The sequence below is a fragment of the Choloepus didactylus genome, chromosome X (genome assembly GCF_015220235.1).
Source record: "Choloepus didactylus isolate mChoDid1 chromosome X, mChoDid1.pri, whole genome shotgun sequence".
Taxonomy (NCBI): Eukaryota; Metazoa; Chordata; class Mammalia; order Pilosa; family Megalonychidae; genus Choloepus; species Choloepus didactylus.
In genome coordinates this window covers 16,661,824-16,950,181 of record NC_051334.1, presented here as the reverse complement: position 1 = coordinate 16,950,181, position 288,358 = coordinate 16,661,824, and the positions used below count along the sequence as shown (strand labels likewise).

Below are 288,358 nucleotides of genomic sequence, written 5' to 3'. Positions count from 1 at the left end.
GAAAAACCCTGGATGAAGAGATGCACTGAGTCGCATGTGTTGGAGACACTGAGTGAAGAGGGCTGGCTTGGGAGTGCCGGGCTTCAGACAGAGAGGGGTGGAGGGCGTGAGGGCAGGAGCCCCGGTGGTCTCCAGGCAGAGTGTGGCGGGGAGGCTGGGAGAGGTGGAGGAGGAGGCAGGGGTGGGGCTCTTGCTGGAGGGGTGCAGAGCTTTGGGGGCCACTCTTCACTCCCACCTTGGAGGCTTTGGAGGCCCAGGGAGCAGCATCCTTGCCTTTAGCTTACCAATATCTGGTCACCATTTTAGCCCTGAGCTGTTCTGTTGTAGTTATTGTTGTTCTAAGTTGGTAGGGGCATGAGTCTGTTCCTTGGCTGGAGTAAGTTGCTGGTGAGAGTTTTTAAAAATTGCTTTCCTCAATCAGCTAACCAAGCTGTAGCAAATGAGACAGATTGCAGAGGGGAAGTGAAGGGAAGCAAAATTTCAGGGAGGGGAAATGGTGGCATAAAACTGGAGTTGCTGATTAGGGTGCCTAAAATCCATCAGCTGTTATATACTCAATAAGTTCCTATGGTATACAGTAAGTCTCCTGTTTAGGCAGAGAGGAGGAAGTGGATACAGTTAAAAGCATAATCACAACATTAGTTGAAAGAAAAAAATACATGCAACATTTCAACTCTGCAAAATGTAATACATGAGTGCTAGTGAATCCCAGGCTAAAGAAAGAATGGGTGTGTAAAGCAGGTTGCAAGTGAATTACCACTATCTTAGTGAAAAGAGAAGTTGGTTAGATTCAAATAGTAAGCACTGAATTTAAAATATGAATGTGTATGCTTGCTTATATTAATATCTAATAAAAATCCCGGTGATCACATTTGATTTATTGATCAACATTTGCTTCAAGGTTCATTTATCATAAATGAGAACTGGACGTTCATTTCCAATTGGACAAGGAAGCTGTGTAGTCTCAATGTGCTATTTTTGAGAGCACTTGAAGAACAGAACAGCATTTTCTTTGCTAACATTAACTTGCCACATCATATAAAATTGTTCCCCTTGGACCACCTGTATCAGGACAGTATCGTTTCAGTTTTCCAGATACGGAACAGCTAGGTTCTCTCTCTGAAGTTGCATAAAAGCACCAGTGGCCTGAGCTAATGCTAAATTAAGAAATCGACTGGTTCTCATCCAATGCAACTAAACCAGATGGGCTGCTTCAGCAATGTCCAGACCAATTCTCTCTATTTTTCAACCCAATTTAATGGAATTGTGCATTGCTTGCCTCTTTCATTTGTTAACCTCATGAGGGAGAAAAGGAACACATTTTTAATAGTCATTTTTTTCTGTAAGTATAAAAATAATACCTTCCTGTTCATGGAAAATAAGAAGTTTTTTAAAAAAAGAAATGTAGGACATCCATAACCCCACAATGCACTTTAAGGTTTTAACACACATCCTTCCAGTATTTTTGAAGTATTTTTTCATAAGGGAGATCATGCTCTCTATATAACTTTTTATCCTGCATTACTTGCTTAACCCAATGGTATTCCACCCACTTAAAACTTTTCCCAAGCCTTCTTTTTCATGGCTACTCAATATTTCCTTGTGTACATTCAGTGGAAGTCAGGAGATGGCAGCCCAGGGTGGCACCCAAGCTGAGAGGGTAGTCCCAAAAGAAGCCAAGGACAGACCAGTAAGATGTCAAAGGGCTAAGGTGGTCCTCAGAAGAGCAGACCAAGAGAAGGTTCAAGGCAAGTGGTTGATGGGCTGTGGAGTAGAATGTTGGGGAGGGGAGAGTTGATTCTGATAGAGTAAAGATACCAGCAAGAAATGGGCATCCATGTGCCATAAAATATGAACCCTGAATCCCAGACCTCATGATCCGTGGGCACTGAGAAACCACTTTAATATGAATCCCTGCATCATAAGCGCTAAGCTCCACTCACTCACGCAACAAGTCCAGTCCCTTGTGACGTCTCTCTTGAGTGTCAGAGAGAAAGCAAGGGGCGCTTTAGAGGAACACAACAGTCAGTCTGGGCCACTGCTCTCTGTTAGCTTCTGCCTCTCTGGGTTCTGTTATAGCCTTTTGTGCCCTATTTGGAAAAGATCTCTCCTTCACCCAGCTCCTACCCCATAAAGGGACAGATTCCCAGAGATTCAGTCTGGCCGCTCATGATCCCAGCCCTCATATCCTTCAATTACCCAGCAGCCTCTTCGTGTGTGATCCATTCTGTGTTGGGCTCCCTTCTGCATCATATTCCTTTGAGGAGGGCATCTCACAGCAAAGTTGCTTGGGCCCTGAAGTGTGGAGAAATTAGCGAGGCAACTCTCTGAGCTCACGCATGCAGCCCTCCCACCACTAATTCCCTGGCAGTGTGCAACACACCGAACCAGCTGCTCCTCTCAGATTCTCCAGCTGGGTTGCTGAGTCTACCTTCTCATACCAAATCCCTTTTTATTCTGGAATTACTTCTTCTTCAAGGGCCCTGTGAACCCTCCCTGCAAGACGGCTGCCCTTGGCATCCTCTTCCTCCCTACCAAGCCCACTTGACGTGTCTGTACATATCTAAACTCCAACTGGGGGCTGGATTCAGTATTTTTTTTTTCTGTGCCCACGTAGATTAGTTAATTCAAATCTGTACCACAAGGGTGGGGACACTCAGCATATTTGAGTCTCTGTTCTGGCCTAATGGAGACCTCTGCTCCAGTTAGCCAGCCATTCTCCGAGTGAGGAGGTTTCAGAGCAGGCCACTATTGTAAATACTATCATAAGCATCTTTTTGCATAAATCTCTGGTCATCAGTCACATCTCTGGTAATTTCTCTCAGAGAGATTCTTAAAAGTGTAATCATACAGTCAAAAGGTAGAAACAATTTAAAAGGGTCTTTATACAAAATGCAAATTGCCTTTCACCAAGTTGGTTTTAATTTTCGCTCCCACCCACCATGTAGGACAGTAGAAAAGGTACATTCTAAAATAAATACCTTTGGTTCTAAGAGTCTGACTGGGCGGTGGCTGCACTGGGCACTGGAGTTTTGCCAGAAAGCCTTGGTTTAAACCCTGACTTGCCAACTTAAATTTCTAAGACTTGGTGTCTTCACATGCATAATGGGACTGATGACACTTTCCCAAAAGAGCTGTTGGGAGGAATACATGAGAAATAGCATGTATAAGGCCAAATTCCCAGCTCCTTTCAGCTCTGCCCAGAGACTAGTTAAGCTGGGAACCTAACAAAAGTTCACATTTTAGCAACCAACAATGTCTAACAGACAAGCCTTCCCAGCAACCTTCACCAGTGCCAGGCAAGTGGGAATGGGGCTTCTTTTCTTTACTTTGTAACTGGCTGACCATGGAGGCTGGAGGCGGGGGCTTCCCCAGAACCCCCAGACTACGCCACGCCAGTACTGCCGGCTCCGCCTCCCAGATGTGCAGGGCCCTGCACTTGGGTCGGATAATAAGCCACATGGCAAATGCAAAACTTTGGACTAACATTTCTGTTTTATGAACGGTTCCACAGTGTTGAATTCAGCTGAACACCGCACTTGCCAACAATAGCAAAGTAAGAATATAATTCAGCACCTCATTAATCCCAACATTATTGCATGTGTGGTTTTCGTTTCACATTTAATATTTATTTTTCTCAAGAGGAAGCCAGGACCAAGTTAAGCATGTTATAGTCATCCAATCTGGAGGTCAGAAAGGTACTGGCAGAAGGGGGAGGCAGGGGTTTCTGGGGGAAGCAGAGACTGTAGCTGACTTTAGTTATGATGTCCTGATGGGTAACACCCATTGACCATTTTTATGGACTTGAATAATTAGGTGGATTTTTGGACTGACTAGACTAAAACCATGAGATGCGTGAACAAATTTGGATTTGTCTCTGAACCTTTGAATCTACCTACCTATTCATTCCCTGCAACCACAACTTCACATCATAGCATCTCACATGGACCTTAGTGAGCAACCTCCTTGTTTCACAGGTGAGGAAACTGAGGTTCAGAGAAGTCACATGACTTGTTCAAGGTCACCCAGCCTATTTTGAGCAGGGCCAGAATAGAGCTGAGGCCTCTTATTGCTCAGCTCAACATAGCACACTGGCTTCCCCTGCATGTGTGAAATGTTTATCATTACTGTAGCTATTGGCTGGGCTTAAAAAAAATAGAAAAGCAGTTGAAAAATTGGAGAGTTAATTTTTCCCTAGAATTAAGTCCAGCATAAGAAACCTACAGGAGGACATTCATAAGTGGAATTTTGTTCTATTTGGCCCGAAAAGAGCCCGCTCCCTGGAATGAAAGAGCTGGGGAAGAAAAAGCTGTTTCTCATCTATTGACAGTATATTTGGAAGTGCGAGGAAGCACTCAGAACTTCTCTTAAGTAGAATAAAGGTAGGATATAATGCTCAGATGGCTTTTCTCAACTTCCTTTGAGCTTTTTCATTCTACAAATGTTTAGCAACCGCTTCCACGAGTGAGGCCACTGTGAGCTGGGTCTGTAGGCAGGAGCTCTGGACACTGCAAGGGTGTTTGGGTCAAAGGCTAGGGAGGCGGATGGTCTAGATTAGGAGAGGGGTTTGGACTTTTGTTCCCATTTAGAAAGTGGAGCAATGGTAAAGGATTTTGAGCAGGGGAAATGACACAATTGAGCAGGATTTAGAGATCTGGGAGCAATGTATGTTAAGAAAGCTAAACAGAGGAGATGGCAGGCTGAGAGGCTGGTTGGAAAACATACAAAACCATCAAGGAGAGAGGTGGCAAAGACCTGAATGAGGGCTTCAGAACTAGGAATTACCTTAGTTTGGGTGCCTCCTGGACTAGACCCCGAGAAAGGATTCAAGGGCAAGTAGAGGTGATCCCAAGAAAACAGTAGCTGGGGAGAGAGGAAGTGAGATGGAGAAAGAAAGGAAGCCAATAAGAGGTGTGGAATCAAGGCAGTTACAGATGTGGGCAACTGGAGCTCAATCCTGCTGGGGAGCTGTGGGAGACTGTGTAGAACATGCAGAGTTCTCCTCCCAGGGGACAAGGAAGGTGTTGAATTTACTCACCAGATTTCCAGCCATCATTGGTTGAGAACTGCTTCCAAAAGCCCTAACTCTCTGGCACTTTTGGCTTGCCCTGCATGTGGGGCGAATGTGCTCCAACAAAAATGCCTTTAGGAAGGGAGCTGCAGGTGTCCACAATAAGCAGCCTTTGGGGTGGAGAGGTGAATGCCGAAGGAATACGTGGGGGGTCCCAACAGGGCCTGATATAGACCCCTAATTCTCCCTGGAGTTACTCAAGAAGTCCTGGATATTGTAGATGGGACTTAGCATTCTGTAAGTCTGTAAGATGGGAAGACTTCTGATTTGACTTTCCACTCTAAATTCTGTGATTCCTTCATCTTCAAAAATAGATCACGCTACCTACGAGCACACATTGCATTCTCGCCAGAATGGAATTCCACTTTTTGATCCATGTCCCTTTTTCAGTTCTACTCCATGGTACCAATTTACTTGTGGAACCTGCGATTGGTGTTCTGCCTATCTTTTATGGAAGCAAATTTTTAAAACACTTCTGCAATGAGATTACAGATGACTGGAAATTATAGTAATGAAGATATTAGCCAGGCATGTGATACCCAAGGTAAGGAAGAAAAACATTGACTCAGCTTGCCATAACTTATTTTAGGGAGGTTGGCAAAAGGCAAGCCATCCGTCCCCATCATTTACTAGAATTAATTCAGAGTCCGTCTAGGGTTCAACTGAGATGAGAAACTTGCCAGGATTTCAAATTGGAAACCATTCAGCATTAAAACCAGCATGACATATTTTCTTTTCAGAACCACCACACTCGAAATTTAAGAAATCTGAGGAATTTCTGAAAAATTCCATAATAGGTCAATGATGATTTACTCAAAGAAGAGAGAAATTACTTCTTTTAGGGAAACAACTGTGGACCTTAAAACTAACACACACAGACACAGACACACACACCCGCACACACACAACACACACACACTTTCAGTGAGTTTTTTAAGGGGGTAAGGAATGGGAAAGCACTAACAGCTCCCAGGATAGATTTTTGAGTGCTGAGGTCCACCCAGTGAACTCCAGAGCCAAGTGCCCAACCCCTGAAAATACGTTTACATCATGGAAATAGAAGCGCCAAGCCCCAGATGGCCTTCACGAGCAGGGAGGAATGTAAAGCCCAGAATGAAAACATGGCACTTCCGGGTGAGGCAGCTTTTTCTTCACTTCCACTTGCCCCTCTCATTTGATCACAGACCCATGCGGCCTCCCAGGATTTGGTCTGGGAGGCAGGGGGAAGCTCCTGTGACTTTAGGTTGGAGCTGCCTGGGGCTGACTCAAATCTAGGAGAATCCATTTTCATTAAACCAGTAGATAGTTATTGAGCACCTGCTAAGTGCAAGGAACAGAGTGGAACATTAGACAGTTTGTAAGGATGCCTGCCCTGGAGGGCCTTAGAATTCAGTAGGGAAGATAAGACTGATGCATAAAGAACTCTGATATAAAGTCAAAAGGATCAAATGCTCCTCCCATGCTCCCACTTCCTTTGTACTCATAACCATGAAAACAGTCATAACAATAACAATAATAGGGACCCACTTATATAGTGCTTTCAGTGGCCTAGGTTTTATGAAATAAATATCATTACCATCTTATTTTCCTTATGTGGAAACCAAGGCACCGAGAGGTTAAGGTACATGCCCAAGGTCACATAGCTGGGTAGTACTAGAGCTGGGATTCAAACTCAAGCACTTCAGCGCCCACACTCCTAAGAACTATACTACCTACCACACAATGATTTTTTTAATGTTAAATTGGCTCTTGTACACAGTTGTCTCCCATTTACTCTGGTAATTCTGTTAGGAAGGGGCCTTGTATTTTCATTCTTATATCCTAGCACTTGGCACAGAGCCTGGTCCCAGAAGAATCTCAATAAATAAACTTGATGTACAGGTGAGACTGTGGCTGTTTAGAGGAGGAAGAAATGACATTTATTCGCAGGGATGATGGAAGGCTACATGGAGGAATTGGCATTTGGCTGCTGCCTTGACTGATGGACAGGACCCGATGGAGGTGGAGGGACATTTTTCCATTCTATGCTGCAAATGCAGATCTTCGACCACTTAGGAGATAGCTGGCCAGCTGGAGGACCTACAGCCTGTTACTTGGCAGCTTGCTCACCGGAAGGAACGGGCAGTGGGAGGTTACTGTTAAAAAGAGGCCACTGTTAAGTGCCTAGAGTAGTGGATGCATCTGCTTCCAGAGGCTGGGAGAGTGCCGGAGACAGAGTGAGGGCCCCTGGGAACCCAGACGCCTCACAACTGGAAGCCAGGGAGCATGAGGCTGCAGTCCCCTGAGTGTGCTGGGCTGAGCCCCACACTGGGGCCTCAGGACTCTGGGGAAGCTGGGAAGGGGCATGCTTGTCTGTGGAATTTCAGACTCTACAGAGGACTTTTGGCACTGCCCAGATTTGAGTGGCTGCTGCTGTTGGGAAGCACCTGTCAGAGTGAATCCCTGGGTGGAATGGCCAGGTGGAGCCCAGTGGAGCCCCCTACATGGTGGCTGGAAGCAGTTAGCAGCAAAGAAAAGTGTTGGCCAATTGAGACAGTACCCCCCATGCTCTGAGAGACATCGTGCCTGTTGGGACTGGGTGGGCACTGGAGGGGCCTTACTTGGATTGGCCCCAGGGCAATTAATATCTTTGTAAGAAAGGGAACCACTCACAGTCATGGTCCAAGGCCAACTTGCAAGGACTCTGGGGGCTGATAACTGGATTGTGTAAACTCCGTTAGGGCCTCATGATGCTGTAAGGATGATGGAGGGAATATTGGGGCTCCGCTCGGCTGCTTACCCTTCCTACCCCCAATCTGAATTGTGTGAACTACTGTGGTGAGATGAACCACAACGTGAAATGGCCGTCCATGTGTAAGAAGCAGCGAGGAATGGAACTGGAAAATCCCAGGCACAAAATATAGGCTACAAAGTTCATTTCCTATTTGAGGACAATAGCAGCTTGGCAATATCAGTTAAGCCAGGGCAGGAGAATTGGAGAGAACTAGTTAGAGGCCCAGAATCTTAAACTCTTCAAGTCCACAATCCCACCCTCTCTCCCACCATCCACATCAACCATCTCAAATTTTCACAACACAGCTTAAGTCCTCTGCTTTCAGCATGTGGCCTCTTAAGCTAACACAGAGAATATGGAAGCCAAATAGAGGGTCCTCTCTTTCATGTCACTCCCTTGAGTCAAATGGATTCTTTCCCTCTCCTATTCTCACAGTCTTCCCTCCATTTTCTGTCAGTGTCCACCTTATACCTGACCTGGGCATTGGGGCCCCTCCCTTCCCAGTTCTTCAGTTACCCTGTGTACTGGGTTGAATAGGGTCCCCCAACATTCATGTCCATCTAGAAACTGTGAATGTGAACTTATTTGGAAATAGGGTCTTTGCAGTAGTAGTTAGTTAAGGATCTCAAGATGAAATCAACCTGGTGTCCTTATAAGAAGAGGAGCCAACACAGAGAGGCGCACAGAGGAGAATGCCTTGTGACGATGGAAGCAGGGATGGCAGTGATGCTGCCACAAGGCAAGGAATGCCTGCGGCCACCACAAGCTAAAAAGTGGCAAGGAAGGATTCTCCCCTGGAGCCTGCAGAGGGATCGTGGCCTTGCTGACCCTTTGATTTCAGACTTCTGGCCTCCAGAACTATGAGAGAAGTTATTTCTGTTGTTTTAAGTCATCCAGTTTGTGATAATTTGCTTTGGAAGCCCTAGGAAACTTTGCACCTACCCTTTTACCTCCTCATGCATTTCCTCTTTTCTCCTTTTCCTTCTCTCCTTATCCAATCCTTTCTCCATTGATGAATTCATTCATTTCCAAGATTTCAACTACCACCCCTATTTTGATGACACACACACACACACATGCACACACACACAATCTATTATCTCTTGCCCAAACACTCTCCTGAATTCTAGACCCAAGGAGTCAACCCATCTGGGCAGTTCCACTTGTATGTACCCACACTCAGCATGTCTGAAACAGAACTCATCTTCCACAAAAATCTGTCTCTCCCCCTTAATCTTCCTTCTTGGTGAATAGTTCTAGTGCCCAGCCAGTTACCCAAACCAGAAAACCCAGAAAACTGGGAGCTTTTCCTGATAACTTCCTCTCCTTTCCCCCTACATCCAATGAGCCACCAATGTCCAAAGGCTCTATCATCCCCTCAAATCTCTGTCATTTCCACCTCCCACTTTCCTTACTCACCTCTACAGCTTTTTTTCTGGTCTGGATCCCAGCACTGGTCCAATCTATCCTCTAGCCTACTATCAAGTGCTCCTTTGGAAAAGAACATCTGGTCCTATCATTTCCCTGTTTTATATCCTTCAGTGGCTCCAACTGGCCTTCAAGATTAAATCCAAACCTCTCACTCTGATCTATGAGGCCTGTACATTTGGATCCTGCCCATCCCCAACACACCATGCTTTCCAGCTTCCCTCATCAATCCCCTACTGTGTTTCTACCTGGAATGCTCATGCTCTCTTTCTTCCTCTTCTCCCCCTCCTTTGAATTTGATCTCTTCTGGAAAGCCTCCTCCAGCCTTTCTCTGCCTCTTCTCCCCCAGGCTGAACTAGGTCCCAACCTCCCACCCCAACCATCAGTTGATGTATAACTTGACTTTTTTTTTAACCTGTGTATTCTAGCATCGAGTACTGTACTTGACACATACTCAGTAATGCTGTTCAACCCATGCAAGAAAAATCACATTCTGGACCCGCACTTTAGGGGGTCACAGATATCACAAACAAACATGAATATAAATATATTGGATATCTGGGCACCTCTGTCACATGTGCACCAATGCTAAGCTTGGAACAGCATGATCTGTCTTCTTAAACATTTACTCTCATGACTAACACTGTTCAGGCCCCAGAGAAATGCTTCTGCACATCTCTCACCCTGTGTCCTGAAAACAAAAGGTAGCTGTGTCCAACTGCTGTGAAAGTTCGTGGTTGCACACCAGTTGATATAATAAACAGCTCTAGCTTGGAGTGTGCGGAAGATTCGAGTTGTGGAAGTGCTTAGATAAGAGAAAAACAAATTATTAACTTGTCCTGCTAAATGTAATGAATGTAATAGATTCTTGTATAATGAAGTGTTGTTTCCAATAGTGCTGAGCACCCACATTTTTCCTTTCCTTCTTGTTTCAAGTTGGAGTTCAAAGATATCATGAATTAGCATGATATTTACAGTGGTTTCACATGGTGGCTGGGAAACATTTTGCAATATTTAAACAATTCATCAGTTTGTGTGTGTGTGTGTGTAGAAAAATGGGTACAAAATGTGTAAAGCATGAAACTGATTCTTTATATTGGCAATTAGATGGATCTTGAATGCTAGAGTTGCAAATAGTTTAATTTTATAAAACCAATAAGATTCAACTAAATTTTCAAAAGAATTAAATTTAAAATTTAAACTTTATTTAAACAATTTGGATTTATAATTATAATTATAATTTTTATTTTTAACTTTAAAATATATTTTTGAGTATTTAGAGGAAAACATGTAAAAAACAAATGTTATTTGGTTTGCTATATCTATAATTTTACATTTTTGATGAAAATATATTCAAATTTTGTAGACTTCAAATGCACATTCTATTTTAATCCTTTAAATCATTCTTTTCAAGGAACACAGATTATGTGAAAATCTTGACTCCAACAACATAATTAGTAATATTGTTGAAATGAAGTAAATGAAATATATTTTAAGAATAAATATATGATAATTTATAAATTATGCACGTCTTTATTTTCTTACTCATCTAACCATCATCAGCACATCAAAAAAACATATATTCAATACAAATTAAACACAGTCCTTTTTGATATTTTGCTGACTTTGGGTCATATAGAAACAATTATTCTATTTTATTTTATAAAGGTATATTTTTCAAGGGAGGAAAATAAAATATATTTTATTTAACATTTTGTTAGCTTGATTTACAACTTCAAAATATTTAGACAAAGATGGCTAAAAAAAAATACTTAGACAAATGGTTTGTGGGCTACCATTTATACTCTTCCCAAGACTTCACAGATGTTAGGGGCAGGCCTGTATCTACTGGTTGCTCAATAAATGTTTGCTGAATGGATGGATGGATGGATGAATCTGCTTTTTTAGGAAGCCTCACAGTTTCAAAAGTATTAACCTGCGGCAGATAGAGGCTGCTGTGGCAGCCATTGAAAAAGGGGCTGAATTGAGTTGAATAGTGTCCCACCCCCGAATTCATGTCCACTGGGTACCTGTGAATGTGATCTTATTTGGAAATAGGCTCTTTGCAGATGCAATCCAGTGAAGATGAGGTCCTACTGGATTAGAGTGAGTCCAAATCCAGTGACCACTGTCCTTATAAGGAGAAGGATATTTGGAAACACACAGACACACACAGAGGGAAAACAGCCATGTGAAGACAGAAGCAGAAATTGGAGTGATGCAGCTACAAGCCAAGGAATGCCAAGGATTGCTGACAACCACCAGAAGAGGCAAGGAAGGATTCTTCCCCAGAGCTTCGGAGGGAGCATGGCCCTGCCGACACCATGAGTTCAGACTTTTGGCCTTCATAACTGTGAGAGAATAAATTTCTGTTGTTTTATGTCACCCAGATTGTGGTAATTTATTACAGCAGCTGTAAGAAATTAATACAAAGTCTTTCTTTCTTAGTGACATCTGAGAAACAGACACAGCAATAGCTGCCATTTCCAGCATGTCCCAGTAGGCAGCAAGGCTGCATTGCACTTTCTTTATGAAGCATTTTGTGCTTTAGGAAAAGCATCATTTTCTTGTTATCTTCACTTATTGCTACAACTTCTAAATAATTCCATTTATGCATTGGTTTGTTATTAGTGAATGGTAGTGTGCAAATGGCAAGTGTGCAGTATGTTGATGTTTATAAATTCATGAGTTTTTAGAGAACGGAGAGAAAATAAAATTTGCATAAGCTTCTTAAAGTTCCTTTTAAATATCTTCCACATGACTCTTCTGAATCTGCAAGGAAACGACGAAGAAATGATTTCAATAATGAAATACAGCCTGTAACATCTTCTGATAAAGGCAAAAATCAGAACAGCCTGAAATGTCTTTTGATACCATGCAAGAATCAGTTCAAAATAAAATCGTTTATAATTCTGCAATGAAAAACCAACTTGATTATTTCAGCAAAATTTAAGGGTAGTTTATTATTCCTACTTATGTAAATGTTTGGCACAAATGTACTCAAAAGTTGTATCACTAAAAGTTGAAAGTGCCAAATGTAGCTTTTTTTCAAAATGGTACTCAGGTTCTGTTGAAGCTCATGGTTTAAAAAAATCACAACCATCAACGAGGAAAAATTAAAATAACATCAAGAATCAATTCCATACAATAAAGTTTTTGAAATAGTAAAAGTGCTCCAAAAATATTATATCAAAATGTCAAAAAAAGAGATTGAAGAACATTTAGAAAACATAATCAGAATTTTTAACATTGTCTATTGTAAAGCTAAAATTGATCAAGCTTTTTTGGAAAAGAAATTTTTATGAGCACTTCAAAGGAAGAATAGTATCAAGACGAGTTTATCAATGCAATCTAGAGTTAAGGTCCTCTTTATTGCAAAACCTGTCTAGTGAAATGAGAACACAATTTTCAGGAATATATATGAAACAAGGAGATAAAGCTTTCAGTAATCAAATGTACCCCAACTGTTTCACTTAAAATTATTGTAATAACTTACTTAAAATACGAAATTCATGACTCTGAAATAGTTTAATAAATTTTGTTGATATTGTAGAACCAAAAGAAGTAATATATTAAACTCTATTACTGGTGCTTGAGAAAACTGATTTAAATGACAATTACTGGAAACCTTATTGCTTGATTAAAAGAATAGAGCTTCAGCCAAAATTTTAGGAAACTTTCTGAATATTTTAATTTGGAAATAAGCTACCGTATTCAGTTATCTTTGGATGACGCAAAAAAAAAAAAAAAAAGTAAATCAAGGAAAACAGAGGCCATTTCCTAAGCCCATGGGCCAAAGCTGGTCTGATGTCTGATTTTGTAAAGCCTGTGAACTAAGAATGTTTTTTATATTTTCAAATGGTGGAAAAATTGTAAAAAAAAAAAAAAAAAAAAATAGAATAATACTTTGTGACACACGAAAATTACATAAAATTCAAATTTCAGTGTCCATAAATAGTTTTATTGGAACACAGTCACACCTGCTCATTTACATATTGCCTATGACAGCAGACTTGTGTAGTAGCTATAGAGACTATATGTCCTGTGAAGCCTGAAGTATTCACCATTTGGGCTTTTACAGAAGAAGTGTGCCAACCCCCTAAGTAAAACATTTAAAATCCTTTCTTGGTAAATTTTATAATATACTGCCATACAAAAATAATGATTAGAAAGAATTAAATAAAACATCTGAAAATCTGAAAATCAAACTAATGTAAGGGGGAAAAATTATTGGGAGCTTATCAGCCACCCTGTAAGGGTGGAGCTCCAAAAGCAGTTTGGAGAAGATATCAAGCCTTGTAGAGCCACTTTAATATAAATGATGAAAATAAATTAATTAAACATTGGGAACATGAAATATTTCTAAGACACGTGGCTTAAATCAATGGCATTCTAACCTAGGCATCAATAACTTTCTTCAGCTCTACAAGAAAGGAATGTTTTACTATTAAAGCTGGCAGAGTAATTAGACAAAGAGGGAAAGTTATTAAATTTATGAAACAAAATCAACGTGTGAAGGAGGTGGAAGATATTATAGAAATAACAAATTATGAAGCACCCTTTGAAACTAAACAAATATCAATTCCAAGAAGAAATACTATTCATTTGCCTAAAAAATTATTTTAAAGTGGATTCATTGTTTAATGACAAATAGGAAGAAAAAACACGTAATATTGAAACCTGAAATTTGACCAAATGATGTTACTGAGTCTCTTTGGATTTTAGGACAGCAAACATTTTAAAAATTAAGGCAACTAATTTTATATAAAATTCCAATAAATGATTTTAATGAGTCATGAAATGTCATGAAAATAAAAGAAATGTTGAATATACAAGAATCTTAGAATTATGAGGCAAAAAGTTTTCAAATGTTAGTGCCATAAGTTCAGCAGAAGCTCAAAGAGATTTCAGCACCATGAACAATATGATATTAAGATGAATTATCTCCAAACTGAGACTACAAGTCACATATTGTATATCAATTTAATGGTGAAGTTGTTGGAAGAATGCAATGTTGCTCTCTGCATCAAATCATTGATCGCCCGGGGGCATTATTTGGTAGTAATACCCATGTCCAAACCAAAGACTGCCCCAAGATTTTCTAAAAATCAACAAATAATTCAGAAATTATTAGAACTATTTAATAAGCAGTTTTATAATAAATAAACATGGAGTTTAGCTAGAAAATGAAAGGAATTATTTGCATTTGCATTTTTGATTAATATATAATATGTATCAATTTTTCTCAATCTCTATCTCCATGCATATATATCATGTTTCTATATTTCTATATCCACATCTCTATATTACTATAACTGTTGTCAAATATTTTGACCATCACCCTTAGGCACACTCTAACTTTCTGTCCTGGCCTCACCTTTTGGATGGCACACATGAAATTGACTTCCCAGCTCCGAGCTTGGCTCCACTCAAGAACTATTCTGGTTCTCGCCTGCAGCTGGCTGCACCGCCTCAGCCGGTCCTCAGTCCCACCCCTTTAATTCCGCCCAGGCCTCTGGGCCTTCCTTCCCTGGCATAGCCGGTGGGGAAGACTCCCACTTATCTCGCTCCTGTCAGTCTCAGTAAGGCCTGGGTAGTTAAAAGAAGCCTGCTCTCTTCCTCTCTGCCTCTATCAAAATTTGCTGCCTGGGAAGTAAGCATCTGAATTCTCGGCCAGTAGGCTCTTTTCCCAGGGGCCATTTTTATTTCATGTCTCAACTTTAGTTGCAGAAGGAAAAGCTTTATTCTTTTATAGAAGAATTTCAGGCATCAAAGGCTGGTGGGGAAGAATTTTGGGAACTGAAGAATCTAGAATGCTAATGTTTTATGAGTCCACCTGCAAATCAAAAGAGGAAAAAAAAAAATAACTTGGACTTTTAGCATATTATTTTTCCAGAGGGGAAAGGAGAAGTTCTTCCACATTTTTGGGTTTGTGCTTTATTATTCAAACGGATTGTGTGAGTGTACAGGCTTAAATAAGATGAAGTTGCTGTCTGATAACATCACTTCTATGTCCTGAAGTGTCAAGTCATGCAGTTTAGTGGAAAAGGCAGCTTGAAAAGTCACCATATAAGCCGGCTTTAAGAATCGTGTTCAAGAGGTCAGAAAACGTAACACTGGTTAATAGACTGGTCGTAACTTGAAACAAATAAATATGTCTGTATCTTCAATAGCCCATACAATAAAAATAATAGCTAACATTTATTGGATGCTTTTTCTATGCCAGGCACTGTGCTAAGTATTACACCTGCTCTGGCTCATTTAATCCTCACAGTAGACTTAGAAGACAGGTACTGTTTTTATCCCTGTTTACACATTTTTTGGTGTGCTGGGCATTCTCTATTTGAATCCCCCTTCCTGATTCACTCCGAGCCCACCTGGGTCCTGCTCTGTGCCCAGATTCCCTTCCCCTCTGGATTCTGTTTGGGTCCAGCCCATGGGAGCCCCACAGGAGACTGGTGGGTGGGAGGAAAGAGAGAGGTTGGGGTGTTTTCTTTGCAGCCCCCTCTTTTCTCCGATGCTACAGTTGTTCGAGCAGCTGCATCCCCTTTACAACAACACCTCCTGTCCCTCGTCTCCTACCATTGCCCCAGTGCTTCCTGGGAGCTGGTAACATCATTACATCCCCTTATTCTTTCCCACCCGGGGTTAGTAAGGGTTTTCTACTGCTGCTAGTCTCAGATTGCCCTGACATATCTTGTTGGTTCCCTTAACCCTGCCCACACCTCTGTAAATAGTCTTTTCATTAAACTGTCTTCACAGATCCCAGCTGAACGTGCCTTCTGTTTACTGCCGGAACCCTGACTAAATTAGTGTTTGATCTCAGAGCTAGCTGTTTCAGATCCTTTCCACTTAACTTCCATACCTACTGCCTTCTTTTAAAAGCTGTATTTTGGTTCATTTGTTTTGAAATGTCTTAGGCTTTATTTCAAGGGATCTTGATTTTATACACAAAGTTACCTGTTTTCAGGTGGGTGCTGATTTTTTTGACCCTTGGGCCCAGGAACCATCTTCTGTAGCTATATGTATGTATTCATAGATGTTGATCCTCTCCAAGGGGTTACTACTTATTATTTATGAATGTGTAATTAGAAAGTCTCAAGGACTGGTATTCAGTTTGATACAAGCACACATTATAGTAACCAGTGAGCAAGTTTTATCCCTTTAAACCAAAATAAACATTTGGGGGCATTTCTGGAAAATGTTAGGGAAATTTCAGCAAGATGCCGTTCATAGTTTTAGCAAGCTCTGTGTGGAGAAGGACTCTCTTTATTGGTAGCTAAAGAGGCTCAGCAGCTCAATTGTGCTCCTTGGAAAACTTGAATATTTACCATGTGATTTAGTAGATCCTTATGTTTGGGTGACTTAGTATGCTTTTGAAATCAGGGCAGAGAAGGGAAATAGAGGTTTGAATTGCATCTTTACACAGGCTCCCAATTGCTTAAAGGTTAAGTAAGAAAATATACTTAAATATTTGTCCTGGGATCTATATGCCTAGATGTAACTCAGTGTCAAATAATATGTAAGACAACCACAAACATAACAGATTCTTAATATCACATAATGTAATCCAATTTTCCTCTTCCCAACCCTCATGATTCATATTTTCTTAGCCACTGGAATTCTTACATATAGTTTCCAAGTTGATAGGGTTGACATTTTTTAGTGTTGGTGTGACTAAGCAGAGATAGCTTCTTGTTAGCGCTACATTGCTCCAGGCACCGACTCACCACTTGGATTATGTTCTACCATGGGCTTGCATAAGTTAAGATAATTGTGGTTTATCAAAGTTCTTACTCTGGATTTTTATTGCCCCAGCACAAGCCCAGGAAATGAAAAACACAGGTTATAAGAATGCCCAAACCCAAGTGTGAATGGCACTTTTAGAGAGGTCCTGGATTTTTATCAACTTGATAATGAAACATTTATTTATACGCACACACACTTTTTTTTTTTTTTGGCTTAATCATTTAAATGAATGATTTCAAAAGATGTGAAAGTGGCATTTTCAATGTTATTTTATAGATTGAATAACATTGCTGAGTTGCCAAGGGAGAGAAGTATTATAACACACAACCCCTAATTTTTATGGATATTTAGGCTGCATTCCAAAAATGGTATCAAAATCCCACAGAAGATCAAAGACCTTAAAATCCTACCTACAGGTTTTTGCCTAACACTTTGGGATAGAGTTTCATTCTTCTAGGTTAAGCTTTTAATTTCTGTTGACTTGCAAATGTCAACCCTGGAAGATATCTGATAGGATTAGACTTGGCTGTGTGTAACAGAAAACCCAAATAGCAGTGGCTTAAACACATAAGGGATATTTTCACTCATCTATAATAAATCCAGAAATAGGCAGTCTGATGTTGGGAGGGAAAGCCCATGATCAGTTGGAACCCAGGCCTCTTTAATCTTTTTGCTTTATCATCCTAAACATGCACATTCCGTCTTCAAGTTCCCCTCAGAATCCAAGGACGCCGTGGAGCTCAAGCCGTCATATATGTATTCTAGCCAGCTGGAAGGAAGAAAGAAGGTAAGGCAAAAGGGACACACCAGCTTCTGTTCCCTTTCCTGAACATCCCTTCAAAAAACGTCTCTTTACATCACATTGTCCAACCCTAGCTGCAAGGCAGGCTGGGTAGTGTAGTCTTGTCACTGGTCCCATTGTGATCTAGAATAAAATTAGGATTCTGTAATTAGGGAAGGAAGGCAACAAGTGGTCTCAACCACAGAAGGATAACATTTTCAATCTTTCATCAGTCACTTAAGCATTTGTGGGTATAAGGGACCTGAATAAATTATTTTAGGAGACAGCAGAAAAGCAGTGGGATCTGAAAAGGGTATAAGGAAGGGAACAAAACTGTAAAGGTTAGGAAAAGATTCAGAGCTTGGCACCTACTAGTCACACAAGAAGAATTTGTGGAAAGAAGGAGGAAGGAAGAAATGGAAAAAGGAAGGAATGAAGGGAGGGAGGGAAGGAAGGAGGAAGGAAGGAAGGAAGGAAGGAAGGATGGATTTCTCTTTTGTAAATGGCTTGAAGATAGAGACCTTGTTTTATTGTCCTTGTTTTATTGTCCTATCCTTAAAAGTCCCCAGCACAGGCTCCTGACATTTAAGTAGTTTTGAATGTAACGTCTCTTCTTTCTAGGAGCTCTGATACATTTTGCTCTACCTTGATGTCACATCACCTTGTCGTTATTCCTTGTTTGCATCACTCTCTCCCACTAAACCATGCATTCTTAATGGGAGTAAAATGGCCCTTAAGGGGAGAGAAATTGGTTCCTGGGGTGGGGGGAGGGGCAAAATAATCTTGGATATTATAATGGTTTGTGGGCCTGCAAAGGGCCCCAGTACTGAAACAGATATACATTGGGGGTGGGGGGGGGGTGGGGGGTGTCAATTGGGAGAAAAAGTATCTAAAAATGTTCCTTACAGGGTGATAATGAAAAAAAGGTTGAGAAACCCCTCATTAAACTATGAGTTCCTAGAGATCTGGAAAGAAGTCTCACTCATCTTTGTGTTCCCAGAACCAGAACCTCGTACACGGTAAGTAAATGAATGTTTGTTGAATCAATAAATAAAAATCGATAGAGAAGTGTCCAAAGAGTCAAAGAAATATCATATTAACATCACAGTTTGGGGCCAGCCCTAACCACTGCCCTCATTTCAACTTTACCAGATAGCAAATGAACGCCATCTGCCCCTCATCCCCCGCCTCCCCTGGAATGTATTCGTCTCAGTGCAAAAGCTCATGCAAGATAATTGATGGAAGAAAGAGAGGACAAAGGTGATGACAGAATTTATGCAGGAGAAAAGGAGTAAAAAAGGAATATTTTTAAAAAGCACCAGAAGAGTGGAAAAGAAAAGGCCAAAGTGAAGAATGTGGAAAATTTCTGTGCCTGTATATCTCCTTATTTGTCTTCCTCTTTGCTGTCCTAGTTTAATATTTTCTTCCTTTATTCTCCTTTTATTTAAGTTCTTAGTTCTAAGTAAACATGCAGGAAGACCTTGAAATGTCGAAAATAATTTGTCATTTGGAACACTGAGGGAAAATTTTAAAGGTCCTTCTCACAATGAATACAGTATCATTTGAAGAAGTGACTCCCATGTTTTTTTGGAGTTTTGTTATGTGGTTGCTTGAACGTATGGACAAAATGCAGATTGTATATAAATACACACAAACATGCACACACAACTGACAAATGTTCTACTGTCCTGTAGAAAAAGCCTAAAAGGAAATACCTTGGGTGGGGCCTTACAATTTTGATCACCCTGGAGATCCCTGATGTTAATCAGTTAAACAGTTCAAGATCATTCCAGCTGCTAAAGACTTAGCCAATGCCTTCTTTAATTGTTTTTTAAAATAACGGCTTTTTTGAGATATAATTCACATAACATACAATCCACCTATTTGTAGTGTAGAAGTCAGTGATTTCAATATATTCACAGTTGTGCAACCATCACCACCATCAGGTTTAGAACATTTCATGACCCCCAAAAGAAACCACATACTCATTAGCAATCAGTTCTCATTTCCCCCCAACAACCACCTCCCTCAGCCCTAGCCAACCACTCATCTACTTTTTATCTTTATAGATTTGCCTATTCTGGACATTTTATATAAATGGAATTATACAATATGTGGTCTTCTGTAACTGGCTTCTTTCACTTAACCTAATGTAGTCAAGGTTTGTCCATGTTGGAGCATGTATCCATAGTTTATTCCTTTTCATGGCTGAATAAAATTTTATTGTATGGTATACCACGTTTTGTTTATCCAATCATCAGTTGATGGGCATTTGAGTTGCTTCTACTTCCTGGCTATTATGAATAACACTATTATGAAGATTAGTATACAAGTATTTGTTGTGGGCATGTTTTCATTACTATTGGGTATATACTGAAGAGCACAATTGCTGGGTCATATAGTAGCTCCATTTGTAACTTTTTGAGAAATTGCCAGACTGTTTTCCAAAACAGCTGCACCACTTTATATTCCTGTCAGCAGTATATAAGGGTTCCAATTTCTCCACATCTTTACAAACACTTATCTGTCTTTTTAATTCTAGTCATCCTAGAAGGTGTGAAGAGGCATCTCATTGCAGTTTTGATTTACATTTCTTTGATGGCTAATGATATTGTGCCTCTTTTCATGTGCTTATTGGTCATTTGTATATCTTCTTTGGAGAAATGTCTATTCAGATCCTTTCCCTATTTAAAAAAGATTGGGCTGTTTGTTTATTATTGAGTTGTAATAGTTCTTTATATATTCTGGGTATAAGTCCCTTATCAGATATATGTTTTGCAAATATTTTCTCCTGTTCTGTCTATTGTCTTTTTCATTTTCTTGATGGTGTCCTTTGGAACACAATAGTTTTTAATTTTGATCACATCCAACTTATCTGATTTTTCTTTGATCCATGTTGAGTTAATTTTTGTATATGGTGTAAGGCAGAGGTTCAACAACTTCATTCTTTTGCATGTGGTTATTTAGTTGTCCTAGCACCATTTGTTGAAAAGACTTTTCTTTCCCCCATTTAATTGTCTTGGCACCCATGTTGAAATCAATTGGCCGTGAATGTGAGGGTTTATTTCAGGACTCTCAATTCTATTCCGTTGATCTGTATGTTGATCCTTATACCAGTACCATATGTATCTTCATTAATGTAGCTTTGTAGTAAGTTTTAAAATCAGGAAGTTTGAATCCAACTTTGTTCTTCTTTGTCAAGATCATTCTGGCTATTCTGAGACCCTTGTATTTCCATGTAAATTTTAGCATCAGCTTGTCAATTTCTGTCAAAAAAAAAAAAAAAAAGAAAGGCATTTTTACAGTATTTTATCTTCCTATCCATCAACATGGATGTCTTTCCATTTGTTTAGATTTTCTTAAATTTGTTTCAACAATGTTTTGTAGTTTTCAGAGTATAAGTATTACATTACTTTTGTTAATTTTATCCCTAAATATTTTATTTTTTTGAGCTATTTTTATAGAATTGCTTTCTTAATTGCATTTTGTGATTGTTTATTGCAAGTGTATAGAAATACAATTTATTTTTGTGTGGTGATCTTGTATCTGGCAACCTTGCTCACCTTGTTTATTAGTTCTAATAATTTTATGGTGGATTCCTTAGGATTTTCTACATACAAGATCATGTTATCTGTGAACATAGTTTTATTTCTTCCTTTCTAATCTGGCTGTCTTTTATTTCTTTTTCTTGCCTAATTGCCCTGGCTAGAACCTCCTGTACAATGTTGGATTGAAGTAGCAAGATTAGACATCCTTGTCTTGCTGCTGATCTTAAGAACAGTATTCAGTTGTTCACCATTAAGTATGATGTTAGCTGTGGGTTTTTCATAGATGGCTTTTATCAAATTGAGGATGTAATCTTCTATTCCCAGTTTGTTGAGTATTTTTATCATCAAGGGGTGTTGAATTTTCTTCAAATGCTTTTTCTGCATTTGAATATGATCACGTGTTTTTGATCCTTTGTTCTATCAACAGTGTATTACATTAATTTATTTTTGCATGTTAAACCAACCTTGCATTCCTGGAATATATCTCACTTGGTCATTGTGTATAATCTATTTTGTATGTTACTGGATGTGATTTGCTAGCATTTTGTTCAGGTTATTTTGTGTCTATGTTCATAAGAGATATTGGTCTGTAGGTTTCTTTCCTTGTGATGTCTTTGTCTGGGTTTGTTATTAGAGAAAAACTGGTCTCAGAATGGGTTGAGAAGTGTATCCTCTTTTAGTTTTTGAAAGAGTTTGTGAAGAATTGGTATTCATTCTTTAAATGTTTTGTCAAATTCACTAGTGAGCCATTTGGGCCCGGGCTTTTCTTTGTTGGGAGGTTTTTGAGTACTTATTCAATCTCTTTACATGGTACAGGTCTATTCAGATTTTCTATTTCTTCTTTAGTCAGTTTTGGTGATTTGCGTCTTTCTAGGAATTTTCCCATTTCAACTAAGTTCTCGAGTTTACTGGCATGCAGGTGTTCATTGTATTTCTTTATAATCCTTTTTATTTCTTTAAGATGGATAGTAATGTCCTCTCTTTCATTCCTGATTTAAGTAATTTGAGTCTTCTCTCTTTTTCTCTTGGTCAGTCTAGTTAAATGAATGTCCTCTGACTTTTTGCTACTTCCAGTATTGTCCTGGGACCAACATCATCACTATCACCTGGGAGCTTGTTGGAAATACAGAATCATAGACCCCTTCTCAGACCTACTGCGTCAGAATCCATATTTAAATAAGATCCCCAAGTGATTTGTATACACTTTAAAATTAAATAAGCACTTTTCTAGATACATCTTTCTATTCTATATATTTTAAAAAAAAATTGATTTAAAAGAGTATTGACACCTTATCCTGAATATTTAATGTTTTTCCCCACAAACAAACTAAACACCAGAAAGTTTGTCTTCCAGTTATCCTCTTTTATTAAGGGGAATACTTTTCCCCACATTTTCCCCCTTGATTTTCTCATTTTTAGTCATACATTTTAGTCATCATTCCAGAAAGTGATTCTGTGAAATAAGAGGACATAAGACTGTTCCTCAGAACCCCCAGGGACTATGTGTAAAACCGTCAGCAACGCCCCTTATGAGGAAATTAACTTCTCATTGTCAATGTGAAATTTGCTGTGTCCCCCAAGCATGGCTTTCACATGCAGAAAATATTTTTTAGAGACTAATTTGGGTCTTGGAGTTAATATTCATTCAAGTAGAAATAAAAATTTAAAAACCGAGTTCTTTCTTAATCTTTTAATTTCAATTTGAAAATCTCATTATTTTCCTTATAAATATAATTGCATTTTATTAATACTCTTTCTGGAACTTTTACAATTTAATTAATTTAATTATTTTAAGTAATCAAAGACTAATTTATCCATTTAATATATTTTATTTTCTATTTAAGTCCATCAAATGTTTTCTAACAACTTCCTCAAGAATGTCACTGATACTTACAAATTTACTAATTAAACTTCTAAATAAGTTCTTTTGAATGTTCTAATGCAGTTTACAAATTTGGCAAACTTGTCATCACAAGCCTAAATTGATTATGCACACACAGATTTTAAATTAGAAACATTAGGCTAATCTATTACATAATCAAATAATCAAAATTAGCTTAAACATTCCAAGCAAATATACACAGAGAATTCCTACACATAACCCCCAAATATTAATACTGTGGGTTTCATTGATTGATGAATTTATCTGTATACTTAATTGTAAATCTTCTTAGGGTTAAGCAGTGGTTCTCAAAAAGGGACAATTTCTCCCCACCCCCTGCCCAGCATAAATTTGGCAACATCTGGAGACAGCTTGGGTTGTCACACATGGGAGGGGAGGGTGTGTGAGCTACTGGCATCAAGTGGGTAGAGGCCAAGGATGCTGTTAAACACCCTACAATGCATGGGACATCCCCCCACAACAAAGTGTTGTCTGGTACAAAATGTCTTGTCTCCATTTTACAGATAGGGAAACTGAGTCTTAGAGAGATTAAGAAATTTGCCCAAGAACTGGGGCTGGCATTCTGACTCTAAGGTCTACATTTTTTCAATTAGAATTATCTAGCCCGTGGTTCTCAACTCTGGCTGCACATTAGACCCACCGAGGGAACTTTAAAAAATACTGATGCCCCCACCATTTAAATCAGATTTTCTCAGATGTGACCTAGGCCTAGACAATCATAATAATCCATCTCCCTCATACTTTGGTTGGTCCAAGCCAGGCGAATCAGAGTCTGTTCATGGGATTAATATACATTGAACTGGGGAGAAAGTTCTCTTTCATTTCTGGGACCGTTATCTGGGCTAATACAAGCTGGAGGTGTATGCTGCCGTGCCCCAAGCTGCTTAGCTTGTAAGAAGTCCTTGTGTAGAAGGAGATTGGGAGCAACTACAGAAAGAAGGCATGGCTAAGAGGGGAGGTGGGAGAGAGAATGAGAAAGAAATCTGATGATGTAATTTGAATTCCTGTGTCCAGAATCCAGGCCACTTCTGTCCTTCCCAGATATATGAGCTGATAAATTCCCTTCCTTAGTTAGATAGAAGGAAGCTTCTGTCACTTGCAACCAAAAGAGCTCTGACTCAGACTTATCATATACTCATTGAATAAACAAGTCCCATGACCCTCTGAGTTCATCTAGTACAGTGGCTCTCAAAGTGTGGTCTCTGGACCAGCACCATCAGCATCATCTGGGAACTTGTTAGAGAGGCAAATCCATACCTAATGAATCCAAAACTCTGGGGGTGGGACACATCCATATGTTTTAACAAGCCCTGAAGATGATTTTGAGTCATGCCAAAGTCTGAGAAACTACTTGAATACATCCTTTCCATGAGATGTGAAACCAGCAGCCCAGAAAAAGGAGGTAACTTGTTGAAGTTCACAAAACTAGTTAATGGTGACCCCAGACCCTGTTAGTAATCCAAGGGCTGTGGGGTTTGGGAAAGGAAGGCCACTTGGAGTTTTGAGGGAAGTAACACATGGATTGGCAAATAGGAAGGGGAAAATATTTTGGGTCAAATACTACAGTACGGTTGGAAACACTTGCTGTGTGTTTCCACAGGAGCTTAGAGAATATTTTACTCATCTTGGCTCCCCAACTCAGCCAACAACAATGTGTTAAAGCTCCATGGCCAATGGCAGGAATCCAGGAGAGTCTTTTTCATGTGCCAGCAAAGAGGAATTTCTTAGAAAAGCTACAGAAATTATGCTGCTATCACATTTCACTTTGTGGAGTGAAGGAATAAAGGGGGTGAAACAAAAAGCAGAGGACCAAAGTTATTCCTAAGAGTCCCACCTCTCCAGTTGCGAGAAAGAGATTTTATGATTGTTCCTGCCAGGGCAGCAGTTCCCAGGAGGGAAACTGGGCACCTAACCTGGTGACTTGGAGAATAACTTGCATTTTTTGTGCTTTTTTTTTTTTTCAGGTTGAGGGAGAGAGTAACAGTGTTCCAGAATGTCCCTGGAAACTCTATTTAGTAGCCTGCTTTCCGACAATCTACCCTGTGTGCCCTGGGGACGTGGTCCATCAGGGGAAAATCTAAGAGAAGAAAGGACCTGGCACCAATATCTCTAAGACCTTCACTCAGTGTTTCCTTCTCCTGTGCTTGAGTGTACAGGTGGGCATAGCAAGGAGCAGGGCAAAAGGCCAAGGGCAGTTGCTAGCACAACTGATTTTAGAGAGCACAAGCTTTTAATAGTCAATATACATTTTTCTTTTGATACATTCACTCACGTAAGGCCAATGCCATCCAGCAAGACACCTGGTAAAAACCAAGTCAAAAAAGCAAAAAACACATGAAAACAAAACAAAACAAAAAAACCCAAAGTATTACCATCTCTCATCTAAATCCATGGCTCACACATTCATTTGTTCATTATTTATTGACTATCAAGTATATGCCAGGCACAGGTCTAGGCATGGGTGATTTAGCAGCAAGGAAAATAGGTCACATTTACAAAGACCTTATTTCCAAATAACATCACATTCACAGGTACTGGGTTTAGAACATCAACATATTTTTGCAGGGAACACAATTCAACCTACTATGGTCATCAACCCGCAAGAAAGATCTATTGAAGCTGGAAAAGATCCTGTGAAAAAGACTCAATACTATCGGCCAAGAATTAACTACTGATAACTACTGTGGTACAGACATCAAGTACTCATCAAATATTTCATTTCCCATTTCTCAGCCTTCCTTGCAGTTAAGTTGGAGCCATCAGACTAGCTCTGACCAATCGATTGTGAGTAAAAGTGACATGTGTCGCTTCTGGGCTGAGAATTTAAAACTCCAGTTGCTGCCTCTCCCCTTCTCAACAATCTTGGAGGCACATGTTCCTGACGGCTTACCTTTAAGATGAAGGAGAGTATCCTGTCCTGCCTCAGACTTCATGTGAGTGCGAAATATGCCTCTGTGGATTTAAGCCACTGGATTTTAGAGTTGTCCCTGCAGCATAGCCTAACTTTATTTAACAACTACATCTACTATATCCAGATACAGAGGTAAACAGTGTAGAGAAAAAGGAAGCAGCAGGGCTTGCCCTCAGGAAACATTCAAATTCTAGTGTGGGCATTCAAAGTCTAGTTGAAGACTAAAACTGAGACTTAAACTCAACATTCAAGACCATGAATCTTCAATGCTTAATGAATGGTACAAGCAATGGGGGATTCACGAATTCATGGGGAGGGAAGGACATCTGAAGTTGCCCAGCATCCAGGCCTTGGCAAATAATTGTGGAATAAATAAAGGAGAGGGCAGAAGAGGCTTTGAAGAAGTAGAGTTTGAGCTTGCCCTTGAGAGAAGTGTAGTACTCAAAGAGACAAAGATGATGGGGGAAGGACATTTTAGGTCAGGAGTGGCGCAAATGTGAAGTCAAAGCTACGAGAATGGGCAAGGCTCATTCTAGGCTGAGTGTGCTGGGTTCATAAAGGGAACTAGGTTGAGGAAATATCGTGAAGGACTTTGAGTGCCAAGCCAAGGAATCTGGGCTTGATTCTGCAGTTGATGGGGGTTGCTGTGGACAGATCTAGGCCAGTTGGACCATTCACAATTGAGATATGGGGAAATTTTTTAGGAAGTTACTGCAGCATGTAGCTATGGGGTAGTGAAGGCCTGAACCAGGGAAAGGGGGATGTAGTGCCACCCCCTTTGGAGTGGGGTCCACGGACCAGCAGCTTCAGTACTGTTTGGTAGAAATGCAGAATCTCAGGCCTACCCCAGACCTATGGAAGCAGAATCTGCACTTTAATAAGATCCCTAGGTGATTCATATACACATTAAAGTTTGAAGAGCCCTGATGCAGTAGAACCATCTGATGGTATATCCTGAACCCACTCCTCTCTTCCTGTACTTTTTTTCAGGTATTCACCCTTCCCCCCTGCAGCCCATGTGACCCAGGACACTGACCCCTTCTGCAGCTGCTGAGTTGGGTCCCATGGGTTCACTCATCGCAGAGATCCTCTCAGTGTGGTCCCCAGGTTAACAATATCAGCATCACTTGGGAACTTGTTAGAAATGTAAAACCAGAAATGTAAATTCTCCACCTGCCCAGACTACTGAAGCAGACACTCTGGGATGGGACCAGCAATCTGTATTTAAAATTTGTTTTTTTTATTAGAGACGTTGTACGTTTACAGAAAAACCATGCATAAAATACAGAATTCTCATATACCACCCTATTATTAAAACCTTGAATTATTGTCGTAACTTTGTTACAAATCACGAAAGAACGTTTTTATAATTGTACTATTAACTATAGTCCATAGTTTATAATAGTCCTCAGGGTGATTCCAATGTAGGCTTAGCTTTGAGAACCACTTGTCCTCACCAATCATGGTCATCACACTACCCTTAACAGTGATTGGTTCTTTTTTTTTTAACTAAATTCAGTTTTATTGAGATGTATTCACATACCATACAATCATCCACGGTGTACAATCAACTGTTCATCATATAGTTATGCACTCATCACCCCAATCTATTTTTGAACATTTTCCTTACACCGGAAAGAATAAGAATAAGAATAAGAATAAAAAAAAGTAAAAAAAAAAAAACAAAACCTAAATCATCGCCCCCATCCCACCCTATTTTTCATTTAGTTTTTGTCCCCATTTTTTTACTCATCTGTCCATACGCTGGATAAAGGGAGTGCGATCCACAAGGTCTTCACAATCACACTGTCACCCCTTGTAATCTACATTATTATATAATTGTCTTCAGGAGTCCAGACTGCTGGGTTGGAGTTTGGTAGTTTCAGGTATTTACTTCTAGCTATTCCAATACATTAAAGCCTAAGAGGTGTTATCTATATAGTGCATAAGAATGCCCACCAGAGTGACCTCTCGACTCCATTTGGAATCTCTCAGCCACTGAAACTTTATTTTGTTTCATTTCGCTTCCCCCCTTTTGGTCAAGAAGATGTTCTCCATCCCCCGATGCTGGGTCCAGATTCCTCCCCCGGAGTCATGTCCCACGTTGCCAGGGGTATTTCCATCCCTGGGTGTCAGATCCCACGTAGGGGGAAGGGCAGTGAGTTCACCTGCCAAGTTGGCTTAGCTAGGGAGAGAGAGGGCCGACAGTGCTTGGTTCTTGAACCAGCTTTAAGCCCATCAGCGTGTGGCATTCTCCTGGCAGCTTTAATTGGTCCAGAGGTGGTCATGTGACCTAAGTTGGCCCAATCAGACTGAAGGGAAGGCTATTTACTCCATAGTCAGAGGTGTGGGTTATTTTTCTCCTTCCCCTTCCAGTACTCAGCCTCTTTTACCCATCTTGATGGTCCCAAAGGAGGAAGCCCATGGCCAGTGTATGACGGAGAGGGAAGCCAGGCTGAGGGCAGAGCTGAAAGGCTCACAGCAAATAGGAATCAGAATCCTTGCACTGTGCCTCTGGTCTTCCTGTTCCCTGACAGACTGCATTTCCTCATGATTTAAGCCAGCTGGAGTTGTGGTTTCTATGCTTATAGCCAAAAATGTCATAACTACAAGTGAGACCAAGGAAGTAGGGGGCTGATGGGCATACCAAAAATATTATTCTAGGTTGATGAAGGATGTATTTAGGTTAACACTAGAACCAGGTAGAAGAAGTGTTACAACTTGAGAAAAGCAATTTTGGACAGATAAAATGGAGCATTATTTCATGCAGTGTATCCTCCAATTGTTGAATTGGCTAAAAATACACAAATAGTTAAAAAAAAGGGGGGAGGGGAGGGGAGTGTGTGTGATTAAGGCCTATTCTTAGGTGAAATGAAAAAATGGAGTAACATACAAAATGAACCAGGAGCATTTTGTTGTGCCCGAAAGTATGGAAGTGCTAAAAAAAAAAAAAAAAAAAAAAAAGATTAGGGCCTGGGGAAAGGGCCTAGGAGCCACCCTGAAAGAGCTCCCAATGGCGGAGGCTGGAACAATTTGAACAATAAAATAAATAATGATAATATTGGATTATAACTACACTGATACAAAGAAATAGTTGAATAAGTGAAGAGCTGGGAGAGAGAAGGTACAGCTCTTCCCTGTAGAAGAATTCCAATGAATGAATGTAGAAGGAATGAAGGAAATAGACAATCACTGTTGGAACACCACAGTAATACTTGGTGCAGGCATGATCCACTGATGAGTGCTAAAATTAATGGGAGTAGGTTTTAGGAGAAACAGGGTATTTGCATAGTCTCAAAGTATCTTCCCCAAGGGCGAAATGGATACAGAAGGCAAAGTAGGGTGCTCTGAGTGTGTGTCTGCCCAGAATTCCCACCTGACCTGTGCCCTGTGGTTTGAGTCAAGTAAACCAAGAAATCTGGTTTCAAATTGCATGGTCTGGACTTCATGGGTTCCTGGGAGAGACCAAAAGGGCCGTTGCTGTTCAGAGAGCTTCAATTAGGACTGCGCTAGATGTCGCCTGGCCCACAGAGTTGTCCCCTGTCTCATTACCGAAGAACCCAATGGGCTCATCTTTCTCCCCCCAACTCCCCATCCTGACCCCAAACCCCGGAGATGGCTCACTGCCAGGCAGGTTGGTGGTGAGTTTCACAAGCTAATCCAGTGTGCAGATAGACTGGGCTGCCTTTAGTTTCCACTGGATTTTCGGGTTATTTGTCTTGGCACGGGGCCACACTCAGCTCTTCCCAAGTTGGAACACATTCTCAGAAAGGGCTGGTCCCACCATCCTCATTTCAGTTGAGGCCAAAGTCTGGTTTCATTTTTCATTAAACTGCCATTTGTAACTTTCATCGAACAGAATGACAACATGTCCGACTGTCTCCGTTCAGTAGTTTCATAAGAGAGCGCCTTTTGGTCTCCCACGAGAGCGTGTGATTTATCTCCTCCATTGTGCAATATGTTCGACACCACTGCAACTATCACAATGTTCTGGAGAAAAATTTGCTGTATCACATGGTGACTTCACTCACATTAGCATGATTTGTTTCTCACCTAGATCCACCAAAGCCTACATTGCAGTGAAATAAAATGCTCCCCTGAGACATCTATGGTCTGGTTGTGAGTGCCTTGAGGGCTGGGATGGTGTCTTGTCCATCTGTCTGGCTCATAGTAGGTGTGGTAGCCATCAGTGCTACTCACCAAATATTTCCCCTTGTAGGGCTGCACTTCCTGGCCCACTCTGCCTGGGTGCGACTGTGTAAACAGTTCTGGCTGATGAGTTGGGAGCAGAGGCATTGCGCATCGCTTCTGGCCTAGAACATTTAAATGCTTGTGGTCCAGAGATCTCTTTTTCACAACCGGCAATATTTGAGAAGGTGGCTAGTCAGTCAGCTTGGGTCCTTGAGTGGTTGCAACCCTAGAGCCCCCCTTCTAATCTGTAATGAACATGTAATGTGAGTAAGAAATAAACCTCTATTGCGTTAACCACTGAGATTTGGGGGGTGGTTTGTTACTGTGGCATAACCTGGACTATCCTTATTGATACGGTAGAGATAAAATAAATGTTTGTTGGCTGAATGAATGACATAAGCCAGAAGGGACTTCTGAGCAGTGGTAGCTCTAGAATTTTGATAAAGGAGAGGCTTAGGGATAGTAATCTGATTACAGGTGTGTGGGAAGTGGGCGCATGTTGGCTACGGGACTGTTTCTGTTTGCTAAAGCTGTTGGAATGCAATATACCAGAAATGGGTTGGCTTTTAACAATGGGGATTTATTGAGTTACAAGTTACAATTCTAAGACTATTAAAATGTCCAAATTAAGGCATCATTGTCTTGATGTGCTCTCAAGTCCCATGTTCTCTTGGGGCTCGATTTCCATTGGGAAATAATGAGTCCATTTTAAGCCATCATGCAGTAATTTTTTGGCTCTTTGGCCCCAGGTGAAGTGGTACTTAAAGTTCTAAGGAGAGAGCCAGGCTTTCCTCCTCCGCCACCTCCCTTTGCTGGGGGCCCACGCCAAGGAGGCCACAGTGCAAGGGAGCCAAGGAGACGGGACTTCAGCCCTCCCTACTCAGCCTGCCATGCCGACCAAGGTCTAGTGATCAAACTCTGTCACCGGCTCAAAGACCCTGTGGGCTAAGAGCCTAAGTCACCCACTCTCCAGCTGCGGGGACATCATCAGCCTGCAGGCTTTGGAGATATATTTAACCACAAGCCCTGAGCACCCACAGCCTTCCTTCATGCTACCAGGCAGTGGCCTGTGTAGGAGGTGTGTGACCACAGTGTAGACGTGTACACACACTTTATGAATTCCGCAGGGCTGCCTCTTGGGGTCCTGTAGTCCCAGCCTTTTCCCTCTCCTGTTGGTCCTGATGTCATTGATCTGAGAGTGTATGGAGGGGAATGAAAGCTTGGCTAGAGTGCATCAAAATATGAATTTTTAATTTTAGGATATTGACTGTCTCATTTTTGGTATTTTAAAAATGTATTTCCTTAAAATGACTTTTTAAAAAAAAACACAATTGTTTCCAGGAAAAGCTTGTCCATTCTGGTCTCGATCTTGAGAAATTGAAGCAACTTTTAATGAGATATACACTTTTAACTTTTTATTGAAGTAAAAACATACATACAGAAATGTGCACCTATCATAAGTGAACAGCTTGATTAATTTTCACAAACTTAAAAAATCCGTGTAACCAACACCCAAATCAAGCATTACCTGCACCCCATATAGCCCACTTACCCACTTTAAGCCTTTGGGGTAACATTGAGTCTGTTTACTAGAATACACTGCCTTCCCCTCATCTTTATTCTGCCTCTAGCTTTTTATAAAACCTGGATGAGCTTCCTGACCTCCACTCCCCCTTAATTCAACCAGTCAAAAGACGCTCTGAAAACACTTTCCATTCACGTAACCAGCCAGAATGTTGTGAGTGCTAATAAGTTGGTGTTTGCAACACAAATTCAACCCCTCCTGCAAAGCGGCGTATACATGGCACAGTGGAGTGTCTAATACGGCAGACGGGTGTGCTCTGCAGCTCTGCAGCTCCGCACTTTGTAAACATTGTCTCCAGACCTGGGGATGCAATTCACATCCCCGAGGCATATCTTTTGGGTTTTGTTGTAAAGAAAAATGAACACCTCCTACAGGTTTAAATGACAAAGGTGCTTTTAAAGCCGTAAAGCATTTTGCAAATGTAGGGATCATTTGCCTATGACCGGAGGGCTGAAGAGGGTAGTGGGGGGAGGGGTAGGAAAAGGCGCCAGAGAGGGAATTCAGAGCGCCTATTTTTCCCCTGGTCTCTACAACTAACTCCTGTTGTAGAACGGAGCGAGCCCCTTCTAGGCCTCAGTTTTCCTAACGGTAAAATGGGATACTTCAACAAGCCGGCTAGGTGATCTGTAAGTCCTTTCCCGATCTAGTTTTTATTCTATCAAGTGTAGAGGGAGGAAATACTGAGCAGTGAAAAGGTAGAGGGGACCAGGGACACTGCCCCCCTCCAGCAGGCAGCGCCCTGGGGACCCCAGGTTCTAGGTACCGTGTGTATCATGTCCTTCACCAGGAAACCACGGAGCTGAATCCTTTCCCAAGACATTCTCTCTCCCTTTCCCCGGTCTTTATTACCCCCTCTCACGGCTCTGACAGCTGATCTCGGCATTCAGAAATACTCTGGCAGCAGGGCGACCTCGGGGTTCCTACTCATCACACGGCACGGCACAGAAAGTGGTGAGACAGGCATTGGGTACCAGGGCGACCCCTAAAGGTAAGCAGCTGGGTCTGGAGGTTGGGGGTCATCGAGGAGGCGCGTGCCTGGCTGGACACTGGGCATCCGAGGGCCTCGCGGCCGAGGGAGGCCAAAGTGCCGCGGAGGCTCCAGCCAGGGTGGGGTGGGCCGTCCGGCCCGCTGCCCCGACTTCCCTGCCCCACCCCCCCCATCCCAGAGCTCCCGCCGGGCCTTGGCCGGCCGCGCCGCTCGCTCACTCCCTCCTCCCTCTGCGCCCCGCCCGCTCCCCACCTCCGCGCCCAGCCTCCGCGCCCAGCCTCGCCGTCGCTGAGCTCCGGACGCGCCACACCGCTGGGCAGCTGCAGCGCCGGCGGGCGGGCGCGCGGTCCGGGAGCGGCGGGGGCGGCGCCGAGCCCGCGAGGCGGGAGGAGGAGGGACACGGCCTGAGGAAAAGGGGAAAAGGAGGCGAGCCGGCGGGCGCCAGCAGCCATCCGTCGGCGTGGACCGGCAGGTAAGCGCGCGGCGCCAGAATGGGTCTGTCCCCGTGGGGTCCTGAGACTGAGCCCGGGGAGTTGGCGACGGGCGCGGGAGGCGCAGGCGCGGCGCCAGGACCTGGAGGGCGACGGGACGGCAGGGCAAACGTTCCCCTCATTCGGCTGCGGCTCGGAGCCGGGGTCCGGGGCCGCCCTGAAAGTGCCGAGTTTCGGGTGCCGGCACTCCGACAGCGGGAGACTGCACGCCGTGGGAAAGGGGGCTCAGGCCACGCGTTCTCCGGGCGGGGACGCGTATGTCCCAAACCTTTAAAACTCAAACTCTCCCTACTCCTCGGGGAAACGGAGCCACGAACCTTGCTCGCGCTGGCGGGCTGCGAGACGCGACTCCCAGGGGATTCAGTTTACCGCGCCGGGCAGTGGGTGCGGCGGTGCCCGTGGAGCGCGAGCGCGTCCGGGACCCTGGACGGCCTGGCGCAGCACTCACTGGCGGGACCCAGAACAGGTGGCCTAGGGCGCGGCGGGATGGAGCAGCAGTCCGGAGCCAGGGGTGAGGATGGGGGGAAGGAGGAGGCTGGAGTTCTGGGATAAGCACATTTCGACAGGGACTTGCAGGTCACCCGAGACCCAGATGAAGCAGGCGGCGGAGGTTTTCTGTGGCTGCCGCTACAGTGACACTTCTTAGTATGTACTGTGCACGCGAATCCCCTGGGGATCTGGTTAAAATGCAGATTCCGATTCAGCAGCTCTGGGATGGGGCCGAGGGCGTCTGCAGGTCTTGGTACCAAGCCCCCAGATGACACTGATGCTGCTGGTCCATGGACCACACTTTGTATGGTAGGGCCCTGCAGAAATACTCTTTATCCAACAGGCTGAAAACCTGGGAAAAGTAGGAGATTGGGAGGCGAGGTCCTAAGACTTTAGAACCTCACCTCCACCCAAAACACGCACATTAAAACGATCGATATTCATTTAGTAGCGAAATGCCTTACGAGGTTGCTAGTCAAATACGTTATCTAATAACAGAGCTGGCTTCATGGGCTTGCGACCTGCACTTGGTTTAATACTCTGCTGTCCCTGTCTTGAAATTCTTTTCAACTAAGCCCTGCATTTTCATTTTACACTGGGTCCCACAAATTGTGTAGCTGGTCCTGTCTTATAGGCAGCATAGGTGGAAAAAGGACCCACTTTGATCAGGGTTCTGGTGAGTGGGTGATAGAGAGTGAAGGTTTATTAACTGCAGACTAGCCTGGCATCACAGTTCTCCCAGTCTTTCCCAACTTAAGCTATTGCATGAGGTTAGCCTAGGAGTATAACCCGTTATACATCTTATGACAATATTTATTGCTTTTATTAGTACCACTTATTAATGATTTAATTGCTTAATTATTAATGAGCAATACAATTAAGTTTGGTGTCGCCATAATCGGTAAATTACATGACAACGTATGTGTCATTTCCAAAGGATTTGGGGAGTCTTTATTTAGTATCTCATAAAATTTTGCTTAAAGAGCTAAAATGAGCTGAACATTGCTTGATTTTGATTGCTTTTACAGCTCAAATGCAAAGCTGGAAAGCAAAAAGTGGCCAAAGTTTGTAGCTCTTCAGAGGTATTGTCTTACCAGCCCCAGCGTGCTGCCAGCCCTGATTGGATTCCCTCTGCTTTTATCATTCCCATATCCCTGCAAGGTGACTCTCATTAAAAAGGGCACAGAACAGATTTATCTATTGAAAAACACTGAAAAAAAGCTGGGCCAGCATCGGTGTTTTGTCTGTGAATAATTCTTGCCAAGAAAACACAGCTTCCAGGTGTGTGTGTTTTTCTAAAAAAAAAAAAAAAAATAAAATTGTTGGAAGCATAGAAAAGAAAAAATATTGAGCTTTAATTATAGATATGATTTTGTTCAGCAGGGGGAGAGAAAGTCTGAGAAATGGAATTTCATTGGCGGGTTTGGCAGGGAAAGGAGAGCCGCTATGTTTTTGGTACCCTGAACAGCCTTCCAGAAATGGCAACGTGGGTTTGCTCAGGTGTTAGGAAGACCCAGTGAAGAAGTTGCTGTTCCATGGCCCCTGAGATCTTTCTGGGGGTCTGGCGTGGCTGTCAGCTGGGACACAGAGTTGGGGGTGGAGGGGCGTCGCTACTTATGCACCTGCTGTTTTCACTGTTTAGATGAAACTGACAAACATTTTTCCAGTTTGTTGCCTGCAAATGCCAAGTAACATTCAAATACATGGTAGAAACTGGGAGGAGCACCATTAAATTTAAGGAAGGCTGGGAGGGGGGAGGGGGGAATGTAGTTTCTGTGATGTTTATGGTTCAGAAGATAGAAAGAAGAGTTCCTACTTTCAGCAAAAACCTGGGAGCTGGTTTTTATGGCTTCCTGAGAAAGGACGGTCTGCCTTACCTCAAGATAGAAAAAAATTATTTTCTTCTAAAATGTTTATATAAACACACAGGTCTTTAATCCACCTAGACCGCATTTTCGGTGCATGGTGTGGGGTAGGTGGTATTGGAACTTTGGGGGGAAATTATCATAAAGTAAATTCCCTCGTTCAAATAAGAGTCTTGTGAGCACTGTGTTCCATTTTATAAATCCATTTCATTAATTCTTGACCCTATTCCATGTTTTTTAAATTGAGGTGTAATTTATACACAGTAAAATTCACTCTTTTTAGTGTACAGTTCTGTAAGTTTTGACAAATGCGTATAGTAATATAACCACCACCATATAGAAATACTCCATCACGCCCCCGAATGCCCTGTTGACCCTTTATAGTCAACCTCTCCCACCACTTCTGGCTCCTGGCTACCACTGATCAGTTTTCTGTCCCTAGGGTTTTGTCTTTTCCAGAATGTCATGTAAATGAACCCATGCACTGTGCAGACTTCTGAGTCTGGCTTCTTTCACTTAGCATAATGCATCTGAGATTCATCCATGTTGTTGAGTAGGCCAGTAATTTTTTTTTTTTTTTTTATTGTTAAGTGATACTCCATTGTGGATATACCACAGCCTATCTATCCAGTCACCAACTTTGGGTGATTACGAATAAAGCCAATATAAACATCCACATATAGCTTTTTGTGTGACCATAAATTTTCATTTCACTCGGGGAAGTACCTAGGAGTGGGATAGTTGTGTTGTATGTTTAAGTTTATAAGAAACTGCCAAACAATTCCAGAGTGGCTATACCATTTTGCATTCCCACCAGCAATAAAATGAGAGGTCCAGCTGCTCGGCATTGGTATTATCAGTTTGTTTTGTTGTAGCCACTCCAGGGGGCGTGTGGTAGTGTCTCTTTGTACTTTTAGTTTGCCCTTCTCTGATGACTAATGATGCTGAGCATCTTTTCACGTGCTTTTCGACCATTCATATTTCTTTTGTGAAGTGTCTTTTTTATTGGGTTGTTCATTTTATTATTGAATTGTAAGAGTCCTTCTAAATCTGGATATGAGTTTGTATGGCAAATATTTTCTTTCGGTCTGTGACTTTTTTGAAGAGCAGAAGCTTTTAATTTTGATAAAGCCTAATTTATCAAATTAAAAATTTTTTAATTTTAAATTTAAAAAGTTTCCGTTTTTTCTTTTATGGATAGCACGTTTAGTAACCTGTCTAATAAATCTTTGTCTACCCCAAGGTCACCAAGATTTTCTCCTATGCTTTCTTGCAGACACTTTATAGTATTATCACTTACGTGTAGGTCTATGGCTTCATTTCAAGTTAATTTTTTGTATGAAATAAGGATCGAAGGTCACATTTTTTCATATAGATCTTCAGTTGTTCCAACACCATTTGTTGAAAAGACTGTACTTTTCCCCCATTGAATCCTTCCAGCCCCTTTGTCAAAAATTGACTGCATATGTGCGGGTATATTTTTGGATTCTCTGTTCTGTTCCACTGATCTATATGTCCATCCTTAATGCCAGTACCACACTGTAGGTCTTTCGCAGTCTTGTAAGGTGAGTTTCTAGATCATTTTAAGTGTGCAATTTTTGTTTCTTTAAAAAATTGTATCCTTTCTTCCTTTTCATTTTCTAATTACTATTGTTGGATATAGGAAGGCTATTTAATTTTTTGTAGGTCTATCTTATATGAAGCCATCTTACTGAATTGTGTTAGTTCTCGTAGTTTTTCAGTTGATTTTCTTGGATTTTCAAGGTAGTCCATCAAATTAGCTGCAAATGGTAATAACATAGGGTGCCCCAGCCCCCCACCCCCCAATATTTTTACCTCATCTTATTTTCTTGCCTTTGTGTCTGTGCTTACCTCCAAAATAATGTTAAGTAGTAGTTTCTGATTTTGGTGGGACTACTTCTAATATTTTACCATTACGTATTATGTTTGCTGTAGGGTTCTGGTAGCTATCCTTATTAGCTTCAGAAGGTTCCATTCCATTTTTAGCTTATTAAAAGTTAAAATTTGATTTAAAAATGTCTTGTTCTGCTTGTTTTTTTTTTTGGCTGGAGGTGGGGAGTGCAATGAGGAAGTGAGAGAGTGGCTGGAGGGGGAGGCGGGCAGTTTATAACCTACTTAGGTTTGTTGAACTTTTTTGCCCACCGTTCACAATGAGAATTTTATTTTCTGTCTCAACCACATACAAACATACCTATGTATAACTGAAACAAAATCTTACCAAGTAGTGTGTGTTTTTCCTATGTGCAGTGTATTCTGATATTTCCAGTTCTCTTCCGTCTGTTCTATTTCATTGTTAAATGTTGATCATGCCCTTCTAAATTGACTTTACCACCCTTTCATTTGATTTCATGACCCACAGTTTGAAAAACACAGGGTTATAACTGTTCATTTTGTTTTTAAGCCACCGAACTGTTGAATTGAGTCCAGGGCAGATTCATTTTGTATAAAATGGTTCTAGGATGCAAAGTGAGTTCATTTATAAGACCCTGGGATAATTTTAGCCCCCCTCATCTCTCTCCTCCTGCTAAAACTGCACTCCCCAGCTACTACTGTCAAGGTCCATCCCCTTATCCCACTTTTGTTTTCTTTGTGCCACTGTTACCTGCAATTATATTATTTAATTATTTGTTTGTTTATTCTCAGAACCTAGAACAGTGCTTGGGACACAGTAGGCGCTCATTAGACATTTCAAATGACTGAGTAAGTGCGCTTAGAATCTAGAAGAAATGAGACACTAATCCTAGAAGAGATTCAATGTGTTGGGCCTTTCTGTTCAATTTTGGTGTGGAAATTTCTTTAGGTTAAGAGTGGTGTACATTTTAATGTAAGCAGTTCACTACACAATCACAGACACTCACCTGGTCTCCACTACATTTCTGACTGTCATAATAATAATAGCTAATATTTATTGAGCAGGCACTGCTCTAAATGCTTTACATATATTAACTCATTTAATCCTGCCAACCTCTTGAGGCAGGTACTGTGATCATTATTTTACAGACGAGGAAACTGGGGCACAGAGAGTTTAACTACCTTGTCCAAAGTCATACAAAAAGGTAAGTAGTGGATCCAGGATTTGAATGCAGACCATCTGATTTCAGAACCTGTGTCCTTAACCACAATGCTCTTAATGAGGATAGCAAGGGTTATACACAATTCCTGACTTTTAGAAACATGTAATGCTTATGGCTTTTGTTCCCTTTGCACAGTGGTTCTCAACTGGGTGTGATTTTGCCCCCCCCCCCCCCGGGAACATTTGGCAATGTCTGGAGACATTTTTGGTTGCCCCAAATGGAGGAGGGGAAAGGGTGGGATGTTACTGGTATCTGGTAGGTAAGAGACTATGCTGCTAAACATCCTACAATATACAGGACAGCCCCCCACAACAAAGAATGCTCTGGCATACATTGCCAGTAGAGCTGAGACTGGGAAACCTTGGCTTAGCACAGTGGTACTGAAAGCTGGCTACCCAACAGAATCACCTGGAAAGTTTTTTGTTTTTTTTTAAACAACAGTGTCTAGGTCTAACTCTTGACCTTAGTAAACCTGAAGTGAACCTTCAACATTGTCCAGCAATTCTATCAAGCTTGTCTAGTAGATTTGCTTTTCTCCTCTTCAAAAACAGGTGTTTCACACCTTTTTTTCTTTTCTCTGCCCCATCCCACTGCAGCTGCCAACTCTGGCTCATATGCCATTGAAAACCAGCATTGAATAGACAGGAACCTCCTCGTATTCCTACCACTCAAACTCCCAAGGTGCCCACATGGGTACAAATCCTCACTGCATTCCCCTCTGGTACTGGGAAATTGTGAATGAAATGTCCCTAGTGTGGTAAATACTGGCTTCTTTTCTGGGCTCTGGATCCTCATGTTCTTTGCCTTCTCAAGGACATAATTTTTTCTTTCTTTCTTTTTTAACTTTTTATTTGGAAACAATTTCATACTTTACCACTAAGCTGCAAAAAATAAAAATATTATAAAGAATACTCACATATCCTTTATCCAGACTGATCTGTTATTAACCTTTTACCCCATTTGCTTTATCATTTGCCCTCTCGCTCTTAACACACCTAATTTTTTTTTCCGGAACCATTTGAAGATAAGTTCCATTTATCATGGCTTGTTACTCCCAAATACTTTAGTTTGAATTTTCTAAGAATAAGAATATTCTCTTACATAACCATAGTGCTCTTATCAACTTCAGTAAAGTTATCATTGATATATTAGTGTTATCTAATCTACTGTTCCTATTCCAGTTTTGACAATATATCTGATAATGCCCTTTTCAGCATTTTCCTTTTAGGATTCAGTCTAGAGTTAGGTATTGCATTTGATGTTCATGTCTCGTAGGATCTTTTAATCTGGAACATTTCCACAGCCTTTCTTTGTCTTTTATGACATTGATGTTTGGGATGAAAACAGGACTTCCCCTCTGTTTTTTTTTTTTGTTTTTTTTTTAAATAGAACATTCATCATTGGGGTTTGATGTTTCCTTGTGATAACATTAAGGTTATGCACACATCTTGACCAGAATATTACATAGGTGAGGTGAGGTTGTGTCCTTCTCAGGGTGTCACATCTGGAGGCCCATTTTGTCCCTCTGTCCTTCATTGGTGATGTTATATTGATCACCTGATCACCTGATAATGGTGTTTTCTGATTTCTCCACTGTGTAGTTACTGGTTTATCCCTTCCTAATTAGCAATCTTGTGGGGAGACACAAACATCCGTATTTCCATCTAAATTTAGCCTCCAGTGGTGATTTTTGCCTGACCCAATCTTTAATATGATGTTTGAAAAAAAAAATGATTTTCCAACTCTAGCATTCCCTCCACATTTGCCAGTGGCCCTCAGTGAGCGCGCTTCCTTCTCCCCCATTTATTTATTTATTCATCTATTTATTATTGGTATAGACTCATGAATTCCCATTTTTTCAATGATTTATAATTCATTCCTGAAGTTAATTATTTTGGTGTTCAAATTGTGAAGGACTTAATTCTTAATTGTGTCCTCCTCTTTTTCCTGCTTTCTCTATTTTCTGGATCATTCCCAGCAGCTTACTGTCATGCCCTAATATCTCCTGTCTTTCAGAAAGCCTCCTTTGACTCCACATTGCCTTCCAGTTGCCCCCCACATTTCTGGTCTCCCCTTCTCAGAGGAACCTCTTAAGGGCTGCTCATACTATTGCCCCACATTCTTTCCTGAGCATTCCCCTGAGGCTCTTCTGGTCAGTCCTCAATTAACTCCATGTTGCCATATATGCTGGTCGCTTCTCTGACTTACTGTGCTTGACTTTGCAGCAGCATCTGACACAACTACTCATTACCTCCTTCTTTGAACACTTTCTTCTTCTGGCTTCCATTATCCTCCACTCTCTTGGTTTTGCTACCCTTACTGGTAACTCTTTCTCCATCTTCATTTCTGGCTCCTCCTCTTCTTCTCAATCTGCACAATTTGACATCCTTCCTTCTAGATGCCATGCCTTCAGCCATGACCTCTCCCACTACTCAAGACTTATTAATTGACATGGATATCTAATAGACATCTTAAACTCAATATTTCCAAAGCAAAATCTTGTTTTGCTGCCACCCCACCCTAAACCTGATCCTCTCCCAGTGTGACCCATCTTGGTATATGGCACCGTCATCCACCCCATTGCTCAAGCCCCAAACCTACAAGGCTCACTGCCCACATCCAGTCCATCAACAAATCTTGTCAGTTTGGCCCACCTCTCTACCTCCACTCCTTCTCCATCTCTTTCTTGGATGATTATACTGGTCTTGTGTTATCCAGTTCCCACATGACAGCTAGAGCATCATTTTGGAAGCATTAATTGGATCGTATCACTCCCTGCTTAAAATCCTCCAGTGCTTTTATTTTAGTAAACCCAAACTGCTTGCCCTGGATTACCACATTCTGCCATGTCCTAGCTCCTGCATGCTCCTCGTTTTTATTCTTCCAGCGCATGAAGTTCCTTTCGGTCCTTTGTACTGACTGTTCATTCTTCCTGGAATGTTCTCTCCCCCACTCCCCCATCTTTCTAAAGCTGGTTCCTTATTATTTGGATCTCAGTTTAATTTTGATTGTCTGATTAAAATAGCCAGGTCACCCTTTATATCATTCTCAACCTGCTTTAATTCTCAACACTGGACTTACAATTGTTTATTTTTTCCCCCTGTTTATTTATTTGTGTATTCAGCACATGGTAGGCAATCAATGAATGCTCTCTTCTCCCCTGAGTACACTCATATTTCTGGGGCTAGCTGCTGGTGAGGACAGTGATCAGATTCATGTGTTAGGATCCTAATCATTAGAGTTTCCAGACAAATGAGAAATATTTTTACCAAGAGAAAAAAAAAAAACAACAAAAAACAACAGTGATTGAATTTCAGCATCATCAGTGTCATATTTTTGAGTAGGGGCTTTCCTGACCCTCTTATCTATAAGACTGGTTCTCAAATTTCAAAAAATTGATGTTTACCTTGGAATTCAGGCATGTAAATTCCCACAGCCTTTCATTTTGGACAATTGCATACAGATATTCAGGTGGGAAGATTTTTAGGCAGAATAGAAAAGGAAGTGACAGTCTTCTCTGCCTTGGATTATAGTACAATTTATGGTGCCCATTTCAGAATTAGCGCTGGTGTAACAGAAGTGATAATCTGTGTGAATTGTTGAAATCTGGGAAAAGGACACATATACAAATGTACTTGTACTTAATCTGGTCTGAAAATCCCGAACTGAATATATGGGGGGAGGGGGATTGGGTGGATGTATATTGAAGTGGTGTTGGCAACTGAATCATGTCCCCCACAACATTTGTGCTCAAACCGAATGGGGGGGAGGCTTAATCTGATATGGTTGAAGTCATTATAAGCAAAGGAAATTGGACACAAGAAGGAGAATCCATAGGACTAGCCAGAAGCTGGAAGTCAATGGAACCCAGAAGAGAAAGGAGAAAACGCCACCATGTGGACTGCCATGTGATGGAGAAACCAAGGAAGCCCAAAAGATACTAACCCAGGGAGGAAGCAAGCCTTTCCTCTGAAAACGTGAGCCAATACTGTTATGCCCACCTATTGTATGGTATTGGTTTTAGCAGCTAGGAAACTAGGACAAGTGGTTTTCCTTTAGGCATGGTTTGAAGATTTTTTGTGGCATTTGAAAAATCTTGTAGTGAATTCTATATGGTACTTAAGCTTTCAAAGAAAAATCAATACAAATCAGCCCAATTCATCATTTTGTCACCTAGATGATTGACTTTTTGACAAAATTTATCTCATTTTGGGATACTTGGAGAAATTGTTACCCTTGGCCCAAGAGGGTTTTTTTTTTTTAATTAAATTGGGCCAAACACTCATTGTATTCAGAGTTCATACATGAGTCAAGAGCTATGCTATGCACCATTGTCACTCTGCTCTTTATCACCTATGCATCATTATTAGTCATTTTCTTTCTAGCAACCATCCTTATGAAAGAAAGCACGTGTATCAAGAAGTGTTTCACGGGTATATTTGGCGTCTCCTCATCTGACTCATTTGTGAAAATGAATTGTATGTATATATATTTATTTAAAAGTGTACTTTGAAGTTCAGCCTACAACAAAAAAGTATACAAATCATGAGCATACAACTCAGTGAACTATTATAAACTGAATCCACCCCTGTCACTGGCACCCAGATTAGGAAACAGAAGCTGAGCGTCTCCCTAGGATCCCCCTTCATATCCATTTCTAATCAATATCCCTCAAGGGTAACTACTATCCTGACTGTAACACCATATGTTCCAACCCAGATTAGCCCCAAGACCAAAGAACACGTCTGGCACAGAGTTACCCATGAGTTTAATTAGGGACTTACAAAACAGGAGACATTCTGACGGTGGTAGATTGGGAGAGTGAAGTCAGTGTTTCGCCATTCCATCGAGAGAGGGAGAGAGGGAGAGAGAAAGAGAGAGAGAGGGACGAGTGCCAAGGGGTGTGTGTTTGTGTGTGTGTGTTTATAAAGGTTTGTGACAACGGAGTTTTGTCACGAGATTTGGTTACACCAGGATCTCCCATGGTGGGAAGGGGTCTGTTGCCGGGTCATAGGCGGCTGTGTGGATCTCGGTAATGGAGGAGGGGGGGTCCCGGGCCCTGGGTTCTCACAATCCACCCCTGCGCAGCAGACTACGTTGACCATAGGACAGACATTGCAGGATAAGAGATATCAACACTAGGGGTCCCCCCCATACAGAAATAACAACCCCACAAAGAGATGCTACTGACAATTGATAAAATCTGTGCTTATTTTCCAATGTGTTGAATTCTGTCAGGCCAGCAGGGTGTTCCACACAGTGGGACAGTACTGTAACCTTTGCAGAGGTTACAGTACAAGAGAGGCCAGTAGCACCTAAAGGTGACAAGTCCATGCAAACCCAACATTGGGTTCAGTTGTGGGCATGAGTTGCTGCTGAGGCCCCTAGGGTGCGATGGGCAAAAAGAAAGATTTGTATGGGGGAAAATAAGGGGTAATTCCTGCTGATATACAAGCTAAGTTTCCGTTAGGGGACAGAAGAGTTCCTGGGGCAGGAGTGCTCTGAGGGGGTTTTCCCCCTGCAATTGCTTGGAGTCTTCTTGAGTTGAATCTACAGTTAACTTAGGCATAAGTGTCCACAAAGTCACACATATAGTACCTTGAGGTATGGGGGGGGCTCCTGAGTTGGTTATATATATATATCTTTTAAATCTTAGGTGATCCCAATACCCCATGGGTTTAGGATTCCCAGCTAGCGTAGCTGCATCGGCCAAGACCATGGCCAATCAACTATTTTCCCCAATTTCTAGGCTTATGGTGCAGGCAAAAGCAAGTTATTTTCATTATCTCCTTGTGGTTGTATCGTTGCCAGTCCTTTTACCTGAATTTGCAGGGCTTGCATGGGTCCCACAGTTACCAACTCAATAGGAGCAGGAGCAGCTGCTCGAGGTCGTGAATTGAGGCTGGTGGGGACTGGATATAACCGACAGGTCCATTGCTGCAGGGATTGTTTGTCATCTTTTAGCTGCTATTTTAAAAGCCCTTTCATTCTTTCAGTTAACCCCGCTGCTGTGGGGTTGTATGGCAAATGAAATGTCCCTAAGACATCATGTTCAGTAGCCCAGGCTTGGGTTAATTGACCAGTAAAGGGGGTTTCTCTATCACTGTACACATGTATGGGGACCCCAAAGGAAACAATTTCTCTAGGCTACGTATTGCAGCCCTCTGGTTGGCTTTTCCTACTGGGAAGGTCAGAAACAGCCCAGTAGCTGTTTCTATGGCTGTAAAGGCATATTTTGCACCTTCAGATAAAGGAAGGGGCCTGTTCTGTTTTGCTAATGCTGCTGTTACGCGAAATACCAGAAATGGATTAGCTTTTATAAAGGGGATTTATTAGGTTACAAATTTACAGTTCTGAGGCCATAAAAGTGTCCAAACTAAAGCATCAATAAGAGGATACCGTCACGGAAGAATGGCCAATGGTGCCTGGAACATCTCTGTCAGCTGGGAAGGCATCTGCTGGTCCTTTGCTCCTGGGTTGTATTCCAAAGTGGCATTCGCCAAAATGTCTCTGGGCTTTCTCTTAGCTTCTTCAGCTCCTGTGCATCTAAGCGTCAGGGGTCCTCTCTTAGCTTCTCTGGAGCAAACTCTGGGCTAGCATCGCCCAAGCATCTCAAAGCATCAGCAAGCTTCTGGGGGTGTTCTCTTAGTTTCTCTTTTAAATACTCCAGTGAACTGATCAAGCCCTAGCTGGGATGGATGGGGCCACACCTCCATGGAAATAACCGAATCAAAGGTGTCACCTACAGTTGGGTGAGTCACATTTCCATGGAAACAACCTAATCCAAATATCCCACAAGATTGGATTAAAACATGGCCTTGTGGGGGACATAATATATCCAAACCAGCACAGGGCCCAATGTAGTCTACTTGCCATCTGGTGACTGGGATCTGCTCACGGCCGATGTGACCGAGTTGGTGAGGAAGCATTCTTGGTCGTCACAGCAAGCAGAAGGGGCACATGTCCACAACATGTTTCAGCTGTTGCCTCTGGTTGGGCAAATGGAATTGCTACAACAGCCTCCACAGAGTCTGGTTTCCTTGGTGTCCTGTTTTCCTATGTAGCCATTCAGCAGCCTCTTGAGATGGCTTCAGGCTACGAACTTTTGCCAAACTATCTGCTTCGATATTGTCAGTTAAAGAGTCAGTACAAATAGGTAGTGCATCTCCTGGTTCGTGAACAATGACCATCCATGCAGCCCTTAATTCAGCCCATTGGCTGCTTTGCATAGTCCCGGTTTCCCATCATATTGTGTCCATCACAGCTATTGCCGTCCACGTGGCGGGCTGCCCATGTGCTGATCCATCAGTATACCAGGCAGACTCCGGTACACTGTCACATCCGTCAATGGTGGGCACAGAAACAGCCACCTCGGGAGTATCAGCAGGGAGGGGCAAGTGTTGTTCTTCCACATGGGAAAGTGGTCCTACAATAATATCACTCATTTCTGCACTTTAAGCACATTTGTTCAAGACACTGTGTTGCAGTAGATAGGCTTTCCATTTTATCAGAGGGCTCAGCTGAGCCCTCCCTGATTGCAGTTTATTTGCTGTGTTTTTTATCCACCCCTGCATGGGGATGGCAGTGTGCAATGACACAGGGCATTTTGGGGTTAGTCCTTCAACTTGCAGCAGGGCATTATAGGCAGCACACAGTTGTTTTTCTAAGGGTCTGTACCATAGTTCAGCTCCTTTCCAGAGCTAAGACCAAAAGCCAAAGGAACTCGCTTTGCCTGCTGCCTTTGCCACAAGCCCCACCAGAGCCATATCGTACTGACCATGTATAATTCGCAAGGCACATCTGGGTCCAACCCCCGTAAAGCCTGAGCCTGTGCAATAGCCCCTTTGGCTTTTTCAGAAGCAGCCCGCTGTGGAACCTCCCATTCCCATGTTTTCCCTTTCCTAACAAGGACATACAAAAGTTTTAGAATCTGCACTAAATGGGGTATAAACAGTCTCCAATAACCCAACAAATGAAGGAAAGCCGTGAGCTGTTTAGGAGTATGTGGAGTGGGGTAAATTTGCACTTTATCAACAACAGCCAAGGGAATAGTCTTAGTGGTGGTTTCCAATTCTGCGAGAGAATAACCTGTCAACATAACATCATCAATATAATGAAAGAGAGTGACCTCTGCTGAAGGTTTCCACATTTTTAAATCTTGAGCTACCAAACCATGGCAAATAGTGGGACCATGAAGATATCCTTGTGGTAGCACGGCAAATGCCCATTGTTGTCTTTCCCACATGAGGGTGAATGCAGGCTGGCTGGAACGGTTTAAGGAGATACTAAAAAAGCATTAGCAAGGTCTTAACACAAAATGAAATTGGCCTAATTGTGCACTTATGTCCTGTAACAAAGTAGTTATGTTTGGTACAGCTGTAAACAAAGGAGGTACTTTGTTAAGCTCTCTATAATCAATAGTCATTCTCCAGGTTCCATCAGTTTTTCTAACTGGCCAGACTGGACTATTAAATGGGCTGAGATCATAATGCCCACTCTCTAATTCCTTGGTGGTAGCAGTAATTTCTTGATGTCCCCCTGGCAACCAATGTTGATGCACTGCTACTGTGCTTCTGGGGGAGGGAACCTTTACTGGTGACCACTTAGCATGTCCTCTTTGGACAGTTTTGACCACCCAGTACTAGAGACGGAATTTACCTACAATAGTTTTCAATGTTATCTTGAAAAATATTAATTCCTAATATATATTCTGGAATAGGAGACATGTACACTGTGTACTTTTGAGGTAGTAGCTGGCCAAACTGCATTAGTAATTGTTGTGTTGCTTTAATACTTTGGCCTCTATACCTGGAGATGGCTAACATAGGCCCTCCAGGCCATGGCTGTTTTCTGTATATTGGGGTGCATTTTGCTCCAGCATGCACTAGTGCTGAAACTTTACATTCATTAGTGGGGGCCAGAAAATCATTAATTCAATATGTGGCCTCTTGATTCCCAGTGTCCCCATATATAGCTTTTATTTGGGAATCTTGACCCGTTCCTTGTGCAAGGGGGAAAGAGGCTTGCCATGCCTCCTTGGCAGGGGGAGTGGGGGGCTCTTTATACTGTAAGGGCTGAGGTTTTTGGCCAGAGATTGTTTCTCCCTCCGGTGATCGGGTTTTAAATTTGGTGTATCTCTGCTCTTTTGGTAACTTACTTCATAACCTTACTAGCACAAGATTCAGCTGTCTATCAATATCTTCTGTTTTAGTACTGGCAGCTATTAGGTCGGCCCACATTTGTCTGCGTGATACATGGTTTGGACCGTCATGTCTTTTTGGGGCATGGCCCATAGCCCTGACCCCAGCTCCTTTTCACCTTAGGGGTTCAGATTCTCCTAGATCTGCTTCTATTTGGGCAGCCCTGGAGATGGGTTGCCCCACCAATGTGCTAAGAATGGGCACCAGGGTCCCGTACCATTGATTCGGGGCACTTTGTAAGATTGTGTTTTTTTAATGCCCCTGGTGAAAGTTTCGTTATCTGGTCCCACAAAGTTAGCAGCATAAACTGCATGTTTCATTTCTAGCCCCCTTAGTATATCTTGTAATTCATCAAGCATGCCCCATTTGGGGAGGGGTGACCTGGGGCATGTCCCCTACGTTGGGCCAAGATTCTTTACATTGAGTCACTAACCGATTTAATAGTGGGCTGGGACTCAGGTTGGGTGGCTAAGGAATATATACACTGGTGGAGGGAGGGGTGAATGGTAATAGAGGCCAATTTGCTGATTTCATGTCCTGAAAGCAGTATTCCTTCTGCACCAGTGTCCCATGGGCACAGCAGCAAATTTGGTAAAATTTCTTTAGGTTTTTGCTGTATTGATTCCCAATTTCCCGTAACTCAGTGGCAGTAAAATCCCACATTGTAACCAGCACCTTTGGATCAGGAGGTGCTGCTAGGGCAGTGCCATCCCCCCATTCCTGGAGATCAGGGTGTTGTATTTGCTCCGTCTTGACCTTTTGTTGGACCAGAGGACGGGCATGCTTACTTTCCTCAATTTCAGGTCCCCAGTCAGATGGCGGCTCATCCTCATCTGAAGAAAAATCAACGGGGTCCCACACTTTGGGATCCCAGTCAGGAGAAGTCACAATACACCTGACTTGCCCTTTGGGCAGCTTGCGCCCTCTCACTCTAGCATTCCAGCATGCTAATGTCTCTCAACCTTTATCTACATGACGCAGTCTCATTTAATGCATCCTTCAAATCTGCTTGGGCTATCTGCATGTTTCTTTCTAACTTAAGTTCTCCTTCTAGGCGGTGAACCTCAGCTTTGACTGCCAGAGCCTCTTCTGCAGCTGAGCGCACAGCTCCTCATAGAGGCCATGCAACAGCCGCGGTGGCCTGATGGCTCTCCCTTTTCTTATGGAATCCTAACTGTGCTGCCTGCTGCAGGAGAACTGGCAATCCATCTGGGGAGTTCTGGGTGCCACCATCCTCCCCTGGCAGCCCCCACTTGTCCAGGTGGGCTGCTACCCTTCCCACATGGGTGTTTCAGGCCATCCCAGACTCCCCTGGTCTCATCATGCCCGTTACAGCCAGCGGTTCCTTGGTCTCCCAGCTGGCAAGCCAGATGTTCCAACCCGGATTAGCCCCAAGACCAAAGAACACACCAGGCCTGGAGTTATTTAATGAGGTTAATTAGGGACTTACAAAACAGCAGACATCCTGATGGCAGCAGGTTGGGGGAGTGAAGTCAGTGTTCTGCCATTCCACAGAGAGAGAGAGATGTGCCGGGTGGGGGGGTGTTTATAAAGGTTTGTGACAACGGAGTTTTCTTGTGAGATTTGGTTACTAACAGTGATTAGGGGAGGGAAGTTTTAATGCTTCCTCCTCTGGGGGGAGGGGCTGTTCTGGTCATAGGCCACTGCGTGGATCTCAGTAATGGAGGAGGAGTGGGGTCTCTGGCCCTGGGCCCTCACACCTTAGATTAGTTTTGCTTGTTCTTGAATTTCAAATATAGAGAACCACATGGGGTATCAGACTTCTTTCACTCAGTATTATTGATGAGATTCATCCATATTGTTGCATGTAGCTGTAGTTTGGCTATATAATACATGTATATATATACTCACTGTTGTATAGTATTCAATTATATGAATGTAACCACAATTTATCCATCCTACTGTTGATGGGTCTTTAGTTTGTTTCCAGTTTTTGGCTTTTATGAATAGTGCCATGATGAGCACGTGTAAGTTTCTGCTGGCTAAATACCTAAAAGAATGCTTTAAATAGATTTTTAATCATTTTCATAGTTATTAGTTATTTTCTCCTGAATGCAGTTAAGATTAGCAGCCACCTTTGGTCATAACTCTCACGTCTGTATCCCTTTACAAAGTTGAGACATTTTTTCCCCATAACTTCAGAATTAATTTTTAACATCAGTCTTTAAAATTTAAATTTAGTTTTTCTAAGAGCCTGTTTCCATGCTAATTTATTCCTTTACCGACTACCTGTATCAAAATGTCACTTTAAAATATCTGAGGAATTTTGGCTTGCCTTTTTTCCCCCTGCCACACAAACACACACACTGGTATTTATTTTGAAATGAAAAGCGCTCCTGGAACAGCCGAATGTGTTTTGCAGATTCGAGGCAAAGATTTATCCACCTGAACAGCCTTGGAATGGTACAGACTTATTAAGCACTGATTTCTAATTTTGCCAAGAGGAAAAAAGGGAAAAAGAAGGGAAGGGAAAGGAAGAGAGAAGTAAATGGAGGAGGTTTTCAAAAAGTAAAGCATGCTTTCATTATTTCTGTGGCAGTCAGATTGACACCGCTATCTCCCAAGTTGCGTTAACTTGCTCCATTCAGCAAACATTAAGTTATTGGACAAACTGGAGAGAGCAAATATGGCCTGAAATGTGAGAAAATACATTCCAATTGTTTTTGGTAGGAGACACACTCCCAGAATGTGCTCTTTATGCAGAGAGAACTATTAGTGAATGATACCATCCATAGCAGTGCTTTTCACATTTTAATGTCAGCACGATCACCTGGGGACCTTGTTAAAATGCAGATTCGGATTCCGTAGCTCTGGGGTGGGGCCCGAGATTTCTGCATTTCAGTTCCTAGGTGCTCCTGCTGGGTGTGTGTGTGTGTGTGGGTGGGGGGACCACACTTTGAGTTGCCAGGCTTTAGAAAACCGCTCCTTCTCCCTTCCTGGAGATTAGGTATTGTCTGTTTAGGAATGATAAACATTCCCTGCCCAAGTCTTCTCTGGGCTTGTCCTTTCAGCCGGTCCTGAAGAACCGGGTCATTCACAATCTGTCCTGTAGCTGCAGACAAAGCCCAGCACTCTGAGCTTTTGTTCTCACCTCAAGTAGCAACTTCTTTTAAACCCCCCTCACTGGTCCCTCCTCCAACATTCCAGGCACCTCAAGAGAAACCACTGAACGCCTCAAACACATGCCAACCCCCAGGTACTGGCTTGAAGAAAGGAGTAGGGTGGAGCAGGCGTGAAACCAGCCTCTTTTCTCTCTTGGCGGCAATAGTTCATACCTCCTCATTCATTCCAGAGAGACTGGGTGTCCATTTCGGGGGTTGCAGGGGACGCCATGGGTGCCTAGCCCACCTCCCTCACCCTGACCACCTGGGTGCACACCCAACCGGCCTTCCAGCTGCTAGCTGCTGCCTTCCTCAGCCTCAGCGCGCTCAGCCCACCCACAGGTGGCAGTCTGAAAGTGCCAGGAGTTAACACTCCCCCACCCTTACCCCGGGAGCACCCCCCCAATCAACAGTTGATGAAAGTTGGTAGGTAAATATCCCAGCCCCCCTTGCCCTTGGGTGGGATAACTCTTGAGACTGGTATTCTGCATTGGCTCCCAGAATTCTCTAGAAGGATGAAGTCCCAGTTGCCCTCAGTGGTAACCGGCCAGATAGCGCACCCTATATTAGGTCCCTTCCTGCCCCCCCCGGACCCCCACTATCCTATCCGTATTTCCTGGGATCACATCCTAAATAAGCGACTTGCTTTTGAATCCTTGCCTCAGTTAGCTTCTGGAGGAACCCAAATTTAGACAGGACTTGTCAAGACCAACAGTCAGGAAGTACATTTTTTTTGCTTTAATAAAACCCCAGTACAAGAAAGCAACATGGGACCCCCCTGGGATTTGTTCTGAGGGGGTTTTACCAGTGTCTAGATGCTTTGTTGGCATGACACCAACCCTCCAGATGGCTGGAAGTAAACCGGATAATGAATGGAGAGAATGCGTTTGTGTTCCTGGGCCATTTTGGGATCACATCAGCAAAACTGATTTTCTGGGCTCCCCAGTGGAGCTGGTTCTAGTCTTTCTGTCCCCTGCCCCCAGGGCAATGTCTCCGAGTTCTTCTTCAGAGCCCTTGACCACATCTATGGCCCCTGCAAACCACATCCTGGCTACCTCCCATTTCCAAGCTCATTTCCATGGGCCTCCCTCACCGGGTTTCTCTGTTGTGGACTCACCGCGTAGCTCCTTGGGACAAGGAATCCTCTCTGGGACCTTCACTTTACTGTGTGGAGGCCCTGGACATAAAGTTCAACTTTGCATCAGTGGTCACTGCTCCTCCTAGCCATATCCCCAGCTGGTCCCCATCCTCCTGCCTTCTCCCCCTGACCGGAGATGGTTCTGAATCTTGGCATAATTTAAGCCTCTTAGTGCACTTTAGGGGATTTTAGGACTGCCTGGGTTCAAATTGGGGTTCTTAGTCCTGCTTTGTGTTCAGAAGTGTGCCATGACCCAGGCTTCTCCCCTCAAGACCCTGTGTCTAGAATTCTGCATTCTGGTTGTTTGCATGTTCAGCACCCACAGTCTTGCTCTACCTCTGCCGGGTTGTCCTGCCTGCTGGGCTACATATTCATTTCTCTGTTTGGGCTTCTTGGGGGTCCTAATTAGAGACCCTTGGTCCTTTGGCTTTGGATTGATAAATAAAGTTGATTCAAGGCCATCTTCTTCTTTCTTTTAAAATTTTTTATTTTTCCAAACACTTCTCCTTCCCCCTTCATGTAGTAACCTCTGATCCACTTTCTGTCTCTGTGAATTTGCTAATTCTAGCCATCTCTCATAAGTGATATCATGCAATATTTGTCCTTATGTGTCTTGTTCATTTCACTGAACATAGTATTTTCAAAGTTCTTCCATGTTGCAGCATGTCTCATAACTTCATTCTTTCTTATGGCCGAGTAATATTCCATTGTGTGATTGTGTGTATGTACCACATTTGTTGATGGACACTTGGGTTGTTTCCCCCTTTTTTTGGCTGTTGTGAATAATGCTGCTGTGAACATTGGTGTACAAGTATCTGTTTCAGACCCTGTTTTCATTTTCTTTGGGTGTATGCCTAGAAGTGGAATTGTCGGGTCATATGGTAATTCTACGTTTAACTTTTGGAGAAACTGCCATATTGTTTTCCACAGCGACTGCACCGTTTTAGCCCCACCAACTGTGCACTAGAGTTCCAATTTCTCATATCCTCTCCGATATTTGTTATTTTTCGTTCTTAAAATAATGGTCATCCTAGTGGATGTGAAATAGTAGCTCATTATTGTTTTAATTTGCATTTCCTTCATGACTAATGATGCTGAGCATCTTTTCATGTGCTTATTGGCCATTTGTATATTCTAAAAGTTTTAAATGTTGGCTTTCAAAATAATTTTAGTCTAATGAGAATGGAGAGAGGAATCTATGTGGATTGTTTTTCCACGTGTATGACCAGTTGCCCTAGGACCATTTATTGATGAGTTGATCCTCGCCCTCCCTAACTGCATCTGCCGTGGCCCTCCTTGGCTATATCAAGTGCCCACGCATGCATGAGTCTGCTTCCAGGCGTACTTGAATTTGGGTTCATGGTCTGTTTGTCTAACCCTGTGAGAATACTACACGGCCTTGAGTGCTATATCTTTCTAAGTCTTAGTGCCTAGTAGGTCAAGTCCTCCTTTCTTATTCTTCTTTGTCAAATTGCCTTGGCCTTTTGATTTTCCATATATACCTCAGAATTACCTTATCAAGTTCTGTAAAGAACCTCATTATGGTCTTGAGTGAAATTGCCTTGAATTTGTAGCATTATACATTTTTTTCAAAACTACTTCCATTTAGATTATCTCATTTGAGTATCTCAACAGCTTGGGAGGTAGGTTAATATTCCCCCCTTTTCTCAGATGAAGAAACATGTTAGGGAAATTAAATGACCTGCCCAGAGCTTACAAAGCTAGTCAATGGCAAAACCAGGTCTTCTTCTTCTTTTCTTTCTCCTCCTCCTCCTCCTCCTCCCCTTCCCTCTCCCCTCCCCCTCCCCTCCTTCTCCTCCTCCTCCTCTTCCTCCTCCTTCTTCTCTTTTCTTTTATTAAAAATTGAGATATAATTCATGTACCATACAATTTTCCCCTTTAAACTGTACAATTCATTGTTTTTTTAGTATATTCACATGGTTGTGTAACCATCACCACTATCAAATTCCAAAACATTTCATCCCCAAAAGAATCCCACACCCCTTAGCTGTCACCCCTAATCCCCTCTCCCCTCTGGCCCCTGGCAACTGCTATTCTATCTAATTTTTGCCTGTATGAATTTGTCTATTCTGGATGTTTCATATAAATTGAATCATCCAATATGTGTCTTTTTGTGTCTGGCTTCTTTCACTTAGCATTGTGTCTTCAAGTTTCTTCCATGTTGTAGCAGGGATCAGAATTTTATTCCTTTTTAAGAGCCAGGTCTTTTTGACTTTAATTCTGTTGCTCTTTTCACAGTTACCATATTAAATCAATCAGTAAGTGGAAATTTATGTCTTCAAGGAGTTCATGTTGACATGAGCCTACCAGTCAAGTTCTTCAGCCTCTTGCCCTGTCAGCATGTGGTAGACATTCAAACATTGAGCTGGGTGTACCTGAATAGAGGATGAGTGTCAGAATTCTTTAGAAGAATCTTGCCAATGTGTTTTCCTCTGTGTTAAGCCAAATTTTTGTTAAGCACTGTGTCTGCTTTTGTAGAACTGAAGTAGTATTTTCTTCCAGAGAACATCAGGTAGTTCAGTTGAGTGTATTATATAGATCTTGTTTGAAAGAATTATGTAAGGCGTCTTAGGTAAAGATTCTCTCTTTGGATGTTTTCCGTTAACTCTAATATAAATGAGTTTGAATTGAACTGTGAAGAAAAAATTAGAATGAACAGCACTACAGTTTGCCAAGCCCTGAACTAAACTAGGTACAAATATATACATTTTCCCTGCAAAGCCTGCCAAATCAATTCCTTATCACTCCCCAAAACCACTCCCAGTGAACAACTAAACCCATATTTTCCAGGGGGGAGGAAATATGCAGAATTTGTTGATCTGGAACAAACCTCAACCTATTCTCTTAACTAAACCCAAATCAAGCCACTGATTATTTAGTTTAAGTCCTTGATATTAACCAGCTATTTTAGAAATTGTTTGATAAGGCTTTAGTTCTTCCAGATGTTCACAACCCACAAAATTGGTTTGGGAAATAATCTTTTTTCCCCTCTTACCTTCAGGGAATCACAAAGTTGAGTTTGAGTTTATTTGTAGTACCTTTTCTTCACTTAGGTCTCCAGATATTATCTTTTTCTTTTCCCTTCTTTATTTGGTGTGGTTTTGCCCTGCTTTCCCAATATTATCTCCGACTCCTTCAACATCTCTCCATTCTTTCATCCGTGCGTTCTTTCAACACACACATATAAAGTGCCTACTATGTGCCCAGCACTGCTCGGAGACCCTGGGGAATCAACAGTGAACCAAAGATGCAAAACCTCTGCCTTCAACGAGGCTTATTTCCTAGTGGGGGAAGCAGACAGTAAGTAAGTAAAATATACAGCATGCTAAATGGTGATTAGGACAATCTGTGGAGGAACATGAATTGGGGAAGAGGCACAGGGAGTGTGGAGGGGTTGCAATTTTAAATAGCATTGCCGTAGGCCAGGGTTGGCAAATTATAGCCTGTGGGCCAAATCCAGCCCACGACCTGTTTTGTTTCTTTTTTTTTTAGTTTTTAAAGTTTTTTTTTAAAATTCAGTTTGTTAGAGATATATTCACATATCATACAATCATCTGTGGTGTATAATCAGCTGTTCACAGTGCCATCATATAGTTGTGCATTCATCACCCTAATCTATTTTTGAACATTTTCCTTATACGAGACAGAATCAGAATAAGAATAAAAAATAAAAATAAAAAAGAACACCCAAATCATCCCCCCATCCCACCCTATTTTTCATTTAGTTTTTGTCCCCATTTTTCTACTCATCCATCCATACACTGGATAAAGGGAGTGCGATCCACAGGGTTTTCACAATCACACTGTCACCCTTTGTAGTCTACACTGCTATGCAATCGTCCTCAAGAGTCAAGGCTACTGGGTTGGAGTTTGGTAGTTTCAGGTATTTACTTCTAGCTATTCCAATACATTAAAACCTAAAAAGTGTTATCTATATAGTGCGCAAGAATGTCCACCAGAGTGACCTCTCGACTCCATTTGAAATCTCTCAGCCACTGAAACTTTATTTTGTTTCATTTTGCATCCCCCTTTTGGTCAAGAAGATATTCTCAATCCCATGATGCCGGGTCCAGATTCATCCCCAGGAGTCATATCCCGCATTGCCAGGGAGATTTACACCCCTGGGAGTCAGGTCCCACGTACCGGGGAGGGCAGTGAGTTCACCTGCCGAGGCAGCTTAGTTAGAGAGGGGGAGAGAGAGGGCCACATCTGAGCAACAAAGAGACACTCAGGGGGAGACTCTTAGGCACAATTATAAGCAGGTTTAGTCTCTCCTTTGCAGTAGTGAGCTCCATAAGGGCAAGTGCCAAGATAGAGGGCTCAGCACATCAAACCACCAGTCCTAATGTTTGTGAGAACATCAGCAACAATGCAGGTGAGGAAGTCCAACACTTCCGCATTTTGCCCTCGCTCCTCAGGGGGGTCCTGCATATATATTTTTATTCTTGCCCAAATTACTTTGGGATGAATGCCACCTGTTTTTATAAATAAAGTTTTATTGGAACAGAGCCACACCCATTCATTTACCGAGTATCTATGACTGCGTTGACTCTACAGTGTTCGAATTCAGTAGTTGTGATGGAAACCATACAGGCTGCAAAGCCTAAAATATTTATTATCTGGCCTTTTACAGAAAATATTTGCTGTCTGGTCCTTTGCATAGAAAATGTAGATTTTTACATATGATAACTAAAAAATTAATATTCATGTTGTGCTTTTTGGTTTCCAAAGCGTTTTCCCGAACACTGTCTCATCTGAGTGTTACAGCAGCTTTGTGAGGCCGGTATTTGTGGCTTTGTTTTTCAGGTGACTGAACTGAAGCTCGGTGAGAGCAGAAGTTAATATGGCTGTCCAGGATTGCTGACCTTGTGAACTGGAGGTGTTCAATTGTTAAAGCTGGTGCTTTTGCCAGCGTAATCTCCTACTCCTCAAAGATAACCATAACCCAGATTTTCATTACCAGTAGTTTCCTAGCACATGAAACACAGAAAGGTAATGCTGTGCATTTATCAGTTATTGAGAGCGTGGTCTCTGGAGCTGGACTTCCCAAGTTCAAATCCTTGCTCTACCACTTACCTCTGTGGCTTTGGGCAAATTATTTAACCTCTCTGTGACTCAGTTTACTTTTCTATAAAGCAGTCATAGTAGCAAGCTGTAAGACTCACTTCCTAATCCCCTTTGACAGGTCTTTGCTCAGACGTTATCTTCACATGATGCCTTTGCAGGCCACCTCCTCAAAAGTGTCACCTCACCCGGAAACTTCCTATCCTCTTCCCTGCTTTATTTTTCTACTTAATACTTACACTATCTAACATACAGATTTTATTGAGTTACTACTAATATTTTTAGTGTAAGTTTTGTTTTGCTGTAACTTGTAAAGGGAACCCCCCCACCCCAATATGCTATGCCTGTAAGAAGAAGATTTATTTTTCTGTTTTTAAAAATGATGTATGTTTATTGTCAAAACTTAAGAAATTACAGAAAAATCCAGTGAGACAGATACAACCCACCCATAGTCCCACCTCCTAGAGTTGTCATTTTGATGCGGATCAGGAAGAAAGCAATTTTACACCAGCTGAAAGGGAATGCATTTCCTATTCTAATCATATACCTTTATCACAAGCAAATGAAGATTTACCATGTTTTTCTCTAGGTATTATGGTTTTAATTCTTTTAGATAAAGTTTTTTCCACCCATATTTTCATCTGAATCTGGTCTAAGAGAGAATATAAAATAACTGGTCCAGCCTAGTCCCATCTCTCGAAGTAAAGAAAAACAAATCCTAGAAGAGCTGCTGGGGGATAAGGAATGTTCCCCCCACTTGGAGTTAAGATTTCCTGGCACATTAGCAAAGCATTAGCTGGAGTTCTGCCAAAAGGAATGTCTTAATAGAAATTATCGTGTAGTGACATACTTTTTATTTGCTGACTTCCTGTATAATTTTGAGCAAGTTGTACATTCTTTCTGTTATCGTCTCCTCTAAGAATCTAATTTTAGATCATAATAGAATGCTGAGGAATCAATAAATATTATTTCTCTCATCTGAAGTATAACAGTCATATAGATTAGTCTCAGGGACAGATGCAAAATTTTACAGTAAAAAAAAAGACAGGGTGAATAGGAAACAATATTTCAGTCTCCCAATTTCTCGTTGGGAAGGGTGGAGTTGAAAGGAAATGGACTGAAAATGGGCTTGAAGTTCCAAGGGTTGAAAAGGAAAGTCAAGTGACAGCCAGTGGGGTTTCTCAGGAAGGAATATCCAATAGCTTCGTAATCCCTTGGAAAGAAAAGTTGCCACACCCCTTCACAAAGCATGATGGCAGAGCATTTAAAGGGGCATACTCTGGAGACAGAGCCCCTGCATTTGAATTCTGGCTCTGCCACTTGCCAGTCCTCAAAACCTTGGGCAGGTAACTCACTCTCTCTCCACACCTCAGTTTCTCTATCTGTAAAATGGAAGTAATATCAATAATATGCATCCCATGGGCTGTTGGGACACATAAATGTGTCAGTCCAGGCAAAACACCTAAAACATCCCAGGAACATAGCAAATGCTCAATAAACAGTAATTGGCAGTATTGAGTTAGGAATACAGATTGAAAAATATCATTTGATTGGAAAATGATTCCACCTGAATAGGGAAGATGTAGCATGCTCATGCAAATAAAAAAGTGTACAATATCTGCTTTTAAACCTCACTTTCCAGAAGTATTATCAGCTGCCTTTTGTTATTCTATAGTAATAATGCCAAATTATTGGCAAAATTGTCAAAGCATTTTCACATATAGGATACTGCCAAAAAAAGGGGAGGTGTAGGGAGGCAGCAGGATATTTTTACCAGGTCATTCCTGAAGATGATAATAATGGCCTATATTTAATTTTAGCTCATCACAAGCTGCAGAATAAAGGGGTCACTGATATTTAATGCCTCTGTACCTCGGATTCCTTAGCCGTAGAATGGGGGCAGTCATCGTATCTGTGTCCTAGCATTCTTGCGAGGAGTAGTGAGTCATTATTGGTGAAACACTTAGCACAGTGCTTGGCTCGTAGTATGAACTGAGCGATATCAGCTGTTAATATTATCACCGTCCTCAGCCGCTTAGGCCTGACAGACCCTCTGCTCGGAGCTTTACGTACATTGACTGTGGGTGAAATTTGATGCGCTTCTCCAGAAGAGACTGTCTGCTGTGGCCTCACTGCCCTTTCTGCACTGTTCCTCCCTGGCCGTCCCGCCTCCCCCAGCCCCACTTATGCTTTCCCCTTGACCTCTTCATTCCCACCCTGTCAAAACTGCCCCCCACAAGTGCAGGTGATAGCAACGCTTGACCCTTTAGTGTGAAGATCCTACCAAGCTCCCTAGCTCAAGAGGCATTTGCACTTAAAACCACCTCAGATGACTGAATTAATGACTCTGTGATTTGTTGAAGGAATTTGGGGGTGGGGTGGGGTGTTGGGGAGGAGTGTGGATGATCATAATGGCCAATATTTAATTTTAGCCCCCAGAGCCAAGGTCACCTTTTAGGGGTTCACTCTCTCCCAGCAAACTCCTCAGACCTTCACAAAAATACACTGGGGAGAGGAGTCTGCCCCTTAGTTTACCTGATAAGTGCAGATATGTCTGGGCCTAGCTTAGGCCCAAGTTGAGAGCGCCTCAACCCTCTTCCCCTGCAGAAGCCCAGACATCTTTTCCCTCATGCAAAGACCTGCTTAGACCAACCCCTCACTCGCCCAGGTCTCTGCTCAGCCCCTCTCTCCATTCTCCACACAGCTCCAAAGGCAGGAGGCCTGCTGGAGAGATGGGCCGGTGTTGGCCATGGAGGCAGGAGGCCTGGCTGGGAGTTTGGTCTTAGCTTTACCATTGGCCAAGATGTGACTGTTCAATTCAACAAGTGTCTATTGAGCATCTACTGTGTGCAAGGGACTCTGGACAGTATTAGAGAAGAAGGGCTCAAAGATGAGCAGGATGCAGTCCTTGCCCTCAGGCATCTTACAATGCAGGAGAAGGGCTAAGATCACCCATTGCCCTCAAGTGCCTATGGCTTGGTGGAAGGGCCAAGATCAGTCCGCCAATATTCACCGTAGCGGTTAGGCAAGTCACTGTTCATCTGGCAGGGTCTCAGTTTCCTCCACTGAAGATGATTTACCCTTTGATCTATGAGATTGTTCTAGTTTGCTAATGCTGCCATTAAGCAAAATACCAGAAATGGATCGGCTTTTATAAAAGGGGGTTTATTTGGTTACACAGTTACAGTCTTAAGGCCAAAAGTGTCCAAGGTAACGCATCAACAATCAGGTACCTTTACTGGAGGATGGCCAATGGTGTCCGGAAAACCTCTGTTAGCTGGGAAGGCATGTGGCTGGCATCTGCTCCAAGTTCTGGTTTCAAAATGGCTTTCTCCCAGGATGTTCCCCTCTAGGCTTAAGCTCCTCAAAAAGTTCACTCTTAGTTGCTCTTGGGGCATTGTCCTTTCTTAGCTTCTCTGGAGCAAAAGTCTGCTTTCAAAGGCCATCTCCAAAATGTCTCTGTAAGCTGAAGCTCCTCTCTCAGTTCCAGTGCATCCTTCAAAGTGTCCCTCTTGGCTGTAGCAAGCGTGCTCCTTCTGTCTGAGCTTATACAGTGCTCCAGTAATTTAATTCAGACCCACCCTGAATGGGCGGGGCAACACCTCCATGGAAATTATCCCATCAAAGGTCTTGTCCACAGTTGATTGAATCACATCTCCATGGAAACACCCAAAGGATTCCAAAATCTAATCAACACTAATATGCCTGCCCACACAAGATTGCATCAAAGATAACGGTGTTTTGGGGGACATAATACATCAAACTGGCACAGAGATGTTACCCCCTACAATGCTGTGCTTGGTCTCCAGGATTCTTGGTTCATTCAGGGACTGAATTCTGAGTCTCCTCAGATAACTGTGGATATTTGGGTCCAAACTGAGGGAAGCTGGGATGGTCCAAAGTAGCCGAAAGCCCCACCCAGGTCCAGAGAAGATAGTTCTGGCTGTCAAGGGTGCCACAGGGAAAGCCCAGGGTCATGTTCTTTCAGATAGAAAGTCAATTTCAGCTCTAGGCAACTCAAATTGAGATGATGCCCTGGAGAACTTGCTAGCTATTTGTTTCTCTGTCAACTCGGGTTTGAAATTCCTTTACCAGGTTTGAAACCTTTTAACCCATAATTAGCCATAAAACTTACTGAAGTAGAACACTTTCTGATTGACGTAGAAAACTTTCGCAGTGACATCCACACAAATAGCTTGGACATCTGTCTTAAAGGTGGTTTTGGGACAGGGCTCTGGGGCTGTAAAGCAGGGGCTCTTATGCTGAAGGTTGAAGCTGGGTGGACATCCCAATTTTGAGAAGGAAAGCCCCTCTGAAGTTCTTTGAGTCTGTTGTAAGTTTCCTTCAGACTGCTTGGGTCCTGGTTACCTTGTCCAGAACTAGACTTGCCTTTGTATTCCACTGGAGTGACCTGGGCGAAGTCCAGGCTGCAAGCCTGAGGGAACTCAGGACCTTCCCCGTGGGTCACTTCTGCCCTGGCCCAGGTGGCTGGACAGCCCCATTGAATGGAGGGTGAGTGTGCTCTGCCGTGGTGAGGTGCCTTCCCATTCAATAAATATTTATTGAGTAAATAGTATGTGCTAGGTACTATGTGAGGCACCAGGAACATGCTGGTGAACAAGACAGATACAACTTTGCCTTTCTGGCCAGTGGGGCACTCAGACAAATAAAAATGTAAATGCACAAATATGTGAAAGAATCACGAGTTTTAAAGAGAGCTGAGAAGCTAACACACAGGGAGCTGATATATGGAGATGGAGGTTGACACAGGACCCACTTCAGGTGGAGTGGACAGGGAGGGCCCTCTGAGGAGGGGCCATTTAGGTCCTAATGGAAGAGAAGAGCCAGCCACGGGAAGGGCCCTGTTTATGCAAAGTCCCCAAGGTGGAAAAGAGCTTAGCATGTTGGTGGAACTGAAAGAAGGTGAGGATGCTGGAACTTAGTGAGCCAGGGAGAAGATGGTGAGTGTTGAGGTTAGATCAGGTTTCTCAACCTTGGCAGTATTGACATTTGGGGTTGGATAACTCTTTGTTATCTGGGGGGCATTGTTGGATGCTTAGCAACATTCCTGGGCTCTACCCACTAGTTGCCAGCATCATCTCTCCTAAGTTGTGACAACCAAAATTGATTCCATACATTGCCAAATGTTCCCTGGGGGCAAATTCACCCCAGGTTGAGAACCACTGGGATAGAGGGAGAGATGAGCACTGGCCATGTTGGGTTGTGTGGGCCATGGTTGAGAGTTAGATCAGATTGAGTTTAGTGGGAAGGCATTGAAGGGTTTTAAAACCAGGGAATGATGTAATCCATTTCATGTATTAAGAAGATGGCTTTTGCCGCTCTGTGGAGAGGGCTAGAGGAGTAGCTGGGAGATCAGGTAAGAGGTGCATGTGGTCTTCTAAGTGACTGGGAGTGGTGGCGGTGAACCATGCGGAGGGAGATTCTGGAAGAATTGTGGAGATGGAATCAACAGGGGTTTCTTATGGCTTGAATGTGGGGAATGAGGAAAAGGGAGGAATCAAGGATGATTCATTCTATTACCTTTCTGTAGTGTCCTTATGAAATGAGTGTTGTCTCCTAAATATGTTGCCTATACTTAGCAGCTGCCTGGGTTTGATCATCTTTGAAAATCAGCCAGTGTTATCATGTGGCTAGTTGACTGTTGGGGAGGGTTGCAAACTGTCCTAAGCCTATTTGGTTATGCACAACTCCCAGGTTCTTTCTGGTAGATGATAGTAACAGGCAAAGACTTTTGAAATGGGTGAGGGTTAAGGACTTCCATACAACTTTGTTAATAGAATTGATGAAAAAAAAATCAGCCTCAGCTCAAGTCCTGCCCTGCCTAAAGGCACACATGAAACAAACAATATTTAGTAAGCAGGCACAAAACAGTTCTTCCAGCTTGTTCTGTAAGCTCAATTAAGTCCTAGCTGTCTGTCCTTTTAGGTCATCAGATTACCCCTTCTATAAAAGGTTTTCTCGAGGCTGACATAGTAACAGTCCAGAGGCAGGATTCCAATATGACAGCCACTAGCCATGTGTGGCAATTATTGAGCCCTTGAAATGTGGTTGGTCCAAGTCGAGATGTGCTGGAAGTGTAAAATGCACACCAGATTTCAAAGACTTAGTATGAAAAAGAGAATGTAAAATATGAATATCTCATTCATAATTTCTCCTGTTGATTACCTATTGAAATAATATTTTGGCTATATTGGGTTAAATAGAATATATTATTAAAATGACTTTTATTGGTTTCTTTTTCCATTTTTTTTTTCAACGTGGCTACCAGAAAATTTCAAATTATCTGTGTGGCTTGCATTATATTTCTGTTGGCGAGTGCTGCTCTAGACCTTTGCTATTGGAGGTGTGGGCCATGGACCAGTAGCATCAGCATCACCAGGAGCATGTTCAAAATGTAGAGTCTCAAGCCCCACTCCAGGTTTACTAAACAATAATCTGCATCTTAAGTCAAGATCCCCTGTTTATTGCATGTGCATTAATGTTTGAAAATCACAAAGATGCTATTTCTAGGAGGTAAAGGGTATAGGACTTCATAGCTTCTTATACTCTATTCAGAAGGTTTAAGGCATGTCTCAAAGCTATTTTAACTAATTCACACATCTTGAAAAAAACCAATGAGATCACTTTTTTTTCCCATGTCCAATGAGATCACTTTTCGAACATTCATCATTCTAATTAATGAGTCACTAGTTTTACCAGTAAAAAAATTTGACATTCCATATGCTGATTATCGAAGTCTGGATTGTAGATCAATGAACGTATGGGTGGCAGAAGGACCCATAGGAGCCGCCTCGGGAGAGTGACCCTTCTGATACAAAGTTTGCTGACTGCCCATAGAGTTCAAGCTTAAACTAACTGGCGCACACATAATATCACACTGCTTGTTCTGCAGTATATTACAGACCTTGTAACCTGCAGGCTCAGTACACCTTAGGGTTCAGGGAGACTTTGGGGTCTGGTGGTAAGTGATTAGCACTGAGAGTAACTCAACTCATGTAGTCTGCTCCCATTTCTTCAAAACATCCCGGGAGTTAATCTCTTACTGCAGGGAAAAAAGAATACTCCCAGACCACTTGGAACACCTCCATTTTGGAAAAGTCATTAAAAAAAAAAAATGCTTTGAAGCCACCCATGCTGCATCAGTGCAGGAAGGTCATTTGGAAAAGGCAGTGTCCAGACACTTGTGGGAGGTAGGGTTTTTGTGGGCTGTTTGTGTGTCCAGTTTTGCAGTCTTTAGAGGACTCCATTCAGGCTGTCAATGAAAACCATCGAACCTGTCAAGTTGTTGTTTGCCAGGCCTCCTGGAAAAACACGCTGAAAACTCTTAGCCGCGGGTGGTTTAAAAAGGATCGTACTAAAAAAAGAAAAAAAAATAGGATGGCCTTGCTCTGGTATGAGGCCAGTGCTTGGGGCTGCAGCCAAGTTTCCTGGTGATAGAGGAGTTTCCACCATCTGAGGCCTGCCCGCCATGGCTTTCCCCACCCTACCTCTTGCCATCCAGACATCAAAAATAGCTCCACTTCCGGTGCAGCCAAGAAGAGTCATTCAAAGGTGATGCAAGTGAAAGGAGCAGCTAGTTTTGATGCTTTAAGAGAGAGCATCCTGATGAGGGAGGACAAAGAAAGAAAACAGGGAGAGGGTCAGCCAGCTGGCACTTGGGAGATTTTCCTGGGTGTAGGAGAGCTGTTTGGAATGGCTGTGACTTCCAGTTACTAAGGACCAGCAGAGCACATCTATAATCTAGGCAAATCCCCTCCTTGGCCATCTCTTCCTCTCCATCCCTCCTCCTTGCTAAACAGCAGGCCTTCCCTTCTCAGTGCTCCTGTTTTGTCCAACACCACTGGGGTCTTCCCAGCTTCTATGCTTGGAGTATCCTTACTCATCATTGAAGTTGACCTGATAAATTAAGTCATGCATCTGTTAATGATGACAGTAATGGAAAAATTTGTTTTTGTTTGTTTGTTTGTTTTTTTAAACTGGTAGCAATGCCTTACCAAAAAACAAGCCTTGCAAGGTGGTCTTTTAGCTATCAGTCAAGAATTAAAGAGCAGGTTTACAGTAGGAGAAGAATCCTACTCTAGAAGCAAGCTTTAACAGGTTTTCTAGGTCATCATCATTTCCAAACCCTCTGATATAGAACCTGTTTTTCTGCCCTCCCTCTCCCCCAACTCACACAAGGGAGAATCAGTCATCCCCATCTTTGTGTCCTCAAAGCAGTTCTTATGACTGTGAGCCCATTACGGCACCATTCATCAGGGCGGAGGAGGTGACCAGAGATGTTTGTGGCTTTCCCGGAACATACCCCTTTATCCTTTCCCTGAGCAAACATAGACTGGCCCCCATTTAGAAAAGAGTCTTAATTAGAATCCACAGCTTCCTGAACCCCGGCTGAGAAGACAAAGTGACTGCTGGGTTTGGCCCTGTGGAAGTCATGGGCAGCCGTGATAAGAGCAGCACAAAAGCCTGATTGAAATCAGCTCAAGGGAGAGATTAGGCAGAGAGGAAATGGAGATACCGAATATGGCCAAGCCCCGGGCAGGTTCAGGGAAAAGCTTTGCGTTCTCTAAGGGTTATGTTTTCTCCTCTTCACCAATAAGATTTCAGAACCGAACATGATTTCCTTTTCTATTTGGGCACCAAGGAGCCATGTTTGTGGTTTGATAATAAAAACATGAAGACTTTCTATGACCTAGTTATCCGTTTTCTAGTTCCCCTCCCTGTTGTTTATCTCTTTCTCTAATTTGTATGTTCCTTGAACCTGTTTTTTTGAGGGGTGGGATGGGGAGTACAAGTTGCCATTTTGTCATGCGTGGTCCTGGGTGTTAATGGCCTCTTAGTCTTCATGGAACAAGAAGGGTCTCTAAATGAAAGTACTACTGAAGATTCTAAGCCTCCCCAGAGACCTCCTGGGCTGGGTCCTGGTTCAAGATGGGTTTGTGTAGCCCCTATGGACAGACTGATGGGCAAAATTTTGAGATGTGGGGGAGGTAAGGGTAAGGTTGGAAGACAAAAGCAGAAAAGAAAGGCCTGTGCATCCTCAAATCACAGCTCCACGACTGGTTTCCTGGGCTTCCCAGATCAGTCTATGTCCCTCCCTGGCGTAGAAAGTGTGTGTCCTCACGCCTGCCTCCTTGGGCTTGCCGTTCCTCCTCCTGCCTTCGACCTTCCTTATCCTCTCTAGACCCCTGACCCAGACTCATCTTTCTAAAGCTGTTCTCAGCAGTTAATTCCAACCCCTCTGATTTCTTCATTCCCTGCCCCTAACAATGAAGTTAGGCATTGGCTGTCTCCTGTGTTATTTTTCACCATCAATACCTTTCTTATTTTCAAGTTGTCTAACATGGAGTGGTGTGAGGAAAAAAGCTGGAAACTGATGTTAACCCTGTAGAAATTGTATGTGACTATGAGGAGAGAAAAGTGTTTTGAGGGAGCATCCCATATACTTCTAACATGGCAACTGTGGAATGCTGGGATGCTGTGGGGGCTGTGATGGGAGCTGCGGATTGGGCTGCCAGGGGGGCAGTGGCTGTGGTGGGAAGTCAGACGTACTGGCTACTTACTAGCTCTGAGCCTCAATTGCCTTAGATGTGCCTGCTACTCTCTGACCCTTAATATCCAGTCCAGGTCCAAGTTCTGTCAATTTTCCCTCCTGAGTAGCTCTCAAAGATGTACACATCTCTTCACCACCACTACCACCCCCAACCAAGCTATCGTTATCTCTCACTTCCAATACTATAATCACCTCCACATTGGTATAGAGCAAAGGTTGGCAAACAACTGCCCACAGGCCAAATCCAGCCCCTGCCTGTTTTTGTAAATAAAGTTTTATTGACATACAGCCATGCCCATTGATTTACATGTTGCCTATGGTGGCTTTTGTGCTACCGCTGCAGAGTTGAGTAGTTACGGCAGAGACTGGACAGCCCACAATGCCAAAACTGTTATCTGACCTTTTACAGAAAAAGTTTGCCAATCCCTGGTGTAAAGGAAAAACTTACTCATATATTCTGACTCTTCCTCCTTTTCTGAACTCTACTTTTCCTTATATTTCAGTAAATTTTCATGCACACGTGTGTGCACATGTGTATCACATAAACACATCGATAGTCTCCATGAATATGCCTCACACTTTGGATTTTTGTTTGATTTAATTGCTCATACCTTCTGAACAGTGTTTGAGAATGGAGAGCAGAAATACCCAACTGGGCCCCCACTTCCACTCTGTCCCTTTCCAATCCATTTTCCAGGCAACACCTGGAGCAATCTTGTCAAACCGTGAATCTGAACACATCACCTTCTCTTTAAAATCCTTCCATGATTTTCCATTGCTCTCAGAACAAAGATACAAATCCTTACCTTGGTTGGCCACCAAGCCTCTGTGTGATCTGGGCCTTGCCTGTACTTCCTGCCCCATCTCTAGTTGTCCTTCGCCACCACCTCAGTGTTCTGCCCACTCTGGCCTTTTGACAGTTCCTTATAAAGGTCTTACTGCCATAGTGGCTTTTTGCAGACTTTGCCCTCAACTTGGTCTGGTCTTTCCCTGCCTCTTTGCTGGGTTATTCCTCCCACACATTCTTCACATTTCCACCTTATTCCCACGGGGAAGCCTTCCCTGACCCCCTAGGCCAAATCCCATTGTCTTCACCCAGAGTTCCACAGGCTTTACTTTGTGGCACTTGCATCACAGTTGCATGTCTGCATTTCTTGATGTCAGTTTTTGTTTCACATCTGTTTTTCCTTATGGGACAATAAGCTCCGTGAAGCTTTTCTGCTCTTCGGGAAGCTTTTTTGCTCTTGGTGAAGTTTTTTGCTTTCCAGTGTGTCCCCAGCACTTAGCACAGGATGAGGAATCTGCCTTGTGGGTACTCTAAACATTTGTGGGTCAAATGGGATAATGTACATAAAAGCTTTTTGTCTACTATAAATCACTATACAAATGGAAGGGGTGATTATTATTAACAGATGAGAAGGAGGAAAAGGATTTCTCTTTCGTGGGAGGTTCTGTTGACAGCGTGGGAAAATAGGTAGGGAGATGTTGGAAGGTGCTTGGGGCAATGCAGTCTTCTGCTCTTCTAGAAGACCGCATTGGGAAATCAAGAAAAATCTTAAAAGTATGTTCCTGAAGGTCTGCTCCTGATTTATACTTGTTGGAAGCCATTCAAATCTCTGTCTGCCTGGCATTTTGGTGGTCAATTTTGAAATGCATTCACACAAGCACCTCAAGAAGAAAACTTCTCTAGGGAATCCTAAGGGAGAAAAGGGTCCCTTTTAAAACATCATCAAAAGAAATGAATATTTATACAATCCTGACATCTAATTTGACCTTTCTAAATATTAATGTCATAACCACAAACAAATGCCAGGTTTCTGAGCATCAGGGAAAAGTAAACTTTTAAAAAGTCCAAGAAAATATCATTCGGGGGAGAAAAATAAGTTGGAGTAGGAATAAAGTAAAGACTATAAATGTGGAAGAGGAAAGAAAAGCATTTTAAGAAATGACCTTCTTCTGCCTTCCGAGTTGTACAGAGTAGTTTGATGTCATTAGCAAGATGACCCTATTGATTTTCTTTTAGTCATGTAGTAAACAAGTGGAAATCTAAGCATTTTACTACTTACAGTGCGTTGTTTCCTGTAGTTATAAATATATTTTCTGATCACTTAGCCTGTGGATCCAAATGAGGGAAGGCTATACCCCTTAACCCTTCCTTGGGTCTCTGACTTGAAGGCCTGTTTTTTTATTACATCATCCCTCTGGTGGCAAGGAGTAATGGGGAAGGTCACGGGCCAGAGCACACCTCATTAGTCCACTCCACAGGTCACAGTAGCAAATGATTTTCCCGGGGAGATTATCACCAGCCAATGCCCAGAGATGGGCTGCAAAACTCTGCCAAGAGTCCACCCTGGGGACTGCTGATCCCCGGAAACATCTTGATTAATCGTTCTATGAAAGATTTGCAGAGTTTACTTACATCGGTTTCAGAGGGAATGGTTTAGAAGAAAACAGGACAGACTTTGAATGAGAAATAGTTCAAGCCAATGTCTTGTATGGTTTAATGGATCCTTGTAGAAGGATAAGAAAAAAGCAAGAAGGGGGGGGATTATGGAAGGAAGACTAGGTAGAGAATAGGAGAAGAAATGAGAGAGGAAGGAAAGGAAGAGAGAAGATATAGAAGTTAGCTTTTGTTATGTAACAAAACACCCCAAAACGTAATGGCTTAAAGCAACAACAATTTAGTTAGTTCACAATTCTGAGGTCAGCAGTCTTGGCTGGGTTAAGCTGGATGGTTCTTCTGTTGGCCTCAGTTGGACTCACTCACTTATCTGCAGCTGGCTGCTAGTCAGCTGGATGACTCTGTTCCTGGGAGTTGGCTGGCTGTTGGCTGGAGCAGTGGGGGTGACTGGGCATGTGTCTTTCATCAACTGGCAAGTTAGCTCAGGCTTGTTGACATGTTTGCATGGTGGTTTGGGTTTCTAAGAGCAGCAAACATCCATGATCAAGCACTTTTCAAGCTTCTGCTCCATCCTGTTTACTAATGTCCCATTGGCCAAAGCAAGTCACAAGGCCAGCCCACATTCACGGGGGTAGAGAAATAACCTCTACCTTTTGATAGGAGGAGCTGCAAGGTCACATTGCAAGTAGGCAGGCATACTGGGATGGGAAGAATTTATGGCCAGTGTTGCAATCGATCAAAGAAGGGAAGGATTAGAAATTTCTTTTGCTGGCAAAGTCAGCAGAGGTGCAGCAATCTGGAGGTTGAGTTTGAGGCCTTCACACTGAGTTAAAAAATGATATTAATAAATTACCAAGTCCCTATCTTCCACAGTTTATTTGTCAAGTAGGGCTCGATGATAATTTAACTTCTTACTCATTTCCAGTGGGAACAATAAAAATGTTATGGGCAAGAGTTTCCTTGTCTTTTACTCCCTGGAATTGAACTAAGGAGCAGTTAAATATTTAGTATATCTCAAGTGGCAAATATATTTGGAAACAGAAGATTTTTAATGTGCTAGTCTTAATTTCTAGCCCAAGGGTCAAATATACTGCAAAGACTTACTAAACAAGGGACAAATTTACATGTGTGGTTTTCTTAGTTACTTGGTGGGACCCATCCTACTTGCAATTGTTTGTGCTTTCCTCATGTATGTCTTTCAGTTATATTTTCTTTCATTATTGACAGTGCAATATCAAAACACAGTTTAAATAGATAGAAATGCCCAACATTGATTGTTACCCAGCGGAGAGAGAAGTTAAGAGTTAATGAGAAAATGTCAGATGTGGCAACTGGGATTGACTTAGGGTTGCGGTAATTATCTAAATTCAATTTTCCTGGTGAAATGTTCTCATATAAATGGAAGAGAAGAAAGTTCACCTCTAACTTGGTATGAATAAAGCTTAATATAGGACTTCATTTAGAAATCAAGTCTATACATGTGCTTTTCATGAAATAGTAAATTTCTGAAATAGTAATTTCTGAGAAAGAATTCATTCCTTTTGTAGGCACTTGCTTGTGAGGTAGGAATTGTTCACACCCTAAGGAAAGTCATGACTGCTTTAAAACACCTTTAGTTCTGCCATGTTAGGTAGAGGGCTTGTGGTTGCGTAACCTGGAGCGTTGGGAGCGGTGGTCAATGAGTCATTGGCAGGTGGGTCTTTGCTGTATGCCCCTTTCTGCTGCCCTGGGCAGAGGCAACTTACAACATTCTCACCCCCAGAATAGACTTGGAAAGCCTCAAGTGAGGGAAGGGAAGGGAAGGAAAAGAGGGCATTTGTAGGATGAAGGGAAGTTGAAGAAGGGAGGAGAGGAAGAGACGACTGGAGAGTGAGGAGGAGAGAAAAGAACGCTTTCAGTGATGTGGAAAAATAGCCTGGCTCCAGCAGTTGCAAGAGGTCCACTGCCCACTTCACCTCATCTCGTGGTCTTGCCCGAGTGGCTAAGAGATCATCTTTTCAGATGTTTCCGAAAGCAATTCCAAAAGCTCTCTTAATTGCTTCTACAATTTGATGATCACCAATACCAGGACATTCTTCTTCCTGTTAGTCCTTTGGGCTATGGTGTGAACCACTTTATTTGTTGTTATTGTTTTCATCTTCTGCCCATGGTTGAGATGGAGTACACCTAGTCACCATTTACTTTCTGCGAGTGTCTGGTACATGAGGTGAATATTATTCCTAATCCATCTAAATCTCCATGTGGACATACAATGTGAGTTTCCCCCAGCCTTTTCACAGATTGTATTTTTAATACCTTCTGTGGGTTTTCTGCTCCATCTCTCCAGGCTCCCCTCTGACCATCCTCTGCTTTGTTCTTTATGCTTAAGCAACATCAAACTGACTGCCCACTCCAAGCCAACCCTTGGCCCACTCCCTGAACCCTTGGTTCAGGCTATTGCCTCTCTTTGGAATGCTCTCTCCCATTTCTTCATGTAAAGGGATTTATACATCCTTCAGGATGCAGCCTGACTGCTCTGTCCTCGAGGAAGCATTCCTGGATCCATTTCCCCACACCAGGTTAGATGCCCTTCCTTGGCACGCCCCGATTTTTTACCTGTGATGGGGCCCCCAGCTGGCTCATATGGCACCTCTGTAAAGCCCCGCATTCTGGAATCAGGCTCCACTGGTCCCCTTTGCCAGGTGCCTTTGTGAGGGGTGTGACCTGCACAGCCATATAGTGGCCCTGTTTGGGGCACCTTGTAGGCATTCAGTAAATTTCATTGAGTTTTCCAGAGTTGTCTCATGATTTAAGTCCTCTTGAATGGTGGCATCCAGAACAGAACAAATCAGCGTACACAGAGAAGGATCCTATTAGGGTCCCATCAGTAATGGAACCACCTTGAGGTTCTTGAACCACCTTTGTTGCTCCTCGGTGAAAATCCCTCATATCCCCAGACCTCCTGTATATACCCACAAGCCTAACCTTAACCCTCGTCTGCATTTGTGCAATTTGTTTTTCCTAGCAGATTGGAGAAACTTCTCTTTGCCTATTTTTGGCCCCATTCCCAATTTATCAAAGCCTCTTTGTCCTCTGGTCCTTTCTTCCATGGTGCTGGTGTCATCTCCAGGAACTGCCAGCCAGTCTCTGCCCCTCAGTCTGGGGCACTAAGTAATGAATCGGTTCTAAATAAAGCATTGAGCTCTCCAGGACATGCATATTACAGGTTCTTTTTTCTATTGATCCTTGGACTGGTGGCACATTCCCTGGAGGACAGGGGGATAGCTGCCTGGGGCTGCTGTTAGCTGTGCACTTCCCCGGTTGGGTTGCTGATTATCCTCAGGATGCCTGGGATGGGTGCCCCCCACCCCTCCACTCCCCCCAGGCCTCTGAGCACAGGAGTTCTGATTCTTAGATGCAGCCTCCCGGAGATCTTCTGCATTGGAGCAGGGCAGGGCTCTAAGTAAGCCCAGAGACAATTTCCTTCCCACCCAAACCACGTGTAAAGTGTGCGTGCTTTTTTTTTTTTTTTTTTTTTTTGTCACACTGGTATTACCCTGGGTTTTAGCCAGCTTGATAAATAGAGGACTAGAGGAAGTTGGATGCATTCCCAGCCTCCCTGATGATGTCATGGTTTGGGGGTAATCTCCATCGGAGGAGATTTCACTTAATCCTAGCAATTGGTGTGTTTGCTCCTCTTCTCTGAGAAGCTTCTGTGTTCGGTGCCATGTCTTACATAAGTCGATATGGTTCCTTTAGTGACTTGTCCTTTCCTTTCCTTTCAATGATGTAAGATCCCAAAACATTGGCAGTCACTATGTTTTGTTACTGAAGGGCTAGTGGCCGATCGGATGTTGATTCCTGCTTCGTTTAGGAGAGAAAGGGTGGTGGGTGTGTGGTGGGGAAAGGGGCAAGGAGGGATCCGTGGGCTGAAGGATGAATTAAGTTTAGGCCTCTGCGTCTATCAGGCATTTGCAGATCTTTGTTTCTGACATTCTTTTCCACAACTTGCTCAAGCAAGTCCCTGTTCCCTGCTGGGAGGCTGGTTTCTTGGCTCTGAGACCAGAAGTCCTGGTGCTCTCAATTGGGCCTTCCTAATTGGGTTAGAGCAGGGCGAGGGTAGATGGCATTCCTTCCCATTTTCCCTCCCCCTGAGCTTTGCTCAATGTTTAGGAACTCCGTTTGGAGCATTTGGGTGGCTTGGCCCACCTTCTGTTTTGATTTTCTTCACTAGAAGAAGTATGTTTAATTGTATAGATGATGCATTAATACATGTTTGTGTTCTACAGAGTAAAAACTTGGCTTTCCCCTTTCCCCCATCATACTCCCATCTGTGACGTGGTGGTTTCCTTCCAGCCTTTTTTGTAGGCATCCACCCTTGTCACTGTAAGAAGAAACATTTGCACGTATAGCTTTGTTTCTTAACATAGTCAAATCTATATATTATTAAGAAACTTGATTTTTTCATTTGACATACATATTGACAATCTCTATATGTCAGTATATATAGATCAACTTCATTGTTTGAAACCATTGCATAATATTCCATAATATGGATGTACCATCATTTACTTAACTATTCTCCTACTGGTGGATACTTAGTCTTTCTTTTTTCCTGCCCCGCACAAAGCTGCAATGACTGTGTGTGTGTATATTTTTGTGTATATGTGTAAATATTTCTGTAGGGACAATTTCTGGAAGTAGAATTTCTGGATCAAAAGGTGTGCACATTTAAAATTTCAAGACGTAGCTAAACCCCTCAAAGTTTATGTTTTCACCGCTGGTGTATGCAAGTGTCCATTTCCCCGTGTGCTTTCCAGCTTTGGATGTTATTAGGCTTTGTAATTTTTTCATCCAGTGGGCAGAGCAGTTTTCATTGTTGCTTGCTCTATTTTTCTACCTGAAAGAGTTCCAAAGGAGTAAGTGGAACCTCCTGTTGCTTATTAATAAACTTTATTACCAGGAACCATGAAGCATGCTTTATTGTGGTCATCAGTAAGGTTTTGGAAGAGGTGGTATGCTTGAGTTGTGAAATTTCATCAAAATATTATGAGAAATCCCCACGTAGAAAATCCTCAATTTCATGAATGCTACATGAAATTGTTTCCATACTCAAGTCACAATCGATTTATTTCTTTGATTATTTTAATGCTTTTCTGTTGTTAATCCTGCATTCATTCCATGTTGAACACGGGCATGTGTTTGTAATTTGTTCATCCTAGGACAGGACTACATGGTTGGCCTTCATTTTTGTCTTTAAACATTATTTGATGAAGTTAAGCTTTGGGCTTTAATTTATTAAGGACATTTATTCAGAGCTATTCCTTATTTTTTTCTTCTGAAAGAACCTATTGTGATCAATAGAAACTCACCATGAGTTTCTAGTCATATTCATATTCTGGATCTCTCCTTGATCTCTTCTGTCTTAATAGTCTGTTGCATGAAGCCAGGGGTAGGTCAGCTGGTTCCAAGATTGCCTTTAGATTGTTTCCTTTTCCACATCTTGATTTGAAAGTCGTTGTGTCTGTAGTTTACATTAGGGGTAGAGGGTGGGATACCATTGTGTGAAGTGACTGTCATTCTCAAGTTAATAGATGTATGAGCGTTTGGGTTTTGAAGTCAAGTGTGATGGAATATTCTGAACTAGACAGGTCAAGGTGGTCAACAATGCTTTTTGCCTTGGGTGGGCACACTTTACTTTCCCAGCATGCATCTGGCCTTCTCCCTCACTCGTGTCACTGCCAATGCCTTTCCAGTCATCTGAAGTTGTCTGCGCCTCTCCCACCCCCACCCCCACCCTTTCACCTCTGGGCCAAATTTAACAATCAACACGTAATCATTTATTCGGCCTCTCTATGGAGAAAGGATTCTGCCTGCGGCTTTGGGGAGCACAGGAAATGTAAACAATTCTTGACATCAAGGAGTTTATATCCTAGAGAAGTTAGGTCACAACAGCATAAAAGGTTACCTTACCAAGTTTGGTCTTTGAAGGGTCCATCCCCACCCCCCACCCCACATCTAGCCCTCTTGCTGCTGTTGACAAAGCCCGAGTCTGAGCAGTAGTAATATACGCTACTGAAGCATTAACAAGATCAGTCCCAAATTGGCTTTGGGCTTCTCATTCCAGTTTATAATAAGTTCCTTAAGAGCAGGGTTTGTATCTCTGTTTCTTTTGTAACTCTACTGCCAAGTTCAAGCCTTGTTGTATAGCAGGGGTCCACTGGCTCTTGGCTGGTGGCCTGACTACAGAACTGAAGCATTATGGTGTCAGAAAGGCCCACTTTGCATTGATTTGATTTTCTTTTGTTTTCATTTTCAGATTTGTGCAGAGTTTCTCCATCTTTTCTTCTGAACTTCCTGTCAGGTGAGTAAGGCTAATTTTATGTGATAATGTTGTGGAAACTATTATGTGTGGTTTATTTTATTTTATTTTTTCAAAATTTTCACCTTTTATCCAAATCCCATTCCCATAACTTTGTTCTTAATTTGTTTATTTTGTTTTTAACCCCTCACTTCCACTTCAAGCCCTATATCTTTTTAGACATTTTCTTTTCCTTGAGTGTTCTTCTGTTGATCCTTTTTTTTTTTTTTTTGGTAACCCAATTGCTTTTGAATAGACTTTCAGTAATAGGTACAGATTTTGAAATTGCATCATGCAGTCGAATCTGGAGAAGGAGAACAATAATTTACAGAGAATTATTTGGGTTTTGAGTCATGATATTCTCCTTTTCTGCTCCCTGGACTTGCTTCCCTGTCCCCAACAGCCCTTCTCACGTTTTGAATTGGATCATTGAAGTGTTCTCTATCTTACCTGCAGTCTGTGCACGGGCAGCTTCCAAAGGCTCCTCCCTACCAGATTTCTGCTCCCATTTCCTTTCTAGATAGAATTCTGGAGCCACTACAGACTTTCACACTTCCTATTTCCTTTGAGACTCATAAATAGTGATTATTTCTGGGATCTCATTGGTATTTATTCATTGAAATCTTGTAAACAATAAAAATAGTTTTCATTGCAATTAATATGTTATAATGATCTTATTATAATTTATGCTGTAAATAACCCATATCTTTATTACAATAAAGAATAATACACTATTATTATAAATTAGGTTAAAACACCCGAGCAGGATCACACAGCTAGTAAATGGCCGAGCTGAGACTTAAAGCAGGAGCTGGCACAGTTTGATGATAAAAGCAAGGATGGAGGCAGGGCCTTGGTGGGGCTTTCGCTTTCCCCAGGACCTCATTTCACATCAAATCTCATCTCCTGATACACTATGGAATGATACAAATCATGGGCTTCTGCCCCACCCTTGCTCCCCGCCCTCCCCCAGGGCAGATCAATACCCTGAGGATGCTTTTAAGGAGAGTCTCCTGTTTCTCTCCTCTGTATATCGATAGCAGTGTTTTGCAGCAACAGATTCTGGACCAAATCAATTAAAAAATCTTTTTCAAGTGCATGTATGCTGCGATTGCGGTTGCATGCTGCAGGGGTGGGGAGGGGAGATCGTGTTTTGGTGCCTTGTTTTTGTTTTTAGGTCAAGTTGAGTCTCATGTTCCATGTCACTTCCCGTGTCTTTTAAGTTTTTAAGAAATCACTATTTATTTGGTCACACCAATGACCAATGAACCTAAGTCATGGCTATAAGCTCTTGACAGCAAGAAAGATACCTGTCTTGAATCCCTAGCATAGTCCCTTGCATGTCATAGGACCTCCATAAATAATTGTAAAATCATTGCAAATTGGATGAATGAATGAATGCATGAAATAATCTCCAAATCTATTCACATTTAGCATTGAAGTGTGCCATAATGTGTCCTCTAATCACGCTGGTAATAATAGCTAACACTTCTTAACTATACCAAGACCTTCATTCTATTACCTCATTTAATACCTAGAGAACCCTCTGAGGTAGATCTTATCATTACCTCCATTTTTCAGATGAAGAAATTAAGGTCCAGAGAGGTTAAGGACCTAGCCCAAGGTTCCACTGTAAGTGGTGGAGCTTGGATTTGAAGGCAGGCAGATGGCTCCACCATGCATGCTCTTGAACTTTGTTATTCAGCCCAATCATGTATGTTGAACATAGTTACTATGAGCATTGGGGGAGGAGCCTACAGAGTGAGGGGAGAGAAAAGAAGTAGGCTTTCTCTTTGCCTTGGATAATTCGCACACGGATAATCAAGAGTATGCAGATTATAGATAGGAGAGTGGAGAACTATGGAAATGAGAGAGGGAGCTAAAACAATGTAACACCTTTCACAAGGTTCTTTTGGGAGTATATGTTTACTTTAAGTGCCTAATTTATTTCTAATATTGCACATCTGATAGTGATTAACTTCTTATTGAATGAAGCTCTTTTGTCTGCATTAGAAGGCACCTAATGCTTATTATGTAAATCATTATGCACTGTAAAGAGGAAACAAATCATTTTTCTTCCCTTTGCTTCTAGAGATGCGAGAGCTTCACATTGCAATCATGGGCGTAGACTCATCATTGACTTTACTTAGTGCTATGACAAATAATACACAAAGCTGTCGTTTTAGAGTTCATGTTCAGCATTTACCAGTTAGTCCAGTTTCTGTCATCTCGAGGACATGTGGTTTTTTTTTCTTTTCTTTTTTTTTTTTTGGCATATGGGAACTGTTTCTCTTAATACAGCAATGCTGGCCTTAGTTCTTGATGACCTTATCCTTAGAAAATTTTGCTGCTGAAGTTTGAAATGGTTTCTTTTATCCTATATTTATTCAGATTTCCTCAATTTACAAGATTTGAAATTGCTGCTAGACATTTTTGCGAATATTCCAAAGAATTCTGTAAATAGGCTCATTTGATTTATGTAATAGGTAAAATGGTGAGGACTTCCCATGCCAGGCTTTGACATCAGGGTTATGCTAGCCTGGTAAAAATGAGTTAGGATGTGATTCCTTTTTTTTCTTTAAATTCTTTTTAGATTGGAATTCTCCTTCCTTGACTATTTGATAGAATTACCAATAAAACCATCTGGGTCTGGAGTTTTATTTGTGGGAAATTTTTTGAGACTTTTAATGGTTATATGTCTAGTTAGGTTTCCTATTTCTTCTTAATAAATTATATTTTTTATTAGAGATTTGTCCATTTCTATCTAAATTTTCAAAATTATTGAATAGAGTTGACTCTAAGATCCTCTTATCTTTTTTAATTTTTTTTAATTAGAGCAGTTGTAGGTTTAAAGAAAAATCATGCACACAGTACAAAGTTTCTACATACTGCCCTATAGTTTTTCCCATTATTAATATTTTGCATTTTGCATTAGTGTACTACCTTTGATATAGTTGATAAAATATTATCATATTTATGCTATTAACTTTAGCCACTATTTACATCAGGTGTTCTAGTTTGCTAATGCTGCCAGAATGCAAAACACCAGAGATGGATTGGCTTTTATAAAAGGGGGTTTATTTGGTTACACAGTGTTCTAGTTTGCCAATGCTGCAGAATGCAAAACACCAGAGATGGATAGGCTTTTATAAAACAGGGGTTTATTTCGCTACACAGTTACAGTCTTAAGGCCACAAAGCGTCCAAGGTAACACCTCAGCAATCGGGTGCCTTCACCGGAGGATGGCCAACGGCGTCCGGAAAACCTCTGTTAGCTAGGAAGGCAGCTGGTGTCTGCTCCAAAGCTCCGGCCTCAAAACGGCTTTCTCCCAGGACGTTCCTCTCTAGCAAGCTTGCTCCTCTTCAAAACATCACTCCCAGCTGCACTCCGTTCCCTCTCTTTGAGTCAGCTCATTTATATAGCTCCACTGATCAAGGCCCACCCTGAATGGGTAGGGCCATGCCTCCATGGGAACATCTCATCAAAATCATCACTCACAGCTGGGTGGGGCACACTCCAAGCAAATCCAACCAACACCAAAACTTCTGCCCCACACAAGACCACAAAGATAATGGCATTTGGGGGACACAATACACTCAAACTGGTACACACAGTTACAGACTTAAGGCCATAAAGTGTCCAAGGTAACACATCAGCAATCAGGTACCTTCACTGGAGGATGGCCAATGGTGTCCGGGAAAACTCTGTTAGCTGGGAAGGCACGTGGCTGGCGTCTGCTCCAAAGTTCTGGTTTCAAAATGGCTTTCTCCCAGGACATTCCTCTCTAGGCTGCAGTTCCTCAAAAGTGTCACTCTTAGTTGCACTTGGGGTATTTGTCCTCTCTTAGCTTCTCCAGAGCGAGTCTGCTTTCAATGGCCGGCTTCATAATGTCCCTCATCTGCAGCTCCTGTGCTTTCTTCAAAGTGTCCCTCTTGGCTGTAGCAGCTTGCTCCTTCTGTCTGATCTTATATAGTGCTCCAGTAATTTAATTCAGACCCACCCTGAATGGGCGGGGCCACACCCCCATGGAAATTATCCAATCAGAGTCATCACCCACAGTTGGGTGGGGCACAAAGAATTACAGTCTAATTAACACTGATAGGTCTGCCCATACAAGATTACATCAAAGATAATGGCATTTGGGGGAACATAATACATTCAAACTGGCACATCAGGGTTCAACTCTTTGTGTCGTACAGTTCTATGGGGTTTTGTGTGTGCGTGTGGTAACTTGTGCAACCTAAAATTTCCCTTTTATCCCTTTTCAAGTATGCAATTCAGTGGAGTGGTGTTAATGACATTCCTAAAGTTGTGCCTCCATCATGATTGTCCATTGCCCAAACTTTTCCATCACCCCACACAGAAACTCTGTACCAATTAAACATTAACTCCCCATTCCCCACCCCTGCCAGGCCCCTGGTAACCTGTGTTCTAGTTTCTCACTCTCTGAATTTGCATTTTCTGCTTATTTCATATAAGTGAGATTATACAGTATTAGTCCTTTTTTTGTCTGCTTTATTTCATGCAACAGGATGTTTTCAAGGTTCATCCGTGTTGTAGCATGCATCAGAACTTCAATCCTTTTTACGGCTGAATAATATTCCATCACATGGATATACCTCATTTTGTTTATCCATTCATCTGTCGATGGACACTTGGTTGCTTCCACCTTTTGGCAATTGTGAATAATGCTGCTATGAACAGTAGTATGCAAATGTTTCTTTTACTCCTTGCTTTCAGTTCTTTTGAGTATATACCTAGAAGTGGGATTGCTGGGTCATATGGTAATTCTATACTTAACTTTCTGAGGAATTGCCAAATTGTTTCTCTTACTACAGCAATGCTTGTTTTAGTTCTTTGATGACCTTACCCTTAGAAAATTTTGCTGCTAAAGTTCGAAATGGTTCCTTTTATCGTGTGTTTTCCACAGTGGTTGCACCAATTTACATTCCCACAACAATACACAAGTGTTTCTATTTCTCCACATCTTCTCCAACACTTGTTATTTTCCGTTTCTTAATAGTAGCCATTCTAGTGTACGTGAGATGCTATCCCACTGTGGTTTAGATTTGCATTTCCCTGATGGCTAATGACCTTGAGCATCTTTTCATGTATTTATTGGCTGTTTGTATATCTTCTTTGGAGAAATGTCTATTCAAGTCTTTTGCCCATTTTAAAATTGGGTTGTCTGTCTTTTTCTTGTTGAGTTGTAGGAGTTCTTTATGTATTCTGGATATTAAACCTTTATTATCCAGTAACCTATAACATCCTTTGAAATTTGCTCTATGGCTCCTCGCTGAATTGTGCTTTGAAAGTCTTCACCTTTCTGTATATACCTTATACTGCATAATGGGGAAAGAACTGAGACTGTGGAACTGTAACCCATAACAATTTTTGAAATTTCCTGTATATCTGCTTGTTGAGCTGTACATCGAAAGTTAACACCTTTTTATATGTATAATATATTTTACAAAAATGGAAATAGCTGAAGTTGTGGAACTGTGTCCCATGGCATTCTTTGAAATTTGCTCTCTAACTACTTGCTGAATTGTCCTTTGAAAGTTATCACTGTTATGAATACATGTTAAAGTTCATAATTACAAACAGTAACGATAAAAAAAAGAAATAATACCCATTCAGTATATGTGGAGGAAGAACCAGTATGACTGCATACTAATAGTAAATTTCATGGTGGTGAACCCTGGTCTTCCAGTTAGAGACCTGAAAATGAGATAAGTTAACAATTCAGCAAAATCTTACATGACTGTAGTTATAGTTTCAGTTAAGCATTGTCCCACTAAAATTTTTGGATAACTTGAATTTAGGAAAGAAGTTAGCCTGAACTTAAACTATAATCTGTGTTCCAATAAAAGGAAATTCGCAAAAAAAAAAAAAAAAAAAAGCGAAAATCAGATATGTGATTTCCAAACCTTTTCCCCTATTCTGTAGGTTGTCTTTTACTTTCTTGATAAAGTCCTTTGATGCACAAAAGTTCTTATCTTTTTTATGTTTGTCACATTTGCAGTTATGTTGCTTTTTTCTTTCACAAGATTTTGGTTATTTGTACTTGTTCTCTCTTTCTCCTTCTCTCTCTTCCATCTTCTCTTTCTCTCTCTCTCTTAATTTTTCCAGAATTGTCTTTTCAACAAACAGCTTTGGCTTTGTTGATAATCCTTATTTTATGAGTTTTTTGTATGTCATTATATGCCTTTATTTTTTTTTCATTATTACATTTCTTCTTTGGGTTTATTTTGCTGTTCTTTTTGGAACTTCTTGAGATGAAACTTAACTCATTAATTTTCAGCCTTTCTCTTTTTCTAATATGTGCATTTAAAATGTAAATTTAAAATACAGATCAAACATATCCCACGTTTTGATCTGTAGCATTTTTATTATTGATCAGGTCAAATATTTTCATATATACATTATGATTTCTTCTTTGACACATAAGTTTTTAATAACTAACAAAACTTAATTGTGTAATGTGTTAATTGTGTTATGGTAAGAGAATGTGTTCCTTTTCTTTTCCCAATTATTTAAAAAGTTTTTGAGACTTCTTTTGTGGCCCAGTTGGTTTTCATAAATATTCAGTGTGCACTAGAAAAGATTAGGTATTCTGCAGTGGTTTGGTGGGGATTTCTATATATGGTCTTTAAATCAGGTTGGTTAAATGTGTCATTCAAATATTCTATATCTTTAATGACTTTCTTATTTGCTTTTTTAAAAATTCAATTTTATTGAGATTGTTCACATACCATACAATTATTCAAAGGGTACAGTCAATTGCCCATGATACCATCATACAGCTGTGCATCCATTATTCTAGAAAAGAAATAAAAACAAAAAAGAAAACTCAAATCCTCCCGTAACCCTAACCCCATCCCCTCCATTATTGACTCATAGCATTGGTATAGTACATTTGTTACTGTTGATGAAAGAATGCTAAAATACTAACTGTAGTTAAATACAGTTAAAAAGCAACAAAAGGAAAGATAAGATTAAACTGAAGTACAATAAAAAGTACAATAAAAGAGTCAGTTTGCAATAGGTATATTTTTTCCCTATATACCCCTCTATTATTAACTTCTAGTTATAGTGTCATACATTTGTTCTAGTTCATGAAAGAGATTTCTAATATTTGTACAGTTAATCATGGACATTGTCCACCACAAGATTCACTGTTTTATACATTCCCATATTTTAACCTCCAACTTTCCTTCTGGTGACATACGTGATTCTAAGCTTCCCCTTTCCACCACATTCACACACCATTCAGCACTGTTAGTTATTCTCACAATAACATGCTACCGTCACCTCTGTCCATTTCCAAACACTTACGTTCAACCTAGTTAAACATTCCGTTCGTAATAAGCAACCGCTCCCCATTCTTTAGCCTCGTTCTATATCCTGGTAACTTATATTTCACGTCTATGAGTTTACATATTATAATTAGTTCATATCAGTGAGACCATACAATATTTGAATTTTTCTGTCAGACTTATTTCACTCAATATAGTGCCCTCAAGGTTTCTTCATCAACCCATTTTTTTTTTTAAGATGGTTTTGTTCACCCACCATACATTCCGTCCTAAGTAAACAATTGATGGTTCCCTGTATAATCATGTATTTATGCCTTCACCACCATCACCACTATCTATATGAGGATATCTCCATTTGTTCCACAAAGAAAGAGGAAGAGTCAAAGAATGTAGAGAGACAAAATAAAAAGAATGGAAAAAAAATGACCGTTAAAAAGCAACAAAAGGAAAGATAAAATTAAACTGAAGTACAATAAAAGAGTCAGACAATATCACCAATGCCAAGAGTCCCATACCCCTCCCTTATATCCCTCTCTTATAGGCATTTAATTTGGTGTATTGCCTTTGTTACATTAAAGGAAGCATAATACAATGTTTCTGTTAACTACAGTCTCTAGTTTGCATTGATTGCATTTTTTCCTTAATATCACCCCTTTTTTAACACCTTTCAAGGTTGACATTTATCTGTTCTCCCTCATGTAAAAACATAGTTGTACATTTTATCACAATTGTTGAGCACTCTAGGTTTCACTGAGTTTTGCAGTCCCAGTCTTTATCTTTCCTCTTTCCTTCTGATGTCCCACATGTTCCTAACTTTCCTCTTTCAACCATAGTCATAGTCATCTTTGTTCAGTGTACTTACATTGTTGTGCTACCATCCCCCAAAATTGTGTTCCAAACCTCTCACTCCTGTCTTTTCCTGTCTGTCTGTAGTGCTCCCTTTTGTATTTCCTGTAGAGCAGGTATCTTGTTCAGAAACTCTGTCATTGTTTGTCAGAGAATATTTTAAACTTCCTCATATTTGAAAGAGAGTTTTGCCATATATAAGATTCTTGGTTGATGGTTTTCCTCTTTCATTATCTTAAATATATCACACCACTTCCTTCTTGCCTCCATGGTTTCTACTGCAAAGTCCACACATAGTCTTATCAAACTTCCCTTGTATGTGATGGATCGCTTTTCTCTTGCTGCTTTCAGGATTCTCTCTTTGTCTTTGACATTTGATAATCTGATTATTAAGTGTCTTGGCTTAGGCCTATTCAGATCTATTCTGTTTGGGATATGCTGTGCTTCTTGGATCTGTAATTTTAGGTCTTTCATAAGAGATGGGAAATTTTCATTGATTATTTCCTCTATTATTGCTTCTGTCCCTTTTCCCTTCTCTTCTCCTTTTGGGACACCCATGACACATACGATTCATGCATTTCATGTTTCATTCAATTCCCTGAGATGTTGCTCGTCTTTTTCCATTCTTTTCCCTATCTGTTCTTTTGTGTGTAGGATTTCAGGTGTCTCGTTCTCCAATTTTTGAGTGTTTTCTTCTGCCTCTTGAGATCTGCTGTTGTATGTCTCCATTGTGTCTTTCATCTCTTGTGTTGTGCCTTTCATTTCCATAGATACTGCCAGTAGTTTTTTCAAACTTTCGATTTCTACCTTATGTTTGCCCAGTGTTTTTTTTATATCCTTCATCTCTTTTGCCATGTCTTCCCTGAACTTGTTGATTTGTTTTTTTACTTGATTTAGCATATTTCTTTGAAAATCTTTAATTGATTGTTTCATTAAAGTGAAACAATATCTCAACTGTATCTTAATTGAGGTGTAAGTTTGTTCCTTTGACTGGGCCATATCTTCGTTTTTCCTAATGTAATTTGTAGTTTTCTGTTGTCTAGGCATCTGGTTTCCTTGGTTACCCCAATCAGGTTTTCCCAGACCAGAGTGGGTTTAAGTCTCAGAGTGGGGTATATTCAGAGTCAAGTTTCCCTGAGGGTGTATCTTAGAAGATTGACAGACTTTCCTATCAGGCTTCTTGTCACTGTGCTTTTCCTAACCTGCCCAGCAGGTGGCGCCTGTCAGCTGTCGCTCCCAACTGATGTAAAGAGGTGTGGCCCCTTTAATTCTTAGCTTAGGTTGTTTCTGTTTTGACTGGTTTCTCCCAGGCCCTTGGATCTGAGTTCTGAGGGGAGGGCAGGCCCGTGAGCTGGGCCCCACCTCCTTCCTCTTAGGGAAGATACACGCAGTAGGGAGTTACGCTTTGCATTTGAAATACTTCTTTGTTTCTCTGACTCTGTTAACTCCACCCCTGTCTTGGTCAGAGCGCTGAAAACTGAAAATGGCTGAGGCTCTCTCCACCGAGCCACTTAGGTTGAGAGAGAGAACAAGGGAAAGAAAGCCCCCTTTCAGAACCAGTCCATGGCTTCCCAGGTTTGCTCATTGTTCAGATAGGGCACCCGGTCTTCTGGGCTCCCTTTCCCGGGTCACAGGTGTTTTCTGGCTCTCTAAGGTCAGTCTCTAAAAGCTTCTGTATTTTTCCTTCTTTTTTTTCTTTTAATTAATTTTTTCCCATCAGCCCCACCTCCTCTCCACTGGGAGCGACATGACCTCAGGGTACTTTGCTGCTTGTTAGGGGTTTTTCTATGTTGGTAGCTTGTATTCAGCAGTCCACATTTGTTAATTGAAACCCCAGTTGGACCTGGGCTGAACTATATTCTCTTGCTCCAAGAGTGCTGCTTTCTCCCACAGCAATGTCCTGCAGCTCAGCCTGCCATTGGGGGAGGGGGCTCCCGGCACGGGTTCACAGTTTTTACTTACAGATTTTATGCTGTGATCTCAGCCATTCCACCCAATCCAGGTTGGTGTATGATGTGTGGACAGTCATGGTTGTCCCCCAGCAGTTGTTCCAGATTATTTACTAGTCGTTCCTGGTTGTTTACTAGTTGCTCCAGGGGACTACTAAATTCCACACCTCTTTATGCTGCCATCTTAGCTCTCACCTCTTTCCTTTTAACAATACTAAATTAGACTGTTTCTTATCCAAATGAGACTGTTTCTTATTAAAATTATATTATCTCCTGGTCTTCCTTTCTTTCAAAATGTATTCTTTGTCTGAAGATGTCTTCTGCCCATTCTGGTCCAACTCAGACCTGCCTCGAGTATTGCAAGACTTCGTTTCTTGGGTCTCCTGTGGTCTTGGTGGCCTGTTTCCACCCAAGTCAGGTTGCAGTTACCAAGATGCTCTGGTTTTTATCCAAATCGCACACCTCTCACCATGACATTCTGTTTCATAACAGCTCACAACAATTCTCTTCTCCAGAGTCTCAACTGGTCCGGAAAATTCAGAATGTGTGACTGGCTGCAGGGCATGGGCTGATGAGGGCCTGGGGACAGGCAGCTGGAGGGGATACTGAGCCAGAAGAAGGAGCATCGTGGGGCCTGGAGCAGGATCTCCAGAGATGCTCCTCTTCGCTGTCCATGCTCTCATCTGCGGCACCAGGTAGCTGCCAGGGATGTGAGAGTGCACATGTATGCCTCCGACCGGCACCCGCTCTTATCTGCTTTTTATCAATTGTTGATAGAGATGTATGACTCTTACCAAGATTGTGAATTTATTCTATTCTCCTTGTATTTTGCTGCTTTGTGTATTTGAGGCTATATAATTAGTTACATTCACATTGAAATTTATTGCCGCCAATTGAATTGAACATTTTATGACTGAACCTTTTTATTTATAGGTAATGCTTTTTGCTTTAAAGTATAATTTGCCTGATATTAGTATCAGCACATTAATTTTCTTTTGATTAGTATTGGCATCTTTTCAAGACTTTTACTTCAAACTTTCTGTATCATTATGTTCCAGATGCATTTTGTATTTTTTTCCACTCTGATAATCTTGGCCATTTAGTTAAATCATTTAGACCATTTATATTTAATGAGTCATTGATTTGTATGTGTTTTTAAATCTATCATCTTATTTCTAGTTTTCCTAACCATTTCTTTGTTTCTTTTTCTCCTCTTTCTTGTTTATTTTGGATTTACTGAATATTTAAAAGATCATTTTCCTTCCTCCACCAGTTAGGAAATTATATGCCTTATTTCTAATCTTTAGTAGATATCCTAGAAATCACAATGTCTACTTAACTTTTCAATGTCTATAGATAATCAGTACCTTTAGTCTTCTCTAGGATAATATAGGACTTTGGAAGACTTTAATTTTTTTAATTTCATATTTATCATTTCCTAATTTATATGTTACAGTTGTCATATATTTTTATTCTGTTGCATTTCACTTATCCCTGCAAGATATTATTATTGTTGGATATTATCAAAACAACCCTTAGGCCTGGGCAACTGGGACCTCTGGCTGTGTCTCATGCTTCAGAGACCAATTTCTGGCCCTTCTCCAGTCTCGCCCCTTTCTAAAGGGTGAGGAGTCTGTGGCAGCAAGAAGACATGTCCACTTGGAGCCTGCTTCCCTCCACCCCCAACTCCTTCTAGATCATGCTCTGGAAACCCAGGACCCTGGAATGCCCTATCCAAACATTCTGTGCCTATTTCAAGGACCTGAGTAGGCTTATTCTCCAAGGCAAGCCATGCTGCAGGTGTACACCTCTAGACCCAAGGGATGACCAAGGAGCAGCTGCTTGCAGTTGAGAGGGGGTTTTGGTTATGTGGGCTGGGGTGTCCACACGCACATGCACAAAGTCTCTTGAAGTTTAGGATGGATCCTTTGTGGGAAGAAGTGGGGCAACCTGGGCCTCCTTTTGTACTCTTGATCTGGAGCTTACAAATATGTTAGGGATAGACCTGACCATGTACTGACCACTTTCTTTGTTCTCCATTCCTCATTGCATCTCAGATTGTACGTCTTCTGTGTGAATACATCCTTTCAGATTTATTTCAGTTGGAATTTGCAGGTGATGAGCAACATCACTGTTTTTGTTTTGTCCAAATATATCTATTTTGCTCTTATTCTTGAAAGATATTTTCACTAGGAGTAGAATTCTAGATTGACAGTTATTTTCTTTCAGCACATTGAAGGTACCATTCCACTGCCTTCTGGCTTCCATTGTTGATTCTGAGAAGATAGCTATCAGTCTAACAACTGCTCCTTTCAAGGTCAACTGTCTTCTTTTTCCTCTGGCTACTTTCAAGATTTTCTCTTTTGTCTTTGTCTTTCCTCACTTTCACTATGTTGTGTCTAGGTGGAGATCTCTTTCTATTTATTGTACTTGAGATTCTTTAGGCTTCTTGAATATGCGTCTTGGTGTTTTTCACCAGTTTTGGGTCATTCAGTCATTATCATTTCAACCATTGCCTCTGCTCCATGCTTTCCTCTTTGAATTTTGTTTAAATGTATGTTAGATGCTGTTTTTCTTTCCTCCATGTCTCTAAACTTTTCTTTCATATTTCGCATCTGAAGCTCAAGTTTGCTTCATTAGGCCCACACCCTCAGGCATAAGTGGCTCCATTGAAATATTATTTCTCTGGGTTCCTGCTTTGGCTTGGACATTGGCCTTTGATACACATAAGAAAATGCTTTTCATATCTATTCATGATTTTCAAATTGTTTTCAGCAGAAGGTTTGGTGTAAATAACCCAACATATTCCCGGAACACTGCTGAACTGATTTTACTTTTTCTGAAATATTTGCTGTATTGGGATCTTTTAGCAGAGTTTAAATAGAAATTTAATCGTGCTTTTACTAACAATTTTCCCTTTTTAAATAATTTGTTATTTTTCTAATTGAAGGGAATATTGAATGGCCATTATTTTGTTAGGCCCAATGTTTTAAACTTTGTTTGAGAGCGTTAGAGATATAATAATAAACAGGGTTTTTTTTTTGTATCTTTTATTTATTTATTTATAGGTGAGAATGAACTACTTAGTTGTCATAATGTCATTATTTAATTATATGAATAATGCTATTTTTCATTATTCAGGAAATGAAGATATTTTTATAAAGCGCTCTGTAAAGTTGCTTTCACGAATAACTGCTCTGAAGATTTTTTTTCGTCATCCTTCATATTTCCTGATTCTTTTTTTCAGTGGTTGAACATACTTAAGAAAGACAACTTTGAGATTCTCTGACTTCTGTGATGGTTGAACAGTCCAAGTCAGTTGCTTTTTCACCTTTTGTTCCTACATTGTCTGTGCTGAGCACCTCTTCAGCACCTCCCTTTCTAATTTCCTCTTGCGCTAGTCTTGTTAGCCAACAGTTGTGACTCAGTGTAAATATCTCAAAGGCATGGAATTTTCCAGAAGACTTAGGGAACAATTATTATACTCCTTATTACTTGGGCTAAAAAGTTGATCATTGCGTACGTCATGGCAGCCGTGGTGTAATCAAACAATGTCAATTGACCAGAAGTAACAGAGAATAACTCTGACCCAGACCTGCCCTCGGTAGGATTAAGCTATTTCCCCCTTTTAAAATCGTTATTCTTTAATTGTTCTTTATCAAGATAAAAGGTGACTAGCTACATTTATCAATTATTGCTATCAGAGTTTGTACTGATGATATATGTTTATATGGCAGTGATACTATTTAATGAAATGGAAGAGATTTGGAACAATTTCTTGGAGTGGTCCAAGTCAGGGCCATGGTATCCAGTCATGTAGCTTGTGCACTGCACAACCCAAGAGGTTGTCATTTACATCACAGTTGACAACCATAAAACAGGACCCTGGAACAAGATGAATTTGGGATAATCTTCAGTGAGCAGCTATATAGTGTTGAGGTCTAGATTTTGCAGTTCAAATGCTAGCAGATAGTTTTTCTGTGTAATTTGAGGCTATCTTGCCAGCCATCCTTAGCACTTTGAAAATTTGCTAAGAACCAGTGACTATTAAAATCATCTTTGTTGAAGATCTAGATAGCTTTGAGCTAACCCACTTTGCACCAGAAAATGAAGACATGTTCCTGTTGAAAAAGATAAAAATGACTTTTATGCTTAATGATTTAGGGTCTCAAAATCCATAGATTTCCCTCTTTATCAATGTCCCTAGACACCTTATGACCAAGCAAGATGTTCCCTAGGTTATGCAGAAGGCAGTGGGAGCTGCATTATTTCACATACTGTAAAATCTCTCCTTCTGTTAGCAAATATATATTCAGCCTTGAGGAAACATAATCCAGGCCTGATAATTGAAAGACTTTTTTCCCCCCCAGTGGCACCCAGTCTCTAATAAGTTCTTCTTGATCTGTATTCTCTTTTCAAGATGATTGCCAGAATTATCCTTCATTCTGGCCTTTCCTGCCCTCATTTGGTAATTGAGTACATGCTCTTTACAGTGAAGAAGGCATGGTTTATTTTGATCAGAGGCCCAAGTGAAGCACATAACAAGCAATTACTGTGTACCATGATTACTTTATGACCATATCTTATACACGACTTAAATCATGCCCTAGGAGTTGGCAGCACTCAAGAATGAGTTTGCAGAAATTTTTTTGATTTTGTCGATTCATTTCATCTGATGGCCTCAAAATAGTTTACCTTCAAGGAGACAAATTCTTGGGAGGCTGGCACTGTGGCCTAGCAGGAAGGGTAGGGGTCTCCTCAAGCAGCTGAATGGCCTTGACCCAGCCCCTGGAGCATGCTGGGCTTCTTTCTTCACCTGTAGAATGAGGGCTGGAGGTGAGGGAAATTCTGAGTTCCTCTCCAGAAATTAACTTCTCTGATACCCTTCCTAGAGCTCAGATTAGATACTTCTTGTGCATTAAATCTTCTAAATCAACAGGAAAAGTACCAACTCCAGGTAGAGTGGAACCTAAGGCATTTGTATGAGAAAGAGCATTCTGTAGAGTTTTAGTTAACTAAAATAATAGCTGTCTTTTTAAAGAGCAGTCCTTTTGTGTGTATGTATGAACTGAATTAACAAACTTAAAAATTATTAATTTTAAAACATTTTATTGAAACTTTCTATGACATGTATGTGGGTGTTCCACTCAATGAATTTCATAAGCTGGACACACCCATGTTACCTGCACACAGGTCAAGAAATATTATCTGCCCTTTAGAAGCTGCTGGGTGCCTTATGACTACCTCTAATTATTACTGTCCCTCCTCCCCTAATGGATAACCTGCTCTCCTGACTTCTCTCTCCATCGATTAGTTTTGCTTGCTTTTGTTCTTCATATGAATAGAATCATATACATCATGCATTCTTTTATATCCGCTTCTTTCACTAAAATTATGTTTCTGAGATTCATCAATATCGTTGCATGTAGCACTTACGTTTTATCTCCAGAGAGACATTTGATACATCTTTGCATACCATCTTAACATTCTCATTTGAATGACTCAGTTGGGAGGATCAATAATATGCCATTAGGAACAGAGAGAAGATAAAAGTGCTGAAGAGGAAGGACAGATCAGAGGCCTTTTAAAATTTATTGACATTATTGTATTATTCATATATAATACAACTTATTAATTTAAAAAATGTAAGTGGTCTTTTGAAGGAGAAGGATTCATCTTCTATCCAAGATGTCATCATGCCATGGCCAAGGAAAGAATCCCTGGCCTGGTATACTGGTAATGGTTATTAAAGTTTTTAAAGCTAAAGTATTAAAAAAATACAAGATTTTTAAAGAGTGCTAACTTTTCCTTGAGGCTGAGAAACCGTGATTAATTTATCCCTTTCTTTCCAGCCCCTCATCCCCTTAATCTCTGCATGATCTCACCCTGATTTACTTACCTTACTACTTTACCTTACTAGGTGCAAAATAGGTATTTATTGAATGAATGAGTGAAGAATACAGCTAACGTTTATATTGTCTTCACAGAGCTGGCCACTGTGCAGAGATTGCTTGTTTATTCACCACAGCAAACCTATCAGGTTGGAGGTGTTAACACAATTTGCTAGAAGGGGAATCCTGGCCATTAGGAAGAACTTGTCCAAAGCCACCCAGACATTATGTGGCAGAGCTGGGACCTTTGAAACCACGCTCTTGAGTCTGCCCAGCTGTGCCCACACACTCTTGCTCGGGTTTGCAGAGAGCCTGGTTTTGTCCTGGCCAGTTCCCCCCAGGCTGTGTAGAGGAGCCTGCTCGGTGGGCTCTCACCAGCCCCCTGCTGTGCCTGAGCCCAAGGGTGGGTTGTGATTTCCTGGTCCCTTCAGCATGCCACGCCAGCCTCCCCTGCTGGTGCTGCCTGCCCATTGTGGGGTTTGGTCCTGGCCAACTCCTCCATCGTGTGAGGGCCAGACGCAGTCTCGGTATTTGCACGTCTTTGTGTGCCACACTCTCCCCAGATCATCTCACCTCCAGCCGTGCAGTTCATCTGGGTAGCTCCTATTCAGCCCTCCAATTTCATCTGCTACATATTTTGGCCCTCAACAGATGTTTGTTCAATGAATAAATGGATGGTAAATGAGGCTTTTCAATTCAGCTCTGATATAAACATTGCTTTTAAAAAAATGTTCACTCGTTGCCCTCCTGACTACCAAAAATCTAATGATAATGAAATAAGATGCAATAAAGAGGAAATACAGTGCACCCATCCTTTTATCATATAAGATATAAATAGGGGTGGATTATTTGTAAGATTTTGTGATTCCTTCTGATTCTGTCTAGTCATTTTTTTTTGTGGTACCATATATAACTCAAAATTTGTCATTTTAACCATTTTTAAGTGTACAGTTCAGTGGCGTCATTACAGTCACAATGTCGTGCTACCATCACCACCATCAGTTACCAAAACTTTTTTATAAGTCCAAACAGAACCTCCGTACCTATTACACAGTAATCCCCTGCTTGCCCTCCCCTTGGCCCCTGGTAACCTCTAATCTACTTTCTGTCACTGTGAATTTGCTTATTCTAGATATTTCATCTAATTGGAGCCATGCACTATTTGTCCTTTTGTATCTGGCTTACGTCACTCAGGATAATGTTTTCAAGTTTCATCCATGTTGTAGCATGTATCACAACTTCATTCCTTTTTACAGCTGAATAATATCCCATTGTGTGTACATAACACATTTTGTTCACCCATTTATCTGTTGATGGACACTTGGGTTGATTCTACGTTTTGGCTATTGTGAATAATTCTGCTGTAAACATTGGTGTACAAATATACATTTGAGTCTCTGCTTTCAATTCTTTTGGCTACATACTTAAAAGTGGATTTGCCGAGTCATATTGTAATTCTATGTTTAACTTTCTGAGGAACCACCAAACAATTTTCCACAGTGGCTGCACCGTTTTACATTCCCACCAGCAATGTGTGGAACGATAGTAATTCAAAGGAAGCAGGATTGCAGGCGGCCTTGGCTGAGGAGCTGGCCTTTTGGGTATTGCTTTGTTTTGATTATGGCAGCTGAGATGGTCTGTTTTCCCCTTCTTTGACTCCAGGATGTTTTTCTCTGGTGGGCACTGCAACCACATTGGCAGACCTGAAGAACTTTTAGTGATGTTGAAGGTATTCCTTGTCATCATTTGTCTTCATGTCGTTCTGGTTACATCCCTGGAAGGTAAGGTGCCCGTTTTTCTTTCTTTCTTTCTTTCTTTATCCATTTGTGTGTTCATTTGCTTTTAACAGTATCTACTTGGAGGCTAACTTTTATATGGAAACTTAAGGGAGCCCAAGAATCATCCAAATGCAGCAGCTTGGTTTTCAGCAAAGGGGATCTTTAGAAGTTTAAGCGACAAGTAGAAAAGGAAGGCAGTAAAAAGGCCAGCAAGTTGGGGGCTGCCAATCTGTGGGTACAGCTGCCTAAATGTGACAGTGCTCCGCAAATGTAATGCATCCTCATGAGGAATGTGACGGGGAAATGGGTGTTATTTAAGGAGACATTATTGAGGACACACAAGGAAATACCTTCCTTATTCAGAAGAGGATGGTAGGAACAAGGAATCTTCATTGGATAAAGTAAAAATCAAGCAGCAGACAACAACAACAAAAACAAACCAAACATACACACATGACACACTCATATGCATACACAAGATAAGCAATAAAGATCCCAACCAGCTAAAACACAAATGGCAATTGTGCAAAAGTAGGCACTGCAGCTTATTGTCAAGAGGCCACCATGCTTTAAACAAAGAAATGGGAAGAGCTATCTATCCCGACTGCTTACAATGTTGTCAGATCCAGAAGTGCTTTACAAATGTCCACGCGTTTCATCTTCTCAACCAAATCTCTCAAGGGGAGGCCCTATTCTTAGCCCCGTTTTCCAGACCAGGAAGCTGCGGCTAAGAGTGATAGAAACTGGCACGAGGTTGTTAGGAAGCGGCAGAGCTGGGATTTGAACCCAGTGGTCTGGCTCTGGATCCTGTGCTTGTAACCACAAAACCAGGGTTCTCAAACTTGCATGTGCGTCAGAATCAAGTGGATGGCTGGTTAAAGCAGATTGTTCGGTGCTTGATTCAGTGGATCTGGGATGGGGCCTGAGAACTGGCATTTCTAATAAGCTCCCAGGTGATGCAGATGTCGCTGTGACTGGTGTAGGGACCACAACTGGCAGGAGACGTAAATAGGAACAGAAAACTCCTCCAGATGTATATCATGGGTGACAAATTCTGTCGCCATGGCTGTGTGATGTTCATATACAATTTGTTCACACACATCATCTCCTTGGGGCATTTAAACATCATTGTGGCATTGGCAGGGCAAACATCAAGCAGCCCCACTTTACTGATGAGTAAATGGCCCCAGGGACATTATTGGTTAGGAAGTGATGTAGCCCAGGTTAGACTAGATCTGCCGTCTCATGTTTCAGTGCTTTTTCCACCACAGGGGTGCATGAGCAGGAAAGTGGATCCCAAGGGGAAAAAAATAATTGAATCGAAAGCTGTTTATTAGAAATAAAATGATCATAAAATAAAATTTCATAAAAATGATGAAAATGGGCAGGTAAGCAGGAAAGTGAGTGGCTCTGAAACAAACCTGAGCAGGGGAAATCCTCAGTGGTCGCTGAAGGCAGCTAAATGTGTTTATTGCTCCGGCTCTTTGATGAATCGATTTCTTAAAGCAGTGGTTCTCAAAGTGTGGCCCCTGGACCAGCAGCATCAGCAGCACCTGGGAACTCTTAGAAGGGCAGATTCTTGGGCCCCAACCCAGACCAACTGAATCAGAAACTCTGGGTGGGGGCTTCAGCGATCTGTGTTTTCATAAGCCCTCTCAGTGATGCTGATGCCTGCACAAATGTGAGAACCACTGTCTTAAAGAATTGGCTGAAATGTTACTGCTGGCAGCATGATAGAGTAGAAAGGTGGTGAGATCTGGGGTTAGAGCCCCCTGATCCCCATGCCAGCCACCTGCTATTTGTATGGTCTTGATTTGCCACTTAACCAATATGTGTCTCTATTTCCTCATCTTCAGAATGGGTGTAATAGTAAACTCCCCCGATGGGTTCGATGTATGTAAAAATAAGCTCCATGAGATGAGCCCGGCCCTGGCATCTTGGGATTGGGAAAGAATTCTTGGACCAAAAGGGGAAGAGAAATGAAACAAAATAAAGTTTCAGTGGTTGAGAGATTTCAAATAGAGTCAGGAGGTCATTTTGGAGGTTATTCTTATGCATCATGTAGATATCCCTTTTTAGTTTTTTAGTGTATTAGAATAGCTAGAAGGAAATAACTGAAACTGTTGAACTGTAATCCAGTGGCCTTGATTCTTGAAGATGATTGTATAACTATATAGCTTGTACAGTGTGACTGTGCAATTGTGAAAACCTTGCAACTGACATTCCCTTTATCCAGTGCGTAAGGGGTATGGGATGTTTTGGGTGTTCTTTTTTAATTTTTATTTTTACTCTTAATTTTTGGGGGTTAATGAAAATGTTCAAAAGTTGATTGTGGTGATGAATGCACAACTGTATTATGATACTGTGAACCACTGCTTGTACACTTTGGATGATTATCTGGTATGTGAATGTATCTCAATAAAATTGCATTGAAAATAGAAAAAAAAAATGAGCTCCATGAAGGCAACAGGTTTTTCTGTTTTACTTCCTGCTATAACCCCACTGCTTGGGATAATAGCTAGCTTGTAGCTGGCCCACAATAAATATTTGTTGAATGAATGAAGTGTTTGGAGATCTGGAAAGGGCTAAATAGGAGTTCATTATTATCCTTCAGAGTTCCCAATAAGAGTGTTTATTCATTTCTATTTAATAATCACTTTGATTGTACTTGTTAATGTGCCAGCTACTGTTTGAAGCCCTTATAAAAAGGCTAATTGATTTAAAACTCACTCAATAACCCTTTGAAATAGGCACTATTTATTAGCTCCATTTTACAGATGAGGAAACTGAGGCACAGAGGAGGTAAGCAACTTGCCCTAGATCAAACAGCTAAGAAGTTGCAGATCTGGGATTCAAACTCAGGGCATCTGGCTCTAAAGTTTGTATGTTTAACTGCTACATTAAATTGCGTTTTGGCATGCTTAACCTCTCCACTCTGATGGGCTCAGTTGCTCGGTGATTGTGCACCTGCAGATTAAAACTGAAGGATAGAATCCATAGCTGTGAGACTCAGTGGATGTTGGACTGGGTCACCCAGGTGGCTCATAGGCATCATCTCCCTGAAGAGCTTTGGACTGGGGCAGGTTCTCTTCTGTTCAGGTTGGCTTCAGTTTGGTCTTTGACGAAGACCAAGGGGACTGACATGCTGTTGCTACATCGAGTAATCAGTTGTGCAGTAATGAGTGCTTGCTGTGTGCCCAGAATAAATAGCTGCTGAGAACATTGTCTCTGACTCCAGGGCATTTGCACTCCAGATGGAGGGCCATGACTATGACACGTGAGGGAATTAGAGAACTATACAACCGTACAATGCAAACTAGAGTTAAGTCCTAACATGTCAGTCAGTGCTTGGGGCTCTAACATATGGCCCTGGGCCAAATCTGTGGATTACGCTGGTTGAGTGCAAAGCCACCTGTAGCAGATGCTTATTGGTGCCCTGCCCATATCCCCTTGGCCCACCCCAGAAGTCACTTGCAGTTCCTGTGCATGCTGATGGCTCCTGTGTCTCTGTGAAAATGATCTGAGGCCATGGGAGTGTGACTGGCCTGTGCATGGGACAAGCCAGAAGTGCCAGGGAGTTGATACCCCTGTCTTAGTTTGCCAGGGCTACTATAATAAACATCACTGATTAGTTGGCTTAAACAACAAGAATTTATCGTGTCATAGTTTGGGAGGCTAGCAGTCCAAAGTCAAGGTGCCTGCAGGATCAGGCTGTCTCCGAGGTCTGTAGCATTCTAAGGGTGGCTTGCTGGCCATCCATAACTCAATCTCTGCCTCCGTAGCACGGCCGTCTCTTTCCCCTTCTGCCTCCTACTCCCTGTGTCCAAATTCCCTCTGCTTACATGGACTCCACTCATACTGGATTAAGGCTTGCCCTGATTCAGTTTGGTCCCATGTTAACTTCAAACATCTTCAAAGATCCTATTTACAAAGGGGTTTACATTCACAGCACCAGGGGTTAGGACTTGAACACATCTTTGTGGGGACATGATTCATGCCATAATAACCCCAAGACAATGAAGGATGGGAGTTGGTGTTTCAGTTCGTCAGCTTCCTCGTTCCTTGGCGGGACAACTCAGAGGCGTGTTCTGCATTGTCTCCTGGAGTTCCCCAGCTGGACTGAGCCCCAGTTGCCCTCAGCAACCTGCTCCTCAATGTACCCATTATTGGCTTTCCTCTGTGCCCTGTCTCACCCCCCCCCCCCCCCCCCCACTGTGCTTCCTGGAGTCATCCCCATTTGGAAACATACTCATCTTCCAAGGTGCAGCCAAATATTATTACCACTATAAAACCTGCCCTGCCCTCTGCAGAGAAATTAACTCTCCCTCTCTCCCCAGTGCTCCCTTTTCTCTTTCTCCATGCCATTTAATGCTTGTCACTTTGTGTCACAGTTTGTTATGTACTTCCTTCGCCTCCTGAGTCCTTTCAGTGCATTGTCAGTGTCACGTGAGAAGGGAGAATGAAGGGTGGGTGGGATGGGTGGGGTGTGAGGAAAACGAGTGATCACTGAGTGTTTGCTCTGGGCCAGGCCCTTCTGGGTGCTTTATGTACATTATCTCATTTAGTCCTCACAAAAACTTCACAGTGGGTATGTTCAGATTCAGTTTGAGGTGAAGAAACTGAATCTTGAAGAGATTAAGTGACTTGCCCAGAGCTAGGAAGGGGTGAGTTAGGATATGAAACCACCCCCTTTGGAATCTGTAGCCCGTATTGTTGACACCACACCAGGGCACCCACGATAAGTGTCTGAGGACTGAATGAATGTGTCACTGAGGCGAGGAAGAAGGTGGAGGGGAGCCTGGGTAAGCTGTCGGAGAGCGGCCGCTCCCACCGGCTCTGGGGGATCTGGGCTGCAAACCCAGTAGCTTCAGCCTGGAAGCCTCAGTGATGACTCAGTAACTCTTGACAGCAGGGAGAGATAGGCCTGGCCTTCTCTTGTTAGGCCACTGGCCAAGAGAAAGAATCCTTAGACCCTAACACTTTCTGTTGGCTAATTTGGTGATGTATGAGGGAGTCATTCTTGGTCTACCAGAAGCCCAAATGGGCTTCAGAAGGTAATCTCTAGCCTCTAGTTCTCCTGGCCTGTGTCAATGCCTCTTTTCCCCCCCTGTCTTTTTAAAGGAGGTCTTCTTTTAGGTACAACTATTCTATTTTCCAGTGGGTGAGATGACATAATATTGGAAGATGATTGTAAATTTATTCTTGCCTAGTTGTCTTCCCCATTTGGAAACAATTACATATTTGGGCCAGTTTGGTGATCTCATGAGCTATAATCCCCAACTTACTCTCTCCCTGGGCCAGGCCTAGATCTTTCTGTGCTGCAGGCATTTCCAACGATAGATCACTCAATAATTCCCCTTCTCCAAGGCCTCTCTGTCTTGTTTTCTCTTACCCTCTCATGCTTTGTCCATCCTAGTCTTTGTTCTTCTTTGTGTAGCAGATATAGGAGCTGCAGGAGGTAGAGCATATGCTACTGAAAGGCAGGGAACCTATTTTGTTTGGCTTTGCCCTCTTGTACCAAACCCAGTGCTGATCTCCTTCTTCCCGCTCAGTCCCCTACCTATAAAAAAAGAGATTATAGATACTTACTATGGCGTTGTTCTGATGTTCAGCTAATCTTACAGTGCCCCCAAATCCTACCCCCCATATATGCATGAGGTCAGATATAAGGGCCCTGACTCCTTCCCTGGGGTTGCAACCTTAGCAGGTGTAGGTGGTGATGAGGCATGATAGAGAATCCAGATAGGTTGGGGGAGAAGTTGATGGCAGCTTCTGGAAATATGTCCCACTTTCCATTTGAGAACCCCTCACAAGGGTCTGTACATCAACAGAGGAATGGTAGAGATGAGAAATGGTGGCTGGTGGCACAGACTGGTTAGGCAGAGAGAAGACCGGAGGTGGTGCCCCATCCAAGACTCTCTCAGCTCCCATGGGGCTGAGCAGGGGTTCTAAATTACCCCCATGTTCCCAGTGGGTAGCTGTTTTGAGAGCGAAGGGCTGGGACAGGGGCTGCCATGGCCAAAGAGGACGTGAGACCTTTGCAGAGACTGTGGCGTGGGCAACCTAGACTGGGGTCAGAGGGAGCAGGTGGCAGCAAGAGGGGAGACCCCTCAGGCCAGGGTGGAATTCTGAGATCATGAGGTTCACTGGGCACAGCCTTCAGCAATGGATGCCAGCCGGACACCCAAGAAGCCCACAGGGTGAGGGAGATCTCGAGGGAAGTTATTGAGAACCCAGGGCTCAGCACTGGGTGGGCTCACAGACTCGGGCCCCTTGTCCCTGCTACCATTTCCCAGCCTGCATGCCATCTTGACTACCAAAAGAGACTTAGTTAACCAGAGACCATTTTAGAACAAAAGAGATGGCGCTACCTTAAATCATCGGGGTTAAGGACTCCTTTCTGGTGCCCTTGAAATGGAGGCTCCAGAACAAAGTGGATCCATCCTGGACATCAAAAGAAGCTCTGGGATTTTTGTTCATTTATTGTTGTTATTGTTTGCAGATCTAAGTTGTATCTATAAATTTTAAACTTGCTCTAAAACTAATACATATTGAACACTTAACGATGTATCAGGACACTCTGCTAGGAACTGTTAAAGGCCGAACTCTTCATCAGATCCTGAATTCTGCCCCTCCTCCTAATTTCCCTGCCTAATTATCTTCTCAACTAAGTATAAATAGCTGGTCAGGTCCTTGAGGGTAGGGGTGACATCTTTTTCCCTCTGTATCCTCCATGGTGTCTAGCACATGGTAAGTACTCAGTAAACCCTGGTGGGTTGACTGTTTGTGATTTGTGACTCAAGTCTGAAGCCTAGAGAAACTCTGAAACTTGGGCCCCTCACCTCCACTTATAAGCACCACCGTATTATCCTCATCTGAACCCAATGAGTTCAATGCAACATGTACTACTCCTCTAAGCCTTTGCACAGGCTTCAGTGAGGTGGCTGTACCGTGACTAGAGCAACCGTCCTCCGTATGATGATCACCTGCTAAGATTCCATCACTCTCTGACATTCTGTGAGTTCAACCACCCAGCAGGTATGGTCTTCAGATTCCAAATTCATTTCCCTGGTATCCCAGGGACCCTTACGTCTGCCTTGGGCACAATGTCATTCTGAAAATCTAGGGCAGGTTCTCAAACTTGGCTGTTTATTGGAGTCCCCTGGGGGAGTATTTACAAATCCCGATGCCTGGAGATTCTGATTTAATGGGGTGCAGCCTAGGCATTGGGGTTCTTCAGACCTCCCCAGGTGATTCTAACGTGCATCCAGGACTGAAAACCACTCATCTCTGCCATCCTATTTTAAGGCTCTTCTCCTATTCAAAGTTCCTAATGTGAAATTGGAAACCATCTAAAAGTCATATTTTTTCAAATCACATTTTTTAAGTGAGAGGATTTCAAAAGCTTTTAAAGTTATAACAAAGCCAATAACTCTCTTGATTTGAAGACTAAGAAAAGCTCCAGAAGTGGTTTTTGTTGACTTGTAAATCCCCAAGTTACCAGTGCTTTCCTTGCCTAGCTCTTCATTGAAAAGTCCCAGTGTCTCTTCGTCAGATCCAGTAGCAGCAGCTCATAGTACTAAATATTAATGGCAGCCGCAGCATAGCTGGACATTTCCGTAGGTTTTCGTGGCTTGCAGAGCACCTTGTCATATATCATCTTGTCATATCCCATTGAAGCAGGCAGAGAAGTTTTTATTATCTCCACTTTGCCGACAAGAGGACTGAAGTTCAAAGCCATGGAGGAACTTTCTAGGTTCCCAGCAAGAATCAGTACTAAGGTCCAGAAAGCAGCTCTCCAGAACTCTCTCCTGTGTATCATCCTGCACGAAGTGCTTACATTTTGCCATATGAGTACATTTTAGCCAAGGTCTTCTATAACACTGGTAACTTTAACCAGGTTAATGTCCTTCTAGACCAGGTGTCAGCAAACTTTTCTCTAAAGGGTCAGATAGTAAATATTTCCAGCTCTGTGGGCCATACAGTCTCTGCAGCTGCTGCTTAACTCTGCTGTTGTAGCTCAAAAGCAGCCGTAGAATAGTGAATTCATAAATGAATGGGTGTGTGTCTGTGTTCCAGTAAAACTTAATTTGCAAAAACAGACGGGACTGGATGTGGCCTGCAGGCTGTAGTTTGCAGACCCGTGATTTAGACAGGAGTGGAAGTGGCGCAGCACATGCTGTTGACTGCTCACCCAAAAAACCGTTCCCCACCTTTTTCTTGCTGGCTAAGCCCTGGCTTTGTAGGGTGCTCACCTCCCCCACACAACGAAGGGGTAAACCCTGATTATTCTGTGACAAATCATGGAAATACTGTTCCTTGCCAGTGATTGATTTAGTGGTGGCGCGTGACCCAGTTTTGACCAATGAGACACACGGGCAAGTCTGTTGGGGGAATTCTAGGGAAAGTTTCTCCACTCTTAAGATGAGACTAAAGAAAAACAGTTCCTCTTCCTCCTTTGGACCTGTGCTGTCCAATACAGAAGCCACTAGCACATGTGGCTATTTTAATTTGAAATTTAATTAATTAAAATTAAGTAAAATAAAAAATCCAGTTCCTCAGCCACATTAGCCACATTTCAAGGCTCAGCAGCCACATGGGGCCTGTGGTTGCCATATTGGACAGCACAGATATGGAACATTTCCATCACTGCAGAGACTCCTGTTGGACAGTGCTTTAGCTGGGCATGGCAGTGTTTGGATGTGATGGCTGAAACAGTGGTTACCGTCTTTGAAACCACTGAGCAGAGCTAGCAAGTGGAAAGGCTGGCAAGTGGAAAAGTGGAGATAACCTGAGTTTTTGATGTTGTTGATCCACTGAGTTACACTATCTTGAGGATGAAAGAGCAGGATGGAAAAAGCCTGGGTCGCCTTTGCTATCCCTGAGTTGCAGAACCAACCTTAGAACTGTCTGCTTTTGGATTTCTTGTTAAGTGGGCCAAGTGAATGCCCTTATCGTTTACGTTACTTTTAATTGGGTGTTCTGTTACTTGCTCCTGAAGGCATTCTGACAGACGGATTAACTTTACAAAGGTGTTTTTACAAACTCATCATGTATTATCTTAGGGAATCCTGACAGTACCCTCATTTAGATGTTTCCCTCATTTTCTAGATGAGGAAACCGAGGCTTGGAAAGGTTGGGTCACTTCCAAGTTCACCCAGCTGGCAACCACCTCCCCAGATTTTAGTCTCTGAGTCAGTTGAGAATGGCTTTTACACCAGACCCTGACCAAAATTTTGCCATGATTCATTCATTCTGAGATGGATTTGTACCCTCCAAAGGACTGGATACAGACTGAGACAGCTGAAGAAGAAAAGCAATGGCTTCACTGATTTACTTTATTAGGAATTAAATTGTTCCAAGAGAACACACTGTGGAAATATACCTTGATAATGGGCACATCCTTATCTGAGGAAATAAGAAGCACATTGACCTTGGGAAGAGGTCTCATGTTCGTAAGGTCCCAGTGCTGTAAGAAAGGATGTTTTTGCAATGATGTTTGGGGCAACTGTGTTAGTCTTTAATGTTGGTGTCCTGTTTGACCTATAACCTTTACTCTGCTTTTCTTTCAGGAATGTACACAGCATAAAGTATAAATCATTATAGTGTTGTGGAATTTTGTTAATTTAAAGACAAGAGAAATGGAAATATAAAATGGACAATAATCTTGCTTTGTTGAATAAATTAGAATTGCTTACAGTGATCTGATTAATTGAATAAACAACGCATAGCTGTTTTTGCCTAGCACCTAATATGAAATATGATTTGTTATGACACCAATTTGGAGTCCCAGTAAAGTGTAACAAATTTTGAGTTTTGCTGTATAGGCAGGAGGGGATGAATTTGAATTAGTGAAGAATTTTCAGTTACAGGATATTTTAGAAATAGAATTTGAAACTGTCAAATGAGTTGCACAATACCACTAGAAGGTAGTCTCTATTTGAGGCCAGGGACTTTGTTTTATTCACTGCCTGGCACAGAATAGGCTTTTTTTTTTTTTTTTTTTTTTTTTTTTTAATCATCATTTTATTGAGATATATTCACATACCACGCAGTCATACAAAACAAATTGTACTTTCGATTGTTTACAGTACCATTACATAGTTGTACATTCATCACCTAAATCAATCCCTGACACCTTCATTAGCACACACACAAAAATAACAAGAATAATAATTAGAGTGAAAAAGAGCAATTGAAGTAAAAAAGAACACTAGGTACCTTTGTCTGTTTGTTTGCTTCCCCTACTTTTCTACACATCGATCCATAAACTAGACAAAGTGGAGTTTGGTCCTTATGGCATTCCCAATCCCACTGTCACCCCTCATAAGCTACATTTTTATACAACTGTCTTCGAGATTCATGGGTTCTGGGTTGTAGTTTATTTTTTTTTTTTTTTTTTTTTATTTTATTTTATTTTATTTTATTTTATTTTTTTTTAATCATCATTTTATTGAGATATATTCACATACCACGCAGTCATACAAAACAAATTGTACTTTCGATTGTTTACAGTACCATTACATAGTTGTACATTCATCACCTAAATCAATCCCTGACACCTTCATTAGCACACACACAAAAATAACAAGAATAATAATTAGAGTGAAAAAGAGCAATTGAAGTAAAAAAGAACACTGGGTACCTTTGTCTGTTTGTTTCCTTCCCCTACTTTTCTACACATCCATCCATAAACTAGACAAAGTGGTGTTTGGTCCTTATGGCTTTCCCAATCCCATTGTCACCCCTCATAAGCTACATTTTTATACAACTGTCTTCGAGATTCATGGGTTCTGGGTTGTAGTTTGATAGTTTCAGGTATCCACCACCAGCTACCCCAATTCTTTAGAACCTAAAAAAGGTTGTCTAAAGTGTGCGTAAGAGTGCCCACCAGAGTGATCTCTCGGCTCGTTTTGGAATCTCTCTGCCACTGAAGCTTATTTCATTTCCTTTCACATCCCCCTTTTGGTCAAGAAGATGTTCTCCATCCCACGATGCCGGGTCTACATTCCTCCCCGGGAGTCATATTCCACGTTGCCAGGGAGATTCACTTCCCTGGGTGTCTGATCCCACGTAGGGGGGAGGGCAGTGATTTCACCTTTCAAGTTGGCTCAGCCAGAGAGAGAGGGCCACATCTGAGCAACAAAGAGGCATTCAGGAGGAGACTCTTAGGCACAAACACAGGGAGGCCTAGCCTCTCCTTTGCAGCAACCGTCTTCCCAAGGGTAAAACTTATGGTAGAGGGCTCAACCCATCAAACCACCAGTCCCCCATGTCTGTGGTCATGTTAGCAACCATGGAGGTGGGGTAGGCGAATACCCCTGCATTCTCCACAGGCTCCTCAAGGGGGCACTACATCTTTTTTTTTTTTTTTTTTCCTTGTTTGTCTTTTATCTTTTTTTTTTTTTTAACTTTCCCTTCTTTTTTGAAATCAACTGTATGAAAAAAAAAGTTAAAAAGAAAACAAACATACAATAAAAGAACATTTCAAAGAGACCATAGCAAGGGAGTAAGAAAAAGACAACTAACCTAAGATAACTGCTTAACTTCCAACATGTTCCTACTTTACCCCAAGAAAGTTACATACTATAGCAACATTTCAGTGAACTTGTTCCTACTACATCCATCAGAAATTAACAGACCATAGTCATTTCTGGGCATCCCCAGAACGTTAAACAGCTTATCTGTTCTTCTTGGATTATTGTTCCCCCTTCCTTAATTGCTCTCTACTGCTAGTTCCCCTACATTCTACATTATAAACCATTTGTTTTACATTTTTCAAAGTTCACATTAGTGGTAGCATATAATATTTCTCTTTTTGTGCCTGGCTTATTTCGCTCAGCATTATGTCTTCAAGGTTCATCCATGTTGTCATATGTTTCACCAGATCGTTCCTTCTTACTGCCGCGTAGTATTCCATCGTGTGTATATACCACATTTTATTTATCCACTCATCTGTTGATGGACATTTGGGTTGTTTCCATCTCTTGGCAATTGTGAATAATGCTGCTATGAACATTGGCGTGCAGATATCTGTTCGTGTCACTGCTTTCCGATCTTCCGGGTATATACCGAGAAGTGCAATCGCTGGATCGAATGGTAGCTCTATCTCTAGTTTTCTAAGGAACTGCCAGACTGACTTCCAGAGTGGCTGAACCATTATACAGTCCCACCAACAATGAATAAGAGTTCCAATTTCTCCACATCCCCTCCAGCATTTGTAGTTTCCTGTTTGTTTAATGGCAGCCATTCTAACCGGTGTTAGATGGTATCTCATTGTGGTCTTAATTTGCATCTCTCTAATAGCTAGTGAAGCTGAACATTTTTTCATGTGTTTCTTGGCCATTTGTATTTCCTCTTCAGAGAACTGTCTTTTCATATCTTTTGCCCATTTTATAATTGGGCTGTCTGTACTATTGTCATTGAGTTGTAGGATTTCTTTGTATATGCAAGATATCAGTCTTTTGTCAGATACATGGTTTCCAAAAATTTTTTCCCATTGAGTTGGCTGCCTCTTTACCTTTTTGAGAAATTCCTTTGAGGTGCAGAAACTTCTAAGCTTGAGGAGTTCCCATTTATCTATTTTCTCTTTTGTTGCTTGTGCTTTGGGTGTAAAGTCTAGGAAGTGGCCTCCTAATACAAGGTCTTGAAGATGTTTTCCTACATTATCTTCTAGGAGTTTAATGGTACTTTCTTTTATATTGAGATCTTTGGTCCATTTTGAGTTAATTTTTGTGTAGGGGGTGAGGTAGGGGTCCTCTTTCATTCTTTTGGATATGGATATCCAACTCTCCCAGCCCCATTTGTTGAAAAGACCATTATGGCTCAGTTCGGTGACTTTGGGGGCCTTATCAAAGATCAGTCGGCCATAGATCTGAGGGTCTATCTCTGAATTCTCAATTCGATTCCATTGATCTATATGTCTATCTTTGTGCCAGTACCATGCTGTTTTGGCAACTGTGGCTTTATAATAAGCTTCAAAGTCAGGGAGTGTAAGTCCTCCCACTTCGTTTTTCTTTTTTAAAGTGTCTTTAGCAATTCGAGGCATCTTCCCTTTCCAAATAAATTTGATAACTAGCTTTTCCAAGTCTGCAAAGTAGGTTGTTGGAATTTTGATTGGGATTGCATTGAATCTGTAGATGAGTTTGGGTAGAATTGACATCTTAATGACATTTAGCCTTCCTATCCATGAACATGGAATATTTTTCCATCTTTTAAGGTCCCCTTCTATTTCTTTTAGTAGAGTTATGTAGTTTTCTTTGTATAGGTCTTTTACATCTTTGGTTAAGTTTATTCCTAGGTACTTGATTTTTTTAGTTGCTATTGAAAATGGTATCTTTTTCTTGAGTGTCTCTTCAGTTTGTTCATTTCTAGCATATAGAAACATTACTGACTTATGTGCATTAATCTTGTATCCCGCTACTTTGCTAAATTTGTTTATTAGCTCTAGTAGGTGTATCGTTGATTTCTCAGGGTTTTCTAGATATAAGATCATATCATCTGCAAACAATGACAGTTTTACTTCTTCTTTTCCAATTTGGATGCCTTTTATTTCTTTGTCTTGCCGGATTGCCCTGGCTAGCACTTCCAGCACAATGTTGAATAACAGTGGTGACAGCGGGCATCCTTGTCTTGTTCCTGATCTTAGAGGGAAGGCTTTCAGTCTCTCACCATTGAGTACTATGCTGGCTGTGGGTTTTTCATATATGCTCTTTATCATGTTGAGGAAGTTTCCTTCAATTCCTACCTTTTGAAGTGTTTTTATCAAAAAGGGATGTTGGATTTTGTCAAATGCTTTTTCAGCATCTATTGAGATGCTCAATTGATTTTTCCCTTTCGAGTTTTTAATGTGTTGTAATACATTGATTGTTTTTCTTATGTTGAACCATCCTTGCATGCCTGGAATGAACCCCACTTGGTCATGGTGTATGATTTTTTTGATGTGTCTTTGGATTCGATTTGCAAGTATTTTGTTGAGGATTTTTGCATCTATATTCATTAGGGAGATTGGCCGGTAGTTTTCCTTTTTTGTGGCATCTTTGCCTGGTTTTGGTATTAGATTGATGTTAGCTTCATAAAATGAGTTAGGTAGTGTTCCATTTTTTTCAATGTTTTGAAAGAGTTTGAGTAAGATTGGTGTCAGTTCTTTCTGGAAAGTTTGGTAGAATTCCCCTGTGAAGCCATCTGGCCCTGGGCATTTATTTGTGGGAAGATTTTTGATGACTGATTGGATCTCTTTGCTTGTGATGGGTTGGTTGAGGTCTTCTATTTCTTCTCTGGTCAGTCTAGGTTGTTCATATGTTTCCAGGAAATTGTCCATTTCTTCTACATTATCCAGTTTGTTGCCATACAGTTGTTCATAATATCCTCTTATAATTTTTTTAATTTCTTCAGGATCTGCAGTTATGTCACCTTTTTCATTCATTATTTTGTTTATATGGGTCTTCTCTCTTTTTGATTTTGTCAGTCTAGCTAGGGGCTTGTCAATCTTGTTGATCTTCTCAAAGAACCAACTTTTGGTGATATTTATCCTTTCTATTGTTTTTTTGTTCTCTATGTCATTTATTTCTGCTTTAATCCTTGTTATTTCTTTTCTTGTACTTGGTTTAGGATTGGTTTGCTGTTCATTTTCTAGCTTCTTCAGTTGATCCATTAGTTCTTTGATTTTGGCTCTTTCTTCCTTTTTAATATATGCGTTTAGTGCTATAAATTTCCCCCTTAGCACTGCTTTTGCTGCATCCCATAGGTTTTGGTATGTTGTGTTCTCATTTTCATTCGTCTCTATATATTTAGCAATTTCTCTTGCTATTTCTTCTTTAACCCACTGATTGTTTAGGAGTGTGTTGTTTAACCTCCAGGTATTTGTGAATTTTCTAAGTCTCTGATGGTTATTGACTTCTAATTGTATTCCATTGTGGTCAGAGAATGTGCTTTGAATAATTTCAATCTTTTTAAATTTATTGAGGCTTGTTTTATGTCCCAGCATATGATCTATTCTGGAGAAAGTTCCGTGAGCACTAGAAAAGTATGTGTATCCTGTTGATTTGGGATGTAATGTCCTGTAGATGTCTGTTAAATCTAATTCATTTATCAGATTGTTTAGGTTTTCAATTTCCTTATTGGTCTTCTGTCTGGTTGATCTATCTATAGGAGAGAGTGATGTGTTGAAGTCTCCCACAATTATTGTGGAAACATCAATTGCTTCCTTTAGTTTTGCCAATGTTTCTCTCATGTATTTTGTGGCACCTTGATTGGGTGCATAGACATTTACGATTGTTATTTCTTCTTGCTGAATTGCCCCTTTTATTAGTATGTAGTGGCCTTCTTTGTCTCTCAAAACATCCCTGCATTTGAAGTCTATTTTATCTGAGATTAATATTGCTACACCTGCTTTCTTTTGGCTGTAGCTTGCATGAAATATTTTTTTCCATCCTTTCACTTTCAGTTTCTTTGTGTCCCTGTGTCTAAGATGAGTCTCTTGTATGCAACATATTGATGGTTCATTTTTTTTGATCCATTCTGCGAATCTATATCTTTTAATTGGGGAGTTTAATCCATTTACATTCAACGTTAAAACCGTGAAGGCATTTCTTGAATCGGCCATCTTATCCTTTGGATTATGTTTGCCATATTTTTCCCTCTCTCTATTAATATCCTTTATTGTACCCATACCGAATCTCTTTAGTACTGAACCTTTCTCCAAGTCTCTCTGTCCTGTCTTTGTTCCTCTGTCTGTAGGGCTCCCTTTAGTATCTCCAGTAGGGCAGGTCTCTTGTTAGCAAATTCTCTCAGCATTTCTTTGTCTGTGAAAAATTTAAGCTCTCCCTCAAATTTGAAGGAGAGCTTTGCTGGATAGAGTATTCTTGGCTGGAAATTCCTCTCACTCAGAATTTTAAATATATCGTGCCACTGCCTTCTCGCCTCCATGGTGGCTGCTGAGTAGTCACTACTTAGTCTTATGCTGTTTCCTTTGTATGTGGTGAATTGCTTTTCTCTTGCTGCTTTCAGAACTTGCTCCTTCTCTTCTATGTTTGACAGTGTGATCAGTATATGTCTCGGAGTGGGTTTTTTTGGATTTATTCTATTTGGAGTTCGCTGAGCATTTATGATTTGTGTATTTATGTTGTTTAGAAGATTTGGGAAGTTTTCCCCAACAATTTCTTTGAATACTCTTCCTAGACCTTTACCCTTTTCTTCCCCTTCTGGGACACCAATGAGTCTTATATTCGGACGTTTCATATTATCTATCATATCCCTGAGGTCCATTTCGAGTTTTTCAATTTTTTTCCCCATTCTTTCTTTTATGTTTTCATTTTCCATTCTGTCATCTTCCAGGTCACTGATTCGTTGTTCAACTTCCTCTAGTCTTGTACTATGAGTGTCCAGAATCGTTTTAATTTGGTCAACAGTTTCTTTAATTTCCATAAGATCATCCATTTTTTTATTTAGTCTTGCAATGTCTTCTTTATGCTCTTCTAGGGTCTTCTTGATTTCCTTCATATCCCGTACTAGGGTCTCATTGTTCATCTTTAGTTCTTTGAGTAGCTGCTCTAGGTGTGTCTCTTCTGGTCTTTTGATTTGGGTGCTTGGGCTTGGGTTATCCATATCGTCTGGTTTTTTCATATGCTTTATAATTTTCTGTTGTTTTTGGCCTCGTGGCATTTGCTAACCTTGATAGGGTTCTTTTAGGGTTTGTAGACCAGTTGAAGTCCTTATCTCTAATTTATCAGATCTACAGCTTCGTGGAGTACACTTTCTCTAACTAACCAGCAGGTGGCGTCCACGAGCCACCTGTTCTCCACAAGCCAGATCTCCCCTGCTTAGCCTTTTTGGTGAGTGGGGGAGTGAGTCTTGTGGGGCCCAATTGGTGTCCCAAGCTTGCGTGTGTAGTTGGTGTTGCCTGCCCTGTATGTGGGGCGTGTTTCTGGGCAGTCGGGGAGGGGGGGTGGCCCTAACAATCAAATCTCCCTGATGATCCTAGAGTTTTAAAGCTACTGCAATAGTCTAATCCTTCAGTTCAGTCCTGCCACAGTTTGTCTCTGCCACTGACCCACAAGTCTTTGGTATTGGCGTATGGCTCCTGAGACTTGCAAGTGGGCCCCTCTTCCAGGCTGTGCACCCCGGGTCCTCTGTTGAGGGATGACTGTGCTATGTCGCAGGTGAGTGCCGTCCCCCCAGTGCAGTTCTGGGCTGCTGGGCTGTGTTGGGAGGCTCCCAGTCTGCTCAAATGATGGCTGAATGGGGCTCTGTTAATTCACACTGCTCCCCCTTCCCAGCTCTGGGACATTCAGCTGAGGTTGCAGGGAAGGCTAATGTCCACGCCCAGTTTTGTGGTGTGTGCCTGTTATTTGAAGCACTTCCGTCACACTGGGTTGTCTGGGACAGCTCTGGGCTATGGGGCTGGCGATGGGCAGGAGTGTTTCCTGTCCACCAGGATGGTGGCTGTGAGCGGACACCCCCCTTTTCTTGGGAAGTTGTGTTGTTTAGTGAATTTTCTCAGCCACTGGATTATTGCCTTTTGTCTCAGAGCTCTCTTAGTTCTGCTCTTGACTTGACGTGCCCAAATTTCAATTCTTTGAAGCTTTCTGTATTGAGCTTCTTAGAGTAATTGTTTTAGAAAAAGCAAAAAGGATTTAAAAAAAAAAAAAAAAAAAAAACGGTCCTCCTCAGAGATTTAATGGGTTATTGAAATGCTAATAGACAAAGCAACCAGGGCCATTAAGGAAAGGTGCCCAGGGCAGAGAGATCAGCCTTGCTTCGGGATTTGCATATGCGCCTCAAGGCCTGATCTCCGCCCTTCCCCTTTCTGTGTTCACCAGAACTCCAAAAATCCTCTGCTTTTATTTTGGAGTTTTTCGTGTTGTTTTTGTTCTATGCCTGTCTCCTCTCTGCTGGGCTGGCTGCTCTCAGAGTCTCTGGTGTCTGGCCTCAGTCTATCTATGGTTGGAGTTTGAATCAGTAGAATGAGTTTCCGGTAAGAGCAGCCACTGCAATTCTCCCTTCTCCTTCCTGGAGCTGACAGCCCCTCCTCCCCCGGGACTGAGCCTGGCAGGGAGGGGCGCGGGTCCCCTGGCCGCAAAAACTTACAGATTTCGCTGATCTCAGCAGTTCCACGTTTTCATGAGTGTTGTATGAAGTATGCCCAAAGACAGATTGCTCTGTGGTGTCCAGTCCACGCAGTTCCTGGCTTTTTTACCTACTTTCCTGGAGGAGTAACTAAAACATACAGCTCACCAGTCTGCCATCTTGCCCCGCCTCCAGAATAGGCTTTTGAAAAATGGAATAAATGAATGAACTTTGGAAAAATCACTTTATGTTTTTGGACTTGGACTAGTTTGCTAGCCAGTTTCTTCCCTACCTTCCTAGGACCTATTTTGTAATTCTTTTCTTCCAGTGAGCTCCAGTTTCTAAAAGGTGCTATCTCTCAAAAAAGGATTTATTTAAGTAAAAATATGTTTTTCCGTTTTTGCATTGAACAAAGTTATCTACAACTGTATTCAGTGTTTGCGATCAGCAGTAGAAAACCGGTATTGACAGAATTCCAAACAAAGCAAAGTTTACACTCTAATTTTCTTGTGCAGTCTAATTTGGGTAAATAAACAATTTTTAAAATAATAAAAATCTAGTCTAAGTGACTACCATGGCAAATTTTCTAGATTTACAATATTGAACTATATCATCTTCAAGTCTTCTGGGATTTCTGTGCAGTAGGAAGATCCATAATTCCATCCTCTCTTAGTGGCTTTTATTGGCACATGATTGTTTAGAAAAATGAGCCTTTGTGACCTCTGAACGTCCTGGAAAAACCATGGTATAGTTATTTGGTGGGAGCAAGGCAGGAGGGTGTGTTACAAAGAAAGGGGGGGGTCCACATTCGGTCTTGAAGTGGCAAGGACTTCTCCTCCCGTTCATATTGATTCCCTGACTTTTGATCTTGTTGGCATCATGAGAAAGAGTGAGAGAGAAAATGGTGACCGCGGAGAGTGAGTCTAGCATTAATTTTGTCCTATCACATGTTTTACGGGAATTAATCCCTCTGGGGCACTCCAGTTCAATTGGATGCAGCAGAGATTGGCTGGCAGATCACCAAACCTTTTTCTTTTTCTTTTTCTTCTTCAGACTACATTTCCCAGCCTCCCTTGCAGTTAGAAGTGGCCACATGACTGAGTTCTGGCCATTGGAGGTGAGCAGAAGTGATGTTTGCCACTTCCAGACCCAGCCATTAAAAATCTTTCCCCTGATTTCCCCATTCTCTCTCTTTCCCTGTCTGCCTGCTGGATGTTGATCTCCAGAGCAAACATGGCCCCTCATGTTGAAGGTGGCAGTGCCTCCATCATCCTGGGGCCCTCTGCCTGCCCTACCCAGCCTCCACTCTAGGCTGCTGATTGGACTTTAATTGTGGAAAATACACATCTTTTGTGTATTTTCCTTGAGATTTGGGGGTTTACCCATTGCAGCAGCTTGTGTTACCTTAACTGGCTATGGCTCTTCTCACCAGTTGTTGGTATATCTCATTCTGCCACTGGAAGCTTGGGGTGGTATGGGTTAGACATCCCCTCTTTCTTGAGATCATGCAAGAGACCAGGTCCATACAATCTAAGAAAACTAGGGGAGTTCTCTGGTTTTCAGTCTATTATAGCCACTACTGAGATGCTCATCTTCTAAATCTGAGGATAAGTTAAGGCTACAGGTGCTGAGCTTCTGGGTTCAAATCTCACCTTTGCCACTAACTATGGCCTTAAGCAAGGCATTCAGTCATTGTGCTTCGAGTTCCTTATCTGTAAAGCAGCAGTACCTAGATTATGAAGGTGAAGGCATATGAAACAGATGCATGTAATGCATCTGACAAATTGCAAGAGCTCAGTAAATACTAGCCATTATCACTGAAGGCCAGCACTGTCTAATAGAATTTTTTAGAAATGTTACATATTTGTGCTGTCTAAGACAGTAGCCACCAGCTACATGTGGCTATAGAGCACTTGAAATGTGACTGAGGAACTGAATTTTAAATTTCATGTAACTCTAATTAGTTTAAATTTCAATAGCCATATGTGGCTACCACATTAGACAGCACAGCTAAAGACCATGTAATCTAATTGCTTTAGAGGTTTTCTACTTTGTATTGTATAAGTCAGGGTTCAATTACAGAAGAACCACTAGGACACACAAGCACGTGCGCACACACACACACACATGGATTAAGGGATTTATTGTAAGGATTTGATCTTATACAACTGTGGGAGCTGGTTAAACTGTCTCTTTAAAGCTGTTGACACTGCGTCTGATGCTGGAGCTTGAAGTCCACAGGGCAGACAGTCAGAAGGGGAAGATGGAGATAAGATGGGGGAGCAAGAATAAACTGGAAGGCAGAAGTGTGAGTTGGAGTCCATAAGGACAGACCGAAACTTGTGTTAGTTCCTGCTGCCTCTGACCTTGCTGCAGAAGCCAAGGCCCTTTGTCCCAGAACTAAACACACACCTGGCCCAGGAATCAGAGAAGCTGAAGGAGGACCCAGGGGGAAGGTGGGCAATTGCACCCTGATGAGGTGAGGCAGCGGATAATTGACAACATTTGTGAGCTACCAAATGGCTGCTGTTCTACTTCTGCCTTCCACATCTCTCACAAGAAACTCTCTTGTGTCCCACACTAACCAGAAACATACAGGAAAGGGAATTCTGGGAATGTAGTTCAGCCTCACCAAGGTGCCACATTGCAGAACCATCACACATACTAGAAAGCTAATGAGCTAAATTTTGTATCTCTTAATACTTCCGAGTAAAACATAATGCCAGTATGTCCCACAGCTCTGTTTAGTTGTTATCGGTTCTACAACTGGCCCAAAGATATTCTGAAGATCTTTACAGCCAGCCAACATTATCTTTGAGTGGTAGGATTTTGAGTAATTTTTAGTTTTTCTTTATACTTTTTTGTGGTTTAGAATGTTTTTCCCACAGTAAACTCATATTACTGGTATTATAAATCAGAGAAAAATTAATGTTATTTTTTAAAAGCAGAGTTTGAGTCCAGGCTTGCCATTTAACTTGCCTATCTGTTAACTAAAGATGACAGTCTTTTATTGTAGAGCTGCTGTGAGGGTTATTCGCAGTTGTGTCTGGACTATACTGGCTATTCGGTGTTCAGTGAAAGGTAAATATTGTGGATTCTCTTTAGCTCAGACTCAGCTCAAGTTTTTTTTTTTTTTTTTTTTTTTTTAATTAGATCTTCATTTTATTGAGATATATTCACATACCACGCAGTCATACAAAACAAATCGTACATTCGATTGTTCACAGTACCATTACATAGTTGTACATTCATCACCTAAATCAATCCCTGACACCTTCATTAGCACACACACAAAAATAACAAGAATAATAATTAAAGTGAAAAAGAGCAATTAAAGTAAAACAGAACAATGGGTACCTTTGTCTGTTTGTTTGTTTCCTTCCCCTATTTTTCTACTCATCCATCCATAAACTAGACAAAGTGGTGTTTGGTCCTTATGGCTTTCCCAATCCCATTGTCACCCCTCATAAGCTACATTTTTATACAACTGTCTTCGAGATTCATGGGTTCTGGGTTGTAGTTTGATAGTTTCAGGTATCCACCACCAGCTACCCCAATTCTTTAGAACCTAAAAAGGGTTGTCTAAAGTGTGCATAAGAGTGCCCACCAGAGTGACCTCTCGGCTCCTTTTGGAATCTCTCTGCCACTGAAGCTTATTTCATTTCCTTTCACATCCCCCTTTTGGTCAAGAAGATGTTCTCCGTCCCACGATGCCAGGTCTACATTCCTCCCTGGGAGTCATATTCCACGTTGCCAGGGAGATTCACTCCCCTGGGTGTCTGATCCCACGTACGGGGGAGGGCAGTGATTTCACCTTTCAAGTTGGCTTAGCTAGAGAGAGAGGGCCACATCTGTCAGCTCAAGTTTTGAAAGTCAGACTGGGGTCATCTTCCAATTATCTATCTCTGTGTCACACACCACCCTTAAAACAACAACAGTCATTTAGTTTGCTTACAGATCTGCAGTTTGGGCAAAGCTCGGCCGAGAAGGCTCGTCTCTGTTCCACATGGCATCAGCTGGGGCTTCTCCACGGAGGGTCGGAGGCACTGCTTCCAACACAGCTCATTCACATGGCTGGCAAATTGGTGCTGGCTTTTTGCCTGGGAGCTTGGTGGAGGCTGAGGGCTGGGACTTCAGTCTCTCCACATGGCATGGTGGCTGGATTCCAAGGATGAAAGCCACAAGAGCCAGAGCCGAGCAGAAGCCATATTGCCTTTTATGACCTAGCCTCCGAAGCCACATGGTGTCACTGCACCATACTCTGTTTATCAAGGCAGTCACAAAGGCTCACCCAGGTTCAAGAGAAGGGACATGGACCTCACTTCTTGATAGTGGAGTGGCGAAGTTCTGGAAGAACCCATAGGGTGGCAAATACTGTTGTGGTCATTTTTGGAAGACCAATCTGCCACAAGTGGTAGCCAACTTCCAGTTAGGCTTTTGACCTGGAACTCGTGGAGAAGTAGCTTCTGAGGTTTAAAGAGTTGTGTGGGCACCATGGGTTACGTGGAACCAGGAGACCAGGCATGTCAGTTTTAATCCTGATTGTGTCACCAGCCAGCCATTTCATCTGACCCAAAGCACTCATCTTAGGGCTTCAGATTTCTCATTTCTAGCATAAGGGGTTGGGTTGGATGACACTCTTTCAGCTTTACTCTTCCTCAAATCTCCGAGACTCTGAGGTCCCAGAACAGTCTGTTCACAAACCCTAAAGTGCAAGCTGTGGCTGAATCAGTGGTTTTCCATCCTCATTTTGCATCAGAATCACCAGGGCAGCTGTCAAAAATTCAAACGCCCAGATCAAACTGGTCAGGGATGGCATCTGGGTATCAGTCATTTTATAAGCTCCTGGGCTGATACTAATGTGCAGCCAGGATTGAGAACCCCTGAGTGAAACCATTCTAAGTGTGTATAGGAGATCAATAAAAGTAACACAAGTGTAGCAGCTACTTTTCGTGCTCTATGTTGCATCTCTTTGACTAATTTCTGAATTCAGCCGCAGCTGTAGGGGACAGTTCTGCACCCACAGAATTCTCCCCCCCGTTGAGGGTGCGGCCCTTCTCTGCCTGGCTGCCTCTGGGCTTTCTCCAAGGCCAGGGAAGCCTGCTCAGCAATCGCAAGAAGAGCCTGGGAGTGGAGTTGATGCTCCTGGAGCAAATGTCAGTCATTGGGGATGGAAGCCTTGGATAAATGCCCTAGGCTCTAGTCCTTCCAATGGACAATTCCAGAAGGCATTCTCTGTGCTCCTCAGAGGTCTTTCAGGACTTATGCTCTCATTGCCCATGACAGAGGCCTCAGTAATAGACTCTTCATTGGCTTTCCTCCTCCCTTGTCTCATTCTCCCTGCTCCCTCACTTCTGCCTCCTGGAATTACCTCCCAAGTAAACTACTACTACCTGAGCCCTCGTCTTAGGCTCTGCACCCCAGAAAACCCAAACGAAGATGCCAAGTGATCACTGGCATCATCACTTTGCCAAAGAGTGGTGTGATTTTGGAAAAATACTCTTCCTACCCTAACCACTAGCCCCTCCAGCCCCCCTTTCCAGGTGCTTCTGCACTTAAAAAATTCTGCCACAGGAGATGCCACTAACCATAAATTGCAGATACTTTGCCATGAGTGAGTGTGTCAGCTGGTGAAAAGCAGGATCGTCCTAGACACCCATGGAGCCGGGCAGGAGAGGGCACCAAAGCAAGTGTTGCTGTCTTTAAACTTATTCACGTGGGGAGGGGGCAGAGATAACCTAGAGCAGGCATTCTCAACAGGGCAAGATTGTCCCCAAAGGGGTGAAAATTGGTTCTTGGAGGCAAACAAACCTTATATATTACACAGAGTGGGTCTAGTACGAGGCCAGTAAGGGGCTGAGGGCACAAAATCAGAGGAGACACCCAATCCCAGGGCTGTGTGTGTGTGTGTGTGTGTGTGTGTGTGTGTGAGTATAAAGACATATATACACACATTCTCATTGAATAGTGATCAGTGCTATGGATAAGGGAAGGGACAGGGTCTGGCAAAGGGGGAAAAGTGCTGCATTTTTAAATTGAGTGGTCAAGGACAGCCTCTCTGAGATGGTGATGTTTGGGCAGAATTTGAAGGCGGTGACAGGGAGGCGGGGCAAGATGGCGGACTGGTGAGCTGTATGTTTTAGTTACTCCTCCAGGAAAGTAGGTAGAAAGCCAGGAACTGCGTGGACTGGACACCACAGAGCAATCTGACTTCGGGCATACTTCATACAACACTCATGAAAACGTGGAACTGCTGAGATCAGCGAAATCTGTAAGTTTTTGTGGCCAGGGGACCCGCACCCCTCCCTGCCAGGCTCAGTCCCGTGGGAGGAGGGGCTGTCAGCTCCGGGAAGGAGAAGGGAGAACTGCAGTGGCAGCCCTTATCGGAAACTCATTCTACTGAGCCAAACTCCAACCATAGATAGACTGAGACCAGACACCAGAGAATGTGAGAGCAGCCAGCCCAGCAGAGAGGAGACAGGCATAGAAAAAAACAACACGAAAAACTCCAAAATAAAAGCGGAGGATATTTGGAGTTCTGGTGAACATAGAAAGGGGAAGGGCAGAGCTCAGGCCCTGAGGCTCATATGCAAATCCCGAAGAAAAGCTGATCTCTCTGCCCTGTGGACCTTTCCTTAATGGCCCTAATTGCTTTGTCTCTTAGCATTTCAATAACCCATTAGATCTGTGAGGAGGGCCCTTTTTGTTTTTTTTTTAATCCTTTTTTCTTTTTCTAAAACAATTACTCTAAGAAGCCCAATACAGAAAGCCTCAAAGACTTGCAATTTGGGCAGGTCAAGACAAGAGCAGAAGAAAGAGAGCTCTGAGACAAAAAACAATAATCCAGTGGCTGAGAAAATTCACTAAACACCACAACTTCCCAAGAAAAGGGGGGTGTCCGCTCACAGCCATCATCCTGGTGGACAGGAAACACTCCTGCCCATCGCCAGCCCCATAGCCCAGAGCTGCCCCAGACAACCCAGTGTGACGGAAGTGCTTCAAATAACAGGCACACACCACAAAACTGGGCGTGGACATTAGCCTTCCCTGCAACCTCAGCTGATTGTCCCAGAGTTGGGAAGGTGGAGCAGTGTGAATTAACAAAGCCCCATTCAGCCATCATTTCAGCAGACTGGGAACCTCCCTACACAGCCCAGCAGCCCAGAACCACCCTAGGGGGACGGCACTCACCTGTGACATAGCACAGTCATCCCTCAACAGAGGACCAGGGGGTGCACAGCCTGGAAGAGGGACCCACTCGCAAGTCTCAGGAGCCATACGCCAATACCAAGGACTTGTGGGTCAGTGGCAGAGACAAACTGTGGCAGGACTGAACTGAAGGATTAGACTATTGCAGCAGCTTTAAAACTCCAGGATCACCAGGGAGATTTGATTGTTAGAGCCACCCCCCCTCCCTGACTGCCCAGAAACATGCCCCATATACAGGGCAGGCAACACCAACTACACACGCAAGCTTGGTACACCAATTGGACCCCACAAGACTCACTCCCCCACTCACCACAAAGGCAAAGCAGGGGAGAACTGGCTTGTGGAGAACAGGTGGCTGGTGGACACCACCTGCTGGTTAGTTAGAGAAAGTGTACTCCACGAAGCTGTAGATCTGATAAATTAGAGATAAGGACTTCAATTGGTCTACACATCCTAAAAGAACCCTATCAAGTTCAGCAAATGCCAAGAGGCCAAAAACAACAGAAAATTATAAAGCATATGAAAAAACCAGACGATATGGATAACCCAAGCCCAAGCACCCAAATCAAAAGATCAGAAGAGACACAGCACCTAGAGCAGCTACTCAAAGAACTAAAGATGAACAATGAGACCATAGTATGGGATACAAAGGATATCAAGAAGACCCTAGAAGAGCATAAAGAAGACATTGCAAGACTAAATAAAAAAATAGATGATCTTATGGAAATTAAAGAAACTGTTGACCAAATTAAAAAGATTCTGGACACTCATAGTACAAGACTAGAGGAAGTTGAACAACGAATCAGTGACCTGGAAGATGACAGAATGGAAAATGAAAGCATAAAAGAAAGAATGGGGAAAAAAATTGAAAAAATCGAAACGGACCTCAGGGATATGATAGATAATATAAAATGTCCGAATATAAGACTCATTGGTGTTCCAGAAGGGGATGAAAAGGGTAAAGGTCTAGGAAGAGTATTCAAAGAAATTGTTGGGGAAAACTTCCCAAATCTTCTAAACAACATAAATACACAAATCATAAATGCTCAGGAAACTCCAAATAGAATAAATCCAAATAAACCCACTCCGAGACATATTCTGATCACACTGTCAAACACGGAAGAGAAGGAGCAAGTTCTGAAAGCAGCAAGAGAAAAGCAATTCACCACATACAAAGGAAACAGCATAAGACTAAGTAGTGACTACTCAGCAGCCACCATGGAGGCGAGAAGGCAGTGGCACGATATATTTAAAATTCTGAGTGAGAAAAATTTCCAGCCAAGAATACTTTATCCAGCAAAGCTCTCCTTCAAATTTGAGGGAGAGCTTAAATTTTTCACAGACAAACAAATGCTGAGAGAATTTGCTAACAAGAGACCTGCCCTACTGGAGATACTCAAGGGAGCCCTACAGACAGAGAAACAAAGAAAGGACAGAGAGACTTGGAGAAATGTTCAGTACTAAAGAGATTCGGTATGGGTACAATAAAGGATATTAATAGAGAGAGGGGAAAAATATATATGACAAACATAAACGAAAGGATAAGATGGCTGATTCAAGAAATGCCTTCACGGTTATAACATTGAATGTAAATGGATTAAACTCCCCAATTAAAAGATATAGATTCGCAGAATGGATCAAAAAAAATGAACCATCAATATGTTGCATACAAGAGACTCATCTTAGACACAGGGACACAAAAAAATTGAAAGTGAAAGGATGAAGGCGGTGACAGGGCAAATCAAGGACTCTCTGGAGGAAAATGGTTCCAGGCAGAGGGAGCAGCAGGTGCAAAGGGCCTGAGATGGAATATGCCTGGTGGGTGCAAGGACTAGCAGGGAGGCCGGGATGGCTGAGCGAGGGGAGAGGAGGAAAAGATGGGGTCCAAGTGGCACATCTGTTTCCCGGGAATGACGGGGAGAGCCCATGAAGGCGCGTAGTATAATGCCAGTGTAGTAAGCATTCAATGAAGGCTAGTCTGCCTCCCTCCTTCCCCGCCCCTGAAGCACTGAGTGGCACTCACATGTCATCAGACTGAAATAGCTCTAGAAGCTACCAGCCTTCTGGAGTCGAGCCAGCACAAACCATAGCTAGCATTATTACCTGAATTGCAGAACCAAGATATTCCATCATCAGCACTGGTCTTGACCAGCAGGTAGATTACTGACTAGAAGTCTAATTTTGGAGGCACCCAACATCCCCCACCTGACAGAAAGAGTTTGATGAGTGTTTTATCCCATTATTTCAAGGCTTTGCTCCTTCCTAGATTGAACATCCCTACTGGTGGAGAAGAGTAGGCCACCGGTAGGTTAGCAGCTCTTCACTTTTATAGACCACAGCCTAAGATGAGCAGGAGCTTAGTGCAGTAGGGCTGGAGAGCCTTGGCTCAGGTCCTAGTTCTGTCCCTTACTAGTGAACTTGGACAGGTTACTTGGCTGCTCTGTGCCTCAGTTTCCCCGTTTGTATGGTTGTTAGGAGGACTAAATGAGATAATATTTATGAAGGGCCTGGTCATAGTAATGCTATATAAAGCTTGCTGATTTAAAATGGACTCCCTTCTGGGACTCTTCTCTTCCCAGGAAAAAATGCATATAAACACATGTGCAAAGTTGCATTGTATTTCAGGGAATTTACAGACATTCCAAAATGCATCTCATAGACCCTTGGAGGAGGACCACCATCCATAAACCCCTGATGAAGAAACCTGGTCAAGTTATTGTCCTTTCCAGCGAACCAGAGAGCCAAGATGAGTTCTAGAGGGGCAAAGGGGCGAGGGGATGTGTGGATGGTGCTGTGTGAAGGTGGGAGAAGAGCAAGAATCAAGAGCTGGGGGACCAAAAACACAGCTCACCTTTATCCCATTTTGGCCAAGTCCCACGTAGAATCACTGATTGTTTGCACTTTGAGAAGTTCCATGGACTAAGAGCTGAAGTTTTCTCTAATGATGTCATTATGAATTGTTTAACAAATACGTTATGTAAGAGTACTTACTGAGTAGTGTGATGTGAGATGGTTATAGCTCAAGTAAGCACATTTCGGATGTGCCAAGTTAGAAATGTTTTCATTCATTTTCTTGGTTATGTAGTAAAATCTGAAAATACAGTTCTTGGAAGAGCTTCTGTTGTCACATGCCCCAAAGAACAAATATAATAACAACAACAACAAAAAGCACATTGTTTTGTTTGATGTTCCCATATAAGAGTGCCTAGGTGTGGCTTGTTTTTAATCATCTCTCTATGGAATAGTAATTCAATCCAGAGGAGGACTGCAACCAGATTACAACAAGTTTCAGTTGGGTCTAAGATATTTATGCAAGAAGGGCTAGTCATATCCTTTTTAGATCCATTTCTGGACCTTTCCTGCCCAACTTGGGGATGGGTATATTGGAAGTAAACACTCATTCATATTGCCACAGGCACAGGTTTAAGAAAACTGTCTCACATTTTACTTCTACATCTACCATGGTGTCAAATAGCAAGGAGGAAAATGAAAAATTCACAAGCCCCCAGAAATGAGCTTGCATGATTTGGGTGCATGTAGTTTATTTGGGAATCAGAAGTGAGGGAGTCGGGAGAGGACATTAGGAAAAGGAGGAAAAGTCAATAAGGGGTATGTTATTGACATCACTGCAGTAGACAATGGAGGCTCATAATCACTGAATAGTTTCTATTGTTTTGACACATATTTGAATGGACATTTCAGCAAACATTTGTAAGGTCTGATAAATGATCTATCTGTTATGATTGGCAGTTGTAACTACTGCTCCAAGCTTCAGATTTTCAATAGAAGTCGTCCAAGTAGTATTTCCAAGTCTTTCCTTCCTGGAGCCTGTGTAGGTCATTTTGCCTCTTTGCTCTCTGATCCCTTCCCCATCGTTCCCCTTCTCTGCTTTGTATCTAGGGAAACAGAACTGACAGGAGGTGACTGTAAATATTATGAGACTTGTATAAGAATTGTCTCATGTGACTGTGGGGATGCACAAGTCTGAATTCCATAGGGCAGGCTGCAAGCTGGGAACTCGGATGAAGGTTTTCGATGAATTCCCCAGGAGAATCTGGCTGGCTGAGGTGGAGATGGAAATTCTTCTGACTGCTGAAGTCATCACTTCTCCTTTTAAAGCCTTCAACTTATTAGATGAGGCATCTCCATTGTTGATTACTTCTCAGGTGATTGTAGATGTAATCAGCCATAGATGCAACCAACTGACTGATGATTTATGTCCACAAAATATCCTCATAGTAGCAATCAGACCAGGGCTTGCTTGATCAAACAACTGAACACCAAAACCTGGCCAGGTTGACACATGGACTTCACCATCACATTCAGGGACCTGAGTGAAATATTAAAGTGTATTACCCACATTCCTTTGCCAACTGGCTTCCAGCTAGATTTGGCCAGTGGGTATCCGTGGCAGGAGTTTGAAGGGCAGGAGGAAGGCTGACATCACATCCTCCCTCTGTTACTCCAGCCCGAGAAGTAGCAGCAGTTTTCTGCTGGCCTCTGGATCGCTTTGCCTTCCCGTGGTTGCTCTTTAGCCACACCTTTGAACTATTTCCCTGTATTAAATTCCTGCTCTTGAGCTACCTTCCACAGGCTCTGCTTTCCTGACTGATAGATTCCTTAATGACTTCATCAGTCAATCAAAAAATATTTATGAACAACTACCAGATGCAAAGCATGTGAATAAATATGCAAAACAAGACCCATTTTTTATATCACAGATTAGCAGTGTTTAGCATCAGTGATCCCAACAAATACATAAGCAAGCAAGAAAAACCATTTTCCTCAACTTGGTGGTAAAACTGGAAATCCTATTGCCATATTTAAGCAATATCCAGAAAGGAGGGAGAAGACTTGTGGCCGCACCCCTGAAAATAAGGGGAATTATTTTTCCAGTTCCTTCTTTAAGTTGTTTCTTGGTTAAAAGCCTCAACAAATGCATTAACTTTTTCAGGAAGCAGGAAAACAAAGGTGAGTTAAGATCCTGTTCTATAAGATACTTAATAAATCTACACTGAAGAAATGCGATAGTTTTGTCTTAAAAAGATGCTTAAGTTTTACATTGAGGTTTGCATTTCTTTTCATCCTGGTATGAAGATATATCCAATTTGAGTAAGTTGGCATGATATGGCATGTGATGGTTAGGTTCATGTGTCAACTTGGCCAGGTGATAGCACCCAGCTGTCTGGTCAAGCAAACACTGGCCTAACCATTGCTGTGAGGACATTTGTGGCTGGTTAATAAACCAACAGGCTGGTTTATTAAATCATCAGTCAATTGACTGCAGCTGTGACTGATGACTCACCAAAGGGCGTGTCTTCCACAATGAGAGAATGCAAATGGCTGGATTTAATCCAATTAATCAGTTGAAGACTTATAAGCAAGACAGATAGAGGACTTTCACTTCTTCTTCAGCTGCACAGTGAAGCATTTCCTGAGGAGTTCATCGAACACGTTCATCAAAGATCCCAGTTCATTTCCTGAGGAGTTCGTCGAAGTTGCCAGTTTGTTTCCTGAGGAGTCCATCGGACATCTTCCTTGGAGTTGACAGTTTGCTGACTGCTCTACAGAATTTGGACTCGTGCGTACCCACAGTTGCGTGAGTCACTTTTACAATTTGATAGTCAGAGACACCTCTCATTGATTCTGTTTCCCTGGAGAACCCTAACTAATACATGGCACGACACTCTTCACATAGCCTTTAAAATGAACTTGCTTCTACTGATTTAGAAATTATAGATACATTTAAAAAAAAATGTTTTCTACTTTAGAAAAAGAGTGGCTCATAAAAAGCAATTCCTTAAACTGAAAAAAGATCTCAAAAGCGAAAACCTCTCTAGAGAAAGTATTTACTGCATCAATGGAATATTTTCGCAAGAAAATAAAATCTCCTCTCTCGACGTGTGGTTCCATGCCGGGAGTGAGGCCTGCCTGAGCTCAGCTCGTGTGGGTCCCAGGGGCCTCCTCTGCCATCTAGAGAGGGGCAGAGAGAACCTGGACTTTCCATCCTAGTCTTGTAGCAAAGAACCCACGCATGCCACCTCACCACCCTTCCTCTTCCTTTCTTTTTTTAATGTCTGTCTCAGCTCTTACTTTTGGAAATAAAAGTGTGCTTCACAGGATCTTTTTCAAAGGGAACATTCATAAAGAAGATGAGGCGAAACTAAATGTGAGGAAAATTGCTTGACTCCCCAAAGAAACCCTCATTCCTTCTATTTTGCCTCAGTGGAGAAAGGAACCCCAAAGGCCAGACAGACCGGGAATTTGTCTGGAGCCCCAGGGAGTGTGTATTTAATGTTATTTTCAAAGGGAAGAATCGAAGATACCCAAGACCCTTTCCTGGGCTGTCTTCTCCAAGTGTATAGCTCTTGGGGGCTCTCAGAGTCACCTTTAATTTGGAAAAGAATAGGATAAAGACAAGAAAGAAGTGATTTCTCTTCATTTTCCTTAGAAGAAAAGAATCAGGGAAAATATTACATACTTGTTGTCAGAAACTAGATAAACAGATGCTAAAGAAATAGTTTTGAAAATTCCAATCAACTAGTTTTCATCCAAGACAGGAAATGTTTTAGCAACCATGACATGAACGAAAGTGAAAACTGAAAAGCTGGAAAAGGCAACTCTTCAATTCACTAGCAACATTTTTTTAAATGCTATTTTATTGAGATATATTCCCACACCATACTATCCATCCAACTTATACAATCAGTGGCTTACAGTATCATCACATAGTTGTCACTAGCAACATTTTGATTGGCAAAATGTATAAAAATCTCAGCTTAGTGCTTTCTTGAACAAGGCCCTGGATAAGGGGTTCCACTCAGGATTACAGTGAGAACCCCTATAACAATACTCCCTTCTCTAGCTACAGACTGTTGAGGGGTTATGGCTACATTACAGCATGATGTAAACATATTTATTCTACAAGACAAGTGGCTGCATAATCATAAAAGGGGTCACAGCAGCTACCATTTTCTTCATTTGGCCTTCTACACCACCAGATATTATCATCCTCATTTTACAGATTGGGAAATAGAAGCAAGAAAGGCAAATTGATCTGCTGAAAGTCCTAGAGTCAGTTACTAACATTACCTAAGACAGAACCAAGCTACTAGAGAACAACTCCCACCAACATGGCCATGCTGCCTCCGAAGTCAACACGTTACACTGCAATGGTTTTAGATATTAGTACATTGTAACAATTCCTCACAAAGCTTAACTCATCAAAGACTTAACAATCTCTTATTATAAGTGAAAGATCCTGCCCAAATTGTAATTTTCTATTACAAAGTAGTGAAATATTCCAGGGATCTATTTCCTGCACTGTTTATGCTCTGCATGTGATATTTCTCCAGCTGACAAGAAGCTCCCAGATGTTCAGGGACAATAATACCTTCTTGGAGGTTCTAGTCAATGGTTCCCATGAGCTTCTTTAAAGCAACCTGATAGTCTCAGCTACGAAGAACCAGGAGCTCCTCTCCCCTGAAGAAACAGTCCACAGTCCCAGATTTTTTTTGCAAATTTTCTTTAGCAAGAAACATGCATTTCATATGGTATCTTCCATGTCCACGGTCACTTCAATGATAAGGACTCAGGTTTGGATGTTGCAGTTGACGCCCTTGATGAATGTGTCCGATGTGCCAACACACAGCAATCTGAACGAACCCAGCCTTCATCTGTTGCTCCCACCTTGGAACTGTGAGGACCCCAGCAGTGAAAGGCAATGTGAAACATAGGAGGCCTTACTGATTCGGAAGGGAGCATTTTCAGAGGGATGTCTGACGCAGCCTGTGCCATGTCACAAATCCAATGTCTTCAGCTGCTCAAATGTCACAAAGAAAATGATATTCCAAGGACTGAGTCTCAACCAATTTGGCCAAAACTATATAGACCAAAAAATCCTTCATTCTTCTCTGTCTGTAATGAGCAGTCCAGGGTACCTGTGTAACCAGGGCACCTGCCATTTTGAAGGACTCTTTGGTTCATCACATGTGTTCTCGCCACATCCACAGGGTTTGAGGCCAGACCACAGGTGACGCTTGAGAGGAAGTGGGTGTATACAGTGTTTCCCATCAAGCGAGAGAGAATCCGATGCTTCTTGCTGATGTCATAGACAGGTAGCTCCACATGCCAACAATAGCAGCCCTCTGAGCAATTAGGGACACCCCCTTCCTCAGTCCTCTTTGTTCCCTCTTGCCGGTAAATTTGATGAGATTCCCTATCATTTCTCCTTGGATGTTGCTGCTTTGTGCTTGCATCTGGATTTTCAACACATCAGTTGGATTGGCAATGGCTGAGGTTATGACTCCAGAGAGAATTCCACATATGACATTTATCAGTAGGGTTTCATCTTCTGGCTGCTCAACAATCGCTTCAAGCTCTGTTAAGTGCATATCTTGATGGTGCCGAGGGAAGCCTGGTGTAGCATCGCCAGGGGCAATCCCCCAATACGGTGCTTTCAGCCTTTCTTCTCTGCCTATCTTTAAGAATGCATGCAATATGCATCAATACCTAATTTCTTTAAAGTATGCATCATTTGTCTAGCCTTGAATCTGAAGATGGGTCTCGGTTGAATCAGTTGGAAAGGTGCCACAGTCTGCTGTGATGGAAGCCAGCCCTCCATGCACAAACAGCTTCCAGTTGAGGGCCGACATTCTCCCCAGTGCCCCTTCTCCTCTGCCGTATTAGAAGCATAGCCTCCGACATGGTTTTTCCTGATAGTGGTGGCCCTCCGGCTCCTCCTCCCAAGGCTCAACTATGGCTGAGCCAGCAGCCATGCAGGAGGTGGAGAAAAGCTCATTATCTCTTTTTAATCCTCCCGACAGCCCCATGTTACAGAGGAAAGAATGTGTGGGATGGGACGATGACTGGAGGTGGAAGTTGGGAAGAGGGAGGAGCTGGGAGCAATAGTCAGAGAGTTGGTATCTTGATTTGTAGACCCAGCTCTATGGCGGAAACTAATTGTGTGTTTCTGGTCTTTCATTTAACCCCTATGGGACTTTTCCTCATCAAGGGTGGTTCCTTGCAACTCACAGTCTCCAGAATTTTAGAATATTGGATTTCTGAGTCTGGTAGGCAGAATAATGCCCGGCACCCCCCCCCCCCCCAAAGAAGTCCATGTCCTAGTCTCTGGAACTCGTGAATATGTTACCTTACATGGCAAAAGGGACTTTGTAGATATGATTAAAGTTAAGGACCTTGAGATGGGGAGATTATCCTGGGTTATCTGGGTGGGCCTAATTTTAAATTGGAAGAGGAGGATAGAAGAGTGAGTCCGAGGGATGCCATGTGAGAAGGATGCCCCCCTCCCTTTCTCTTGCTGGCTTCGAAGATGGAGGCAGGGGGCCATGAGCCAAGGAATGTAGGTGGCCTCTAGAATCTGGGAACAGCCCTTCGTTTACACCCAGCGAGAGAACGGAGACCTCAGTCTGACAACCACCAGGAATCAAATTCTGCCAGCAACCCAAATAAGCAGGAAATGAATTTTCCCCTAGAGCCTTCAGAAGGAAATGCAACACATTGACTTTAATCTGGTGAACCCCACAACCTACAGAACTCTACGATAACAAATGTGTGTGGCTTTGAGCCACTAAGTTTATGGTAATTTGCTGCAGCAGCAATAGGAAACACATACACTGAAGTTTCCAGCTTGAACTATTTGGCTGGTGTTAGCAGCAATACTACTGAACTCAAGAATAGAGCAAGTCTGGAAATGATGTGGGATGATGAGGGCTGAGTTCTTGGATATATTTAGTTGGAGGGACAATGGCGGTGAGATATTCACATGGCAGTGCTCTGACCACATTTGGCCATGTGGGATTGGAATTTGGGAGGTGGCAATAAACTTGGAAAGAAAATGCCAAGGAAACAACAAAGGGAGAGACTCCATCGAGGGAGCCAGTTTCTTGAGTTTCCAGGTCCTCTGGTTCTATTTGGCTTCCATTCTAAGCCCCTGCATGCCAAACTCATGCTCATCATGATGGAATATATGGACTCTGTTTTTTTAAAAATCACCAGGGACTCATAGTGAGTAAATTTTATAGATAAATCACAATAATTTTATTTATTGACTTAAATTGAGACTTCAATAAATGAATAATGCTTTTGAATGTGCTCTTTGTAGGTTTCCAAAGGAAAATCTGAAAATTTTAATGTTTTTCCTTTCTTTGTTTATGAATCCTTTTAACAATGGAAATGTTTTGTCTCCTAAGAGCTGCATGGAGCTCAAATATAATGACTCACTGGAAATGACGACCACCTCTTTAGTTGTAACAAATGGAACTTAGTCAGGAGAAAGCCCAAGAGAAGCATAGACTGACTCTCAGAAAAATGTAAGGCCTATGGGGATGCCAGTGGGACATTCAGTTTGAGATGCTGCAGGGAGCCCTGGAGTTTGCATGATGGAAGAGGTCAGCTTTGCCAATGGGCTGGGTTGGTCTAGGCCTTGATCTACATTTTGATCAGGTGTTTTGCTCTTGATTGTGAGTCCATGCATATCAAATTTGACTACCCAGGGATGGTGGACTAGTTTTGTGGATTTCCCAGGAAACTTCCTTCTCTGCTCTGGCCCTCCTATGACCCTTGTGTTGTCCATTTCCTCTAATATCTAAGAATGAAGTGAAACTCAAATCAGCCCTGTGTGTACACAGCTCTGGTCAAAGGATTTAGCAGTGGAGAAGGTTGGAGTGATTGGCTATGGTCACCCTTTGGGTAAAATTGTAAAGGAAGGAGTATTAGCCTCTGTTGCCCTTCAACATCACTCTCTCCATCCTTCTTCCTTTGTACTCACCTCTTTCCAGCACCTTCTTGCTGCTCCCTGCCAGTGCCATGCTTCTGCCCACTCCATCTCACCTGTCCACACTCAAGACAGTGCCATTCTCAAAGGAGCCCATATGGAAGGTTGATTCTCCCCAGGGCTTTTCCATATGGCCCAGTGTTCTAGTTTGCTAATGCTGTCGGAATGCAAAACACCAGAAATGGATTGGCTTTTATCAAAGGGGGTTTATTTGGTTACACAGTTACAGTCTTAAGGCGATAATGTGTCCAAGGTAACACATCAGTAATTGGGTGCCTTCACTGGAGGATGGCCAATGGCGTCCAGAAAACCTCTGTTAGCTGGGAAGGCACGTGGCTGGCATCTGCTCCAAAGTTCTGGTTTCAAAATGGCTTTCTCCCAGGACGTTCCTCTCTAGGTTGCAGTTCCTCAAAAATGTCACTCTTAGTTGCTCTTGGGGTGTTTTTCCTCTCACAGCTTCTCCGGAGCAAAAGTCTGCTTTCAACGGCTGTCTTCAAACTGTCCCATCATCTGCAGCTCCTCTCTCAGTTCCTGTGCATTCTTCAAAGTGTCCCTCTTGGCTGTGGCTCCTCTTCAAAATGTCACTCACAGCTGCACTGAGTTCCTTCTGTTATGCCAGCTCATTTATATGGCTCCACTGATCAAGTTTGACCCACCCCGAATGGGCGGAGCAACACCTCCATGGAAATTATCCAATCAGAGTCATCACCCACAGCTGGGTGGGGCACATTCCAAAGAAACACTCAAAGAATTACAATCTAATCAACACTGATAACGTCTGCCCACACAAGATTACATCAAAGATAATGGCGTTTGGGGTCATAATACATTCAAACTGGCACACCCAGTATATATTAAGTCTTCACTAAATGATCAGAAGATTTCAGCTTATTAGAAATAATCCATACTAAGGTGCAAATGATTGTCCCTTAGTGCTCCTAGGAGTGTTCTTAGAATTAAACTGTTAACTCAACAGACAACTCACTGGTGGAATATTAAGGTATCATGGGGGGATGCTGAAGGACAGACTAAGGAAAAGACAATTCCAGTTAACATAGGTCAGAGATACCTAACTCCTCTGCCTACATTTGCCTTGTGGGCTGCAGGACAATTGGGGAACTTGAGCACCCTTTCAGTTCTGCTTTCAGCTATGATTTTAATTATCCCAGAAAGTAGGCAGCACCCTATCACTATTTCAGGAAAAGGGGCTCCTGGAGGCTACCAAGTATGTTTCACGCTGCAGATTTTGTTTCCTGACAATGCTTATTCTTTCCTTTTTATTGTATCTCAAGATACCACTATGATTTTTGAGTGGTATCTTGAGTAAGAGTATCTTGACTCTTCCTTTGTAAATAAAAATGAAAAGATAAATTTTTAAGATAGTACTATTTTAAGATAGTACATTGTGGGTAAGGTTTTGGGGAAGGAACACTCTTAAGTACTGCAAAGGGTAGCATAAATTGGTTTAAGTGTTCTGTAGGGCAATTTGGCAATCAAAATTCATGGAATTTCTGAAAGAATTTAATCAAGTGTGAATGCAAACATTTAGCCAAACGATTTTATTGCAGCATTGTTTATATTCATGAAAAATTGTACACACCAAAATGCTCATCAAGAGGAAAATTGTTATATAAATTAATGGCACATCCAATCAACAAAATGTTATGCAACATCGAAAATGGTATTGTGGAAAACTGTTTAATGATCTAGAACAATGTTCAGGGTGTGCTGAAGAAATCTGATTATAAATAGCTTGTGATATGACCCTTTGTATATACATATAAATACACAGATAAGCATATATAGATATACATATACCCATAGAAAGAGAAAAGATATATGCCAAAATATTAATGTTGTTTATCTTTGGGTGGTAAAATTACGGGTGGTTTTTATTTTCTTCTTTTTATTTATCTGCAGTTTGTGGTCTCCAATAAGCATGCATTGTTTTTCATAGAGAAAAATATATAATTTGTAAAAATCTGAGCATTTTCCCAGATAAAATAACTCAGCAGTTTTTGTAGTTTACACACCCAGAGGTCCCTGATCTAGTTTAACTCATATGAAAGAAGGAATGGTTTAATAGGTATAAAGTCTGTGCCAAAAAGAAGCACAGTTAATGGAAGTTTAATATACGCAGATGTACGCATTTACTTTGACAAATTCTAATGAACATATTAGCTAATGACAGAAGTCTTAGTCATGATTTTTAGATTAAAATATACCAAAGCATTATATGATAAAGTATATAGCACACCAACAACAGTTAAAAATTGGAAAGATTGCTTCACCAGAGAGATATTGAGAGAATTGAAAGTTCTGATTAGTCTGTTGAAAATAATAGTAAGATCAATATACTGTCCCCTTCTGGTAGTTGTGTACAACTCATTTTATATTCATTCCCACATAAAGTTGTGAATCTACAAATTTGTACATAAACTGAACTAATTTTAAATTCACTTTTTTTCTTCAACAGAGAAAGCTGATAATTCCAGTTTGTTGTCACCATCTGGTAAGAGTGTTATTTCATGACTTCGGGGATTCCTGGAAGGTATTATTCTAAAAATTCTCTGCCGTATGTCATGGTCAGAGCAAAACTGCTTTCCTCTACAAAGTATAATTTAATTGCCCAATGTCAAATTATATCATTAAACATATACCTGAAAAAAATACCAAACATAGGCAAGAGGACAGACATAATGATCCTCTTGCATTGAAAACAAAGCTGGAGAATAAATTGTGGATTTTAATTACGATAACAGTTTAAGTTCATCAAAGTTATTTTTTTTTTAGTATTCTAGTGCAGAAGTCTCCTGAAAAGTATCAAGAATGTAAACATGCTAAATGTCCTTATATTTGAGGGACAATGTGTTATCTTAAACATACTCTCAGTCCCTTACTGAAAGAATAATTTTCCAAAGGCTTCTGAAGGCTTAGCATGAGTGAGAATCTGAGATTGTGGGAAGGGCAATAAATTAAAGAGAAATGTATAACCTGGACCGGTATATTGGCAGGAACCAGGAACAGAACCCGCATTCGAGACAGCTGGGCTGGAGCAGGGCCTTAGCGATGAAGTGGTCCAGCCTGGTCCCTGTCCCTTAGTTGATGAGATAATGAAGCCTGCAACTGACTTGTCTAAGATCATGCAGCTTCTTGCCCTACATCACCCAGAGGCAGCACGTAGCTTCTCGGATTCCTGGTTCTGTATTCCTGCTGGTATACCATATATTTCAGAACAATCTTTTATGATAAGGAGTGAATCAACTCACATTCCATTCATAGTTGTGTAAAAATGAGCTTCTACTCTTACTAATTCACTTATTCAAACCAAATGAATAATAATAGCTATTCTCATGCACATCCTCCATGCCTGGAAGTCTTCAGATGTCTCCTCATTCTCCTTGCAGTCTTGCAACGTAGGAATAATTATATTCATGTTATAGATGAGGACACTAGGTTTAGAGAGGCTAAAGCCAGCCCATGTTCACACATTCTCTGGAGCTAGACTGCTTAAGTTTGAATTTGGCCACCACCACCACACCCCTGTTGCTAGCTGTGTGACTTTGGGCAAGTTCCTTAACCTTTCTGTGCCTCTGTTTCCTCATCTGTAAATTGGTTATGAAGATGAAATGAGGTAACACCTGTGGCTGGCCCAGAGGAAACCCTCGATAAATAGTAATGATCACTGTTAGGCATTATTAAATAATGGGGCAAAGATTTAAACCCGGGACTGTAGGCCCCTACAGCCCAAGCTTTTTTGATGGTGCCAGTTTGCCCCTCAGCTGTTAAGCTTCTAAGAGAAAATGAACCACTATATTTTCCTATCAGTAGACCAGCCATTGGCAGACTTAATCATGATGATATCTTTGCAAAATCCTGTTTGCATGGAGTGGGGAATGGGTTTGGGGGACACATTGGATCCAGTCACAGCCTGGGTGTTGGGTGCCCTGGGGGAGAGCTCCCGGCACAAACTGGAAGATAAGAGCCGGCGTACCATCCAGGCATGAGCAGCTATGTCCCCAGGTCTCTCTTTGGATGGCATTGCCATCCATCAACATTCAGAAGCATTAACAGTCATTAATTAAAAACCAGCTTTGTCCAGCTATCTTGTTCTGCCCAACGAGGAAAGGATTCTGCATCTACACTTTGAAATTTGTTGCTCAGGAAGTGTCTTATTTCTCAAGAAATATCCTTGGTAATTAAAAAAAAATGTAGTAAATGACAAAATATGGAAGCAAGAATGTGGGACAGACTGGGTGTGTGTGTTTCAGCCAAGGCGTGAACAGTCTAAAACAGGCAGGCCAGCCAAGGGACCTGACACACCCAAATTTTGTTCTTACCGGCTGAAAATCAGGCTGCTGACCGCAAAACTTGTTCTAGTTGTGAAGTGTTTGGGTTTGCTTTGCCTGTGTTTAGGTAGAGATCAAGCCATCGGGTCTTTTGAATATTTAAACATGCAAAATGTGTGTGGTAGATTGACCTCTCAGCCTAAGTGGAGTCATTCCACCAGAAATTTATACCTTGATTGATTGTCTTAATAGCAGCCATATTTCAAAATAACTTACCGGGAAATTGTGTCGGGTAGTAGAGAATTGAGTAGTAGAGATTTTTTTTCTTTTTAATTAATCCTAATGCTTGCAGGGGACAAGAGGCATCGTCATAGCTGAACGGTGCCAGTGTGCTGATATATTCCATGATTGTAGTTTGACAAGTCGTTTAAAGCATAAAATGTTTTCTAGAACTCTCTGGCTGACACATTTTGAAAGTAGTATTTCTTGTAGTGTGGTGTGGCTCCTAAACTTCTGTTTCGTAGGTACCAACAGGCTTTGTGATCATGGGCCTCAGCCTCCTGTCTATAGAATGCGATGGCTGTACTCGCTGCGTCTCATGGGCCTTTCTCTGCAATTCTTTGACTAAATGTTGACTCACTGAGTGATTTTGGGACTTGCAGATTGAACCACATATGGGTCTGATGGCACTTTTTCACTTCTTTACATAGTTATAGCTCAAAAGTTCTAAGTCCTTAAAATTAAAAAATAATTGTTTCACAGCATTCATTTGAAAAATTTGTCTTTTTTTTTTTTGCCTCCTGCAGTTGAATCATCTCTTGTTGGTATTGTCCCCTTCGCCGATGATGCTCCAGGCAAGATTTTGAAAAATTTTAAGCCTAGATTTAGCCCAATTTGTTAAGTTTTGGATTTAATTATACCTTTGTATCATTTTTCTCCTTGGGGCCAAAGAAATTGAAACTACGAGCCTCAATGGTAAGATATTTTTTTTCAGGAGCAAATGAAAATTGATAACCCTTAATATGACTATAGATAGAATCAATGGCTTTGAAGGTTTCCACTTCTAAATTATTTCTCCACACGTCGAGTAATTCCAAATGATCAAACCAAAGCAAACCAAACAAAAAACTGTCAATCATGGAGAGCAGCCTACAGTTTCTGGTTAAATGATCAAATTCTTATTATCGTGGAGGGAGAACACCCCTGCACTACTCTGTTCTATAAAAGAAAAGCAATACGGACCACATTTTGAGTACCCCATTTCACTTGCTCTCCAACGCAATGGCAACAAGTTTTCCGTGACAGAGAGTTTAAATGTGAAAAGCACATCCAGTGACTTCAGCGTGATTCAACATGGATTTGGAGGCACAGGGCGTTCAATGTCAGCCTTTTTACAGCTGACTTGATCGAATTTTAAATAGTATGAAATGAGAAAAAATTGGCTTCTTCATCATGCCAGAGGAAAGGGCAGAGAACCGGGTTATATTCAAGGGAGGTAGGCAGGGCGGCACAATCTGTTCCTCCCCTCATGTTACAGTCAAAACCCCACACTTTTCGTAATCCCTTCGTTAAAAAAAGGAAAAATCTCACCACGTGCTTGGTGGTTAAGGAGCTGAACAATCATAGGTACATGTCGCACAGAGTGAAACTGGTTTAATTTCATATTTGGCCCAGTCATTTGTAGGTGCAGTCACTTTTTATGATGAAAGGAATATCTTCAAAATAGCTTTGGCAGCAGCTTTTGGATCCCATTCTCTCTTTTCTTTCTTTCTGTTTTTTTTAGGCATGATAATGTAACACACACTTTTTGTTTTTTTCTTAAAATTTCATCCAGGAAAATCAATTCTAGAATGATTTTCACTTTAAGAAATACTAATAGAGTAGATTTTAAATTGGATTTTAAGTCAAACAAGGTCAAAATGAGATTTTCCTAAAAATTAGTTGAATATAATGTTTAAGTATTCCAGGTTTAAACTAGAATTACTTAAAAATGGCTTCCTAAGAGTGTACCATTAGGTCAAGCCCTATTAAGCATCCATGGAGCTGTATATTAAAGTTAGCACTAAAGGTGGAGATATCATATCCTTTAGGGACTTTCATGATAGTAGAGAAAAAAAGGGACAAATTATTATGCAACATAAATGGGTTTATTTAAATCTGATAATTATAGGAGTGTTCTTATGTGCTAGACACATACCCTGAATTAGGGAAATACGTTTTGAATGAGTGACACTTGCTCAGGAATTGTCCCTGGGGGTTGGAGAATGGATAATGGCAAGGAGATGGCAACAAATGCATTTAGTAGTGTCAGTTGGCTTTTGCAAAACTCCCTAACTTCTCCTGGATTTCAGGAAAAATGAAATGTTTGAAGGAACCCAGGAAGATGCACCTGTTTGTTAACCAAACCAGTAGTTATGCTAATTTTTGTTATTTTATTTCAGATGCTACTTCAAGCGTATTATCTGCTTTAAACAAAACAGGTAATGTCAAGGTTGTTTCTAAATACAATAGCATGTTTCTCTGGCTTCTTGAGCTTCACAATTGTGAGGGCTGCTGAGTTAGTAAAGAGATTTCCTTTATCTCCTTGCCCACCTCCCTGTGCCTTCAACTGTTTATTACCCCTTTGACTTTGACATTGAGCTATACTTCTGGTATCACCACACTCCCAAACTTCCAAACTGTTATGGAAGTAGTACTCCATTTAAAATAGCATTTATTATTTTTCTAATTATAATAGCAATACATGTTAGTTCATAAAAAATGGAGACATGGCAAAATACAAAAAAGAAAATAGAAATCATCCTTAATATCACTTTCCTAAGGCTACTACTGTTAATAATTTGGTATATTTCCTTTCAGTATCATATATTCATATACATATATACCATGTATATAGCTTTACAAAATAGTCATAGTTTACATAGATTTTTGAATCTTACCTTTTTAGCTTAATATTATATAATAGTATTCCCCAGTGTCCCTTACTATTAATGACATGATAATATTCCATGATGTACCATAATGTTGAACAGTAAAGTTGTTTCTATTTTTTTAATAGAAATTGTTGCAATGAACATCCTTGTGCCCGACATCTTTGCATGCATCCCTGATTTCTTTAGGGTACATTCCAAAGAGTGAACTTAATGGGTCAGCATTATCAACATTTTAAGGCCCTTGATACCAACTGCCCAGTTGCCTTCTAGAAACCTGGCAACATTCCTGTCAGCAGTGGATAAGAATGCTTCTGTCGCTATACATTTGCTGAAAGTACATCAGATATTATTAGATTTTTTTCTCATTTCCTTAGATTTTATTTTTTACTTCTTGATTATTAGTGAGGTTGAAAATTTTCCCCCCAAAATCACTTGTGTTACTAGAACCACAAGTTCATTTCTTACTTGTGTTTTGTTTGCTCTGGAAAGGAAATGCAAACAAAAGAATATATTTAAGGGATTCTTAATTATGATGCAAAATGCCACCAGCCTCTATTAATAAATTACCACCAATCATTGCCCATGAGTCACACATTGAAACAGAAACCCATCAATAATACACACACAAATGAGGTTTCTGAAAGTGTCAGAATAACGTCAACATTCTTAAGTGTATCTTCAAGCTCTGAGCTTTGCCTCTTCTAGAATTTGCCAATCCATCCTATGAGACAGAGCTTTTTTGCAAATCTGTGCCCTGAACACAGCCCCTTCTATTTGGCCATCCTTTTAACCAGGGTTTCTGGACCTGGTCCTCTGTTATTTGGGGGATGAACCATGGTTTCTGCCTCCAAAGTATGTCAAGAAGATATTTCTAAGGTTGGCTCCTTCAGAGTGTGTTGGTACTTGCCTGTGAATCACTGACTGAACAGTCCTGACTGTGCTCTGGGCTTGTTGTGTGACCATAGTTGGGTGGTCTCGACCTCTCCGAGAATGATTTTATTCATCAAGACAATGGGGATAATGTTGTCTTAACTCTTACAGAAAATAGCTGGGCACTTTCTTGATTTTAGAGTACAGTAGCAATATTTTAGATCCTGCTCACCGTGTTTCCATTCATTCTACTCTGAATAACAGGGATTGCCTGAAGGTCCTAATAGCGACTTAATTCTACATATCTGAAGTGTTAGTCCACGTTCATTTGTCTAGCGGCAGCACGTGGAAATTGAAGTAGAATTACCCAAGCAGTGGGGCGTGTGATAGGTGTGATCTAACTGGGTAATCATGGGACTCCAACTTCCAGACCCACCCCTATGCCAATGCTATACGATCCGCATCTGTGATTCCCATTCATTCTGCTGCTGAGATGACAAATAGTGTCTTAAAGGTGTCAACAGTGTGCTTTTCTTAGCACTTCACGAAAATGGTACTCATGGGAAGTTGTTTTTTAAAAACAAGCAACAATTCTGCTCTAATATTTAAATTGCTTCTTTGCAGAAAAAACTAAAATCACTATAGTAAAAACCTTCAATACTTCAGGTATGGCTTATTATCAATATCAAGACTTTCTTTTTTTATAACTGAGGTAAAATGAAACAAATGGCTGGTGTTTGTTTTCTTTCTCTATTTGCTTAACTTGTCAAAATAAAATCTCTTCTTAAAGAATAGGTGTTTATGCACTGGGAACCTGAAGTTGTACTAGGTATTTGGGGCTATATAATAATGAGAAGCCACAGTGCCTACCCTCAAGGACGTTCTAGTCTTTGGGGAGAGACCAGGCAAGCACACAGATAACTAACATGAACATGTTAGTTCATGTTAAGTAAAGGCAGTGAAGGCACAAGTGCTTCTGACCTGGTTAACAGGAATGGGAGCAGAAGGCTTGGGGCTAATGAGATTATCAACAGGATGCAACTAAAAAAGGGAAGATTCTTAGAGGAGTGAGCTTCAAACCCTTTTTAAATCAAAGACAGATTATACTTTTAAGTTCCTACTGCAAGCCAAGGCACACAATACATGCTTTGAAAAATGCTTCTGATTGAGTTAAGCGGGAGTTGGCAAACTATGGTCTGGGGGCCAAATCTGGCCCACCACTTGTTTTCATAAATACAATTTTATGGGAACACAGCCATGCTCATTTGTTTCCATATTGTCTGTGGCTACTTTTCCACTACAATGAACAGTAGAGCTGAGTAGTTATGACAGAGACCATAGGGCCCACAAAGCCTAACATATTTGCTCTCTAACCCTTTGTAGAAAAAGTTTGCTGACTCATGATTTAAAGGATGAACTGTGGCCATGTACTTGGGAAAGATGACAGATTACAGCCCTAGCAATAAGAAAGAAAATTCTCAATATGAATGAGCAGCAAAGAAGGCGCTCTTCACTGGAAATGAAGATGCGCCTAGAATTTAGAACAAGTTGAGAGATTCCAAAATGAAAAACCTAGCAAGCAATGGGCCAATGGTTAGGAAGAACATTTAAAGCCTTACTACCCACCAGCTATATATTCTATAATATTTACGTAGTATATTTTTCAGAGTACATTATATCCATAAGCTGGTATACTTAACAATATACAATATACTCTCTCTTTTTGTGTCGGTAACATTGATGGAGAACATACTAGAATAGATTTCAGGTAACTTTTGGCCCCCAAATTCTGTTTGCTCCACAGAATCCAAACTCTTAGCTGAAATGATGCCTGCACACCAAAAGCCCACTACATCATTCTGGCAGAAACTCTATCACATGCACTAGCTCAAATTATAATTTTAGTTTGTCCAAACTAGTTTTCCCATAGGAAAGAACTAAGGATTAATTATGTGCAATGGAAATAAAATAGCAGTTGGGCATGGCAGACATAATTCTGATCAAACCAGACCTAACAAGGAGACCAAAATATTCCTTAATATAACAACCTTATTTTCTTGGCAGTTTGCTTTATATATTATCAGCATTTGCCCCTCATATTTTTTATGGACTTCTTACGCTTCTCCGAAAGGATGCAGTTAATGAAGGGAAGAGTCTGAGAGGAGTAAACCTTGCATTCTCTATAAATCAAAGAACGGCTGTAGTTCTCCTTTCATTGGAGGAGAGAGTGCTTCTCAAATTAATCCATATGCAGTTTTTTGTCATAATGTGGCTCATTTCATCTCCCACTCCTCTCTGCTTCCTTTGTATCCCTGCGTGGTCTGTTGTCCTGGCCATCATGCCATTTTGCCCTCACTATACTTTTCTTTCTACTGGCCAGGATCACCCACTAGATTGTAAGCTCTTTGAGGGCAAGGTCTGTATTTGTATTTGGAAACTTTTCAAGCCTGACTTTGGTAGTTGTTGCCCATATGAAATGATATCACATCAGTGATATTTCACTTGGACATTTGCATAAGGAACTTGGACCAGCTTTAGAGTGTTCATGGAATCCCCTACCCAAGAAAGGAAGGAGGAGCTATACTTAAGGGCTATTCTATTTTGTGTGTCTGTACTCAATTTGTAGTCATGGTGCCCTGTTTATATTGGACAGGAGAGAGATTAAATTGGGAATGGGACAAAGAAATTTCAGGGAGGTGGTGGGGGATCAGACACTGACATACTTAAAGAATAGTAAAGAATCAAGTTTGCTAGTTGGCCAACTCAGAAATGAAAACTCTGTCACTCTTTTAGTCCTTGTGGAATTCATCCAGCCAACCTTTGCTTAAAATAATTTTAGCCCACATCTGATGCCTAATTTGTAAAGTCTCTTGACAATGTAGTATTTATGTGCAGGTGCTGACACACTTAACCAGCTGAGTTATGTTTTCTTTGCAGGAGTCAAAGTCCAGAGAAATAAATGCAATATGTCATCTATTTGCAATGACTCAGGTTAGTTCTTGTGTACAGTACACATTACTGGATAAATTAGCTTCGTAGAGAAAAATGGTTTGTTTTTCTCCTGTTGAGTGTGTGGTGTGTGCCCTCTGATCTGTCTCTTTTCGTACCACTTGGCTACTAAGGTTCCCGAATGAAAACAAAAGCAAGTTTCAGATCTGGCTGAAATTATCTTCCCGTTTGACTAGTGAGATGATTGATGAGTTTCCTTAATATAAGACATGAGGCTCTGTACTAAATATTTTCCACTGTTTTAAATCCATAACCCTTAGAGTTAATTCATGAACATAATAATGAAATTAATAATTAATGAAAGCGATTTCTTACATATAAATGCCCCAGGCTTTTCCATAGGACCTTAAATGTTATAGCTGAGAAACAGGATGTTGTCTTTTGCTAAAAATAAAACAAATTACTCTGCTAGAATTTTGAAACCTCACGTACACCTTATTTAATTAGATGCCAGTTCCAGCAGTGCCCAAAGTATATTTTGCCATCTCTAACTAAGGCTGTCCACTATTTTTAAAAACTGAGATGGAAATCTCTTGAGAACATGCTATTTTTAAAATGGGAGTGTTTTCCCTCTGTCATGGGCCAGAAGGAATGAAACAACTACTTTTCTCACCTTGGTTCGGTTCCCTGGGCTCCCTTCCTTGTTAAAACCAACAAAAGCAGATGTGAAAAACAGAAAAACATGGTATGGCAGGTTGGAGCTGGACGGGAGATCATGGGAAGAGGGAAGAGGAAGGCAATGAGGTATTTTACACTATTACAGACTTAGTGTGATGCCAATGATATAAAATCAATCCTTATAGGGATGGTTTCCTTTTATTCTGTTCCTTTTAACCATTTAACAGTTTAATAATTTGTTTGAAAAAGACAGGTAGCAGTTTCACGTAAAATAAGTTAAGGGGAATAATTTAGGAAACAAGAAAACTTCTGTTGAAAGAATGTTCCACAGACACTTTCTATTTGTGTGAATGTGAGATTTGCTCATGTGAGCTTTCTGCTGTTATGTTCCAGGTAGAATATAGCAGGAAAATATTAGCTGGTTTTGACTAAGAAAAAAGAAACCTTATTAGATACATTTCATTTTCATATGCTCTAACATTTTTCTCCTCCTCTTCCTCCCTCTCTCCCTCTTCTCTTGCCCTTCTCTTTACTGAAGTCCCCATAATTTCATTATTTTTGTGCCTCATCTGTTTTGATCTGGTGGCTAATGTTTAGTTCAGTGTCAATTCTATGCAATGTTTGTTAACTGTTTGACAATTGAACATTTAATAATAAAAAATTTTGAAAAACTGGTCATCTTGAATAGCAGATGCCAGAAACCTGGTTGGAGTAATGTTTTCCCTAATTAAGTGACTGAATTGACCATTTGTTTTAGTGTCTGGTGAAAATAACCTCATCAGGGAACCAACTAACTGTTTTGGTACCAGATATTCCATGATCCCCTGCCAGAAACTAGAAACTTTCACTTCTTGCAGGTCCCATTCTGGGTTCATAAAGGGAATTGGAGGCTGGTGAAGAAATAGAGCTGACCAGGAAGAGTTAGGCTGAGGGCCTGTGCTCAACAAGACTGAAGGATGAACTTGGAGAATGTTGGGGTGAGGGAGAGAAATTGTGGGTGTTGGCACACATACATACACATACACACTCTACATAAGTTTTTAAAAGCTCAGATTTAAAAAAAAATGGATGAGTAATTCTATGAAGATATCAAGTATCTTTACTTTTAATAATTAAGTACTGTATTAATTGAAATTTCAGTATCACTATGTAGACGCTGAGGTCCTTAGTAGAAAAGTTGCTAAAAAAGATGGATCCTTGTTAATCGCTGGTCTAGTGACTTTGTCGGCCATTTTTAAGTGGAAATGAACCATTGGGTACATGGCCAGGGGAAGCAACTGTTGTACTTTGGGGTGCAGCAAAAGAAAATGAGATGAGGAAACCTTTGACCGTCTAGTTCAGGGGTTGGTAAGTTACAGCCCATGGTCCACATGTGACCTGCTGCCTGTTATTGTAAATAAAGTTTTATTGGAACACAGCCATACCCATTTGTTTAGTATCAACTGTGTACACGATGATCAACATCAATATAATTTTGCTGTACTACAGCAGACTTGAATAGTTGCAACAGAGACCATATGGCTTGCGAAACCTAAATTATTTACTGTTTGTCTCTTTATGAATAAAGTGTGCTGACCCCTGCTCTAGCGTATATGACATCCTTCCCCTAATGATCAAGAGGCCGGTTTTTTGGTCCCTATAGTTAATGAACCACACAACATACAGTTAAGGAGTTTCTCCGTCATTTGTTTCCAGATAAGTCAAAGCCCCTTGGAGTATACAGTGTGGGAAATAGGTTGACTGAAACTGAGTTCAGTATTTCCCAAAGAACAGGATTTTCTGGCATTTCTGAGGTGGAAGCCGCACCTGAGGAGAGGATCCACCCTGCATGCTCTTCAGATTTCAAAGCAAAATCTCAACATTGTTCCTGGGAAAGAGAACGTATTTGGTAGCTGAATTAAAAAAAATAGACTTCCTTAGTCCCCTCTTAACTGTTGAAAAATGCTTTTCCCTTCCCGCTCATCTGTGTAACTGCAGCTTGCGATGATAACAACTTCAAAAGATTTTTTTGAGTTACTGTTAGGGCTGCAGTTCCAGCAGTCAGCGTCTTGAGGGGAAGGGAAGTTCTCACGGGGAGTGGGTAGGTGTAGAGTTGTTTGGCTGCTACATATTTGAGGAGGTACAACTCAGTAACTCTTGACAAGGGGGCAAGTTTTCTCTGTCATACTGTTTAGAATTCCCACTTAAAATTCATAACTCATATATTTTGAAAATTATATTGATGATCATTGTATAGCTAACTGATAGAAAAGAGAGTAAATATGAACAAAAACAAAGAACTTAAAACTCCGTTTGTAAAGTAATTTGATGATCTTTTTATGTACTGCATTAAACTCAAGTTTTAAGGATACAAGTCTCAAATTTCTTTCTGAAAATTTATTTATAGCATTTTTTAGAGGCGAGATCATTTTTCAGTATCACGAAGAAAGCAATGTTACCCAGGTAGGTTTCAAAGATTTTTCTTATTGCCATCTTTAAAAAGTAAATATACATGTATTGAAAGATTTGTTTAAGGTTATGATTATTTATGACATTTGGCATAATATTTACTTTTATGACCAAATGTAAAAAAAAATATGTATTGAAATTTCCAGAATCCCTGGCTTTTTTTTTATTCCCAATAACCAAGGTATTTTGTTAATCACTGTATTTTAGTTTTCACTAGGTTGGCTGCTAAATAAGAATCTTAATATGATACCTGTCTCTTGCCACTTAAAATTTAAAATTATATGAGAAACTCCTGGCAATGAAAACTATGTGTTAACTCCAAGAATAGTCTTCTGAAGCTGATTTTGCTTATCCCATGGGGATGTAGATCCAGTAATATCAGCTTTCACACAACCAAGATTGGTTAGAGGATCCCAGCCAAACGTGATTTATTAATTCAGCAACTATTTCCTGAGCATCTACTATGTTCCCAGCAATGAGCTGGGTGCTGGGAATGCAGCAACAATTGCTATCACATTTCACATTTCCCTTTTTACATTGGGGTCTTGTTGCTTAACTCTGGGACCTCTCATGAAGAGAGCTTAAACGTGATTCTTTGAGGGGAGCTTTGGAATGAAGAAAGATAGAAATCAGTACAGTGGATTTGCTGATTCAGAATATTGTTTAAAGAAAACATCAAAACAAAAACTGGATCAGCCAATATTGATTTGATCATTTGATGGACAAGATTCCATGCAGTTAGGATTCAGTCTTTGGGGTGCGGTTCTTTGGGTGGCCAACAAAACCGAAGAACGTTATCTTGTTAGAGAGTGCAAAAATAAAATGCTTGTTGTATTTTGAAAATTTTGTGCTTCTAACAGAATCAAGACACGGCTAATGGCACCTTAACTGGAGTCCTGTCTCGAAGTGAATTGAAGTGAGTAATCTGCTGTTTGATTTAAAACTGAAAACATCGATTCTAGTAAGATATTGTTGTGCTCTCTTTGCTTTTGGAAACCGAAAGAGACAGACACAAAGGTCATAGGGATAATTGGTTCTTGAGCTCTTTGAAAACTAATGATAGTCGCCTGTCATCAACTAATATCCGTGAGGATATTAATATTAATATCTGCAAGGCTCTTCTCATTGGCTCTATACAATTACATAACAACTTCATTTGAATTGGCACTTGAGTTTTAATGTGATTTGGTGGCCAGCATGGTTGAAAGAAGAGTTTGAGGCAGGAGTCTATGCTGTGTACCACTTATTCATATTTTCATGAAGCATCAGTGACCCAAAAGTCAGAGAGAGGTCTTTTGTTAGTAAACCTCAGCTTAAAAGGGCAAGCATAGACATGCATTACGAATAAGATGCCCCTAGTTGGACAGTAGGTCAAAATGTTGGCCAGCATGCATACTCTAGCAAGGGGAGCCTGGGACAATCCCCACATGTTCATGAAATCTTAAGACAATTAAAACCTCTTATTTGCAATATGTTTCCTGCAACTAGTAGGGATATGTTAATAAGTGATTCACATTTCCATTTTCTCCCCATCCTCACTAAAGGCTGGCAGCTGGAGCAAGTGGAAAAATGAAACCTTTTTGCTTGATTATTGATGACATTTTTCAAGTTTTCAGTATTAAAATGTTCAGGTTTAGTGAATTGTTTATTATATAAACTCTGGTGGATAGGAATTATTTGATAATAATTTAAAACATGCTAATGCATGTGTTGTACATTCAACAATAAGTCTTTAGCATCAACACCAAATTTTTGTGTGATAGAGGTGCTCTGTCTGGGGATAAGAAGAATAAGATGTGGGGTCTTCCTTGCCATTCAATAAAGCCAGTGGTTTAAAATATATATATATATATATATATATATATATTGCTGTAGGCCAGGAGACAGTCTCACCCTGCCTCTGTACCTGGGAGGGGAAACTTCATGTCTTTGCCCTTGTGGCAGGGAAGTGGTATCAGGTGACATTCTTCTACTCCCCACCTTGCTACTACTCACAAATGAGATTTTCTAAAATTTTGAACCAAATCCAAAAGCTCTAGTGAGTTGCCTGTGATGACACTGCGGAGAAACACCTTTCCTAAATTAAAACTATTCTTATGGGACATCCTTTCAAATTAGCATTTTGTTCCTACTGTTTCTGATGACTCAGCAATGCTGAGGTGGCAAACAACATCATGATCCACCGGATGGATGGCAGACATTCTTAGGGCTCCACTAAGTTTATAGTGGTAAAAAGTTAAACTAGTGAGAACAGGGATTGGGTGGGTGTTGTTCATATCCTATATATCTATTTTTTACCTTCTGATGAAAATCTAGCTTTTCTAACAGTTATAGAGTTATAGATGTGAAATAAAGCAGAAGGTAACAATGGACCTAGAAGGATTTTGACATTTAAATAGGCAATAATAGTGCTAAAGTTCTAGGAAACAACTTTTTTTTTTTTATGCACAAACATGAACAGAGTACAACTTAGCACATGTGTAAGTGGTTAATCTTAATTAGTAGATTAGAAATATAGTTCAGTTCATTTAAGGTCCATGTTGGGGATTGAAGCATGTCTCCCACAAAAGGCATGTTTGAGTCCCAAACCCTTGGTCCTGTGAGCATGAACCCATTTGTAAATAGGGCCTTTGAAGATGTCATTAGTTACGGTGTGTGTGCCCAAACTGAAGGAGGCTTAAGTCCTTATAAGCAAAGGAAATTGGAAATGGAAAAGAAGCCATGGGAGAAGCAAGAAGCTGGAAGTCAATGGAACCCAAAGGAGAAAAGAGAAGAATCTGCCACATGTCAGAAAAGCCAGGGAACCCCAAAGACTGCTGGCCAGCCAGAAGCTACCCACCCGGGAGGAAGGAAGCCCTCTAGCCTCTGAAACCATGAGCCAATAAATTCCTGTTGTTCAGTCAACCCATTGTATGGTATTTGTTTTAGCAGCTGGGAAACTAAAACAGTTTTTGGAACTGGAAAGTGGGGTGTGGCTATTGCGAATACCTAAAAACGTGGAAACTGCTTTGGAATTGGGTAATGGGTAATGGTTGGAAGAATTGTGAGGGCTCAGAAACGAGTGAGAGCTGTAGACCAAGTTTGTATTGTCTTAGAGAGCACATAATTCATCATGAACAGAATGTTGGTAGCAATATGGATGTTTTTTTTTTTTTTTTTTTTTTTTTTTTTCAAATATACACATTTTATTTAATAAATGATTAACAGCACACTATACATGTACATCTGGCTCATCCCTTCTTTTTGTTTTTTTTTTTGTTTTTTTTTTTTTTGTTTTTTTTTAATCATCATTTTATTGAGATATATTCACATACCACGCAGTCATACAAAACAAATTGTACTTTCGATTGTTTACAGTACCATTACATAGTTGTACATTCATCACCTAAATCAATCCCTGACACCTTCATTAGCACACACACAAAAATAACAAGAATAATAATTAGAGTGAAAAAGAGCAATTGAAGTAAAAAAGAACACTAGGTACCTTTGTCTGTTTGTTTGCTTCCCCTACTTTTCTACACATCCATCCATAAACTAGACAAAGTGGAGTTTGGTCCTTATGGCATTCCCAATCCCACTGTCACCCCTCATAAGCTACATTTTTATACAACTGTCTTCGAGATTCATGGGTTCTGGGTTGTAGTTTAATAGTTTCAGGTATCCACCACCAGCTACCCCAATTCTTTAGAACCTAAAAAAGGTTGTCTAAAGTGTGCGTAAGAGTGCCCACCAGAGTGATCTCACGGCTCGTTTTGGAATCTCTCTGCCACTGAAGCTTATTTCATTTCCCTTCACATCCCCTTTTTGGTCAAGAAGATGTTCTCCATCCCACGATGCCGGGTCTACATTCCTCCCCGGGAGTCATATTCCACGTTGCCAGGGAGATTCACTTCCCTGGGTGTCTGATCCCACGTAGCGGGGAGGGCAGTGATTTCACCTTTCAAGTTGGCTTAGCCAGAGAGAGAGGGCCACATCTGAGCAACAAAGAGGCATTCAGGAGGAGACTCTTAGGCACAAATACAGGGAGGCCTAGCCTCTCCTTTGCAGCAACCGTCTTCCCAAGGGTAAAACTTATGGTAGAGGGCTCAACCCATCAAACCACCAGTCCCCTATGTCTGTGGTCATGTTAGCAACCATGGAGGTGGGGTAGGCGAATACCCCTGCATTCTCCACAGGCTCCTCAAGGGGGCACTACATCTTTTTTTTTTTTTCCTTGTTTGTCTTTTTTTTCTTTTTTTTTTTTTTTTTTTAACTTTCCCTTCTTTTTTCAAATCAACTGTATGAAAAAAAAAGTTAAAAAGAAAACAAACATACAATAAAAGAACATTTCAAAGAGACCATAGCAAGGGAGTAAGAAAAAGACAACTAACCTAAGATAACTGCTTAACTTCCAACATGTTCCTACTTTACCCCAAGAAAGTTACATAATATAGCAACATTTCAGTGAACTTGTTCCTACTACATCCATCAGAAATTAACAGACCATAGTCATTTCTGGGCATCCCCAGAACGTTAAATAGCTTATCTGTTCTTCTTGGATTATTGTTCCCACTTCCTTAATTGCTCTCTACTGCTAGTTCCCCTACATTCTACATTATAAACCATTTGTTTTACATTTTTCAAAGTTCACATTAGTGGTAGCATATAATATTTCTCTTTTTGTGCCTGGCTTATTTCGCTCAGCATTATGTCTTCAAGGTTCATCCATGTTGTCATATGTTTCACCAGATCGTTCCTTCTTACTGCCGCGTAGTATTCCATCGTGTGTATATACCACATTTTATTTATCCACTCATCTGTTGAAGGACATTTGGGTTGTTTCCATCTCTTGGCAATTGTGAATAATGCTGCTATGAACATTGGCGTGCAGATATCTGTTCGTGTCACTGCTTTCCGATCTTCCGGGTATATACCGAGAAGTGCAATCGCTGGATTGAATGGTAGCTCTATATCTAGTTTTCTAAGGAACTGCCAGACTGACTTCCAGAGTGGCTGAACCATTATACAGTCCCACCAACAATGAATAAGAGTTCCAATTTCTCCACATCCCCTCCAGCATTTGTAGTTTCCTGTTTGTTTAATGGCAGCCATTCTAACTGGTGTTAGATGGTATCTCATGGTGGTCTTAATTTGCATCTCTCTAATAGCTAGTGAAGCTGAACATTTTTTCATGTGTTTCTTGGCCATTTGTATTTCCTCTTCAGAGAACTGTCTTTTCATATCTTTTGCCCATTTTATAATTGGGCTGTCTGTACTATTGTCATTGAGTTGTAGGATTTCTTTGTATATGCAAGATATCAGTCTTTTGTCAGATACATGGTTTCCAAAAATTTTTTCCCATTGAGTTGGCTGCCTCTTTACCTTTTTGAGAAATTCCTTTGAGGTGCAGAAACTTCTAAGCTTGAGGAGTTCCCATTTATCTATTTTCTCTTTTGTTGCTTGTGCTTTGGGTGTAAAGTCTAGGAAGTGGCCTCCTAATACAAGGTCTTGAAGATGTTTTCCTACATTATCTTCTAGGAGTTTTATGGTACTTTCTTTTATATTGAGATCTTTGGTCCATTTTGAGTTAATTTTTGTGTAGGGTGTGAGGTAGGGGTCCTCTTTCATTCTTTTGGATATGGATATCCAACTCTCCCAGCCCCATTTGTTGAAAAGACCATTATGGCTCAGTTCGGTGACTTTGGGGGCCTTATCAAAGATCAGTCGGCCATAGATCTGAGGGTCTATCTCTGAATTCTCAATTCGATTCCATTGATCTATATGTCTATCTTTGTGCCAGTACCATGCTGTTTTGGCAACTGTGGCTTTATAATAAGCTTCAAAGTCAGGGAGTGTAAGTCCTCCCACTTCGTTTTTCTTTTTTAGAGTGTCTTTAGCAATTCGAGGCATCTTCCCTTTCCAAATAAATTTGATAACTAGCTTTTCCAAGTCTGCAAAGTAGGTTGTTGGAATTTTGATTGTGATTGCATTGAATCTGTAGATGAGTTTGGGTAGAATTGACATCTTAATGACATTTAGCCTTCCTATCCATGAACATGGAATATTTTTCCATCTTTTAAGGTCCCCTTCTATTTCTTTTAGTAGAGTTATGTAGTTTTCTTTGTATAGGTCTTTTACATCTTTGGTTAAGTTTATTCCTAGGTACTTGATTTTTTAGTTGCTATTGAAAATGGTATCTTTTTCTTGAGTGTCTCTTCAGTTTGTTCATTTCTAGCATATAGAAACATTACTGACTTATGTGCATTAATCTTGTATCCCGCTACTTTGCTAAATTTGTTTATTAGCTCTAGTAGGTGTATCGTTGATTTCTCAGGGTTTTCTAGATATAAGATCATATCATCTGCAAACAATGACAGTTTTACTTCTTCTTTTCCAAATTGGATGCCTTTTATTTCTTTGTCTTGCCGGATTGCCCTGGCTAGCACTTCCAGCACAATGTTGAATAACAGTGGTGACAGCGGGCATCCTTGTCTTGTTCCTGATCTTAGAGGGAAGGCTTTCAGTCTCTCACCATTGAGTACTATGCTGGCTGTGGGTTTTTCATATATGCTCTTTATCATGTTGAGGAAGTTTCCTTCAATTCCTACCTTTTGAAGTGTTTTTATCAAAAAGGGATGTTGGATTTTGTCAAATGCTTTTTCAGCATCTATTGAGATGCTCAATTGATTTTTCCCTTTCGAGTTTTTAATGTGTTGTAATACATTGATTGTTTTTCTTATGTTGAACCATCCTTGCATGCCTGGAATGAACCCCACTTGGTCATGGTGTATGATTTTTTTAATGTGTCTTTGGATTCGATTTGCAAGTATTTTGTTGAGGATTTTTGCATCTATATTCATTAGGGAGATTGGCCGGTAGTTTTCCTTTTTTGTAGCATCTTTGCCTGGTTTTGGTATTAGATTGATGTTAGCTTCATAAAATGAGTTAGGTAGTGTTCCATTTTTTTCAATGTTTTGAAAGAGTTTGAGTAAGATTGGTGTCAGTTCTTTCTGGAAAGTTTGGTAGAATTCCCCTGTGAAGCCATCTGGCCCTGGGCATTTATTTGTGGGAAGATTTTTGATGACTGATTGGATCTCTTTGCTTGTGATGGGTTGGTTGAGGTCTTCTATTTCTTCTCTGGTCAGTCTAGGTTGTTCATATGTTCCCAGGAAATTGTCCATTTCTTCTACATTATCCAGTTTGTTGCCATACAGTTGTTCATAATATCCTCTTATAATTTTTTTAATTTCTTCAGGATCTGCAGTTATGTCACCTTTTTCATTCATTATTTTGTTTATATGGGTCTTCTCTCTTTTTGATTTTGTCAGTCTAGCTAGGGGCTTGTCAATCTTGTTGATCTTCTCAAAGAACCAACTTTTGGTGATATTTATCCTTTCTATTGTTTTTTTGTTCTCTATGTCATTTATTTCTGCTTTAATCCTTGTTATTTCTTTTCTTGTACTTGGTTTAGGGTTGGTTTGCTGTTCATTTTCTAGCTTCTTCAGTTGATCCATTAGTTCTTTGATTTTGGCTCTTTCTTCCTTTTTAATATATGCGTTTAGTGCTATAAATTTCCCCCTTAGCACTGCTTTTGCTGCATCCCATAGGTTTTGGTATGTTGTGTTCTCATTTTCATTCGTCTCTATATATTTAGCAATTTCTCTTGCTATTTCTTCTTTAACCCACTGATTGTTTAGGAGTGTGTTGTTTAACCTCCAGGTATTTGTGAATTTTCTAAGTCTCTGATGGTTATTGACTTCTAATTGTATTCCATTGTGGTCAGAGAATGTGCTTTGAATAATTTCAATCTTTTTAAATTTATTGAGGCTTGTTTTATGTCCCAGCATATGATCTATTCTGGAGAAAGTTCCGTGAGCACTAGAAAAGTATGTGTATCCTGGTGATTTGGGATGTAATGTCCTGTAGATGTCTGTTAAATCTAATTCATTTATCAGATTGTTTAGGTTTTCAATTTCCTTATTGGTCTTCTGTCTGGTTGATCTATCTATAGGAGAGAGTGATGTGTTGAAGTCTCCCACAATTATTGTGGAAACATCAATTGCTTCCTTTAGTTTTGCCAATGTTTCTCTCATGTATTTTGTGGCACCTTGATTGGGTGCATAGACATTTACGATTGTTATTTCTTCTTGCTGAATTGCCCCTTTTATTAGTATGTAGTGGCCTTCTTTGTCTCTCAAAACATCCCTGCATTTGAAGTCTATTTTATCTGAGATTAATATTGCTACACCTGCTTTCTTTTGGCTGTAGCTTGCATGAAATATTTTTTTCCATCCTTTCACTTTCAGTTTCTTTGTGTCCCTGTGTCTAAGATGAGTCTCTTGTATGCAACATATTGATGGTTCATTTTTTTTGATCCATTCTGCGAATCTATATCTTTTAATTGGGGAGTTTAATCCATTTACATTCAACGTTAAAACCGTGAAGGCATTTCTTGAATCGGCCATCTTATCCTTTGGATTATGTTTGCCATATTTTTCCCTCTCTCTATTAATATCCTTTATTGTACCCATACCGAATCTCTTTAGTACTGAACCTTTCTCCAAGTCTCTCTGTCCTGTCTTTGTTTCTCTGTCTGTAGGGCTCCCTTTAGTATCTCCAGTAGGGCAGGTCTCTTGTTAGCAAATTCTCTCAGCATTTCTTTGTCTGTGAAAAATTTAAGCTCTCCCTCAAATTTGAAGGAGAGCTTTGCTGGATAAAGTATTCTTGGCTGGAAATTCCTCTCACTCAGAATTTTAAATATATCGTGCCACTGCCTTCTCGCCTCCATGGTGGCTGCTGAGTAGTCACTACTTAGTCTTATGCTGTTTCCTTTGTATGTGGTGAATTGCTTTTCTCTTGCTGCTTTCAGAACTTGCTCCTTCTCTTCTATGTTTGACAGTGTGATCAGTATATGTCTCGGAGTGGGTTTTTTTTGGATTTATTCTATTTGGAGTTCGCTGAGCATTTATGATTTGTGTATTTATGTTGTTTAGAAGATTTGGGAAGTTTTCCCCAACAATTTCTTTGAATACTCTTCCTAGACCTTTACCCTTTTCTTCCCCTTCTGGGACACCAATGAGTCTTATATTCGGGCGTTTCATATTATCTATCATATCCCTGAGGTCCATTTCGAGTTTTTCAATTTTTTTCCCCATTCTTTCTTTTATGCTTTCATTTTCCATTCTGTCATCTTCCAGGTCACTGATTCGTTGTTCAACTTCCTCTAGTCTTGTACTATGAGTGTCCAGAATCTTTTTAATTTGGTCAACAGTTTCTTTAATTTCCATAAGATCATCCATTTTTTTATTTAGTCTTGCAATGTCTTCTTTATGCTCTTCTAGGGTCTTCTTGATTTCCTTCATATCCCGTACTATGGTCTCATTGTTCATCTTTAGTTCTTTGAGTAGCTGCTCTAGGTGTGTCTCTTCTGGTCTTTTGATTTGGGTGCTTGGGCTTGGGTTATCCATATCGTCTGGTTTTTTCATATGCTTTATAATTTTCTGTTGTTTTTGGCCTCGTGGCATTTGCTGACCTTGATAGGGTTCTTTTAGCGTTTGTAGACCAGTTGAAGTCCTTATCTCTAATTTATCAGATCTACAGCTTCGTGGAGTACACTTTCTCTAACTAACCAGCAGGTGGCGTCCACGAGCCACCTGTTCTCCACAAGCCAGATCTCCCCTGCTTAGCCTTTTTGGTGAGTGGGGGAGTGAGTCTTGTGGGGCCCAATTGGTGTCCCAAGCTTGCGTGTGTAGTTGGTGTTGCCTGCCCTGTATGTGGGGCGTGTTTCTGGGCAGTCGGGGAGGGGGGGTGGCCCTAACAATCAAATCTCCCTGATGATCCTAGAGTTTTAAAGCTGCTGCAATAGTCTAATCCTTCAGTTCAGTCCTGCCACAGTTTGTCTCTGCCACTGACCCACAAGTCTTTGGTATTGGTGTATGGCTCCTGAGACTTGCAAGTGGGCCCCTCTTCCAGGCTGTGCACCCCGGGTCCTCTGTTGAAGGATGACTGTGCTATGTCACAGGTGAGTGCCGTCCCCCCAGGGCAGTTCTGGGCTGCTGGGCTGTGTTGGGAGGCTCCCAGTCTGCTCAAATGATGGCTGAATGGGGCTCTGTTAATTCACACTGCTCCCCCTTCCCAGCTCTGGGACATTCAGCTGAGGTTGCAGGGAAGGCTAATGTCCACGCCCAGTTTTGTGGTGTGTGCCTGTTATTTGAAGCACTTCCGTCACACTGGGTTGTCTGGGGCAGCTCTGGGCTATGGGGCTGGCGATGGGCAGGAGTGTTTCCTGTCCACCAGGATGGTGGCTGTGAGCGGACACCCCCCTTTTCTTGGGAAGTTGTGTTGTTTAGTGAATTTTCTCAGCCACTGGATTATTGCGTTTTGTCTCAGAGCTCTCTTAGTTCTGCTCTTGACTTGACGTGCCCAAATTTCAATTCTTTGAAGCTTTCTGTATTGAGCTTCTTAGAGTAATTGTTTTAGAAAAAGCAAAAAGGATTTAAAAAAAAAAACAAACAAACAAAGAAACAAACAAAAAAAAAAAAAACGGCCCTCCTCAGAGATCTAATGGGTTATTGAAATGCTAATAGACAAAGCAACCAGGGCCATTAAGGAAAGGTGCACAGGGCAGAGAGATCAGCCTTGCTTCGGGATTTGCATATGCGCCTCAAGGCCTGATCTCCGCCCTTCCCCTTTCTGTGTTCACCAGAACTCCAAAAATCCTCTTCTTTTATTTTGGAGTTTTTCGTGGTTTTTTTTCTATGCCTGTCTCCTCTCTGCTGGGCTGGCTGCTCTCAGAGTCTCTGGTGTCTGGTCTCAGTCTATCTATGGTTGGAGTTTGAATCAGTAGAATGAGTTTCCCATAAGAGCAGCCACTGCAATTCTCCCTTCTCCTTCCTGGAGCTGACAGCCCCTCCTCCCCCGGGACTGAGCCTGGCAGGGAGGGGCACGGGTCCCCTGGCCGCAAAAACTTACAGATTTCGCTGATCTCAGCAGTTCCACGTTTTCATGAGTGTTGTATGAAGTATGCCCAAAGACAGATTGCTCTGTGGTGTCCAGTCCACGCAGTTCCTGGCTTTTTACCTACTTTCCTGGAGGAGTAACTAAAACATACAGCTCACCAGTCTGCCATCTTGCCCCGCCTCCGCAATATGGATGTTAAAGGTACTTCTGGTGAGACCTTAGAAGGAAATGATGACTGTGCCATTGAAAATTGGAAGAAAGGTGATCCTTGTTATAAAGTGGCAGGGAACTTGGATAAACTGTGTTCTGATGTTGGAGGAAAGGCAGAACTTGAAAGTGAACTTGGATATTTAGCTGAGGAGATTTCCAAGCTAAGTGTAGAAGGTGCAGTTTATAGTGAAATATGAGAGGAAAGAGATAAATTGAGGATTGAACTGTTAAGCACAAGTAAACCAACAATTAATAATTTGGAAAATTCTCAGCCTATCCAGGTAGTGTGCTCTGGGACTAGGGCCAGAAACAGCTCTACCCAGGGACCTCCTGGAACTTTTGGGAAGTGAGTCCCCAGGGGCCAGGGCTCCATGTGAGGGTTTCACTGAACCTCCCTTGGCTAAGGAGGGTGTGGCTGAACATGGATCAGCCAGCCAGCTTGGTAGAAGTCAGGATTGGAAATGCAGTTGTCCAGGAAGGATCTGTGGAAGATTCTACTGTCTGATGGTTTAGACCTGCCTGAACTGCATGCGAAGCTGACACATTTTTTGGTAACATTTGTATGAGCAGAGCCACTGCCAGTTTGGGCTGAGAGTGACAGAGCTGGGGTGAATTGAAGGAAGAATGATCATGGAAGCTGAGGACTGACCCCCAGAGATCTCCTCAGGCCAAGAGAGCAGGCCCACGCATGTGTGTGGAAAGGGCCAATCTGTTTTAGAGCTTGGAAGGGGCAGGCCTTGCACCCCCATGTGCAGGGTGGCCTCTGTGCAAGCACTTGGAAAGGGTGGGGCTGCTGCTCCATCAGACCCAGAGGACAGAGCATCAAGCCACAGGTGGCTCTCGGACCTTGACATTTAATGAAGTTTGCCCTGCTGGGTTTTGAACTTGTTTGTGACCCATGGCCCCTGTTTTCCTTCCTGTTTCTTCCTTTTGGAATGGAAATATTTATCCTATGCCTGTCCCTGCATTGAATATTGGAAGCAGATAACTTGTTTTCTAGGTTTTACAGGTCCATTCGACAGAGGAATTTTGCCCTAGTATGGACCACAGCCATAAGCAATTTTGATGAGACTTTTTACTTAGCGTTGTTCTAAAATGGCTTAAAGCTTTTGGGATCTTGTGATGGAGTGAATGTATTTTGCATGTGAGAAGAACCGGTCTTTTTAGGGTCCAGAGAGCAGACTGTTGGGAATTGAATCATGTCCCCCACAAAAGGCATGTTCAGGTCCCAATCCCTGGACCTGTGGGTGTGAGCCCATTTGTAAACAGGACCTTTGAAGACGTTATTGGTGAAGGTGTGCCCAAACCGAATGAGGGTGGGCCGTAATCCAGTGTGGCTGAAGTCCTTACAAGCACAGGAAATTGGACAGAGAGGCCGGCCATGGGAGCAGCCAGAAGCCGGAAGTCAGCAAACCCAGAAGAGAAAGGAGAAGATGCCATCATGTGCATGGCATGTGACAAAAGCCAGGGAGCCCAAAGATTGCCAGCCAGCCAGAAGGTACCGATCCTGGGAGGAAGCAAACCTTCTGGCTTCTGAAACTGTGAACCAATAAATTCCTGTTGTTAAGCCAACCCTTTGATTGGTATTTGTTTTAGCAGTGGGGAAACCAGGGCAGCCAGTCAGCACTGTTGAGCATCTACTATGTGCTAGACTATGGGGATAGACCCAATTCTCTGAGATGGAAAATCCAGTCTAGAGCAGTGGTTCTCAGCCCTGGCTGCATAGTAGAATCACCTGGGGGAGCTTTTAAAGATTCCGATGCCCAGGCATACTCCGTAACAATTAAATCGGAATTTTGTTGAGCGCCATGCATTGGTACTTTTTAATGCTCCCCAAGTGACAGGATGAAGCCAAGTCTGAGAACCAGGGGTCTAGAGTGTGGTGGGGAAGATTCAGGATGCAAACATGATAACAATTCAGAACAATCCCTACAATGAAGGGGGTGTGTACAGGGTACCAAGGAAATGTTCTAAGTGTCTTGAGTAACAGAGCTGACAGAGCTGGCAGAGCTGGTTATACCTGACTGGAGGGGGCAGGGAAATCCTCAGAAAGAAGGCAGCCTCTGAGCACAATTCTGGAAGAGTGGCTACTGCTGGCTTGAGAAACAGGTTGACTACTGCAACAGTCCTTCTCTTCTTCCCTCCAGACCTTCCCTGGAGCTAACCGGAACTATTGCCCATCCCTTAGAGAAGGGTTTCTCAACCTCAACCTTACTGACTTTGGGGCTGAATGATCCTGTGCTGGGTGTGGGGCTGTCCTGTGCACTGTGGGATGTTTAGCAACATCCCTGGCCTCTACCCACTTGATGCCAGCAGCACATGCCTCACCCCAGTTGTGACAATCAAAAATTCTCCAATCATTGCCCCGTATCCCAAGGAGTTAGGGAGCAGGGGGGTTAGTGCCACCTCTGCTTGAGAACCACTGTCTTAGACTGAATGTCTATTAATTACATTTCTTTCATCCTAACTTCATGCAAAGCTCTGCCACCCAGATGAAATTAAAGTGTTGATGGAGTTGGATTGGCAGTGAGGAATACAAAATTCCTAAAGGGGAGTTGTAAGGATGGGGAGGGCTGAGCTGGAGAGTGCTAGAGAGGGCAGGCTGGGTCAGTTGGAGAGGAAATGAGGGAATGAGGAAGAAATCAGAGGCACAGGGTCTCCAGGGTGAATGGATTGTGGCTGCTCAGAAATTTTGCCTGGGGCCAGCTCTGCTGGCTCTCTGCCCAGAGGAAGCTGCCTGGGGATTGCAGTAGCCTAATGAATAACAAGATTGTTCAATCCTAATTTATATCTTGCTCTTGGCTAGAGCCAATACAGCTTCTGCCTGGTTAGTTTCCCTTGTTGCATGAATAATTTATTTTCCTCCCACAGGAATCTCTTAGTGTACCCAGTATTTCTTCAAAGTGACTGTTGTAAGCAATAAATACCATGTGCTTAATTTAATTGCTAAAAATCTAACTTGTTTTAAATTTAACATCTCTAATGGTCTCAATGTCAGTTTCTTTTCATTTTTTAAGAAGACGATCAGACCTCAACAAAACCCTGCAAACCCTAAGTGAGGTAATCATAGTACATCCTGTACCTTATTAACAATTGTGATAATTTAGGGGAAAGTGTGGAGTTCTGCATTCCTTGGGAGATATGTGTTCAAATGCCCCCAAAGCTGTCATGTAAAAGACTGAACAGACTAGTTCTGTTATTCCAGAAATCAGAGCTAGGAGCAATGGGTGGATGTTACAAGGAAATAGATCAATGCTAAGACCAAAAGTTATTTAAAACAAGAGCACCAGGAGAATGAGCTCCCTTGTGTGATAGTGAGCTCCCTGTCACTGAAGGTATCCAAGCAAAGCCCCTATGGCCTGACTAGCTTTGGTGATACATCAGAAATCTGGTGGGATGGTGTATTGGATGATCCCTAGGGATTCTTATGATTCTGAGATTCTGTGTCGCTGTGATTAACCCTGGGTTGTCTTGTCTGACATTTCCAGCTGTCAAAGTAACTTATATATATATATTTTGTTTCTTTGTTTCAGACTTATTTTATAGTGTGTGTTACAGCAGAGGCCCAAAGGTCAGTCATTTTTAATACTTTAAAAAATATGATTATCCATTCATGAGAAATAAAGCATTGAGAAGTCTTAGTTTAGTTGCAAATTCAAAGGCATTCCTCCAAAATAAACACATATTAATGACACTTAAGATTGTTAAAAGAACTGCAACTGCAAATAAAGAGCACTTTATTAACAGTATAACAGTTCGTGAATTGGGCAACACCAAGTTAAAACAGGTGCTCCAAAGCATTCAGGGGCATTGGGAATTTTTAGTCCAAAAACAAAAGGAGAAATTGCGGTTGTCAGGCGAGTTCTGTTCTAGTGATTTATCAGAACCTAGAGGCAGCAGGAAACCTGTTTGAAATGGATTGGACAGAGCTTCCATTTCTTTTACTCCTCCTATTTCTCTTAAGCTTCATTTTGTAACCCAGGGCCTGAAAGTCAATTTAGAGTTCCTTTCACAGGATTCATATGTTTTTATTTTTCCAAACGCTCAGCTTCCCATTTCTTTGTGAGGAATAGAAGGGTGGGTGGCATCGGGCCATTTGCCTCTGGTTCTGTGAGGCTCAGGGTCAAATGTGCCGTTAGTTCTGGGGGCCACCAATATAATCAAGAAGTGGCCCCCAGTGATCCAGAGGAGGGGGGTTGGAGGGGAGGGCCCAGACAGGGAAGAAGGAGAGAGAGGGAAGGAAATAGTAGGAAAGAAAGGAAAAAGAAGAAATTGAAGAGTCCATGGAGAGGAGAAGCATGTGTCCAATTATTTGGGGTTGCACAGATTATTATTTTAGTTGTGTCCATTGGCTGTCCTGGCTGCAAACACCAATGGTTTAAAGGGCAGTATTCTCACCACCTGGTTCCTGAGTGTTCCCCGAGAGTAAGAGTCCTAGAGAGTAACAGTTTCTATTCATCAAACCATTCATTGGTGCAAATAATGGCAAGTCTTCCATGAACTTGTAGATTGAATCTCTAACCACTATATGTATTTAGTTCATTTCACTTAACTTCTTTTTGTTACTTTTTCAGTGTTTCTTTGCAACATTAACTTGTTTTTTCACCTAAATCAGGACTAAAGTAGAAACAGAGAGAATGTCTTTAATTCCTAGCAGGGACATTGGTCCCATTATCTGATAATCTAGATTGAATTGCAAGAGAGATTTGGGATTTAAGACACCTCCATGTCCAGCTCAGCTGATAAGGGGGGGTCAGAGGGTCTCCAGTCTGCAGCCTCTGTGAATGTAAACCTCTCTAAATGTCTTAGTATAAAGGCTTTCGGGTAAAGTTCAGACCCTAGTAAGCAGGTGTTTAAGACCTTATCGGGATGACATTGCCAGCTAACAGTATCGGTGTCCCCTTTCCTCACTGTAGGTTTGGGAAAACAATTAAAAACATGTATGTCAGTTTTCAATGTGGTAACATTCTGGTTCTCTTTATTTCTCTTTACAGCACTTTAAATTGCACATTCACAATAAAACTGAATAAGACAAAGGACATATGTGCTGTAATGGCTGCTTTGAAAATCGTGAAGATTCAACCAATGGGTAAGTTGTCTCTGCTTTACTGCTGTGTTCATTCTGCCGTGACCTTTTTTTTTTTTCAGTTTTATTGAAATATATTCACATACCATACAATCATCCATGGTGTACAATCAACTGTTCACAGTACCATCATATAGTTATGCATTTATCACCCCAATCTATTTCTGAACATTTTCCTTACATCAGAAAGAATCAGAATAAGAATAAAAAATAAAAGTAAGAAAGAACACCCAAATCATCCCCCCCATCCCACTCTATTTTTCATTTAGTTTTTGTCCCCATTTTTCTACTCATCCATCCATATACTAGATAAAGGGAGTGTGATCCACAAGGTTCTCAAAATCACACTGTCACCCCTTGTAATCTACATTGTTATACAATCGTCTTCAGGAGTCCAGACTACTGGGTTGGAGTTTGATAGTTTCAGGTATTTACTTCTAGCTATTCCAATACATTAAAACCTAAGAGGTGTTATCTATATAGTGCATAAGAATGTCCACAAGAGTGACCTCTCGACTCCATTTGAAATCTCTCAGCCACTGAAACTATTTCGTCTCATTTTGCATCCTCCTTTTGGTCAAGAAGATATACTTGATCCCACGATCCCGGGTCCCGATTCATCCCCGGAAGTCATATCCTGCGTTGCCAGGGAGATTTACACCCCTGGGAGTCGGGTCCCACGTAGGGGGAAGGCTGCCATGACTTTTGAGGTGTTATTTTTTTAATTGAAAATATAACTAATAAATGTACATATGTTATGGTTTTCTGTTTTGACTCCTTTGTCCTTGGGCAAGTTTTAGAGAGCCCAAGAAAGTTACTTTTCCTGCTTTCTAATAAAGTTTCAATATATTGTATTTGAAAACTTGATCCAAAGCCCTATTGAGAGGTTGAATTCTGATTGGAGAGTTCAATGGGTTGCTACTGGGATATATTTACTTCTGAATTCCTCTTAGGAGTTGGTGAAGAGTGATTGATATCAAATGCATAGACCCACAGAAGAAAAAGTATTCATTCAATAAACATTTTTTCTGCACTTACTACTTCTTATGTAATTTCCAATATAATGGCATCTAGGTTACTTTATCACCGGTTTCAGACAAATGCAGACATTGTAAGCGCTGTGATACCTGATGGGTCTCAGCTTCTACCTTGCTTCATTCCTGACTGTGCATTTCCTTTTTCCTTTTCCTTTTGTCCCCTCCAGAACAATGCTGCTGTTCTATCAGGACACCCTGCCCTTCTTCCCCGGAAGAGTTAGAAAAACTACAGTGGTAGGTACCAAACATGCTAGCCCTTTTCCTAAAACATGAACATTTCATCACTATGCTGGCTAAGAAGTTTTGGAATTTCAGAAGTGAAGAAGGCCTTTCAATTTTAGGGAAAAAGCACAGTTTCTGTTTATGAAGTTTCCATTTGGGCCATTGCCTTGAACCAGTGGTTCTCAAACTTGGCTATACATGGAATCACCTGGTAGCTTTAAGCAAATTTCTCACAGCCTCACCGACAGAATATGTTGTCATACTTCTTCATTTTTGCCAGTCTGGTAGATGAGAAATGTCATCTGTTTTGTTTTAACTTGCTCTTCTCTTATTAAGAGTGAGTTCGACCTTTTTTTCAAATATCTGAGGGCCATTTCTGTTTCTTTGTGAATTGTCTGTTCATGTCTTTTTTTTTTTTTTTGCATTTTTTTTATTGGGTTTTGGTCAACTTTTAAGAGTACTTAATGTATTGTGGATATTAGCCCTTTGTATGTGGGATATGTTGCAGATATTTTTTCCCAGTTTGTCAGCTGTCTTTTGAGTTTGTGATTTTTTTTTTTGGTCATTCAACATTTTAAAAACTTTCATGTCATTAAATATTTGTCTTCTCTTTTAATGCCCCTGGATTTTGAGGCATAGTTAGCAAGCCTTTCCCTACACCCAGGCTCTAGAGAAATTCACCCATGTTTTGCGAGTACTTGTATGGTTTCATTTTTTACATTTATATCCACTTGGTGTTTATTCTTTTGTATGGTATGAGGGATGGATCTAAATTTATCTTTTTCCAAATGCCTATCCGGTGGTCTCAGCACCATTTATTAAAAAGCCCATCTTTTTCCTGGTGATTTGAGATGCCACCTTTGTCATACCAAATTTTGATATGTATTTGGGTCTCATTCTGGACTTTAGCTGTTAACATTTGGGAAAAGCTGGGTAAGGAGTATATAGGAACTCTGCTATTTTTACAATTAGTTCAGAATAAAAAGCTAAAAAAATTACTGATAATCTCTACCCTCAGAGGTTCTGATTTAATTGGTCTGGGAAATGGCTTAGGCATTAAGGGTTTTAAAAGCCCCCTAGGAGTCTTTAATGTGCTATTGTAGTTGAGAATCACTGTCTTAAACTTATTGCCTCAATGAAAGGAAGTTGGGAGATGAATGATTCAAAATAAGCAGATGACTCTGAAAGACGTGTATGATGTGATCACGGGTATATAAAAGTATTCATAGATAAAAAAACAGTAAATGAATAAAAATCTTCACAGGGGCTCATAACGACTGACCTGCCTTCTGGCCTTATGGGTGATGTTTTCTTTTTTACTTCATGGCATTTTCTATATTTTCCTACAATCAGATCAAAATTGTATTTGAGAAAAAGGGCATGTTGCATTTTTAAATATGAAGTTTCTCATACGGGAAAGAAGGCTCAGTGCAGCCTCTCTTGTCCTGTGTTTTTGCAATAAAAAGTAAAGAATATTGAGTTTTAAGCTTAACATGCCCCATTAAGCTGGCATGTTGAACCCCATTTCAGGGGGATAAAATTTCTGGAAGCATCGGGGTTGGTTCAGGAGACCACAGATCTTTTGAGGCAGCCTACTGACCTCTGCTGGCTGCCCATTCAGAGAGCTGTTAGAAGGTGGAAGCAGCACATAGAAAGAGGGTAGGGAAGCAGTCTAAACTCTGGTAGCCCTGTGTCTGGCTAGGACTGTCATCAATAGCTGTGTCCTGGTGCAAGAAGAGGTGCTTCTTTACCTTTTGAAGTTTTGGTTTCCTGTTCTGTAAAATGAGGATGTGGATTAGATCAGAACATCTCAAATGTTACTGTGCATATCAGTCACTGAAGATTTTGCTAAAAGACAGATTCTGATCCAATAGGTCATGGGCAGACCTGAGAGTCTGCATTTCCAATAAGCTCCAGGAGAAGCCAATGCTTTTGGTTCATGGACCTCCATTGAGTGGGCAAGGTCTAGACCGCAGAGAGCAGTGGAGCTCAGCCTTGGCTGCACATTGGAATCACCTGGGGAGTTTTAAAAGCACAGATGCCTGAGTCCCACCCTCAGAGATTCTGATGTAGTTGATCTGGGGCAGCCTGGGCACTGGGATTGTCTTAAAACTCCCAGGTGATTCTAATGTGGAGCCATGTTTGAGAACCATTAGACCAGAATTAGATGATCATACAGGGTCCTTTTGGCACACTGATTTTTTTTTTTTTAATGCAATTTTATTGAGATTTATTCACACACCATATAATCCACCCAAAGTATACAATTAGTGGCTCATAGTATCATCATATAGTTGTGCATTCATCACCAGAATCAATTTTAGAACATTTTCATTATTTAAAAAAAATAAAAATAAAAAAGAACACCCAAAACATCCCATACCCCTTATTCCTCCTCTATTGTTATTATCTTTTTGTCTTTATTTTATTACTCATCTGCCCATACACTGGGTAAAGGGAGTGTCATCACAAGGTTTTCACAATCACACAGTCACACCATGTAAGCTATATAGTTATACAATCATCATTAAGGATCAAGGCTACTGGATTACAGTTCAACAGTTTCAGGTACTTCCTTCTAGCTATTCTAATACAGTAGAAACCAAAAAGGAATATCTACATAATGCATAAGAATAACCTCCAGAATGATTTCTCAACTCTATTTGAAATCTCTTAGCCACTGAGACTTTATTTTGTTTCATTTCTTTTCCCCCTTCTGGTCAAGAAGGCTTTGTTAATCCCATGATACCAGGGCCAGACTCATCCCTGGGAATCATGTCCCACGTTGCCAGGGAGACTTGCACCCCTGGGAGTCATGTTCCACATCGGGGGGAGGGCAGCGAGTCCACCTGCCAAGTTGGCTTAGAGAGAGGCCACATCTGAGCAACAAGAGGTCTCTGGGGGTGACTCTTAGGCATAATTATAAGTAGGCTTAGCTTCCACTCTGCAGGAATAAGTTTTATAAGGGCAAGCCTCAAGATTGAGGGTTTGGCTTATTAAATTGGGAATCTCTAATGCTTGTGATGATATCAGGAATTCCCCAGTGGGGAAGTTTAACATTTCCACATTTTTCCCCAGTCCCTCAAGGGGGCTTTGCAAATACTTTTTAATTTTGTCCCCAAAATACTCTGGGAAGTATCGGGGCATTAGATTAACATGTACAGAATAACAGGATCTCATTCCCTATTCTAGGTTCCATATAATTATGTTGTTTAAATAAATGATCGTCATACAGGTTAAATTAGATGGTGTGCTAGAGAAAATTTAAACTTTGTACCAAATAAACATCTCTTCCTTTGGGTCTCACACAGAAATTGAAGTTTTAAAATATAGTCAATATCATCCTTTACCCTGTATTCTGATATACTTTATTCCTAACCAAATCCATTTCATTCATATCCCTAATTGAAGTCTGATCTCTTTTTCAGCTTCTTGAATAACTGCTCTATGGAGTAATGCTGACTTTCAAAGCTGAAGAACTTTATCTCTGAGTCTCAGGTGTCACACATGATACCCAAAGTTCCAGGGAGCTACCAGGTTATACACAAAGAGCTCAGCATCTCAGAATTTAGAAATAACAGCTAAAACTCAGGAATAGATGTGACTGCTGTAAGAGCTTACAATCTAGGAACCTTTACAATAAGCCTTATTGAACATTCTGTCCTCCTAAATCATCGATTGCCCAATCTCTGTTCGCGTTCTATCTCTGGATAACCCATGCCGTCAAACTCAATTCTCAGTGTTTGCTCATTATAGTTAGTTTACGTTAGTGAGACCATACAATATTTGTCCTTTCATTTCTGGCTTATTTCACTCAACATAATGTCTTCAAGTTTCATTCTCCTGGTTGCATGCCTCACAACTTCATTCCTTCTTGCAGCCACTCAGTATTCCGTTGTATGCATACACACAGTTCACCCTTCCATTCATCAGTAGATGTACTCTTAGACCACCTTCATCCATTGCAAATTGTGAATACTTCTGCCATAAACACCTGTGTACAAATGTCTATTTGTGTTCCTGCTTTCAGTTCTTCCAAGTGTATACCTAATAATGTAGTTGCAGGACCATATGGTAACCCTATACTTAGCTTCCTGTTGAACCAGCACACTGCCCTCCAGTGGGGCTGCACCATTCTACTACCCTACCAACAGTGAATAGGTATATATCTCTCTCTCCACATCTTCCCTAGCACTTGATACAGTGATTCTTAATACTGGCTTTAGGTTAGAAACACCTGGGGCACTTTAAAAAAAATACCCATGTGTCAAAGTGGCCTTCAGGGGGCCTGGAAATGCTCTATATTTTGATCTAGGTGGTGATTATATAGGTGTATACACCTATAAAAATTCTTCAAGCTCTAAATGTAAGATTAGGACACTTTACTGTATGTAAGCTGTACCTTAGTAAAGAAGCAAATTAAAGCAAATACTGATGCCAGTGTCCCATCCCCAGAGATTCCTGTTCCACTGGTTTGGAGTGGGAGCCCAGACATCTTGAAGTGCTCTGGGAGTTTCTAATACACAGCTGGAGTTGAGCACCACCGTTTAGCCATTTCGTGTGCACCTCATGCGGTGGATGGAGGGCTCCAGCCAGCACAAAGTGACGAGAGCAATACAAGGCAACATTCTCATGGCTGAGTCCAGTGGATGGGAACCCTGCGCTGGGGTGGGGGTGGGGGTGGAATCTGGCTGCTGCAGAAAATATGAAGAAAATTTAATTAACGCTTTACAAAGCAACTTTACCGCAACTTGGCCAGATGGGTTGCCACAATATACAGTTTAGGAGGGGAGGGTCAGAGAAGTTGGATGAATTGCCCATAGAAGTAGTGAGAGCTGGCACCCAAGCCAAGCCTTTTCAATTCATCGTCGTTCTGACTATCTGATCTCACTTTGTCCTCACCGCTGCCCTGTACCTCGGGGGATACAGGGAGGCCTATAGTCAGGTGTCTGGTCAAACTGGACTGGGCCAGCATTTCTTTTTATGAATGTAACTTGCCTTAGGCCCCTCAGCCTAATATTCTGCCCTCCTCTCACCCAAGAGAGACCCCAAGAACATATTCTCATTGGCGTTCTAAGTCTCCATCTAAAACTGGATCCATCAGAGGCTTCCCTGGGTAATAATTTGTTGCCCCCTCTAGTTGCTTTCTCCTACCTAAGGCTGGCGATCTTGTGCCAGATAATAGATGGCTTCTTCTCAGCCCTCTCAACCATTGGTGTCCATGTTTAGAAAATACCCATGTCTTGGAACTGCCCTCCTCCCACCCCCAAGACCAACTGAATCAGACACTGAAGAGTAGGCCATGGAAATGGGTATGTTCTTAGAAAGTCTCCAGGGTAATTTTCATGCACAGCCAGTGTTGAGAATCACTGGCCTAAAGCAAAATTGAGGGTGGAGCTGATTTACAAGCTGGGGACCACCCCTTTGGCCCCAGCTTGATTCATATTTTCATTCAACAAACATTTCTTGGTCACTTACTTTGTACTGCTTACTACTCGGCCGGGTTTTAGCAATATTAAATTAATTAAGACAGGTTTCTAGTTTATGGAAACCAGTTGGGCCATGGGGCATTTCCCAGCTCCCCTCCCACCCATGGAAGTGTTACAAGGTGCCCTCAGTTGAGTGATAAGTGGTAAGACAGACACGAGCAGCAGTGCCCTAATGAACCAGAACTGGAAATTCGTAAGAGAGCATGCTCCTTGCTAATTTCTCTCTCCGGGAGTAGGTGGCGGAAGTGATGGCGCAGATGCACAGAGAGTGTGAAATGGCAGAGGCTGGGAGTGGCAGGCCCGCAATGTAGTCACATCTCCTTGGCGGTGTCAGATGGTTGCTGGAGGAGGAGCTTGGCCCCTACATAGCACCTTCATGACTCACCTGCATCTCTCTGGTTCTTTCCTTTAGTGAGCCACAGGACCCTGTTGCCTGTCTTGCTGTTCATCCACATGGCCCACCATTTTCTTCCTCCAGCAAGTTGGTACCGGTTGCCCCTCGTGCCACTATTCTTTCCCAAGTCTCCAGTGCCTTCTCTGTTGCTGAGCCCCTGGGACGTCCACCTGTGACCCAGAAGCCTTCCTCTGCAACCAGGGAGATTCACCTTCCCTCTCTCCAGCCTTCGGCTCCCATAGCTTCCAGCCCTGCTATGGTTGTGTCCCCCCAATCTGGAATTATCCCTTCCCCTACGGACCATCCCCATCCTTCCCCCACGGACCATCCCCATCCTTCCCCCACTCCACCGCCTGTGAAATCCTCGCTCTCCTCTCCCACCACGTCTGCTCCTCTGAATGTCAACACAACCAGAACATCTCCCGAAAATACAGGTAAATATGAGGAGCCAAACGGCTCCCAAGCTTTCTATGATTTTGCTTGCCTGCAATGCAGCTGCCGGCCTGCCAAGCCGCGGTATCTGAAATAACCTGCTGAGCCTTTCTTTTTAGGTTGTTTGCTTGATTTCTAGAGTTTTCCTTCAGGCCTTCACAGAACGTAGAATCCGGTCAAGTTCAATTGCTTTGCCTAAGATAGTGGAGAAATAGCTTTAAGAGGCAAGTCGGGATCTCATTTTATTGATATGGGCATCTTTTACGTTGCTTTCCCCTACAAGGGATTGTTGGATAGTAGTTTTTCACATTCTGGAGAGAAAACTTTTGAACTTTTAAACAGAGCAGTTCCTTTTAGATAGAAGGCAAAAGGAAAAGAATTGGGATTCTTGTAAACAACAGAATGACAGAGCTGGGGCCGAGCCAAGGTAGCCATGCGGACGAGAGAACCATTCGGGAGACTGGGGTTGGGATTTGCCTTGGCTCTCACGGGCGGTGTGACCTGGGACAAGCCATTTAAGGCCTCTTGACTCAGCCTGTTCTATTCAAAGATTGAATTGAAATCCTCACACTCATTGCAGTACAGTAAATGCCTTGGAAACCACGAAGAGCTCCCCAGGCACAAAGTAGGCTCCGCGGTGAGGAGATTAAGTGGAAAAGGAAAGGAAGCAGGAAGAAGTCTGGATAAACTCTGGATCTTAAATTCAGGGAGTAAAGAGCAGGTCTTCTTCTAGAATTTGGAGGGTGAGAGGCAAAGCCGGGTGTTTGGTGACAGAGTTGGGGCTGAGGTGGTCCTCTGGCATGGTGCCCCAGGAGATCTGGAGCTAATGCCGGATGATTTGATAGGTCTTCGAATTTGTCCTGCCCTCTCTTAAATAAATTATTTTGTAGATGTGAGAATTTTTAGACCAAATTGTAAAATCATTAGGGCTCTAGTTAAGGGAAGGTTTGACGGCTGATGAAGAACAAAGTAAAATCGAAGTTAGTCAGGCTGGGCTGAGGATGCCCACCTTTGCAAAGCTATTCCCATTGGCCCTGAGAATCAGCCTAACAAGCTACACAGAAAAGCCATCTTGGTGGCTTCCTGTGCCAGTGATTCTACTCCAGGGACTTCAGTGTTAGCCAGTGCGGCAACAGAAGCAGTGACTTATGCATCAATGAAAAAAGTACGTAAAACTTAACAGTTCCACACGAGGAATGACTAAATCAGATATGACACCTTGACACAATGACTATTACACAACCATGTAAGCTATTAGAAGGGCTATACAGAAACAAGGGGATTTTTCAAGTCCTGGTGTGACGTGAAAATAGCCCAATAATAAATAGTTTGTACACCATATTTATAACAATGTAAATGCATAAGGATGAGGATTGGGAGGGAATATGCAAAATAAAAAAGAGCATGGGTGGTGAAATTAAGAGACTTGTTTGTTGTTAAAGAGAGGTTTAGCTTATTGTTTCCCAATTAACAACACTATTAAAAATCAGATTTACAGAAGATAGTCCAGCTTAGTTTCATAATACTCTCTTTTTCACGTAAGTTTCTAGTGACCCACATAAAATCCTGTACATATGCTATAAATTAAATACAAGTATGTATGTGCTTATACAAATGTACACTAACGTGCTTTTATATTTTTAAAGTCAGGTTGATCGAAGTGTAATTTATATACAGTAAAATTCATCCTTTTTACAGTTCTGTAAGGTTGGGTAAACACAGAGTTGTGTAACCATCATCACAATCAGGATATATAACATTCCACCACCCTTAAAGTTCCCGTGTGACCCTTTGTAGTCAACACCTTCCCCCAGCCCCTGACAAGCACTGATCTATTTCCCTATAGTTTTGGCTTCTCTATAATGTCAGATGAAGAGAATCATCCAGAAGCATCTCGCTTCTTTCTCATTAACATAATGCATTGGAGAACTAGAGATCCATCCGTGTTGTTGCACATATCCAGTAGTTCATTCCTTTTTATTGTATGGGTGTCCTGCAGTTTGTTTATCCATTCTCCAGTTGATGGACATTTGGGTTGTGGTGCTACTTAGGAGCAAGGCTGCAAAAAACATTCGTGAACAGGTCCTCTGAAGACACGGGTTTTCGTTTCTGCGGGGCAAATACCCAGGCTTGGGGTTGCCGGCTCACAGATGTGTGTTTCTTTATGAGTGATTTTTCCATCCAGTGCTCAGAAAATGATTTGGCTCTTGTTCTAGAAATCGCCACTCCCAGCAGGATCACTTTTTCTGAAATTGAGAGCCAAGTGTCCCAGATGGAGAGTGCTCTGTCCGGAGGCATCTTGGAACCTAACCGCGCAGGAGAAATGGTCAGCCAAGTCAGCAAGCTCCTTGGCTCCCCGCCCCTCTTACTGGCCCCTCTGGCTCGAAGGTATGATTTTATAAATTACGCTGTCCTGAGAGCAGTCCTCTAATGATATAGATGCTTTTACATGACTAATTATAGCCAAGTGTTTTGCTCCCCAGTGATAGGTGCATAATCACTTCTCAAGTTGCTATTCTAAATTCTGCTAGAATGTTACAAAAAGTGAGAGGGCTGAATTTGAACTGCCCTCTCTCTTTCCAGATTGCTAAAAGTAGTGGAGGACATTGGCTTACAGCTGAATTTTTCGAATAAGACCGTAAGTCTAATCTCCCCTTCTTTGGCTCTGGCTGTGATCAAAGTGAATGCCAGTAATTTCAACACAACTACCTTTGCCGCCCAAGATCCTGCAAATCTTCAGGTATGTTGTAATTTATTGTGGAAAAATATTTTCTTGTATCTAATTGTAGTCTTGGTTGTATTTCACAACTGAGGCAATTACTACTTGTCAAGGCAATGTTCAAAATATTTAACACCTGGAACAATGAGGCACCAGGGAATCAAAAAAGACATTGATCTTAGCTGGAGCAAAATCCAGGAGGTTGCTGTAGGGGGCCCTGTGTTAACTGGGCAGCTGGATTGTGGAAGTTCAGGGTAGGAAGGAGGGTGGGGGGGGGGGAGGTCCCTTGGGAGAGCGGGGTTCTCAGCTACTTATCAACCCATTTCAATCTTTTAACAAGTGTTATGACTACACTGTTTTGTACAGTGGTGCGGAATATCTATCCTGCTTCTAGTGTATTCTCTCCACCTGTCGGAGGGATCGGGGCCTGGAAATTCCAAGTAAAACATTTTTCTTTTTTGACGTCTCCCCTTTATGGGTTTAGTACATGTGGTTCTATGAAGACTTGACCCCAAAAAGGTCACCAAGTCCATGTGTTTGCTGCTGTTGTGTCCCGGGCATCTGCAATTATCCTGCGTTTCGGGACTGTTTCTGTGGATCCTTAAAATGTTTTCTCTGTGTTTGGAGGGCCTCATCTCCCTATGACCCATGCTCTCTTTAATTTAGCAGCGAGCAGAGAAACAAAAGTAGAACCCATTCTTCATAGAGATGCCACAGACCAAACACCTATACAGGATCCTCTGTCTTAACTAGCTGTTGTGTTTTCCATCTCCTCATCGTGCTAACTCCAGACATCTTCATACCTTTCACTTGACTTTCAGATTTCTCTGGAAACACAAGCTCCGGAGAATAGTATTGGTGTTATTACTCTCCCTTCATCAGTGATGAGTAATTTACCTGCTAATGAGGTGGCGCTAGCTTCCAGAGTTCAGTTCAACTTTTTTGCAACACCTGTCCTGTTTCAGGTAAAGTTGCTGCTAACTGCTTTTGGTTTGTTTTTATTTCAGGGGAGGTGGGGGGGCATTTCTTTGAATCCTCAAAAGTCTTAATCCTGCTCTAAGTCAAATGAATTGCTCAAAAGCTACAGTTGAGTTTCAAACACTTGACCTACAGATGGTGATGATGATAAATACAATAGCTGGCACTTCCATAGTACTTTCCATGTGCCAAGGGCTATCCTAAGCACTTACAAATATTATCTCCTTCAATCCTGTCAACATCCCTGTGAGACAGGAACTTGTATTATCCCTATTTTACAGATGAAGAAATGGAGGCACAGAGAGGCTAAGTAACTTGCTCAAGGACACACAGCTTAAATGATATAGTGTTATGTTTCCTTTAAAGATTCCAGAGGGCCCCATTGTTTCTACCTGTGAAATTTAACTCAGTATTTAGAGCACTATATAGGGAAACGAGCTCTGCTCCTAAATGTGGTACCTTGGGAAAGTCACTTTATTCCCTAATGTTCAATTTCTGACCTAGGTTGTAAAATTAGCAATTGGACTAAATGGTCCATAGGGTCCCTTCCAGCGCTAAAGCTTTCTAGTTAGATTTCATTTTCCCTTGCCATCTTGTTGACTCTTTGGTGTTCTAGGACCCTTTCACGAAGAACCTCTCTCTGATCAGCTATGTCATATCGTCGAGTGTTGCTAACCTGACCATCAGGAACTTGGCAAAAAATGTGACGGTCGCATTAAAGCACACCACCCTGATCCAGGTGAGGAAAGGACAGTCCAGTCTGTTCAGTGACCAGAAGCACCACGTGCAAACTCTGCCTCTAAAAGATGGGCCCTTACAAAGGCAGACCCAGCAGTACCTTAAACTCAGCCAGGGGAGTATGGGAGGCTGTTTTCCGCCTTCATAAGAATCATCTATTCACTCTGGTGGGTTTCAGCATGCCTAATAATTGACCATTTAATTTCCAAGAAGGAACGGTGCCAAAGCGAGCACTTACCAGCTGCTGAATTTCAGCGTGGGTGGACTTGTGACTGCAGGTCTGATTCTCACATCCAAAGAGAGACCGGCTCTCATCTCAGTTCTCGCCAAGCAGCACCTTTTGACCTCGCTCCTCCACAGACCTGCAGCCTCAGCAGCCCCTGGGAGGTGGTTAGAAATGCAGACTCTCAGGCCCCACCCCAGACCCACTGAATCAGAAACTGCATTTTAGCCAGGCCCCAAGTTGGTGAGCTTAAGAAGTGCTTACCTATATGGGGCATCCTTGTTTCAGGGACCACTATAACTAAGAATTGTCCTTCAAAATTCAAGCACGAAATTCTGAAGTAACAAATACCAGAGTTTCTTTCCAATTGCTTCTCAGTTTTTTCAGTTCAGCAAATTAATTATTTGGAATGTCTTTCTGCTGCAGGATAACTTAACAGTGAGATGTGTATTTTGGGACTTGGACAAAAAAGGTGGGTTCCAGTCACACCCTTTTTCAGTCTTGAGTGGGTGGGGTGAGAGGGTGGGGAGGCGGGGGGTGTGACTGGCTCTGTGGCCCTGCGGCCCTGCTGATGGGACAGATAACACTTCCCAATGCCAACAGGTGGCAGAGGAGACTGGTCATCTGATGGCTGCTCCGTCAAAAACAGAAGGCCAAACGAAACCGTCTGTACCTGCAGCCACCTGACGAGCTTCAGTGTTCTATTGGTAACGTGCCAGTGCCACGTGGCCTTAGATTCTTGAGCCTGAGGGGTAGCAGGGTGTCATACCATGACATCTAACCTGATGAATGACCTTGATAGATCAGCAGATATCACGATACTGTGGCAAAGTTATAGACCAAGGAAATTGCTCTTCTAATAGGCAGATACACCTAGGAGAACTATTTGAACATGGAATACAAGTAGTTTTTCATGTTCTGTTTTTATATTTAAGTTTTTCTCTTTTGAATAAGTAAGAGAACTAGTGGATTCAGATGAAAATGGGTAATAATAATCATTTAGTTTGCAATGAACTTTGAAGTTTACAGAACGCTTTGACGTAAATGATCTTGTTTAATCTTTCCAATAGCCCTATAAGGTAGGTAGAATGGGGGGTTGTTATTGTCATATCACTGAAGTCAAAATTAAGAGTCATTTGTTAGGTAATTGTCCACAGTCATGGAGCTGAGAAATATAAGAGCCAAATTCAAGTGTAGGCTCCTAGTCCACTGGTTTCCCAGGGCACCATAACACAGTGCTCAAATATATGGGCTTTGGAGTCAGCCAGATGTACAATCTTGACTCCTCTATTTCCTAGTTGTGTAACCTTGGCAACTTCTTAACCTGATGACAATTGGGCCCACCTCATAGGTTTGTTGAACAGACTATGCATGAACACCTAGAACACTCAGAGAGTATAAATCATGACTCTTATTTTTTTTAAAATATTTGATCATTGAAAGCAGTATTTTATTTTCTAGGATCTATCTCGAACATCTGTGCTGCCTACTCAAATGATGGCTCTGACGTTTATCACGTATATTGGTTGTGGGCTTTCATCAATTTTTCTGTCAGTTACTCTTGTAACTTACATAGCCTTTGAGTGAGTATCAACAACTGGAAATTTGGACTGTAGGATGCAATGCTCACATCTGTTGCCAAAATGTTTTAATTAAGGGCTTTCCTCAGCCTACCTTATGCTGTATACCCATCTACCAGAGCATCTCTATGGAAAATTGAGGGGCCTTTTTGGTTTACATGATCACCTCCTTCCACTAGTGTGTGATGTCACTGAAGGCAGGGGTTGTGCCTTAATCACCTTTGTACCTTAGACTAATGCCTGGTACCAAGCTGACATTAAGTGTGAAATGAAAGATGGGTGCAGACCCCCAAATTCAAGAATTTATGATCTGAAATAGACCATAGCACCATGTACAGTATAAGAGCTATGTTTAATAAATTAGGTTTCTAAATTATACCGAACAAACACAAAAGGTTAAATAAAGGCCAGCATACAAGAACAAAGGGTATAAGGCCTCCCTGAAAAAAAATAGATACTCTGAGAGTGCAGCTTTTAAGGCCAAAGCAAGGACGACACTCCAAATAACAGTATCTCCTTCTTGGCTTACTGGAAGGATCCATTTGGTCACTTTTGGGGGAGAATTCCAAAAAATTCTTTTGGAAAAGAGGAAAATAAGCAGTTTTATTACATTAAATGAAACAATAGGTATGTCTTAGGACTTAAATCTTCGACACTGATCAGGAAACACACATTCATTTTCAGTGCCAAACTTAGGGCACATCTGCAACTACAGATCTTCTAGTGGGTCTTTGGAAATATTAATGAGACCACATTACCATAAGGCTAGCCACTACTTGGAATGATTTCACCAGATCTAATTTTATATGCATAAACATGTACATGTAATCAATTAGCTATATTTTCCTTTGCTTGTTATATTTAGCTATAGTTTAGGCTCTTCTTCCCACGATCTCATTTTAGCTAGTAACATCAGATAATAGGGGAATCGGGGTATATTTTGAAGATCTGAATATAATAACCCATTGTATGAGAAGCAGCAGCAATGCTTTTAGAGATAGTTTGGGAGAAATGGGGTGGGTGTTCAGTGGATTCCACTACAAACTATTTAAAAGGATGGGTCAACAGTCAGCATGGAAAATGTTCCGCAGAAATTTTAACACAAAATTCCCTGTGGTATCATAGATGATTCTGTTTCAATTTTTCCTTTTTGTGGTGGTTGTTGGTAGTTTGAATGCACACCCCCCCCCATACACATATACTACTCCCCCCGACACACACACAACACAAATAGAGTAAATTTATACATGTAGAGGTTTATGAAAGAATAATAATAAATTGCTGAGAACTCAGAATGTTATGCTAATTCTTTTCTTGTCCTTTCCATTTAGAAAGGTCCGGAGGGATTACCCTTCTAAAATCCTTATCCAGCTGTGTGCGGCTCTGCTTCTGCTGAACCTGGTGTTCCTCCTGGACTCGTGGATTGCTCTGTATAACATGCGAGGCATCTGCATCTCAGTGGCTCTATTTCTTCATTATTTTCTCTTGGTTTCATTCACATGGATGGGCCTGGAAGCATTCCATATGTACCTGGCCCTTGTCAAAGTGTTTAATACGTACATCCAAAAATACATCCTTAAATTCTGCATTGTTGGTTGGGGTATGTATGTCTTCTTTTGCTTGCACATTGCCTGGACTTTCTGTGCTTTTACTTCAGTGTTTTGATTTTTAATCAGGTCAGAAAACAAGGAAGCAGGTCATACTTGACAGGTTTCTAAAACAGCTTTCTACTCCTTACATGCTGACCTGCCCAAGGAGCAACCTTGGCTAGTCTCTTTCTAGAACACCTGCCTATTTCCTCAGATTGGTTATGAACAAAAAAATACTCTTTGAGGTTAGGGCCTTGAATCCTCTTTGGTATCTCCAGCAACTAGAATTGGGGTTGGCACATGGAAAGTGCTCAATGAATTGAAAAAGTTAGCTTAGTGGTAAGGAGGCCAAACTCTCAGTCTCCAAGCTCCTAGCTAGTCTGAGTCTGTTTTGTACCTCCCAGATAACACATGTATGCATGATTGTCTGCTTAAGAAGGGCAGAGTGTGAGAATGTACCATAAAACCTAATGTAACTTCATCACCATGCAGGTACAATATTTCAGATCATATGACCTGTTGGTGTGTCACAAAATCTTTGAACTCCCCAAAGATCTTGAAAGTTTCTTTGTTCAACTCCCCACTGTTGAGCTTCCTCAACAGTATCCTTGACTAAAGACCATCTAACCTCTGTTTGAACACTTCTCTTGTTCGGGAGCTCGCTGCCTTTCAAGAGAGCTAAGGACCATTTTCTAAAACTATGGAGTTCTGTTTCTCCTTTGCATTCAGTCTGCTTCCTGGTGCCATTTACTCGGTGCTCTTGATTTTTGTTCTGAGTCTCAAGCAAACTACTCTGCCAGAGAGTCCTTCTGATAACCCACAAGTAATACCTAACATTGTATGTAATGCCCTGTTTATCAAAGTATTTTCATACACGTAGCCCTGTTTAAGACAAGTCAGTGAGGGTAGCACGGTAGAGATTGCTCACTCAAGGTGAGGCTGAAAGTAGTGGCATGATTTACTCCAGTCCGCAAAATGAGAAAATAGCTGAGCCTGGCTTTCTGATTTCTTCTGCTGTGTCCTTTCCACAGTGATACAGCCACTGTCTCCCTAGATCCCCTTCCTCTTCTTCAGGCTAAATATTCCTTCCAATATTCCCAACATGCAGGATTACAGACCCCTCACCACCTTTGTCACCCTGTCTTATATATCTTTGTAAGGAACCATACAACAGCACCTTTTCCCTACTTGTCCCAGAAAGACAAGTCAGTGCTCCTAACATTGGCCATGAGTTCTTTCTTCTTTATGGACGACTGACAGGTCAGATTACTTTGTCAAGGACAAGCTCCATCAATCCACCCTCCCACCCCCTACCCCCTGCAATATTTTATTTTTATAGAAATGTTGCCCTTAGGAAATCATCACATGTCAGTGTCACCAGAAGGTACAAATACAAAGGAATTATAATGAAATATTGTGCTAGATTGTTCCAGGGAGCCAAACTTGTCTGTCAGAAGGAATTGTTTTTAATTTCCCAGAGCCCTGAGATCAGATTTCAGCCTGGCTGTGTGCACACAGTGCGAGGTGGTGGTGTGAGGCTGGGGAGGGTGGAGTGGGGAGGGAGAGGGACTCCTTCCCAACCGAAAGCCTTTTAAGCTGGGAAGAGCCTTCTCATAGTGCTGCCACTTAGTGGAAGTGCTTGTGGACCCCTGAGACAGCCAGCATAAAGGCAGTTGTAACCCCCAAATAAGCCAGGCCAGGCTCCTCTCTCCATCAGGGTGCTCCAAATAATCAACTGAGGACTTGTCAGGAGTTGCTGATAACCTTTCTATGGTGTCTGTGGCTCACATTTGGTTTACATTTTGGGCCCTTCACTTTGCCTGACACCTGACCATTAAAGTTACATTCCAGAAGAGCATAAGTTAAGGGTAATGCTAGCTGCTGTAACAGAAAAGCCCTGACATCTCAGTAGAAGATCATTTCTCGCTCATGCACCAGTCCAGTTAGTGAGGGCAGAAGGGGTCCCTGGACTTGCAGTTATTCAGGGATCCAAGCTGATGAAAGTGCTCCCTCAAGGCATAGCTTCCAAGGTAGCCCTGAATTTGGGGGAAAAGAGGGTGGAGGATCACATGGGAGGTTTTCATGGGGCAGGCCTGGAGGCGGAGAAAATCACTTCTGCCCATATCTCATTGGCCAGAATTTAGCCATGTGGCCACGCACACCTCACTGCAAGGTAAGCAGGCAGATGTCTAGGAAAAGAACCTGGGTTTGGTGAACCATTAGCCAGACTGTGCCACAAGAAGTAAATAGAATGTGGTCTCTATTTATATTTCTTAGCACCTTTGGTTATTAGAACTATGTGTCACTGATGCTTCCATCTTCCAGGGATACCAGCTGTGGTTGTGGCCATTGTCCTGGCTATATCACCAGATAACTATGGGCTCGGATCCTATGGGAAATTCCCCAATGGCTCACCTGATGACTTGTGAGTACAAAGCCCTGCCCCACCTCTGACTTGTTAAGTGAATTGGGAAATTCACTTAAGTGAATTGGGAAATTCTCCAAGAAAATTGAGGATCTAATCAGCATATTGACTCAGGCTCTCATCCATATGAAATCCAGAAAATTTTACAGCAGCCTTCACAATCACAAATGTAACAAGATAAGCCAGTTGGAAACGTAGCGTTACCTCTTAAATTTAATACAATGAATTAGGAGGAAGTATTTTTAAAGTGTTTTTCATAACCCTGTGATAAAAACGAAATACCAGTTACATTGTGTTAATAAAGATACACGCAGTAGAGTTACTGGGATTTACTGGATAAAATCCTGAATGTTTAAAATACATATATTTTAAATACTTGCAATCACCTAGTGTGACAGTAACTATTTAGAAAATAAACTATCGTAGTTTTTTTTTTTTTTATTCACCCTAAAGCCGTAAATGGTTTTGGAGAACAGTGGTTTTATATTTTTTTTCTTTTGTACTTGCAGAAAATATTTCCATAAAATGTTATAGGTTCATTGTCTCATTTTGAAATGTATTTCAGTGTTGTGATTTGTTGTCCCCTGTTTTTTTTTTCCTCCCTAATTCCAGTTGCTGGATCAACAGCAATGTTGTATTCTATATTACTGTTGTGGGATATTTCTGTGTGATATTTTTGCTGAACATCAGCATGTTCATTGTGGTCCTGGTTCAGCTCTGTCGAATTAAAAAGAAGCAACTGGGAGCCCAGCGAAAAACAAGTATTCAAGACCTCCGGAGCATCGCTGGCCTTACGTTTTTACTGGGAATTACTTGGGGCTTTGCCTTCTTTGCCTGGGGACCAGTTAACGTCGCATTTATGTATCTCTTTGCCCTCTTCAATACCTTACAAGGTGAGCTCTACAGCATCAAGACAGCTGAATGACTCCAGTTGAATATGAAAGTTGGAGTATCTGCAAAGTAGCTTATTTAGTAGATACACTCATTGCAGAATAGATCTATCTTAGAGAAAAGGTGCTTTGAGATCCTTGGAGGAAAGGTGTTCAAAGAATTCAAGAAGTGCTGCGTTTTCCTCTTTATCCTTCACTATCTCGTCCAGGAGACCATAGTGATGGGAACTTGCCAGAAACTCCATGAGAGAGCCAATTAATTACTCTTCCTTCACTTGCTGCCTTATGGTTTTTTTTTTGTTGTTGTTTGTTTGTTTGTTTTGGTTTTGTTTTTTTAAGTTTTTTTTTTTTACTGAGGCAGAATATTCATACCCAAAAGTGCACATACCACAAGTGTCCTTGTGAAGGCTCACCACTCTGACCTATGTCTGTGTTTGATTTGGGGACAGTGATAGATGTGCAGGCGACAGATCCAAGTGGGAGCAGCCTCGCCCTGGGGTGAGTCCTGAGAAGTTCCTCTGAGGCCACACTGCAGAAAGGGCCAAGTCTGCTTAAGTTTCCCATTTGCTAATGAAGCCCGGCTGCAGTCCTGCCTTTCAGTATTCTTTAGAAAAGCAAATTACTAATTCTTTTAGGCAGGTGTTATAAAAGACTTGTCAAGCATTAAAAGCCGGGCAGGCTATAAAGTTTACTTTACAGTAACAATAGTTCACTGTCCATTGGTTTCCGTTTATTCCACATGCTCTGATGGGATGGATACCTTTGAGTTGTGTTGTCATCTGCTTTTCTTCCGTCTTATTTTCCTGTTGCTTTTGGCTCCTGTAGCATCCTCCCATAGTTCTATCAGGCAGTAGATCATTTTGCTGGTTTTTGAAGCAATCCCAACCTGAGACTAAATTGAAATGTAATAGTTTGGCCATCAATTCTTATTTATTGGGAGGACACCAATTAGTATGCTTGGTTTCCCACGTTGTTCATTTTTACCTACGGTGTGCCAGTTTCTGAATTGGTGTACCAAGGTGCTGGCTGGCCTACAGTCACAGACTGTTAGAAACAAAACCCCCCCAAAATGAGGAAATTATTTTTAAGTCAATAGCATGCTAAAAGTCCTAGACACTTTAAAAGAAAAACAAAAAGTGCCCACAGTCACACCAATTATAAAAATGAAAGCAGGGCACCTACCCTGACATATTAAATGTAGAAACTGAAAGTACCTCTTTTTCTTCATTCCCCTCCATTTCATTGTTCCACCTGCCTCCCCGGAATACCCTCTCATTAGAATATGAATGGAGAGCGGGGAACTTACTGTTTCTTCTATAAAGGGGAACTAATGCCTATTTCATAGGGCTTTGGGGTTGAATAGAGAAGAGGAATGTTTAAGTTCTGATTTTGGAATGGCTTATCCCCATTGTGATCTCTCTTCTGTATGCTGCTTTCCCCGCTAATGCAACCAAAGGTAGCCTCCCAGGGTGGCAAATGAACAAAGCTGTGCAGTATTCAAATTCTCAGTCTTTAGGATATAGGCACATGACCCCACTGGAAGCAAACCTGATATTTTAAAATGAAGATTTAAAAGTAGGTATATTGAGGGTTGGCAAGAGCAAGAACTCAGAATTTGTCCATTCGTTCAAGAAATGTTTATTGGCCGAGCCTCGGGCAGTGGCAGAGGTGTGCTGTGAAAGGAGGGGCCTGGGCCTGCATGGCTGAGGTCACAGGGGGTGCAGGTGGGCACAAGGGTGTTGCTGTCTGCGGGGCCAGGACGCCAGTGGAGGATTTCCCTGAGGAGGTTTGGATGTTGACGGGAGGCAGGAAGGGAGGACGAGGCCCAAACAAGGGATGTGAGAGTTGGGCTGGAGAGAAGAGGGATGTGAGTATATGGAGGACATGGCACTGGACAGAACGTGGAGATGGATAACAAATACGGAGGCAGGGAGAGGCTGAACTGAGCTCGCAGATGGGTGGCTTGTATTTCTAAGAGAGAGAATGCAGGCAGAGGACAGGATGTGAGAGGGGAGATGGTGAGCTTAATTTGGGAAATGTGGAATTTTATTCCTTTTCTAAATATGTTCTATCTTACAAGAGAGTTCCCCTAGAAGGCCTTTCAATAGCAAGCTCTCCCAGAACTTGGGGCATTATTCAGTTTGCAGAATTTCACTTTGCCCACAGCTGCCAAAGAATTTTATCTTTTGTGATCACAGGCATCCAGGTCTTAGTTTGGAATTCATTGTGTTATGGTTTGTTTGTTTGTTTTCCCTTAGGATTTTTCATCTTCATCTTTTACTGTGTAGCAAAAGAGAATGTCAGGAAGCAATGGAGGCGGTATCTTTGTTGTGGAAAGTTACGGCTGGCGGAAAATTCTGGTAAAGATTGACCTTACTTTTTTTTTCTCCTAAATCGTAAGAGGTCAAAATTGTATGTTAAGATCCAAAGCAGCCATTGCCAAAGGTCTGTCAATCCAGAAATTGGTGAAAGAACCCACTCAACAGAAAATATGATTCTGAATGCTAATTGAAAAAAAAAAAAAGTAGTGAATTGAAAAATAGTTATTTGTATCTGGGAAGTTAGTGAGCAACAGAAGTAATGGACTGAACAACTGCTTATTGAAGGAAGCAGAAGTGACATTTTTAGAATTTAATTCCTTTTGAGCTCATGTTTTTTTCATTTACCCAAAGTCATTTTTAACATTTGCCTTCATAACTTCTTAAATCTTGGTTCAACCTTTTCTCCCCAGCTCCTGGTTGTTAGTAGCTTAGTTTCTTAAGGTGCTGGACTTTGTAGATAAGCTTTGGCATACATTTGGTTATGGCATATGTTTGGTTATTTTGAAGTTATTTTCACCCATGCCCTATTGGTTCATAATAAATAGTTCATTTTTAAGAAAATAAGAAAAACTAAGTAATGTTTGAAAAAATAAATTCTTTTTGCATGACTACCACCCATGAATACCACCTTTGCCGGGCCTGGGGTCCCAGGAGTCTGTACTCAGAAAATGGTATAACAAAGAGTTCAGCCGTTTCCCTGGACGTAAGAACCAGTAGTAATCACAACATAGTCGATGTGTGTTTTTATCAAGACAGCGGCTCTGAATTACTGCCTAATTCAGTGGCTATTTATGGATGCAATCAAATTAGTTCTAGGAGAATATAGGTAACTTTTAACCAGGCAGGCATTTAAAGGACAGATGTATAAAGTCTTAAATTAAAACACATTTTATCACACCAACTTGGGAAACGTGAGAATGTGACTTCTCTATTAGATCCTGGAGTGAGAAATTAGTTGCTAGAACTTGTTACACTGTGATCGGTCTCTTGCGTTTGAGCTTCAACATACTGCCCTGTTTTTCTGTAATGCTTATTCTGCTGTAGACTGGAGTAAAACTGCTACTAATGGTTTAAAGAAGCAGACTGTAAACCAAGGAGTGTCCAGTTCTTCAAATTCCTTACAGTCAAACAGTAACTCCACTAACTCCACCACACTACTGGTGAATAATGTGAATAATGATTGCTCAGTACACGCAAACGGGAATGGTATGTATGCCTCAATACGGTATTTCTCAAGCTAGTAGTTGTTTTTTAACATACTTTTGTCCGTTAATGGCATTTTTGCTAAGCAAAGTGAATAATTACCTGTATGACTAGTGGGTCAAAATGCAGGTCCCTTATAAAAGAGAATGTTGATTAATACAAATGAATTCACTTTAGACAAATACTACAACAACTGTTTTTTATTATTTTTAAGATTTAGTTTTTCATAATGGGACTTGATAATGACCTAAAAGTTTTAATGTTGCAAATCCTAATTTGAGAATTGCCCAGACTCCCCTACTGTGCTGTTTCTGTGAGAGCAGTACCTAAACTAGTCAATAATACCATATCAGTTTTTATTACATCTATAATCGTACACATCTTCAACCCTTTGAAACCTTCCTATTTTTTGCTCGTCAGGTTTGTTAATTCTTTCCCTCAGTGTGGCTGCCTTGTGACAGTGCCCCAAGCCCCAAGAATGTATCAAATATCGGAGGATGAATTGTGACCAGTATTGGTGACCACTTTTGCCATCAGTTTATGAACAGATTATTGCTGCTGAACTGCCCTTACTCATGAAGTCTGACATTTCCAGCTGAAACTTTCATTGCATTTTTTTCTTTCATAAAACTGGGCTATTTATTACTCATAAATGTTTTATCTTATCTATCTTTACCTTCTTTTGCTTCTTAATATATCTTTTGCATTTTTATAAACACTTGAATTCTGCTGGTATACTTTCCCCTCTGGAGTATACGATCACATTTGCCTTTGTTCATTGTTTCAGGATATTAGTTCTTGTTAGAACTAATTCAAATCAAGTTTGTGAGCGGTTCATACATCTACCATATAGTTTTCAAATTGCCCAAAGATGGGAGGTTCTGTTGGTTTGTATAGATTTTTAAAATACAATAGGATGCCTCTAAAGCAGGATTTCTCAGCCTGGCACAATTTGACATTTTGGGCTGGATAATTCTTTTGTTGTGAGATGCTGTCCAGTGCATTGTGGGATGTTTAGCAGCCTCCCTGGCCTCTACCTAACAGATGCCATTAGCACCTTCCCCCCAGTCATGACAACCAAAAATGTGTCCAGGCATTGTCAGATGTCTTCTAGGGGGACAAATTGCACCAGGTTGAGAACCACTGTCCAAAAGATGAGAAAAAGCTGCCATATAGCCTCAGATCTTTACTGTAGATACCAGAGAGAAAGCTTTGGGCTCCATGCCAAAGGGATATATCAGGAATGGCTAACAGTAGGTAAACAGAGTAGAAGCAGTGGGAATCAAGGCTCCTTAATAAGCTAGTGTGGGAAAGCAAGTTCAAAGTCAAGAAATCAGAGGAGTGAGGCAGGTTATCAAGGATCCTGAAAATCACAACAGAGCAGGAAGTTTACTGGCTTGGATAGAAGTATTTGGGGCTCTTGATCCATAAACCAGATTTTTCCATATTCTGGAAAGAGCTCAGAGGTGAAGCCTCACTTGCCTGGCTGTGGCAGTGTGCTATCATCCCTTGGGAAATACGATTTGACAGAAGCTGCAAAGTTTGAAGCAGTATTTTGATTCATCTGATTTGACACAGCTATTTTTGACACCTGACAGTAAGGGTGAGGGTGCATCTTTAAATGGCCAAGGGTTTAATCCCATGTAATATGCATGTCAGATGAACATCCCCTGACCCTCCAGTGTCCACCACCCCAGGATCTGGGATGGATGAAGGATGGAGTAGCATGGGGATAACTATCACCCACCTAACTTGGCAATTTCAAAAAAGAGGCTGAAAGTTTAATGGTTTATTATACCAGGACAATTGTTCCTGTACCAAAAATGTCCTCAAACCAAAATGACTAAATCAGGACAGCTGTCACAGAGAGTCACAAGCCCTATCTGATTTGTGTGAGAGATGGAGCTGTTTTAACCATATCGATCATCTCGTGTGCATGAATATTACATCTCTCAGTCATGATCTGCCTTGCAGGCTTGGCTACTAGCAGCCATCTCATTCTGTGATGGGGCCACAAACTCACGGTTGGGAAGAAACATCCCATGTTGACCCCGACACTACTGAGCCATGTAACCTTGGGCAAAGCACTTCTGAAACTTCAGTTTCATCATCTGTGAAATGGGATAGTAATAGTACCCATCCCATAGGGTTATAAATGAGATAATACTTATAAAGTGCTTAACTCTGTTATTATCATTATTAACAATCATAATTATGTTACAAGCTAACAAATGGGTGGCTTGCTCAGCTTTCTGTATCGTTTCCCAATGGCATAATGGTCAGAAGGATGGCAGCAAGTAAGCTAGAGCCCCTTAGGAGCTGTGCTCCCCTACTATTCAGGGCCCGCTCGGGGTGGGGGAAGCCCAGGTACAAACCACAGCTGCCGTAGAATGCCCGGCTGCTCTCTGGCCTGGACTGGACTATTGGGTTAGAGTTCATGGTCTCTTCTAGGGAATCAGTCTATCCTGATTTAGTCGGGGGTGGGGTGGGGTGGGGTGCTTGTTTATGAGAGAGACAGTTTGTACTTGTCATGACTATTGTTGCTTATTTTTGTCTGGTACAAAATTTCACTGTATAGGAATCTTAGGTAACTAAGAACCTTGGAAATGTATGCACAGGGATTTCTATTAACCTTAACCTTTTGGGGAGAACAAAATATTACATTAGGTTATATTACACATATGTTACTACTTGAAGTCAATCTGGGACCGACCAGAATTAGGAAATGGGCCCTTTAAAATAAACTTCTTGCCCATTTCATTAAAAAATCTGCCATAGAGAATTGGTTTCCAAATCAATCTCCAATTTTTTTCTCACTGGAGTGGCCTCGGGGAAGGAATGAAAAGTAGATGAAATATGGCACTGCATAATAAATGCTTTTTAAAAACACACAGGCATGTGTTATGTGTGCATATTCAGGAATGAAGTGATGTTCAAGTTTATTGTTTTTGTTTTTTGTGGGTACTCCGTGACACTGATTTTGTTTTTCCTTATACAGGGAATGCTTCTACGGAGAGGAACGGTGTTTCTTTCAGTGTTCAGAATGGAGACGTGTGCCTTCATGATTTCTCTGGAAAACAGCACGTGTTTAATGAAAAAGATGATTCCTGCAATGGTAAAAGCCGCATCGCTCTCAGAAGGACTTCAAAACGAGGAAGCTTACACTTTATTGAGCAAATGTGATTCCTTTTTCTAGAAACAAAGCATGATGCTTGACAGTATGAAAATGTCCACTTTTACCTTTTTACACAATGTGAGATGTACGAAAACCAACCTGTCTTATACTCTCAGCCACCTCTGGAGGAGCACAAGCTCCTTGAGGGCAATGGTTACTATTGGAAGAGAAAGCCGAGACATTATACTATGGTTTTCAGACATTTGCGATTTGGTTCCTTATCCTTTATTATAAAAGAAGATTGGTTTTAAAAAGCATACTAAGAATAAGACTCATGTAAAAAAATTAAAAAAAAAAAGTAGGTAATTGCCAGGCACATTTTAAAGAGGCTGAGTTATCTTTGATAACATCATATGAAACAACTGTTGACTTCAACCTGTTGGTGAGTTTAATTGTGCATGCCTTTGTTACGTGAAAACTAAATTCTAGTGATCTACTTGTCAAAAATCTTACTTCTACATTTTTAATATTTATTTTCTACTGTGTAAATTTATTCCTTTGTAGAATAGTGATTGTATTGTTTTGTTTAATGTGATAACTCAGAAAATCCTTGCTGGTTCAGTGAATTCTAAAACTCCTTCTAGAGGTTACATAGGATGTGAAATACAGAGATTTCACTGAAATCAAGACATAACGATGTTGGCCAGACTGAAAAATCTAAGCAGACAGTGCCACAATTAGCTCAAACAGTGCCTTCGTTCGAGTTAGGAAAAGGCGCCCCCACTGGTGGACACAGGCCCATGGGCTCCCAGCTTGGCACACAGAGTGGCGGCCAGATTTTAGCCCCACTCATCCCCTTGGCTGTGCATACTTGTGCAGGGTGCGACCTGTATGGCCGTGCATGGTGCCCAATACCGATAGCCAGCCCCTGACCTTATCCCTACTGATCAGATCCTGGAATCTACACCGAGATGTTTAGCTTAACACCTTGGCCACGAAGGGGGTGGAACTGTAATCGAGAACATATGTTGGGAAAATTGTGAATGTGGAGGAGATCCATACACTGCCACTTCTCAAATCCCCAGAGCCTTTCAGGAGAGGGAAGTAGAGTAGGGTTACTTCTTTTAAAAAAAGAGATGTATATAAGGAAAAATTCATATTGCTGTTCTTTAAAAGTAAGGCAACTGCCTGGGACTCTCTGTTGGTTGTTATTACTGGTACACTCTGGCCCAGCCAGAGCTATAATTATTTTGTGAAATCTGTCAAGTCTTGAAAAGTGTACAGTGACATGGAGGAGCGGCTATTGGGGACAGTGACCTATCCTGCAATGCTATTGTTTCTATATGTATCAAACCCTGATTGCTCCTAGTATATAGGGTTTATCTTGCTTCCCACCTACAGCTCCTTGAGCACTGCCTCGTAGTACGTCCTTATTAGGAACAGTTCAAAACCCTTTAGTTAGGTCTCACACTAAGGTTCCCTTGCATATATTTCAAGTGAATGTTGTATCCCAAACTAATCATAGCAATAGTAGAATACATTTCTGTGAGTGCTGATTTGCCTTTCCAATATTTCTTCTCAGATTTATTTAATTGTCTTGTATTTATATGTTCAAATCAAGAAAAATGTTAAAATTGACCAAATAAATTTGCAACTAAGTCTTTGAAGTTTAAAAACTCTCACAAGGTTGAAATGTTTGCAGTCTCTTTCCCTGATGGCAGGGCATGGATGAAGTGGTAAAGATGTGCCCTTCACACTGTGACTGTGAAAATAGGGCAAGGATTGTTGTACCCAGTGCAATTGGTTTCTGAGGTCTCTTCTCCATTTTCCCATTATTCCTTCAAGATTATTTCTTTAAAACCTGTTGTCATTGGCGGCACGGGCCCCAGGTTTGAATCCCTCTCCATGCGTCTGTTTTTTCAGCATCAAAAAGTAGGATTTCAACATGATGAGGACAGGATTTGGTTAGTGTGGGAGCCAAAAATGGGGGAAGTCACGTCACTCCCGCAAGAGGTCTTTGAGCAGTCTCTCCCCCTAATATCATCAGCTGCTTCAAAGAGGCCGAGTTTTCAAATGATAAGGAAGGTGGTGAGACACTCTTGATTTGGGTGGGGTTGGGGCATGTGAGACCTCCAAAACCAATCTCCTGAGGCAGACCATGTAACTGAAGTGCACATAAAAGGACGCACAATGTCTCATGTCCTTTAGACACGCTCCCACCCCACTCCCAGTTTTTTCCTATTGTGCCTGGGCTATGATCCTTAAGTCAAACTCTCTTGTCAGCAGCTGTGTTTTTTACTTCAGAAAGGTAAGGGGCAGGACAGAGAGAATGTTCCTGAGAGGCATCCTCCTTTGGGTCTAAAGTTGGTCCCCTAATCTGAGGCTCTGTTGTAAGGAGATAAAGGTGGTGCCAACATTAGGAGGCAAGGAGTGTCAGAGTGGTGGCCAGTTTTGGAAGAAGTATTTCCTTAGAACACTGGAGAAGTTTGTTCCCCAGACACTGCAATCATTAATCCCACAAAGGAACTCTGTTAACTTCAGTAAGTGGCATCATGATTGTTCTTTTCAAAAATGGTGAAATAGCTTCATCTGGGATACTGGGTTGTATCCATTGTGGTCCCCTAGGAACTAGCAGGTCACTTTGCCAAATGGACTTGTTTGGTGTCATTTTGTCTCCATGACAGCATTTTAAGAACTGTTTTATATCCACCTCAGCTCCCCACTGCTGTGGTTGGATTCTGAAAGACAGAAAAAAAACAGAGAGACTGAGTGGGCCTAAGAACATATTCTTGAATGCTGAGACTTCTTATCAATATATTCTTTCTTCTTTTCTCCTCAGTCTTCAGGTACAGCATCAAGAAGTTGAGGCAGACACTAGTTGAAAACACTTGAATATACTCCTCAAGAATATATTCTCTTAAATATATTTAATAAATGTATTCTTCACTCTGAAGAATATATTTTTCACACACACACACATACATAGATACATATCTCATGATATTTTCATGAATACATGTTTTTATGCTCCACAATGTTTCCTCTCTTTACCTCTGTTTCAAAATAGCTACAGGAAGCTGGAGCAGAGACAATCCAACATTCCTTAAAATGTTGTTATAAAAGACAAAATGATATCCATTCAACCAAAATTAAGTTGTTACAGAAATAACTAAATTTGGTAATTGGCTATTTTCAGCACATTAATTCAGAATTGACCCTGTTCTCTGGGTCAGAAGATGGAATGCTTTTCTTGAGGGTCAAAGACTTGAGCCCTCCAAGAGAAGCATTTGTTGGTTTCCACCTTGGACACTGGCATGTGACTCACTGGGAACTGTCTTGGCAGAAGCACCGGTGGCAGGACGATGAGCAGACCCTCTGGTGGGGTTTAGATAAGTCATACATGATGCCACCCCAGGGTCCAGTTCTGGGTTTTCATCTTTATGAAGATCATGAATCGGCTTCAAATACAAATAATAACATACATTATCAGATACCATATCTGATTCTTGACAAGTATTTGAGAAATGACTTGGAGACAGGTTTCCACTGAGTAACAACCAAAGAAAGGCTTCATGATTATGGGGACCAAGATAAGGAGGTTTTGTATCTCAGGAACATGAGGATACTAAGATGTGACACTGATTCTTACTTAGCACAGCTTCCTAGTCCAAAGTGAATCACTAAAATTAGCTTGGAAACTTAAAAGTGAAAAAGGAGTAGTCTTCCTTCTTCGTTTGCATTATATTTTATCCCAGAATTTCAAGTTTATTGAAAAACATAGTTTATATGATGATACACATTAAAGCATAGACCGAAGCCTACAAATGTAGACTGGCTATATACCAGAAGGTGTGTGTGTCTGTGTAGCAGAGTTTCCAAAGAATGAGAACAAGACACTGAATTAATGTGTCTATGCTGGATGGAAAGGCCAGGAGTGAGCACAGGTCATCAGTTATTTCCCCCATGGCTGCAAAATTGAGTCCCAAAGAAGCATTCACTCTGAACTAGAGCTGTTTAAAAAAAAAAAAAAGCAATGATCACAGCTTTTAAATGCAGGCGAATAGATGAGAATTCTAGTAAGAGTATATATTCAGATTCTAAAAGAGATTTAGTGCTGGTAACATTTAGTTTATTTACCCCTAGATGGTAGTAAATTTTGCATGGAGGCACATCACATGGAATGCCGCATAATTCAAAAGCCAATAGTAAGAAAACAAGATTGCTGATGAGGGGCTTAGTGCTTTAGGTGAGTGATGGAGTAAAGTCATAGATTCACATTCTGGAATACCTAAAGTGAGCTTGGTTAAGCACCAAACATCAGGGAGACACGGCTGAGCAGAGCTGATTTTCATTCATTCACTCAGCCAACGTCAGCTCCAACTACCTGCTCAACACTGTACCAGGCAACGTAGGAGATATCAATGTATGTTCCAATGAGGGATTTGAACAATCCCATTAGATAAACATGCCTCATCCACATATGAAAATAAGTAGTAATATGTGGCAATACATTATTGCCAAATGATGATGAAAGCAGCTATGATTTAATTACTTTTCTATGAGCCAAGCATAAGACCGAGTGCTTTATATTCATCCTCTTGGTTTCACAGCCACCCTATGAGGTAGGTGCTATTATTACCCCCATTTTATAGATGAGAACTTGAAGTTCAAAGAGCTAAAACACCATGCCAAGGGTCACACCAGTTGGTAAATGGTAGAACTGGAATTTAAATCAATTTGTTCTGACTCCAAGTCCTAAACTCGTACTAAAGAAATTGCTATGGGAATTCCGACATTGGGGAAGGCTAATAGGAGAGGGGAACTGAACTAGCCCTTGAAGGACAGATAGGCTTCAGATCGGTAGAGGAGGAGGAAGGACCGACTGGCTTGAACGTACAGTAAATGCGTGGAGACTAGCAAGTGGCTTGCGGAAATAACGATTACATTAGTCTAGCGGTCCAGTGGAATTCGCCTGGGAGACAGATTTTAGTGGGCAATGAACACTGGGCCGAGGACTTTGAACTGTAATGAATGCCAAGTTGCAGGAGAATCGAGTCATTCAAGTTGTAGACCTCCAAGAGATGAATTGCTGCGAGCCTGGCCCGGGGCGGGGCACCCAGGTGTCCAGGGGCGAGGCCACAGGCGCCGGAGGAGAGCTCGGGGACCCTGGCGGGGCCGCCCCCTCTTCCTTCCGTACTGCGCCCCCACTACTCAGGCGCCGTTTGGCGGCGGGGGCGGGATCAGGGGCGGGGCTTCGAGTCGGCCTCGGCGAGAGGGTCGACTTCTCCCGCCTCCAGAGCGGCTGGAAACCGGTCCCGGGTCTCCTAAAGACTGCTCAGAGAGGCGGCCTCGTGCCCCGTCAGAAGCGGGGCTCCGCGCTGCTCCCGCGGCTTTCCCTTCTTTCTTCCCGCTCAGGCCGCGACTCCGCGGGTTCCGCGGCGGGGGCGGGCCTGGGGGCGGGGCGGTGAGTTCGGCCTGGGGTTGGGCGCCCGCGGCTGGCGGGCTTCCTCCTCCTGCCCCCGAGCGGGTGGACGGCCCGCCCCCGGGCCGCCTCGCGACCGCCCGAAGACAGAAGAGGCTTGGCAGGGGCCTCTTCGCCCCAACCCCGGAACCTGCTCCCCGCTTCTGCGAGGCCCCTCAGGACCCGCGACCGCCCGGGGCCCTGCGGGGCCTGGTCCAGGCGGGGCCGCCTAGGCGCCAGCCCCCTTCTTCGCCCCCGCGCCTCCCAGTCGTGCGAGACTCTGGTTGGGTCGCTTTCCAATCGCCTTTTGCTTCTATCATTTAAAAAAAAATTCTCCTCATCCCCTCGCCGGGTCCTGTGCGCGTCCGGACACCAGGCCCGCTCGGCGGCCGCAGCCCAGGCGTCCCACCTCTGCGCAGCAGGTCGGGCGCCGCCGCCGCCGGGGCATCAGGGAGATGCGGAGCAGGAGCAATTCCGGGGTCCGTTTGGACGGGTACGCACGGCTGGTGCAGCAAACCATCCTGTGTTACCAGGTAAGGAGGGACCACCTCAAGGTAACGCCGAGAACTGGCCGCTCGTGTCACTCAGTCCCCTCCCGGAGCCTGAGTCCCCTCTTGTGATCTGAGAGCTTGCAGTGAGGAGGGGTTCTAGTTAAATCCAGTCCTTCCTGGCGGGTGATCACCCCCCAACCACACCCTGTCCTCTTTGCCAAAGGCTGCTCTACGCCGATTTCTTGGACCACTACTTGGAATCGAGGACAGAAAGATCTCCCTTGGGTACTACAAAATGCTGTGTTTTTGCATCAACTCTGCTGCTTCTGGATGAGGGAGAGGGTGTGTGTAGGATGGACAGAGGATGCCGAGTGAGCGCGGTGAACTCTGGACTGTGAGGACAGTAGACAGGAGTGAAGAAACTCCTGATGTTTATGGAGTATTGCTGCCCATCCCCGCTAGTTATTTTATTAAAGCCCATCTGTGAGAGCCTCAGGGCTGACTGCAGTTACTGTTTTACAGACGAGAAAATCATGGGCCAGTAAGGTTAGTAAGTGTAGCAGGGATGGACCCAAACGCAGGACCTCTGCTCCCAAGTTCAAAGGGTTCCGTGCGGTCTGAGGTATGACTATGCCTGCCATGTTTGGCGTTACTAGGCTAAAGCTATGTCTGGGTGCATAGTGTAAGACCACTGGACTATTTTTATTCCTAGAGAGGACAGCAGCTATTGCTTGCCTTCAATCAGCAGCAACTATTTATAGGATCTTCAGAGTCAGAGAAGAACGTGGCATTGGATGGTTAGAGGCCTGACCTGTGCGGGGGAGGGGGGGTGTCATGTTCATGCCCCAGCCACTGGCCATTTCCCCTTCTTAACCAATTTCTCAAGCCTTGTTTCCTCACTCAGGAAATCTTTATTGTACTGGGTTTACCAAGAAGTGCAGTGACCTTTATGTACAGGTTATAGGGTCCAGAGTGCCTTGTCCGAAACCCTTGGGGATAGATGTGGCTTGCAAATCAGAAATATCTGGATTTTAGAAAGGTAGTATGCTTATACTACATATTTTATAATAACGGCAGTGGGATCTGTGCAGCACCCCTTAATCAAACACATCATTATTTCAACCTCAAAATATGAGTATTCACCCTGATTGGGATAAGTTAAGACTGCAAATAGTTTCACATCAGTACAGGTCATCTTTTGCCACCAAATGAGTTTGCTGCAAACTTACAAAAAACTTTCAATTTTCAGAGTTTTTTGGCTTTTGAAATTGTACATAAAGGATTGAGGTTCTTATTTGGGGAACTCTGACGGAGGACCCCCTAAGCCAGTTTGAGGGGCAGGGAAGAAGTCCTAGAAGAGTTGATGCTCAAGTTGAGCACTGAAGAAGGGTCGGCCAACAGCTGTGATTTTTCTGCCTTCCTCCTTAGAATATATTATAATTATGTCTATAAACTGTTTTAAAAATTCCAGTGGAAAGACCTTTCCTTTCGTTACTGTGATGGAAGTGATTGTAAGGAGAAATGATGAAGCTTAGGTTCTGTGTCAGACCCGGGTTTGAATCCCCCGCTCTGCCGTGAATGACCTGTGTAACTTTACTCAACCTCTCTGAGTCCATACCTTTGTGGGTAAAATGGAGATAATAACACCTGCCTCCATTGAGTTGTGGAGGAGAAATTAGTGCTGACTATGTTGGCCTGGCACCTAATAGGCAATCGGTAAAGAGTGGCCGCTCATGGTGGCCTTATGTCCTTGATACAGGCCACACAGTAGTGCCCAGGCCTAACAGTCCCTGCCTGACCAAACTGGCCCACGATATTCCCTTTCCTTGAGGCCCTGGCGTGGCCACTAATTGCTTTCTGGTCCTTGACCAAAATTAAATCCCCCATTGATGCAGTGAGATCCTTAAGCACAAGGAATTCCTGGGTTTCTTTGCTTATGCATCAAGCAGTGCCCCAGGCACATGAAAGGTATATGTAAGTCCTTGTCAATAAAGTACTTCCTGCAGGCTCTCAGGCCTCTTGATGACCCAGTTATTGATCCAGGCTTGCAAAAGAACTGTCCTCTTATTAAAGCAAATCTGTAGGGCTGGACTTTCCTTCCCAACATTTTAATGCTTTTAAAAAAAAAAAAGAGTTGTCCAAACATTAGTTGTATTTATTTTGGGGGTAGTTGGTGAGAAACCCTCATGTTTGCCCTCTTTCTCCCTTTCTGGCTGCATCATCATGCTCTTCTGGCTTATCAGAATACTCTGAGCAGGGGCATGCTGGGAAATCCCATGAGTCCACAAGTGTAGATTGGTGCTTTTTCCCACTCTCCCCAACCCCCACCCATCTCACCTCAGCCACTAGTCCTCACAGTGTAGAGCCCTAACCCATTTCTGAGTGGTCTTAGGCAGGTCACCTAACCATTCTGAACATGAGTGAGTTGGACTAATGGTTTCTAAAGTTTATGCTGTATCACCCCATCTTCTCTTATAGATACATGCAGCTGCTTGTGAGGCATTGTGCAGTGTCAGTGGGTACAAGCTCTAACTCTGTTTCTGAAAGGCTTTTTAAGTCAAGAGATCTACTTTACATTGATTTCACTTGTTAGAAATCATTCAGCATTAACTATGTCAAACTAATAATCATTATTCTGTTAGAGGCAATAGTTTGCTCATATCCGGTAACATGTCGACTCATTCCTTTTCCCATATCTGTGAAAGGGGAGAAAGTTTTCCATTAGTCATCTGCCAGATATACTTGCTACCAAATAGTATGTGAATCTTTAAGGCAAAGAAGGAGAGAGGTAGGTTTATAAAAGGGTCTTTTGCAGATTTGATTTTGTAAATATATACTCTTGGGAGTATCTTCAAGAATTTGTTGACTTTTCAAAAGAAACTTATGGATTCATTTTGGCCCAGATGGGAAATAACAGCTTTGTCTGTTTCTTCAATAACAGCTCTGTTGGAAGGTTCATTAATAAAGAGTGTTAAGTCTGAAGTGGTGATAAGAGAATATGGGTCAGAAAGAAAAGTACCTGCCTATACCTGCAGATTATCTAGTATAATTATTTGGTATAATAAAACAGATAAGTAAGAGACCAGGTTAAGTGACTAAACATTGCTGTTTATTGACAATAGAATTTAAAATTAGAAGAATGGGATAACTGAAACATGGAGTATGGAACAAATAATAAATACTAATTTGGGGGAGGGCCAAAAAAAGATACCATTAAATACTGAGCAATAATAATATGAATGGGAGAAAACTAGAATTAAAGCATTCTGAGGCCCTTATCAAGCTAAGAAGGAAGATAGAGGCATTATTATAAACTTTAAGTCAAGAATTCATGTTTAAGTATTACCACTAAAATAATAGAAGCAGAAACAGAATAAATAACTTTAAAAACAGTGGAGAAATTAAGAAAATGTGATCACTCCAAGAGGAGGAAGGAAAAATGTCTTGGGGGGAGGGGGTAAAGTAAAAGCATGCCAAATGAAAAAGACAAAATAAGAGGGTGCAACCAAATCTTAACTATATTAGTAATCACAATAAATTTAAATGCTTAAATTAGCCAGATAATAGTCTATTAGAAATTTTTAAAAGGTTTATAAGAGACAAGCCAAAAACTAGTTGATATAATTATACCAATATCAACAGAATAGACTTTGAGATTTAAATATGTGTGTGTGTGTATATATATATATATTATTAGGGATGAAGAATGTTATTACTTGATGAAAGGATAATTTACCAATTTTAAATCCACAGAATACTGACAACATAGTTTCAAAATATATAAAGCAAAACTTGAACTAATTATAGAAGTTGACAAATCCATAGTCACAGTAGGAGTTTTTAACTCATCTCTCTCAGATACTAATAGATCAAGAAATAATCAGACATAGAAGATTTGGACACCATAAAAAACAAACTTGATCAAGTGTACATACATCTATCTCTGTGCCCAAGAAATAGAAAGTACTTATTTGTTTTGACCTCACAAGATACATTTTTCAAAATTTGATCGCAAATGAGGGTAATAAAGAAAGTCTCAAACTTTGTGCACACCTCATTTTTTGGCCAAATGCAACAAAATTCGAGATCCATAGTAAACCAATGCTAAAGTCCCCCACATATGCTTGGAAATATAGTAAGCCTACTTCTAAATATGCCATGGATCTAACAAGAGATTATAATGGAAATTATGGAATATTTAAAATTGAAAACAAAAGCATTCCAAATAAAAATTTATGGGATACAGCTGAAGAGGGATTTGAAGGGAAATGTAAATCCTTAAATGTATGCATTAGAAAAAAAGATTAAAAAAATTAATTAACTCAAGATTGAGGAAAGGACAACAGAGTGAGTAAATAGAAGAAAGGAAATAAAGATAAGAACAGCAATTAGTATACTATAAAACAAATAAAAAGACTTGCAAAACCAAAAGCTGTTTTTTTGAAAAGACGAATAAATAGGCAAACTTCTCATGAGATTGATAAGAGAAGGAGAGAGAGGAAGGAGGGATAAAGAAATAATATTAGGAGTAAAAATGGAAAAATGCTATGAATAATATTTGGCAATACATTTGAAAACTTTCAACAGACAGTTTTCTAGATAAATGATACCAACATTAACTCAAGAAAAAACTTAAATCCTCATTAGACCTATATGCATTAAAGAAATTGAGTGAGTCAAAAAATGTCCTAGTCCTAGATGATTTTACAGACAAGGAACATTGAGAGGTTTATTTATTTATTCATCTCTGAAGACTAAGGAACTTTGTGTTTATTCTCAGTGAGAAGGGAAGCCACGAGAGGGTTTTGAGCAGAGGAGTGATATCGTCTGAATGCTGAATGACGTTATAAAAGAATCACTCCCTCAGCTGCATGGAATATAGACAGAATAAGGGGCTAAGGACCAAAGCAGGGAGATTAGTTAGGAAGCTTCTGCAGTTAGAGCATGATGGCTCAGACAAGCATGGCTACAGTGGAGACAGTGAGGAGTGGTGGAATTTAGGGTAAAATTGTCAGGTAGAGACAACAGGATTTACTGGTGGATTGTATGTAGGGTGTACAAGAAAAGAGGAGTCAAGGATGACTCCAAGGTTTTGACTTGAGCAACTGGTAGGATGGAATTGCCATTTGCTGAGTTGGGGACATTGTGGAGGAGCAAGTTTTGGGAGGAAGATGAGTTTTATTAAGTCAAAGGTGCCCATTAGGCATCCAAGTCGGGGTGGTAAGTAGGCAGTTGGATATGTGACTATCAAGTAGGGGAGAGGTCTGGGAGTCTTCGGTGTTTATGTGATGTTTAAAGGCCACGAGACTGGATGAGATCAGAGTGAGTATAGTCAGAGAAGAGATGAGGTTCATAGAGGAGCCCTCTGAAAGTGGAGCAATCTGGAAGCTGCAGAGGGCAACCAAGGGAGACTAGCAGAAGCAGTCGGGGAAGTAGGAGGAAAACCAACGCAGTGTGGTGTCCCAAAAGCTGAGTGAGGAAAGTGATTCAAGGGGAAAGGAGTAAACAGTTTGGTAAAAGGCTAATAATGGGTCAAGGTCAAGTAGCCTTAGGCCTGTGGAGTGACCATTAGATTTAGCAATGAAGAGACCATTTGTGACCTTGTTGAGAAGTTTGTGTGGGAGGCGAGGGGAAAAAATTTGGTTGAAGTGAACTCAAGAGAAAAGGAAACGACGGAAATTGAAGGTTATGAGTTTAAACAATTCTTTTGAAGAGTTCTGCTGTGAAGGAGGGCAGGGGTGAGTGGAGAGGTGGGGTTGAGATGATATTTTTTCTTACACGAGAATTGATTTATCTGATGGGAATGATCTAGTAGACAGGAAAAACTGACAATGCCAGAGTGAGGGAAGAGGGAAGGCAGGCTAAGTGGGCACTGGGTTCTCTTTCATTGCTTCTGCTTTCTCAGCAAAACATGAAACACGAGGCATGGTCATCAGCCAAGAGTGGGGAGAGAGGAATTTTTGGAGGTTTGAAGAGAGAGGAGAAGGTTTGAAATAGTCCTCTAGGAGGATAAGGGAATGGATGGACCAGGGATTTCTAGTTTGATTGTTGGCCAGCGTTAAGGGTCATTAATTTCAAGCCAGTCCAGTCAGCATGGTTGTGTGTTTCTCTCCAACCACATTCAGCTGCACAGGTGCAGCCTCGAAGTGGGTGAAGGGTCACATTTAAGCCGAGCTGGGGTTTTGCCCAGCCAGTACAATGGAGTGAGACAGGGACAAGGGATTAACAGATATCCCTTATCTTAAATAAACTGTTTCAGATAAAAGATAAGAGGATAGCTCCCAACTCCTTTTATATGGTCTCTATCCCATGATACTGTAGTCACACAAGATGCTATGAGAAATAAAATTTATAGACCAAATTCAGTTATGGACATTGTTGCAAAAATCCAAAGTAAAATATTCAAATGAGTCTGGCATGTATTTTTAAAAAATCATGACCAAGTGGGGTTTATCCCAGGAATGCAGGACATTTGCTATAAGAAAATCTAATAATGAAATTTACCACTGTTCTAGTTTGCTAATGCTGCTGAAATGCAAAACACCAGAGACGGATTGGCTTTTATCAAAGGGGGTTTATTTGGTTACACAGTTACAGTCTTAAGGCCATAAAGTGTCCAAGGTAACACATCAGCAATCGGGTACCTTCACTGGAAGATGGCCAATGGTGTCCGGAAAACCTCTGTTAGATGGGAAGGCACGTGACTGGCGTCTGCTCCAAAGTTCTGGTTTCAAAATGGCTTTCTCCCAGGACGTTCCTCTCTAGGCCGCAGCTCCTCTTCAAAATGTCACTCTCAGTTGCTCTTGGGGCATTTGTCCTCTCTTAGCTTCTCTGGAGAAAGAGTCTGCTTTCAACGGCCGTCTTCAAACTGTCTCTCATCTACAGTTCCTGTGCTTTCTTCAAAGTGTCCTCTCGGCTGTAGCTCCTCTTCAAAACATCACTCACGGCTGCAGCTGCACTGAGTTCCTTCTGTTTGCCAGCTGGTTTATATGGCTCCAGTGATCAATTTAGACCCACCCCGAATGGGCGGAGCAACACCTCCATGGAAATTATCCAATCGGAGTCATCACCCACAGCTGGGTGGGGCACATCTCCACAGAAACACTCAAAGAATTACAATCTAATCAACACTGATAACGTCTGCCCACACAAGATTACATCAAAGATAATGGCGTTTGGGGGACACAATATATTCAAACTGGCACAACCACATTAATAAATTAAAGGAGAAAAATGGTGTGATCATCTCAATAGATGTAGGAAAAGCCTTTGATAAAATTCAACATCCATTAATATTTAAAAAAGACTACTTAGCAAACTAGGCATACAAGAGAACTTTGTTGTCCTGATAAAGGGCAACATCAAAAAAAGTCTATTACACACCTCATAACTAATGTAGAAACAATATCTTTAAAGTCAGGGACATCAAGGATCCCCCCTGTCATCCCGTCTATTCCATGTTGTAATTGTGACCCCTGCAACAGACAAGAAAAATAAATGAGGTATAAGGATGGTCGTTATGGGCAGCTGTAAGTGCCATAGAAATCTTAGGGTTTTGAGGAAGTTCATCATATATAAGATCCATATGCAATAATCAAAGTGCTCCTTTATACTAGGCACAAACAATTAGTAAGTGTTGTTTTTTTAAAAAAAAGATTTCATTCACAGTAGCAACCAAAATTTTAAGATATCCTTGAATAAATCTAACAGAAGGGCTAGACATGCATGGGAGAAAGTTATAAAATGTTATTGCGCAAGGAGAGATGCATCATGTTCTTGTATGGGAAGATTCAATATTGTAAAGATATCGTCTCCCCAAATACATCTATAAATTCAGTGGAATGCCAATCAGAATCCAAAAAGGACTCTTCGTGGAAATTGTCAAGACACAATTTAAGTAGAAAAAGGAATGGAACCCTGCCACTTTGAGCTTGACAGCTTCCTGATACTTTCCTGATGAGGTTTGCTGTTATTAATAAATTGTGATTTTTTTTTTTGATATTGTATAATGTGTCAGCATTTGAGTCGTTTGCCTCACTCAATGAATCAATATTTTTCCAAATGACCAGTGCACAGTGTTAACAAAATCACCCGTGGGCAAACGATCCATTCAAAAGGCATGATAGACCAATGGAGTTTAACGTCAAAGAGTATGTAAAGCTCATTGTTAGGGTTTCGGATTCAGATGCCACATCGCAGCTAACATTTAAGAAGCTATCACTTGTTGAGTTTGGGTCGTATCAAGGAATATTCTTAATTATTCGAAAAACCCATTAAAATATTCCTTCCTTTTTGAACTGAACATCTGTGGGAGGCTGGAATTTCTTCATGTACTTCAACTAAAACAACATATTGCCACAGACTGAATGCAGAAATAGCTATGAGAATGCAGCTGTCTTCCATTAAGCCAAACATTAAAGAGGTTTGAAAAAATGTAAAACACTGCCACTTTTCTCATTACATTTTTGTTTGGAAAAATGTAGTATTTTTCCAAAAAAAAAAAAAACCTGTTATTTATGTTAACATGTAATGAGTTTATTTTTTTAATGAATTAGTAAATATCATTAAATGTTCTCAGTTTTAACTTCTAATATGGTAAATATCAATAGGTAGAACCCGCATAAACAAAAGCTCTTTAGGGTCCTTAATAATTTCTTAAGAGTGTAAAGGGGAGGCGGGGCAAGATGGCAGACTGGTGAGCTGTATGTTTTAGTTACTCCTCCAGGAAAGTAGGTAGAAAGCCAGGAACTGCGTGGACTGGACACCACAGAGCAATCTGTCTTTGGGCATACTTCATACAACACTCATGAAAATGTCGAACTGCTGAGATCAGCAAAATCTGTAAGTTTTTGCGGCCAGGGGACCCGCGCCCCTCCCTGCCAGGCTCAGTCCCGTGGGAGGAGGGGCTGTCAGCTCCGGGAAGGAGAAGGGAGAACTGCAGTGGCAGCCCTTATCGGAAACTCATTCTACTGATCCAAACTCCAACCATAGATAGACTGAGACCAGACACCAGAGAATCTGAGAGCAGCCAGCCCAGCAGAGAGGAGACAGGCATAGAAAAAAAAAAAAACAACACGAAAATCTCCAAAATAAAAGCAGAGGATTTTTGGAGTTCTGGTGAAGACAGAAAGGGGAAGGGCGGAGCTCAGGCCTTGAGGCGCATATGCAAATCCCGAAGAAAAGCTGATCTCTCTGCCCTGTGGACCTTTCCTTAATGGCCCTGGTTGCTTTGTCTATTAGCATTTCAATAACCCATTAGATCTCTGAGGAGGGCCCTTTTTTTTTTTTTTTTTTAATCCTTTTTTCTTTTTCTAAAACAATTACTCTAAGAAGCCCAATACAGAAAGCTACAAAGACTTTCAATTTGGGCACGTCAAGTCAAGAGCAGAACTAAGAGAGCTCTGAGACAAAAGGCAATAATCCAGTGGCTGAGAAAATTCACTAAACACCACAACTTCCCAAGAAAAGGGGGGTGTCCGCTCACAGCCACCATCCTGGTGGACAGGAAACACTCCTGCCCATCGCCAGCCCCATAGCCCAGAGCTGCCCCAGACAACCCAGTGTGACGGAAGTGCTTCAAATAACAGGCACACACCACAAAACTGGGCGTGGACATTAGCCTTCCCTGCAACCTCAGCTGATTGTCCCAGAGTTGGGAAGGTGGAGCAGTGTGAATTAACAAAGCCCCACTCAGCCATCATTTGAGCAGACTGGGAGCCTCCCTACACAGCCCAGCAGCCCAGAACTGCCCTGGGGGGACGGCACTCACCTGTGACATAGCACAGTTATCCCTCAACAGAGGACCAGGGGGTGCACGGCCTGGAAGAGGGGCCCACTTGCAAGTCTCAGGAGCCATACGCCAATACCAAGGACTTGTGGGTCAGTGGCAGAGACAAACTGTGGCAGGACTGAACTGAAGGATTAGACTATTGCAGCAGCTTTAAAACTCTAGGATCACCAGGGAGATTTGATTGTTAGGGCCACCCCCCCTCCCCGACTGCCCAGAAACACGCCCCACATACAGGGCAGGCAACACCAACTACACACGCAAGCTTGGTACACCAATTAGGCCCCACAAGACTCACTCCCCCACTCACCAAAAAGGCTAAGCAGGGGAGAACTGGCTTGTGGAGAACAGGTGGCTCATGGACGCCACCTGCTGGTTAGTTAGAGAAAGTGTACTCCACAAAGCTGTAGATCTGATAAATTAGAGATAAGGACTTCAATAGGTCTACAAACCCTAAAAGAACCCTATCAAGTTCAGCAAATGCCACGAGGCCAAAAGCAACAGAAAATTATAAAGCATGTGAAAAAACCAGACGATATGGATAACCCAAGCCCAAGCACCCAAATCAAAAGACCAGAAGAGACACAGCACCTAGAGCAGCTACTCAAAGAACTAAAGATGAACAATGAGACCATAGTACGGGATATAAAGGAAATCAAGAAGACTCTAGAAGAGCATAAAGAAGACATTGCAAGACTAAATAAAAAAATGGATGATCTTATGGAAATTAAAGAAACTGTTGACCAAATTAAAAAGACTCTGGACACTCATAGTACAAGACTAGAGGAAGTTGAACAACGAATCAGTGACCTGGAAGATGACAGAATGGAAAATGAAAGCATAAAAGAAAGAATGGGGAAAAAAATTGAAAAACTCGAAATGGACCTCAGGGATATGATAGATAATATGAAACGTCCAAATATAAGACTCATTGGTGTCCCAGAAGGGGAAGAAAAGGGTAAAGGTCTAGGAAGAGTATTCAAAGAAATTGTTGCGGAAAACTTCCCAAATCTTCTAAACAACATAAATACACAAATCATAAATGCTCAGCGAACCCCAAATAGAATAAATCCAAATAAACCCACTCCGAGACATATACTGATCACACTGTCAAACACAGAAGAGAAGGAGCAAGTTCTGAAAGCAGCAAGAGAAAAGCAATTCACCACATACAAAGGAAACAGCATAAGACTAAGTAGTGACTACTCAGCAGCCACCATGGAGGCAAGAAGGCAGTGGCACGATATATTTAAAATTCTGAGTGAGAAAAATTTCCAGCCAAGAATACTTTATCCAGCAAAGCTCTCCTTCAAATTTGAGGGAGAGCTTAAATTTTTCACAGACAAACAAATGCTGAGAGAATTTGCTAACAAGAGACCTGCCCTACTGGAGATACTAAAGAGAGCCCTACAGACAGAGAAACAAAGACAGGACAGAGAGACTTGGAGAAAGGTTCAGTACTAAAGAGATTCGGTATGGGTACAATAAAGGATATTAATAGAGAGAGGGAAAAATATGGCAAACATAAACCAAAGGATAAGATGGCCGATTCAAGAAATGCCTTCACGGTTATAACGTTGAATGTAAATGGATTAAACTCCCCAATTAAAAGATATAGATTCGCAGAATGGATCAAAAAAAATGAACCATCAATATGTTGCATACAAGAGACTCATCTTAGACACAGGGACACAAAGAAACTGAAAGTGAAAGGATGGAAAAAAATATTTCATGCAAGCTACAGCCAAAAGAAAGCAGGTGTAGCAATATTAATCTCAGATAAAATAGACTTCAAATGCAGGGATGTTTTGAGAGACAAAGAAGGCCACTACATACTAATAAAAGGGGCAATTCAGCAAGAAGAAATAACAATCGTAAATGTCTATGCACCCAATCAAGGTGCCACAAAATACATGAGAGAAACACTGGCAAAACTAAAGGAAGCAATTGATGTTTCCACAATAATTGTGGGAGACTTCAACACATCACTCTCTCCTATAGATAGATCAACCAGACAGAAGACCAATAAGGAAATTGAAAACCTAGACAATCTGATAAACGAATTAGATTTAACAGACATATACAGGACATTACATCCCAAATCACCAGGATACACATACTTTTCTAGTGCTCACGGAACTTTCTCCAGAATAGATCATATGCTGGGACATAAAACAAGCCTCAATAAATTTAAAAAGATTGAAATTATTCAAAGCACATTCTCTGACCACAATGGAATACAATTAGAAGTCAATAACCATCAGAGACTTAGAAAATTCACAAATACCTGGAGGTTAAACAACACACTCCTAAACAATCAGTGGGTTAAAGAAGAAATAGCAAGAGAAATTGCTAAATATATAGAGACAAATGAAAATGAGAACACAACATACCAAAACCTATGGGATGCAGCAAAAGCAGTGCTAAGGGGGAAATTTATAGCACTAAACGCATATATTAAAAAGGAAGAAAGAGCCAAAATCAAAGAACTAATGGATCAACTGAAGAAGCTAGAAAATGAACAGCAAACCAATCCTAAACCAAGTAGAAGAAAAGAAATAACAAGGATTAAAGCAGAAATAAATGACATAGAGAACAAAAAAACAATAGAGAGGATAAATATCACCAAAAGTTGGTTCTTTGAGAAGATCAACAAGATTGACAAGCCCCTAGCTAGACTGACAAAATCAAAAAGAGAGAAGACACATATAAACAAAATAATGAATGAAAAAAGTGACATAACTGCAGATCCTGAAGAAATTAAAAAAATTATAAGAGGATACTATGAACAACTGTATGGCAACAAACTGGATAATGTAGAGGAAATGGACAATTTCCTGGAAACATATGAACAACCTAGACTGACCAGAGAAGAAATAGAAGACCTCAACCAACCCATCACAAGCAAAGAGATCCAATCAGTCATCAAAAATCTTCCCACAAATAAATGCCCAGGGCCAGATGGCTTCACAGGGGAATTCTACCAAACTTTCCAGAAAGAACTGACACCAATCTTACTCAAACTCTTTCAAAACATTGAAGAAAATGGAACACTACCTAACTGATTTTATGAAGCTAACATCAATCTAATACCAAAACCAGGCAAAGATGCTACAAAAAAGGAAAACTACCGGCCAATCTCCCTAATGAATATAGATGCAAAAATCCTCAACAAAATACTTGCAAATCGAATCCAAAGACACATTAAAAAAATCATACACCATGACCAAGTGGGGTTCATTCCAGGCATGCAAGGATGGTTCAACATAAGAAAATCAATCAATGTATTACAACACATTAACAAGTCAAAAGGGAAAAATCAATTGATCATCTCAATAGATGCTGAAAAAGCATTTGACAAAATCCAACATCCCTTTTTGATAAAAACACTTCAAAAGGTAGGAATTGAAGGAAACTTCCTCAACATGATAAAGAGCATATATGAAAAACCCACAGCCAGCATAGTACTCAATGTTGAGAGACTGAAAGCCTTCCCTCTAAGATCAGGAACAAGACAAGGATGCCCGCTGTCACCACTGTTATTCAACATTGTGCTGGAAGTGCTAGCCAGGGCAATCCGGCAAGACAAAGAAATAAAAGGCATCCAAATTGGAAAAGAAGAAGTAAAACTGTCATTGTTTGCAGATGATATGATCTTATATCTAGAAAACCCTGAGAAATCGACGATACAGCTACTAGAGCTAATAAACAAATTTAGCAAAGTAGCGGGATACAAGATTAATGCACATAAGTCAGTAATGTTTCTATATGCTAGAAATGAACAAACTGAAGAGACACTCAAGAAAAAGATACCATTTTCAATAGCAACTAAAAAAATCAAGTACCTAGGAATAAACTTAACCAAAGATGTAAAAGACCTATACAAAGAAAACTACATAACTCTACTAAAAGAAATAGAAGGGGACCTTAAAAGATGGAAAAATATTCCATGTTCATGGATAGGAAGGCTAAATGTCATTAAGATGTCAATTCTACCCAAACTCATCTACAGATTCAATGCAATCCCAATCAAAATTCCAACAACCTACTTTGCAGACTTGGAAAAGCTAGTTATCAAATTTATTTGGAAAGGGAAGATGCCTCGAATTGCCAAAGACACGCTAAAAAAGAAAAACGAAGTGGGAGGACTTACACTCCCTGACTTTGAAGCTTATTATAAAGCCACAGTTGCCAAAACAGCATGGTACTGGCACAAAGATAGACATATAGATCAATGGAATCGAATTGAGAATTCAGAGATAGACCCTCAGATCTATGGCCGACTGATCTTTGATAAGGCCCCCAAAGTCACTGAACTGAGCCATAATGGTCTTTTCAACAAATGGGGCTGGGAGAGTTGGATATCCATATCCAAAAGAATGAAAGAGGACCCCTACCTCACCCCCCTACACAAAAATTAACTCAAAATGGACCAAAGATCTCAATATAAAAGAAAGTACCATAAAACTCCTAGAAGATAATGTAGGAAAACATCTTCAAGACCTTGTATTAGGCGGCCACTTCCTAGACTTTACACCCAAAGCACAGGCAACAAAAGAGAAAATAGATAAATGGGAACTCCTCAAGCTTAGAAGTTTCTGCACCTCAAAGGAATTTCTCAAAAAGGTAAAGAGGCAGCCAACTCAATGGGAAAATATTTTTGGAAACCATGTATCTGACAAAAGACTGATATCTTGCATATACAAAGAAATCCTACAACTCAATGACAATAGTACAGACAGCCCAATTATAAAATGGGCAAAAGATATGAAAAGACAGTTCTCTGAAGAGGAAATACAAATGGCCAAGAAACACATGAAAAAATGTTCAGCTTCACTAGCTATTAGAGAGATGCAAATTAAGACCACAATGAGATACCATCTAACACCGGTTAGAATGGCTGCCATTAAACAAACAGGAAACTACAAATGCTGGAGGGGATGTGGAGAAATTGGAACTCTTATTCATTGTTGGTGGGACTGTATAATGGTTCAGCCACTCTGGAAGTCAGTCTGGCAGTTCCTTAGAAAACTAGATATAGAGCTACCATTCGATCCAGCGATTGCACTTCTCGGTATATACCCGGAAGGTCGGAAAGCAGTGACACGAACAGATATCTGCACGCCAATGTTCATAGCAGCATTATTCACAATTGCCAAGAGATGGAAACAACCCAAATGTCCTTCAACAGATGAGTGGATAAATAAAATGTGGTATATACACACGATGGAATACTACGCGGCAGTAAGAAGGAACGATCTGGTGAAACATATGACAACATGGATGAACCTTGAAGACATAATGCTGAGCGAAATAAGCCAGGCACAAAAAGAGAAATATTATATGCTACCACTAATGTGAACTTTGAAAAATGTAAAACAAATGGTTTATAATGTAGAATGTAGGGGAACTAGCAGTAGAGAGCAATTAAGGAAGGGGGAACAATAATCCAAGAAGAACAGATAAGCTATTTAACGTTCTGGGGATGCCCAGAAATGACTATGGTCTGTTAAATTCTGATGGATATAGTAGGAACAAGTTCACAGAAATGTTGCTATATTATGTAACTTTCTTGGGGTAAAGTAGGAACATGTTGGAAGTTAAGCAGTTATCTTAGGTTAGTTGTCTTTTTCTTACTCCCTTGTTATGGTCTCTTTGAAATGTTCTTTTATTGTATGTTTGTTTTCTTTTTAACTTTTTTTTTCATACAGTTGATTTAAAAAAGAAGGGAAAGTTAAAAAAAAAAAAAAAAAGAAAGAAAAACAAGGAAAAAAAAAAGATGTAGTGCCCCCTTGAGGAGCCTGTGGAGAGTGCAGGGGTATTCGCCTAACCCACCTCCATGGTTGCTAACATGACCACAGACATAGGGGACTGGTGGTTTGATGGGTTGAGCCCTCTACCATAAGTTTTACCCTTGGGAAGACGGTTGCTGCAAAGGAGAGTCTAGGCCTCCCTATGGTTGTGCCTAAGAGTCTCCTCCTGAATGCCTCTTTGTTGCTCAGATGTGGCCCTCTCTCTCTGGCTAAGCCAACTTGAAAGGTGAAATCACTGCCCTCCCCCCTACGTGGGATCAGACACCCAGGGGAGTGAATCTCCCTGGCAACGTAGAATACGACTCCCGGGGAGGAATGTAGACCCGGCATCGTGGGACGGAGAACATCTTCTTGACCAAAACGGGGATGTGAAAGGAAATGAAATAAGCTTCAGTGGCAGAGAGATTCCAAAACGAGCCGAGAGGTCACTCTGGAGGGCACTCTTATGCACACTTTAGACAACCCTTTTTAGGTTCTAAAGAATTGGGGTAGCTGGTGGTGGATACCTGAAACTATCAAACTACAACCCAGAACCCATGAATCTCGAAGACAGTTGTATAAAAATGTAGCTTATGAGGGGTGACAATGGGATTGGGAAAGCCATAAGGACCACACTCCACTTTGTCTAGTTTATGGATGGATGAGTAGAAAAATAGGGGAAGGAAACAAACAGACAAAGGTACCCAGTGTTCTTTTTTACTTCAGTTGCTGTTTTTCACTCTAATTATTATTCTTGTTATTTTTGTGTATGTGCTAATGAAGGTGTCAGGGATTGATTTGGGTGATGAATGTACCACTATGTAATGGTACTGTAAACAATCGAAAGTACGATTTGTTTTGTATGACTGCGTGGTATGTGAATATATCTCAATAAAATAATGATTAAAAAAAAAAAAAAAAGTGTAAAGGGGTTGTGAGACCAAATTTTGAAAAACCGCTGGAGTAGTGGGAAGGGGGGAAGTGAACAACACAAAGACTTCAACTTTATTTGTAACTTTTTTTTTTTTAAAACAAGGGAGGAATCATATAGTTACAGTGGAATGCTGCTTTCATGTGTTGGATCTAGGTGGTGGGAATATGGGCATTGGTTAAATGGTTCTCCATGCCTTCCTGTATGTTTGGGATTTTAATTTTTTTAATTAAGGTTATATTAATTGACATGGTCTAGGAGTAACCTAGGAGTCAGCTTTGATTCCTTCTGTTCCCTCATTCCCCACCTAGAATGGAGAGAATTTACTAATGGATTAGATCTCCAAAATATATCTCAAGTCCACCCGCTTCTGCCCATGTCTATGGCCACCATCATCTTTTGGCTGGGCCACCACTCTAGCCTGCCAAATCATTCCCTGCTTCCACTCTTGGCTCCTCTTTCACAGGGCAGTAGGTGATTTTACATCAGGCGATGTCAGACTATCCTACTCCTGCTTAAAACCCTTCCATGGCTTTTGTTGGGCCTAGAATAAAATCCAGTTTCACACCACTCTTCCCTCCCTCACCAGCAGTGGTATTGCGTTGGTAAACGCTTAACAGTAGGCTGGGTGGGCGGGCAGGGGGGTACACCCAGACTTCTAGCGTTCACAGACTTCCATGGTGAAAATTCTCCCATGTGACTGATTTCAATGTACTGATGTGATGCCACTGAACATGGAGTTAACAAAAATAGCCTCAAGAGTGTATAGATGGTAGTAAAATGTAGGAAAATAATTAGGAAGTGAGAGATTTTGAGTATTTATTACCTTTGTATTTAATATAACTTATTTACTTGTAAATTTATATAATTTAATTTTTAATTATGTCTGTGTCTAACAATGGACCTGCCAAATTCCCGAAAATTTCACAGTAGGCTCCCATGCCACTGTGCTCCTTCTGCCTTCGCTGGGCTTGTTTCTGTTTTTAGAACAAGCCAGGCTCTTTCTACCTCTACCTTTGTCTGTACTTTTCTCTCTTTCTAGAACGCTCTTTCTCCCACTCTTTGCATGAAAATCACTTTCATATCCGTTAGATCTCAGCATAAATATCACTTCCTCGGAGTCCTTCCCCACCTTAGTCTCTCTTTTTTGTTCCCTTTATCTCTCTTACTTTCACTTGCCATTATTCCTTTTGTCTGCATCCTGGGATTTTGCCTATTTTCGCCATTTACCATATTCTCCATGGGGGCGGGCATCACACCTGCCATTGCAGCCCCAGCGCCTAGCATCGTTCCTGGCACATAATGGGAACTCAACAAAACTTGGAAAGACACCTAAGAAGAGGCTCTGGCAAATATCAGCTTAAACAGAAAAGGACACACACATGACTGAATTCCCAGGTTTCTCCCCCTCTTGCTTGTCTTTTGCTGCTTGAGCCCCCAAACTCCCTGCCTGCAGCAGAGCATAACACCCTAGGTGTGGTCCAGGACCCAATGAGTTTCCTCATTTGGAAAAATTTTTAAAGACTTTTAAAGAAAAATTTGTGTTTGATTTGGCACAGACCAAGAGGAGAAGGACTTTGAATTTTAAGGGTTTTCTGTGGAAGAGACTTGTGTGACTCCAGAAGGTGGATTTGAAGTGATGGGGATTGGGGCTCAGGATAATTGACAAGCTAGTGATCCCACTATCTATGGATGGGGTGGGCTGCACTTCAGGAGGGAACGACCTCCCCCTCCGCCTTCCGGCCCCCACGTCCTGACAGCCCCTCCAGCACAGGCAGGATGATTGTTTGTCCCGAGGGCAACGCCTTCCTGACACCTCAGTGCCCCCTTTAGGTGCTTAAGATTGTTTTAGCACCACAATCCATTACCAAAACATTTCCATTGTTCCAAATAGACTCTTAAGATTTTATTATTCTCAATTATTTTATTATTATCATTCCTTATTCCACTGTGCATGGAGGGAGTGATTGGCTGCACTTGGCCATCCCCCCTGCATGCAGCCCTTTCTTTCTTCTCCCTTCCTCCTTCCCTCCCTCCTCTCACTGTCTTTCTTCCTGCCCTGTCCCCTTTTCACCCTTCCTCTGCTTTGCATCTAAAGGCATTGCTTCAGCTAGGCCCCATTGCTTGGGGCCCCAGGCCAGATTTTATCCGTAAGACAAGAGCTTGTGTGTTCTTGGCACAAACTCATTAATTTGTTTTGCTGACTAGAACCCCTCCCCCGCCCCCACCACTGTGAGGTTTTGCAGACTTTATTCCCGTCTAGGCTATAACTAGTAACCTCCCGTCAATTTCTCATTGCTTGCCCCCTATGCCCCCAAAAAGTTCAGGCATCTAGTTTCTGCTTATTGATTTATTGGCTTTCCATGCCATCTCAGTGTAGTGGGGAAAACTCAGCTCTGCCACTTACTGACATGCTGTTGGCAATGCCTTAACCTCTGTGGGAGCAGCAATGACAGCAACATGAGGAAGATTCTGGACGGTAACTACTGCTGCTAACATGTACTGAACTTCTGGGGGCCAGGTGCTGTGTATCTTCAGTACTTCAAATGCTTTATGTTTTCATAACAGCCTAACAGTGTTAGCTGCTAGTATAAGCCCCATATTTTAGGTGAGGAAACCAAGACTTAAAGGGTGGGTAATCTCACAGAGGGTTGCATGGCTGGTAAATGCTGGAGCCAGGAATGGAGCCCAGTTGACTTGAAAACTTTGCTTCAGTCAAGAGGGATACCAGGAAGAGAAAATGAGAGAAAGCCATCCCAATTTCTCATGCCCAACGGTGAACCCCATGATCTTTCCCAGTAAATCTGAGCCACCCAAGTCAGCAACCTAGGAGCGAGTCTTTGGGCTGCTTCTTTTCCCTCTCTTTCCTGTTTCCAGTCCATCACCGAGCTCTGATAATTTTACCTCCTAAACATCTCTCAATCCATCTGCTGTTTCTGTCATCCCTCCTGCCACCACCCTCCTTGTCTAAGCCGCCATCCTGGCCAGTCTCTGCCCCTGCACTTGCTGCACACCCTGTCCTCTCCTTGCAGCCATTCCCGGTCCCCTCCCATCATCTCCCCCCATTGCAACCAATGTGGTCTCCAAAGCAGGACATACTCCCTGATGCACCCTTGCTAACATCTTAATCTCCCTTCCATCTCCACTCAACCAGGGAAGCCCTCCCTCTCCTCCCTGACTAGGTCACTTTCCCCCACTCCATGGCCTCCTAGTGCCACACACATCCCATTTGTAGCACTTAACTGAACTGGAATTTTACATCTATTTGTGTGATTTGAAATGAATTAATTACCACTAGACTATAAACTCTATGGTGCAGGATTGTGCATTTTTTTTAAAATCACCATTTTGTCCTTAGCACTTACTGCCTGGCAATAGTAGAGATTTTAAAAACATTTGTGATCGAAGAATAAATGAATGAAATAAAGTGCTTGACATGCAGTCTGTTATATACTGTAGCAGGCACTCCATAAATAACAGCTTGCATTATTATTATTAATAAAACCTCTACTACACAACCTCGTTGTATGCCCATAAAAGGAGAGTGGGCCAAAGTTGCTGCAGCCTGTCTGTCCTTTGTCTTGATTCCATTTACTCTGGGAAGGATTTATTTAATAACCACTTTGGGAATGAGAAAAGTTGTAGACCAGGGGGCGCACAAGCATCCTGGATGGCCCTGAGTCCACATCGTCCACGTCAGGGCAGCGATGACCTTTTTAGTGCATGGTCTGACAGGGACTGTCTGCCCCGAGGGTTGCCTGGTCTGTGCGTCCACTCGAGAGAGGGAGCACTTGGCGGATGACATTTTCTCTAGCCGTCCTGGTATAATCTGGGGCACTGCTCTCTGCCATCTCCTACTTTGACTCTTTTTGAGTGGGGCAAGGAGGAGGGCTTTTGCTGGGCCCTTTTCAGGACAGCCTTCAAATATTTTAGTGTTGGATAAAAACATTTGAGTAATTCAAAGAAAAATAAAAAAAAACCTCGAATCCTCCATTGACAGATAGAGGACAGCAACAGCCCATTCAGGGGAGAGACTTAAAATTGTCTCAAGCTTTGCAGGGGCCCAGATCTCTAGTCACATCATCTAGTCTCTTTTTCTGGTTAAAGAACTCCAGTCAAGAGAGTTGGATGATCTTTTTCAAGGTCATCTTTCTCCTGTGCTGACAGCCCCGTGATAATCACTCTGGCTTGCTGGGAGCAGGCCGGCGGGGTGGAGCTAAACACTTTAGGTGCACCAGATGGCTATGAGTATCAAATAATGTCATATTCTCCTTACTTTCCATATTAAAATAGTGAAACCCTTAATAGGCCATTTCTTTATTCTATCCTGTTTAGTTTTGCCATGTTGTCTTTGTCACTTATATTTAGATATCACTATCCATTCATGAAATAAATATCATACCTACTTCATGATAGGTGGGGAGAAAAGAACCAACTGAGTCAAATGGATTAACAGATCCTTTTGAGAATCCCGAGGAAAGGTGAATATCCTATCCTCTCCTGAGAAAAATGCTCACAAGACTTTGTGTCCAGTTTGAGGAGTCTTGTGGACCTCCTCCTCCCTCCCCCCAAAGCCCAACTGAGGACTCCTGGCAGGTCCCAGGGAGACCCCAGGTTAAGAGCCAAGATGTGGAGTAACATGTGTGAGGCCTTAGTGCTCCAAACCGGAGCCTCATCGTGGAGAATAGCGACTGGTGGCACCTGCCATCCTCCTGCTCTGGTGAAGTTGATCAGGGCAGCCCTCTAACTCCTGAGGACCTAAAACTTCAGGTGTGGGCCAGGAGGACACTGACAGCCCTGCTGAGCTTGAATGTATCCTGGGAGTTTCCATGTTGATCTCCCCACCTCCCCACAGGAGCTGTTGAGGAAGGCAGAGTTAAAATCATCTCCTAGGAGAGCAGTAAAGTTGTTTGCACATTTGATTGTAGCAAAGGGGCCCAGTACGGTTTCTGTGAGTTGTGAAAGTTTTAAATGTGCCTTGGGATCTGGAATGAGGCTGGAACAAAGCTGGAAAGAAGTAGATGCCTGAGATGCTTGGCTCCCGTCCCAGTCTATTTCCCTAGAAGCCGCCATTCATTCGGTCGTATGAGATAGTGCAAATACCTAGGCCCAGGACAGCTTGCAGCTTGTGAGCTATCTGTAAACCCAGAGGAGGCATAGCTATTAAGCAGCAGTTTAGAAAAGGGCAACACTGGAAAGTGAGAATTGCACACCTGTGATCCCCTTAGGTAAAGAATGAAGCTGCTGCAAGCTTAAGTTTTTAAGATTATTCTCTGAAATGCCTGAGGCTTATGTTATCAAATTGTACAAAATCGCTGTTTTAAACTGATGTAAAAAGAAAGTGTTACACTACCAGGAGTCTCAGTTACAGATGAAGTCATTTTTAAACAAATGCTGATGTGATTCCCACTTTGAACACATCCCAAGTCCAGGCATTCCCTACTGCCACTCCCGCCCCCTTTGATATTTAAAATGGTAGTTGCTAGAACAATATTCTAGTACAGCAAATGGATTTAACCAGGTTTTGGAGTTTTTGTTATAGGATTTTTCACTTTCTACTTTTTGCTGGACAACCTGGATTTTCAACATGTATCCTTCTCTCTTCTGAGTATTTCATTTGAATAATTTCATTTACTTCTCCTCCCTTGGGACTGATCAAGGCAATGACATGTGCTTAGCGATTCTTAATCCAGAGGAAAAAGGACCAAGGGAAGGAGTTATTCTGAGGCCTCCAATTCTTAATCCAGAGGAAAAAGGACCAAGGGAAGGAGTTATTCTGAGGCCTCCGACCTCTGTCCCATGGACCAGAACAACTTCAAGAGGAGGGAGCGTCTAAAGGAGAGTAGTTTGCACAGTGGGTGGGAGGCATTACAAGCAGAGGGGAGAGGGTATGCACAGGCACAGAAATGCAAGAGCAGAGCATGTGCAGGTTTGGGCGGGGGGTTGTGGTACGGAGTGCTAAGGAGGGAGTGTCAGCTGATTGGGCTGGATATGGAAAGAAGAATTAGATCATCTCCTAGGCCCTGGAGAATGCTGAGCAGGGCAGCAAAGTTATGAAATTCTAAGTCTTTCTGTGACTGCCCTTTGTGGAGGATATACTGGAAAAACTTACTAGAAGCAGGGATCAGTAAGGAGCTATTTCTTGTGGGACTGAGTTGGGCAAAGAGGGAATTTATACTCCCTGGGCCATTTTTTGGTGCAGAGATGACAGCCTTCATCTCTGTGCCCTCCAGCTCGAAGGCCTTAAAATTGCCTTAGTCTTGCATGTCTTTAATAGCATCGAATAACTGTTTTTTTATGGTGTCTAGTTCACCATGATCACATAAGCATTCATACTTGTATTTGTCAGGATTCTTTCAGTTGCAAGTGACAGAAACCCACCTCAAACAGCCTTTAAGCACAAAAGAGAATTTATTGCTTAAATAACTGAAAAATCCAGGGGATTGTTCTGGATGCAGGCATGATTGGATTCAGGAGCTCAAATGATCAAGTACGTCTCTTTACATCGTTTGGCTCTGTTCTACTCCGAGTGGGCTTTCTTCTCTGGCAGACTCATCCCCCAAGGTGACAGAGGTGGCCCCTTGCCACCTCCAGGTTACATTCTCCCAGAGTAGTGGCCTCTGCAGAACCAAGCTTTTTCTATAGTAGCTCCAGCGAAAGTCCTGACTGAGAAAGTCTCTCAGTTTGTCCAGCTTGGGTCATGTGCCCATTCCTGAACTGTGTCCAGATTGGCCAGGCCCAGGTCACGTGTCCTTCCCTGCAGCTGGGGTCAGAAGTTGGTGGCAGTCAGTGACGGGGTCAACCCCACCGGAACCGTACCATCAGAGCAAGGTAAAATGACCGGCCATTGCCAGAAGGCATTATTCCATTATAGGCATTTCCATTAGGGGAAAGACAAAGTGAAAAGCCTAATGGGACATGTTCTCTCCAATCTGCTTAACCCTCCTTTTTATAGAAAAGGAAACCAAGGCCCAGGGAAGTTAAGCAATTTGCCCAAGATCACATAGCTACTAAGTGGCAGAGCGGAGATCGGAACCCAGATGTGTCTTTACACTGAGCAGAGCCCATGCCCTTGCCCACTGCATTATCCCCCTCCCATGTGGTTTGGACCTCAGAGTCCTAGCCAGACTCTGCCCAGACCTGCTGCCAAAATAAAACCAGAGAGAGGCGGGGCAAGATGGCGGACTGGTGAGCTGTATGTTTTAGTTACTCCTCCAGGAAAGTAGGTAGAAAGCCAGGACACCACAGAGCAATCTGACTTTGGGCATACTTCATACAACACTCATGAAAACGTGGAACTGCTGAGATCAGCGATCTTCCCACAAATAAATGCCCAGGGCCAGATGGCTTCACAGGGGAATTCTACCAAACTTTCCAGAAAGAACTGACACCAATCTTACTCAAACTCTTTCAAAACATTGAAGAAAATGGAACACTACCTAACTCATTTTATGAAGCTAACATCAATCTAATACCAAAACCAGGCAAAGATGCTACAAAAAAGGAAAACTACCGGCCAATCTCCCTAATGAATATAGATGCAAAAATCCTCAACAAAATACTTGCAAATCGAATCCAAAGACACATTAAAAAAATCATACACCATGACCAAGTGGGGTTCATTCCAGGCATGCAAGGATGGTTCAACATAAGAAAATCAATCAATGTATTACAACACATTAACAAGTCAAAAGGGAAAAATCAATTGATCATCTCAATAGATGCTGAAAAAGCATTTGACAAAATCCAACATCCGTTTTTGATAAAAACACTTCAAAAGGTAGGAATTGAAGGAAACTTCCTCAACATGATAAAGAGCATATATGAGAAACCCACAGCCAGCATAGTACTCAATGGTGAGAGACTGAAAGCCTTCCCTCTAAGATCAGGAACAAGACAAGGATGCCCGCTGTCACCACTGTTATTCAACATTGTGCTGGAAGTGCTAGCCAGGGCAATCCGGCAAGACAAAGAAATAAAAGGCATCCAAATTGGAAAAGAAGAAGTAAAACTGTCATTGTTTGCAGATGATATGATCTTATATCTAGAAAACCCTGAGAAATCGACGATACAGCTACTAGAGCTAATAAACAAATTTAGCAAAGTAGCGGGATACAAGATTAATGCACATAAGTCAGTAATGTTTCTATATGCTAGAAATGAACAAACTGAAGAGACACTCAAGAAAAAGATACCATTTTCAATAGCAACTAAAAAAATCAAGTACCTAGGAATAAACTTAACCAAAGATGTAAAAGACCTATACAAAGAAAACTACATAACTCTACTAAAAGAAATAGAAGGGGACCTTAAAAGATGGAAAAATATTCCATGTTCATGGATAAGAAGGCTAAATGTCATTAAGATGTCAATTCTACCCAAACTCATCTACAGATTCAATGCAATCCCAATCAAAATTCCAACAACCTACTTTGCAGACTTGGAAAAGCTAGTTATCAAATTTATTTGGAAAGGGAAGATGCCTCGAATTGCTAAAGACACTCTAAAAAAGAAAAACGAAGTGGGAGGACTTAACACTCCCTGACTTTGAAGCTTATTATAAAGCCACAGTTGCCAAAACAGCATGGTACTGGCACAAAGATAGACATATAGATCAATGGAATCGAATTGAGAATTCAGAGATAGACCCTCAGATCTATGGCCGACTGATCTTTGATAAGGCCCCCAAAGTCACTGAACTGAGTCATAATGGTCTTTTCAACAAATGGGGCTGGGAGAGTTGGATATCCATATCCAAAAGAATGAAAGAGGACCCCTACCTCACCCCCTACACAAAAATTAACTCAAAATGGACCAAAGATCTCAATATAAAAGAAAGTACCATAAAACTCCTAGAAGATAATGTAGGAAAACATCTTCAAGACCTTGTATTAGGCGGCCACTTCCTAGACTTTACACCCAAAGCACAAGCAACAAAAGAGAAAATAGATAAATGGGAACTCCTCAAGCTTAGAAGTTTCTGCACCTCAAAGGAATTTCTCAAAAAGGTAAAGAGGCAGCCAACTCAATGGGAAAAAATTTTTGGAAACCATGTATCTGACAAAAGACTGATATCTTGCATATATAAAGAAATCCTACAACTCAATGACAATAGTACAGACAGCCCAATTATAAAATGGGCAAAAGATATGAAAAGACAGTTCTCTGAAGAGGAAATACAAATGGCCAAGAAACACATGAAAAAATGTTCAGCTTCACTAGCTATTAGAGAGATGCAAATTAAGACCACAATGAGATACCATCTAACACCGATTAGAATGGCTGCCATTAAACAAACAGGAAACTACAAATGCTGGAGGGGATGTGGAGAAATTGGAACTCTTATTCATTGTTGGTGGGACTGTATAATGGTTCAGCCACTCTGGAAGTCAGTCTGGCAGTTCCTTAGAAAACTAGATATAGAGCTACCATTCGATCCAGCGATTGCACTTCTCGGTATATACCCGGAAGGTCGGAAAGCAGTGACACGAACAGATATCTGCACGCCAATGTTCATAGCAGCATTATTCACAATTGCCAAGAGATGGAAACAACCCAAATGTCCTTCAACAGACGAGTGGATAAATAAAATGTGGTATATACACACGATGGAATACTACGCGGCAGTAAGAAGGAACGATCTCGTGAAACATATGACAACATGGATGAACCTTGAAGACATAATGCTGAGCAAAATAAGCCAGGCACAAAAAGAGAAATATTATATGCTACCACTAATGTGAACTTTGAAAAATGTAAAACAAATGGTTTATAATGTAGAATGTAGGGGAACTAGCAATAGAGAGCAATTAAGGAAGGGGGAACAATAATCCAAGAAGAACAGATAAGCTATTTAACATTCTGGGGATGCCCAGGAATGACTATGGTCTGTTAATTTCTGATGGATATAGTAGGAACAAGTTCACAGAAATGTTGCTATATTATGTAACTTTCTTGGGGTAAAGTAGGAACATGTTGGAAGTTAAGCAGTTATTCTTGTTATTTTTGTGTGTGTGCTAATGAAGGTGTCAGGGATTGATTTAGGTGATGAATGTACAACTATGTAATGGTACTGTAAACAATCGAAAGTACGATTTGTTTTGTATGACTGCGTGGTATGTGAATATATCTCAATAAAATGAAGATAAAAAAAAAAATAAAAAAAATAAAAAATAAAACCAGAGACTGAGACCTCATACCTACAGTCTCACCCGTTCCGCCTGAACAATTCTAAATGTTAGTAAATTCTTATATTTGGTTGAAATCTGACTTGAGTTTACTTCTTCCTCGAGAAGTAGCAGAGAAAAAAAATGAAATCCCTCTTTCCAAGGACAACCTTTCAGCTCTTTGAAGATGCTAACTTGCTCTCCCCTGTCTTTTCTAAGCATGTGTTTTTGCCTCCTGTTCCCATGAGTCATGGCTTTTAGCCTCTTCATCATCCTGATCACTCTCCTCTGGGTATGCTGCAGCAAGTGAATGTTCCTTTTAAAACATGGTGTTTAGTGGTGACAGAATACTCCAGATGTGCTCTGCCATGCTGGCAGTTCAGTGGGACTCTTTATTTCCTTCACTCTGAAACTCTCCCTCTATTAACGCAGCGTTATCTTTTTTTGGCAGCCGCTCTTAGGCTGTTGGTTGGTTGCGCTTAAAACTTGCAGTCAGTGTTGTACAGTTGAATCTTCTTGTACCTAAGTGTTGGGGCAAGATGTGGCTGGGTCCCAGGTGGACTGCTCAGGGGACTGGGGTGATTTGGAAAGGAGAGAAGAGGTTAAGAGGTTTGGGTTAAGATTTGTTGGGATACCAGGGAGTGGGAAGAGAATGTATAAAGGGATCTGAGTGAACCCAAATGTGGGAGTGATGGCTAATAAAATTAGTTCAACAAACAGTTATTAAACACATGAGCCCAATAAATTCTTGTTGAATTCCGTTTAGTTTCTTTCAGTCTATTGCCCAAGTCCGTAAGAATCCTGCTGTTCTGGTATTGGCTCAGCATCCATTTGGCAGCCCTCACCCACTTTCCCCCCACCCCTCACACACACACCGCCTACAGAGCAGTGTATTTCACCATTCTAACATCTCTGCTCTCTTCTGTTTTAAAAATCTGCCCCATCCCCTGCCTGCTTTGAAATGATCTTCTCTGTATCACCACCAGCCAAGAAGATTGTGTAAGTGTTGTTTCTAGTGCTCTATGATGAAGACTAGCTTTTTTTTTTCATTTTCCAAGTATAAAGTTATAATGTTGAATATGTGCTTTTAAACTACACACAGCACCACCTGGGGAGTTGTGTACCCTGCCTTCTCTTGTCACTCTGTACCCCTACCCCCACTGCAATTCCCTGCACTAACCTAAGGCAACTTCTACTTCCTTAAGATTCACCCCTGTCTTATGAGATTACTATTTGCTATGTCACCATCTCTCATCTCCAAGCCTAGCAATAAGCCATTTCGTATGCTTGCAGTAGCTCCCCTGTTTTACCCACTTTTCTACTTTCAAAGCAAAAGTGAAGCTCTGCCTCCTGCTTGAAATATTCCTAAGCATCCTGTTCATGAACAGAAGCTTGTGCATATTTTAAAAAAAGCACACTTAAAGGGCACGTTATTTGTATTACCTGTGCATAATGAAAATATAGATAGATAATATCTACATTTTAAATATATTTGACCAGGTATTTCAGAATACAAATCAGTAAAATACAACTTTTATTATACATTTGTTCATTTATTTATTCAGCACCTAACTAGGCCAGGACCTTGGGTTAGAGTGGTAAACAAAAAAAGACAGACTTTGCCCTTAGGAAGCTTATAGCATAGGAACAATGCTTGAGATTGTGTCAAAAAGACACCCACATTCAAGAATCAGAAGACACAGTATGGTGAAGATGCCAGTACTCCTCAAGCAGATCTATAGATTCAATGTAATCCCTGTCACAATCTCACACATTACTTGCAGAACCTAGCAAGCTTATCCTAAAATTCATATGGAAATGGAAGGGACCCAAAATAGTGAAAACAATCTTGAAAAAGAAGAGCAGAGTTGGTAGACTCACACTTCCCGATTTCAAAATACTACAAAGCCTCAGTAATGAAGACAATGTGGTACTTGGCTTAAGGCTAGGCATATAAACCAATGGAATGGACTTGAGAGTTCAGAATAAACCCTCACATGTATGGTCAATTGATTTTCAACAAGGGTGCCAAGACAATTAAATAGGGGAAAGAATAGTCATTTCAACAGATGGTACTGGGTCACCATAAATGTAAGAGCATTTCTTAAAAGGAAACAGGTATAAATCTTCGTGACCTTTGGGTGGGCAAAGACTTCTTAGATATGATACCACAAGCACAAGAGACAAGAAAAAATAGATAAATTGGACTTCATCAAAATTTAAAACTTTTATGCTGCAAATGATACCAGCAAGAGAGTGAAAAGACAGTCCACAGAATAGGAGAAAATATTTGCAGATCGGATCTGATTAAAAAGATAAATAACCCAATTAAAAATTGGGCAGAGGATTTGAATAGACATCTTTCCAAAGACGATATACAAATGGCCAATAAGCACATGAAGAAATGTTCAACATCACTGGGCATCAGGAAAATGCAAATCAGAACCACCATGAGATACCACTTCACACCCACTAGGATGGCTGGTACTAAAACAGCAGAAAATAGTAAGTGTTGACGAGGATGTGAAGAAATTGGAACTTTCAGGCATTGCTGGTGGGAATGTAAAATGGTGCAACCGCTATGGAAAACAGTTTGTCAGTTCCTCAAAAAGTTAAAAATAAGCTTACATAGACTTACCATATGACCCAGCAATTCCACTTCTAGGTATAGAGCCAAAAGAATTGAAAGCAGGGTCTCAAGCAGATACTTGTACACCAAGGTTCATAGCAACATTATTCACAGTAGGCAAAAGGTAGTCATCAATAGATGCATGGATAAACAAAATGTGGTAGATCAATACAAAGGAAATTCTGATACATGCTACAACAGGGATGAACCTTGAAAATATGCTAAGTTAAATAAAGTATTATGATTCCACTTACATGAATTATCTAGAATAAGCAAATTTTCGGAGACAGAAAGAATATTAGAGGTTACCAGACCGGGGATGGGCTGGGGTGGGAGAATGAAGAGGTATTACTTAAAAGGTAGAGTTTCAGTTTGGGGTGATGAAAAGTTTGAGTAATGGAAGATGGTGATGGTAGCACAACAGTATAAAAGTAATTAATACCACTGAATTGTTCACTTAAAAATGGTTAAAATGGCAAATTTTATGTTATGCATATAACATAAATGTAATAAAATAAAAATATATAAAATTTAATATTAAATTTTTATATAATTTATATTAAAATTTATATAAAATAATTTATATAAAATTATATATATATAAAGAAATATTAAAACACAGGATACCACTTCACACTTACTAGGATGGCTACATTCAAAAAGACAAGTAATAATAAGTGTTGACAAGGATATGGAGAGATTGGAACCCTCATACACTGCTAGTAGAAATGTAAAATAGCGCAGCCACTTTGGAAAACCATTTTGCAGTTCCTCCAGAGGCTCCATACAGAGTTGCCATTTGACCAGGCAATTGCATTCCTAGGTATGTACCCAAGAGAATTGAAAACATACATCCACACAAAAATTTGTACATGAATGTTCACAGCAGCATTATTCATAATAGCCCCAAAGTGGAAACAACCCAAATGTCCATCAACTGGTGAATGGATAAACAAATATGGTCTGTCCTTACAATGGGATATTATTCAGCCATAAAAAGGAAAGAAGTACTGATGTTTGTTGGGTGGCAAAACTGATATTATTACAGAATTTGGCACTGGTATTAATTTAGTCTTTTTTTTTTCAGGCAGAGTGCACCGAGAGTTTAGTAAAGAAAAACAGAAAGAGAAGACTTAGATGAGTGAGCAAAATTCAGGGCTGAAGAAGGGAAAGGGCCGACACCTGGATGGGGAAAGGGTGCGGAATTGCCATGTTTTTTGTTCAAAAATCTCAATGGAATAAAGTATTTACCACCAACAATATTTACTGTAAAAATAGGGCACACCCAGACATTGTTTTTTTCTTGCCTAATAAAAATGATTACATTGAGCTAATTGGAGATTCTTCCCCAACCACATTTCTTCATCTGATTTCCTGCAATTATTATAGTTATATGAAAAAAAAGCAATGGATACTCGTCAAATAGGTCAGTAACATTAAGTATAGTTAACAGTTGAGTACTTATTTGTGCCAGACATGGTCCAAAATACTTTGTATTTATGAGCACATTTAATCCTCGCAAACAACCCCATGAGGTATAGGTTATCACCCCCATTATTGCAGATAAACACTGGAATAATGTGTTCAAGGTCACAGCTGGTATGTGGTAGAGCTTTGAACAGGCCCTGGAATCAGACTGCCAGTGTTCAAAGTTCTACTACATACTAGCTATGGTCTTCAACAAATTACTTTGGAAAGACTTACCTTGAAGGTTCTTTCCCTCTAGGTAGAAATATGAAATAGTACCTTATTAAAAATATACCAAAAATGAGTTAGCTCACAGAAGAACAAATCCAGTTCCCTCAATAAATTAATTAATGTAGGTATGAATGTATATTTGTGTGTGTGAATGAAAAGATGCTTAAATTCACTAGTAGTCAGGGAAATACAAATTAAAAGCATAAAACTAATGATGAGATATCGCTTTATACCCATCAGACTAACAAAAAATTCAAGGAGGCATAACTTTTGCTGGCAGGGATGAGGAACACTTATAAAAGTGCACATAAACTTGGTAGTCCCATTCTTGGGAATCTATTCCATAGAAATAAAGCACTGTGTAAGAGAACATATGTTTATAAGGATACTTATTGCGACATTTTTGTAGTGGCAAACAAAACAAAACAAAAAAACCAACTCTGGAAAATAAATGAATGCCCATCATTAGAGTAAAAGACTAGCTGCATTATCATACATATCTACCATGGAATATTATGCAGCTTTGAGTTAACACCAGAAGACTTGGAGGGATCGCTTAAGGTTTTGTTAAATGAGAGATGCAAGGTATAACAGTGTGTGTCATATCCTGTGATCCATCCCATTCTTGAAAATGCCCCACCCCCCAAAAAACCCTCTTGTGTTAACAGGAATTTATGTATAAGCGTACACACACACACACCCAGGAAAAACACATGGAAGAATATATACAAGGCTGTTACAAGACTGTATGTTTATGGGATTATTAATATGAGTGGAAGAGGGAGCCAAGCCAAAAAGAGAAGAAAAAAAGACAGTTGGAAAAGATGCATCTATATGATTATAAGTATACATTTATACAATGCTATGTGTGGGTGTAGATATAATGAAATAATATTTTCTAAATATTAGGAAGCAGCATATTGTTAAAATTATCATGTCTGAAGCCACAGGCTTAGCTTGTACAATCTACCCACCTTCCTCCTGATGTCTGCAGTTCGCCTATGTTGCTGTTTAGCTTGCAAAATTGCATCAGATACGGCGGCCTTTTGTTCCTTCTTCCATTTACTCACGCAGCGTAAGCAAAAGACCCCAGAGCTCTAAAGAACCGCACCTGTGGCGGGGGCGGAGTTCACAAGACTCAGTGGGTGAGAGTGCAGATGCTGCAGGCTGCTTCTCCGTGGGGGAATGAAGGGGGCGGACAGTCTCACTTGGGTGGGGATGAAAGACTCCACTTCACCAGTTAAGCCCAAGATAAAGAATTAAAGAGGTGACTCGGTTAGTGTGACAGTGCCATTTCATAATCCAAACCACACTTGGTTCTGTGTGTGAATGGTCACTGCTCTGTCATCAGAAGGCTGTTTGTCTCAGTGGACTCACGGTTGATGGGAATGCTAGGAAGGGGCTTTGAGTTCTTAACTCGGGATCTGATGATTTCCTGTCCCGAGGTTACCCAACAGGCCTCAGAATAGATAAAGATGCTTATGTTGAACATTGCTGATAGTGATTTTTAAAAAGAACACCAATAGTCCACTATTCGAATGAGATTTGTAACTTCACTCAGCCATTCCTTGACTTAACTTCGATTCTGGTTGACTTGAATATCATTGATTCATAGTTGATTATAGAACTATGTCAACATATTGAATGCTGTTGTCCCTGAGTCCATATAAGTTGAGTTTTAGATGTTTTTGTAGAGGCATAGATGAGTTAAAGGAGAAAGTCAAATATGTAATTCCTTAAGTGGGACCATTCGAAACTACGCCAATGTTTTTTTTTTACCTAATAATTTTGGCAGTATCACTTTGAAAGTACCCAACAGAGTTTTTTCATGAGCCCTCTTGTAAATAATATGATACCATTTTGAGTAATAGTTTTTTAACTGGCAAGATTCTGACTGTTATGATACATATTTTTTGCACATTTACAGACATCAACAGAGGCTTTATTATCGTTACTTGACTCTTTCCTATCTTATCCATTTTATTTTTCATCATAGAGTTTAATGACAGCTTTATTGACATGTAATCTATATACCATACAATTCACCTATTTAAAATTCAATGGTTTTTAGCATATTCCCAGAGTCAATTTTTGAGAACATTTTCCATTACCACAGTCAATTTTTGAAAACACTTCCATCACCCCCAACAGAAGCCCCCTACTCAGCTGTCACTCCCCAACCTACACCCCATCTCCAGCCCCTGGCAACCACAGATCTACTTTCTGTCTCTACTTGAGTGTTCTAGACAATTCATATAAATGGCATCATACAATACGTGGCCTTTGTGTCTCACTTCTTTCACTTAGCATAATGTTTTCAAGGTTCATCTATGTGGTAGCATGTGTCAGAATTTCATTCCTTTTTATGGCTGAATAATATTCCACTGTATGGATTGACCACACTTTGTTGATCCATTCATCAGTTGATGGACATTTGGACTGTTTCCACTTTGTGGCTATTATGGATAGTATTACTGAGAACATTTGCATACAAGTTTTTGGGTGCAGGCCAGGCTTTCTAATGACTCAGTGGCCCTTTTAAATACCAGTGATATCATAGCTAAGTAGGATTTCCAAATGTTCTCTTGCTCAGCACCTTGTTTTGAGGCATGTAAAGTATCTGGTTTACAGATGAGGCAGCTGAGGCTCAGGTTGGCTAAGTGGCTTCCCCGGGTACAGAGGTGGAATGTTGGGGGTGGGAGTAGGGAGGCCCAGGAGCCAGGTCTCTTACTCCCAGGTTCGTTGCTTTACCAAGTGGTGCAGACACATGAAGGCCAAAAGAGGACCTAAAGCCCGCAAGGAATGGATTTGTAAAAAAGTCTTGCCAGTCCTTTCTGTCTGCTCTTTCTTCTGTGTCATCCCTTACAACGGTGTGGTCTGGTCCGAAAGCAAAAGAATGAGAACTGAAGAGTTAGAAGGTTCCTTAGAGATTTTCTAGTCTAGTATCCTTTTTGTACAAGTGAGGATACTGAGGCCCAGAGTGTTGATGTGATTCTCCCAAGATCACCCTGTTAGTGGCAGAGCAAGGACTGGAACTCCAGTCTCTTCATTCCTTGCCCCGCACTCATTTTCCCCCTGAGGGCGAGCATTCGTTGCTTAGGAGTGGTGTGAAACATGGCAGTGAGTCATCCTGGGTCTCTTCTCTAATAGAATCCCGTCACGGGGCTGCTGTCAGCCAGCCATGAGCAGAAGGACGCCTGGGTGCGAGACAACATCTACAGCATCCTGGCCGTGTGGGGCCTGGGAATGGCCTACCGCAAGAATGCCGACCGTGATGAGGACAAGGCCAAGGCCTATGAGCTGGAGCAGGTAATGGGGCTGGCAGCCATTACATGGCTGCTCAGCACCTTGCCCTTGAACTGAAAATCTATGGGGAAGTAGCTGTGCAGAAATTTGGTGAAGGTGTCTCTTCCATTTCTGCTGTAGAATATTTTAGAGAGGTGTTTAGGTGGTCTCAACCTTTCATTCGACTTTTTCTCTTTGAGATTTTTCCTTCCATAAAACAGTAATGAAATGACAAAAATTACACTGAATTGGAAAATAAAGCATCCAAACTAACCCCAAAGCATCAATTTTCCTAACTAGCTATATTCCTTTCACACATGCTCTATCAACCTTATACATACATACATACATATGTATATGTGTATGAATATATATAGAAGGTGTCATTATAAATGAATATAGCTATTAGTTTACAAATATGATTGTTTTTTAAAAGTCAGCAACACCAGAGCTACACGTTCCAAAGTGCACACTCTTTAGAGCTGTTACATTGAAAGGTGATATTTCTCCAAACAATGTTGCTACTGCTTAAAACATTTTTGAAACTTCCTTTAAAAATGCCTTTCTAGTTTGAGTCATTCTAGGAAAGCAGTCTTGCTAATTTATTGTCCCTCTTTAATTTTGAACCAGATTGGTGTTATCCTGGCTTTGTGCCCATGTCACTCACCATGTGGCATGGTTGTTTTATAGTTTTCCGAAATCAGAAACCAAGACCCACCAAAGCAAAGATCTGCTGTCATTGAGTGCATAATGAAATAATCTGCTCCTGAGCATGGGAGGTATTTTCAAAGTGCTTAGAATGGCAGCATCGAAGTAGGGAATATTGAAATATAAAAGTATTGTACTCTTGGCGTGAGACCCGTTGAGATTTCTCTTGTTGGCTCTCATGGCCAGTAGATCATCAGGTCCAGAGGAGTTCTTATGGCCTGATCAGTGATTGTCCGTAGCAATCAAAGCTGGCTACAGAGGTTTCATTCTGACTGACAGAATGAAGGTACCTTGATAGCACTGGGGAGGCTAAGAGGGGAAACCTGTTTGTGGAAGGAAGGGAAAGGTGGTTTGGATTTGACAAGACATGCTGAGTGTGAGGTGATGAAATCACTGGGTCTTCAAGGTAAAGGAAGAATGGGTAGTTAAAAAAAAATACATACAGCAAGCATCAAATGTTCCTCCAAGACAGTGGCTGACTCGTATATAAATGAACCTATTTATTTAAAGTATGATAATTTGATGAAGATGTCCTCCAAGTCTCCCATCCCTCTTTGAAACCCCAGCATACCTCACAAAATCAAAGCAAAGCCATGCCTGTCTACACACACACACACACACACACACACACACACACACACACACACTCACTCAGTACCCCTACCTCTTCTGTAAGTCATTTCTGGTCCTGGTTAGGGTTTACTAGTTTTGCAGCTCTGTTGACTAACATTAGTGAGGCAGGAACAGACTACGTTGTTTCCTAAAGCCTTTTTTGTATTCCCTGAGTGTGGTGAATAACTAAAGGAGACATCTCCCTTGATTATGGAAAATAACTTGGGGATCTTCCAGTAGTCCTCAACTGGGGCACTATTGCATTTTGGGCTTGGGCGGTCCAGTTCTTTATTGTATGAAACTATTCCAGGCCTTGGAGGAGTTTTTGTGTCCCTGGTCCTCAGTGCCAACTGCTCCTGCCGCATACAACCCCCCAGCTCCCATCCCTCATCGTGACAATAAAAATGCCTCTACCCCCACATTTCCAGCTGTTCTCTACCCATGGAGGGTAGTAATACCACACCCAGTTGGGAACCACTGGAAATAACTTACAATTTTCATGATGGAAAATAACTTGTCTTTATTTGATGGGAAGTCAGTTGACAAATGTTTATGCCAGATACTGTAGGAAATGTTAATTATAACAATGTTATTTATACCTTACAGTTAGGAGGTAACATTTTCTGCTATGAAAGAATTTATGACATAAAGTGAAATTACATTCTAGAATCCTAGGTGTTCAGAGGTAGAAGGATCTTAAGGATGTGGGGGTAGCCCCCACACTGTGGCCTCCCCTGCAAACCAGGTGCATTCTGGAGAGAGGAGACTCATGTCCCTGGGTGGCAGCTGCTTTCAGCTAGGCTACTTTGACCTACAAACTATCCCATTCTCCAGCCACATGTGGAGTAGTTTATAGGGGTCTTAGCAGGGTGTTTTAAGACCAGTCTTTCAATGGGCCTGGATTGTGGAGGATGTGGGGTGGCAACATAAGGTATTGGTCAAGAGCATGGGCCCTGGAGTGAGACTGCTTGGGCTGTGTCCTTGCTACCCCTCGCCAGCTCTGAGGCTTTAGCAATTTTGCTTCCTCTCTCTTGGCTGAGCTTCCTCATCCAGAAAGTGGGGTAATAAGAGTACCTGTCTCAAAGGCGGTTGTGAGAATTAGAGATAATCCAGGTAAAGTGTTCTGGACAATGCCTGGACATAGTATCTAATAGATTAAGTTAGTATTTTTGTTGTTATATATGATGATAATAACAATAGTAATTGGTTGTAATACATCATATTATTAAGAAACTTCAGCTGCCACTTGCATTTCATAAGAACATGACTCATTAGTCCAGTAATAGTGTCACAAACGGGTATTTTGGCAAAGCCTCATTACTTCAGGGCAGGCATGGTGGACTTAATTCATCCTTAGTATAATGAAAATAAATTACTAAGAACTGTGACAGAAAGCTCCAGGGTACCAGGCTTTTAAAAATCATGATCCTGAGATGTCAGGGAGGAGGCACTGGATTTCAGAGCTGGAAGATGCTGTCGGGTCCATTGAGCTAAGTCACTTCTTCGTGATGGAGCAGAGAAGTGGAAATAATAGAGACCATCAGATGCTTTGTACCTGTTAGGGAGCTGCCTTTTCAGGGTGGTCGCCAGGCAGCACTGGCTTACACCACGTGGAGGCGAGGAAGTTGTTCTCTGGGAGCCGGGAACTGGCCCGGAAGCTGACTGTGCCTTGTCTCTGCAGAACGTGGTGAAGCTGATGCGGGGCCTCCTCCAGTGCATGATGAGACAGGTAGGTGGCAGCCCATGGGCGCTCACTGGCAGGTCACCTGAGCTGGCATTCCGGGTGACTTTCATCAGGACAGTGAGCAGCCTTACAGTGTTCTGAACTTTTCTTCTCAAGACAAAAAGAAATTTAAAATTATACAATACATAATTTCATGATACTCTGGAACCACAATCGGAAAGAACACTGTTCCTCAGAACCTCTTTTAAAGAGATACTTGTGAAAAGGAGAGCATGCCTTTTTTAATGGGGGGAAACACTTTGTCAGTCATGACTCAAAAGCCATTTTTTATTCTGCTGAGTTTATAAAAGAGTATGTTTTCATTTGAGATGAATGTTTGTGTTTTTAAAACTTAACTTTACTATTTGCCAGTATTTTCATGAAGGATAAACAAAGCAATTAATTGAGCACATACTGTGCGCCGAACATATACTGATCTGCACAAATTCAAAGGTGAATACCAAGTCCTCACCCTCAGTCAGCTCGCCATCTAGTTTTGAGACATAATTGGTCTTTTCCTCTCAACATAAGGAAACGAGAAGTGGAAATTTAAATAGATCCTCTGTCTCCCTTCTCTACTTGCTTTTCTCCTCTCTCCCTTCTTGCCTCCTCCTTTCTTCCCCATCCCTCCTTCCCTCCCTCCATCTCTCATAGAGTACCTACCAGGTGTCACAGCTGGAGATGTAAGACAAGGAAACCCTTTGGCCTGACTCCTCGCCCCCGAAGAGCTTGTTAAAATCCCACTGAGCTGGGGCATTTCTGGTGAATGGGTGGGAAGAATCCCCCAGCCCAACGCCTCTGTTGTCACTAGCGAACATCAGCTGCCCTGGTCCCTCTTGCTCCTGGAGGCAGCAGGGAAGAGGTCTAGATCCAGGGGATTGAGCCTGAGTACAACCTTGGCCAGCTGTGACACACACACCTGCCCTCCCCCCCCTCCCAGCTTTAGCTATGCAGAGCCAGCCTGCCTTCTCTTCTGTCACAGGTGGATAAGGTGGAGAAGTTCAAGCACACGCAGAGCACCAAGGACAGCCTGCATGCCAAGTACAACACAGCCACCTGCAGCACCGTGGTAGGTGACGACCAGTGGGGCCACCTCCAGGTGGATGCTACCTCCCTCTTCCTCCTGTTCCTGGCCCAGATGACGGCCTCAGGTGAGCCAGACTGGTTGAGCCTATCAAACAGGGAGTGACAATCCAGAAGGGGGGGAGGGGTGTATCACTGGGTCAGTATTTAAAGTGAGCCATTGATGTAAAGGAAAAGCATGCTTCTTTATCATCCTATCTGCATTTGACTCTACGATGGGGCAGGTAAGGCAGGAATCCCATCTCCATCAGCGACGTGCCGAACGGTAAGCTTCCAACGAACATTTACAGGATGAGGGTTGTGGAGACAGAGCTGCTGGCTCCTTTCTGTTGACACCGAAGCTTCCTTATTGTTACTCTCCCCCAGTTACTGGAGCAACCTAGGTTGTATCTCAAAAGTTCAAATACCTGAAGAAGTATCCTTCCCCTTAGGTTTTTCTTCTCCAAGGTAAGTGGCCCTTTCCCTTCAGGTCTTCCTTTCACCATCCTGGCCTTTTCTCGTTTACTCAAATTTCATGCAAACACATCATTGCCAGAGCTCAACAGTGTGCCTGGAATGCTCTGACCTGCCCGTGTACTAGTGTTGTGAGTAGGCCGACAACTTCCCCACTGTGTGTGTTGTTCCCATCAAAGCCCAAGCTGTTGGCTTCTCTGGCAGCCTGGGCAGCAGGCCTTCCGAGCTCCAGGCTGCAGCCCGTCTTGGTGCACCAAATGGTCTCTCCCGCAGCAGAGTCTAACGTGGGTGTCCCCATGGGCGTTAGGCCACCTTGCTGCTGTGTCTCAGTCCTTCTCACCATCCAGTAAACCTGTGCTCCTGCATGGGAGGTTTCCCATTTATTTCAGAGTGCAAGCATGAAGCTCTAAAATGATCAAAAATCAGTACATAGTATCCTCATGGCTTTGTGAATAAACCACATGGTTATAACAAGTACTTTTTGGTTATGAAAGTGAATATGAACTCACTGCAAATATTTTTATATATTTTTATATATAACAAAATATAAAGAAAAAAATCCCCCCTGCCAATTTTCATTTGGATGTGTTTCCTCTGAGTCTTTTTTTCCAGGTGATTTTTGGTAAGGTCATATTAGATGCATATACATCGTCTTTTTATTACATAGCCTTGTAACTTAAGATTTTTCCCATGATTTTATAAGCTCTTCATAAACATAACTGTAGTGACTTTATCAATGGACAGACCATAATTAACTATTTCTTTATTTCCATTTTTGTTTTCTGCCATTATAACTGATGCAACAATACCAACTTTGACTGCATCTCTGTTTACTTCTTTCTGATAGTTAGATGTGATTCAAAGGCTATTCATACATATTGCCAAATTGTTCTCAGAATGATTTATGAATTAGACTCCTGCTAGTGGTGTAAGAGTGTATGCCTTACTGGGCCTGTTCAGCTAGCTTTAAGAATTCATACTTAAAAAATATATGTACTTGCCACAACAAACTGTACTTGCAAGGACCTGAGCAAAAGCCCAGCTCTCTTGGTCGCTGCCTGCTTCAGTGTGTCGATGTCACCCCCAGGCATGCCTTGAGAGCTGGCTTTCCACGGGGTCAAGGGCTGTCTCCTGAAGTTGGGGCTTGACTTTCCCTGGGGGCCACAGGGGAAGAGCACCCACCCTTTGGCTCACTCAAGAATAAGGATAGCATCTGGTTCCCCTGGGCTAAAATCCTTGGCTTTGTTGGAACCTTTTCTGAGCGAATCCAGTAGGAGACAGCAGGCCCCACACCTTCTTTTTTCAACCTTTTCTACTCATTCATATGCATGCACAGAAAGCATAGTCTTTTTTTCCTTCCTTCTTTTCTCTCTTCCTCTCTCCCTCCCTCCCTCCTTTCTTTCCTTCCTTTCTCTTTCTGAGACTTTCATGACTTATTTCAGACTTAATTTCTGATGCCGTAGTAAGAAAAGTGAAAATGAAGCTAAAAGGACTTATTTTCAAGTGTGGTATTTGTAATCTATAATCAGCAGCTCTTTCTTTACAAGGTAACTTCATCATCTCATTGTTTGTTTTCCATTACTAGGCTTACGTATTATTTTCACCCTTGACGAGGTGGCCTTCGTACAGAATCTTGTTTTTTACATAGAAGCTGCATATAAAGTCGCGGTAAGCATCAACCCTGGTAGGCTTTGCAGGCATCCCAATTATCAAAAAGAATAAAAATCATACAGCTCCTTGAGGGTCAGGCACACAAATTGCACATTTTTGTCCTGGGATATAGGTGGGGATTTTTGTTCTTTTAACACAATACGTACTCTAAATCCATTATGCTTATTTAAAGTAAGACACTGTAATGTCCTGTGGAATGTTTATTGGCTGGCTTAAAACAAGGCTGAAGAGGTCAACAGTGTCAGAGCCTTGGCGGGAACTGGAGTGCCATATGGATCACCCCAGCCAGCCCACAGGTAGAGGTCCTGAATGGGGACATGTGTCAGTCAGCACGTGTGCAGCCTGGCCACATCTATGCGGTGGAAATGTGTATAAAACCCAGATCTTTGGATGTGGAGCCTGACGCATTTCTAGAGAACAGCTAAACTGAACAAAGCTGACTACAAGGGCAGTAAGGGTAGAGGTCGGTTTAAAAAAATAAGAGCCACTATGACCTAAAGCAGGGGTTGGTAAACTGTTTCTCTAAAGGGCCAGAATGTAAATATTTACAGCTTTGTGGACGATATGGTCTCTGTTGCAGCTACTCGAAAGCAGCCATAGACACTATATACACAAATGAGTATTTCTGGGTTCCAATAAAACTTTATTTACAAACTCAGGTGGCAAACTAGATTTGGCCCACAGGCTGTAGTTTGCTGAACCCTGGTCTAAAGCAGTGATTCACAACCAGGGGCAATCTCCCCCTCCCAGGGGACGTTTGGCAATGTCTGGAGACATTTTTGGTTGTGACAACTGTTGGTGTGCTACTATCATCTATTGGGTAGAGGCCAAGGACACTGCTGAACATCCCTCAGTACAAAGGACAGTCCCCCACAACAGAGAATTAGCCAGTCCAAAATTTCAGTAGTGCCGAGGTTGACAAACTCTGGTCTAAAGAAACTTGAGAAGTCTTTGTGGAAAGAGTGGGACTTCTGTTGGACCTTGGAGCATGAGTAGGGTTTAGAGGAGCAGAAGGGAAGAAGAGGGGTATTTGGGTGCAGGAGTAGCATGAGCATAGACACAGAGGCAGGAACAGACCCTGAGTGTGTCAGGGGTGCTTGTGGAAAAGGGTGTGGAGTTGAGGAGTAGACTTGGAATGAACGTTGAGTATTGGAGAATAGTAGGAAATAAAGTCAGCGTGTGGGCATGGGTTTGGCACAGTGAGAAGAGGCCAGATAATGGAGGGTATGGCATCCAAAGAGAGAGATTTGACTATGATCCACTAGGGAATAAGCAGTTTGCCATTTCAGACACTGAAGCAGGGGAGTGAGCCGATAAAAGCAGTTTTTGAGGATGAGTCACTTGGCTCTGGGGTTGGAGCAAGGAGAGGCCCAGATGTGAGGAGTTCTGAAGAAAGGAATCCCAGGCTCAGCTACAAGGCATGCATGGCAGGGGAGAGTCCAAAGTTACTCTAACATTTCAAAGACTAAATTTCCACATTTTGAAAAGGTTCATCTTTGGAAATACACACACACACACACACACACACACATATACATACGTATACACAAACAAGTTGGTCACATTCTTGAGTTATAATCTTTCCATAGTGCACATCTTTTGTGGCAATTTAAAGCAGTGTCAAGGGCTTGAGTTTTCTAAATGAAAATATGACTTGCAAAGGTTAGGTCCACATGTATCCAGTCCTCTGCATGTACAGAATGTTCTGAGCCAAATCGTATTAATCGGATTTAATTGCCATGTAAGTGCAGTGTTTTGTGCCTCAGTTTTGCCTTTGGCTCCAGTTACTTGCTGAGCATTTTTTCCCCCAAGGAGTAATGCTACAAAGAGAGACTCGGTGATTTTAAATGGTTTACTTGGCTTCAACTAGTTACATAACCCATTGTTACAGTTCCCTTTATTCCATCTGTCAATTTAATATAAGTTCAGAGAGATTAACTGAATAGAGAGCCAGCATTTTCTTTGATTTTAACATAACTATTTTGTTTCCTACGAATCTGGAATTTCTTGCAAATCTATAACATTGAAGAGTAAGAAATTTGAGAGCATTTTTACATGCTTTTTTGTTCCATTTGAGTATTTACTTCAAAGTGCTGCACAGAGGTCAAAATGAGCTGAGACTGAGGCAGAACAGAGTATGAGTATGCCTGACCAGGAACTTGGGAGTCTTCGAGAAGAGATACTCATGTTTCATTATACCTGGGTTAACATAAAGGAATCATTTTTTGTTAGCACTTCTATTCTACCTCTTTCTCCTGCTCTGATTGCTACCTTTTTCTGCCCCAGGATTATGGAATGTGGGAACGTGGAGATAAGACCAACCAGGGCATACCAGAATTGAACGCAAGCTCTGTAGGAATGGCCAAGGTGACAGTCGTCCTGTTTGTTCTTTCTTCTGTGCTTTTTTCACTTGCTTCCATTTGGTTCTCTTCATCAGGAGTTTGGATTTAATCTGATTAGCCATTTTTCAAGTCAACAGAAGTAGGTGCAAGTTCAAGTGGCCAAGTCCTCCAGCCGACTGAAATTATAAGTAAAATTATCAAAGAATGGAGGTGTCTGCAGCTGAAATCTGCCTGTGGCAGAAAATAAGTGCGCTCTGTCCTTGTTATCCATTGTCATCACCCACAGGTTTAAGCTCTTGCTGTTGTTTAAGAAGCTGGATGTACGATGTTCAGCTTTCTTTTCGGGGTCATAAGGAGGGCTAAAGAATATGACCACTTTGTAGCCTGGGTCTTCCAAGTTCAGAAGTCTGCAGGGTCAGGCAAGTACCATAAATGAGCGAAGCCAGTCAGACATAAAAATATTGGGGGTATTGTGGGCTGGGAACTTTCTCTAAGGTCTTCCAATTCAAAATAATTTTTCAAATATTCTTCAGGCCAAACCAAACACACCTAAGGGGGCAGATTCCATCTGCAGGCCCCCAGTTTGCAAATCTTTCTGTAAACATTTAGCAGGGCTCCTTCCTTGCCTCCTTCTCAAGAATGAAATATATTTTTGGACAGAATGAAGACTCCAGAGCTAGAATTGTTAAAACAACAATAAATATGCTCTGTTAAGGTAAAGTAACAGAAAACACATTTATTACTAAAAGAATGAACTTTCAGAAGTGCCAGACATGCTAATGTTAAAAGTGAACCACTCAAAGAGGTAAAAGAAAAGCTTACCATGAACCTAGCACCATATGCAAGCAATGTTATGAACTTGTTAATATTTATCTTTTTGGTAGAATTCTAATTTCACTTTTGGAAATCTTTTTCTGTTTTCTCTTTCTTGGTTCCTTCAGTGAGCAACAACACACAGGAAAGCTCAGGTCCACTGAAAGTAAGGCTAGAAAGTGACTATAAGACTATTTAGCTAGATTTTAAAGGCGTGTTTCCTCCTCTTTGGGAAACGTGTATGCTAGATTGCTTGATGACAAAGGAATTCCAAATATGGGAGTGCATGTTTCCAAGCAAGGAAAAGTAACTCATATCTGTGCTTGTAGGCAGCACTTGAGGCAATCGATGAACTGGACCTCTTTGGAGCCCACGGAGGCCGCAAGTCAGTGATCCATGTCCTGCCCGATGAGGTCGAGCACTGCCAGGTAACAGCTCAGCCTCTGCTGTTCCAGAGAGTAGGGAAGGAGAATCCTGGAGTGGAAGATCTAGGCTTGGGATCAGATTCCCCACCTTTCTAGCTTGGGGATGCTTGACTTCTTTCAGCCTTGCTTCCTCATCCATAGAATGGGGATACGAGGCCCTTCCCTCTTGCCTCCCAAGGTAGTTGTAAGGGTTGGATCAGATCAACTTAGACCATTTGTCAAAGCACTTGGTAAGCCAGAAAGAACTATGTAAATATAAGACACAATGATGTTGTGTATTGAGAGTCAGCGATCAAGGCGTCTTGTTTTGCTGGAGACAAACCCTGTTTTATGTTTATCAAACTCATAGGAGGTTTTCCCACAGGCTTATTTCACGATGCCCCAAAATTGCATGACTGGCAAGTACTAGTTACTTGGAGGGGCTGGGGATGGGTGGAAGAAATGGCAAATTAATAGAACCTCCATGAAATGCAGATCAGAGAAAGAGTGATTGATACTGATTGGGGGATTCCATTAAGCAGATGGGAAGTCATCAATTGCTAGTCAATCAGCAAACTCTTATTTAGTGCCAACCCACTCCATGCCCCATGCTGTGCTAGGCCCAAAGGGAGTCAGGCACATAAAAACTTGTAAACCGAGCGCTCCAGGCAGTGACGCCTAGGGAAGAGTGGCTAGTTAAGGAACTAGGCCTGGGGGTCAGTTCACTGTGGAAAATGAAGCTTTAATCTGAAACTGAAGGGTTCCACCCACCCTCACCCCACTCTCCAGCTCACTCCATTTCCCCCCATTAAGTAGACCTTAATGAGGAGTCTGATATTTTTTAGGGGTGTAAAATTTCTTTGCCTTTTCATTTTAATTCAAGTCAGTCCTTCACCCTCTTCCCATGAATCTTTTAGGAATGAAATGTGTACTGAGTGGCCTTTGCTATCAGTACAAAGAGTTATTTTAAAGTTATAAGCAAAGTAAATCCAGAGTCAAGTTGGAGTGTGTCTTAATGGATATGTGGTTGAGTGGAAATCACGTGAGCCTCCAGAGGACCTGGGTCAGGATCCCCTTAGAATTTGGGAGTCTCAGAGTCCTCAAACATGAATTGGATATGATACCCTAATGCCTTCCTCCCATGGAGGATTTCATAAACTTAGGTTAGATCTCAGCGGTCACTCCCTTCCCTCCCCTCGGTTTTCCTTCTAATTCCAACTTCCTTTAGTTTAAGAGTGTCTAATCCACCCACCTTGCAATCATAGCTATATTATAATGCTGCCAAGTAACCCATTCTTTCTTGGACTAAATTCAATCTGTTGTTTCCCATTTTGCCTGAGCATTCGTGAGGTCTTCTGGATTTGACTCCTTCTCTAAGTGGTTTCCGGCTCACCCAATCCAACTGGTTATATGCCACAGAAACCAGACATTTCTCCAGGCTGGCCCTGTAGGTGTGTTCTTCTCTGTTATCTGTTCTCTACCTTCACAGCCAGGAGACACCCTAGCTTGCTGTCACCAGTAGCCCTATAGTTCTGGCCAAGTCAACAGAGGGCATGGAAGGAAGGGGGCAGCAGTTGTCAGCATGTGCTCCAGGCAGGACGGGGCTCTCCCTGATCCCCCACTTCTCCCCAGGAAACAGGAGCCATTGGCTGGGCCTGGAAGGTCTCTCAGCAGGGGCCATGTTGTTAGGACAAAGCGTGGACTCCAGATTGGCAAACTCATTTGAATGTTCCTTTGGGGCTGAGAATGCAATCTCTAGATACTGTATTTTACTAGTTTGCTGCTTCAGATTAAAGCCGCCTTTTTGCTTTTCATTCAGTCTATTCTATTCTCCATGCTGCCAAGGGCATCGACGTCTAAAGAGATTGACGCTGGACTTCTTTCCATTATTTCTTTCCCGGCTTTTGCGGTGGAAGATGTGAACCTTGTGAATGTGACCAAAAATGAAATCATTTCTAAACTCCAGGTAAGTGTGGGTCACACTGGTGCCTTTTTGCCCTGTGTTAAGTGCCACTTTCACATGATGACATGGAGCAGCTCACCACTGGCTTTGTTTATCTCAGTGGACTCAGAGCAAGGTGTCCAAAGCTGAGCTGACAGGTGAGAAAACGAAATCTCAGCGTGATGCAATGTCTTGGTTCTGTTCCTAAGTAGTAGTTCTGTTCCTAAGCCAGCACCTTTGGACCTCAATTCCTTCCACTGCTGTACTTCTAAGGCAGAGCTTCTTAACCCTTTAGAGGTCACAGAAGACCCCTTTGGGACTCTCTTGAAAGCTAGGGAGTAACTGCCAGAAAAAATACACGTCTCAATGTCCCCAAACTTGGCACACACAATTTCAGGGGACTTAGCGAACCCAAAGTGAAATTGAGGTTTAAAAATCTCTACTCTCAGGTGAAACACAGAAGCACATTACCCTACACTGAGAATATTATTAAATATTCCAGTCAATTGAAATCATAGGTAGCGTTATCAGAGAATCTATGTTTCCTAATCTGAAATCTACATGTTGGTTATCAGTGAACAATGCTTTTATCTCTTGGAAACAAAGGGTCTTAAGTCATGTCCCAAAAAGGTGACTATATCAGTCATGGTTCTGTGGAGAAAAAGAAACTGCTTTAGGTGGTTGAAGCAGGCAAAACAGGAAGTGAGTGCAGAGAATGAAGTGTTCATAAGAGAAGCAGATTCTAGGCTGAGCCTCCTGGAATGAACAAGACGGAGCTGGCCGTTAGGGTCGTTGTTGCTTCAATAGCCAGCAGTAAAGCAGCATCTGCTGGGGCTGCCTTGACCTCCTTAAGAAACTGGAGAATGGACACCCAAGGCTCTGATCCAGGGTTAGGGAGCTGGATTAAGAAGCTGCTGACTCCACTCCTCTTTCTTGACACCCAGGAAGCTGGAGAGGAATCCTGCAGCGGGGAAGCCAGCAGTGACAGTTAGAAGGGCAGGAAGGGCCTCTCTGCCTCCCTGCACAGTCTCGCGGAAGTTCATCGCAGGGCCAGAGCTGCCTTTCCAGCCACAGCCTAACTGCAAGGAGTCTGGGAATGTTGCTTTTAGCTTTCAGGTCTTTCAAGTAGAAGAAAGCCAGCCCAAGTATCTGCTTTAATGGCTTCTCACAGAATGAGGGTCCCTTTGCTTCTCTGGGTGACACAGTACATTGGAATGAAAGGATACCCAGTCACTGAATTCCGTGTAGTTACCCCTGTAGCCCTGGTAATCTAATGGAGGGTTTTGGCATTCCCTTCCAAGTACTGATCAAACCTGAATTTACTTTGTTATTACCTTAAAATAACTCTTTGTACTGATAACAAAGAGCACTTGGTACTCCTTCATTACTAAAAGATTCATGGGAGAGAGGGTGAAGGACTGACTTGAATTAAAATGAAAAGGCAAAGAAATTCTTTCGATGCCATCAAACGTAATGTACTTTATTTCTTTATCTTATTAGGGACGTTATGGATGCTGTCGCTTCCTTCGAGATGGTTATAAAACCCCAAGAGAGGTTGTATTCAAATATTGTTTCTTATGATCCATTAACTGCTTCATATCTAAGTTGCCATTGCTTTGATCTTCCTGATTGATTATAATTGGAATATTGGAAAGGGAAGTATTGACGTTGGAGTCAACAAGCCGGGCATTAGGCAGCAGAATAGTAAGATCATCAGGAGGATGATCTTATCTACCATCTTGTAGATAAGGATGAACAGTTCTGTGGCTAACACAATTTTTTTAAAGGCCAACCGTGGCCTCCTCTTTGGGTTTCTTGGCCATTGTGACTAATTTAATGACGTAAATGAAACAAGACAGTTTGATAAACACTGTGATGGGCAAATTGCTACTTATTTGTTACAGACCTAGGAAGCTTTAATATAATAAAACTACCAAGGAGGGTCATGCATATTTCAGATTTACTTTACTGAAATTTTACCATGGAAAACTGCCAAAAGTAGCATCTTGCCATTATAGTAGAATCCCCCTAAACATGCCAAACTCAAGACTGCATTGATAAGCAAGGGAATCCCCGTGAGGGACAATGGTGTTATATATGTACTCTGACACTTCCTTTGAAAATGTTTAACATTTGATTCCAGGATCCAAACCGCTTGCATTATGACCCTGCTGAACTCAAGCTCTTTGAAAACATTGAATGTGAGTGGCCCGTGTTCTGGACATACTTCATAATAGATGGAGTCTTCAACGGTGACACTGTTCAGGTGAGGAAATGCTGGGTGCTGTGTTGATAATAAGTATTTTCATTCCACTCTTATTAGAACACAGGGTTATGCAAACCTTCAGGCATTCCTTTGGTTATCTGCTGCCACTTAAGAAACTATCACAAAACTCAGTGACTTGAAGCAGCACCTGTTTTGTTTATTTGCTCATGATTCAGCAATTTGGGCAGGGCTCAGCAGGGACAGATGTCTCTGCTCCAGCTGGTGTCATAAGCTGGAATAGCTTGATGGGGCTGGAGGATCCTCTTCCAAGATGGCCTCTCTTACATGATGGGTAAATTGGTGCCGGCCATTGGCCGGGAGCTCAGCTGGGCCTTGGCTGGGGCCTTGGTTCTCCTCCAGGTGGCATCTCACATGGCTAGTGTGGGCTTCTCACAGTGTGGTCATCTCTGAGCATTAGGCTTTTTACATGGTGGTCATCTTCCCCCAGAACACAAAAGCGTAGCTGCCAAGTTTTCTTAAGGCTGAGGGCTGGAACTGGCACAGTGGCACTTCCATCACATTCTATTGGTTAAAGCAGGTCAGAGGGGTCGTCTCATGTTCAAGGGGAGGGGGCTACACCAGACATAGGTACTGGAAGGCATGGCTCATTGGGACTGTCAAAGAACAGTCTATCATAGACAGGTTTGGTTATTGCTGTTGTTCTTTTCAGATCAGCCAGTGGTTTTGCTGGCTTTAGCTCTAGTGTACAGGTGCTCTCAGCTAGCATCTTATTTAATGTAACAGCCTCCTGACTGTTCTCCCAGCCTTTCTCCACACATATGCCAGAGTGATCTTATTAAAAGGCAAATTAGGTTCTGCTGCTGCCTTGCTGAAAAGCCTTTACTGGCTTCCTAATGGCTTTTGAGATAAAAGAGTTCCTCTTAAAATGTTTTGTAGGGTCCACAAAATCTGGCCTTTGTTTTCACTTTAGCCTAATTTCTTACTACCTCCTTTCTTGAGTTCTTTGATTGAAGCACATTGAAATCCTTTTAGTCCTTTGAATAGGCCATGCTGTCTCTGGCCCTCTTCTTCTCAAATGCCTAGACCTTCTTTCTATCCCCAACTGCCCCTCCGTCCCTCGCTTGGTTCTTCGTCAGTGTTCCTTGTATTAGGAGGTTTTGGTGTGACTCGGTGCTGGTCAGGTGCCCCTTTTACATGCCCCCACAGCACCCGTAACAGCTTCTAATCTCCCACTTACATATCAACGGACTCTGGTAGGTGATCTTCATCCAGTTCCCTGACATATTCCTTGGACTGGTACATAGGAAGTGCTCAGTGAATATTGGTTCCTGCAAGCCTCAAGATGTATTTCTTTAGCATCTACCTGATGCCACGGGCTGTGCTGAGCCCTGAGCATGCTTTGGTGAGCAGAACAGACCTGTCTTTGTGCAGCTTCTCTGCATGCCAGATGAACTCAAAGACTTGGCCATTTTTTCATCCTGTTCTGATGACCTGTTCTGGGGTGAGATGAGCAATCTAAGATTTACCTTAGCTTTTGAAAGCTGCCCCTGCTTAGGAATGCCAGGGGCTTCAGAACTGGCAATAAGCTTGAATTGTTAACATTGCCTTCCCCCATCGCTGATTCTTGCTCTTATGCTTTAGTGATGATCTTAGGTCTTACGCTTTATGTCTTTTTATCCGAGAACTGAAAGATCTCAAAAAGATTGAGTTTGAATTTCAATTACAAACAGGCTTAGCAATTATCAGGGAGAAAAAATGCTAAAAGTGAAACAAAAAAAAAGAAAAAAAGACTGTGCTTCATGTCTTGTTTTGTAAGTCTCACAGCATGGATGTACTACCTTTCTGCCTCTGCTGTCTGTCCAACTGTCTCTTCCACTCAGTGACATTAAAAAATGATCCACTCGTGGTTATGCTTTGCCATCCATATATTCAAAAAGAAAAGAAAATGATGTCTGGAAGGCATTTGACTGGACTCTCCAAAGAAGGGACATGTTGAATAGCTGGATGGCTGGTTAAGGATTTTTTTCCCTTCCTGCTTTTCCCTTTTAATAGATAGATTTATATCACTGCCTTTTTATTTTGATGGAAATGTTTGCTTCAACAGCTTTTATCACACTGAGCAGGGTGTCCTAAGAATCAATGTACATGGATCACAGGGCATGCGTTTCCTTTTTTTCCGCATTAGATGTGTTAAGTAACTATTTTTTGAGCAATAAATCCTTGAATGAGTGCCTTTCAAGTGGAAAACTACCTATAGGTGGAAATGGGATCTGCGGCTTAAGATGGGCCTCAGATACAGCCTCTGTCCCAAGAAGCTTATAACCTGGTGTGAGACAAAATTTAAACACACATGAAGTGAATTTGGAGTGAAAGATTTAAATTCCAAGTTAAAGAAAGGTGTGTGACACATGGTGTGTATGTGAGTATGTTACGAATTCCAAGGATGCAGTGGCCACCGCAGGATGGGGGGTTCTGTCCCTTTCCCTAGAAGCTGGACAGGTGGGGCCGAGCTTCGGTGCCCTCAAGGGAAGAACAACCAAACATGTTTAGTGCCTCCTAACCTGTCCTCAAGGGTCCCAGTTCCTCCTGCCTTCTTTGAGCTGAGGTAATTGTGTACTTCTTTCCCCTGTGTCCTGGCTCTAATCTGTTTGTGGCCAAGAGAGCTGTTTTTCTATGCTGCACAGCCATTACAGTGTAACGACAAGACCTCTTTAACACTGTTTGGGACGTTGCTGTTTTCCAGGTCCAAGAGTACCGAGAGGCCCTGGAAGGAATATTACTCCGAGGCAAGAATGGGATCCACCTGGTGCCAGAACTGTATGCCATCCCGCCTAACAAGGTAACCAGATGGCATGGAGCCTTTGCGTGGGCTCCTCTAGAACTAAGGGAGTTGGTGATTGGCCAGTCAGTATTTTTCATTCCCCTTTTAGGCCTAACTAGGGGAAGTGGCCTTTAAGCCATAGGTGGTTCCTGTATATTACTAGGAGTTATGGATTTGGGAGAACACGTGGTGTGTGCTTCACCATGGGTGCCCTAGGGAGGTATCATTTGAGGGCCTTCCTCTGACCCCAGGCATAACTGACCCTAAAAAGCACAAAACACTGTTGTGTACCATGTTCTCACGCATGTCCACAGAAGCAGCAGCCAGATAGAATCTCCCTAGGAAGGTGGAGGGGAGGGAGGGATAGATAGGGACAGGTGAGATTCTTCTTTGACTCAAGCAGTTCCCAAGCTAGGGTTTGAGTGATCAGTTAGAAGCCATTCTCCATCGGAGAGAGAGAAACTGTCCAGCTCCAAGAAGATGCCCAAAGATGGTTCTGTTCTCCCCAGTATCCTAACTTGAGCCATGGTGGCTATATATATCTTGGTGGGAAGATTGCCCTGTGAACTTCTCATGTTCAGAAGAAGGAAATTCTTGATTCAAGGCTGTTTGTCCCTCCAGTGCTCCTGTTGCTTTGAAGCTTCACTTTTGCATTTGGAGGGATGAAAAGGCCTTCAGAGAACAGTGTCTTCCCCACAATTGGCAGTCTCCAGGAGATTGCAACCAGCAGAAGCCTATCAGGCAGCACCTTGGGTTTAGTGGTTGAATCGGTTCCACACACACGCACACGCATGCACACACAGACGGGGACTGGCAGGGACCTTGGAAGCGATCCGCCTCCGCTCAGAGAGGCTGTGGGACCTGTCAGAGCCCAGGCAGCCACTGGGCTCAGCCCTGGCACCAGACCCCAGACTCAGGGCCTCCCCACAACCCCACCCTGCCTTCTAATGGGTGCTACATCTCCTGGCGATGGAGCATATCTGCACAGCGGGTGCTCTTGCTGGGATTCCGAAAGCAGCGGTATGGCACACCTCCCTTTACTTTTGCATAGAAGGTAAATTTTTAAGGAGTCTGGTGCTTGATCCTTAAGGCAAAGAGTTTCATATCACTGTGCATTACTTTTGGCATCATCTCATCTAGAAGGAGCCTATTATGTGTTAGATATTTGAATCAATTAAACCAATGAGAAAATCAAAGAAAGGAGCTGAGTTTCTCTGAGAAAAAGAATATTCTGTTGCTAGGAGCATTTCGTCCTTTTCAATTTATAGCAGCCCAGGCAGCCAGCTGGTTTGCACCAAGACTTACTGGGCCGCTCCTCAAGGTCACTGTATCATCTGGTGGTCTCCGTCTCAGCCCTGCCAGCCTGGATCCTGCACCCTGGGCTCTGAAATCTTGATGGCTCCCTCCAAGCGCTCTCAGGATTGATTTCATTCCAGAGTCAAGGGCAAGACTTTGGTAAAGAAATGGTCACCCCTTACTTTACAGATCAGGCCATGGAGCCTACAAGAGGCTGTTTTCCCTCTACATGTCATATACCTAGGCTTCCTGCAGATGCATTCAGTTTACTGTGTGGGATGTGTATGTGTTGGTAGGGGATGGGCTAATGGGGGAGCGGGGGTGGGCTGGGGAGTTACTTTCCAGCAACTTCTTCTCTTCTTTGGGTTGCTCCTTTTCTGGAACTGAGGCATTTAGCGAAACAAAATTAGTAATCAGAGGTTGTTTGGAACCTGGAAGCAGAGCAAAGGAAAATAGATGACTTCAGGGGTATTTTACCTATTTTATGGTAGGGGAATAACCATCCCTGTTCTACTAAAAGGCACATTTTCGTGACTATCATGAGTGCTAGGTGTTGTAAGCTAGGCTTTTCTTTCTCACGGACGATGCTGGCCACACATCGTAAAAAGTTCCTCTGCAACTTTCTTACTTCTGAACTTCACTCTGACCTTTGTGTTTCTGTGTGACGTTGCGACATCCTCCTCCTTCATGCACCATGTTTATGTGTGTGTGCCAGGCACCAATGCCAGACACTTTTACGTTGACCACATTTTGTGTTGGCTGCTTCCAGATGACAGCCAGGGGAGATCATATCAGTAACATGTGGAGACCACTTGGGGGATTCCTGCAGACAGGGCCACCACAGGCCCATCGGGCACCTTTGTGCAAATCAGAAAAGGGGCCTTGTCCTCAGAGTGGCCACAGCCCCAAGCCCAGGCTTACAGCTTGGGTTTGAGCCTCACTCCTTTGCTCGGTGGGACATGCGTGTGTAGGGCACCACCATACACAGCCCCCTTCCTCCCCCACCCCTCGCCCCATCAGACCACTTGAGGCTAAAGAAAGGGTGTCACACAGACGGGAATGGGGCCACTGTATTGTGCCAGGCCCCAGGTGAGGAGCTGGGGCCTGCAGGCGGTTACCACGCCATCGCTGCCTCAGCCACTTTGCTGTCTCGTGGGACGGAGAGGGGCTGGGAGCGGCTGGTCAGGGAGGTGGAGGCAGACAGGCGTGGTGCCAGCAAGGGCCTGGTGCATCTGAGGACCTGCACGTGGTTCGGAAGGACAGGAGTGGAGAGTGGGGCCGAGAAACGCCTCTACAGGAAGGCAAGAGCTGGGGGGGCAGGGGGCGGATGACAGCAGATCGCAGCCATCTCTGGGCCTAGACACCTTGTCTGCCTTCTAATATTTTTCAGTCTAGATCTTTGCCATCATTCTTGTCACTGTTTATTTTTTCAAATAGCCTTAACGTGCTATCTGATTGTGAAAGTAATCCTGTGTGCTGCAAAACTTCCAGGAACTATGTAAAGAAAATAAAGATTTATCTCCAGTCCTACATTTTGAAGAATCTCCTTTCACACTGTATCCTGTTTGATCATTTGATTACTAGTGAGGCTTAATTCTGTTTCGTTTACACATGTTAAGCTTTTTAAAATGTTTACTACCACTGTGTATTATTAAAATTTTACTGCAGATATACATAATATCAGTTACCATGTAATTTTCCCCTTTGGAAAGGGTTAAGTGTTTCCCATTTCCTTCTGTTGACTTATGTTTTCTGGAGGAAAAAAGTGGTTACCAACATTTCCCCCAACCAGTATTGTAATGACGCCAAGATCAGAGTGGAGTTTAGAAGAATTGCAGACTGACTTTTACAATGTGTGGCCAGCACTATCCACCAGAAAGAAAACTGTAGCTTATTTTGGTGAGACAAAAGCCCTGACTGATCCAGCTTGTGGAGGCCCAAAAGGAGGGTCCGGATCTAGCAGTTCAGTTGTTTTTCCTCGGTAAATAGTGCCACCTACTGGTGGCTAGAGGAAACCAGAGTTAGCACCCTGGAGAGGCACTGCCACCCCTTTCTATGGGCTGTTTTAGGCTGTTTTACCCACAATACATCCAAATGCATAAACATTAACTGGGCAGCATCTTATTGCCCAGTTAATAAGCTGTGCAATAAGAAGGCAGGCCAGGCTTTCGGTGCCTGTCTCTGTGCTTCTGGCCACGAGGTGCTTGTGGGAAGAGCGCTGGCCTGGAACTGGGTCTCGATTGGAGTTCGCCGTCTACCACTTAGAACTGTATGGCCCCAGCACTCCAGGTCTTTGCCTCCCAAGCCTCCGTGCCCTCGTATCCCCACTCTCGCCCTGACTTGGTCTAAAGGATCAAAGGAGAGATGAGTATTTGGTACCATTTTGTAAATTTTCAATGCACTCCCCCAACATAAGGTGTCTTTGGCCTTTTTATTTCTTGACACCCTGCCTTCTTTGGCTTTTTCTCTCTTGGCCAGGTCGATGAAGAGTATAAGAACCCTCACACGGTAGACAGAATTCCTCTGGGGAAGCTGCCCCATCTGTGGGGTCAATCCTTGTACATCCTTAGCTCACTGTTGGCAGAGGTAAGGAGGCTTGGTGGCTTCTCAGACTGGGTACAGGGAACCCTGAAAGAGCACAGGGTCTCTCCACCAGGTGTGGCTTTAAAGTCACCTGGACTATGTTGACTGCAAGGCTTGACTCCTGGGCTTGTTTGTCCACATGCATGAACCCATCTCAGTTCCAGCTGCATGCCAAGCACTTTCAGTCCCCCTGCTGCCAGCACTTCTAGTCTGTAGCTAGAACATGTTTGAGTTGATGGAGCAGGAGGCTGGAAGCTTCTGGGCCCAGATCAGTGTATCTGTGGAAGATTCCAGATTTGGGCAACTATTAGATCTGCTTCCAGCCACTCCACGACACAGTCCTAGGCACACAGGTCTCCCTACGTGAATAGGCAGCAGGCAGGATTTTCTGTGGTGAATTTTGTTGTCAGGAGGTGTGCCCTCAGACAACTCACAGCTCCCCCCCAACCCCACAGAAGGTCTTCAGCCACTGACTCATGCCTTTCTGTGAAGCATTTACTTGCCCCCAGGCCTAAGCTTTTAAAATGAGACACCTAAAAGCCCAAACCTGCCATCCTAAGTGTGGGTGAGTTTCTCTGATGGGCTCAGCCTTCACTGGGGGGACCTGCCCAGATGAACATTCTGGAACCCTGGGGAGGGCTGTCGGGGAAGAGCCCACAGTCTCTAAGGCTGGCCTGGTCCTGTGTTGCCTGCCAGGCCCTGAAAACGGGGGAGTGGTGGGACAGAATACCACGGGGCTTCTCAGTGGATAAAAGAAGACCGAAGGTAGAGCAATCACAGCGGTAGCAACCCTGAGGAGCTGTAGTTGCTGAGTCTCCCCAATTTCATGGCCATGTCCTTGGGGGTAGGAACCACATCTTACACTTTGGTCTTTTATTAGTAAGGAAAGCACATCTATCACCTTTGCAAAGCCAGGCCTGCCTCTGTCTTGCTCTGTGACCTTGGGCAAGTCACTTAACCTCTCTGGGCCTGTTTCCTCAACTTTGAAGTAAAGAGGTCAGACTTGATCATCTCTGTGCTACCTTCCAGCTGTTTTTTCGTATCAGTGAGATGGGAAAAGAATAACCCTGCCTCCCATTCCCTCCACTCCAATGTAAAGGGCTCAGGAAGTATTAGTCACTATGACTATTACTCACACAAGATGCTGGAGTATTTGGCTAGTCCTGGAGGTCCAGGGGCCACAAATGTAATACATTTATCAGTGACGATTTGAACTCAATGGCAGAGACAATAGGCAATTTACTGGAAAAATCTAAAGGCGTAAAATACTGCATGTTTTGAGCTCCAGAATATTTCATTTTCACACTTAGATTTCAGGTGAAATTTTAGTTCATCAATATTTCATAATGTTAATACTCTTCTTTCCATAGGGCTTCCTTGCCACTGGAGAAATTGATCCCTTAAATAGACGATTTTCCACTTCAGTCAAACCTGATGTTGTAGTACAAGGTCTGTGAGTGTGTTTACTATTCATATTTAACTTTGCAAAAACCAGTGTTTCTTTTAATTCAGATTGTTCCCTAATTCCTTATTGAATTTTTTTTTAATAAAGGGTGCACATGTGTTAGTGTACAGCAGTTCCGTGAAATCCCTTATTTAACTCAGTAGCTCCCAAAGGCAACAATATTCTTCCCAACCATTCATTGAATTCCAAAGCAATTGTTTTCTGGACTCTAGACCTTGATTGCATCTGGGGCACAAGTAACTCATTGAGCCCTGTTTTTCATAACTATTATTCTTTGAAAAATAGAACTGTTCTAGTTTGCTAATGCTGCAGAATGCAAAACACCAGAGATGGATAGGCTTTTATAAAACGGGGATTTATTTCACTACACAGTTACAGTCTTAAGGCCACAAAGCGTCCAAGGTAACACATCAGCAATCGGGTACCTTCACCGGAGGATGGCCAATGGCGTCTGGAAAACCTCTGCTAGCTGGGAAGGCAGCTGGCGTCTGCTCCAAAGCTCCGGCTTCAAAACGGCTTTCTCCCAGGACGTTCCTCTCTAGCAAGCTTGCTCCTCTTCAAAACATCACTCCCAGCTGCACTCTCTTTTTCCCCCCGAGTCAGCTCATTTATGTAGCTCCACCGATCAAGGCCCACCCCAAATGGGCGGGGCCACGCCTCCATGGGAACATCTCATCAAAGTCACCACCCACAGCTGGGTGGGGCACATTCCAAGCAAATCTAACCAGCACCAAAACATCTGCCCCGCAAGACTACAAAGACAATGGCATTTGGGGGACACAATACATTCAAACCGGCACAAGAACATGACCCTGGTGAAAACTCAGAGCACAAGTGAGGGTTCCTTCACGCCTCCCTTGGAGTTCTGCCCCCTTTTCAGAGCTCCAGGCCCCTGTTTTCACCCACCTGCTCCTGCAGCCAGCCCCTCTTCCACACAGGTGGAAGGACAGCCGGGTTCTGCTGCGGCTCTGGCCTCACTAGGCCATGGGACTTGCCCCCTCTGGACCTCAGTATTGCTATTTGTAAAACGGGGAGCCCTGCACCCCCCTTGCAGCCTTGTTTTGAGGATTAAATGGGATTGCGATGGGGAAAGCCCCTGGTGCAGGGCCTGGCCCTTGCGTGAGTCCCGGCTGGTCAATTCCTCTTCTCACTTTCCCTCTCACCGAGGCCCTCCAGGGGAGCTCCGTAATGTTTTCCGTGACTCCTAGGGCACTAACATACCATCCTCTAACACAGCACACTGTGTATCCACCTCATTTCCCCAAAATTAAACTGTAAATGTCTTAAGGACTAGGCCCATATCATTTTGTAGCTTCTGTGTTGATTGACACATACGCACTCAATACGATACAAGCCATTGTTGAACAAATGAGAGGCATTCCCCTGTGGGGCCACTGACTCGTTTTGCTGCACGTGCCCATGATGCAGCGAGATGTCCTACAGGTCCTCACCTGGTCAGTACTGAGGCCCCACGCCAGGCTTACCCACCTGTGGCTCCTTTCTGATTAGGTGAAAATTGTGGCGATTATTATTTCCATCCCCATCTCACGGCACAAGGCTTAGAGGTTAACTAATTCACGGAAGGACCCCCAACCAATGGCTAGGGGCGCAAACCCATTTCTGCCTTCCAGACGGACTGATTACAGCCTGACCCCATAGTCCGTACACTGACCCAGAGCTTGTGCTGCCAGCTGACCCTCTAAAAGACTGCTTTTCAAACTGCAGGCTGGGACCTGGCGATAGGCCCTGACCAGCATTTCTTAAAATGTCATAGAATAGAACAGAATAGAAAACGTCAGAGTCTGGTGTGTAGGAAGGGTGAGTAGAGTTGCCGAAACTTATCTACTTATGGCTCTCTCAGAGCCTGAGCCTCGTGGGCCTTGGTCAGAGTCGCCACTCTTGAAGAGTAGCTTCTATACAAAGAGTGAGTGCTGTGTTGGTTTGATAATCAGTGTAGATTTCTGCATGTGATTGGAAGCCTCAGAGACAGATGTTAAGGGAAGCCACCTACCCAGCCCTGCCTATTGTCTAGGAACCTGGGAGATTAGATTCCAGTCCCTGTTCAACCATAACTGGCCATTTACACGTGCAGTGCTTTACCCAGGGGCCCTGTGGTGACAGCTGAGAGAAGGGATATTAAAATGCTCTGAAAAGAATCACATGCTGTGTAAATAGAAGGAGGCAACATTCAGGCCTCTATGGCATTTGTATGGATTGGGTTGGGGACCAAGGCTACCGTGACAGGAACTGAGCCTCCTTCCTCTGGTCCGAACACTGTCCCAGCCCCTCCAGCTCCCAGCCGGCTCTCAGCTATGGCTGGACACCACACTAAACCCTCTGTGGCCAGTGCTCCCCTTCTCAAAAAGGCCAGTAGGACTGGTACAGCAGGTGCAGCCTGCTCATCCCTGCTGTGGCCCCCAAGCAGAGGCACTGACCTCCCAGGCCCTCTGAGCTCCATGCTTGCTGGGGAGCTAGATGCTCATCCTCACCCAGCCAGCCCAGGGTGGTGCGGGGCCGGCCCTGTGCTGTGGTTCCGGGTGGGCCGGGCTGCCCCACTGCCACCAACATCCCCATTAGCAGGCCTTCCTGCCTTTCTCTCAGGAGGGAAGCCCCCCCCCCCAACCCCCAAAAGCATCCCCTTGCAGCAGACTCCATCCATATTGTGCTTCCTGTCCCTGTCCTTTAGGAGCAGGGCACAGGCTTCTCCTGGAGGACCCTCCTATGCAACATGAAAAGAACACAAGACAGTTTTAGAATTAAGTACAGACCCAGAGGGAGGCAAGACATCATTTGAGATGGGGTAGTTTGGCTTGGGATCTGTTGAAAATTTCTCCAGGTCTCTCGTGGGCCTCTCTGGTACTTTGCACATGGAGGGCCTTGATCAACATGCAGCAAGGGTGCTGAGGGGAGAGGACGAGAGGACCAGGAAGGGCGGCAGCAGGGTGAGTGCCCCATCTCAAATGATGTCTTGCCTCCCTCTGGGTCTGCACTTCCCAGAGCTGGCCAGTGCGTGGGAGAGCAGGCTAAGGCATGTAGCACAGGCAGGAAGAAGGGAGCGCAATAATGCATGCATATCTGTGAGAGACAAGAGTCACAATCTAATGCAGATTCTCCATCCTTCTTGTTTGCAGTTGCTGTTTTGGCAGAAAACAAACACATTAAGGAGTTGTTGAGGAAACACGGGATACACATTCAGAGTATCGCTGACATCCATCCAATTCGAGTCCAGCCAGGGCGGATTCTTAGTCACATCTATGCCAAGCTTGGTAGGTTGGGAGAACTAGCAGGGCAGTTTCGGTGAGGGGGAGACTTGGTTCTAGGGTTTGAGTCTGGGGGAGGCCGGGATGTGTGTAAGTTCTAAAGAAGTGGGTCGAGCACCAAAGCAGGTGGTTTCACCACTTCGGGCATGAAGAGGAAGGGGTGAACTAGCATGTCCTTCTCACGTCTGATCAGTACATGTTGGCACGGGTTAGCCAGATCTGTTGCAAACTAAGGAACTCAATTTTGAAAATTCACAATTGAGACAGCCATTTGTGCCTTTATCAATGCTTCCAATTGTTATCTATAGTATCAGAAAATGCTCATTTACCTAGTAGAAATAGGAGGGTGCTCTCTTTACATTTTAACAAAAACCTGACTGCTTAGTATTGTGGCTCAATACTAAATAAAGTAATCGTTTAAAGGTGTTCTAATAGTTCTCTTCCATGTGGATGTTGGACCAGGCACCATTCATATATGTGCATGGAAAGAAGGGGAGTGGGATTTGTTTATTTTTATTTAGCCTTGCCTCCATTTTAAAGCAGGTCAGTGGAATGAGAAAAACCCAGACTCCAAAGTGGGTCATCTAACATAAAAATAAGACCAGCCTTAGCCTGAGTCTCTGGGTTGGCTGTTACCGTATTTGCTCTAATTCCGATTTCTCTTTTAATTTTCAAATAGGACGGAATAAGAACATGAAGTTGAGTGGGCGACCATATCGGCACATTGGCGTCCTTGGAACATCTAAACTATATGTGATTAGGAACCAAATCTTTACTTTTACACCCCAGGTGAGAGATGCTGGCCAGCAACAAACCAATAAGCATCCTTTGGTTAAGCCCTCTTTTCCATCTGGTGAAGTTTTCTCCTTTGAATATGGCAGAATTTTGCATGTGCATGTTCAGTAGAGACATACAACATGGCACCCAGGGCCTAGCACAATTCTTTCCTGATAGGGGGGAAAAAAAATCCTCATAGCTCAATAAATGTTTGTTGACTTGAATTGAGTATGCCATCACTTCCTGTCAGGAGTATTAGTGAAAGCCACACCGCTTTACAAATTTATTATTGACATGCCCCTGACCTGCAGCCCTTGTTGCCCTCAATCACAACCCTCCCCCATTCTTGAATGGGCTGTTGTTGCCCCCTCTGTAACACTCAACCAATCTGTTTTTCAGGCTTCAACCCCCTTGCAGAGATACTGAATACATTGCTTAGGCTTCTGATTATGGAACTTTCCTTCAGAGTTTTTGTTCCAAAAAACGTTAGTCCCGTGGAAGTGCACATGAAACACTTTCCATCCACATGGGCAGCCAGAAAGACAAACGGCAGGCTTGTTCTGTCAACGTAGGGTGCAGCCTCCACTTACCTGGGCACCTGATTGGCTGTGAGGTCTTGGGTCAGTAGCCCCAAGTTGCTCTTTTTCACCCTCGTCCATGCTGCTCACTTCGCTTGTGAGTTAATCCCCTATTAAGGGACTTTAGTCCAGCAGCTGTGCGTGGATTTATCCAGGGGTCAAGAGAATAATTTGAGTTTCATCGACATCAGACTACGGTCCCTTTAGTTCACGTTAACAAGATCATCAAGCAGGTATAATATAGTCTCCCATCTTACCTGCTCTCAGTGCTCTTGCTTTGAAATCATCTCCAAACCCAGCAGCCGTGGAAAGAGCAGGAATTAAGGAGTTATTGATTTGCTTTCCGAGACAGCGGTGTAAGGAAAGGTGCTTAAATCCCCTTCTGAGGAGCTGAAAATAAATCTAGGAACACGCCTTTCCCTCCCACACTAATGAAGCACTAGCTCCTCAGCCAGCGACAGATTGATTGATCTGATCGTGAGGACAGCAGCCCCGTGCTCAGGCTGAAGGATTAGAGCCAGGACTGCGCCTTTCTCCTGGCAACAAAATACAAGTATTTGTGTTGCCACAGATGACAGCTGCTGTCTCAAGAAAAAGGAAGGCTGGCCTTTTACCTGGCCTGTTTTGCCTTTCAGTTCACTGACCAGCATCACTTCTATCTGGCCCTGGACAACGAGATGATCGTGGAGATGCTGAGGATCGAGCTGGCCTACCTGTGCACCTGCTGGCGGATGACAGGCCGACCCACGCTCACCTTCCCCATCACCCACACCATGCTCAGTAACTCCAGGAATTTGATTTGGCTGATTCATGCCCCACTGTTGGTTTGGGCCCTTTCCTAAAGGTTTAAAACAGCTCCCATGGGAAGAGCTAAGTACCGGAGAGGGTTCTTAGCAGTTCCAGTTCTTATCTTGGGAGTCTTCTGTGTCATAAGTATTTTAATTAGATTGTGTTCATTAAAACATTTCAGTGCATGCCAAAAAAAAAAAAAAAAAATTGATTCCCCAATTAAGTAAACCAATCCATTGTGTTTTTTTTCTTCCTCAGCAAATGATGGCTCAGACATTCATTCTGCAGTTCTTTCGACAATTAGAAAACTAGAGGATGGATATTTTGGAGGAGCCAGGTAATTTGTGATTTTTTTAAAAAAATAAAAATAACATTGACCATTTTTTAGAAATCTGCTGCCCTTCCCAATCATTCATATTAATGACTGAACATAGGTGCATGGAGTTTTAGAGTAAAAAGGAAGTTAACATTTATCTAATCCAGTCACCCATGTGAAACTTGAATCATCTCTAAAACAGCATTTGGGGAGGGGGATGTTTGTTAAGCTTTTACGGGCACCAGGGGGCCTTGGCGTAGAGAAGTGAGCATAACAAGTCTCTGAAATGGCAGTCTCCTTGGAATGCATCAGCGTGATTACAGTGTATGTTTTATATTAAAAGGCATGGAAGAAAGCACCCAGTGCCTAGGATCTAGGGGCTCAATAAATGCTAGTTGAATTGAGTGTGCTATCACCTTGAGAATAATTCATAAAACTTCACAAATTCTGTACGGTCCTGAGAGCAAAGCATTTAAATCGGCCTCCATAGACCATTGTCCCTGACCCTCAGTAGAATGCTAGCCATCCCGGCTGGCAGGCCATCCCTTTCCCACCTGGGTGCAGCGGAAATACCCAGGTATGACAGCTAGACACTGAACGACAGGAAGCTCTCCTTCCAGGGACACTCCTTTCAGTTTTGAACCTTCGGTCACAAGGCATAGCGTTCCTCTGTGGCCATTAGGTGCTTGGCTCTGTCTCATCCCTCGGGACCGGTAGGGTCCCACGTTGACTTCACCGTGCAGCCGGCCTTTCCCTGGCACAGGCGGCCTCCTTCTTGGTCCTTGGTGTAACGCCACTTGCTCAAAGGGTTTGGGAGTTGAAGTCACCCCTTCTCATATTCTCCCTCCCCAGCGACCCCACTGCCACAAGAAAGCTGCAGCTGTTTGAACCCGGGACTCAGCCGCCTTTGCAAAGCTGGGGATCTACGCCTCTGCCTGCAGAGCTGGCTGTGGGGCTTTCCTGTAGATGTAAGGGGGCCCTCACTCCTAGCCCCTCCTGGCCTCTCTCGGGAGTGTGAGTGACACTGTCCCCAGCCATTTTGCCGGCTCCCTTTTCAGAGCTAGCCCCACAATTGTAATCTGCAGCCACTGTTGTACATTTTACTTCCAGGTTTGGATAAGTTACCACTTGATAGATGTCCTCATAACCCAGAGAAAATATTGTACACCTGTAATTTACCTTTAAAAAAAAAAAAGAGAGAAGAAAAATCCTTTTATTGAAATCGAAGCCTTGAAAACAATCCTGTCTCCATTTAGCCAGCACTTATGTGGCTGCCGCTTTGCATGTGTTCTCTCATTTAATCTCCACTTTATGAGGTGGGCCGTGTTCCCATTTTACAGAAAAGGACCCGGAGGCTCCGAGAGCCAAGGTGCAGGAGGCCTGCGGGAAGCCCCTGCGAGTGCTGGGGGAGCCGGCTGGAATCAGGGCACCCGTGCATGTAGACAACTGCAGACAGTTCTGTCAAGAAACCCAAATGCCTAGCTGTCACCAGCCACCTCTCCTGCTGGGTTCTTGACAATTAAGGCGAAATCTCATTTTGGCTTTAGTCCAGCCTGAGGATTTTTTAAAAATGGAACTCACCCTGCCTGCTGGACTCTTCCGCTAGGTCCATTGGGGTAGCTTGCTGTCAGAGGCCTTCCTAAATTACTGCCCTTTGGCCTTTGACCTCCCTTTAGCCTAATAGACCTGACTCCTTTCAGTCCTGTTTTCCCAACTCCAACTCCAGGGCAAAACAAAACAATCCTTAGACCTAGCCCCCTGACTCTGGGGGGAACTTTTCTTTCCCTCGACCATCTTGCTTAATGTTGTCCATTTCCTTTGAAGCTCAAGCACCTGTGAATTAATTTGCATCATGTGTCAATTTGCTCCTTAAATGTTCCTCTCAGCCATTGGAACAAATTCCTAATCTCCTGCCTGCAGGTTGGAGGCAGCCTTTAGTTTTCTGGCACCCAAAAGAACATTTTAAAAAGCACGGTGCTGGCCTGCTTTCTATAAGGTAGAAATCCTGCCTGCTCTCAGCCTCTGGGGGTGGTCCTGGGGACCTCAGAGGCAGCTGCCTCTGTGGAGGGCTCCCATGCTGCCAAACTCTGCTCCCAGTTGTCAGTGACATCTTCCCCAGCTCAATGTAACGGAGCCCCTCAAAGCGTTTCTTCCAGTCTGGGGATGGTCCGTCCATTGCATTCCTTCTGGAGAGGAGTTTGGCTCTGGAAAGCGTCATAACACCCCTGCACATCTGTGACTGTGTAAATGATCCCAGGGACACGGGAACAGTGGCAGAGACAAGATTGGCTTATGGTTTTGTTCTGGGCCAGTTGTTTTAGGGCAAAAAAATCAAGGGTCAGTTCTGGGTGAAAGTGGTCCACTTGCTGTATTTTGGAAAATTTGGGGGTCAGTAAAATAGATTTATATTTCAATTTGATTTGGGAGTAAGAGATTGGCATGATTCATTTTTGTTCTTAATGCTCTGTGTGCTTCTAGTTCATCCTTACTCTTGAATTTTTAATTTCTTAGCCAGCTACTTCTCTGGAACATTCTACAGAGTAATATATTTATTGATTCTGGCAGAAGCTCTACCTGGTTGTCAAAAAGTCTCTCAATGATTCATAGCTCAACTTTGTCCACATACCACCTGTGTTGCTAACAGATCATCTCCTTGGCAGAGTCAAATTAGGGAACCTCTCGGAATTTCTCACCACTTCATTCTACACCTATCTGACCTTCCTTGATCCAGACTGCGATGAGAAGTTGTTTGAGGATTCCAGCGAAGGAAGCTTCAGTCCTGATAGTGACTCTGATTTGGGAGGGTATTTAGAAGACAGCTTTAATCAAGGTACGGCTTGGAACACTTTGGTGAGTGATTTATTAAATTGATTTAAACTTTGGAATTGTGATACGATTGCCATAAGGCTCAACCACAGAAAGTGTTGGGTAATTAAAATAGCCAAAAAAAGGTTTCTCAAATTGTATGTATTAAAATGATTGAAAATACCTATTTAAAAACCTAAACTGACAAAGGATTTCAGGAATGAGGACTTTTCACAAAATATGTTCTTAAGATGGAAGCAACTTGAATTTTCAAAGAATGGTAGAATGATCTAGGTTTCATTGGTGGTGAATGCTGAAATCCTGTGTGAATAACATTTCTCACATGGAACAAGCTTTTGGGTTAAAGTGACCTGTGTTTACCTTTTAGATGGTAGTTGGGATTGGGGCTGGGGGTTCCATAATGCTTAGCTCACCCATGACACATTAAACCCAAAAGCCTGCAGTTTGTCTCACAGAGTATTCAGTTCACGATATATGCCACTCCGTCCAGCCAGCCCATCTTATGATGATGTGATGTAAACACACTACCTTGACTTGCATTTTCTTTTCCTGGGATGAAGTTTCTCCAAACAATAAATTTTTAAGTGTGCACATTATCTATGTAAATCTCTTTTTCCATCTTCAGGGGCGGGGCTACAAATCTCTGCATCCAAATGTTTTCTTCCACTAAATCTACCAAGTGCTGCATGTCACACCCACACTAGGAAGCGTTTAGAATATTCCTGCAGCTCGTTTTCATTAGCTCCTTCTCTTGCCTGTCCGGTTACAGAAAGCCAAGATGAACTGGACCAGTATATCAACCACCTGCTGCAGAGTACATCTTTGAAGTGCTATCTGCCCCCTCTTTGTAAGAAGACAGAAGACCGCCATGTTTTCAGTGCCATCCACTCCACCTGGGATATACTTTCCGTGATGGCAAAAGCAAAGGGTTTGGAAATTCCATGTACGCTACTAACTCTTTCTGCCTGTTAAAATAACTTCATTTATCAAAGTGCTACTACCTGGACATAATTTAAAAAGACAGAGAGTCCTAAAATACAACAAAATGCAGATGTTTCCTATTTAACCCCTCCCCTCTCACCCAGTCCTACTCAGGGGCGACCACTTTCAACTCTTACAGTTATGTCTTCTGGTATTTGCATATGTCCATATTTCTAAAATAATGTGTGTATACATCTGACTTTTGATCTGTCAATTTTATTCAGTATCTATTGATTTTCTGTTATGTGGATGAGAGTTTAGATATCTCACATCACCACTCTCTGCTTCACTTCCCCTACCAATGTAGTTACCTTAAAAGTTGAATTAAATCAATATTCAACCTTTACATTATTGTACGTATGCCAGTATTACTCCCAGCAATGCATTAGGGTACACTATGATTATATTGCCTTCTTTGCTTTTTGTTTTTTTCTGAACTTAATAGTAGCTCTGTCTTTTCATTTGCTTTGTTTTCTTTCCACGCCTTCCATGGCCTCATAATACAAATTTTCGCAAGGTGAATCTTATCAGAAAATCTTGTGGTTCCAGTATTTTCTTAGAATCCAGGAGCCTCCTTCTTTCTGGGCTGATTGCACTCTCGGTCTGTTGCATATTTGTCATCCTGGAGCTTCTCTTTACTGTAATCCTTGGAATTTCCTTTGCTTATCTCTTAAGTTGGATTCTGTTTCCTGGCTATCATGTCTTCCCCTTTCTCGATTTATTCCTTTGTTTTGGTGGAGCACATTCTAGAATAGTTTCAGTCAGTTAAAACGATGGTACAGTGGAAGAGGATGTGGTGATGACTTGCTTGTTTCTGAAGTCCACTGCCCCTGCTGGCCTGCTTGCCCTCCATATATAGAGGTATGTACTTTCTGTCACGGGATCTTCCTTCACCATCATTCTGGAGATGATACATTTGCCTCCTGTGTTGGCTCCCCTGTTTTCTGGTTTACTCCCCTATTTAGGGGGAGAACATCCTCCAGTAGTTCCCTGAGAAACAGTGCATAGGAGATAAAATTGTTGTAAACTTGTATGTCTGAAAATATCTAAAAATATTCTATACCTATTTGAGAGTTTGTATATAGAATTCTGGCTTGGAAAGAATTTTCCTACAGAACTTTGAGAACATCACTTCATTACCTTCTGGCTATCAGTGTTGGTATTGAGAAGTCTAAATTCATTCTGATTTTTGATCCTTAGGATGTAAACTGTTTTTCTCTTTGTAAGTTTTTAGGATCATTCTCTGTCCCCAGGTTATGAAATTTCAGCGATGTACCTTGATCTGGGTGCATTTTCACCCATTGTTTTGGCTAGTCAGTGGGTCCTTTCAATCTGGAAATTTTTTTTTTCAGTCCTATGAAGTTTTTCTGAAAAAATTCTTGGCTCATTTCCTTTCCTACATTTTTTCTGTTCTCACTCTCTGATACTTCCCTGATTTCAGTGTTGATCTTCCAGATGTTTTTATCATTTCTCTTCTGTTTTCCATTTCTCTTTTTACCCTGCTCTGAGGGCAATTTCCTCAACTTTTTTTCCACCTCCTCAAATGAATTTTTTTCTCACTTTTGCTATCATATTTTTTATGGCCAATTGATTTTTTAATATTTATTTTAATAATTTTTTAGAGAAGTACGTTTACAGAAATAATAATGCATAAAATATATAAAATACAGAGATCCCGTATTTTAAACTTTTGTTCTCTGAAGTGCATCCATTCTTGTTTCATACATGTAACATAATTTCATATTACTCTAAGGCTAATAATGGCAGGGTTTTTTTGTTTCTGTTTTTGCTTTAAATACATATTTTTTATTCAGATATAATTTACATGCCATTAAATTCACCCCTTGAAGTGTACAGTTCAGTAGATTTTAGTATATTCACATGGCTAAATATAGTAAATATTCTTAATATTCTAAATATTGTGCAACCATTACCAGTAATTCTAGAACATTCTCATCACCCCAAACAGAACCCTGGTACTCATCAGTGGTCACTCCCCACCCCACCCCCTTTCCTCAGCCCCTGACAACTACTAATCTACTTTCTGTCTCTATGGATTTGCCTGTTCTGGACTTTTCATGTAAATGGAATCATACTTCAAGTGAGCCTTTGTGACTGGCTTCTTTTACTTAGCATAATGCTTTCAAGGCTCATCCATGTTGTAACCTGTATCAGTACTTCATTCATTTTTATTGTCTAATAATATTCCTTTATATGGATATGTCACTTTTGTTTATCCATTTTTCAGTTGATGGACATTTGGATTATTTCTACTCTTTGGCTGTTATTAATACTGCTACCATAAACATTTGTGTACAAATTTTGTGTAGATGTATTTTTTCAGTTCTCTTGGGTAGATACCTAGGAGTGCAGTTGCTGGGTCATATGGAAACTCTATGTTTAACCTTTTGAGGAACTCTCAGACTGTTTTCCAAAGCAGCCGCACAATTTGCATTCCCACCGGCAATGTAGGAGGGTTCTAATTTCTCCATATCCTCACCAACACTTGTTATTATAAATCTTTTTGATTATAGCCATCCTAGTATGTGTGAAATGGTATCTTATTGTGATTTTGATTTGCATTTCCCTAATGACTAATAATATTGAGCATCTTTTCTTGTGTTTATTAGCCATTTGCATATCTCCTTTGGAGAAATGTCTATTCACATCCCTTGCCCATATTTAAAATTGGGTTATTTGTTTTTTTATTATTGAGTTGTAAGAGTTCTTTTTTGTCAGATATATGATTTGCAAAAATTTTCTCCCATTCTGCATTTTCAATTTTTTGATAGTGTCCACTGAACTGAAGCAGAAGGGTTTTTAATTTTGATGATGTCCAATTTATCTAGTTTCTTCTTCAGTTGCTTGTACTTTGGTGTTATAGCTAAGAAACTACTGCCTAATCCAGGGTCACAAAGATTCATACCTATGTTTTTTTCTAAGAGTTTTATGGTTTTAGCTCTTAAATTAGGTCTGTGATCCACTTTAAGTTAATTTCTGTATATGGTGTGAGGTAAGAGCCCATCTTCATTGTTTTGCATGTGGATATCCAGTTGTCACAGTTCGTTTGTTGAAAAGACCATTGTTTTCTCATTTAATTGTCTTGGTACTCTTCTCAAAAGTCAATTGACCATAAATTTATAGATTTATTTCCATATATTTATGTATGGTGATAATGGGCATCCTTATCTTGTTCCTGATCTTAGGGAGAAAGCTTTCAGTCTTTTCAACATTAAGTGTGATATCTGCTATGGGTTTTTCATAAATTTTCTTTATCATGTTGAGAAAATCCCCTTTTATTCCTAGTTTTCTGGGTGTTTCTATCATGAAAAAATGTTGGATTTTGTGAAATGCTTTTTCTGCATCAATTGGAATGATCATGTGGCTATTTTCCTTTATTCTATTAATGTGGTGTATTACATTGGTTTATTTTCTTATGTTGAACCATCCTTGCATTCCTGGAAAAATCCCACTTGGTCATGGTATACAATTCTTTTAATATGCTGTTGAATTCAGATTGCCAATGTTTTGTTGAGGATTTTTGCATTTATAATTCACAAGAGGTATTGATCTGTAATTTTCTTTTCTTCTGCTGTCCTTATCTGGCTTTGGTATCAGGGTAATGCTGGCCTCTTAGAATGAGTTAGGAAGCAATCCCTCCTCTTCTAGTTTTTAGAAGAGTTTGAGGAAATTGGTATTAAATCTTCTTTAAATGTTTGGTAGAACTCATCAATGCAACCATCTGCTCCTGGACTTTTCTTTCTTGGGAGGTTTTTAATTATTGATTCAATCTCTTCTTATGGGTCTGCTGAGATTTTCTATTTCCTCTTGTGTCACATTAGGGGATTTGTATGTGTCTAGGAATTTATCCATTTCATCTGGGTTTTCTAATTTGTTGGCATATGATTGTTCATAGTACCCTCTTATAATCTTTTTTATTTCTGATAAGTTCAGTGGTAATGTCCCCACTTTCATTGTGGATTTTAGTTATTTGTGTCCCCCTCTCTCTTTTTCTTTGTCAGTCTGGCTGAAAGTTTGTTAATTTTATTGATCTTTTAAAAAAGGCAACTTTTGGTTTTGTTGATTCTCTCTATTGTTTTTCTGCTCTCTATTTGATTTATCTCAGCCAGCTCTAATCTCTACTGTTTCCTTCCTTCTAACTTTGGCTTTAGTTTGCTCTTCTTGTTCTAGTTTCTTTAGGTGTGAGGTTATGTTATTGATCTGTGATCTTTCTTCTTTTTAAATGTAGGCATTTGGAACTATAAATTTCTTATTTCCCTTGTGATTTCTTCTATGACCCATTGGTTGTTTAATAGTGTGTTGTTTAATTCCCACATATTTGTAAAATTGTCAAATTTTCCTTCTGTTATTCATTTCTAGTTTTATTCCATTGTGGTCCAAGAAGATACTTCGTATGATTTCAATGTTTTTAAATTTACTGAGATTTGATTTTTTGTAGCCTAGCATACAGTCTATCCTGGACAATGTCCCACATGTACTTGAGAAGAAAGTGTACTCTGCTGTTGTTGGATGGAGTGTTCTACATATGTTCATTAGGCCTAATTGGTTAATAGTGTTGTTTGAGGCCTCTATTTCCTTATTGATCTTCTGTTTAAATGTTCTATCGGTTATTAAAAGTGGTATATTGAAGCCTCCAACTTATTATTATTATAATTATTGTAGAACTCTATTTCTGCCTCCAATTCTGTCAATTTTAGCATCATATATTTTGGGGCTCTGTTGTGAGGTACATATATGTTTATAATCATGTCTTCCTGCTTGATTGAACCTTTTATCAATATATAATATCCTTTGTCTCTTATAGTCTTTTTTGACTTAAAGTCTGGTTTGTCAGAGAACACTATAGCCACCATGGCTCTCTTTTTTTTTTTTTTCCTATTTTAAAGACAAATGATATATAATTTTTTTTTATTAAATTCAGTTTTATTGAAATACATTCACACACCATACAATCATCCATGGTATACAATCCACTGTCCACAGTATGATAACATAGTTGTGCATTCATCACCACAATCTATCTCTGAACATTTTCCTTACATCAGAAAGAACCAGAACAAGAATAAAAAATAAAAGTGAAAAAAGAACACCCAAATCATCCCCCCATCCCACCCCATTTGTCCTTTAGTTTTTATCCCCATTTTTCTACTCATCCATACACTAGATAAAGGGGGTGTGATCCACAAGGTCTTCACAATCACACTGTCACCCCTTGTAATCTACATTAACCATGGCTCTCTTTTGGTTACTGTTTGCATGAAATATATTTTTCCATCCTTTTACTTTTTATTGTGAACTTTAACATATATACATAACAGTGGTAACTTTCAAAGTATAATTTAGCAAGTTGTAGAGAGCAAATTTCAAAGAATATTATAGGTTACAGTTCCACAATTTCAGTGATTTCCATTATTGTAAACTATAACATATATACAGAAAGGTGTTAACTTTCAAAGTACAGCTCAACAAGCAGTTATATAGATAATTTCAAAAAATGTTATGGGTTACAGTTCCAGATTCAGTTCCTTCCTTATTGTGAAACATAAGATATATACAGAAAGGTGCTAACTTTCAAAGCACGATTCAACGAATAGCTATAGAGCAAATTTCAAAAAATGTTATAGGTTACAGTTCCACCAGTTACATAAAGTTTCAGTATTTGTAATCCTTTGTTAAATCCTATCTTGTCTGTTGCTACCCCTTCCTCTTGTTTAATCACTTTCTTGATCTTTAGGGTATCTAGGCAGTGACCACCCTAACTTGTTCATATTGAAAGGGGATGTTGACACTATGGGGAAGGGGGCTGCATCTGATTGTTGTTCTTAAAGAGACTATTGCCTTTGGGTTTTAGGACTTGTCTGGCATAGGAACATTCTGGTGGATTTAAGTTTCTGAGAGATAAAACTTGTGAGTGAATTGTTTATAGAATCTCAAATAAGGACCTAGGTATTTCAGAACTACTGTTGGTAAGGGCTTGGCATACTGTGGCCATTTTACTTTTAACCTCTGTGCCAGTTTGAATGTATTATGTCCCCCTAAATGCCATTATCTTTGATGTAATCTTGTGTGGGCAGACCTATCAGTGTTAATTAGATTGTAATTCTTTGAGTGTTTCCATGGACATGTGCCCCACTCAACTGTGGGTGATGACTCTGATTGGATAATTTCCATGGAGGTATTGCCCCACCCATTCAGGGTAGGTCTAAATTAAATCACTGGAGCCATATAAATGAGCTGACAAACAGAAGGAACTCAATGCAGCTGTGAGTGACATTTTGAAGAGGAGCGACAGCCAAGAGGGACACTTGGAAGAACACACTGGAACTTCAGCTTACAGAGAGGAGCTTCAGCTTATAGAGACATTTTGGAGATGGCCTTGGAAAGCAGACTTTTTCTCCAGAGAAGCTAAGAGAGGACAAATGCCCCAAGAGCAGCTAAGAGTGACATTTTGGAGAGAAGCTGAAGCCTAGAGAGGAACGTCCTGGGAGAAAGCCATTTTGAACCCAAACTTTGGAGCAGATGCCAGCCATGTGCCTTCCCAGCTAACAGAGGTTTTCCGGATGCCATTGGCCATCCTCCAGTGAAGGTACCCGATTACTGATGTGTTACCTTGGACACTTTATGGCCTTAAGACTGTAACTGTGTAACCAAATAAACCCCCTTTTATACAAGCCAATCCATTTCTGGTGTTTTGCATTCTGGCAGCATTAGCAAACTAGAACAACCTGTTTTTACCTAAAGTGAGTCTCTTGTAGGCAGCACATAGATGATGGATCATGATTTGCCTTTCAAACCACTAATCTCTGCCTTTTATAGGGTAAATTAATCCATTGACATTTAAGCTAATAACTGAAAAAGAAGGCAGGATTTACTTCTGCCATTTACTATTTGTTTTCTGTATGTTTTGTATGTTTTTTTGGTCCTCAGTTACTCCATTATTGCCTTTCTTTTTGTATTTAGTTGCTTTTTTTGTGGTGTACAATTTTGATTTCCTTCTTCTTTCCTTTTCTCTATATTTTTTCATTATTTTCTTAATGGTCACCTTTGTAATTACAGTGACCATCTTAAACTAATAACCTAGTTCAACTAGTATCAACCTAGTTTCAGTAGTATACAAACTCTCTACTCCTATAGATCTCTGTCCCTGCCCCTTTATATTGTTGTTATCTCAGATTACATCTTTATATATTGTACACCCACAGATTTAAAATGTTATTTTAGACATTTTCCTGTTAAGTCTTGGGTGGGTGGGTGTGCCAGTTTGAATATATTGTGTCCCCCAAACACCATTATCTTTGATGTAATCTTGTGTAGGCAGACATAATCAGTGTTGATTAGATTGTAATTCTTTGAGTGTTTCTTTGGAATGTGCCCCACCCAGCTGTGGGTGATGACTCTGATTGGATACTTTCCATGGAGGTGTTGCTCCGCCCATTCAGGGTGGGTCTAAGTTGATCAGTGGAGCCATATAAATGAGCTGACATAACAGAAGGAACTCAGTGCAACTGTGAGTGATGTTTTGAAGAGGAGCTACAGACAAGAGGGACACTTTGAAGAAAGCACAGGAGCTGCAGATGAGAGACAGTTTGAAGACGGCCATTGAAAGCACTCTTGCTCTGGAGGAACTGAGAGAGGACAGATACCCCAAGTGCAACTAAGAGTGACATTTTTGAGGAACTGCAGCCTAGAGAGTAACGTCCTGGGAGAAAGCCATTTTGAAACCAAAACTTGGAGCAGATTCCAGCCACGTGCCTTCCCAGCTAACAGAGGTTTTCCGGACACCATTGGCCATCCTCCAGTGAAGGTACCCGATTGCTGATGTGTTACCTTGGACACCTTATGGCCTTAAGACTGTAACTGTGTAACCAAATAAACCCCCTTTTATAAAAACCAATCCATTTCTGGTGTTTTGCATTCTGGCAGCATTAGCAAACTAGAACAGTGGGGTAGGGGGACACACTGGGGAGCAGTTACAAACCAAAAGTACAATATAGGATTTTCTATTTGCCTATGTAGTTACCTTTACCTATGTTCTTTATTTATTCTTAGGGCTTTGAGTCACTCCCAGGTGTCCTTTTATTTCAGCCTGAAGGACTCCCTTTAGCATTTTGTGTAGAGCTAGGCCTTCTGATAATGAACTCTTGCAGCTTTTGTTAATCTGTAAATGTCTTAATTTTTCCTCCATTTTTGAAAGATAATTTTGCCAGATAGAGAATTCTTGGTGGACCATATTTTTCTTTAAGGACTTGAAATATGCTATCCCACTGACTTCTGGCCTCCTTGGTTTCTGATGAGAAATCTGCTGTTAATCATATTGTGGATCCCTTTTACGTGACAAGTCACTTCTCTCTTCCTGCTTTAAAAACCCTCTCTTTGTCTTTGGATTTTGACAACTTCGCTATAATGTGTCTTGGTGTAGATCTCTTGGAGTTTATCCTGCTTAGTGTTTGTTGGGCTTCCTGGATGTATATATTCACATCTTTCATCAGATTTGGGAAGTTTTTAGCCATTATTTCTTCAAATACTTTTTCTGCCCCTTTCACTCTCTCTTGTCCTTCTGGGATTCCAATGATTTGTCTGTTGGTACATGTGCCGGTTTGAATGTATTATGTCCCCCAAAATGCGATTATCTTTGGTGTAATCTTGTGCGGGCAGACGTATCAGTGTTGATTAGATTGTAATTCTTTGAGTGTTTCCATGGAGATGCGCCCCACCCAACTGTGCATGATGACTTTGGTTGTACAAGTTCCATGGAGGCGTTGCCCCGCCCATTCAGGGTGGCTCTGAATTAAATTACTGGAGCACTATATAAGCTCAGACAGAAGGGGCGAGCTTGCTACAGCCAAGAGGGATGCTTTGAAGAATGCACAGAAACTGAGAGAGTAGCTGCAGATGAGAGGCAGTTTGAAGATGGCCGTTGAAAGCAGATTTTGCTCCAGAGAAGCTAAGAGAGGACAAACGCCCCAAGAGCAGCTGAGAGTGACATTCTTGAGGAACTTCATCCTGGAGAGAAACGTCCTGGGAGAAAGCCATTTTGAACCCAGTACTTTGGGGCAGACGCCAGCCACGTACCTTCCCAGCTAACAGAGGTTTTCCGGACACCATCAGCCATCCTCCATTGAAGGTACCCGATTGTTGATGCATCACTTTGGACACTTTATGGCCTTAAGACTGTAACTGTATAACCAAATAAACCCACTTTATAAAAGCCAATCCATTTCTGGTGTTTTGCATTCTGGCAGCATTAGCAAACTAGAACAGTACACTTGATGGTGTCCCACAGGTCCCTCAAGCTTTGTTCATTTTTCTTCATTATGTTTTCTTTCTACTCCTCACACTGGATAATTTCCATTGCCTTGTCTTCAAGCTTGCTGATCCTTTCTTCTCCCTGTTCAAATCTGCTGTTGAATCTGTCTAATGAGTTTTTCATTTCATTTACTATACTTTGCAGCTCCAAAATTTCTGTTTGGTTCCTTTTTATAATTTCTATCTCTTTATTTGGTTCAGACAACATTTTCCTCATTTCCTTTAGTTCTTTGTACATTAATTCCTTTAGCTCATTGAACATATTTAAAACAGTTGATTTAAAGTCTTTGCCTAATAGTTCCAGTGTATGGCCTTCCTCAGGGATGGTTTCTGCAAACGTTTTCCCTGTGAATGGGCCATAGTTTCCTGTTTCTTAGTGTGTTTTGTAGTTTTTTGTTGAGAACTATGCATTCTAAGTATTGTAACTCTGGAAATCTAGCTTTCCCACTCCTCTGGGATTGCTGGGGATGTTGTTGTTGTTGTTATTGTTATTTTTGTTGAGGGCTGGAGTCATCTATTTGTGACTTTTCCAAATTATTTTTGCTCCCAAACAGGGAATGGAAAGAGAAAAGAGAGAGAGAAAAAAATAGGGACTACCTCTTTAAGACTCCTCTGCTTCTTTTGCCTGAGGGGTGTTAGGACTATGACTGCCCTCAGAGCTGGTCCCCCAGTGATCTGAAGTAGCTGATCAAAGCAGTGACCAACAATCAGACCATACACACCCAGATTTTGGAGGATTAGGTCCTTATAGCCCATCCTGGCACCATGAAGCTGCACCAGGAGCCCAGGCTGTACTCCCCACTGCAGCCTGCCATGAGATTGGAAGATGAAGGATGGAAGTGGTTATTCAGAGAGTGAAATTTACTGATATTTACTGCAGGTTACCAACCTCTTTGTCCAGGTCTTCCCTGGATACTGCACGGTGTTCTACTAGACTTCAGAGTTTCAAAGTAGTTGATTCAGGTAGTTCCTGCCAGTTCAGTCATTGTTTTGGTGGAGGGACTGATTCCTGGAGCTTCCTAGCCTGCCATCTTCCCACAATCCTCTGTTTGTTTTTATGTTTTCTTCTCCCTACATGGTTTCCATTTCCCCCAAGTTGCATTTTTTTTCTCTTTGTTATGGTCTCTATCTTCCACATTAGAGCCTTTCCTCCAATGCCTTGTGCTTCTTGGATATCTGTTCATGCATGAGCGTCTCTAAGTGGGTGGGTGGGACTTGTTGACTTGGGGTTATTTAGGTGTAGGCTTGTCTGATTCCATGGAGATACTCTTATCTCCTAGGTTAAGGGTCTGGCTGCTAGTGCTCCAGAAGCTGAGTACTATATAGTCATTTAATCCCCCTAAAAGAATGTACCTAGGCCTTTACATGTTCTGGTCATCCCTCCTCCCCCATCCAGAGATCTTCCTTTTTTACCCTCTGTTCCAGGTTGCTAATGCTGCCATTTATGCAAAATACCAGAAATAGGTTGGCTTTTATAAAGGCGGTTTATTTGTTTACAAATTTATAGTCTGAAGGCCATGGAAATGTCCAAATTAAGGCATCAACACAAGTATACTTTCACCAAAGGAAGGCAAATAGAGTCCGGAAAACCTCTGTTAGCTGGGAAGGCACGTGGCTGGCATCTGCTGATGCTGGGTTGTGTTCCAGCTCCTGTTTCAGCTCCTGTGCTTTCTTTAAAATGTTGCTCTTGGGCGTTTTGTCCTCTTTTAGCTTCCCTGGAGCAAACACTGGGCTAGCATCCCTGAAGCATTAGCAAAAGTCTGCTTTCAATAGCCATCTCCAAAATGTCTCTCTAAGCTGCAGCAGTGAGCTCCTTCTGTCTGAGCTCTTATATAGGACTCCAGTGATTAAATCAAGACCCACACTGAATGGGCAAGGCCACACCTCCATGGAAATAATCTAATCAAAGGTATTTCCCACAGTTGGGTGGGTCACATCTCCATGGAAACAACCTAATCCAAAGATTCCAACCAAATCAACATTAATACATCTACCCACACAAGATTTCATTAAAGAACATGGCATTTTGGGGGACATAATACATCCAAACTGGCACACCCTCTTAGGAGAGACTCTCTAGTCTCCTGTCAGGGTGAGAGAAGCAGTTGCCAAGCTGTGTGCAGTTGAGGACATCTAAGGAGTTCACTGCTTCTCAAACAGCTTCTTCTCAGTCTTCCTTATTTTGGACAACCCCTCTGAGCCCCCAGTTCTGGAGATACAAAGTGCCACAAGTTCCTAAGACTCTTGAAGATTCTCTGATGGAAATCTAGCTGGTTCTTAGTTTTTCCCTCTGCAGACCTGGGATTTGGTTGTCTTGTATCGGCTAAATCAGTTGTCTTTCATCCTTATCCATCAGCTTTCCCACTCTCAAAATTTTGTTACTATTGTCATCTCTCCTGATTGTCCCTTTTCTTGAGGATTTATGTCTTTTAAAATTTTCTACTCTTTTCTGTAGTGTTAGTGGGGTTCTAGGAGGAAGTAAAATTTAAATGTATGTTCAATCCACTAGTGTAACATGGAGGTCTATAAATGCCTTTTAAATATGTATCATTTTTATCTTGAAAACTTCCTATTCTCCCAAGATGATGTGATATAGCCTGGAAGGCAGAGATGGCTAAATGAAGAAGTATTAATAATAATAACATCCAAAGGTGGTTAAAAAACAGAAGCTGTAACACCCTGCAATGGCAGAGAGAAACAGGTACTGGACAGGAAGCCAGGATACCTCGATTATGGACATGCCAGTGACCTTGGACAAATGGTCTACTTTCTTGGGTTCTCAGTTTCCTTGGCTGAAAGAAAAAGAAGCCAGGCTCAGTCATTTCTAAGGCTCCTTCCAGTCCTAAGATGCTCTGTAATTTTGCCAGAATTCCGGGTGGAGGGGAGAGTGAAATTCATCTATTAAGGCAAGATCCATGTCCTGCTCATTTCTTGGTCACAGATTTAGCGTTTGCTATGGCTACATGATAAATACTGTTGAAATTAATTATGCTAAGTAATCCTTCCTTTCATTGGGTTGCACTAGATAAGGAGTTGCCACTGCCCCTCTCAAAAGGCATCTTTCATTGTTCGTCCTCTGAAGATCTCTCTTTATTCTTTTGTTTTCCAGTTGTTCCCATGACTTTGCCAACTAAAGTTCTAAGTGCCCATCGTAAATCACTGAATCTCGTTGATTCTCCCCAGCCACTACTAAAAAAGGTAAAGTATTTGGAATAGCTTAAAAAAAAAAAGTCTAAGATTCTACAATACTGGTTTTAGTCCCAAGAACGTTTTTAAATGGTTGTACATGAAAGAAAGGCCTATCTTTCTTGTTATCCAGGACTTTTAGAATTAGATGCCCTGGATTTTAAGGCAAACCCAATCACTTCATTGTCTAGGATCTGATTTGTGTCCCTAAGTCCATTGAATTTGATGCAAAGATTTATTTATATTTTGCACGTAGGAAAAGACTACTCCCTGTCTGTCTAGTCATCAGAATCTTTGTACCACTAGAAGTAAAGGAGCCCACTATCTGGCCCACTTGTACCTATGCCAGCCAGCCAAGGTGGTACTACTTGCAAAGAAGGCCCCAGGACTCTTTGTTCCTAATGCATTTAGTGTAACAACAACTTAATGTAAAATCTTCCTCAAGGTGATTAAAATACCACTGTTCTGCATTTGTCCCCATACTTTTTCATTTTATCCAGAAGTCTCCTGATTTTATCCACATGAATAGAAAGATCCAACGTCTGTTGCAGAATGTTTTAACCTAACCTTAGTTTTCGGTTGTTTAAAATCCACATACAAGTTTTTGTTTTGCTTTAAAAAAAAAACCATTTTATTGTAGAATAGCATATATACAGGGAAGTGCATCAATCATAAATAAGTCATCCCCAAGCCTACATACCCATGGAAATTATCACCCTTTGGGCCTCTCCAGTCACTCCCTCCCCCGCCCCACTGCAAAGGTAACTGCTATCACGGTCTCTGTTCTGGTTTGCCAATGCTGCCATTATGCAAAATACCAGAGATGGATTGACTTTTATAAAGGGGGTTTATTTGGGTACAAATTTGCAGTCCTAAGGCCATAAAGTGTCCAAACTAAGGCATCAACACAAATATACCTTCACCAAAGGAAGGCCAATGGCGGGTAGAAAAACCTCTGTTAGCTGGGAAGGCACGTGGCTGGCATCTGCTGATCCTGGGTTGTGTTCCAGCTCCTCTCTCAGCTCCTGTGCTTTCTTCAAAATGTTGCTCTTGGGGTGTTTTGTCCTCTCTTAGCTTCTCTGGAGCAAACACTGGGCTAGCATCCCCAAAGCATTAGCAAAAGTCTGCTTTCAATGGCCATCTCCAAAATGTCTCTCTAAGCTGCAGCAGTGAGTTCCTCCTGTCTGAGTTCTTATAGGGCTCAGTAAACTAATCAAGACCCACGCTGAATAGGCAGGGCTACACCTCCATGGAAATAATCTAATCAAAGGTATTACCCACAGTTGGATGGGTCACATCTCCATGGAAACACTCAATCAAGGGGTCATACCCTAATCAGAAAGATTAATCAATCTGTCCCCAGAAGATTGCATTAAAAAACATAGTGTTTTGGGGGACATAATACATCCAAACTGGCACAGTCTCTTAATACCTTAGGTTAGTTTTACCTGTTCTTGAACTTTGCGTAAATAAAATGTACACCAATTTTAACCTGTTCAGTCTGGTCTCTTGTAAACATTGACCAACACGGCGATTCACTGATCAAAAATAGTAAAAGCATATAATCAAAAAGTGCAAAGATTCACTGGAAAACTGGAGCCCAGCCCAGCCACCTACTCCAAAAACTGGGTTGGTGTTTCCCTTCTTTATCTTCAGAGAGTCCCCATGCTCAGCCCTTCTCTCCTCCTTCTTGGCTTTTGTTCGGCCAGACTCCTGAAGGTGACTTCCAGTGGCCCAGGGACGACCATGGTGACGTGGACTGCGAGAAGCTGGTTGAGCAGCTGAAAGATTGTTCCAACCTACAGGACCAGGCAGACATTCTGTACATCCTTTATGTCATAAAGTAAGTTTATGGTCTTCGCTAGGTTGAGCTCTGTCAGTTCTCCTTGACTTTTTCCTAGTCATCTTGGCTTTCCGGAAAGCCTGGGACATGGTTATATTCCCCCCAATTGCCCAGGATCACCATGTGTGCAACTTCCATCCCCTTCGCTGCCTCCTAACACGGGCTCCTGGGATGAGAAGGCTGCATGCGTCCAGGAGTTCAGTTTCCTGGTATTAGGCCTCTATTTCAAATGGACAGAAGGGCCGCCTTGGTAAGATGGAGCCCTCTCTGTGACAGTCAGAGGCACTTGAGTGCCCTGAGCTCTTAGCACAGTGGGCTGTGCCAGGCATGTTCTGCTGCAAGAGAATCCAGCCTTTAAGCCTTCAGTGCCAGATTTCTGGGTTTTTCTCTCTCTTGACAGGGGCCCTAGCTGGGACACCAGTCTCTCCGGACAGCACGGAGTCACCGTTCACAGCCTCCTCAGCGAGCTCTATGGGAAGGCCGGCTTGAACCAGGAGTGGGGCTTGATTCGCTACATCTCAGGCCTGCTCAGGAAGAAAGTGGAGGTCCTGGCAGAGGTCAGCGCAACCGGGCCGTGCTTGTCAGTTTGTCCTCTCTTTAGCCCCATGCCTCCTTCCTCTTCCACCTCCAATCTTCCTGTAATCAAAGCGTGTGGCAGTCACGGCTTATTTGTAGAAGAAAGCAGTTATTTAATTAATAGTTGAAGCAGGCCCTTCTCTCCTGACCTCCCACTGCCCTTGGAAGGAAATGAAGTTCAGGTTAATTAGTTTTGTTCCTTCTTAGCTACAGGAAAAGGTTTACCAAAGAAATAAAATAAAAACACTCAGTGACCCAGCTTCTTCTTCAACAGAGCTTGCTTATTGCTATACACCCACGATACACTGATGATTAATATTTGTAACCCCAAGACCCTGCAGAATCCAGAACCACTTTCTAAAACGTTAAAGTAACATTAAATTATGTTCAGTGTTATAGTACAGAGATGGTATTTGTGTGTGTGAATAATTGGGAAACTGGTGATTTAGAAATAGAATATGGTCATTAATCTTTGACATCAGCATCTTCGGTCTCACAACAGCCCACCTCCCTGACTGACTGGGAGCCTACCGGGTTTGCCAAGGGAGGGGTGTTCGCAAATGGATGCCCACAGGGCCAGCATCGGGCCACATGTCAGAGACACAAAGATCTCCAGGCCCCAGCCCCTGCCTCGGGTTGTTCAGTCTGGGGTCTGTGTATGAATCTTGCAAATAAATTGCAACAGGGGTCATAGCATTTTTAAGTTGAATTCGAAGTCTTATTGGCGGTAACCCGGTCCCAGTTGGCTTTGCTAAGCTGGCTCCTGCTCTCTCCCTGCCTTTCTCCCAAATGGGTAGGCCTGTACGGACCTACTGTCGCACCAGAAGCAGCTGACGGTGGGCCTGCCCCCCGAGCCCCAGGAAAAGACCATCTCCGCGTAAGTCGTTGGCCTGAGGACCTCGGGCTTTTGGGGGCGCCGTGGTGGAAGCGCCAGTGTTATCTGTTGTCCAGTCCAGGGAGAGGGTCTTTTTTTCCCTTAACCTTTTTGCCTTGAAATGATTTCAAACTTAACAGGGCAGTTGCAAAAATAACAGAAACCCCTGCAGAGAATTCCCACATATCCCCATCCCCTAGATACCCAGCTCCACCAATTTCAACATTTTGCCATCTTTGCCCTATCGTTCTGTCTGTCTATCAATCCATCTGCCTATCTATGTCAAAAGAGGGTCTAATTAAAGATACTCTGACACCTGGGAGTTTCCATCAGGGAAATGGGGCATCTTCATTGTGTGTGTGACCTGATGCTCCTTCCCAGGCCCCTACCCCCGGAGGAGCTCACAAAACTCATCTATGAAGCCAGTGGGCAGGACATCAGTATCGCCGTCCTTACCCAGGTCAGGGGCCGGGCTGGGCGACGCAGAGCCACGGTGGGGCCTGGGAGGATTCCATCCAATCCCTGAAGAGCCCTCTCTCTTCCCCATGTCTGCGTCAGGAAATTGTGGTCTACCTGGCCATGTATGTCAGGGCCCAGCCCCGCCTCTTCGTGGAGATGCTCCGGCTGCGGATCGGACTGATCATTCAGGTCATGGCCACGGAACTGGCGCGGAGCCTGAACTGCTCAGGTGAGATGCGGGCAGGGCCTGCCATGCAGTTCTCAGAGCCCGGCCCAGCCACCCTCTGCTTCCATGCCCCGCTCAGATGTCCTCAAGCCAGGGCTTCTAATCCTCTGGACGTGCTCAGACTTGACCGGGCTCTTTCATTTAGCTATAACATCCGTCAAGCCATCCCGCGCGGGGCGTTTCATGCCATAAGTCAGGAGGAATGAGGTGCTAGTGATGTTTACCGTTCAAATCACAAAACTGACATGGAATCTTGTTTTCTGACCCTTAAACCTAATCCCTTTCTCTCTTTCCTTGTTGTGAGTTGCTGTCCCCCATTTAATAACACCTGCGCTGGGAGACGCCTACTAACTTAAATATATGTGCCAATTAAGAGATCACGGCAGGGTGACCAACTTTGTGTCTAAGAATGAAAAATCACACTTTACAACTAACATTTTAACAGCAGCATTTAGACTTCCCCAAGAACCTGGTGCATGTCCGTCCCTCAGCACTGGCTGAGGTAATCCCGAGCTAGGAGGCCACCGCCCGCAGCATCCTTTGTCACCCACCCAGGCCCATCTGACTCCCCCCCCCCCCCACCAACCCTGTGTCTGGGACACTTACAGTGTGGTTGTGTTTAGGAGAAGAAGCTTCTGAAAGTTTGATGAACCTCAGCCCTTTTGATATGAAAAATCTCCTGCACCATATTTTAAGTGGAAAAGAGTTTGGCGTTGAAAGAAGCAGTAAGTAAAAGAATATTTTCACTCTAGGGGCGGGTCCGGCATCACCCTGAACTGCTGCCTCTTGTATATGCATAATCAACACCTATAAGAGATTTGGGGCACAGTGTGGGAATGTAAGGTTCTTGCTTGAGCAAGGTTGACAGAGGCCTGGGCTCAAGGGTCCTACATGTTGGCCACCATGACACCCTTGGGTCCTGGGGAGAACACATCCTCCCCGCGCCGTACTTGCATCTGGGTGTGGGGTGCACCCCTCCGCACCCTCACCTGCTGGCTCCCGGCTCTGTGCCACAGTCACTGTCCCTCACGTACGAGTGTCAGAACCCAGGGTGGCACGATGAAAGGGCCCCTTTTCACGTCACCCAGTGTCCAGCATTTGGTTTGGGTGAAGCATCCTCACCCAGACCCCATGCTCTCCTTCCCGGGTGGGGAGAATAACCCTTTGTGACCTTGCAGCTGGGGCTAGCTGAGGTAAGTTTGCTTCCTCCCCGTCTTGCTCACTCCATTTTCGTCCGCACCAGCACCCCACTGGCAGTGCTAGGAGCGTAATCACCCAAGTCGGGTGTGATTCTCTTCTCGAATGCACCCTAATTATAATTGAGGCAATTATCATTTCTCCTCCTCATAATAAAGCTAAATGATTTGCAGACACATTTTTGAATTTATTTCATCAAGCCAAAGAAATGAACTGTGGGCTGTCGTTCCTTGTATTTAATAAGAGGGACACTGGGTACTTTGTGTTTCTCCAAATGTGTGCCAGCCCGCAGAGAGACGGCCTCATGCAATCAGATGCGTTCTGATGGCTTTTCTCCTTTCCTGAAGGAGTGCTCAAGATCCCTTTCCAAAAGTAATTTTCTGTCATTTCAAACGCACAATCCTTGAAATGTAAATATGCAAGATAAATATTTAATGTGTTCCGCTCGTCATAATAGCACGCATGGCTTCCCATAGATAATTACTTAAAAACCGTTATCAAATGTAAAGCTATGGAGGCTTCTGAGTCCAGGAACAGAGGAATGTCATCTGAAAACCATAAACATGTCTAATTACAAGCAAGGACGGAAGGGATGCTGTCTTTTTTAATGTAACATCATTTGTTAATCATCCTTTATAATTGTTCAATTTTTATAAATTAGGAAGCTCAAATAGGCTTAGAATTTTGATTAAATCCTAAGATGTCTGAGATAAATATTTCCAGCCATACTTGCCCCACACAGGCCCCCCCATAGCTTCCCAGACCCCTTAGTCTTCTGCTTTCCACTCCCTGGTTTGCCTCCTCCTCTCTGGCCTCCACTGTGCCTCCTCTGCCGGTTCCTCCCCTCACGGCCCTTTCATTGTGGGTGTTCCTGGGCCCTCTGGGGGCAGCACCTTCCACCCCCATGGCTCCAGTGGAGGGCTGGGTGGGAAGATGGGGTGCGTAGCGGGTACTGCCCGGGGAAGTGACCTTGGAGCAGGGCCTGTGGGGTGAGGAGTTCGCCTGTTGCAGGGGGGTGGCAGGAAGGGAGGGCACGGCGGGCGGCACGTGCATATGCCCAGTGCCGCGGCTGGCCCGGGCCCAAGAGCAGGGAGGCCCTGGTGGGGAGCAAGTCAGCAGGGCCCCTCACACGTGCTGCCTTTCATTGTTATCTGTATATATTTATTTATTTATTTGAGAAGTGGGTTTACAGAACAGCAGTGCATAAAATATAGGATTCTCATATACCACCCTGTTTATCTTTATTTTTTATAACAGCTTTAATGAGACTTACTTTTTTAAAAATTTTTTTTACAAACACACACTCCCCCTTCCCCCTTTCTCCCATCCTGGTAACTGCTAAGTGAATTTATCTCTATGTATTTGCTATTTCTAGTCATCTCTTATAAGTAGAATCATACAGTATTTATCCTTAGGTGCCTTCCTTATGTCACTGAGCCTAATGTCTTCAAGGTTCTTCTGTGTTGCCTCAGAACTCCATTCTTTCTTATGGCCAGATAATATCCCATTGTGCGTGTGCCACGTCTAGTTTATCAAGTCAGTAGGGCTTTGTATGGCGATGCAAGAATTGGGCTTTATCCTGAAGACACAGCTAGGCCTCAGAGGACGCTGCGCAGGTAGCAACATGATCATATTGCCTTCCAGAATGATCACAGTGCCCACAGTGCCAGCTGGGTCAGAGAGGGTTAGGGCTGGAGATGGGAGGGCACTCCAGGCTGCTGTAGTAGGTCAGAAGTGAGGTGGCAGTAGCCGGGCCCGAGGGCAGCCTCCCTGCCCCTTCTGTGATGGGCAGTGCTGCCCTTCTTGCCAATCCTCAGGCAATCATGTCTTCCCCCCCCCCCCCCCCCATTCTAGGCATAGCTTCCTCTCCATCTCCAGCCCCAAGGCCCCTCCATCAGGCTCGGACCCCTCTGCTGCCACAGGTCCTCAGCCTCCATTTCATTTTGCTCAGGAAGCCCCCCCAATCCCCTGGCCCAGCATGGGGTGCACTGAATCCCTGTGCTGTTGCCGCATCTGAGGCCTGTGGGCTACACCCGATGAGAGCAGAGCTGCCCAAGCACCCAGACATGGCCAGCCCAGGAAGGCCCTCGAACACCCAGCCAACAGCCACAATGCCCCAGTCACAAGCCTCTCTGAGTGTATGGCAGTTTTGTCATTTCCCCAGGGACTGTTGGTACTCCTCAGGTCACACAGGTCAAGGGCCAGTGCCCGGGGAGGTTAGCTGTGGGCCCTGCACTGCAGTCATGACAACCCTTCAGAAAAATACTAATCGGTCTGTGCGTGTTATTGACCACTCATGAGCTTGAGTGCCATGTGATCGTTGGATATGATGGGATAGAAAGACATTCGTGATACATGGAGAAAGGGCAGGCCACAGAACAATCTGCATAGATGTGAGGATTCTGTATTGTGCATTAAAAACATACATAGTCGTAGAAAACAAACCGGAAGGGTAACTTCTAAAACTCCCACAGATGTTAGCACTGAGCAGGGATCTTGCTTTCTTAGTTGGTCTCAGTTTTCTACAGGGAAGTTGTACTGTGGGATGAGGAAAAACGATTCAGAAACATATCAAATTTCATCAAAGGTCTTACATCCATTGGGTATCTTCTGCATGCTGCTTTAGTGATGTTCACACTTTCATCCCTTCAGTCAGGCACGGTTCTGGGTGCTGACAAGGAGTACTGGCCGGGGCGCGGGAAGCTCTTCTCTAGGGGAGGTCGTCTGGGAGTGGGGATGCCACGCAAATCCAGCCCGGCCTGAGCCGCGTCTGTGTCTCCCCTCCAGTGCAGCCTCTCCATTCCTCCACGCCCAGCCCTGCCATCTCCATCCACGAGGTGGGACATACCGGAGTCACCAAAACAGAGAGGAGTGGCATTAGCAGACTGAGGAGCGAGATGAAACAGGTGAGAAGGGCACCATGGCGGAGGCGACAGCACAGGGAGAGGGCACTTTCCCTACCTGAACTCACGTGAGAGAGTGACAGAGACCCAGGGCAGGCAGGATTCAGCCCGCTCACTGTGGAGGAACCAAGAGCCCTTCTGCTGTGGAGCCCGATCCTGCCCCTGCACCCAGATCTCCCAGAGCTGCTCATTGGCACCGCCCCCAACCCCCCTCACGCCTCCTCAATCTTTACACATTACATAAATGTTCCAGAAAATGCCCGTCTCCGGGTTTGCCCTTGTCCTCGAGAACTGCTCTTTCAAGTGGGCCACAGCCCTTTAAAAAGTAGAGTCGTTCAGAAAGTAACTGAATCACTTCTCCATCAAATGTGTCCTCCAAAAGAAACAGCAAGAGGGATACGGAGATAGAACAGAGTGTTCGCAATACCTGTGTGCCACCATCCACAGGGGTCTTTGTTCAACTTTAATTCACACTAAAAATCCTCTTGAGCTGCCCCCACCAGCTTGCAGCTCAGCATGTTTCCAGTCCTAATGTGTCAGGTATTGGCTGGGACTAGGACAGTGTTTATCAAACTTTTTGACCATGATCCCCCGTGGAAAATCTAGTTTCCTTTTCAGACCATGACCAGCAGTGACAAATGTCCTCCAGTTTTCTTTTCCATTTCAGTGAGGTGAAAGGCTGGTCACAATGACCCACTATATTGATTCCATGACCTGCTAGTGGGTCATACCCTGCAATTTGTAAAACACTGCCCTGGACTGTGTAGAGGGTGCTAGAAGTAGCAGGGCATTCTTTATTGGAGGCTAGCCTTTGTTTATTTCCTCATGTATTTTTACTTTCAGATGACTAGGCGATTTAGTGCTGATGAACAGGTGAAACTGCTTTGCTTTGCTTGACCCTTTCCTGTGTGTGCTTCTGTTCTTTCTGGTCTGAATGTGGAAAGCGAGGCTGTGAATTCGGACAGGCTGAACGCACATACGACACTTTGGCCACCAGACCAGCTCGGGTTGAAGTGACCCAGCGGGCTGCAGCAGGCAGCCCGGGGGACAGGCAGAGGGCTGGAGAAATGGCCTGGCCCCATGGTTCTTTTTTAAAAATCCATTTACCAAACTCTTGGGGTTTGTGGGACACTTCATGAAATCAGTAGTCCTGGGCTCTGCTTCTGTGGGAGTTCCTCTTCAAAAGAAGGGAAATAAATAGGGAAAAGTAAAATGTGAGCATTGGTTACATCAGTACAGAAAATCCTGCTATTCCTGCCCCCCAGATCACCAGGAGGGGTTTAAACTGGAAGGAAAAAAAACATACAGGCTGCTATTCTTTTCTAATACCTTTGTGACATACTTCCTCCAACTCTTTCCAGAAATTAGACTCACATTTCTAATGATTTAACATCTCCGTGACTGAGAGATCATAGAGGAATTGTATGACTTGGAAATGTGGATTCTACACCTGGTCCAAGGGCAAAACATACCGGATCTGTCGTTTGAATCTATGCTCTTTCCAAGGAAGGGCCCTGCTCTCAGAACCTCTTCCTTTGCCAGCCACTCGGTGGCACCATCCCTCTGGCTACCCACATTCCAGCAGCTGCTGGCTGCGGGTGAGGATGGGTGGGTCCTCTCTTCTCCATTAAACGCTGTCCTTGTCGGTTATGGGGACCAAACAATGAACTTTCTTCGTCAGCAAGTTGGGGTTCAGTTAGTCAGTACAAGTTTTGCATTTGGCCACTGACATCAAGGAAATGCACGATTATCAGTTCAAAACATAATAGGGGCCCTGGCATTTTAAATTGCAGTGCCCTTTTTCATGAACACCATGTGTGCATGTGGGTGCTCACACATGCTACCCATGCAAATTAAGGGTACCTTCTAGATTTGGGGCTGAGGAAGTACTTGTTTGGCCAAAGTCAGCCTGATCTTATTCATTCATTTAACAAATATTTATGATTGCCTGTTAGGCATCAGATGTTTAAGTGGTGATAAAGGGTATTTTGTTGACCTATGTAGGTTTTCACAGCTCGCCTCATAAACTATTAGCCTTCCATGGCCATGACTATAGCCAGTAAATCATGGCCTAACTTGATTGGGCACCCTCCACAGATGACAAGAACCCGGTGCCATTTGATATTAAAAGTAAGACCATTTACCAAGTTCTCTTTTGAGTAAAACCCCACAGCTCTGTTCCCAGGGAGGGGTTTCTGAAGCTGTGAGTTTGTCTGTGTTGACGAATGAGAACTTCTCTGCTCTTGCATTCTCTGCTCCTTTTCCTTGGCTGTTTTGGTGCTGCTCCGTGCTCCTCCTTTCTGCTTTCTTCTTCTGGTGGCATTGCCTGGTACTGAGTCACTCCTTTTTGTTTTGTAGTTCTTTTCTGTGGGCCAGGCCGTGTCCAGCAGCGCACATTCCTCCAAGTCTGTGGTAAACCTCCCGTCGGATGACCATGACCCTCACTGTCTCCCCTTGTTTGTAGCGTCTGAAGCCCCTTGTTGCATTTCTCTTACTCCCTCCTCATCCTTAACGTCCAAAGATCTCAGCAGGGTTTAAGCGTTTTCATTAGATGCTGAAGGTCTCCTCCACCTGTAATTTTGAGGAGAGTCTAGAAGGCCGAGAAGTTTCTCAAAATGAGCTCTATTTTCTCAGCTTCTTGCCTCTGTGGGGTGTGGAGGAGCGCACTCCTCACCAGTTCCCAGGGGCTTCCAGAACCTCGGGGCATTGGTTCCAGTGCCTTTTTATTGAGCCACGATGGGCAGCTCTTCCCCGCACACGCCAACTGGCACTTGGCACACAGGATGCCCCTGCTCGGCACCAGGTCGCCCTCGAGAGGACTAGGAAATGCTCTAGTTGCAGAGGCGAGGCTGCGTCTTTCTCCTGCAGCTAGGAGAAAATCAGCTGAGTCATTGATGAGTGCGGCTGTAATTACTTTTATTTGTATCTAATTGTTGCCTTATTTAAATAGCAGTAATGAGCCCAGTGGAATAACCCAGCCTGACTGCCTTTTCAAAATAAGATCCGATGAAGTAGAAATGAGTGCATGGAGAAGAACCCCACCTCCTGCCCTGCTGGGATGGTTAACATCTGGATTTCATTTTTAAACCTTTATATTTGATGTTGCCCAGTCAGAAAGGAAAGTACCAAATAGCCCGGAACAAAGAGAATGTAGGAGGACAGAGGTTCGCGCAGGTGGGGGCTGGAACCCGTCCATGGCGGAGAGCTGGCCGTGGGCCCTGAGGCAGTGCTGCCAGAGGGGGTGAGGGAGAGGCGCCCCCTCCTCTGCTGTAGAAAAACAGGTGACAGGTGTTCCAGCTCCGGGGGGGGGAGCCTTGGCCCCCAGTCGGGATAAAGCCAGTGCTGAGAACAGGAAAAATAGGAAGCGAGCTTGAAAAGGATGAGCAGGTCAACCATAATCAGGGAGGTCCCCCATGCTACATGGGGATTCCGAGCCTTTGCTTGTTGTCATTGGCTCCAGATCCTTTTCCCCCTGTGTTATGAGTTGCATTCTTGAGGGGCACCCGCCCAATGAGGAGGGGCCCGTCACTCAGGGAGACTGCAGAGGGCAGCGGGCACTTTGGCATTTGTCTCCCTGGGTCACGGGTACCTCCATGAGGCTCCATGCTCTGCGGGCCCAGTCTCCCTCCAGGCTCTCCTGCAGCCCCTGCTTTGGGCAGCCCAGGCTGGTGGGCTCCCAGCACTTCCTCTTAGAAGCACTCCCCGTTGTAACAGCTGCCCACTGGGTTCCAGATCTCTCAGTGCAGCTCTCGGAAAAAGGTTCCCCTCTGTCCCCCCTTCATGGATGGTCCCAAGGTCCAGGGCTGGTGTCAGCATGAGGGGCTCGACAGCTGCGGTTAGGTTGTGGCCACTGATGCAACTCGGGCAGAGTTGGGATTTAAACCTCAAACAGCCTGACTCCAGAGCCCGCACCTTTACCATTTGGGGTCCTTGGGACTCTGTATTACCTCTTCAGGGCTAGGAGGAGTGCATGGAAGAAATAAGTAAGTAACCAAACTGGGGACTGAACGCATGACGAGCTTTGAGAAGCAGCCCAGGTACAATGGAGGCCCTCCAGCACCCTCCAGGCAGGCGGACTCTGGTGGGCTGGGTTGGTGGCTGTGCTGCCTGGTCGCCTGCCGGGAGCCTGCTGAAGGCCACTTGCTGCCTGTCTTGCAGAGGTCCAGCACCCCATCCTCACCCACTGGCACGTCGTCGTCAGACTCCGGAGGGCACCATCTTGGCTGGGGGGAGCAGCAGGGCCAGTGGCTGCGCAGGAGAAGGCTGGACGGGGCCATTAACAGGGTCCCCGTGGGATTCTACCAGAAGGTGTGGAAGATCCTCCAGAAGGTGAGCATGGGCCACCGTTCTGTGAGACACATGCTCCCTGGGAATCAACCCGTCCCCCTGACGCCCTTGGCGAGGCCCAGTGGCACCTGCAGGTATCGGATGTGTGGCTGCAGAGCAAACAAAACACACAGCCCCGTCCTGGGGGAGCTCTCAGCTCAGAGCAGCATTTGTCTACCTGGCACCTTTGGCATTGGGACGGGATCCTTCTCTGCCTTGGGGACCGTCCTGTGCATTGTGGGATGTTTAGCAGCACCTCTGGTCTCCACTGACTAGATGCTACTAGCACCCTCCCATTTTGGACAACCCAAAATGTCTCCAGACCTTGCCAAATGCCCCCTGGGGAGGGGGGCAAAGTACCTCCAGTTGAGAACTGCTGGGTTAGTTGAAAGAGAGAGGACCAACACTCCTGAGCCTCAGCAGGGAGGACGAGGTGCTGGCCCAGGCTGTGTGGGCCTAACTCTGGCCAATTTTAAGGAATGTAGAAAAGGCAGGAGATACACAGAACTAGAGAAGGCAAGGAAGGCGTAAGGTCAAAATACTGTTAACCCAAGGGTTAGGGTTCGGGTCAACACAGAAGACCGGGAATAGCCCCTGCAGGCCTTGGCCCTGGGGCTGTGGTTCAAGGGGGAGCCCGGGGCCATCATGAGCCCTGGAGTTGTGATCTGGTATGTTCTTGGGGCCTGGAGTGGGCTGGCTTCCAGCCTCCAGCATGTTCAGCAGACTCTCTCAGGCCCTGCTGTGTTCAGGGCCCCGGGCCACGCCCTGAGGGCACCCGAGACCCCATGGGCCCCAAGTGCACAGTCTCCCACATGCCACCTGGAGGTTGGGGACCCCCACGTCCCACTGCCCATAGCCAGCTGCCGCCCCTTGCCTTGCTCCTGTGCCCATCGGACAGGGCTGTGTCTCCCATCTGCCCGGGGTCTAAAATCCCTCAAGGTTGTCATTGGAAACAGACGTCCGGGGATACAGCCACAGACTGCCAAGGAGGGGTCGGGGTGGGAGATGTGGCCCCTTGTTCTCTGCACCCCAGTTTCTGTCTCACCCCTAGATTGGCCCCAGAGCATCTATGTGTCTCCTTGGGCCTATCCCAAAGCTTGTCTTGCCTCTAGCATGGAGGGATAGTACACTTCGATTAAAAGCGGCTGTGCAAGCTAAGAGCTGTCAGCAGGACTGATTTTTTTCTCCAAAACTATTTTTGTTAGCTCATTTCACAGCAGAACAGGACAGAAAAAAAATCATCCCAAATGAGAGCATACTACAAACCCCTGCCCAAAGCCCAGTGTGCCTTATGGCCATCGCCATCGGCCGGTGGTCTTTCTGCAGCAGGGGCCCCTGGTGCCTTGTGCAGAGTTGGGCCTCGGCCTGTGAGGGTCCCGAGGTCTCCCAGCCACCCCTGGGCTGGGTGTGGGTCCCTGCCTGCGCGTGGCTGCCCTCTTCTGGCCCCGCACAGGCCTCCGAGTTCTCCAGCCTCTGCCCCTCGGTGGGGGGCGGGAGCGGCGGCAGCCGTGCCAGCCAGAGGGCAGACAGCTGGGTACGGGGGGTGGGGTGCAGCTGCTGCCGGGCCAGGGTGCTGGGATTTAGAATCAAGCCAATTGGATTAGGACAAGCTATTCCTAGAAAATCTCCCTATCCTTTCTGGGGCATCACATGCTTCCATCCGGACTTCCACTGGCTCAAAACCAAGAAGCTTTTATTATGAAAAAGCAGCATTTTGTATTGAGCTGGCGCTGGGTATTTATACACATGGGTGTGCGTGTCTGTGCATGTGCTTGAGTCTTTGTGATCGTGTTGATTATAGAAATCTCAAAAATAGATGCCTGCAAAGGCACAGAAACACCCCTTCACCAGCAAGAGCCATGAAAACCTCCCTTTATGATGGCACCAAAGGGGGCTGCCCAAGCCAGGGTGCCAAGTTAAATGCCCGCTGCCACCAGGAGCACCGCGGCTCCCTCGGGCATTGTTCTTGCGAGATCTAAAAGACGCCTGCTGGTTTCCCCAGAATTGTTTCGTTGAAAACACAGCCTGTGGGCAGTAAGAACAAGCTCTCTAAAAATAACTCTGGCAGTCTGGCGTGTTCCAGCCCTCGTGTAGGTTTCCAGGGCAGAGCAACTTGAGGTGGGCCTGTGTGTGTGTACACGTGTGTGTGCATGTGTGTGGGCACACGCACACGCTCCTAAATTGCGTTCTGGAATCTGACTGAAATTTGGTGTGTGTTCTGCCTCCAGTGCCACGGTCTGTCCATTGATGGCTACGTCCTCCCGTCCTCAACAACGCGAGAGGTATGATGAGAAAAACTCAAATGCTGGCCTGCCATCCAGTGCCAGTGGGGCTTCATTTCACGGGCTCTGAACATTTGGGCTGCTCGTTTAAAGCTTGTTATAGACAGGACCCGGTCTTTTTAGCCATTTAACCCTGAAATTTTGCAAAGCTTCTTTCCCACATTTATTGGCATCACCTTTCCTCTTTCCTTGCCCTTGGAAACAGCATGTCTTGGCAACCAAGATCTCCCGATGTGCCCCTATTTGGCACAGACCCCTTAAAACCCACGTAAGAGAAAAGCTCCATGCCGCGCCCGCCAGACCCACACTCGGCCTTCTCCGGCTCTGTCTCTTCAGGAAACAACCGTCTTTCCTGGTTTATTTTCCCCTAGTCATCCTTAAACAATTGATTTTTTTTTTTTTTTGGTTTATACCCTGCCCAAAAAGCACCTTGCTATATGCCACAAAGAATAATGAAGAAGTAAGAAAAATAAGAAAGGGCCCCTGCTCCCTGGGAGTCACTGTCAAGGGCGTAGGAAAGGACAAGGCAGGAACGAGCCCCGGAGGAGAGCCCTGGGCCTTGTCCTCCGGAGGGTGGCAGCTGGCGGGGGCAGGAGAGGGGCCTGGTCAGCCTTGGCCCTAGGGCTGGTGGGTCTCCCGCCCTCGGCAGATGACCCCGCAGGAGATCAAGTTCGCTGTCCACGTGGAGTCGGTGCTGAACCGTGTGCCACAGCCCGAGTACCGGCAGCTGCTGGTGGAGGCCATCATGGTGCTGACGCTGCTGTCGGACACGGAGATGAGCAGCATCGGGGGCATCATCCACGTGGACCAGATCGTGCAGGTGGCCAACCAGCTCTTCCTGCAGGACCAGGTGGGCGCCCACCGCAGCCAGTGCAGGGGCCGGGGCCGGGCAGCGGACCTGCTGGTATTTCTCTCTCAAGAGTGAGGTTGGAGACTCTGTCCATTAGGAAAGGATGTAGGCCAACCAAAAAGAGGGCATCACAGATGGTGACAGATGTCCACCACTTGCTTTAGGAAATGGTCCCGTGGCCACTTGGGCAACCTGAGGACCTCGGGGGAGGTGGGCAGTGCATGGGCCAGAGCACAGGCCTGCTTTGGGGTAGGTTTTAGTTCACACCTTGCCTCTTGGCCCCTGGGTAAGTCACTTCCCCTGTGCCCCAGATCGCGGTAGAAGACACAGCCCTCTCCTTCCAGATGGTCAGCAGTGAGCTGCAGACGAATGTCTGGGAAGACGCAGTGCAGTGCCCAGAGCCAAGGCAATGCATCGTTCCCGAGTCAGACTGTCTTCCTTCAGGTGGCTCTCCTGGCAGTTTCTCATCATGAGAAGGAAAACACCGAAGGCAGCCTTGGACCGGGTGCTTCTAGCAACCTGCCGCCAGCAGGCAGAATCATTGGTGGGGACAGAGTGTGAACCCCACTCATCCTTTCCCTCTGCTTTTTCCTGCTGCAGATGTCATTCGGAGCCATGGACACCCTGGAGAAAGACCAAGCCACAGGAATTTGCCACATTTTTTACGACAGTGCTCCGAGTGGGGCTTACGGGACGATGACCTACCTAACAAAAGCAGTAGCTTCTCATCTGCAGGAATTGCTGCCCAATTCAGGCTGCCAGATGCAGTAGGGCCGCAGCTGTCTGTGGGGCCATGCTCCCACTCTGGCATGGCCCCCGAGCCCCATTGGGAATTTTCTCCTGTTCCCCAAGATCCCCTGTGCTGTCATAAAAGCATGTCCCATCGGAAACACTGGCAGGGAAGTGATGGCCGCACCGACCTGGAACTAGTGTATGTTCGAGCCACAGATAGAGCTGCTGAGTCCCATGCTCCCCCAGGGGCACTGTGGGATCATTTTCTAGGCTCATTTTGCTGGAGCGTTTGTCACAGCATCTGGTCTCGTGGACTCTGAGGAGGAATTGGTCTCTTTTGAGTGCAGAATGAACTGAGAAGCCAGCTTAAATTGGCTCTCACAGAGAGTTCCAGAAATAGGTTCGATAAGCTAGTGACACATCTTGAAGATGGGAAGATCTTTCTAACAGCAGTAGCCAGACAAGCAGACCTTGACAAGGGGAACATCTTAGCAGGATGCCGTCTGTCTGTGGACCAAACTGTTTACCAAATAGGACAATTCTATCTTTCTGTCAAATGTTGATTTTTGTTGTGTTTTGCTTGCTTTCTTGGCTTGGGGTTGTTTTATTGGCATGGCTACCTTCATGTAACATAATTCTCTGTTGCCAAGATTTAGAAAATCTCTCCCAGTTAAATTTGGCTTGTGGTATCCAAGGATTTTATCCTTGCAGTCCATGAATTAGGGGTTTTACCTGTCTTATCAAAAAGCCCACATCTTCTGGAAACTAGCCCCCAAAAAAGGAAAGTTGAGGAACTATCCTAAGAACTAGGTGGTAAAACATTGCTTTAGGGCTGCAGCAGGTAGGGTGTGCCTCTGCAGAGGCCTGTGCTCTGGTGATTTCTGTGAGAGTGCGACTCACTACCTAAGCACCGGCTGCCCCGCCCCACCCCAGCCGGCTTGAATGCCCAGGCAGGTTGCAGATGCTTCCTCCTGGGCCCTGGGTGAACCCAGCATGTGATAAGCGTGAGTCAGCACATGCCATGAAGATTAGTGGTATGTTCCCCAGGAACGATGCTTCCCTCTTACAAATGGAGTCAGCTCTGAACTGAACCCTTTCCATAGAAGCACTTTCACCTTCACATTCTCAGGCAGGAGTGCTCGGAGGTAGTGGTCACAGAGGAGCAAGGACAAGTTGTGTAGGGGTCCTGGTGAAGGAAGCTTTTCTCCAGGCACTGTCTTACCTTGAGAGAGAGGGGCGGACAGGACAGGGTAAAGAATTTCTAGACATAATGAACCTTGCAGGACAGCTGTTCGCCTTGTGGCCACATGGTGAGAACTCTGTCTAGTCGGGAGGGATGACTTAGATTCACGAAGCCTCTTTGCCTCTGAAATGGAAACTTTGCTATTGGTTCCTTTCCTCGGGCGTTTCTGTGAAGAAGGAGAAAAGATGCAGCTGCTTTGAGGGCATGTGGCCGTGCTGGCACCCCAAGTTGGGCACGGTGCTGACGGCTACTCCTGCAGCAGGGACAGGCAGCCTGGCCTCGCGTCCCTGACCCCTTCCTGGGTAAGAGCCTCTCTGCAGCCGGAGCGCAGTGCTCTGTAGGGCCCCTGGGAGAATGATGTGGAACACACGTCTCAGGGTGCCTGCCTGGGCTTGGTGGCGGACAGGCTTCCCTCCGGCGGGGGGGGGGGGGGGGGGTGTCTCAGTGCCTTTGTGACCTGTTTCTTCAAAACCAAAATAGTTTCCTTGCTGAGCAGCTTCATAAAGAAAAATCTCCTGGACTCCCCCCTCGCTCTCCCCCTTGCCTATTGGTTGCAGATTCCAAAGTCTTGCTCCTCAGATCCCTGGACTGCTCCTTCCTTCCTTCATCTGTATATGTTGACCACTTTCTCTGTGAGGGGTGTGGAGATACAAAGATAAATGAGACAGGACTCAGCCCTCCAGGCTTCAGTGTGACAGGTAGCGTTTGTCGGAGGAGACGGTGAAGACGGGCAGGTAGGCTCTCCAGGTGGCATAGTCTAGAGCCCAGGTGGGGGCCTGGCCCACAGACATGGCTCCGTGCTGCTCACCCAGGAGCCTTTGGAGGGAAGGTGGGGGTGGGGGCAGCAGGAGGAGCTGCAGTGACATCAGGGCCTGCCCCTTAAAAGCTCGTTGGCTTCCTTTTGCCTCTGAGGATCCCGGAGTCACAGCCACCCAGGTTCCATAGAAGCATTTGCAACACCTTTGCTTGTTTGTTTGGTGTCTTCGAGACAGGCCTGACAGAAACAAGAGTCGTGCAGTTCATCTGGCAGGCTCCCTGGTGCATCATTTCAAACACAGATCATGTAAGAAAGGTAGAAGCCGTGAAA

At 42.5% G+C, this 288,358-nt stretch overlaps 2 protein-coding genes and 1 pseudogene across 8 annotated transcripts; 2 read left to right on the top strand and 1 right to left on the bottom strand.

The window, feature by feature from the left end:
- The first annotated feature begins 93,393 nt into the window (after nt 1-93,393).
- On the top strand, nt 93,394-186,408 carry ADGRG2 (adhesion G protein-coupled receptor G2). Of its 2 annotated transcripts, XM_037821986.1 has the most exons (26): nt 93,394-93,511; nt 132,055-132,090; nt 134,674-134,721; nt 136,309-136,347; nt 138,295-138,336; nt 140,608-140,661; nt 143,684-143,739; nt 144,606-144,661; nt 157,917-157,956; nt 158,430-158,467; nt 159,891-159,985; nt 161,187-161,253; nt 167,143-167,558; nt 169,773-169,944; nt 170,140-170,296; nt 171,097-171,240; nt 171,870-171,992; nt 172,641-172,686; nt 172,818-172,921; nt 173,676-173,797; nt 175,126-175,394; nt 177,709-177,808; nt 178,421-178,701; nt 180,957-181,058; nt 182,064-182,225; nt 185,221-186,408. In XM_037821986.1, exons 1-26 carry the CDS (start codon nt 93,394-93,396, stop codon nt 185,403-185,405), a joined length of 3,072 nt encoding a protein of 1,023 aa, XP_037677914.1. In that variant the 3' UTR covers nt 185,406-186,408. The 2 variants fall into 2 exon arrangements, with proteins under 2 accessions (XP_037677914.1, XP_037677915.1); XM_037821987.1 differs by lacking the exon at nt 138,295-138,336.
- LOC119523185 lies at nt 126,582-127,437 on the bottom strand (annotated as a pseudogene).
- A 4,295-nt stretch (nt 186,409-190,703) lies between the features above and the next one.
- PHKA2 (phosphorylase kinase regulatory subunit alpha 2) lies at nt 190,704-286,589 on the top strand. 6 transcript variants are annotated; one of them, XM_037821182.1, is made up of 33 exons: nt 190,704-191,331; nt 225,443-225,601; nt 228,579-228,626; nt 229,603-229,771; nt 231,742-231,824; nt 234,114-234,194; nt 235,312-235,410; nt 237,206-237,352; nt 238,829-238,882; nt 239,472-239,594; nt 242,299-242,394; nt 246,151-246,258; nt 247,626-247,704; nt 250,852-250,986; nt 251,660-251,769; nt 252,971-253,115; nt 253,383-253,461; nt 256,101-256,270; nt 257,036-257,209; nt 269,684-269,772; nt 271,470-271,603; nt 272,004-272,160; nt 272,977-273,056; nt 273,435-273,513; nt 273,612-273,741; nt 274,362-274,463; nt 277,723-277,841; nt 278,682-278,711; nt 280,197-280,250; nt 281,997-282,167; nt 284,393-284,446; nt 285,096-285,296; nt 285,608-285,850. In XM_037821182.1, the coding sequence occupies exons 1-33, from the start codon at nt 191,254-191,256 to the stop codon at nt 285,767-285,769; spliced, it is 3,699 nt and encodes a 1,232-aa protein (XP_037677110.1). In that variant the 5' UTR covers nt 190,704-191,253; the 3' UTR covers nt 285,770-285,850. The 6 variants fall into 6 exon arrangements, with proteins under 6 accessions (XP_037677110.1, XP_037677111.1, XP_037677109.1 ...); XM_037821183.1 differs by having other exon boundaries at nt 190,705-191,331; nt 285,641-285,850; XM_037821181.1 differs by lacking the exon at nt 285,608-285,850 and adding an exon at nt 285,897-286,589 and having other exon boundaries at nt 190,710-191,331.
- Nucleotides 286,590-288,358: the final 1,769 nt, after the last annotated feature.

Bases quoted from the DNA above. Each gene is read 5' to 3' on its own strand.
- PHKA2 (XM_037821181.1), top strand. From the start codon at position 191,254: ATGCGGAGCAGGAGCAATTCCGGGGTCCGTTTGGACGGGTACGCACGG. The intron at 191,332-225,442 runs GTAAGGAGGGAC...CTTCTCTAATAG, and splicing joins AAACCATCCTGTGTTACCAG to AATCCCGTCACGGGGCTGCT. The intron at 228,627-229,602 runs GTAGGTGGCAGC...CTTCTGTCACAG, and splicing joins TCCAGTGCATGATGAGACAG to GTGGATAAGGTGGAGAAGTT.
- ADGRG2 (XM_037821986.1), top strand. From the start codon at position 93,394: ATGTTTTTCTCTGGTGGGCACTGCAACCACATTGGCAGACCTGAAGAA. The intron at 144,662-157,916 runs GTGAGTAATCTG...TTTTTTAAGAAG, and splicing joins CTGTCTCGAAGTGAATTGAA to ACGATCAGACCTCAACAAAA. The intron at 178,702-180,956 runs GTGAGCTCTACA...GTTTTCCCTTAG, and splicing joins CCTCTTCAATACCTTACAAG to GATTTTTCATCTTCATCTTT.